The sequence below is a fragment of the Myxocyprinus asiaticus genome, chromosome 10 (assembly GCF_019703515.2).
Source record: "Myxocyprinus asiaticus isolate MX2 ecotype Aquarium Trade chromosome 10, UBuf_Myxa_2, whole genome shotgun sequence".
Lineage (NCBI taxonomy): Eukaryota > Metazoa > Chordata > Actinopteri > Cypriniformes > Catostomidae > Myxocyprinus > Myxocyprinus asiaticus.
The window spans coordinates 19,940,582-20,228,939 of record NC_059353.1 but is presented as its reverse complement, the minus strand read 5'-3'; the positions used below and the strand labels follow the sequence as shown (position 1 = coordinate 20,228,939).

Genomic DNA, 288,358 nt, shown 5'->3' with positions numbered 1-288,358 from the left:
TCAACCTCCTAGCGCCTCTCAGGAACCTGATGATCAAGTCGTGCTTCCTCAAATACTTACCATTTACTGCATCATGATGAGCCGAAATGGCAGATACATACACCTTCAGGGTAGAGGGAGACAGCCGCCCCTCCAGCCTCTCCTGCAGGAAGGAAAGCACTGATCCGACTGCGCATCTCTGGGGGTCTTCGCGTCGGGAAGAACACCACTTAGCGAACAGACGCTGCTTCAAGGCATACAGGTGCCTCGTAGAGGGAGCCCTAGCCTGAGTAATCATGTCTACCACCGCGGGTGGTAGGCCACTTAGGTTTCTGCGTTCTGTCCAGGGGCCAGACGTGGAGATTCCAGAGCATCTGCCAGATGGTGCCCCGTCCCTGAGAAAGAAGGTCCTTCCCTATGCCCTACACAGTTGATGTGCCAACGCAGCTGCGGGCCAGTTCAGGAGCCGGCAGCTGTGTGCCCATTGCATACGCGCCTCAGCCCGTCTTGGAGGCGTCTGTTGTAACCATGACACGCCTGGAGACCTGCTCTATGGGAACCCCTGCCCATAGAAATGCAAGGTCGGTCCAAGGGCTGAAGAGGCGGCGACAGATCGGCGTGATGGCCACGCAATATGTCCCGCGGCGCCATGCCCATCTCGGGACTCGAGTCTGAAGCCAGTGCTGAAGCAGTCTCATATGCATCAACCCGAGTGGTGTTGCATATGAGGATGCCATATGCCCCAGGAGCCTCTGAAAAAGTTTCAGTGGAGCCGCTGTTCTCCATCTGAACGCCTTCAGGCAGTTCAGCACCGACTGTGCGAACTCGTTCGTGAGGCGCAAGTGCACCGCGAGTGCCTTATCCACCTGGGGAATCACCGAATACCCCCTGGCCGCTCCGCCATCGAGGATAGTGAGAGCGGGGGAGCTGAAAGACCGGGACCGGGCAGTAAAAGGTGCCCCCCATGATCTTTTCAGCTCCTCATGCACTTCCGGGAAGAAAGGAACGGGGGGCGGGGCGTGACCGTGGGCAGCGTCCCGAGCCCAGGAACCAATCGTCGAGCTGCGAGGGTTCAGGGGAGAGTGGAGGGTTCCACTATAGCCCGACGCTCGCGGTTGCCCGGGAAAGCATGTCCGTCATTTCCACGTTGGCCTGGGACTGGTCATGGTCAAGTTTTCGCAATGAGGACAAGACCCATCCACGAACGATGTCTCCACGTGGGCAGCGCCCAGACACTTAAGACAGCGATCGTGGCCATCAGAAGCGGAGAGTTATCGACCGCAACCAGGAAATGCACACAAACGGAAAGGCATCTTTAAAAAGATGTTCCGTGTGTGCCGCTCTTTTAGAAAGAAAATATACTCTTCTTAGAATATACTCTTTTAGTTGTTTCTGCCGAAGCACCCAGGGGCGTTCTCTGAACTCCATGGGTGCAGAGGGGGAGAAGCCACTGAAATGCACTGTAGAATCCAGCAGATGAGGTGAATGAATTCAGCTTCAATGAATAGAACCGCTCAGCTCTGAAGAGAAAATCAGAATGAGTGGTTGCATACCAGCTCCTTTTATATCCGTATGTCCGGGGTTGTGGCATGCAAATTCCACTCGCCAATTCTCATTGGCCTTTTTCAAAAAAGCAGAGGTGTTTGGGACTCCCAAGAGTGACCCCTAGTGTCACTACATCGACACAACGTAGAGTGAGTGACATATAGGGAACTCAAGGATAAGGTGTTGGAGTGATGGCCGCTGGAAATGGGGCCTGTCTAGATTTTATCAAAAATGACTTTTTTCAAATAGTGATGGTTTTTTTACATCAGTAATGTCTTGAATATACTTTGTGATCAGTTGAATGCCACTTTGGTGAACTAAAGTACCAAATTTCTTCTGAAACAGCAAAATCTGTACATTATAGATTTTTAAGATCATGAGAAACATTTCAGTCAAGTGTTTCAAAACTACTGACTGGTAGTGTATATATACAAGAAAATGGTTTAATACTCAAAAAGCAAAGAAATTAGTTAAGTATTTATAATTACTACTCATTAAAAAAATATATATATTTTTTTTTAAATCAGTGCCCTTTTTTTATCCTTCTGCCCCTGTCCTTGCTAAGGTCTGTGCACGTTACTGAGGTTATGTACCTTTGGAAGTGTACCCATGAGATATTGGCTGGTGTATGGAATAAGTCCCTTTACCCTTTAGGGTTAACATGTTAGCGTGGACAGTCCCAGCTGGTCAGACACGTCTGTCAGCACAGCTATTACAATCCTCTCTGCCAAGAGAAGGGGAGCTGGGCCAATGACCTTGGAACCAGCTCTAAACATTATTTTCTGCCTGCCACCCAAATCACATTACTTTTAGAATTAATTTGTGGGCATATGTTTATGAATTTATATTTGGATTTAATGTGATCATGACTCTGCAATGGTTAACATCAATAGGGTGCTATGTGTTAACACAAGTCTTTTTTCAGGAGAATGATTTTCTGCTTTGACCTCTTAAACTTAGTACAATGTGATAATGCAACAGTGGGTCCATATGCTGAGTGTGAATATGTGTGAGTGCTAATGTCAGTGAGAGACACTGAGGAGTGAAGGAGAGTGTTAATTTTGCTGCTCAACAAAGAAGCTTTGTGGTTTTCAGTATAAAGCCCCATGTGGAGACATAATGACATGTCATTTTTTATATTGATTGATAATGGGGGTGTGCTCACTGCAACACAGATATACTAAGACATTCATGGTCAACTCTTTTTCCCGGAAGGGTCAATTGTTTATGGGTAGGCCTGAATTCCACATATTTTTGAAGAATTAAGAGTTGTTCACACCGAACATGTTTTTTGCATCCATCTCTGCTGATTTTTCAAATGACAATTGTGCCACATCTCTCTATTTTTCAGCATCTGGCAAAGGAGCATCACTTTTTTAAGATGCCATGTCAAGTTAAAAGAACTTCAACTTTGGAAAAAAAAAAAAAAAAAAACTTGTATTCCGTTCCATGTGAGAAAGAATGTGTCTGTCTGAACGGCCCCCTAAGAAAGCTCGAAATGTATTTATTTATTTATTTGGATTATTTAAATAATGCTTTCAGCTATTACCGTTACATGTCAATATACATGTCAATCATGCCGCAATAGGCCTTGGCATTATGAAGAACAACAACAAGAACACAGGGTGCGTTTCATTCAGAAGGGATCATCCCTATGCCTTATTCCCTTCAGAGACTTTACTATCCACTGTGAAAGCTTTGGAGGGCTGAAATGTGTTAGGCTTAAACATAACGTTTATTTGGATCTCACCTTTTAAATCTTTTTTTTGTGGAAATTCTGTTTGAAGCGATCTTACAGCATGGCCATTATGATTGTTCTCTCTTTGAAGTGCCCTTCAGAGGCTGATTTATCTAGTTTGTAACACAGGGACACATGGCCATCACTAGACTAGTCTGTAAACCATTCACAACTGTGACACATTGATGTGCCTCTAATTATTATTCTTTTGTTCATTGACTAATCCTCTTATCTATCTGCCATAGTAACACTCATATCACCCAACACAGATCTTTGCAGTAGCAATAAATGTCTTTCTTTAACAAAACATTTACGTGGACTATTTTCACACATTTTATAATTAAATATAATAAAAGAAGATAACAGATGCATACTATGTCCAAGGTTAGCATGCTAACATTAGCTCCATGAATATATGATGTCCTTACTTTTAATTATCATTGAGTGGTTATAACAGCTTCTTTTACTGATCTCATGTGGACCCAGAAAGCATGATATTTACTGAATATGCATCCTGAAGAAAATGACAGGTACAGATGTAGAACTGTTCAGTACAGACAACAAATACTGGCATGCAGGGCTGCAGGTAGGAATTCTTGGGCCAAAGTGCATTCATCAGTACCAGTCCATTGTCCTACCTGGGGGTTATCCCATCAACATGCGCTGCCCAGACGGCTTTTGCAGTTGCGTGCTGTCTCCATGTTTATATCCGCGTCTCCCACTGAACATGTTCAAATGCACCCTACAATATGGAATAGCTTTTCTGTGGAGCCCCCCTCTTCTCCAGGCCCCCCTCAAGCCTGGGACTGGGACAAAAGATCCAATTATAGCCCCTTATCAGTGGCCCTGCCAGCGCGATCGCTAGGAAAATATACATAGACGTATTCACGACATCTCTCCTTAGTCTAAACATTATTATTATGCTTTACACTGAGTTTATGGGGATTAAAGTGAAGCAAAGCAGAGCTCGTATAGTTAGAACAATCCAGGAGAAAATTGTGTCGTCTTCTGCCTTCAGACACCACCATAAACACAGCGGATAAAGTACATCTGATCTGCACCAAAATCGTTGCGTAAAGAATGTTAGAAATGCACGTGGCTGTAAAGTTTTCCATGCTGTTGTGTGGGTCTCGCTGTAGTTGACTTCTTCAACACACTACTTTGATGCAAAAGGTCAACCGGAAAAAGTGTGTGACTTGCTCAGCTGACATCCTTTCTCCACCTATTCGATTGCACATGGTGTCATGTATACTTGGACAGAGAAATGAAGATTGTAGCTCAACAACGCAAAAACCTGTGGTAGTTCGATTATAACTGCCCATGTAAATGTACTCATTGTCACTATCCATTTTCTATTAAGGGGCAATATTTTCCCCTTGGAGATTATTTTCAAGCGCATTTTAATAACATCTGAGATACAATGTATAATTCGGCAAAGGAATAGGTAGAACAATTATTTTTATTATGTTAGGAATTAATATTTATTATGGGGGCCTTTTTGCTCCCACATTTTGAATTTTGGGGTGCTTTTTTTGTCATTTTGTATGGCATTTTTGCTACAAGAGGTTAATTTCTTTCCCTGCAGTTGAGGATATGTTAAAAATAATAATATAACTGAAAGAATGCCATCAAAGGTCTGAGAGATAAAAGTTTTAGAAGACAATGAAGTGCATGTGGATGAAAGAAGTCTAGGAAGGAGGAGTATATGGGAAGAAAACAGCAGGTCAAAAGAAGGACTGGTCAAAAGAGTGCAGCACGTTGACAGGTCTGACAGGCCAGGCTCTTACAGTCCTCAAGACCTTGGGTTAAATTTAGATGGCAGGATTGGATGTGCTCTTGGAGATATGTCAGCATGAGCTGAGACAGTGGAAGAAAGTGATGAGCTCTCCACTTGTTGGATCTTTCCAAACCCAAGCACGTCTGTCCATCACTTGGCTGTTGGCACCTTAGTGATTGGGGCTCCTTCATCTCACATCTTCTCTCTGCAAGCATCTCCAGCTTTTAGAGTCCTGTGGTTTTGTCCCCTGTCAAAAGAGCTGTGGCAGATACAGTTTGCTACATAAATCAGTTACTGTACACAGACAGTTGGGGGCAGACCACTTCGAATGCTAAGTGAGTGTGATACCCTCTGCTTGTGCAGATAAGTGAAGGTGAGCGCACTGTTCTAATGATGTGTTTTTCTAATATGTGTTAACATTCAGCATTTATTTACACGTTTCTTCCAAATAGTGTTGGAACAAACAGTAATGTTTTGCATTGCTCCATTAACATTTTTTGCCATGTCATTCCTCTTGAAGGTAAGACTACACTGTACTGGTTGAATAACAGGCTGGCTGAGAAGCTAAACATCTGAATAGCATTGTACAAGATGTACAGCAGGGCTTCTAGAATTCAAGTCATCATTAGAACATATTTTAACCACAGGGCCTTGCTGCTGTTCCTGTTCCTCAAATTAGTGACATATTTTAACTGATTCAGGCCTCCATCCAGAAAGTAATGTTGTTATGATTAAAGGCCCCCTTGTGGTTTGAGGAAAATCTGGGCTTTAAATCCATTGTCATCAGCTGTGGATTCTGAGATTATGTGAATTCATCTTTGTCCTATACTGGATGGAGGTTTTAACAAGAATTCAGTGATAATGTCATCCAAGCTCAGTGACTATGGAAGCCTTGGTCATGGCTACCAGGTTATAAAAATGGCTCAATTCTGATCCAAAACGTGACAGAACGGCACCATGCTGGAGGCTTCTGGCAGTAAAATTGGCTCAAGTGTAATTCTGGCCACGACTTTGTTTAGTCTTACAGTAGCTTTCGTTTTCAAAAGCATCTCAGATCTTGACAAGTCATAAGCAAGTCTTTGCCTAATAGCTCACAAACATGACACTGGGATCTGCACATTGCACTAACCAGCTAAAAGGGTTTTGCACTAGGAAATATATTCAACACTAAAATTTAAGCTGTGTTTCAAATGGCGCAGTATACGCTTTACACTCAGCCATCTAGTGTATGAATTTTCAAAGTATAGTATCATCCCAAATGGAACACAAAATATTTTTTACTACACGGAAGCATTTGCCATTTTCCAGCTAAAGGAAGTGACATTTCAAATGCATGTGATGTGTTGCCGCTAGCTTTAGTGTGTTAGCCAACCTCAGTCCAGCACTTACATCTCAAATAATGTACATATTCACACAGCATGTGGTGATGGCAAGGGTGTAGATTTGGCTTGAACATTGGGGGGGTTGCAGTGTAAAGCATTTACCCATGTTTCCATTGATCATAGTATAAATAATGGGGGGGTTGAAATAGCTTGTTTTGATTGCATGTATTTTTATGCCCTTTCCGCAACCATTGAGTGCATGATGTGTCCAACATTCCACACACCATTAATTCTGTTGAAGAAGTAGATAATCCTCGTAGTACTCTTCTTCTACTTGCATTTTCAGTGTGAACACACTACTCACACTAGGGTACTTACACTATACAAAATGCCATAAAATAGTTCAGAAGTTTGCGATTTGGGACATAGCTGTTTGCTAAAGTTTTGGCAATTCTTTAATTAGCAATTGACAGTTACATTAATTAGCAAATAACTAAGTTTATTGGCTATATCTAAAATTTTTAATGTGACATTAATTTTAGAATAGTCAAGTCAAGAATAGAATGAAAGAGATGAAAATACGTCTAGATGATGTCACGACCTTGATGATATCTTGAGCAGATCTTTTCTCACTAGTATCGTATGACTTGACTCAGTTCCTTTTGTGTTTCTCTTTTTGGTTGGCATGGACATGAGATTAATTTCCAGCTGTCCTGGTGAACCTTATCGTACTTCAATATTCTGGTTTGTCAGAGAATGAAATAACTTTTCTGTCCCTGGAGGCAGAGTGAGAGCGGCTGGGACCACCTGACACTGGATTACCCCTGCGGAATCCTGGGAATGGTGGTGTCTATTCTGCGGAGCCACACCACGGGAGATCTGGCATCCCTGAATTGTGTTTATTTGTTGGCACCCTGTTGTGAAAACCTTCCCATCAACTGCATATTAATCTTGTCAGCAAATTTCTAAAGGTCTTTCTTCCTTTGCATCTACACCCCTCCCAGCCCAAGCCTCTGATGAATTTATGACCCTCTCCTCACCTCCTCACTTGTCTTAACCTTGCTCCAATACACCTTTTGTGATTGAAAACAAGGATTTTAGAGTCTGTTCAACAGGTTGTACTGTGTAATATCTTCTTTTGGATTATTCAACTGATGAAACATTAAACATAAACTTTCTGGTTAATAAATACACACAAACACACACACATGTTGGTACTCCTATAATTAGGAGTAATTTACATTTAAGTCATGTTTTTGCCAGGCCTCACAGAAACATTTTTGCATTTTCATTAAACCATTATTTAGTATGTTCTGTAAGGCGTTAAGGTGTTTTCTCATAAATGCCAGTTTATATATATATATATATATATATGTATGTATGTATATATACTGTAGGTCAAACCAGCACAAACACAGCCATTACAGAGTATCATCATAAACTTTTCTTGGACATCCACTGACAAATCACTGCACATTACACTGGAATAAAACATGGGAGAACATAGTTTGAAAATTCATTATTTTACCTAAAGACCAAATATTTAAATTGAGGCCCTGCAACCTAACAGTAGCTTCACAACCTCATGAAATTTGGGCAGTATATAATTTAGAACATAGTCTGAAGGTGTCCAGTTGAACTCTGCACCTTTTCTGTCACTTCCCATCAAATTATCAGGTGCTTAATATTTGTGTTTTACAGGCTTTGAGCTGAACATGTGTGTTAGGAATCAGGTTGCAGTGGTAGCTTTGTGTTTTAGGGGTCCGAGGAGACCTATAGTCAGAATGAGAGCAGAGCGTGTCCCCCAGTACAGCACAGTTACCATAAACACACTGCATCAGACTGCCAGACACAACTCAAGTACAGCTCAGACACAATGGAAATAGCAACAGCTAAGGCTCATTTATATGATCAGTCTTTTAATGGTAAGCTTGAGATTTTGGTTGAGGGTAAATAAACAATTGTTGTTCATTTTAACTGTAACTTGACAATGACAATGGGGAGTTAATAAAGGACATATATGGCTGTACAGCAGACATATTTTTAGTCAAGGCTAAAGCAAATGACAAATACCACCAGTCTGCAATGTCCCACACTCTTTTGAACACTGCAGTAACAGTCTGAGAGCAAGTGTGCCATACTGAAGGCCAAATGTCAAGCAAGGATGAGGGTTACAGAAGACATTTAATGCCTGTTCATGCTGGACCCAGGCTGCTTAGATTTACTGAGATGTTGAAATATGGAAAGAGGATCTAGGCCTATCAGAGTACAGCAGACAGAGTGAAAGAGAGAAGGTTCCTTGACATAGATCTGTGACAGATGCCACAGTAATGAAGCAGTCATTACTTCTAAGAAAGAAACTATTATTGTAACTCAAAAAGATCTGGAGAACACTTTCTTTACACTTCTTTCCATCTTCTTTTTTATAACCTCACAATTTCTGCAGTATCATAAGATCTTTTGATTTTTGCACGACCAAAATGTCAATCTGGTGGCAGTTCGGAGGATTCTGTCAAGGCTTGGCCATATTAGGATATTGTTAAGTGTTTGAATCGAGCAAAACACAGAAGCAGCTTCCACAACATATGCAGAGGTATTTTGCCAGCCTGATCTCATTTAATAAAACATATTAAATGGATGTTTTAATGAGTTAAACGGACCTCCCTAACCTAAAACTTTAACCTAAAATTAACCAATAGTGATCTAAAATCAAATGAGAAGTCGACACAAAACAGACAAAACAGATAGCCTTACCCTAACCCAATGCCTAAAACTAATCAGGGAAGGTTAGCAACAGTTATGGATGGTGTTAACCATTTAATATTCTTTTTCTTATTATTCATTTTAATCATTTTGAAATTTCAAATTTATTTTATTACTTTTTATTCTTAGTTCATGTTCTTAGTTGTTTTTTTTATTTTTTTTATTATTGTTTTTTTTATTTTTATGTATCTTGTATTTTCTTTAAAATGTATACGTAAAGCACTTTGAATTGCCATTGAAATGTGCTATATAAATAAACTTGCCTTTCCTTGCCTAGTGTTCATTTCACCAGGAAACTGCGACAAAACGTAGAATTCGACACGTAAAACTCATTTTGCAAACATGTAGTTATAGTAACGTTCATTCTATGAGACTAGTGTGCATTTTGCCTTTTGGAGAAAGTTTCTCTTAAAGCCTGACAGGCTGACAAGCCACTAAAACCTAAGTATGGGTATATACACTATACCAGAGGCCTTTAACTTTTTTCAGGCCCCTTTAGTAGATAGAAAGATGGAGCAGGGTCCCTCTTTTACATATTGTATAGAACAAATATACAGTATATGCGTGTTATGCCTATAATTGCATACCATGTACCATCATATTAATGTATTTAAAGTACATACTTTATTATGATGAATACATTGCAAAACCATGAATATTATCATTGATTGACAGTGCAGTGTCAGAAATTCACTTTTCCATTAAGGGGCATTATTTGCCCCTTGGAAGTGTTTATTTATTTATTTTTTTTTTTTACCTTAACCTTATAAAATGGCTTTGTGTCATTCTTGTATGTCAAACACTTACATTTAAACAATTAATTCAGTTCAAATAATTAATTACTGTTGGCTGTTACCAATACAATTAAATCAACATCAACTAATATTTATAGGGCTGGGTATTGGCACCATTTTCCCAATTTAATTCAATTCAATTTTATACAAATTTTGAATAATCTGGGAATATTTCAGTTATTATGTCAACAGGCACATCTCAAAAGTTACAAAATTATCTGATCTCGGCACTGCATAACGTGCAGTGTGATGGCAACACATTTTGGATTTCCAAATAATTTTGGCTATTAAGTTAACATACAAAACTAATATAGTGCAACTACCAAGATGAGGTGATGACCCTGGTACAAAGTCATATACTTGTTGTACATTACATTTTATTTTAATGTGAAAGACAATAACAACATTTAGCTAAACTCTAGCTTCTTTAACTTTAGCTTTGGTTGAATTAACTTAAAATTGTATTTTTTGTTCAATGCATTTTTATTTTTTTCATATCAAAAAGCATAATATGGCAGATAAATTGGCAGTCACAATAATTTCACCCAAAATGACCAAAAGCGCCAAAAAAGTAGTCATGCACTATATTCCAAGTCTTCTGAAACCATATGATAGTTTTGCATGAGAAACTAAATTTAAATCGTTATTCACTGATAGATCTAATGATCTAATTTGAGTTTTTAATGGCAACCTGAGTGTGTGCAGCTTCAAGAGAGCAAACATAAATCTGTGTTGTACTTCATTTGTTTTTTTAATACTTAATGAATATAAAACATTTGTAAATGCATATTTACTTATTACTTTTCATTTCATATTCTTTCAAGTTTAATCTTCTGTTGTGTGCTGTATTGTCTTAACAAGTTAGATGTACCGTTGAATTATTGAAAAAAATGAATTTTAAATAATTTAATGAGCCGGAGTTATTTATTCTGCTTATGCCACGGTTACCACACCTCAAGACATCGTTCAAGGGTTTTTCATAAGACATTTTCAGGTTTTTGTCCCTAAAACACTCTTGTGAATGGAACTACTTTCTTCCGCCACAGAATCAGCGTCTTGCTTTGGTACAGCCTAAGCCTTCGTTGCTAGTTCGAAAATGTCAATTTAGGACTATTAACAAAGATAGTGTGTGTATGTGTGAGGGTGAGTGTGAGTGTGAGTGTGAACGAGAGAGAAAGAGAGAAACTGAGAGAGATCGTGTGTGGGATTACCTCTGTTTGCTCCAGCTCTCGTCAGCAGTTAAATTGCTTCAAATTGCCAAGAAGTAAGTTTAAGTATACTTCTCAGTAGCAGCGTGGTAGTGTCGCTTTTCCGTTGTTGAACAACTGTTTACAACCCCACTGAGTCGCAGCTCTGATACAAAGGCTCCATTTGTCGCTTGCGAGAATGTGTGTGTGTGTGTCAGTGTGTGTGAGTGTGAGCGTAAGAGAGAGAGAGAGGTAGTGCAAGGGTACTTTTCAACAGAAATTTAAATAAATGTAGGATATTATAGACATTGTTTGTCATTCTTATCCGATGTACTTAGCCAGTGTCTCAGTTTTAAGTGGTTATTTTTTTGCTGTGGTAGCCTGTATGGCTCTTTAAAATAATTTGGTGAAGTGATATGGAACCGTTATGTGGTCAACACCTGGAACTACTTCAGAGCTGTGCATTTACTGAAAAATAATTGCACACCTTAGAACGTCTGTCAACCAATCAGAATCAAGCATTCAGCAGACCCATGGTATAACACTTGTTAAGTTTGTGCTGGTCAGACGAAGTCAGACTGAGCATTGAGACAGACGCAAGCAACTAAGATTTTTCAATTAATTCTGCTAATTTTTACTATCACTTTGTCTCCTGCCTTCTGCTATATTCCCTTGCTGACTCTGTCATCCTCTTGGGCTGGTATATGAGTTATAATAACAAGCTGTTGATGTTGACTGGTTTTGGATATCAGACAAAATTCTGTTATTTAGATACACTCACTGAGCACTTTATTAGGAACACTATGGTCCTAATAAAGTGCCCGACATGGTGTTCTGCTGTGTCTTCTGCCCATCCGCTTCAAGGTTCGACATGTCGTGCATTCTGAGACGCTATTCTGCTCACTACAATTGTATAGAGTGGTTATCTGAGTCAGCTCAAACCAGTCTGGCCATTCTTCATTGACCTCTCTCATCAACAAGGCGTTTCCGTCCACAGAACTGCCGCTCACTGGAGGTTTTTGGCACCATTCTGAGTAAACTCTAGAGACTGTTGTGCATGAAAATCCCAGGAGATAAGCTGTTACAGAAATACTCAAACTGGCCCGTCTGGCACCAAAAACCAGACCACGGTCGAAATCACTGAGATCAAATTTTTTCCCCATTCTGATGGTTGATATGAACATTAACTGAAGCTCCTGACCCATATCTGAATGATTTTATGCATTGTACTGCTGTGACATGATTGGCTGATTAGATAATCGCATGAATAAGTAGATGTACAGGTGTTCCTAATAAAGTGCTCAGTGAGTGCATCTACCCCATGTTTGCGCATTAACATGCGTTAATGAGTTTTGAGACATCAGTAGAGTGACTTCTTTTTTTTTTTACGAGACTGTTGCCATTACTCTTGTCTCTGAAATGATGAAAAAGATACTCTCTTATTTTTACAGTTCAAATGCATGGTTTTCTGTTTTGTGGAATTCTGCCTGAGCAGGACCTCAGTGGAGTGCGGTCTTAGTTCAATATGAGAATGAAGCTTCATAAGTGAAGGCCAGTTTAATCCCTCTTCCCCTTCACAGAGCAGAGTGTGGAAAGAGGGATCTCATTGTATAAATATTACAGTGTATTGTGTCATAATGAGATTTGAAATAGGGTTCAAATGAAATACTAGGTACCACAATAAATACTGTAAAATGTTAAATGATAGATTTAAGCCATTTTTTTTTTTTTATTATTTGGGGGCGCATTGTAATAATGGCACGCAACAAAAAATTGCCATGGTGATGTAACTGAAGCATAGAAGATATTTTATGGCTTAGATAGATTTATGGCCCTGTGGCACATTGGCCAGATAAAATGTAACTCAAGACACCAAAATCTGCTTTTGTTTTTCAGACATAGAGAAAGTGAAAAGGAGCATACATAGACATTGCTCATAAAGCACTTATCTTGTGTCGAACTGAAAAGATCTTTTTGCTTCTCCCGCTGACAAAACAACTAATGGAAGTTTCAAAGAGATCATATCTATTCCCCCTCCTGCAGGTCTATAGCAGATCTCTTGAGACCAGGCCTGGCTCTGTTTAGCTGGTGCTAAAATGGTTATCTGTAATGTATGAAGGTGCTAAGCAGAGATCTTTCAATGCAAGCATGCCTCGGGGAGTGTGCGCACAGACTTGTTTGTGCAGAACTTCAGATGGGGGTCACTCTTAATGGTTTTATTGAATTAATCACATGAGTGAGAGATCAGCCTTGGCCAAAGGCTGCAAGGGGCCCAGCCTCCGTACCGCCACGGTGAGAGCAGCCCATCGGAATGCCATCATCGAGCCATGAAGGAATAGACAACTTCAACTGAGACTGAGAGAGAGTGCAGGGGCCTGCTCTTTAACTTAATTAAACACTAATATGAAGCAGTCAGTGCATCTGCCTTTGTTGTAAGGGGGTGTTGGGGGGCGGGGAGATGGGCCCCTTGGTGTGTGCTGAAGCTGCAGTGTTGAGGTGTTATTAGTGCAGGATTACACCAAACCCTGGGGCCCTCTGGCTGGTCTCTTGGCTCTCAGATGGGTGATGGTGGTGAAGGCACTCCTATGATGTAGGTCTGGCTGAGGTGTGATTACTGACCAGAAGATTAGAGTGAGATCTATGTCTCAATCCTCTTGTGCTGACAGATAGAAGGGAAGTGGTGAATGAACCTTGGATCATTCCACTTTCACTCCCAGTCTCATATAAAACAGTGGCAGCTGTGCTTTTTAGTGCTGTACTATATGAAATATCAGAAAAATTCAACATTTTATGCAGGCTGATGTGTTTATATCTTTTGGTATACCTTCACTTCAGAAATATGGAAACTTTAGTGTTAATTTCGTAAGTATTACTGATTAGTCTATAAAAATGAAGGCATATGTTTAATGATTGGCGGATTGCTCAGCAGTCTGGGTGGTCTTTTCAGGACTAACATGGGGGAGGGACGGTTCTGACAGCTTGCATGCCTTCAAGACATTTTTATTTTGCCCTCTGCCTTTTTTTTTTTTTTTTAAGTAAACCTTAAAGGGGATTGACCATACTCATGTCAAGAATGAATATCGCATCCCTGAGGCAATTCTGACACGTGGGGCTCCACACTTTTCCAGTAAAAATAAAAACCATATAGTCTCTAATGAATACAACCTTTCACAGACTTTTTTTACTTGTATAATTTCGTTTTTATGGCTCATTTTTGACATGGTTTACTTTAAATTTTTCACAGACTCTGCACCAATATATTGAGTCTCAATGGCAGTACTCGGCCAAAGGAACTTCACAGGTGTTCTTTGAATGTTCTTAGTATCCAACTGATCACTCCATATTTCCTGAACATTTGAGTCTCACAAATACACTTATCTAAACACAGATTCTTAGCTGTGACTGCTGTTGTCCTCATACGCTGTCTGGCTGTCTTAGACTTCCCTCACGCAAAGATGTTTATAGAATCAGACCCTGGTGACCTTTACAAACATCCATTAATTGGAGATAATTACATCTGTTTCCAACAGCATACAAAATCCAAACAGATCGGTGGACAAAACAAAGAGATCCCTATGAGATGAGATCCCATTATCCCATCTGATCCTCAGCTCAAAATCACTGATGTTGGATTTTTGGTGCCACACCTGTTGCCAGACAGCTGAACCCAACCATACGTATTTGTTTTACTTAAAAATGTAGCATGTAGCCTATAATGTTTCTGTAGACATCTCTTTAAAGCCAAATCATGCACAATAGGTGAATAACATAAGGGGCGTTACTCTGTATTCAACCATTTTATTTTGGTTAGAAACGGAGAAGGGAGAAAGTCAGGTCCTTTTCTACCATTGACCAGTTTGATAGATACCATATTTAGTTTGATGTGAATGAAAACAAGGCTGTGAGGAATAGATGTACAGTCAGTTTAATATGCCTTAAACATTTATTGTGTATATTTGGTAAAATATTTTCCTATATGTTAGTTGTGTGAGTTGTGTGCTATACATTCTTATTTGGAGAACATATGGTCCCATTCTAATTTTAGTCAGAGCACAGTGCTGTGATTCATAGCCATTCAGATTGTTGTCAATACGTTAAGTTTCTGTGTGAGACAGAAAACAGTTGTTCACGCTCACTAGCAGGGCTCAAACAAATGCAAAGTCGCTTTGCTAGTGTAATACAGATTTATGTCTGGATATATTTAGATAATGATGTAGATCAAACCTTTGAAAAACATGTCAAGGACATTTTTCATTCGTCACCCCCTGCTATATATGCATCGTAAATATAAAAGTTGTGTGTCCATAATCAATCTGTATTTATTTTCCTTGTTTAATTGGACAAATGAACTGCATTCCTTTGGCAAAGTATAGAAGGAGCATTATTGTTGGGGAAAGATAAACCAAGAGTGGTCCAGAACAGATTGTAAAAGGACAGGATAAACAGTGAACACTGAGGAAAGTATTGAATGTCTGTTTATAGGGAGTGTTATGAAGTGCATGACTCTAAAATGACTAATTACATCAGCTGTGTGGATTTCTGTGGAGAGCTCTTAAAAACGTCTGTCTGTGCATGTGTGTATGTGTGTGGTGAAGCAAGAGAATGTGGGTTCACATAGCAATGGAGCGCTTTCAAAATGAGAAATAGTCTCCACACCTTTGATGAATTTATACTTGGTGGCCCAGAAAGAGAGAAGGACCAACTGACACAACAAGTAAATCCTGAAATTGGCTCTTGGTTGTTTTACCCCAATTTAAAAGTAAACACTGGACCACATGTCATCTGTTATTGTTTGAAATCATTTTCATAGTTGGGAGTGAATTCAGTGGTGGCAGTATGAGGTGACTTTCAACATTGCAATGGTTGCTAGCAGGGACTGACAGAAAAAAATGAAGGTGAGTGAGTGAATAAAATGTAAAATAGAATGATGGATTAAAAGTGAGAGAGTGGAGGAGAAAGCATGTGTGGCAAAATGTCACTGTGTGGGTATTGTAATGGTAATTTAAAAAAAATCATAATAAAAATAAGAGTTTGTAGCCAACAGCTAACAGAAGTTTCGAAAAAGTGAACTGAGCACAAACATTTTCATACTGAGTGTTGCTGGGTTGATGGCCTTAGAGAACAGTGTTTATGAAAATATCAACTTGCGTTTATAAAAAGTCAAATTTCATAATGCAAGCCTCACTCACATCCACCCGCTCAGTAAAAAAAAGATCGTTGAAAGACTTCCACGAGGGTTTTGGGAAAACATTTGGATGGACGGCCATGTTGATGTATCTTGGAAGTTTTGGAAAAGCAATGCTGCCACCCAGTGTTTTATCCTAGTCATACAACAAACAACTATTAATGTATGTGCTTAGTCTTCACTAATTAATTAGCTTACTAAATAAATGAGCAATAATTTTTTTTAGTCTGAAATTTTGCATAATTTAATTAAAATGTATTGGTAGTGTTTCTGTTGCTCAACTGCTATAGCATGGCACTAGCAACGTGGGTCATGTGTTTGATTCCCAGAATTGATGAAAGGAGCAAACATAGACATCGCTCACAGCTTCTCCTGCTGACAAAACAGCTAATGGAAGTTTCAAAGAGATCATATCTATCCTCCCTCCTGCAGGTCCATAGCAGATCTCTTGAGACCAGGCCTGGCTCTGTTTAGTTGGTGCTAAAAAGGTTACCTGTAATGTACACTTTAATGCACTGTTTTGAATAAAAGTGTCTACCAAATGTATAAATGTAAATATATGAACATTGTCAACATCTGGACAGCCCCAGTGGCCTAATGAATAAGGAACTGACTGGACTGAGGGGTTGAGACACATCGGATGAGGTTTCATCACCCATGGCACCAGAATTAAAAAATATATATATTTTAATGTTCTCACCAAAGACTAGGTGAGAACATTAAAATAATGTTTTCTAATTTTGGAGCCGTACCATGCCGACTTTTCTCTCTTTTTCTGATACCAATTTGGTCGGGAACCCACATTGAGCTTTTTTGCTGTTGGATGTGTGTGCTTTTATTATGGGTTTCATCACCCATAACCTAGTGGTCAATGAATGAATACCATCAAGACTTGTTTAATGGTTCTAGATATACAGTAGACATGTAACATTGTATGTGCCTACTGTTCCCTGAAGGAGGGAAACCAGGTACAACACATTAACTATGTGATATTTACCAAGTGGACCAAAATGGGAACTGAAAGGTTTTAGATTGGAACACTGCTTGAGGTAAACCATGAGCCATCACCATTGCGCCTTTGAGCAATTCAATCCCAGATTACTGTACTGTAGTGTGATACAGGTTTCTCCAACAAGATGACTCAGTTTTGTGGTTGTCCGTTTTGATTCATTTTGACTGTACTGCACATTTTAAATTCTTCTTCTTTGAAAAAGGTTTGGATAAATATATAGCCATAAATCAGGAAACACCTGCTACTTAATGTACCTGTAAAAGTTCTTGTTCACAAACATTATCCTTATTAAGAAGTAACACAATCACTGACGTCCAGTCAGAGCAATAGAGGAAAATATGTTTTATGCTTTAAATCAGCCTGACTAAATCAGATGACTAAGTGTTGGGGAATTATAGTACATGGAGATGTCATCGTTTTAAGAGGCACTCTCGACAAATCCACTGCAAAGAACATACAAGAGTGATGTACTGACAAAGCATGGAGTTCACTAACTCGCTTCGCAGTAGTCAGAGTCAGTAACAATGCTGCCTTTAACGAAAGGAACTTCAATTCCATACAAATGGCTCAAAGGGAGGCGGAGAAAACACGGACAGATCCCACGAAGGAACTAGTGGTTTTGACACCCTTTTCAAATGCTGAACACCCCTCATAAACCTGTAAACAAGTGGGTGATGGCCTATTTGTACGAGTCAATTCACACATGACAGGCCGATATGGCAGTGAAATAAACCTTGATGGTAGAAAAGGCCCTGCCTTTATCCAAAAGTTCCTGATGAAAACAATACGTCTGCCATCCGAACATAAAAATGGAACAATGTGTCTGTGTGCACACCACTGCACAAACACACTCCATTTCCAATCGTACGTGGAATGCGTTGAGGCAGCCCTCGTGCTCCGAATCATTTCAATCACCCTCGGGGGTAAACCCGTGACACTCAAATTTAGCCTCTCATGGGCAAGCCCAAAGGGCTACTTGGTACGGGTCAGGGTGAAATATTTCCCGTTTATCTCAGTGGCATTAGCGCTGCTTGCACACACTTGCTGAACACTCTCGTGCTAATGACAGTCCGAAAGGCACCATAAAAAATTCGTAGGCTACTCACTGATAAGCAAACCTTAGGAATTTTCTGTGTGAAGGTTAAATGCCAATGTGAAAATATGTGTCTTTCAGATCGACTGACATAAGTCTCTGGGACGAACAAATTGAGAGAGCTTTCTGAATTTGTAACTTCTGAGGTGTTTGTTGAGGTTCCGCAAATCCAGAATGGGACGGAGACCTCCCCCTCTCTAGGACATGACGAAATATCTGGAGTAAAAACCCTGAGAGCTGTCCTATGCCGGCACCACCCTTACAGCTCTTTTGCTCAGCAAATTGGCTATTACTTCCTCCAAAATCTGAGCTGACTCCCCCTCCGCTGTGGACATTAACACCTTGTTGAAGAGAGTTGGTTTTACAGCGAATTGCAGGAGATAACCCTGTTCTATTGTAGATAAAACCCAGGGGTGGAATGCGCATGCATGCCAACTTTCTGCATGAGCAGAGAGGGGCCACTGTAGCTCTCGCTCACCGATGATGCTGCGGCACCATCTAGTGCAGAGCTGGGGATTGCAGCTCTAAACTGGACATTATTTAGGGGCTTTTTGTGTTTATTTTCACACACTGCTGTGCCCTCGGCCCACTGCCAGAATGCAGAACGTGATTGCTGCGGAGCTCAAGCAGTGACTTTCTTCCTTGAATTGCACTGCTTCCACATCGTAGAAACCGTAGCCTCGAAAAGGGCTTTCGGTTCCACCGGGGCATCTAGAAAGTCCACATCTTGGACTTTCAGACATCTTCTCTCTCTCAGACAAACCCAGCCAAAGAGCCCATTCATCCACTATGGCGAGACCCATGCTGCGGCCGCAGCTCTGGTCGGCTCCTCTTTATGTGTGTAGGTTGAGATCCGCAATGACACAGATCTCCTCCCACAATGCTGCGTCCGGTGCCCTGGCGTCAATTTGCTGCCCCATCTCCTCTATCAGCACAGCCTGATATGCTGTGAGGAACGAGGTGGCATTAAGGGCCCTTATGGCTAAGGCTGAAGATTGGTAGATCTTCTGATAAATGGAGGCCGACAATCTCTCCATCCACCCCGGCAATGAAGGGGGAGCGGACAAAAAGGCCGCCCGACGATCGGGATGCAGGTGATTCGCCACCGATGCCTCAACCAGTGTAGGGCTGGACGTCCCTAGATCATCCATCCCATGCACATCCAGCCTAGAGAAACCTTTAAAAGGCACTCTGTGAGAAAACGGTTTGTCCCAAAAACGTCGCATCTCGTGACACACGCTGGGACGGCAGGGATCAAATGTTTTACCGGGGCAGCATGAGAAAGCAGCCTTTACCATCATACAGGTCTCTCTCTGCCCCATGGCCCACCTGCTGTGATGGCTAGTTGATGGAGAGTTTGGCTGCTGCCCATCTACACATTTCAACCAGGTCCAGCTCTCCCTGGACAGGAGAGTGGGATGTGTCCATCATGCTGTCCGGCCGAGAATGAGCAGGGAGAATAGTATGATCCTCATCCTCCTCACCATTATCCTCCAAAAGGCAATAATCGTCGTAAGCCTCTTCTTCCCTGTCCCCCGCCAAAGGGGCAGATTCAAAGATGGGAGCCAGAAAAACAGGGATCCACATTATTTGACACCGCGACCCGCAACCTCCTTTCCAAAACTTACCGTACGAACCAGGAACAGTGCGGGCAACACTCGAGATTAGCGAGTGCAGCCTGCGCATGTCTGACCCCGAGACAGGCGATACAGAGCGGGTGGGTATCCTTGGGCATGATCATAGATCCACATGTACACGGATGAGAGGGATCCTTCCCCTTCACTACGCCGCACGGTGAGCTTGCAGTCACCATTACAGAAACCTGAGCTCAAGAACACAGAACCAGTTCACCACAACATGCCACTCGATTCTGTGTTAATCTCCGGATCTCTCCTTAATGTGATAAGACCAGCCGATCTGCCAGACAACCATGATGTGCAGGAGAGGGTCGAAGCTATAACCACTTTTAACTCTACCAAAAAAATACGTAAACCTGCCTTGAAGTGCTGGTTTACGCCCGGAGAAATAATATCGACACAGCAGAAAAATACATTCACTTCGACAGTGAATATATTTGCAAAAGAAAAAAGCCACGCTCTGTGACATATCTGAACGGCTTGTCTAATGAACTGTTTAGCGACCACTCCTTGCGAGTCCTGCTGAGGATAGCTTCCAATAATCTTCACGGGGAAGAGAACAAGAATGAAGAACAGACATGTGGCTGTGTCTTATATAGGGAGGTGGGCTCCCTTATCACTGCTGTGATTGGTCTATCAGCTGACAGATGTGATGTCATTGCTTCCAGTGTTGGATATGCGTGAGGTGAATTCCTATAGTGAGATAACGAACACGTCTGTGTGTGATAAGTACGTCCTGTTTGAGACACAGAGCTGTCCACAGGGCGGATTTAACACAGAGCATGTTCTCAGGTGTTTAACTTCGAGCTTTTCCTAAGGAATTTTTAATATTGGTAGGTGTGACCTTTATAGCTTTGAGACCCAGACCAGCCTCATAAAATGCTGCAAGCCTTTTTACGGCTTTATAAATATAAATTTAATTTGCTTTTTTCATTACTATTAGATTAAACAGATCTGAAAAAAATAAAATAAATAAATAAAGGGTGTCTTTAGGCATTTGTTTAATTATTTCCAAAACACTGATGATTGGACATTAACACATAATAGGAAAATAAGGTGTGAGGTGGATGAGAATCGTGTTTAACTCACAAGTGATAATCTGGAAAGAGGAGCAGCATCAGTCCGCTCCTTTTACAGGCAGTGAATTATGAATGTCACAGACATACAGGCTGGTAACTGTAAATTCAGGCCAGGTTATAAGCTCAGTAAAGTCTGTGTCAATCTCCCACTGTAAAACCCCTGCCACCAGAGCTGTGGCAGTACTGAGAAATGAAAGACTCTGACTGAGCTAAATTAATCTGTTTATTACAACTGAAAATCTTCTCAATTTTTATTGGCTTCAAATGATCAGTGAGGAGAATTCGAGCATGTGCACGTCTCTTTAGGTCTCACCCAGGGTCATAACTACAGGGAGGACAGGGTGGGCAGCCACCCTCAATAGCAAAATCATACTGTTCATGTGTTAAATTTGCTATAGTTTACTTGCATGCTACTTCATCAAATAACAATGTCAAATGTAAATCAAGTCAATCACTGAAACAACAGCGCCATCTTGAGAAACAAATAACATGCATAATATGTACATGCATATGGGATACTGATTATTCACCACCATTGCGCAGAAAATCGACATGATCGTAGTAATTTATAAGAATATAGTACTAATTTGTCTGGTAATAAAGAAACAGATATCCTTTGATAGTAAATTTATATTGATATGAAATAATCCTAAAAATAATAGTGTAAATAATAATTGTGACACTATTACATTTCTTAGGTCACTAAAGCCTCTATACACTACTGGTAATAAAACAATTAGAATTTTTTTCCCCCAATTTTGCCATTTCTTTTTAATTATTTGACGATTCATAAAGGAAAGATTGAGAAATACTAAAGAAGTGCGGGCATAACTCAAAAAAATGGATGAGGTAAAGGAGGTGGAATGAGGTCCCAGGTTACTAAAGACACGAGGTATGCATTTAACGGTTTCATTGACCAGAAATGAAAAGAAATTAAATTATTTACTCACTCTCATGTCATTCCAAACCTATATTCTGCTAAGTACTTGATTAAGCGATTACTCTTACACATCCCTAGGATAAGGACTTAAATTTCTGTCGCACAAAGCTAGTTTGGCTTCAGAAATACAGCACAGGAGTCATATGAACTACTTTTAAGGCACATTTATTGTTCTTTTTTTCTCTTTCTGGAACTTAACTATCAATATATGATAAGACCAGCATGAAGTGGGAACCTGTGGGAAATTCACTTATATGGACTTCAGACATGTACAAATTACATAACTTATTGAAACATTGCCAGCATGTCACTTCTTGAGCAATGGAGTCTGTTATAACAGTTGAGAGACATGGCTGAGCTTTAGTTTTGACACATCATTTCACAAGATTGTTAGAATGGCTCTTTCACGTTTCCTTCTCTTTCTCTTCTCCTCGAAATGGTCTGTAGCATCAGCAAAGAACATCACATCCTCTTTGCTCTCAATCTCACGCTGCAGGAACTGGAGACCACTGCTGTTAAAGCCAAGGACATCCTGAGAACATGAGAATACAGAGCTTACACAGCCTCATCACATGAATGGTGTGGTCACAGTGGCTGAAACAGCTCTTTATTGTAACAAAAGCAGGACTCATCTTGATCGCTCACACTTTAGAGATTGCGTTGGTCCTTAACTCATCAATGACTGACAGCAGCATCTGATTACTCGTGATCTGACCAAAGTGGATTCTTGGAAAATATTTATTTAGTGAAATTAGTTTCTAAGGAGCAAAATCACATGGGCAAAGGAAAATTATTATTCTATGCCAGTTCTATATATAGATAATTGCTGTGACATGCTTTACTACATCAAAACGTAATATTTATTATGCATGCAACTTACGTCCTGACATTAATTGCTACACTACATGGGATATTTACCTTTGTAAAATTTAATTTGTCACACCACAGGGCCATTTAAAATTAACTAGTCAAAAAGCTATTCAAAAACGGTAAAAACCTTAAGACATTTTTTAAAAAAATTATCCATAGACATGCTTCAACTACCCATATAAAAGTGTAATATTATCTTTAATACATAGTAAAATAGACCAACAGACAAGTGAAATGTACGTAAATGTACATAATATATGCAAACAGTTAAATGTTAAAGCAATAGTTAGGTTGCTCTTTAAATAAATATACATGAGTACCGGAGTAGAAGAAAAGGCAGCAGCACACTAGCTCCACCTCCAGGCCCTGCTGTACGTAACTATCGAAGAGGCGCAGCAGATCAGGGACATAGGGAAATGGCAACACCAGTGACACCTCCAACTCACTATGAAGAGACAAAGAGAGATGTCATTACACCAACTCATAAACCTAAAAGTCTGTTAACATGCCAGAAAAGTGCATGTCAGGGAGTGATTATGACTGGGCTGAGTAAGTGCTCTTACCTGGACCGAACCTTCTTCATCACTTCCAGAACATAACGAGAGATGGCTGCAGATATGAAGTCAATATTACAAACAACATTTGGCATTTTAACCAGCATTGACTATGACTTGGAGTTTCAATATTTTTATGAGATTGTTGTATTTTTTACAACTTAAGAACCAAAGCATGTGAGCGGAGCGTAGAGGGAGCAGGAAGGTAATATTTTCTCCAGAGTGGAGAGCGCCTTTCTGAAAATTACTCCGCGCTCGCTCAGACCGCTCAGTGCAGCTCGCTTAACCCAGAATGCCCTTTGTGATATGCTGGTTCGAAATAAGCAATAGATCTAAGGTCATGGAGTTCAAATATTGCTTTAATGAAGTTGCAAACCTTATACATAAATGCACAGTAAAAATCAAACTGAAGAATGAGGAAGGAGTAGAAACTGAAAGGGAGTGTGGAGAGACTGAGAGTTAGCAAAGATTTGTTTTGGAATCTTAAGTGGCACATTGCCAGAAAGCACGAGGATGTGCTACGCAAACATAGTGCAGCAAAAGGTGAGCTAGTAGGTTACATACCATTCGATAATAAATGAATAGGCAATATAAGTATGTAGTAAGGTATCTTGTTGTTATGCATTCATGTCAGAGCAGCTAGAAGCAATAGCCAACAAACAACTGTAATTGAGGCATTTATTCAAAAAATGTATTACAAACAGAAACAAGTATATAACAGAGACATTTCATGTCGAAGCGGGATTTGAGTGAACTTTGTTTTACCGGTGAGCGAGCGGTACATTAATTGAGCGTTCGCTTGGGCCGTGAGTGATTGAGCGGAGCGCACGCACATAGAGCAGTTTATTGAGTGGAGCATCACACCGCTCCACTCACATGCTCCGTTAAGAACACATCATACACTTCTTCATTAAAGGAATATTCCGGGTTCAATACAAGTTAAGCTCAATCGACAGCATTTGTAGTATAATGTTGATTTATTACCACAAAAAAAATAAAAAAATATTTGACTTTAAAAAAAGCTCAAATCTGTGTTCCAGTGAGACACTTACAATGGAAGTGAATGGGGCCAATCCGTAAACATTAAAATACTCTTTCAAAAGTAAAGCCACAATATATAAACAATATGCATGTTAACATGATATTAGTGTGATAAAATCCCTTACTAACCTTTTCTGTGTAAAGTTATATCCAATTTTACAACTTCGTTGCCATAACACTGTAAACCCTAAACCTTTAAACGATTGTAAAAAAAAAAAAAAAAGACAATTTAAACAACTTTACAGCTAAGAAACTACACAGTTTTAACAGAAGAATTGTAAGTGCTTTTATAAAATTATAAGATTCACATTTCTGTGAAAAACCCTCTAAAAACTGGCCCCATTCATTTTATTGTAAGTGTCCCACTGAAACAGATTTTTGCTTTTTAAGAAAAGGACGGACGACTCGAAATAATTTTTTGTGGTAATCAATATTATGCCACAATATTATGTTGATTGAGCTTAACTTTTATTAAACACGGAATATTCCTTTAATAAACATTCTACAGCTGTGCATTAACCAAATATGGCATTACAAATAGTGGTCGACCGATATATCACCAAGGCCGATAAATCAGCCCATATTTTGACTTTTTAATTATCGGCATTGGCCAATAAATTTTCAAGTTTGACCGATTTGTATCTTGAGGGTGCTGAGAATGAACTGCTTGCATGTGAAGCGACTGAGACACATAAACGACCAGTCAAGGTTCGTTTTGTTGTTACGTGCCATCATGTTACTACTAAGACATGCAGGTGAAACGCCTTTTGGGCCTTGTGCTTTCCTTATCCTTTGTTTTTTTTGAAAGACATGGCTCACATCATCTTTACAGATCTTAAGTGCAGGTTGAGTAGCAGGAGGGGGGTTGCAGGAGGTGTTGGTGTTTGTGTGAAGTGAAGGTCAGAGTGGGTGTGGGGTATGAGTTTGGGCCTTTCAAATCTACAGCAGAACACATTCAGGTCGTCAGCCAGTTGTTGGTCCACCACAGGGTTGGGGGTAGGAGTCCTTTAATTCGTATGATGTTTCATGCCACTCCACACTTGATGCAGGGTCGTTAGCTGAAAACTTGTTTTTCAGCTTCTCAGAGTATCTTCTTTTAGACACTCTCCCTTATTCAGTGTGTTCCTGGCCTGATTGTACTTTATCCCCAACTCTGTAAGCATCCTCTTTGGCCTGATGAAGCTGCCTGAGTTCCGCTGTAAACCATGGTTTGTCGTTGTTAAATGTTAAATAAGTCCTAGTAGAAATGCACATATCCTGACAGAAACTGATATATGATGTAACAGTATCTGTGAGCTTGTCCAGGTCTGGTGGCTGCAGCCTCAAAAACACTCCAATCAGTGCAGTCAAAGCAGGCTTGTAGTTCCAGCTCTGCTTCGTTGGTCCATCTCTTTACAGTCCTTAATACAGGCTTAACAGATTTTAATTTCAGTCTGTAGGATGGAAGATGATGAATCAGACAGTGATCAGATAGTCCCAAAGCTGCTCTAGGAACAGAGTGATATGCATCCTTTATTGTTGTGTAGCAGTGATCCAGTATATTTCAGTCTCTGGTTGGGCATGTAATGTGCTGTTTGTATTTGGGCAGTTCACGTGTGAGGTTTGCTTTGTTAAAATCCCCAAGAATAATAATAACTGAGTCCGGGGGGCCTGGGTAGCTCAGTGGTAAAGACGCTGGCTACCACCCCTGGAGTTCGCTAGTGCGAAACCCAGGGCGTACTGAGTGACTCCAGCCAGGTCTCCTAAGCAACCAAATTGGCCCGGTTGCTAGGAAGGGTAGAGTCACATGGGGTAACCTCCTCGTGATCACTATAATGTGGTTCGTTCTCGGTGGGGCGCGTGGTGAGTTGAGTATGGCTGCCGCGGTGGATGGCGTGGCAATGCGCTCAACAAGCCACATGATAAGATGTGCGGGTTGACGATCTCAGACGCGGAGGCAACTGGGATTCATCCTCCGCCACCTGGACTGAGGCGAATCACTACGCGACCACGAGGACTTAAAAGCACATTGGAAACTGGGCATTCCAAATTGGGAGAAAAATAAATAAATAAATAACTGAGTCCGGGTATTGTCGTTCTGTGTCTAAGATTTGATCAGCCAGCTGTTGCAGCGCGGCATTCAAACACGCGTTTGGCGCGATATACACACTCACCAGAATAAACGAGAAAAACTCCCGCGGCGAGTAGAAAGGCTTACAGTTAATAAAAAGTGCTTCCAAATTAGGACAGCACATCATCTTTAACACGGTTACAGCTGAAAGCTGGCAGATCGCTGTCCGGAATGGCTTCACTCAGCCAGGTTTCTGTGAAGCACAAGGCAGCAGAGGTTGAAAAGTCCTTGTTTGTGCAGATGAGATGTAGTTCGTCCGTTTTGTTAGGAAGAGAGCGGAGATTCGCTAGATGAATGCTCAGCAGCGTTGTTCAAAAGCCCCGCCGATGGAGCTTGACCAGCTCGCCTGCTCGTCTCCCATGCCTGCGTCTCATAGCGCGTTTAAACAACACAGCCATGCCTCCGAATAAAATGTCAAACAAAACGTCCGTATATTCAAAATCCGGGAAAAGATTTAAAATATCTTACCTGTTGAGTAAGAAAAAAGACATCTCTGGGTCACTTTTAAATCCTTTCAGATTTCGGAGTTGTCACTACCTCTGAAAAGCTAAGCCGATGTTGATTCGGGTTTTATTACGGACTCTGTCGCTTTCCTTTTTTGCTTGTAGACTCTCCACTGTTCGGGGTTTCTTTGTTTTTACAAAGTGATTCCCTGGAGGTTTGCCGTTTTGAATAATCCATGGTAAATTTTTCTCGTTTGTTGTGACAACAAACCTTCAGCTTCTGCTACTCCCACACCATACACGCACTACAGTAGCCGGAGCTTATTTTCTTTGTGTACGGATATGACGTGAACATTCATAGGCAAATGACGTATGTAAGCAATTTCCCGCGAAATCTGTCCCGACAGCTCTAAAACATAAATTATTATTACAGGTTTATCGAAGTGTATTTGGGTAAAGACATGGTTTGGAAGATGGATTTTTGTTGCACTCTCTCATTAATAACATTGTTATGTTTTAACTAAAAAAAGTTACATAGTGTAGCTTTAAGAGTTTCATTCATTCAAAACAGATGTCAGTTAAGCCATTAACTGATTAGGCAGCAAGGCAGCTGCCTATGTTTTCGGATGCAGCCCAAGGTAAAAGCATTTCACTTGTGCTATAATAAATGTCGTATTCACTATACACTGTATGTGCAATTGGTTTGATTAAAAAATGTTTTTGAGTAAATGCGATTGCTAACGTGGACATGCCATCCGTGGCTGCTGGACTACTGTGTGTACTGTTATTTCCTCTTCCTGATATATTAACAATTTCTTCATGTGCAAATAAATTAAAAAAATTTGATGACTAAACAGAAATCTTAAGAAACTGCTATCTTCCATTTAAAATACAATTTTATTTTTTATTTGTGTGTGAAATTTAGTAAATATAGTGCCAAATAAGAGTGTGTGTGTGTAATATATATATATATATATATATATATATATATATATATATATATATATATATATATATATATATATATATCATTTTTTTTTAATCAATTGTATGTTTATTTACTATATTAAATTGTGTGATATATCGGCATTGTATCGGCCTGTTGGCCACCCTGCTCTCTGGATATCAGCAATTAAAAAACAAATACTGGTCGACCACTAATTACAAACCCAGTACTAATTTAAAAAATACTCACCGAGATATTTCCAAAAGCCATGAGGATTGGGTTCATCTTAGGGGGTGGCAACTGCAAAAACACACAAAAAATAAAGTTAATTTGAAATCGTTTAACCAAGTTATGAGATTTCACATTGTATATTTGTAAACACTGTTAATGTTCTTGTTTGCATATTTCTATGTTAATAACATTGATTGGACAGATAAGGCAAGGGACAAGCAGCATAACCTTTTTAATAGCTGTCCATCTATGTACATATCACCAGTAAATCTGCTTTGGTTGTCTTATAATAATACCATCTCATCAACGCTCCAGTTAATGCGTTTTCAGTCACCTTTTTTTAATATTTAATGAAAGTATCTGTGACTGTACAAAGTGCATCAGTATTTAATGAGACAAGCATTGCGGCAACTTATGATTGTTTGTCTGTTGCTAAACAACTTGCTGTAACATTCTAGCACTGCATTATGTCACATTGAACATGTGACACCACAACTCGGGGTTGAAACTGCTTCCTTCTCTGGAGCAGGGTTTCATAAGACAGGGTTGTGAATGGACCGATAGCCTCAGTCCCCGTTCACTTTCATTGTATGGAATAAAAGAGAAACATTCTTCAGGGTCACTCCTCTTATGTTCCACGGAAAACAAAGTCATACAGGTTTTGAATGACAGAATTCTCATTTTGGGGTAAAGTAACCCTTAATTGTCGTGTTAAAACAGTGTCTAATTATGATACAGCATCATTAGACAAACTTTTTATTGTATGAACTTTTCAAACCAACAGTTCTTTGTTCCTCAGAAGCCAAAAAAATACCTTATGGATTGTTTTGGATCAAGAGGTTCATGTTACACTTAATAGAATCTTTAATTGCATGTCTTAATGGACTTAATGTGCATCTCTCTCATTTCTGGAATATATAATACCTCTTTCCCCGCTGCCTCACAAGCAGCTCTGTGCTCCTAAAGCTTTTTACTTTCCTCTCTATAGAGCTCTAGAGCCCCCATTATGCGTTCTGCCTGCAGAAAGAGAACAGATGTCATGAATATTACTGTACATAAAGGAGAAGAGCTCTTTAGCTCTACAGAGCTGGAGACTCACAGCTTTCACCGTCTCTATGGTCATTTTCCCAGCGGCCTCTGCCTCTCCTTTGGTCTCTCCAGGGACCTGCAAGACACAGGAGAAAACACTGAGACCACAGAGACTTAAATGAGACATAACTGATCTTTTAGGTTTAAGAGAACCACTTACCACGGGATCATCACCTTTAGCCAGCGACTCTTCAAACTCTGCTTCCCTTTCCTGAGGAGAAAATATCAGTCAGGTACTTCAGTTTTTACACATTACATTATAATACAGTTTTAAACTAAGTGTATGTACAGGTGTGCTTCAAAAATGATGATACTGGGTAGTTTTCTTGGTGGAATGGAATACCACAATTAAATACCACCTAAGTTTGCTTAATTTTGTATATACAAAATTCCACTTTTATCCAGGCATGCCATGACAATATTGCTTTAAACGAAGGGAAAATTGTATGTGTTAAAGACTTACTATTTACTACTACATACACACAATTTACTTACAATTACAACATAGTAAAAGCAAAGTCATTATACTGCTACAGAATGTTACTAAACGGCCCCTTACTCAGTAGTACTTATGTAACTGTACAGTGACATGAACACTGTAATATAAAGTGTGACCCAAAGTAAATGCTGCACTAAGAGAAGATACATCTGAGATCTGAGAGTTGCAATTAATCACAACCTTAGGGTTACAGGATTGGTTATTGACCAATCCTGTAACAATACAGCATTGTATTGACCCATCTTACTAGCTATTTTATAGATAATATTATATTAGGTTTATACTTTCAAAGATATTTGATAATTTATGTGTAGAGTAGGCCAAGGTAAATAATTGGGAAAACAAAGTGTATATAAATAAAATGCAAGACTCCATCTGCTGAAAATCTTTATTTTTGACTCTCAAATAATTAATTATCAAGAAGAGATAATTTTGTGGATTTCTAAAATTCTTTCTTTAAAGTGCTCATTAAAAGATACAGATACAGGGGAGTGACGTCAGAGGGTCAGAGATGACAGTTTGCTCACAGCTGATTGGTTCAGCAGCTGTTAGCGAACAAAACCTGCTCCATCACATACTATGCAATGAAGACCAGTAAAAACCAACCTACCTTTGTGGTAACAAAAACCCAGTGTTGGCGCAAACAAAACTAAAATGTACCTGGCAAGCCACCTAAACCGGCTTCATGGTACAGGCTCCAGATCTGTGCTGAGTTTTAATCTATAAAAGAAAAACAACCAACCACTCACCATTTCCTTCTCTTCCTCCAGGATGATGGGTTCCCTTGTTCTCTCCCACAGCCTGAGGGACTTATGAGACGAAGAGACGATGTGGTCTCCGTTGGGACTGATGGCCAGGCACCAGACCTCACGATGGTGACCCTGAGGAACATTCAAGGTCATCAAAATGAAAAAAAAAAAATAGCACAATAGTAAACAGTGCAAGAGACTGTATAATAATGCTGCATCTTTGTTATTACAGGAAGTTGACATGAAAAAGTAGTGTATGTGGTGTGACATGCTTTAATATTCTTCTATAATTACAGTACATACAGTTTGTTTAGCTCTTATTAATCAAAAGACTATTTGGATTATTTGTCACACCACAGGAACATTTTAAATGTACTCGTTAAGGCAAAAAGGTAGAAATAATATTAAACTAAAACAGGTGGTAGCCACTTTAAAGGGATATTTCACCCCAAAAATGAAAATTCTCTCATCATTTACTCACCCTCATGCCATCCCAGATGTGTATGACTTTCTTTCTTCTGCAGAACACAAACAAAGATTTTTAGGAGAACATCTCAGCTCTGTTGGTCATACAATGCAAGTGAACGGTGACCAGACATTTGAAGCTCTAAAAATCACATAAAGGCAGCATAAAAGCAATCCATATGACCCCAGTGGTTTAATCCATGTCATCCGAAGCAATATGATAAGTGTGGATGAGAAATAGATAATTTTTTACCATAAATCTCCACTTTCACTTACAAAATGTGACCGACTGTGAAAGCGAAATTGGAGATTTATATTAAAAAAGGGACTTCAATATTGATTTGTTTCTCACCCACACTTACAGTATATCACTTCTGAAGATATGGATTTAACCACTGGAGACTTATGGATTACTTTTATGTTTCCTTTGTGCTTTTTAGAGCTTCAGAGTTCTGGTCACCATTCACTTGCATTGTAAGGACCATCAGAGCTGAAATATTCTTCTAAAAATCTTTGTGTTCAGCAGAAGAAAGTCATACTCATCTGCGATGGCATGAGGGTGAATAAATGATAAGAGAATTTTCATTTTTGGGAGAACTATCCCTTTAAGGACCTAAGACAAACACTTTACAAGTACATATGTAAATTTTAACCTAACATTTAATGTTGAATAATAAAAATGTTATATGTAAACTACAGTTATATTGATTAGACCTGCAATCAATAAAAGAAAAGCAGACTACAGCTAACATAATGCAATCAGACTTTGCTGCATATTTTAAGACCAGACCTCAGTCAATAACTCTAATCCTTTCAGTCTATAACTACTACTTCTATCCAAGCGACCTTTGGAAAACTCATTCTGGCTGTGGAAAAATGCCTATTGAACGCAGTCCAACAATCAGGTCACCTCCAACGTCTGGATGTGCTCAAACTTGTCTGCGTCGCACTGCTTGAACTTCCTGTCCTTTCCCGCAGTGAAGAACAGATGGGTTTTGGGGACAAACTGAAGAAACATGACACTGGAGAGGAGAAGACAACAGGGAAAACAGCAGATGACAAATAATATCCATCTGGGCAGATGTCATCATCTGGCTACAGCTCACATGCACTGGAGAGATGTCAACACCGTAGAGAGGGTGACACCTTACTGAACACAGAAATCACTGCACTTGTCATCAGCCGGTATTGGATGTATCCTAACTTTCAATGACAATCTAACTACAAACCTGACTGGAGACAGGTTATGTTACCGAGAGAAGAGTGTGCCATCAATGCGTCATTATACAAGCGCAGCTTTTATTACCTGTCGTCATGTGCAAACACTGAGCGATGACAGTCTCCAAAGTCCAAACCCCAGATCTTCACGTTTCTGCCTGCTGACCCTGTGGCTATTAAAGCGCTGTCCTGCAGAACATACAAAGCATCCCACAAACACCATTTTAGCACAACAATTATGCCATTCTTAAAAGACTTCAAGTCTCAGTAAATGTACTCACGTGTGATATGTCCAGGCGGTTTGTGTCCATATAATGACAAGGAAAACTATAGAAAGTAAAGAAATCTGTTTATTCTTCACAGCTTGCATCCTGCAAAGCATTTGTGTTGCTTTAGGTACAGGTGATGTCTTACAGTATACATGACTTCCTATTTCTTTAGTGGCATTAGGTAAGTTTATAATGCATTCTTTTGCTAAACATTAATTAGACACTGTAGTCATGTTTGCACCTAGTATTAACATTCATCTCGGGCGATGTGACCACAGACGGTCACAGTGCTAAATGCAGGAATTAAACGGGGTACAAAATGTTGTGGTCCAATCACTCAAATCACATTAGGTAGAAGGTAGTCAGAAACGCATGTGACCACATCATATTTGTTGTGTAAGCGACAGATGGCAGTGATGGACCATCCAATCATGCCAAAACAAGGGTTTTAAACTTTGCTGCTGGCTATGTGATAGAAAACAGCCATCTGATGGAAAAATTAGGAAAAGCCCATACATACATGCTCAAGACTTCACGGAACATCTTCGGTTTAATTACATCAACATATAGATCAAGATCATGCTAAGTTCACACATCTGAAGCTTGACTAAAATAACAGTGAGCATTCCACTCGAACATCACGTTTGTGGTGAGATTATAATTCAAGTATATTTGGGAGCAACATTGTGTTGACTTTTTCGTTTGACCTTTACTTGTGGTGAAATAACCCTCGGCATAAATGTAATTGAAGTATAACTGTTTCAGTTTTTGTTGGATACTGCTAAGTTTTTTTTGTTTTTTTTTTTTTTACAAAGTGATCCCATTGATTTAACATACAAGAGGAGATGCATGTTTTGGTGTGAGCTAAGTTTTGTAGTGTTATACATTGTGTATGTGCTTTACCTTCAGTGTGTCTGTGTAAAATATTTTGACTGTACAGTCGAGAAGAGACACAGCCAGCAAACTCTGGTCAGGACTATTGCGCACACAGCACATCTTAATCTAACTGCAGGGAGCGTGTGTGTTTTACTGTCAGTCTCCTGGGGATTACACAATGCAATACTACTTTAAAGCTAAGAAGAAAAAAATAGAAAAGGAGATCAAGAGACAATGAGGCTCAGAAACTTTGAAAGGTTTCGTGATCACAGATAATAACTCACTTGTTCTTCCCTGAGACTTCATCCTTTATGAGTTCAAATTCCCAGAATTTCACAGTCTTGTCCGCACCCCCAGTTACAATCCCCCTTTATACAAACACACAAATCAAATCCAAAGAGTGAAATGCGTTAGTATAAACCTCAAATTCTCTCTTGACAGCTTACAAAGCCTTTGGAAGAGAGTCAGAAAGTCACTGCATAGAAGGGTCGAGAAGCTCTGTTTCAATTCACTGAGATATACCTGATCTGGAGAGAGACACATGGACCAAAGAGCTCCATCATGGGCGTCAGCTGTTTCTAGAAGGCTGCCTGAGGCCAGGTCAAAACTCTGAATCTTCCCACTCTGAAAAAAGACACATAATGACCATACTGAGGACCAAGCTACACAAAACTAATGAAAAATGGGGACTTCCAGGAAGTTATCCATTAAACTTCTCACTCAGATCCCATTTGTGCATGTGCATTAGTGCTGTCAATAGGGCTTAGAAACTAAATTAGAATTTTTATTTTTATTTATTTATAGTGCAAACACATTACAGCGAACAAACAACATACAGATATCTCAATGAAATAAAGACAGCTAGATGAACAAAAGCTTAGAGGAATTTTTTTTTTTTTTTTTATTAAATACAGTTGTATGTACTAGAGGTAGACCGATATATCAGTTTTACAGATTAAAACTGATTTACCGATTGAGCACTGAAACAGAGCCAAGACCCTGTAAATTAAATAAGATTCCCTTGTGTGTTTTGGGCTTATTTACAGTTAAAATTCCCACATTATGCACCAAATTTATTTTATTTTGTTTTCAGTTATTTTGGGGAATTTGGTTGAACAAAAAACTGCATCTGGGATTTAATTAATTTTGGAATCATATAGCCTTTATGTCTGTGACCGTCACAGTAAGAAATTCTTTAAATCAATATTTAAAAATGATCAGCCGATTAATCAGTTATCTACCTTTTCCACCACCTTAGCTAAAGGTATCTGCAAAATCCACTAATGGTCGACATCTAGAATGTGCGTACCTAATGCTTAAGCAGCAAGAGCTGATAAGAGAGCAAGGGATAGTCAAAACACAACTGCCAAAGACCTCCACCTCTGGGGGCCGTTCACTCCAATGTGTCTGTCTTTTTCTATGTACTGCAAGCATGCACTAGACAGACATTTTTGTCCATTGCATCATGTCTCGCTGTATTTCCAGCATCTCCTGCAGTAACAATGCATTTTTTTGACAATGTGTCAATTTAGGAACCTTTAAAACGCATCTTGAAACACCCGCATTCTGTTTTATTCGTTGCACTGTGCCTGTTTTAGCTCAAGAATACAAGTCATCAACAGCGCTTGGCACACATCCAAAATTCTAATGCTCATTTTAGCATCCGAGTGTGCATTATCTTAAATTCGACGAATATTTGAATTTTAATTTGACAGCCTTAATGTGCATATTCAAACTTTAAGCATCACATTCAGTTATGAGGCACACAAGAACCAATGCCGCTTGTGTTAATGACACCCAACCATGACAGGTTTGAATATGCACAGCTGTGGATGGGATTTGAGTGATATGGCAGAGAAAAGTTTCAATGTACAATGACTAAAATTTCAGAATTGCATCTTCAGATACGAGCAACCACAGAAGAAAATCATACGGGTTTGGAATGACAGAAATGTTTGTAAATAATGACAGAATTTTAATTTTTGGTGAACCAACCCAGTTGTGGTTTTCTATTGTCTTCACTTTGCTATTCTATCAGCTGAGCATGTGTGTTATAACAAGGGGGTGGCCTACTTACAGTGTCATCGATTCTGCTGATTCTTCGTGTTGACTGAGGTTGTCAATGAATGTGATGATATGAGTTAATGTGCTGTTTGTATCCTTAACTTGAGAGTTTGTCGGAGAAAGGCGTTGAATGATAAACTGAGATAAATTAAGGAACAAAGGATATACCATGGTATTCCACGTGAAATCAATGAAAATAAAAACTGACACTTTAACCAAACTTTACCTGTTGAAAAACTATATCGGCTTGGCATCCTCAGGTAGCGTGTACCTGTGTTTAATACTGGCAGTCCGTTTCCTCTTATGGCTATTAAAGGGCTACACTCTTAATTTGGCTCCTCCAACCCCTTTAACCTTGCACTGCATGATGTTAGAAAAGTGCATGGTTTTATACCTTTGTTCCTAATATGATCTGTCTGTCTCCAGGTACAAACAAGGAGCAGAGGGCATATACACATCCCATGGTACGAATTACTTGCAAGGTAGACCTGACAGTAGAGCGTATGTCTTGTTAAGATTTCCAAAATCTATTAACCTTATGACAAAGTGCAGGGTGACCTACCTCAAATATTTAGGAATCTGAGTGGCTTCATCAAACGTACCTGTTCCACACTTTGACGGTTTCACCACAGGCGGAGAAAATTATTATTCTCTGTAGTCTTGATTGCATATGTTTCCACTGTGTTATTCTGCAGTAAAAGAGCAACCTTCATTGCTCTTTTGCAACCTCTCCATTTGGAGACAATAAGCAGTCTATTGACCTCCAAAAAAAAAACACTAGAGTGAATATCTGATATCTAGGGGGATCTAATAAAGGACTATGTGTCTATGCACAAGTATTGATTTACTTGAAGTGTCAAGACTCTCAGACCTGATCTTGGAGGATGCCTTTATGTTGGCTAGTTTTTGGATCACTCAACTTTCTCTCCACCACAGGCTCAAGTGTCTCCTCTTCTCCTTCCTGAGACCTGCAGAACATAAAGGTCAATCTGATTACTTACCTCACTAGAGGATTAAAGAACAGTTCTGCAAATAGAGTTTGTCAAAGGTCACCCACTTGGCCTTTTTCTTTGCCCTCTTTAGTTTTTGGTCCATCTTTTTCTGGATCTCCTCCTTTGACAGCACAGTAAATATCTCAAGAGTAGCATCCAGACCCTATAATAAAAGCCATCATAGCCATCATATGATACAGTCTCAATTCCTGTATTCCTGCAGTTGGTTAAACGACTAACTTAATAAAAGTGAAAGTTCCCTTTCTCATAGTAAAGAATGTGGTCTATGGAAAATAATAATACACTCCCAGATGAATCACACTTACAAGGCATGCTAGAACTTTAGCTTTGGCATCTGCAATCAAGGATACAACCCTGTCTCTGGCTTCCGTCAGAATAGAACCCGCTTTCTTGCAGCTGAGGATCCTCTGTAGACATAAATTAGATCTTTGATAAGAATTTGCCAAACCATTTCAAATACTGTAAAAAATCCAACTTAAATTTTGTCAGATATGCTCAATTTTAAAAGTTGATTGAACTAATGTCGAAAACAGTGAGTTTACTTAATCAATTAAGTCAACTTTTATGCCATTTAAGTCAGAGCAACTTAAATTTTTAAACAGTGAGCACATACAATATCAAGTATCAAGAACATACAGGCTTTTGAGCATGCTCAGTCTGATCACTGACCCCCCAACACCCCACTAATTGAAACTTTGTGCACCTCTGTGAAATGGAAGTTTAAATTTTACGGTTGTAAGTCTATAAAGCCAGGCTCTACCATGGAAAATCAGGAAATATGTGGGAATTTAAATCTTTGATTTTGACTCATATCTAAGGATATTATTTATTTGTTTGTAAGGCTGAGCACTATGAACTTCACATTGTTGAACCTGCTACTGAGCATGCTCACTGCAAAAGCATTGTGGCTGAAGACACTACCCATAATCCCCTGCTCTTTAATTTATTTGTGTTTGGTCAAAGCATGCCTACTTATGAGGACATATAAATAATTTGTAAATAATCTGTTTTGAATTAATAGATATTTTTGCTCTTTATGTGTTTTTAATTTTGTTTATAATAATCTGTTAAACGGTGATTAGTGTTCGCTTTGATTAAGTTTCTTTATATATAAAGTTGATTCAGATTCTAAAGGTTGGAAGTACTTGTAACCTACACCACCATTTAAGTTAGATCAACTATTTGGTCTCTTGGTGGGGCTGATACATGATCTTATGTCAAAATATAGATCTGCTTAAAGATTTTGTATTATATTATTTTCAAGAGTACTGAAAATGATGGACAGCTATACTTAAAAATGCAAGTTTATTGAACTTAATGATTATTGATATTTTTGAGGTCACTGAACTTTTTGTATCAAGTTCATAAAATTAAGATCCAACTTGAATTGTTAGGTTGGTAAAACTAATTTGCCTGAAGTTGAGTAAACTCAAAAATGCTTTGCAGCTGGTTTTATATTTTAAAGTTTACTCAACTTTTTAGTTTACACAGTGAACCAAATGAAGTCTACTGCATCAAGTCAGCAAATACTATTACAAAGAAATGACAATTTATGGTACTGCTAATCAGCTTAACAGCGCGAACTGAACAGAGGAAATATTACTTCTTCAGACTCTTCATCAAGACCCTCCTCATCCTCGATATCATCAAGAGTTTTGACTTTCTTTTCCTGTGGCTCCCCCACTTCTTTTCCCTTCAAAAACAGTTTAATTTAATTCTGCACACATCAAAATGAGATCAGTTAGAAGTTCTCTACATTTATAATATAATAGTCTTATTTGAGACCTAATCAGTAGTGTACTGGAATGCAATAAACTGTAAGCATGTGGCATAACACTAGTATATCTCCTTACCTCCTCTTTGTGCTGAATATCCCAAGCTCTCAGCTCACTGTCAGCAGACCCTATTAGCAACCTATTCTCCTGATTCAGAAGGACCATTCCCCATACCTATTCAGAATGAGTAGGAAGGATGCAACCTCAGAATTACAGTAATAACAGATATTTTAATATAATTTTAAAAAATGTTATGGTTTCCAAAGCTAAAAGAAAGTGCATTTAGTACTGATTATTTCAGTCACATTAAGACACTGCACAGCCCTTACAAATGTATTCATTTCTAAGCAGTGCACAGAGATCCTGATTACCTCACTGCAATGTCCTACCATGATCTTAAAACAATGCTGTGTGTCCAGATCCCACCACTTCACAAAACTGTCTTTAGAGCTGGAGAAAGAGAACATGCACTGAATCAAATCAGAAGCTTTATCAGCTCATTACTATACTCCTGCACTGATGTACACGCAATCTTCTGTCACTTCAGTTAGCATTCAGCATGAAGGACATAGGATTTTTTTTTTTTTTTTTTTTAATCAATATCTTATAAAAATGTACACATTGATGTTCTGGCACAATAACAAAAGTTTCCCTGCAATCACCAGAGCTTTTGGTTTTTGGCTTCATGTAATATAACAAAGGTTGATTTACCTTGTAATCAGCAGGTTTTTGTTCTCCAAGAACAAAACTTGTGTGATTGCATCTTTGTGTCCTAGTCTGTACAGACCACATTCATTGATGATATCCCACACAGTCACATCTGTGTCCTAACAGAAACAACAATTGAATGTAATAAATGTGACATTTAAATAAATATAAACAAATCACTGCCCAGTGCAAGTATGAACGAGCAGGTCAAGCAATATTCCACTGATAAAGCAGGGCTGATCAAGAATATACTTTTCTAAAATTAACTGTAGTCTCACCCTTGAACCGGTGACTAGTCGAGCGCCCATTGCATCATATCGCATGACTGATATGGCAGATTTGTGCCCACTGAAGGAAATGTTGCTTTCACCATTCAGCAGACTAAAGATGTGCACAACTCCATCTTCATAACCTACTGCTATGTGGACACCGTCAGGAGAGGGACACAGGTACGTCACCTCATGCTTTTTACCTTCAAGTATAAGAACCTGAAAAATGGACACATGGATCAGGTGAGAAGGGAAAAAGTGAGTATTTGGTATAGCTACACTGAGAATGATATTCAAACTCAAGTATTGGGTGTCCAGGTAAAAGTGCATGTTTATGAGTTTATACACAAACTGCTGTGTACAGCAATTGAATATAATTAGTGAGGAACAAATAGATGGGTCATTTTACAGAAACGTCCACTTTTGGGATAGCAAAATGTCTAAAAATAAATTTGATTTTTTAAACATTTAAACTTAATTTTGGCTTTCCCCTTGGTTCTATGAATCCACATAAATGACAAATGAAAAGATTGTATTTTTTTAAAAACATTGATTTAACCTCCTGAGACCCTGTGTCCACATTCATGGACATAACATTTTGGCTTCGCTATAGGCTATGGATAATTTCATTTAATTTAAACCAACTGATCACAGTTATTAGACTCTGGGCTGTCATTAAAGGGTTAAACTTTCGCCGCACCGAGTCATGTGATAAAACAACACGGCGTTTGTCTTTGGGAGAAACGGCAAAAAAACTACATCTGTTTAGAAACCTCATTAAGTTTTTACTTTAAAACCTGTTTGAGTCAAAAGAGTAGAGTCTCTAGTTTCATCCAATATGCCATTTTAAAAATGTCATTGATATATTGCGAAACGGCACGCTGTTAAACACAATAAACGCATACGTGGACTATAGGCTCATTTTCCTTAAAATATCCAATATTCACTGTGTATTATCACATTGAGAACCAGTGGATGCATTCAAAAGCTGGAAAATGTTGCTTTCAGAGGCTGTATATGGAGTTGGGATGAAAATAAGGTGCATTTCATACTGTTCTGCAACTAGTGCGGACAGACAGCAAACTGGAAGTTAAGTCATTTCCTATTTAGGGAGCAGGGGAACATCCTATGGCTTTCCTATGCAGCCAAGTGTATTCACTCCTAACACATAGTCAAAAGTTCAGTTTCAGGCTGCAGATGATGTTTGGACCACTCAACATGTCTGGCAGACATGGGACAATGTTAATCAGTACATAGATTCAGAACTTATAATGCAAAATTTTATTTTAACATGGTTGGCAGTGATTGGACGATGCTGACCATTATTTTGAATCAGAATTATTTATGCTAATTTCTGATATCTGTAACGTCTCAAAAACATTAATAACCAACACTCCTGAAAACATAATAAACAATTTGATAAATAAAAATCCGACTTTCCATAGCTTGGTATTATTTAAACTTTTACAAATTAGTCCCACTCTTCACATATTTGTAGGGAAACTATTTGTAAAAAAAAAAAAAAAAGTTTCATATGGGCTGCTAGTTACAAATCAAAAAGGGGAATAAAAAAATGCATACAGAAGTCACTCTCGGGTCTCAGGAGGTTAAAGAAAGCTTGTGCCAGCTTTTTGTTACTTTGTAGTTTTTTTACTTTATAGTTTATTAAAGACACTTTAGAAATGTTATTTCTCAATCTATTCTGCACATGGAGTTAAAGGCACAGAAGGATTATTATAATGCCAAAATTGTAGGAGATTAAGCTTTTATTAATTTAATTTAGGTTTGTGAAAAGTGTGATTGTGTGGTGTGAAGCACGAGCCAATTAATATAAAATAATTTGTCAAATATAAAAAAATAAATTAAAAAAATGGTAACACTAATGACACAATGAAGCTCCAAAGATTGTAATCCTTCAATATTAATTACTGAGATGAGATCAGAAATACAGTATTTAGTATCACACCAAAGATGATCACTGACACTTAGAACAAGATCTGTAACAACTGACTTTGAAACCATTAAAATCTATAAAAAAATAAATAATAATATATAAATCAGGCTCAAATGGCATTGTCTGCTACTACTATGTTGCTGGACTAAGTGGGGAAAACATGCAACTGTCCTCAGAACATGCCACCTTTCCACCTTTCTTTCCACCACCTCACTTTAAATATCCAGGTGTCCCATGATGACCTCCCAGAACCCCTACTCAAACTGAACTGAGCACTTAATGACTGCCAGGGGCTCTGGAATTAAGCAAATAATCTGTTTGTCACCATACCAATTAACATCATCTCTAGAGCTTGGCCAGAAGAACTTCTATGCCATGTTTGACCATACCTGACTAAAGGAACTATGACAAAGAGAAGATATAATCATGAAATGTGTATTAATGAGGGCTATTTTATGCATAATAACTAGGGATGCACCGATGTATCGGCTGCCGATATTTATCGGCCAATTATTGAGAAAATTAAAAACATCAGCATATCTGTAATAAGCATGAAAACGATGAATGAAAGCCGATAGTTTATTTATAAATTAATTAGTAACACACTTTGTAAAAACTCTGTGAAATTAAATGCACAATCCAGAAATAATCACTCATAAGAACATAAAATATTGTTATATATAATATGTTCTCATGTTAATGCGGAATAAACACCATAAACGGACGTGACAGTTGTGAAAGTGGCACTTGCCTATACGCTACATGATGAAAGAGACCATCCAAAATGCTTTACACCAGCAGACTTTGACTACTGAGATATTGGCATGATATCCATTCATGCTGCATGATTGACTGGATTAAGATTGAAATTGCAATATGGCTTTGTGGGATTACTAAACCTGTATTTTAAACTGCAAAAACAGAAGTGCAAAAATAATTTTTTCATTTCAATAATCATGTTATTATATTTAGTCATTTTTTGTATCTTTATCTTATCTTGTATGCAACTTTCTCTGTGGATCACTTTAAAATTTTGGCCTGTCATGTGTTGAACAAATCCAATGTTCAAGGAAATTATTTATTGTTAGAACAGTGAAAAAGTTTTGTACCTCTTTGTAAATTTTTTAAGCATTCCTAATAAAACAGTGATCTGATGACAAAATAAGGTAAGTGGCAAAATATCAGTATCAGCCTATAGTTTTTTATTAAAATTAGTATCGGCCAAAAATGTTCATACCAGTGCATCCCTAATAATAACTTTAAGTACATCGTTTACTAAAGCTTATTCACACAAGGTTGTTACTGGTGTTACTGGTCATCACTAAGGAGTGGTAACACCAATTACAATGTTACATTTTTTTCTAAATTCCCTGACGTCAATTAAAAGCCTTTAATGAATTTATGAGAAAAATGAGGAAATTACTGATAGTTTACAAGAGACAGAAGGCTTAGAATTTGCCTTCTTGACAGAAATCCAGCAAGTTGGATACAGGATGTAGTAAGTGTTGTCAAAATCTGGATATTTTTTTTGTGGTAACACCAGTGACATGACTCCAGGGGACAGCTATTCCCATCACATTACATAAAAGAATATTTATTAGGAATTTCATTATGTTATGCTATCCATGTAATAATAAATGTGATATTGATCTATACCAGAGCATGTAAGTGGAGCATTGAGTGAAGCAGTGATAATTCCACCTGAGTGGAGAGCGCCTTTTTTGAAGATTCCACTCCACTCGCTCCGGCCACTCAGCACCGCTCACTCAACCCAGAATGCGCTTTGTGATATGCTGGTTTGGGAATCTGCTAAATAAGCAATAGGCCTGAGGTTATGGAGTTCAGAAATTGTTTAAGTTGCAAACCTTATACATAAATGCAAAGTAAAAATCAAAGCTAAGAACAAGAAAGGAGAAGAAATCGAAAGGGAAGAGTTAGCAAAGATTCTCTTCGGAATCTTAAGCATCACACTGCCAGAGAGCATGAGGATGTTTTACTAGTAGGCTACACTACCATTCGATAATAAATTAAGAGATAAGTAGTAAGGTATCTTGTTGTTTTGACATCATGTCAGTGCAGCTGCCAGCTAGACGCAAGCCCGGTTCTGCGGGGTTGCAAACGTTAGAGCACCCTCAATTGAATATGTAAGCTTAATAATACTGTACATTGGCAAAGCATATTTCCTTGAATCCCGGAGAACACACACAATCCCTGCATCAAAACGAATTAACATGTATGATCTTGTGGATCAGTGTGTCCTAATTTGCAGGCGCAGCATTCTACTTTCATGCCTCCATTGTACAATTGAGCATTTGATTGGAAAAGATTTCCTCTCTCGCATACAGAATTTCATAGTGGAAATATCTCACTTAATCGACCGCCTGTTGCTTTAGATGTCTGCTTCGGGATAAAGTGGCACATAACTGCTGGTCAGTTTCTCAAAGCCAAATCCACCTTAACGATACGTGAAACTTAAAAAAACACTGACACTGGATAAGTGATTGCAGATAACATCTTCCGACATCGCTTGCTGCATTCATGTGCAAAGAAAAAAACTTCAACTCCACTTCATGCAAGACGAATATTTTTTTACTTGTTAAATCCATGGTTAAACCCTGCTGTACACATAAAGAGCGCATGCACAACATATGATCTTTTGACGCATTTAAAGTCCAGATTCATTTTATGCTGCTTTAAAAATATCAAGGAAAAACAAAGGGTGCACATGGTATCTACTAATATAATAATTATTATGTAATTAACCACAGTCCTTTAGATTGCATACAATTTCTATATTTAAAATGGAAGGGAATAGGCTATTAATCAAGCAACAATACTGAAAAAGAGAAAAACATTCACTGCTCTTTTCTGGATAACTTAATACACCCTTTACAACTGAACACAAAATTTCAAGTAAAATTGCTCATTTTAACTGACAGGCCCAAAGTCTGATAGCATTAAATCAGTAACCTATTAATACAGTTGTGCTCAAAAGTTTGCATACCCTGGCAGAAATTGTGAAATTTTGGCATTGATTTTGAAAATATGACTATCTTTTATTTAAGGATAGTGATCATATGAAGCCATTTATTATCACATAGTTCTTTGGCTCCTTTTTAAATCATAATGATAACAGAAATCACCAAAATGGCCCTGATCAAAAGTTTACATATCCTTGAATGTTTAACCTTGTTACAGACACACAAGGTGACACACACAGGTTTAAATGGCAATTAAAGGTTAATTTCCCACACCTGTGGCTTTTTAAATTGCAATTAGTGTCTGTGTATAAATAGTCAATGAGTTTGTTAGCTCTCACGTGGTTGCACTGAGCAGGCTAGATACTGAGCCATGGGGAGCAGAAAAGAACTCTCAAAAGACCTGCGTAACAAGGTAATGGAACTTTATAAAGATGGAAAAGGATATAAAAAGATATCCAAAGCCTTGAAAATGCCAGTCAGTACTGTTCAATCACTTATTAAGAAGTGGAAAATTCGGGGATCTCTTGATACCAAGCCAAGGTCATGTAGACCAAGAAAGATTTCAGCCACAACTGCTGGAAGAATTGTTCGGGATAAAAAGAAAAACCAACAGGAAACCTCAGGAGAAATACAGGCTGCTCTAGAAAAAGACGGTGTGTTTGTTTCAAGGAGCACAATACGATGATACTTGAACAAAAATGAGCTGCATGCCATAAAGAAGCATTTACTGCGCCAATGCCACAAAAAAGCCCGGTTACAATATGCCCGACAACACCTTGACATGCCTCACAGATTCTGGCACATTGTAATTTGGAGTGATGAGACCAAAATAGAGCTTTATGGTCACAACCATAAGCGCTATGTTTGGAGAGGGGTCAACAAGGCCTATAGTGAAAAGAATACCATCCCCCACTGTGAAGCATGGTGGTGGCTCACTGATGTTTTGGGGGGGGGGGGGGGGGGGGTGAGCTCTAAACGCACGGAGAATCTTGTGAAAATTGATAGCAAGATGAATGCAGCATGTTATCAGAAAATACTGGCAGACAATTTGCATTCTTCTGCACGAAAGCTGCACATGGGATGCTCTTGGATTTCCAGCATGTCAATGACCCTAAGCACAAGGCCAAGTTGACCCTCCAGTGGTTACAGCAGAAAAAAAGTTGAAGGTTCTGGAGTGGCCATCACAGTCTCCTGACCTTAATATCATCGAGCCACTCTGGGGAGATCTCAAACGTGCGGTTCATGCAAGACGACTAAAAATTTTGTATGATCTGGAGGCATTTTGTCAAGACGAATAGGCAGCTGTACCACCTGCAAGAATTTGGAGCCTCATAGACAACTATTACAAAAGACTGCACGCTGTCATTGATGCTAAAGGGGGCAATACACAGTATTAAGAACTAAGGGTATGCAGACTTCTGAACAGGGGTCATTTCATTTTTTTCTTTGTTGCCATGTTTTGTTTTATGAATTTGCCATTCTGTTATAACCTACAGTTGAATATGAATCCCATAAGAAATAAAAGAAATGTGTTTTGCCTGCTCACTCATATTTTCTTTAAAAATAGTACTGTGGCAGCGGGGGCGTGGTCAAGAATCTCTCCGGAGAGAGAGAAAGCGGTAAGGGCGCCTACACCTGAGCTAAATTATGTCTAACACCTGTCTCTAATTTCAGTAAGCACGGGGAGAGCGGCATAAAAGAGCCACACCACCAGTAGATGAGAGAGAGAGCCTGGGTCCCCAGAGATCATTTTGTGAAGCCAAAAGTTTATTATTGTGAAGCCGAGAGTTTATTATTGTGAAGTTGAGAGTTTATTACTGTGAAGTCAAGAAGTTATTATTGTGAAGCTGAGATCAGTGTGGTTATTAAAAAGCGTACCGTTATTTGCAGTACGAGAGGTCCCACAAGCCTCCACTGGCTTCTCCCCATTCGAGCTACTGTATGGGCGACGCCCACGCTGTGTGCTTGATGTATTACGAGAGGCCTGGGAGGAGGGACCTTCAAACAGTAAAAATGAAATTCAATACATTCTTGATCTTAGAGCAAAACTCCACACTTTGGGGCAGCTAACACAGGAGAATTTGCTCCAAGCTCAAGAACGACAGCACCGAATGTATGACAGGGGAACTCAGCTAAGGGAATTTGCACTGGGAGATAAAGTGCTTGTATTGCTTCCCACATCGAGCTCTAAATTACTTGCCAAGTGGCAAGGACCCTTTGAGGTCACACGACGAGTGAGAGATCTCGATTATGAGGTTAAACGAACCGATAGAGGGGGTGCACGTCAAATATACCACCTCAATCTCCTGAAATTGTGGAGAGAGGCGGTCCCTATGACGCTGGCTACGGTAGTTCCCGAGAAGGCAGAGCTCGGAACGGAGGTGAGTTCAAAACATAAACAGTTCACCCCGGTCACTTGCGGAGACCACATCTCACCGAGTCAACTCGCGGAGATTGCTAGGTTGCAACAGGAGTTTGCGGAAGTGTTCTCCCCTCTACCAGGGCGTACAAATCTCATTCACCACCACATCGAGACTAAGCCGGGGGTCGTGGTACGTAGCCGCCCCTACCGATTACCCGAACACAAGAAGAAAATCGTTCGTTCCAATGCCTCGCGTTGATGAGTTGCTCAATCGGTTGGGCACTGCTCGATTTTATTCGACATTGGATTTGACGAAGGGTTATTGGCAGATCCCCTTGACACCAATTTCCCGTGAAAAAACCGCCTTCTCCACACCGTTTGCATTACATCACTTTGTGACACTTCCGTTCGGTTTGTTTGGAGCCCCGGCTACGTTTCAGCGTCTCATGGACCGAATCCTTAGACCGCATTCAGCTTACGCCGCTGCCTATTTAGATGACATCATCATTTACAGCAATGATTGGCAGCGGCACATGCAAATTCTGAGGGAGGTTCTGAGATCGCTGCGCCGAGCGGGACTCACAGCAAACCCAAAGAAGTGCGCGATTGGGCGGTTGGAGGTATGGTATCTGGGGTTCCACTTGGGCCACGGGCAGGTGCGTCCCCAAATTGACAAGACAGCAGCGATTGCGACCTGCCCGAGGCCCAAGATCAAAAAGGGGGTGAGACAGTTCCTGGGGCTGGCTGGCTATTATAGAAGGTTCGTGCCTAATTATTCGGACGTCACCAGCCCGCTGACTGATCTCACTAAAAAGAGAGATCCAGACCCGGTCCAGTGGACGGAGCAGTGTCAGCAGGTGTTCACGCAAGTTAAAGCCGCACTTTGCGGGGGGCCACTTTTACATTCACCTGACTTCTCTCTCCCTTTTGTTTTACAGGCAGATGCTTCAGACAGGGGGCTGGGGGCTGTGCTCTCACAGGTGGTGGAGGGGGAGGAGCGCCCGGTGCTGTACATTAGCCGTAAGCTCTCGTTGAGGGAAACTAAGTACAGCACCGTGGAAAAGGAGTGTCTCGCCATCAAGTGGGCGGTCCTCACTCTCCGATACTACCTGTTGGGGCGGACCTTCACCCTCTGTTCCGATCACGCCCCACTCCAGTGGCTCCACCGCATGAAAGATACCAACGCGCGGATCACCCGTTGGTATCTGGCTGTTCAGCCGTTTAAGTTCAAGGTGGTCCACAGACCGGGAGCGCAGATGGCTGTCGCCGACTTCCTTTCCAGGAATGGGGGGAGTGGTAGGCAAGCCAGATGCCTCCCCGGCCTGAGTCGGGCGGTGGGGATATGTGGCAGTGGGGGCGTGGTCAAGCATCTCTCCGGAGAGAGAGAAAGCAGTAAGGGCGCTTACACCTGAGCTAAATTACACCGGTCTCTAATTTCAGTAAGCACGGGGAGAGCAGCATAAAAGAGCCACACCGCCAGTAGACAAGAGAGAGAGCCTGGGTCCCCAGAGGTCATATTGTAAAGCCGAGAGTTTATTATTGTGAAGTTGAGAGTTTATTATTGTGAAGTCGAGAAGTTATTATTGTGAAGCTGAGATCAGTGTGGTTATTAAAAAAGGCCTTACCTGTGAGTAGAGCAACCTGCCTCCCGTGTCCTCCTTAACGACTGTCCACTACAGGTACATATATTACCAATTCTCCAAGGGTATGCAAACTTTTGCGCACAACTGTATATCAAATCTACAGTAGCCTAATAATCATTCCAATAATCAGACAAATGAAGAACAATTATGAATTTCACTTTTACCTGTAATAATGAAAACATGTACCAGTCCATGTTTTCATTACTGCCATAAACGACTCGAACAAACTTTAAAGTTGAAAAGATTGTGTTTTTCTGGGTCGGTTATATCACTCGGGTCCAGTTTAAACTGAAAAGCGCGAATTTGCGCGCATGCGAGTTTCTGCACAACTGCATATATGTTTTATTACTTGTAGAGGCATGTTTGATGACTTGTTTAAAGTAAATAAAGGCAATTAGAACTGAACAAAATGTGTATGGCATTATTTAAATGTTCAATGGCATATGTGCTAACAGAGAATTATTTGACTGATTACAAATGATAATGAAGGTCTGGTAGACCCGATTTTCTAACAGCCATTGTAAACCATTACAAAATAAACATTAAGTTTTATATACTAAAACACAACATTACAAATCACAATTTCAGATGTGTACGTTACTAAGCATTTGATAATTTAATAAATGTCAGCCTGGCGCACCTCGTCCATGTGGGCAAAGGGGCAGTTGCTCTGGCATGTGTGCATGTCTGGAAACTACAGAGAAATTTCATGTCGGAGCGGGATTTGAGCAAACTTTTTTTTACCAGTGAGCGTGAGCGGTACTTGAGCGGAGCGTTCACTTGTGCCGTGAGCGGTTGAGAAGAGCACACCCACATGGAGTGGATTACTGAGCGGAGTGCCACACCACTTTGCTTCGCTCACATGCTTTGATCAATACATTATATTACATAAAAAAATGGGAGAGAAAAATTATTCTTAAACTCAAAATTGGCCCCTAAAGCTCTATACATGACCTAGAGGACAAGCACATTTATGGTACTATAAAATCAAATATTGCCTAATCCATGGCTCAAATATGTATGATTTTTCAGAGAACATCTTATATTATTGAAGTACACAAATAAATTGTGCACAAACAGTGTACTTAAAGGGATAGTTCACCCAAAAATGAAATTCTCATTTACTCACTTTCATCCCATCCCAGATGTGTTTGACTTTCTTCTGAAAGTGAAAGTGGAGATACAGAGTAAAAAAAAAAGAATGAAATATTGATCTGTTTCTCACCCACATGTATTATATTGCTTCTGAAGACATGGATTTAACCACTGAAGTCTTATGGATTACATTTATGCTGTCTTTGTGTGATTTTTAGAGCTTGAACGGTCTGGCCACCATTCACTTGCATGGTAAGGAACATCAAAGTTGAAATATTCTTCTAAAAATCTTAGTTTGTGTTCTGCTGAAGAAAGAAAGTCATACACATCTGGGATGGCATGTGGGTGAGTAAATGATGAGAGATTTTACATTTTTGTGTGAACTATCCCTTTAAAGGCTGGGGGCAGAAGTGTGGACGTGTTTGTTGAATGACCCAGATCTAAAACATATGAAGACCTTACCTTCTCAGCTTTGCGCACATCCCATATGAACACGTTCACAGGCACCCACAGCGACCCTTCTCACCGCCTCTCAGCGTCACAAACGCGATGTTGGACTTCTGACTGCCGGTCACTCCAAACACAGCGCTCGCCACATAGCGCAGATACTGCTTGGTCAACCCAATGGCGAATCACAGGTAGCGAATGCTGTAAACACACAACAGGGTACATTCAGTGGTAACTTTGTTCTTCGTTATAACCTCTTCACCGAATGCGACTGCTTATAATATATATTGTAAATAAACAACAACGTCTTGAAACTCGAACGAACTGTATCTATGTTGTATCTACAGTCCTCTCTATGAAAACATTGTTTCTGAGGTTTTGGAGAATTTCTACATGTCGCATGTGTGACATCCAATAAAGGCAGAGGTAGTAGATTATCGACTTGAACTAAGACGTAACACAGAAATGTAACTTTTGTAACTTCACTCGACATTTGTGTCATTCCAATTAAAATGAGTGAATTATCATTGTTTGCCCTGTTTATGTGTTTTAATGGTCCGTTCTTGTGAATGATTTACATAGTATCGATTGATTTGGTCTGCTGAAGTTGCCATTCATGAGGAATATCGACTTGCTTAAAATAATAATAAACGACTTAAACCTACTATTATGTTAGCTTTATGCACTTCTGAATGTATATGTAATAGCAGAACGAAAAGCGGAGGAGATTTGAACATATGTGCGCACTTTCTACACACAGCGTCAACATAGCGACTTTCTCTTACTGCAATGCCGGAAGTGATGAGTTTTGTCCTCGTGAATCAGCTGATCAGGAAACTGGCTGAATAACTGTTGACCATAAGCAGTTGAATCACGTTTTAAACAATGGCCCACATTTAAAGCGGAAGTTTAGAAATATAACTATGGTATACAGGTCTTTCTAAAACGGATTTATTTTTGTTATTGTTGTTTTGTTATTGCAGTAGGCAGGATTGAGTAGCTGCACCTGTGGAGACCTGGTAGGTTCCTGTTCATTATGATTGACTGTGGTTGTAATTTGTTTCATTTTTTCACATGTCGACATAAACTACAGTGGCTAGAATTATTATGGAGCGATGCTTTCCTTTCTGTTGTGCTTAAAGTGATCTTATAATCAAGGATTATTCACAGAGTGGGGCTCAACGGACGACCACTATACAATTTCTGCCTTTTGGCATGACTTTCCTGATTCATGATGTTGTGCAATTTAACGTTAGCTGTTTCTTGTTCTAAGCTGCGTAAAAGTTAATTAGTTATAAGTGAAAATTGTAGAAAAATAATACTGTGCTCTATGGCTTCTGTATTTTACGATTGAGATTTAAGTTTATATACTTGATCCAATGCAAGGCTTTGTTGTTGTTGTTGAAATCTAATTTGGGGATTTGACCATTACACATGCAACTCATTTCTGCTGAATATCTTATCTGTTCTTGGAGTCCTGTCTGCAAGGATAGATAGAGTCTCTTTGTTGTGCTTTAAAGTCAATAACTTTAATAAACACTACATTTGTCAGACCTTATAATTGCTGCCCCAGGCATAAAAATCAAATCTGAATACCTGTATAAGTATCCTCACATTTCTTTATAAAGCCAACATTGTGACTTGTTTGGGGAATTTTAGGACATGTGCATTCATTCATTTTTGAGAAAGCATCATGCATACTATATACAAAATTAAAAATATCCAGACTGTTTGAAAAGTATTATGCACAATATTATCGCTCTCCAAGTAATTTATTTAACATAGTAGCCTTGTTAAAATTCACTGAAAGCTTTTATTCCCCCTGCTGGCATGTTAAACTTGAAATAAACGTCTGACTGTGTATGGTTGCATTAATATGGCCCCAGGTCTTCATGCACTACAGCCCCTTTGTGTGGTAATGCTTATCTGTGTCTTTTCTGTTTACAACTGCCCTGTGAAGCAATAGCATGGATCCCCTGGGAGCTCCTTCACAGTTTGTGGAGGTCCAGAGCCTCCCCACGTGGGACCAGCCTCAGGGAGATCAAGATGGGGAGAAGGGTGGGGAGAACCATTTTAGAGAGGAGGAGGACAACCTGACCAATCAGCTCAACTCGTTAACATCCCCTTTCCCCTTCAGACAAGACATCAACAGCAAGATTGTACTCTTGTGAGTCTTAACTTTTAATCATTTAGGCCTAAGTACTTTTCTGTTCCCCTGCTATTTGCTCATGCATCGGGTTTTTTTGCACCAGGCCCGATGATCTCAACTTTTCATTCCCTCCTGCGCATACATCCTCTTTATAGTGCAGCCTAGGAGGTCATTCTGACTGATATAGCTGTGTTGGGGCAGGATTTAAAGGTTCACCCAAAAATGTAAATTCTCTCACCATTTACTCACCATCATGCCATCTAAGATGTGTATGACTTTCTTTCTTCTGCTAAACACAAATGAAGATTTTTAGAAGAATATCTCTGCTCTGTTGGTCCTTACAATGCAAGTGAATGGTGACCAACATTTTGAAGCTCCAAAAAGCATATAAAGGCATCATAAAAGTAATCCATATTCCATATTTAAGTCCTTTGTAAGTCCTAAGTGCACCCCCACCCAGTTTAAAGTTTCTCTTTTTCAAAAAAGAGGAAATTCACAGCAAAGCAACTTCTCCATGAGGTAATTCAAAGAGAATTCATAAAGCCTGCCCATATCTTGAAATGAAAATTACATTTGGAATAGAATTTAACATTGCACATACAGGATTTGTTGAGTGCACAGAAGTTGTATTCTGCCAGTCTCAGAAGTGTCACTCTAGTCTGATGCTCTGATACACTGAGACAGATGGAACTTAAAACGTTTCTCTGTGTGTGTGTGTAATTGTTTTATTGTTCTTTTAAATCATTAAACTTTTGCAACACAAACACTTAATATTAATAATTTTATATTGTAGGGCTTCACAATTATGACACATCATAGTTGTTGATTTTTCCCTTAATATTGTAAATGCGACTATTGATTTCAATTAATATAATTTACACTATATATTTAGAATTTACATTATGTATTTAAGACAATTTGATCATTCCTTCAGCAGCCATAAAGACTGTAGTACTTTCAAATCAGTTTAACACATTTTACCATGTTAAAATCCATTCTGCAAAATTCTGTAGATTTTCCAACAAAATCGTCACAGAAATTAAAAAAAAAAAAAAAAGGTCAGATTCTGTCTGGGACTAGACTAATCTGAATACTTTGATTCACCATTGCATTCATGCAAACGATGGGCATGTCTCTGATTGGTCACAATGCTCAATGTTGCAAAAAAAACAACAAAAAAAAACACATTGTAAATAGAAAAATTAGACAAGACTGGAGTATACCTAAAGGGAATTCTGAAATGGGCACTTTTCACAATTAGTTATTTGCGGCAGCCATAACTGCAGTCTCCATAATTTTATTCAATTAATTGTGCACCACTAATATAAACATCATAACAAAATAATAATCATTTCTACACTATATTTGTCCTCTCAGCAATTTCATACCTTATACTAGGTGTTCTTTAACAATAATGGGTTGTATTATTCTCTCATTTCGCAGTATTGGAGATGTGGCACTTTTAAACTGCACTGCGATCGTCAATACAAGTAACGAGACACTAATGGACAAGAACCCCGTATCACATATAATTCACAGATATGCGGGGCCCGAGCTGAGGGATGAACTACTCAAGCTGAAAGGTAGGGGGTGCTACTTGGACAGCAGATCGAGAACTGTAAGTGTGATCTTAAATTATTAGATAAGCATAGTTTCCTGTTTGGTATGGAGTATTAAAACAGATGTTAGATCAGCTTTTTGTTTGTAATAGGAGTGTAAAGGATATGGATATGTGTATTATTCCAGGATGTCGGACGGGTGATGCAAAAATGACAGAGGGCTTTAACTTGGCTGCACGCTTCATTATTCATACAGTTGGGCCCAAATATAAAGCCAAGTACAGGACAGCTGCAGAGAGCTCTTTATACAGCTGTTACAGAAACGTCATGCAGCTGGCCAAGTAAGCTTGACCATTGCACAAACTAATGGGGAGATTGCTGTACAATTGTATGCTATGATCTACCTTTATTCTGACTGGTTATCCTGACATGGTTATACCAAATAAATATACTTAGTTTTCTTATCAGTCTGTCACTAAGATCAGATATTAAAGCAGTTCAAATATAGCAGGTTGCACAGTGTGGACAATTGCCGGTTAGCAACTAGAATCGCCATCATGATCTGGACAAGTGTCGCCGCAAACTCAGACTGTGGCTGTGTCTGAAATTTAAGGCAACTGCCTTGCTGCCCAGTAGTCAATGAGTCAGTTACTTAAACAGGCATCATTTTGAGGTAACCTAAGGAATCTGGTTTCAGATAGCATCATGTCTAATGATGTAAAACAAAGGCAAATTAAGTTCAGAGATAACAAAGCAAATATTTGGTAACTAGAATACATATTACTCTGTAAAAAAAAAAAAAAAAAAAAAAGGAGTCAGAAGTTGGGTGGAAAACGGACATTTATAAATAGGGCTGGGTATTGATGCAGATGTCCCGATTCGATTCCGATTCACAAGCTCTCGATTCGATTCGGATCTCGATTCAATATCGATTCATATGGGTACATTTCTGTTACAATGTCCATTTTGCTTACATTGAAATTCTTTCTCAGCTAATGCTCTTAATTATAAAGGAACCTTCTAGGCAACCATTCTAGGTACAATTTGAAATTATAAATTTTACAGATCATTAGTTTTTCATCAAATTGGTTTTAGCTTTTTAAAATGTTTAAAATTGAGTCAATTCCATCAATTAATGTCTTGAAATTGCATATATTATGTTGCATATATATATTTTTTTACATTTGTTTTGTTTACTTGCATAATTTGTACTATTTAAAAGTATGCATATAACGAGTGAAGATGTGCTTAATTTTTTTAGTGCATCCATGTGTGATTAGAATTAAAAAAAAAAATTGTTGTTTTTCATCAATAACTGACTGTTAAAAAAAAACAGAAAGGGTATTAAAAGAGACATTATTCAATGACAAATGGATCTGTGGCTCTTGTCTTTGGACGCAGAATGAGTCAAACCAAATTTTTCTCTCAACATGCAAGGGAAATATGAAAGGACCTAAATTCACTATACTACTCAATCACTGGTGAGTGAAATCTGAACATTTACCTGCCAGTGGCTAATCACAGACATTTTTATTCACTTAGCCTGAGATTTGGTTGCACATGCAAGTGATTTTATAGAGGGTTACCACATACTGTAGAGTGAAAGATCGAACTTGGGATTTAAGAATCGATCTCGTTCAAATGAAGATCGCGATCCATCGGAAAATCGATATTTTTACCCAGCCTTATTTATAAAGAATTTTATTCCTTTATTCTTTCCACCAACTGCTGAAATGCCCGCACTTGTGGGATATTAGAAGCAGCGAAGGATATTCTGTTTTCAAAAATTGGCCAGATGAAGGCATCATAACACATTGTATTCGATCATGTCTTAATGACCTTCTGCCTCTGTATCTTGCCTGCACAGGCAGCGTTTTTCAGATTTAGGATGCACCCTATGTTTCCGATGAATCAGTTGAGGGTGAGAGAAACAGTAAGAACCTCCATGTGCAATAACTGATAATTATCAATGATAATATCTGGTGAAAATAAGCAACCTCACATACCTGTGCTACTCTTAGACCTGGTTTATGGTTGTTGGAAATAGGGTGGGATGCTAACTATAAACTGGTGAAAAATGTGATTAAAGAAGATTTAGATTCCGACTTCAAATCAGTACATTTGCCATTTTTGAGTGCGTGCTCACTCTTGACTAAATATAAATGCCACATTCATTTGGCATTTGAATATAACAGGAAGAGTGTGTGTCAACCGTAGGTGTTGTTGATGCTTGTTTATGTGAAATATGTGACATCAGAGACACAGATGTCTTTACTTACTGGAATCAGGATAATTATCTCTCTATTAATCTCTAAAGCATGCCGATATTAAATCATACTTTAATACTGTATATATTAATGTGTGTATTGGTTGTGTCTCTTTTCTCAGGGAACATGCAATGGCGTCTGTGGGTTTATGTGTGGTCAGCACAGTCAAAAGAGCATATCCACTGGAGGACGCCACACATATAGCATTAAGTACTTTCCTTTTACCAATCCTATATCATATGTAGTAAGTCAAACACATGTGTAGATCTTCCTTTTTCAGTGAAATTCAAAAGGACAATATATTTAAGTCTCTTCATGTCGTCATAATGTATTTTCCCACTTTTCTCTTTTCAGGGACTGTTCGTAGATTTCTGGAGAACCATGGTGAAAACATTGAAACTGTGGTGTTTGCCGTTTCGGATGTCGAAGAGGTGCGTGCCATTTCGTTTTCACAGTTACGCAACAGCCTCCATCCTTTAACCCTCAACTGTGTGCTCTCATTCCCTCATAAAATTCTCCCTAATTTACCTCAATCTCAAATTTGTTATGTTTGTGGGTGAGTGTTTTTTTAAGTGAGTGTGAGAATTTTACAGTATGCATTAGTGTTTTGTATGATATACAACATAAAATAAAAACTTTTATTCTTCCTATTGAAAATCCTTTTTTTTTTTTTTCATGAATTAAATAAAAAAAGACTAATCTATTACATGATTTGTTGTCCATGGATAGTGCAGTAATTGTAATTATTGCTTCTGTTTTCCAGTCTGTGTACAGAAAGTTAATGCCGTTATATTTCCCACGCTCAAAGAAAGAAGAGAAGGCCAGTCTGCCTCTTCTCCCTGCAGACATTGGCAATGACGAGGGGGAGCCTGTGGTCCCAGAAAGACAGATCCGCATTGCTGAAAAGCCAGGAAATCTGGAGGGTGAGCTTAACAATAGCAAGATACTAACAAAACTACTGTCCTTTTATCTAACATCTTTTTAAAGCTTTCAGGTGGATGTATTCCTTCACATTTACTCCTTTTGGTTGTTTGGTAAATGTTTGCCTGAACTATATCTTGAACACCTAACTAGTAACAACGCATCAACCAAATATCAGTTCGACTGTTTTTAATTCAGCAGAAAATACGGAGTAAATGCTTTGTAAACCAATGTATAAACACAGTCTTTGGTGATATTGGCTTTAATGAAGCTGTATAAGGTAACTGAGCAAACTACTTACCCATTGTTTGAAAAAAAAAAACAAAGTCTGTTGAACTTGATGTTACATGCAATGACAGGCACCCAAACCAAGTTTGTATTAGTCCTCAGTAGCTCACTCCTGATCCATTTTATAATTTATGGCTGTTATTAAAGGTAATATGTAGTAGCCCAGAAATCATGTTATTTTCTGAAGCTGTGTTATGTAGCAGAAACACTGCCAGTGTGGCCTAATGTGCTATATTATTTGCTTCCTGCATTGTCATCACCAATTTGAAAAAGGGATTTGAGGATGGGAAATGCTGTAATTCAAAGTATGTTTATAATTGTTACAGAATCATTGGCAGTAATCTATCTTATAACAGAATGTAAAATCTTTAGTGTGTCCAAATAATGTGATAGACAGAATGATGGTTATAAACAGCATGGAGCTGCCGAACTGTTAAATGAACCATCTCTTCCTCCCTGGTCATTCATTGCTTTCTGTTCTCACAAGTCCAGTTCAGCTGGCAATGAGCCACAGCTTCTTTATCCTACAACAGGTGCTCCGACTACAGCAGACTTTTCTCCTTTCAAACAGGCCCAGTAAGATTATGTATGGGCACTTATATGAAAAGAGGAGAATGAGTTTATATTTGGATCCCTCGCTTGCCATGGCGCTTAGAGCACATGTGTATATTTATTTGTTAGTGGAAGATTGAACTTTTATATTTGTTGGCTTGTCGTTATTTCAAGCCCAGATTGTGTAGACTATGTGCCAGCTGTGTTAAGGTGATCACCTCTCACTTTAGCTGGAGATCCAACTCAAACACACTGAGCAAAAGCCAGGCTCTGTGTAAATAAACACACTGCTCTTCACTGCTTACTTTTGGATGCTTTAGTCCAGGATTTGGCAAGGCAGCCCAAGTTACCAATTTAAATATTATAAGTTATTTTCAAGTTAAGGACATTAATAATTCTACTTAATTTTGTTTCTGTATCTTTGCTTGAGCCAATAAAAATGACAGCAAACCCTAATCAGAACAAACATGATCCCTTAAAGATGAAGTTCCAAAATAACAGCTGTTTTTAAACAGATCTGTATCCTGAACATCCCCTCCCCACACGACCCCCTGTCTCCCATTTGCTGGAGAAACAAATAGTCCCGCTCCAAACTCACACCATTGGTTGAGTCAAAGTCGCTGTGTTGAACTGGTCGTGATGCTCGAACAGACCAATGCTTTTAGCAACAGGGATAAAGTATGTACACTTTTCGAGGAAATCAGCCTATGAATGGTTTACTTATAGTTGACTCTGCATATTATGCTGGGATAGAACAAAGGATTTTAACATCCAGAAAATAATGCACTTCACCTTTAAGAAAATGTACTACCACATATCCCAAAAAATGGCACAACTGCTCTGACTTCCACAATGCTATGAACTTAATGGTACAATTAAAATGTGGTTCACGTGGGGGACTAATCTTGCGTTTTTAACATTCTGAGGTAGGGTATCCCGCAAGGTTCAGTTTTGGGGCTCCTTCTCAAAACACATAATCTGCAGTACAAAAACTAAATTACAACTTTGTCACCTTGGTTGTATAATTTCTTTGAATTACTGTTTAAATGTCTCATCACATATTGTGAACTTGAATTGGTCAAAAACACCGTGGATGGTCTTGATGGGAAGCAGAAGTGCTTGTTCTCATACTTTCGCTCTGAAAGACTTTAAAGGACATACTTTTAATGCTCAAAACCTGACACAGCCTCCCAGTCTCCATTCTGCCTGATCTCCTCAAGCCCTTGTCCCCATATGTGCCCTTTCATCATGTGATGCAGGCCTGCTTGTCATTCTGAAAGTAATATTAAAGACAGCAGGTGACTAGGCCTTCTCTAATAGAGCCCAGTCCTTATGGATTAGTCTACCAAACCATGTAGGGGTTTCAGGGTTCAAATTGTGCCTTAACATACTTGCCTAATCTGCTCTCTCCAGTTTTTTTTTCTTTTTCTGTCCAGTTCCCTTCATGCCCATTTAATTTATCCTGTATTTTCAATTTCTGTTATTACATTTCTTATTACCCTTACTAAAAAGATATTTGGCAGTACCGTTGTACAGTGTTAGTATCAGTTGGTAATACCATGGTACTGTACTTTAATATATGTTATGGTACTAAATGATTATCATATTAATGTACCATGGTATTTACATGGACTCATTTAGACATAGACTGTCTAATTGAGTCCTGGAGATGTCTCTTCTAGATTTATGTGCCTTGCTAGATGCTGACTGTTTGGCCATACTCCTCTTGTTTACCTGTTAGTGTCTCAATATGAAATATATATATATATATATATTTTCTGAATCTCTTTCACGGTCTGAACTGTATTCATGTGGTTTTGCTGAGGAAATTAGAAAAGTTGTTTTTGTCTTTTCAAACTGGACTTTCTTTACATTTCTGTTCAGATATGGCTAATGTTGGCCTGTAGCAGAGAATCTAGCAAACAAATGTATACACGGACAACAAGACTATCATTTTATGCTTTGCCTGGCTGTACATAATACACCACTGACTTTCCCAGCTCTGATTATGGGTGGGAGGTCAGGCCTGGTGGAATGTACCATACTGTAGTGCTCAATAAACCTGGAAATGTCCATTCCAAGTGTGTGAGAGAATATTTTACTTTTTGTCACAGCAAAAGCATTTGTGCTTCAGTGCACTTATGTCCCTTTGATTTTGTTTTTCTTGTAAAATCCAGAACTCAGTGTAGTGTATTAATATGAGCTAATAAGTACATAATAGTGATGTTAATGTAATTTTCTACAGATGATTCTGGAGATGACTCACTGGATTCGGACCTAGGGCTTGTAGGAAGTCATGCGTTCGCTCGTATGGAAGGGGACGTGGATAAGCAGCGTAAACTCATCCTTCAAGGTCAACTGTCTGAAGCAGCCCAGCAGAAACAGCACCAAAGAAAGTAAAAACTTCAGTTGTCTTAATTATACTATCACCTTTTACAAAATAAAAAGCCTTGTTTACTTGCCAACTACAATATTACCCCACCAAACCCTTTAGAGAAATGTGTTTTAATTTCAGCAAAATACCATCATTACCAAAGGTATTAATACTACTGTAAAAATATCATAAATTAATATACCTTTTTCATACAACACGAACAAAACAAATTGCTGTGCAAATCATTCATAAATTCATGTGTACATAATTTTGTACCATTGAATTGAATGCAACTCTTTATGTAGAAAGAGTTTTATCTATGATTCATACAGGAATTTGTTCTACTCATGTTTCATGAATGAGGCATATGTATTCTGAAACACAGAAAGGAATTTGTGTATTTTTCTAGCATTCTGTTTGATACATAATTGTAAGTAGCTTAGATGTAATGTAGTTGTTTCATATCTCTATACAGTTATAACCGCTGGCTGTGCAGAGCTCGAGCAGAGGACCTGTCAGACATTGCAGCGTTAAAGGCACTATATCAGACTGGTCAGTTGATCTCACTTGAATATTTTTGTGCGTTTCTTGTATGTTGTAAGTATATGTTAATGCACGTGGTGTTCCTGTAGTAATGTGAAGTGCTAGTGTGAAGTGCTTTTATGTCTGTCTGCTTCATCTCTCACACGTTCTTCAGCACATGCTCATTTGTTGCTGTCTCACTGTATATAGCTGTGCACATGTGGACTTTGTTCCCTCCATCTGTGTGTTTGCACTTTGGGCAGGAAACCTTTGTTCCGCCTCATTTGAGTGCAGCATCAGGGGGTTCTGTAATCCATTTCTCTTGTTTCTCAATTTCAGGATAAAAAATAACCACCAAAGTAACAGTTGCTGTGTTAATACATATTTATCATCATTGTTGTCATTTTTTTGTTGCTTAGGTCAAATAGCATCAAAGCTTGTTTGTTAACTCACCTACTGAGTTTAAAACCAGCTACTTAATGTCATTTTACCACAGTCTGTACACATTATGTCCACCAAAAGCAGTAGTGCCACCAAATTCAATTATTTAATTCTGCTTTTAATCATCATTGCAGTAAACCAAGGGGGAATACTTTCAGTCAGACTGGCTTGTAGATCTTACTCGCACAGTATATCTGAATGACATTGTCTCTTTCGACCAAAGAGGGGCAGTCTTTCTCCAGCTGTTTACCTCAGCAAGCATGTACAAAATATCCCATGAGGATGGACTATATGAAAACATCTGGTTACACACCTCCAAATGTTTCTTATAATATACTGCAAAACATTAATTCTAATACATATATATATACACACACAGTATTGTGCAAAAGTTTTAGGCACTTGTGAAAAATGTTGCATAATGAGGATGTCTTCAAAAATAATGGCATAAATGGTTTTCATTTATCACATAATGTCATACAAAGTCCAGTAAACATAAAAAGCTAAATCATTATTCGGTGTGACCACCTTTGCCTTTAAAACAGCACCAATTCTCTTAGGTACACCTGGACACAGTTTTTCTTGGTTGTTGGCAGAAAGGATGTTCCAAGCTTCTTGGAGAATTCACCACAGTTCTTTTATTTATTTAGGCTGTCTCAATTACTTCTGTCTCTTCATGTTATCCCAGACTGACTCAATGTTCAGTGGGGGGCTCTATGGGGGCCATGACATCTGTTGCAGGGCTCCCTGTTCTCCTATTCTAAATTTTTCTATTTGCAAAAGTAATGTTTGGGAGTCTAACTTATATTTCCTATTGACACACTAAAGCTGAAGATATAAATAATCTTAAGACAAATGCTTTTGTGAAACATCTTATGTGCCTAAGACTTTTGCACAGTAGTGTATATATACAACTGTTAGTTCCGGTCCTCGAATCTGATTGGACGAGAGACCCCATCATCACTCGGGCGCTTCACTGTGTATCACTCCGTTCATGCCATTCTAAACTAAGTGTAAGAGCAGTGCAGATGTGTTAAGAGCTGTCTCTTTACATTTAATTTTGTGACATTACAAATTTTTGCCAGCTGGTGGAGGCAAAAGACCATTTTTATGTGTAATATGAGCCAGTTAGTGACGTGAAGTGAGTCAGCATCACTCAGTGTTTATATTCAACAGCACTCCATGATCGCTCGTATTACTATTATACTACTAAAGCTAGGAAATAGCTTTAAACAGCTTTAAATGAACAACTTCAGCATTAAGGCTTATCACAGCTGAGAGACACAACAGACTGATTAATTACACAAACTCAAGGCGCTTACCTCTTACCGGACTTTCCACATTGGAGAGGATAAATGGTAGAGGACAGTTTCAATAGTGAAAAACACTTGCGCACCGGCTAGGGAGGAATACCCCTGCTTGGATGGCTATTTTTCCACTGAGAAAACAGGATGCATTTCACCAAAATTACATTATCTTCAGAAAGCTGACTAACAGACTACAGCATCATCAACAGGTGATCACATACGTGCTATCTCTCGCTCTCGCACGCACGCACACACACGCACACACACACACACACACACACACACACACACACACATCCTTGTTTCTCCAGTAACATCTTAGAAACAGCCCAAGCTGTGATACTAGTAGTTCTGTAGTGATGTTTTTGAGAGGCTTGGACGCATGATTTGGTTTGAACCAGCAACGGCAGATTCTGCATCGTCGCATAAGAAAGTAGTTCCATGCACAAATGCGTTTTCTGTGACCGTTTAAATGCGTTTTTTTATTTACTTGTTCATTGTTGTATATAAGCAATATAACACTCACAATTGTGCTATATGGCTCTAAATCAGCGCACTGTGATTTCCTACGGCACTCGGCCTTTGGCCGAATCACAGCAGTGCTGATATAGGGCCATATTGCACTCTTGCTAGTGTGATATTGCTTATATATACACAGTTGTGCTCAAAAGTTTGCATACCCTGGCAGAAATTGTGAAATTTTGGTATTGATTTTGAAAATATGACTGATCATGCAAAAAAACTGTCTTTTATTTAAGGATGGTGATCATATGAAGCCATTTATTATCACATAGTTGTTTGGCTCCTTTTTAAATCATAATGATAACAGAAATCACCCAAATGGCCCTGATCAAAAGTTTACATATATATGTTTGGCCTTGTTACAGACACACAAGGTGACACACACAGGTTTAAATGGCAATTAAAGGTTAATTTCCCACACCTGTGGCTTTTTAAATTGCAATTAGTGTCTGTGTATAAATAGTCAATGAGTTTGTTAGCTCTCACGTGGTTGCACTGAGCAGGCTAGATACTGAGCCATGGGGAGCAGAAAAGGACTGTCAAAAGACCTGCGTAACAAGGTAATGGAACTTTATAAAGATGTAAAAGGATGTAAAAAGATATCCAAAGCCTTGAAAATGCCAGTCAGTACTGTTTAATCACTTGTTAATAAGTGGAAAATTCGGGGATCTCTTGATACCATGCCAGGGTCAGGTAGACCAAGAAAGATTTCAGCCACAACTGCCAGAAGAATTGTTCGGGAAACAAAGAAAAACCCACAGGTTACCTCAGGAGAAATACAGGCTGCTCTGGAAAAAGACGGTGTGGTTGTTACAAGGAGCACAATACGACGATACTTGAACAAATATGAGCTGCATGGTCGAGTTGCCAGAAAGAAGCCAATGCCACAAAAAAGCCCAGTTACAATATGCCCGACAACACCTTGACACGCCTCACAGCTTCTGGCACATTGTAATTTGGAGTGACAAGACCAAAATAGAGCTTTATGGTCGCGACCATAAGCGCTATGTTTGGAGAGGGGTCAACAAGGCCTATAGTGAAAAGAATACCATCCCCACTGTGAAGCATGGTGGTGGCTCACTGATGTTTTGGGGGGGGGGGGGTGAGCTCTAAGGGCAAGGGGAATCTTGTGCAAATTGATGGCAAGATGAATGCAGCATGTTATCAGAAAATACTGGCAGACAATTTGCATTCTTCTGCACAAAAGCTGCTCATGGGACGCTCTTGGACTTTCCAGCACGACAGTGAACCTAAGCACAAGGCCAAGTTGACCCTCCAGTGGTTTCAGCAGAAAAAGGTGAAGGTTCTGGAGTGGCCATCACAGTCTCCTGACCTTAATATCATCGAACCACTCTGGGGAGATCTCAAATGTGCAGTTCATGCAAGACGACCAAAGACTTTGCATGACCTGGAGGCATTTTGCCAAGACGAATAGGCAGCTATACCACCTGCAAGAATTCGGGGCCTCATAGACAACTATTACAAAAGACTGCACGCTGTCATTGATGCTAAAGGGGGCAATACACAGTATTAAGAACTAAGGGTATGCAGACTTTTGAACAGGGGTCATTTCATTTTTTTCTTTGTTGCCATGTTTTGTTTTATGATTGTGACATTCTGTTATGACCTACAGTTGAATATGAATCCCATAAGAAATAAAAGAAATGTGTTTTGCCTGCTTGCTCATGTTTTTAAAAAAAATGGTACATATATTACCAATTCTCCAAGGGTATGCAAACTTTTGAGCACAACTGTATATATTTATTTATTTAACTACATTTACTCTTACAGTTCTGCAAGATGAGTCTATTAAACAGGGTAAGGTTGAAACGTGCAATGAGGTTGTTCAAATATCCTGTAAAAGAGAATTATGTCAGTGAAGGAAACACATTGGATAAAGGTGTCCGGCATATTGCATGACAGTCTGCCCAGCCTTTGAGGTTGGATTAGGGTTATAGGCTCGGCAGCCTTTCAGACTATAGAGGAAATGTCCTTCTTTATTGTAAACCAGGTGTGTCATGATTCTTTGTTTCTTGCTCTTAGGTGTTGATATGTGTGGCAGGACAGTCATGGTTGTTGTCGGGAGGAATATTCCAGTTACAGTCATTGATATGGAGAAGGTAAAAGAGAATTATTAAACTTCCATTATGTCATGATCAGTGTATGGCATTAATGTCCAATTCATCAGTTGCCCACTATTGAACATCTTATGGGGCAGCTAACATAAAATAAAGCATGTTACAAAAATTGGTTATATTTAACCTCTAAAACTGCTCAGTTTTGCCAGATTAAATAATGAGCATTAAAAAAAAAAAATGTTTACTGTAGCTCCTGATTTTATTTCAATATTTATATTTAGTCCTTTTTTAAATATATATTAAACCAGGGGATTTTTGGTGGTACTGCAGGGTTTCCGCCAATTATTGTTTGATCTCTAACAAAGTTTTGTGAAAAAATTCAAGCATGCAGTAGACAAAAGAAGACATATTAAGTTAAATTTAACCAAAGCTTAAATTTAACGTTTAAGAAGCTAACATTGAGCTTAATGTTTTATTGTCCCACCACATTAAAATGCATTAAGCAAAATTAAAATCTAATGTACAAGTATGTGACATTTGCCTAATAAAGACTGAAGACCCCTGTATTTTTAAAATGCTATTTATGTACATTTGTTAAACTAAGGGCAGTTTTTGTTTTTATCTTACTTTGATTTGTAAAATATGATGCTTTATTTTATGTTTTGCGCCTCATAATGTCCTCTGTTGGGTTCTCTGAAATAGTAATCTTCATTTGTGCTTATACTGTGTATGTGTGGATTAGGCTTTACTGTATTTCATCCACGTGATGGACCATATCACAGTGAAGGAGTATGTGATGGTGTATTTCCACACACTCACTGGTGAGCACAACCACCTGGACACTGACTTCCTCAAGAAGCTCTATGACATCGTGGACGCCAAGTAAGAGTTATTTCTGTTCCATTACAGAGATACTAAAAACCACCCATATTTCCTCCTCCCTCAGACCTTACCAGGGTTTAGAGATGATATGACTCAGTTCTTGGCTCATGTATTCTTTATAAACATAAATCTCTGATAGACATGGAAAATCTAATCACAGCTCCACAGAAATGCTGGCGCAATGAGTTTTAGCTTTTATGAGCTTCTTTTGCCAAACAGTACTATCTCTCTAAACCCAAATGTAGCCAAACCACACCACATATGTTGTGAGAATCATAGGGGAATGTCTGTGTCTCAAGCTTCCTGTGTCATGAAGATTTATACATTATAGTGACCACAAGGAGGTTACTATAATGTGGTTCGTTCTTGGTGGGGCGTGTGGTGAGTTGAGTGTGGATGCCGCGGTGGATGGCATGAAGCCTCCACATGCGCTGTGTCTCCGTGGCAACATGCTCAACAAGCCACGTGATAAGATGTGCGGGTTGACGGTCTCAGACGCGGAGGCAGCTGGGATTCGTCCTCTGCCACCCGGATTGAGGCGAATCACTACGTGACCACGAGGACTTAAAAGAACATTGGGAATTGGGCATTCCAAATTGGGAGAAAAAGGGGAAAAAATCCAAAAAAATAAAATAAAAACATGTCGTGGGCAGTGGTGAATGATCAGACTCCAGTCGCTGCCATCTCACTTGACGCCGAAAAGGCATTTGATATGGTAGAATGGGATTATATTTTTAAGATTTTGGAAATGTATGGGTTCAGGAATACTTCTAGTGGATTAAGTTACTTTATAGACACGCTGTAGTGGCAGTTCAAATGAATGGATTAAGTTCAGATTATTTTACTCTAGATAGGGGCACCCGGCAGGGTTGCCCTCTTTCCCCCTTATTGTTCTGTCTTGCCCTGGAACCATTAGCAGCCACGATAAAAAAGGAGGATGATTTTCCAAGGGTGGTGGCGGGAGGTCTGATGCATAAGCTTTTGCTTTTCGCAGATGATATTTTATTATTTGTCTCCGACCCTACTAGATCTATGCCTTGCCTCCACAGAATTATTCATTCCTTTTCTAAGTTCTCAGGATACAGAGTTAATTGGTCTAAATCCGAAGCTTTGGCTCTGACAGCATACTGCCCAGTAACGGCTTTTCAGCCAGGCGCCTTCCAGTGTTCCAAACAGGGCATTAAGTGGTTGGATATTTTATTCCCAGCAAATTTGTGTGATTTAGTTAGTTATTTTTGACCCTTTAATAAAAAGGTTTTCAAGCAATGTGGGCAGGTGGCCTTCATTACATTTCTCTATGACTGGGAAGGTTAATGTTATTAAAATGAATTGTATTCCAAAATTCAACTACCTGCTACAATCTCTCCCTATAGATGTCACCCTCTCTTATTTCAAGCAATTCGATAGCATAGCGAAGTCCTTCATTTGGAATGGTGAATGTCACAGATTACATTTTAGTAAGTTACATAGGCCGATTGACAAAGGTGGGTCAGGCTTACCCAAGAATTTGTTTTATTATTATGCATTTGGTCTCAGGCATTTGGCTCATTGGTCACTCCCACCTGAGAGAGCCCCTCCCTGGTTTTGTATTGAACAGGAAGTTCTTGCCTCAATTTCACCATTACAAAGCCTTTCTATCAAACTAACCGTAGAAGTTAAATTAACACCCCGTTATCTCGCATTTGTACTCGGTATGGACAAAGGTGTCCAGAGTGTTTAATTCAGACATTTATTTAAATGTTGCCTCGAGCATATGGCTGAACCCAAAATTATGTATCAATAAGTCTCCTTTCTGCTGGACAGAGTGGATTGTGAGGGAGGTTAATACACTCGGTGACCTATATGAGAGTGGAGTGTTGAGATCCTTTGAAAATATGGTTCAACATTTTGGGATTCCCAGATCTCAGTTCTATAGGTATTTACAGCTGTGCTACCTGCTCTGTTCTATTTTTTGGAGTAGCATACACCCTCCTAAAGCGGCAGATACTTTGGGAGTGGTGATTACTGCTTTTGGAAAAGGTCATGAGGCATCAGTGTACTACTCCCTGCTAATTCAGAGTCTGGGGGATGGAGCTTCAACTTCTCTCAAGAGATTATGGGAGAAAGATTTAAACTTGGTATTGGAGGAGGGAGTGTGAGCTAGGATTCTAAAAAACGTCAAGTCTACATTTAGAGATGCAAAGGGGCGCCTTATGCAATTCAAGATTTTACATCGATTCTGTTGGAACCCCTCTAGATTGTATAGGCTTGGTCTTAAAGACACACCCACCTGCTGGCAATGCCAATCAAAAGATTGGGACACAACCCATGTTTTTTGGTGGTGTGTTAAGATCCAAGAATTTTGGTTGAGGGTTCAGAGTTTTATGTGGGACGTATTGGGCACTCAAATTTCATTTTGCCCCAGACTCTGTATTTTAGGCGATGAGGTGGTCATCAATATAGGGGATAAACGCATAAAAAATTGGGTCCTGGCCAGTGTTATGATAGGCAGATGGGTTATTCTTAGGGGATGGAAGTTGGCTGGAGCACCCTCAATTCGAGAGTGGTGCATGGAGATGGGCAGGGTAGTGGCATTTGAGGAAGTGTTGCATAGAAGGCTGGGCAACCTGGGTCTATTTAATAAAAAATGGGGCAGCTATTTAGGCTTCTTAGAAGGCTCTTGTGGAGAGACAGTGGAGAGTGATGCATAGTTTTAAATGTGTGTGTACAGCCTTGGGGGGTAGGCGGGGATTGTTTGGGGGAATGGTTGTCATTTTATATAATTTGATTCCACATTTTCTGGTATGTTTGTTTAAGTTGTTGTGTGGAATCAATAAAAACAGTGCAAGATATAAACAGAAAAAGAAACTTCTAGAGAATCTGTATATAGAAGAAGATATTATATATGGCTCATCTAATCCAGTAATCCAGTATGTATGTTTGGGATTTCTCTGCTTGAGCTGCGTGAGTTGAATGCGCTAACACCGGCAAAATGAACCGCGCTGAAACAGGTTAAATACCTCATTCAAATGTATCCTATTTATACATGATCTGTAAGAAACACGCTATAGGCAATGTAATATCCTTTCACGGAAAACGTATAAGTTTTTAAAGCATAAAGAATTCAGAATAAAGTATGCTAGCATCTAAGAAGTAGCTAATACTTAAGTCTATTCATTATTATTTCAGGAGCTCAGGTTTTTCCACAACAAGGACAGTATGTATATGTTTGATAAAAATGTTTGAATATTTGATTAAAGTTTGGTTCGTTACAGTTTGACACTTTTTTTTGTTCATTTTGCTCATCATCAACAAATACATTATTTTCGTTGACTAAAATTATTTCATTTTCATCAGAGTAAAGGCCTGTTCGCACAAAATCCGTGAAAATTTTTCGAGACAGACCTCTGACGGAAGATCTATTCACACCAAGTCCGTAAAGAGATGACACTTAAAAACTATTTCATTCCTGTACAGTAGACAGCGCTGTTGCTATGCTGCTGTTATACCAGTCTCCTGTTCACACTCTTCAGCTGTTAGAGATGAATATAATAAATGCTGTTAAATTTATTTTCCTAATTTGGTGTAACTGTTTCATTATGTTCTTTCCATGATGTTGATGCATTTTGAGGTGTATATAATCTCCTTATATACTCGGTGTTTTTATGCGAGTGTGATGAGTAAAGAGCGCTGTTTCATATTTATTTGGACATTTATTTTGCTCAGCATTGGACGTTTATCATCTGCACATCCAATGCTGGTATTCGCTAGTTGATTAGCACCACCAACGCGCTGGATTGAGCAGCTGCAGCAACTCTGGAAAAATGACAAAAGGTTCTTCTCATTGGTCAGTCAGTTTTCCTCGCATTCCGAATTAAAAATAAATATTGACTAATTTTAAAGGATATTTTCATCAAGACTAAAACAAAGACTAAAACAAAAAACTGTGAAAAAATGAACACTGGTAAAAACTAACGTAAACCAAATTCAGTGTTCAAATTGGAAATAAAACGAAAAACTATAACTATACAGGTTGTCAAGTCATTTTTATTTGTATAGCGCTTTTCACAACACACATCGTTTCAAAGCAGCTTTACAGAAAATCATGCATTAATAGAAAATGAAACTGTAATATCTATAAAGTCTTAGAGTCATCATTGTGTAGTTTGATTAAATATGATTGTAAATTGTGTATAAAAATAAATAATTAAATCATAATTGTATTTAGAACCCCAGTGAGCAAGGGGGACTGTGGCAAGGAACACAAAACTCAATAAGATGTTGGTTAATGGAGAAAAATAACCTTGGGAGAAACCAGGCTCACTGTGGGGGCCAGTTCCCCTCTGGCTAAACAACATGAATATAATGCCAATATTAGTTATTTATGTGCAGTGCAGGTCGTGGTTTAAAATTAGTAAACTAAATAAGTGTTAAGGGTCAGTATTTATACAAAAATTTTTATGAACTGTAAGATTAATGACTGATGACTTTGAAGTTCATCCTGGATTAACTGCAGAAGTTCACATAGATGCATTGTCCTTCGTTAGTTGGCCGATGAAGGCTTTTGTTGGCAATAATTGAGTCTATGTATTCCATTATAAGAGTGTAGTCCATCATTAGACCAAGGTGATGCAGGCAGAGATCAATGAGGTGCACCGCAGATCAACCAGCAGGTCATTTCGGTGAGATCTATCCCACGTTCAAGGTTCAGGCAGTGGCATATGAAGTATCCCATGTCTTATGGTTGGAGTTGGCATCCGTTCATCCCCTGAAGTCCATCGTAATAGACTAAAGTGATGTCTGGCTGGCACCGGCTGCGTTTGGTCATCATCACTCAGAGACACATAGCAGTGGAGTCCGAAACCAAGCAGGAACGGAGGTGGATCTGGCCGGCTCTGGTAACCTCGGAATATAAATCCCGAGGTCGAGACAGGGAAAAAATCATTCTAATAATCGTTAGATTAGTCAATTATCAAAATAATCGTTAGTTGCAGCCCTAATTCTAAGTCAGAATATTCTGAAGGTCTGTGCTGATTTAGAGGATGTAGCTTGAAAGCTCTAAGAGGGGTGACAATTTATTATTTGGTTTAGGGATTTTAGAAAATCCAGCATATCTCTGACATGGCAGAACAGTGTAATCATTGTAATCATGCTCTTTGTATTATTTATCAAAAGCAGAGTATTGGATGTCCTCACAATTGGCCTTTAGAAAGTATTGCCAAGCATGGTGTGGTGAACAAGATAATAGTGAGAGGAATGATAGATTCTGTAATGTTTCTGTTAACAATCAGACTGATGTGAATAACTCAGCAGGCCGCTGAAAATGTCACTCCCTGTGACCCATGTGCATGGGTTTGGACAAAATAGGGTAGTCCATCGTGGGAAAGAGGGAGAGGGTGATGGACACGTCCCACACATTTTCTGAACACCCCTTCGCTTCTGGCCAGCCAGTTGTCCAGATCGCTATCCGCCTATGTGCTTTGGACATCAGTGTGCGGTTTGGACACGATTGCCGTGCTGGACTCAACTCACAGACTTTTGCTTGTTCTTAAAATATGCACCCTTGTTTCAAACTGCTGTAGTTTTCTTTCTAATGGGTTTATTGTTTTTGTTAAGGCAATAATCCTTTCAAAGCCCAGCGCCCTAGAGGAATTCACTATTTGTGTATTAAGTAATTAGTTGAATGTGTTGATAATGTTTATAAAACCATTTCAAGTTTTCCTTTGTGTTTTAGGTTTAAGAAAAACCTGAGGGCTTTCTACTTTGTTCACCCAACGTTCCGCTCCAAGGTAAATGCAATGAATTCATCATCTCAGATGTGAGTCCATTAAATGCAGCACAAGATGTTCATCTAGTTTCGAGCAGCACCATGAAAGCATTTCTTTCAAAGCTCATACAAGCCTATGGTCTAATTCACAACAGTCAGCTCCACATGTTTCACATTGACTAAGAAAGGATCTGTACGACTCTCTGTAATTTAATCTGCTGAAAGGCATCTCTGAGATCACATTGAGATTTATAATGTGTCCGCACTAATTGCTCCATAGTGTTCCACAGAAGCTATTCAGTTAATTGAAGTGCTCATGAGTGCATGTTGCCTCTGCCAGGCCTTACTTTTATTTGTAAAATTATTCAACAATTATGCTCTGTGCTCTCCAAATGTAGAGGAACCCCTGCAATTAAGTATCAGATGTTAATTTTAAAATGCATCCTTTGCACTCAGAGAATGCTCTAGCATTGTAACATTCCCATGTGTGAAACATGTTCAAGCATTATAGATGGACTTATTAGAGAAAATGCTGAAGATGACGTGTTGAAGCTCCACAACAGCTTTAGGAACTTCAGGCCGAGTATGGAATAATATACTACCATAATACTCATACTATTTCTGCTGTATGAGACAGATATGGCAGAAGTAGTTAGAGTAGTAGTATGCCATTCCAAACTCAGCCTCATACTTTGCTGTTAACAGGCTCGTAGCTAAGCTGACCTATTTTGTAGCTGTCTGACCTTTTAATTGGTAATTTTCGATGCATTTTTCCTGTCTTGAAAATGATTTTTACCTGTTGAGTTAAACTGTGGAAATTAGCCAAAGCTTAACAGCAGCTGTTGATTATACTATTTGACTTTCTATGTCTTTGTATGTCATCAAATGTCTGTAACCCCCATTGCATTTGTCGAACTTAACCATTCAACCCTGTGACCAAAATTATTGTATGAAAATTGATCAAACATTTTTCTTTCATTTATGGGAAAATAAATACATTTGTTAATTGCAAACCAGCATTTGACTACCCACTACACAAACTAGCTAGCACCTTCTGAGTGATAGCTTAATTTATCCTAAATGTACAACCCATGTTACACATTCTGGTGTAGTTTTTAAAATTCTGACTTCTATTTTTTTATTTAAAATGTATTGCTAGAAAATAACAAAATCACACAATCAAGGTTTAACCTGTATTTAAAAATGTCCCAAATTTCAATAACAGTTTTGCAAGAATTTTAATTTAACCAAAAAAAATTGCATAAATGCTTGAAATAATATGTAGTTTGACCTTGTGAGTTGGTTGAACAATTTTTTTTCTGAAGGTTTAGCACCTCCTTTCATTGACCCTTTGTTAAAAAAAAAAAAAAAAAAACAATTACTGAAAAATTTAGTTTCAAGCAATATTTTGTACACTTTTTTTAAAAAAGTGCTTCTCAATCCTTCTAAGGCCTTTGCTTGCAATTCCCATCAGGTGTCCACTTGGTTCTTCACGACATTCAGTGTATCAGGCCTTAAAGAGAAAGTCCATCACATAGAGAACCTCCAGCAGCTCTTCACCTGTATCCTGCCCGAACAGATCGACATCCCTCCTTTTGTCCTGGAGTATGACACACGGGTGAGTTTTCAGCCCTGTCGCACACACTTTGTCTTTGACAATAATTTTAAAGGAAGTAAAGGAAGTTACACTTTGAAAACTAAATGGGTACTGTGTACTAATCTGACCTTTATTTAATGTTTCTGTATAAAATCTGTTAAGGGAATTTAACCTTTGATAAACTGCATTTTATTATTTAAGCCTCTGGCCAACTTTCACAGAGAACCAGCTGCTACTTTGTAACATAAATTCCCCACAATATCAAATTATCAATAGCATGTCATCCAGGCCCGATTTTGCATGTGTATTTTGAATGATTAAAAACAGGCTTCAGATGTTTGGGAAAACACATCTCTATTCTTATGAAGGCTTTCTTCATTTGTGTTTGTATTGTCTATTTTTGCTTTCATATAGTATGTCTCTCTTATTTTTTAAAGAGAGTTTAGCTCAAACACGTGAAAAGGTTGTCTCAGTACATAAAGTACTTAAAATGCACAACTTATGGCCAATTTTAGAAGCAATTTTATGCAAGTTCCCCTTAAAAACCTAATACCTATGAATAACGAGCTATTTTTGTTTTTCTAACTGGTTTCCCTTCACAACCTGTTCTTTACATGCAGCTCTTAGCTATTTGTTTTATTTTTAGTAAAGCTGCTATTTAAAATAATCTTCATGGTTTTATTTTAGTTCTTAAAGAGGTCCTTTTATATTTTGAAATGGATTGTGTTTGGCTTGTGTAAAGGAGATGCTTTGGGTCAGCAGTTAAAATAAGTCCCCAAGTATGGGTGGAGGAAACTCTTTCCTTTCGCAGATTTAAAGAAGTCTCAACTGTGTGAAACTAAACCATCTGAGAGCTGTGCTGCCACACACTCAACATTACTGTTTATTTCTCAAGATGACTTAAACTTGTTATGTGGGTTAGGGTGTCATATTTAACCCTTTAAGTGGGCCCGCACAGAAAAAAAAATAATAATAATCATCATATTATTAATAACTACAAACTTGCCCAACACAAAATAGGTATTTTTTTAAAGCTTAGAAGCAGTACATTACAATGCATGTAGGCATTATGACCAAAAAAGAACAGAAGTTTTTGTTTTGATAATGTAATTATAATTTGGCACTGTACATATTGTAAACTGTAAAAACATAAAACTGATCAATTAGTCATGTGTTATATGTCGTTGGAAAGCTCTCAAAGAGTAGAATACAACCAGCCTATTGTCTTACTTGCAGACAAAAATATAGCGAGTAAAAACTAAGTATATGCCTTTGACATACAGGACATGTTACATGTAAACAGGTGTTGCTTATATATGCTGAATTTTCGATTATAACTACGTGAAAAATAAACAAAACATGAAATATCACATACCATTATTCAGACGAGGGGATTCCCATTAAAACTAGCTCACACACAATATTGTCAGATGCATAGATCATTAGATAATCCACATGAAGCACAATGTGCACACAGCACATAATATGCTATCTGGCTAAAAACTTTTCCCAAATCAGATGATGTCTTTGGAAATGATGTAGTACGCTGTCCAGCATCATGAAACGCTAAACCAATCATATTAGGATTCAGATCGCTGCAACCAGAGGTTAAAGTCATCCAAATATGGGCAGAAAGGATAATTCACTGTTATCCCATATGGCCACCAGGAGATGGTGCCAGGTACATGACACAGACTCGGTGGCTCAGATGACACAGAATGGAACAGGAAGAGATCTCGTTACTCATGCCTGCATGCTTTGTAGAGAGAGCATACCTTTAGTCATTGTTGTATTTGCATGTATAATTAGTTCTTATATATAGTTATTATGTTTTTTTTTTTGTTTGGAGAGGCTTTTGGACACTATGAATAATTATTTTTGTAATACTATAACTTTTGACTGCATTGTCGTATCAACACAAAATTTTACTCTGTTTAAAGGTTGTTTTTTTTTTTTTTTTTGTCGAGTTATAAGACTTTAAAGAGCCCATATTATGCTACTAGAATAGATTTACATGCTTTTAATATTCGGAAAAAATTTATACTGTACATTGCTGCAGCCCCTCTTTTCACCCTCTGGATGAAACACTCTGTTGTAGCTCCGGTCTCTTAAAAGCCCAGTCTGCTCTGATTGGTTTGCTGGCCCAGTCTGTTGTGATTGGTCAACCACGTAGAGTGTGTGTCGGAAATGTAACGCCCCTTACCATAACCGAGTTTCAGCTCCTGAGCAGCTGTAAACACTATTGTAACTACGGTAACAGTGACGTCGGTTTTTGCCATACCAGTTCGAGACCGAGTCCGATAATGAAAGTTTGGAAGAACAAGCTGATCGACCCGAACCACCTTCGCAAGCACGACTTGAGCAGGACGTTTCACAGTGGTAGGTTTTAATTTTGTAGCTTTCTTACAAGTACACTTTTGATTTATTGTGAACCTAACAAAGCTTCAAGTAAAAGACATGTAGTACATCTAAGTTAGTCATCTTTTGCTGGAGTTATGAACGGAGAACAGAGGCTTACTCCTGGTTGGACATTACCGGGGGTATTAGAGAGTTAGTGAACAAGTTAGCCATGGACTACCGTGGATAGTGGCTGTAACATTACAGCTTGTAATTATATAAGACTCTTGAGATCGACCATTTTGTAACACAGTTTTAGGTAAAAGCCGGACCACATCTGAATAGTAAACCCTTACCAAAACAATAACGTTACATAGCAAGTTAGCAGAGCACAACCATGTATTGCAGATGTAAAATGACCATTTATAAAAATAAATCCATCTCCACAATTGATCACTATTCATGATAGTAAGAACAACAAACAATCTGCATAATTCTACACAATTGTAGGTAATTGTGGGCCCACAGCTGATTAGCAAAACTATTTCAACACAATAACATTAGCTAGCAGGTTAGCAGAGGCCTACAGATGTGCACTGGTTGTACACCATAGCTACAACACAAAACTCTGCATTGAACCCTCGGTAGCAGATAAATCCACAAATAATCAAGCATACTTACAGGTTGTGATACTGAAGCGCCAGATTGTTCCAACAAAGTGGGAATTGCACCATCTTTCAGGAGTAACTATCTTGAAAATCCGACATTGGTTGTGATTGTACTGCTGAGGAATAGTGGTAAAAATAAATTTTAACCACTGATTCTTTAATTCGTCTGCCTTTGGAAGTCCAAACAAAGAGGTTTTGCTTTCGCAGTTAAGAAAATGGCATCTTCTCGACATGGCGACAACACTAACCCAACTCATCCTGGCCTCGGCTATAACTACCTTTTTTTGAGGGCGGGCCAAAGTAACCTTTAGGTGGGCATTATGCAAATGTGTTGCATACTGACGTAGATACTTTACGGAAGAAATGGCTGAACTACAATCCAGCCATTTCTTGTAGTTCAGGAGCAGTGTTTTCTGTGGTAGAGAATAACTCCCTTTGGCAAGGACTTTGTGCTTTGTAAATTTGCAGACCTTTTACATGCACAAAGAGCTATATTACACACTAAAGGAGAGGTAAAATCCCCAAAAGCATAATAGGGCCTCTTTAATTTTGGGGATGCCACTGAAACAGGAAATCTTTAAAAATACCTTCAGAGCTTAAAGGGTTAAGGAAATGTTAAAATAATTAAATTTAGTGAGTTGCTGTGTAAGAGGAAATATTATGCTTGGTGTTCTCTGGCCTTGCAGAATCTCATATTACTGTTATAACTTGACAATTTGGCCTTTTATTTTTTTCCATTTTGTGGTCAAATGAGTATTGACATTTTTGGTACCTTTGTCACCATTGTTAAATCCAAGCATGTCACTCTGGAATGAAAGCAATAAAAGAGTTTTGTCACATCCAATGACAAACTATATGCTATATTGATTAGACCCATATGGGTTCACGTCAATCCTGAATATACTGTGTAATACAGGGATGGATGGATGGATGGATGGATGGATGGATGGATGGATGGATTACCAAAATATGAAAAATTATCCAGAACTTTTTACATCAGCCAACTGAATAAATGAAGCCTTAAAGAATACTGAACTGCACACAAGCAATTCAGAGACAAGATAAGAGATGCTTTTAGAATCTCGCATCTGAATATGTGCATGTTTCCAGCAGACTTTACTTGAAGTACATTTCAGTCTGATGGGATTTCCCCCCACACGACATGTTGCAGACTGTGTTTGCGGTGTTTGAAATGTATAGATCATCATCTTCGTTAAACAGTTCCGACATCTTGAATATGATGAATTATGTTAATAATATAACACCCGTGGAACCAGAGTCATAAGTAAATGTTAAAAATCATTTTTGACATTTACTTTATCTCATTTATTATTTACTTACTTTCCTGCAATAATATCTGCAAAATGTCTGCATGCTTTGAAGTCGATGCCCACTGTCTAAGACCCTGACTTTGATAGCTCTGAAAACCTAAAATGTAAAAAAAAATGTTTAAGGGAATGTAAAATTAAACTACATTATATGGCCAAAAGTTTGTGGACATCTGAACACCAACATTCATATGTGCTTGTTTAACATTTCATTTCAAAACCATAGGGATTAGTCTCACTTTTTGCTGCTACAACATCTTCCACACTTCTGGAAAGGCTTTCCAAAAGAGCATCAGTGAAGTCAGACACTGATGTTGGGTAACTGACCCTGGCTCACAGTCGGCATCCAGTTCATCCCAAATGTGTTTGAGTTCAGGTCTGGGCTTTGTGAGGCCAGTCAAATTCTTCCACTCCAGACTCTGTACATTATTTCTTTATGGACCTCACTTTGTGCACAGGGATAGAAACAGAACAGAAAAGGGCCCTACTGTTACCACAAAGTTGGAAGCGCACAATTCTTTAGAATGCCACTGTATACTGTTGCATTAAGTTTTATCCTCACTAGAATTAATGGAATAACCAAACATGCTCATTAAAAGGAGGTGTCCTCAAACTTTTGGAGTTATAGTGTACGTCCCATTTCTTTATTGAAGAAGCTTCAGTTTTAGTTTAGTTTTCTTTTGTTTTTAACCATTAGCGTAGAGTTCCCACACACAGACCTCGTCTTATGCTACATTTCCTATCATATGTTCTTTCCAAAAATAATTTAAATGAATTATACACCTAATTATTCATATACTGTCATGTAGATTTTTATTTCCCTTCCATGTTTTTGAATATTTTTGTCTGTTTTGTACCTGGGCTTAAAGTGCACAGAATTACAGCTGCACTTTTTGATCCCTCTAAATGTAAAGGGAAGGAAGACACAAAGGTGAAGCAGCTGTGAAGAATCTATCCAACCAGTAATGCGATAATTGGCTGATCATTCTCTCTGCACCCGGTGCATGTTTTGCTGTATTTATGTGTACGCTGAACCAGAGTGCCGGAGCACAGACTCGATTAGGAACAAATTTTATCCAACAGATTGTTTGTGCATTTGATTTGCATGAAAGACACTTTGTACTTGTGCTTTAATCTGTGCAAAACAGAATAAGCAAACTCTTTGACATTTCAGGTCATTGTTGGTGTGGCAAAATTGTGTTGACGAAATCTTGTTTTCATCAATCTTTCGGTGAGAATTATACAACTAAAAGACTAATGTTGCCCATTAGGCATGTAAAGTTGTGTAAATGTAGGCTGATTGTCTTCAGGTGGAGTATTCACAGGAAAGCATCTGTTTTGCAGTGTTATTATCATTGAAGAAAACTAAAGGAAAACCTTTTGTTAACTGAAATAAAAACTGACATAACAGGAAAACTTAACCTATAGTACATTTAAATACATTTTTATGACACTAAAATAAAATAAATGACAATAAATTAAACAAAAAAGGCAACATAAATGTAATCCATAAGACTCCAGAGGTTTAATCCATGTATTCTGAAGCGATCCAGTTGGTTTTGGGTGAGAACAGACCAAAATATAACTCCTTTTTCACTGTACATCTTGACAGCAGTCTCCTTGGTGATCATGATTTCAAGCTAGGTTACACTCCCTATAGCTTCATCTAGCATTTTGCGCATGCATCAAGCACTAGGCAGTGTAATCGAGCTTGAAATCATGATCGTGCCTAGAGACTGCAATGGCAAGATGTACACTGAAGAAGAGTGTTACTTTTTGGTCTGTTCTCACCCAAAACAAACTGGATTGCTTCAGAAGACATGGATTAAACCACTGGAGTCTGATGAATTACTTTTATGCTGACTTTATCTCTTTTTTGGAGCTTTTGGAGTTCTGGTCACTTTTACTTGAATTGTATGGACCTACAGAGCTGAGATATTCTACTAAAATCTTCGTTTGTGTCCTGCAGGAGAAAAAATAAGTCACACACATTTGGGATGGCATGAGGGTGAATAAATAATGAGAGAATTTTTATTTTTGGGTGAACTATCCCTTTAAGTTTTGTCTTGGATTTTCTGTATATTGTAAAATTAGAAAAACCTTTACAACTCGCCATCATTAAACATGAAAATACTAGGTAGATAGTTGCGGTAGATGGCCATGAAAAATTTAACGCCTTATATCGGTTAAAGCATTAACCTTGGCAGCCATAAAATACATAAACTAAAAATGAAAATGAAAAAACTATATATACTGTAAAACTAAACTGAAATTAGCAAACACTGATTAAAGACAAAAACGAATCTTTGAACATTAAAAGGTGTATAAATTAACATTAATGCACCATGAACAAACATTAGCGAACAATCAAACTAAAAGTCATTAAGTAAAAATAAAATTAAGCTCATTTAAAATACAAATAGAAAATAAAAACTAGAATAAAACTGGAAATTAAAACTAAATAAAAAATTCTAAACTATTATAACCACGCTGCACTGTCAAAGCCTAACAGTCCTTAAGTACATATGCCAACATGGAATATCCCACCATTGGCTCTAACCATATCTTCTGAAGTTCTGCTTTACTCACTGGGACTCTCCTTGTGTCTCTTATTTCTTTAAACTGTGACTTTTTTGTCTTTCTAGAGATGATTATCTTATGTTTAAGTGCCTTGCATGGATAAACACATTTTTCAGTTAACGTATCTCTCTTCTATGTTATATCAATAATAGCATGCGCTTTTGGTCTCCATTACTTACAGACTTGGATTTACTCCTGGACTACCTTTACTTGAGTATATCCTGTCATTCTTTGATTACCCAGTCAGTTAATGGGCGGGAAGGGAAATGGCAGTATTAGTAGGCTTTTAATGGTAATTTCACTTGGCTTTCTCTCTCTCCCCATATGAATAGATGCACTGCCATGGAAAGTCCAGCCGCAGTCACCACAAATAACCCAGTCAATGTTCCATAAAGCATTGAAAAGGCCCTTAAAGGGTTTTTATTTTTGACTTTTACCTAATTGCAGGTACGCTATCAGTCAAAGGTTTGGACACACCTACTCATTCTTTATTATTACTGTTTTTCCATATTTTAGAATAGTAGTTAAGCTATAGTGATATAAACATAAATTCAGTCAAGCATGTCCAAACTATTTGTCATATCGCCGGTGCTCTAAAACAATTTTCTACAGTCTAGTCTTGGAAAAATGTTAATCTCCTTTTGCTTTCATTTGACCTGAAGGTATGAAACTCTGTTGCTTCCTGTTGGATTCTCCTCAGCTTCCGAAAGTTAATTATCAGTCATGCTATCAGAGCAAACACATGTTAATTCCCTGCAGATTATTTTATCTAAGTGCTGATTTGGTTCTTGAAATCCTTGCATTTAATCTTCTCGAGGATATCCTATAAACCATAACCTTTACTAAATATTTGCATCTCACCCCTAGCGAGGCCATTTGGTTAGAGACACATTTTTTGTTGGCTTTAAATCTATATTCAGATCCATGCATGAAAGCCTCTAGGATGTAGGTGTGGCCTAGGCCTATGATGTGGTGACTGTGGCTCCTTGCCAATTTCCTTCCAGCTTTTTACAGCGTTTTTGTGTTTGTCATCCAGTCCATGTGCAAACGTAACCCTTTCTACAGTTTGTTTGTATTTATTCAAATGTACTCATAAATGTCCACTCTGCTTTCTCAGGTTAACAGCCCCTATTACACGGCTCACTCCTCAGGCCTATGATGGTATCAGATAAACCCAATACAGAGGAGTTTAATTGACCTACCACTGTATGCTGAACCCCACAGCCCTGCACTGGGCAGACACGCAACCTGATGACCCGATTCTGACATGGAGCTTAGGTGGACAGAGTCAAAGGTGTGTCTCTGCCATTCCTTGGCAGATGAGTTTTCTCCATGACACTCAAGAGACTGTCGATATGTCTTTACATTTTCTATTCAATAATGCTGTCTAAACACAATCTGCTGAAATCTGCTGAACGTCCCAGAGATCTAGACGAAATCAAAACGTCATTATAGGAACCACTGATCCGACCCAAGTTTTACTGGAAAAGATATGTGTATGTGTTTCTAGATTAAGAGATGAATTTGATATATGCATAACAAACATACTAAACCAATGTTTTTTTTTCCCAATGCGAAACATGTAACAATGTCTTTTGTATCTGTGTGAATAATGGCTGAAATCACAATGGTTTCTGCTGTTTTTATATTCTCATGGCCTTGTCAGTCCAATTATTTAACAGCCTATAGCCAAATAGCCTTGGATTTATCTTACAAGGTAGAGTAAATGATGACAGAATTTCTTTTCAAACCCATATGACTTCCTTTCTTATGTGGAACGCAAACTGCTTTAAATGAAGAATTTTCATTTTTGGATAAACTTTCCCTTTAAGACATTTATGTTTTATATGAGGCAATAAACATAAATATCACTACATATTCTTGTACTTTGACAACAAACCCCTATCTAGATTTAATTTACTCTATTAATAATATTACATATGAAGGATCTCATAGTGTTTTGTTATTTCCATGAATACACAGTTACATGATTCAGATGTCTCTCATCATCAGCCTCAGTAATACCATCCTGTAGCAATAGAATGTCTAAAACCTGGAGGGTACTTCATTTGTACATTTTTCTGTCTCTGTTCATTTTCTGGTGGGTCTTCAAATACAGGCCATTTCATCTAAAGTACACTAAAAATCTTGAAGAGTGTCAGTTTTGTATTTTACTCTCAGTGAAGCAGATTTGCATGCATGGCCAAAGGAATCGCATAGACCAAGAGTTGTTTTCTAAGTGAAGCATTGTAAATAGTGTAATTGTAGATACAATAAATGCTGTCTGTTACTATTAATTTTGGTTTGTTTTAGTCAGCCCTTTCTCTAACTGTGCAGTGATTATGTGCTAAGTTTCGTACCATTTTAAATGAAGTATGACGTATGAACCATGATGATGCAGTGAGTATTATTTGAATAAAATAAATCTTGTAGTGGTATGTTACCCTTATACATCGTTTGGGTTTCATTATTTTGTTAGATTTTAAGATTTTAATTTATTTTGTTTAAAGAAATATTCCAGGTTCAATACAAGTTAACCTCAATCGACAGCAATTGTGGCATAATGTTGATAACCACAAAAATTTCTTTTGACTCATCCTTTTCTTTAAAAATGCAAAAATGGAAGTTACAGTGAGGCACTTACCATGGAAGTGAATGGGGCCAATCCATAAGCGTTAAATATTCACTGTTTCAAAAGTATAGATGTAAGACATAATATGTGTGTTAACATGATTTTAGTATGAAAAAATCACTTATTAACCTTATTTTACAACTTTGTTGCCATGGCAACATAACGCCATAAACCTAAAATTTTAAAATGACTGTAAAACAACGATTTAAACATTTTTACAGCTCACACATAATACATGAGTTTTAACAGAAGAATTAATGTAAGTGCTTTTAAAAAATTATAACCTTCACATCTCTGCATTTAAACCCTCCAAAAACTGGCCACATTCACTTTCATTGTAGGAGCCTCACTGTAACCTTGATTATTGCTTTTTTTTTTTTTTTTGCTAATCAACATTGTTACAAATGCTGTCGATTGATCTAAACTTGTATTGAACCCGGAATATTCCTTTAATATGAATATAATAGGCATTTTCAAATTTGAAAGCATACAGTATGAAAACAATATTTTAAATGTGGAAACAGGTTTGAAATAAAAGCACAGCCTTTTATTTTCTAATCTCATTTCAGTTTAGCCTATATCAAAGGACATCTACAGTTCAGTATTTATGATATAATATTTGAAACTACAGTTCAACTTGATGCCAAAAACAAAAAACATCCAGTGAGGGGCAGTTCTGTGGACAGAAATGCCTTGTTTATGAGAGAGGTCAACAGAGAATGGCTAGACTGGTTTGAACTGACAAAGTCTACGGTAACTCAGATAACCACTCTGTACAATTGTGTTGAGAAGAATATCATCTCAGAATGTTATTCTGAGATGCGGGTTGGCGCTGTTTTGGCGGCAAGAGGGGGATCTACACAATATTAGGCAGGTGGTTTTAATGTTGTGTCTGATCGGTGTGTGTGTATATGTATATATATGTATATATATGTGTGTGTATATATATATATATATATATATATATATATATATATATATATATATAGATTCATTACAAATTGCAATATTTGAAGTCATTTAAAGCAAACAAATGTATCTTTAACTAAATAGACCTTACTTTGAATCCTGAACAGTTATCTTTGTGTGTGTTGTGCAATTCCACAGCATTAAATTTGACATTGGGACATTGATTATGTATTATAACTTATTTAGTTACCAGCCAACTCAGCCAACGATCCTGCATCTGTGTGGAAAGGCCTGAAAAGCATCACAAAGTACAAGACACCTCTCCCTCGCTCTGTAGAGAGTCAACTAATGGCTGATTAACTAAATGTGTTTTACTGCAGGTTTGAAAAGCCCAGTCTCACACCCCTCCTCTTCTCTGATCTTCACTTCACACACACCAACACCTCCTGGATCCCCCCTCCTGCTACTCAATCTGCACTTAAGATCTGTGAGGATGTGTGCCGGGTCTTTCGGAAACAAAAGTTTAGGAAAGCTTCAGGCCCAGATGGTGTTGCACCTGCTTGTCTGAAAGTCTGCGCTGACTAACTGGGCCCCATCTTCACACAGATCTTCAATAGATCACTGGAGCAGTGTGAAGTTCCCTGCTGCTTCAAACTAGGGATGCACCGATACTACTTTTTCTCTTCCGATCCGATTCCGATATCGGAAATCTCAGTATCGGCCGATACCGATCCCAATACGATACCAGTGTTGTTTTTTTGCATAATCAGTTTAGAATATCTTTACATTATTGTGTGGAACTAACTGGGTGTGCTATTTAATATGTAAAGAAACACAAACCTCTAACTACACATTATTTCAATATAAATCTATAGCTTATTAAGAAACACTTTATTATTAACTAGTATACTAGATAATGTAGCAACAAAATTAATAGTACTTCCAGTCTTCAAGTCTTCAGTAGAAAAGGAACCAGTGTTTTATTTTTGGCTTTTAATTTTTTTTTACATTTTTTAATGTTTCACATGCATCTGGTCTTTAAATGATTCAGATCTCTTTTTTGCTCAATTTAGTTGTAAGACATCAGTCCACTTTTCATTCACTCAGTTATTTTTGGGAACCCATTCAACTTAAATATTGTTAAAAGTTGTAAACAAATACTAATGATGACAATAATAATAATAATAAATTGTTATTAATATTATTATTGACTTTTTTAAATACAACAGTAATATATTTCAATCGTACACTTTTTAAACCCTCACGCTTTTATTTTGACATTCTAAACTCTCCAGGAAGTCCTGTATGTGTCTGTTCGTAGGCAAGTTCACAGTAGTTTAATTTGCTTCTTATTCAAATTCTGGTAAAATGCACCTCCGGTGCCATTCTAAATGCATATTATAAGTGAACCAAACTATTGAGCATCTACATCTGAGATGCTGTTCTTGAGTAGCGCTCAAATATTGCGCACCGCTGTGAAGACTAAAAATAGCCGTGAGTGCATCACCAACCTGTGCGTGAGTTTGTGTCAACAGAGCAGCACCATTCCCTAATGCACTGCCGCTGTGCATACTATGTATTTACTTATTAAACACAACCATTTGTGATTCACAGAGCAATCGCACATTTTCAAGTGGCTGTGAATAAAATGCACGAGTCATATGAACTGCTTTAATGGTGTTTTTATGGTTCTTTTATGTCATTTTTGGAGCTTGACACTAACTATCATGACTAACACACAGCTTCAGACTTGTATCGGGCTCCTCGGACCGATACCCGATCCGTCTAAAAGCTTCAGTATCGGAGCCGATACCAATCCAGGTATCGGATCGGTGCATCCCTACTTCAAATGCCCCACCATCATTCCAGTCCCCCCAAAAAAAACAAAATCACAGGACTTAATGACTACAGACCTGTCGCTCTCACATCTGTGGTCATGAAGACGTTTGAGAGACTGGTTTTAGCTTACCTGAAGGACATCACTGGAACCCTGCTGGACCCACTTTAGTTTGCTTACCGAGCAAACAGGTCTGTGGATATTGCTGTCAACACCTCGACAGACCTGGGACTTATGCAAGGATCCTATTTGTGGTCTTCAGTTCAGCTTTCAATACCATCATGCCTGAACTAGTCTCAACCAAACTGACCCAGCTCTAAATGCCCACCCCAATCTGTCAATGGATCACCAGCTTTCTGACAGATAGGCAGCAGCTAGTGAGACTGGGTAAACTCACATCCGGGGACCCTCACTGTTAGCACTGGTGCTCCTCAGGGATGCGTTCTCTCTCCACTGCTCTTCTCCCTGTACACGAACAAATGCACTGCAAAGGACCCCACTGTCAAGCTCCTGAAATTTGCAGATGACACCACGGTCATCTGCCTCATCCGCGACGGTGACGAGTCTGCATACAGACAGGAGGTTGGACAACTGGCTTTCTGGTGCGGTCACAACAACCTTGAGCTGAACACGCTCAAAACAGTGGAGATGATAGTGGACTTCAGGAGAAATCCCCCTGCACCCTCTGGCCGGCGCTACATAGCACTGAGTGCCAGGCACAAGAGCAGTTTTTACCCTCAGGCCATTTTCCACATGAACAATTAAACTGCCTCAGGACTACCCCAAAGTGCAATCATGTAAATACATATCTCATGTACATATGTAAATTCACATATTAATTAAATAACTGTACATACCTTGCACATACATTACCACCTGTGCATATGCCATTCTGTTATATGTCCTATTATTTGTATGTCTGTTTATACTCTTAGCTTGTTTTACATTCTGTGTCTCACCGTGATGTTTTGTGTGCCCTTGTTTCTCCTATCACCAAAAAAATTCCTTTTGTACGTGTGAACACTTGACAATAAAGCTCATTCTGATTATTTTTATGTATCCTGAAGGTACCCTTTACTTCCAGGAATGAACGATTCTACCCCCTCACAACACACTATATTCTGTTTTCAATGGCACGTTTGCCATTCTGCTCCTTTTTAATCATTATTTAAGCACAATTGGCAAGACAGCAGCCCAGTATAGGTGCGTGAGATCAGAGTGCCAATGTCTTCGGGGTGGTGAGGGAAAATGAATCAGCCTTTCACCGCTTCTGAGGGATCAGCAAAGCTGCAGTGAACTACAACACATGGACAGGATTGGTTCGGCTTTACTGTGAACCGGACCCAGTGGTGTGGGATCAAAGTCCTGTACAACAACACCATCAGGCTTCAGCAGGAGTATGTGTGAGCAACAACTGATCGCTTTTGCAGTGAAAAACAGCACATATGACCTTGTGCCGTCATTATCGGATGGTCTGCAGATTCACAAGAGCTCCAGCTAATTCTGATGTCCTTAAATAACCTTCCTAATGCATTTATTCCTACTATCTACTCCATGTATTAATGTAATTAAACTCCTGCTGCATTGTCTCATTTTAGACTAACATGTCTAAAATACCCTCGTGTTTTCTTATGACTTATTTTGGATATGCACCATGTGCAAAAAATGGTCCCTTTAAATCTAAATGAATGATCTTGTTTCTTTATCAGAATGTTTGCTGATATCAAAATGTACTGATGCACTAATGAAAGATCAGCAACCCAGAGTGAAATATACAGAAACAATGTGATTTTGGTAGAATGAAATAAAACAGACTGACTCGACCTGTAGACAGCGCAGTGATTAATTGGGTGATGACGCATAGACGCTCGTTCTCTTTTATCAATGCTAGATCTGAAAATATGGCATTGATTATCACCGACCATTTTATTGTACTGCTCTCCACAACAGATTGTCTGTTACTGATGACTTGGAGAGCAAGAGGCGGTCACTGTGCTGTAAGTGTTAATGCCCAGTTGGGGGCAGCAATACACTCAACAAGCACATTTTTGTTTGTTGACTCATAATTTAGAATCTTACATTGTTTTTCCACGTTGATCCATTGATGGTTATGTTCTAAATATTCAAGTTTCTGGGAACTAACATCACATATGTAGCAGAACATAACTTTGGTGTGAAGATGTTTATTTGAAATAAGAGTGAGAGCAAGACGGGGAGACTTCAAGAAAGTCATGACATAAGCAAACAGTAATTCATTTTTACTGACTGACATTTATAGGGGGTATGAGGTTGAACTCCAAAATAGCAAAGCAACTGAAATAAAACACATTTTTCCTCTGAGTTTGCTAACTTTTCTTTCCATGTGACATGCATTCAGAGAAAGACAATATCATCTTTCATTATTTACAAATTAAAAAAGAAAACATACAGAAGTTCCAAAGTCTATATGTAATATGTGGGAAGTGGCTGCATATTATCTGCAGCATTCTATTATCTGTTAAATCAGCTCTTTGTATTTAGTAGACTAAAAAATAGTAGGCTAATGTGTTCAAAATTTCTGAAGTATTTTTTATTTTATTTTTTGCTTACAATCAAATGTCTCAGTCAGATTCTGTTTAAAACTGCACAGCTTGCATCTTAGAAAAGTAACCCACATATTTAATGTAGTGCCTCAGTTAAAGGGATAGTTCACCAAAAATGAAAATTCTCTCATAATTTACTCACCCTCATGCCATCACAGATGTGTGTGACTTTCTTCTTCTGCTGAACACAAAGATTTTTAGAAGAATATTTCAGCTCTGCAGGTCCATACAATGAAAGTGAACAGTGGCCAGAGCTTTGAAGGTCCAAAAGCACATAAAGGTATAATTAAAGCAATACATACGACTCCAGCAGTTCCGAATGTCTTCGGAAGTGATATGATAGGTGTGGGTGAGAGACAGATAATTATATAAGTCCTTTTTTACTATAAATTTTCCTACCTGCCCAGCAGGTGGCGATATGCACGAAGAATGCGTATTGCCAAAAACAAAAGAAGAATGTGGAATTGAAAGTGAAAGTGGAGATTTATAGTGAAAAAGGACTTAAATATTTATCGGTTTCTCACCCACACCTATCATATCGCTTCTGAAGATATGGATTTAACCACTGGAGTCATATGGATTACTTTTATGCTGCTTTTATGTGCTTTTTGGATATTCAAAGTTCTGACCACCATTCATTTGCACTGTATAGACCTACAGAGCTGAGATATTTTTCTAAAAATCTTTGTGTTCAGCAGAAGAAAGAAAGTCACACACATCTAGGATGGCATGAGGGTGAATAAATTAGAGAATTTGTATTTTTGGGTGAGCTATCCCTTTAATATGAGGTAATAAATCTGCTAATATAATGCCACAAAACTTTAACTTTTCTGTAACTTTTTAACAGAAAAATGTAAAGTAGCTTTAGATGAGGGATAGCATGTCACTATGCTGTCTTTGCTTGAAATTTCCCACAAACGTTTGCATTCATGTTTTAAAGTTTGTTTTGCTTAAAACAGTCACTTGCAATCAAAGACAACCAATGCAAGTCTGATGCCTCTTGGAGACAGTGGTACAGCGTGAAGTGTAAGACACAGTTGAGAGAGTGTGGGACCTTCGGTCAAGAGCAGAACACTTTCAAACGAGGAGGTGGGGCAGAGGAAAATTGGAGTGTGGGGGTGGGTGTAATATATTTGTTTCTGAGAAATGCTACAGACAAGGTCAAAAAATAGCATTTGTAGAGTTTACTCCCCCATTGCCTTACCCCATCCCCTCTATCTCTCTCTGTTTCAGCCACAAGAACATCTGGCATCCCTCCCTCCATCTTTCACCTGTTTCTCAGGACCTTGAGCCTATAAATGGCACCTCTTGAAAGATGTTGATGCATGCAGTTACTGTTTGAGCAGCCTGGCTATTTCCTGGGCAGGAAAGGCAGTTTGCTTAAGCTGCCTGATTTCTCAGAAAATTGATAAGTTTGCTGCCTCCTCCTGCTTATATAAGACAGCAAAAACATTGCTTTGAACCCCTATGAATATTTATCAGTAGAGCATTGTGTGTTGTCCTTCAGCTTCAAAAAATAGAATATTTTATGGAGTCAGCTAAATACCAACACAAAGATGTCACACACACACAAAAAATGTGACTTTCATGCTCTTCTTTCCAGTTATATACATGAATATACATGAGAGAATTGTTCTGCTTCGCTGTTCCACTTTAACATGTATATAATTATAAATTTAATTTCTCCCCTTTGCCCCCTGTAAGACTTGCAGTGTTGGGGACTAACAAACTAAAGCAAATGCAATTATCTTAACTGAATTTTTCAGTAACATCACAGTAGTTCTTTTTTATTTTCACTATAGTGAAGTTTTTCTAGTAACAAGATACTACACATGAGTGTAAGAGTTACCGTCCAATTTCCCTGATCCAGCTAGACGTTAAAATATTGTCAAAATTTTGGCTAACTGATTAAGTTATGACATCTCTTATACATATTAATCAGCTGGGGCTTATTCGGGGCCATAGCTCTTCTGATAACATTAGGCATTTCATCAATATCATGTGGTCAGTGGCAAATGATCAGACTCCGGTTGCTGCCATCTCACTTGATGCCGAAAAGGCATTTGATATGGTAGAATGGGATTATCTTTTTAAGATTTTGGAATACTTTCATTGGATGGAGTAAATTACTTTATAGACACCCGGTAGTGGTGGTACAAACAAATGGATTAATTTCAGATTATTTTACTCTGAATTCCCCATTATTGTTCTGTCTTGCCCTGGAACCATTAGCAGCCGCGATAAGAAATGAGGATGGTTTTCCAGGGGTGATGGCGGGAGGTGTGGTGCTTAAGTTTTTGCTTTATGCAGATTATATTTTATTCATCTCCGACCCTACTAGATCTATGCCTTGCCTCCACAGAATTATTCATTCCTTTTCTAAGTTCTCAGGATACAGAGTTAATTGGTCTGAATCCGAAGCTTCGACTCTGACAGCGTACTGCCCGGTAACGGCTTTTCAGCCAGACGCCTTCCAGTGGCCCAAACAGGGCATTAAGTATTTGGGTATTTTATTCCCAGCAAATTTGTGTGATTTAGTTAGAGTTAATTTTGACCCTTTAATAAAAAGGTTTTTGAGCGATGTGGGCAGATGAGCTTCATTACATTTATCTATGATTGGGAAGGTTAATGTGATTAAAATGAATTGTTTTCCAAATTTCAACTACCTGCAACAATCTCTCTCTACAGATGTCACCCTCTCTTATTTCAAGCAATTTGATAGCATAGCAAAGTCCTTCATTTGGAATGGTAAGCGTCCCAGGTTATACTCCAGTAAGTTACATAGGCCAGTAGACAAAGGTGAGTTAGGCCTACCCAAAATTGTTTTTTATTATTATGCATTCGGTCTCAGACATTTGGCTCATTGGTCGCTTCCACCTGAGAGAGCCCCTCCCTGGTTTTGTATCGAACAGGATGTTCTTGCCCCTATTTCGCCATTGCAAAGCCTTTCTATCAAACAACCCGGAGAAGTTAAGTTACACCCCGTTATCTCGCATTTGCACTCGGTATGGACAAAAGTGTCCAGAGTGTTTAAGTTGGACATTAATTTAAATGTTGCTTCGAGCATATGGCTGAACCCAAAATTATGTATTAATAAATCCCCTTTCTGCTTGACAGAGTGGATTGTGAGGGAGGTTAATACGTTCGGTGACCTATATGAGAGTGGAGTGTTGAAGTCCTTAGAAAATATGGTTCAACATTTTGGGATTTCCAGGTCTCAATTCTTTAGGTATTTACTGCTGCGCCACCTGCTCTGTACTATTTTTGGGAGTTGCATACACCCCCCTAAAGCGGCAGATACTTTGGGAGTGGTGATTACTGCTTTTGGAAAAGGTCATGAGGCATCAGTGTATTACTCCCTGCTAATTCAGAGTCTGGGGGACGGAGCTTCAACTTCTCTCAAGAGATTATGGGAGAAAGATTTAAACTTGGTATTGGAGGAGGGAGTGTGGGCTAGGATTCTAAAAACATCAAATCTACATCTAGAGATGCAAGGGTGCGCTTTATGTAATTTAAGATTTTACATCGATTCTGTTGGACCCCCTCAAGATTGTATAGGCTTGGTCTTAAAGACACACCCACCTGCTGGCAATGCCAAACAGAAGATGGAGAAACAACCCATGTTTTTTGGTGGTGTGGTAAAATCCAGGAGAGGGGGGGGGGGCGTATGCTAATCCCAAAAATAGTATAGTGCAGCTGTAAATATCTAAAGAACTGGGAATCCCAAAATGTTGAACCAAATTTTCAAAGGATCTCAAGACTCCGCTCTCATATGTCACAGAGTGTAGTAACCCCCCTCACAATCCACTCTGACCAGCAGAAAGGGGACTTATTAATACATAATTTGGGGTTCCCCCATAAGCTCAAGGCAACATTTAAATAAATGTCCGAATTAAACACTCTGGACACTTTTGTCCATACCGAGTGTAAATGCGAGATAATGGGGTGTAATTTAACTTCTCTGGTTAGTTTGATAGAAAGGCTTTGTGATGGTGAAATAGGGGCAAGAACTTCTTGTTCAATACAAAACCAGGGAGGGGCTCTCTCAGGTGGAAGCGACCAGTGAGCCAAATGTCTGAGACCGAATGCATAATAATAAAACAAAATCTTGGGTAGGCCTAGCCCACCTTTGTCAATCGGCCTATGCATTTACTGAAATTTAATCTGGGACGTTTCCCATTCCAAATGAAGGACTTCGCTATGCTATCAAATTGCTTGAAATAAGAGAGGGGAACATCTATAGGGAGAGACTGTAGCAGGTAGTTGAATTTTGGAATACAATTCATTTTAATCACATTAACCTTCCCAATCGATAAATGTAATGAAGCCCACCTGCACATATCGCTCAAAAACCTTTTTATTAAAGGGTCAAAATTAACTCTAACTAAATCACACAAATTTGCTGGGAATAAAATACCCAAATACTTAATGCCCTGTTTGGGCCACTGAAAGGCACTCGGCTGAAAAGCCGTTATTGGGCAGTATGCTGTCAGAGTCAAAGCTTCGGATTTAGACCAATTGTATCCTGAGAACTTAGAAAAGGAATTCATAATTCTGTGGAGGAAAGGCATAAATTTAGCAGGGTCAGAGACGAATAATAAAATATCATCTGTGTAAAGCAGAATTTATGCACCACACCTCCCGCCATCACCCCTGGAAAATCATCCTCCTTTCTTATCGCGGCTGCTAATGGTTCCAGGGCAAGACAGAGCAATAATGGGGAAAGAGGGCAACCCTGCCGGGTGCCCCTATACACAGCAAAATAATCTTAAATTAATCCATTTGTTTGTACCGCTGCTACCGGGTGTCTATAAATTTACTTGATCCATCCAATAAAATTATTCCCGAACACATATATTTCCAAAATCTTAAAAAGATAATCCCATTCTACCATATCAAACGCCTTTTCGGCATCAAGTGAGATGGCCACAACCGGAGTCTGATCATTCACCACTGACCACATGATATTGATGAAACGCCTAATGTTATCAGAAGAGCTACAGCCCTGAATAAACCCCACACTAATATCAATAAGAGATGTCATAACTTTACTTAATTGGTTAGCCGGAATTTTTGACCATATTTTTATGTCTAGCTGGATCAGGGAAATTGGACGGTAACTCTTACACTCACTTGGATCTTTGTCCTTTTTAAGAATTAGACTAATCCGGGCTTGTGTCATGGTTGGCGGAAGCTTTCCATTCTATAATGATTCTGTATAAAATTCTAACAAAAGTAGAGCCAGTTCTGTCGCAAAAGATCTAAAAAATTCAGCGGCAAAACCATCTGGCCCCAGAGCCTTGCCTGTAGGCAAGGCCTTAATTACCTAGCAAAGCTCCTCCAAGGTTAACTCAGAATCAAGAGAATGTTTTTGCTCATTAGTCAATTTAGGGAGTTCTAATGGTTCCACAAAGTTTCTAATGTCTTCATCAGTAGACGAAGACGTGGAACTATAGAGATCAAGATAGAATTCTTTAAAAGCATTATTAATATCAGTGGCTGAGGTAAATATTTCACCACCAGCAGATTTCACTGTGGGAATGGTAGAAAAAGACTCTCTTTACTTTATATATCTAGCCAAAAGCTTCCCTGCTTTGTCCCCCGACTCAAAATATGACTGTCTTGCCCTGAATAGCCAAAACCCCACCTTCCATGAAAAAATATTATTATATCTGTATTTCAATCGGGTCAATTTTCTGAGGCCATCAGATGACATTCGGCACTTCACTAAGATCGGATGTCTAGTTGGTCTCCATATAGACAATGATTTCAGCCTTTAGCATTTGTTGGAATTCAGGATTTTGCAAAAGGGATACATTAAAACGGCAACTATATGATTTCTTTTTCTCTGTATGTGGCAACACCTCTAAACACACCAGGGCGTGATCTGAGACTAAAATGTTTCCAATTGAACAATCAAGACAGATGAAATGAAGGACTTAGATATAAAAAAAAAAAAAAAATCTATTCTAGAATAAATTTTATGGACTGATGAACACAATTTATAGTCCCTACCAGATGGGTTCAAAAGTCTCCAAATATCTGTAAGACCAAGATTTTTACACATCCTGTGAAGCATCACTGTTGCTCTAGGGGGCTTACACAAATTTGCTTCACTATGATCAAGGACTGAGTCCATCAAAAGATTAAAGTCTCTTCCCAATATTATATCATGAGGGGTACCAGCAGCTTGCAACATCCCTTCAAGATCTATAAAAAAGCCCTGATCATCAGCGTTAGGTGCGTAAATATTAGCCAAAATAAGACTTTGCCCCTGAATTTCTACTAAAACAATAAAGACTCTTCCTAATTTATCTTTAATCTGTTTGAGACATTTGAATTGTAGATGTTTACTTATCAATGTAATGACTCTCCTGTTCTTACTTGAGCCAGCATTAAAGACAACATGCCCACCCCATATCTTCCCAAATTTTTCAGCTTCCTGTGGTGAAAGATGCATTTTTGAAGAAACACTAAATCATATTTCTTACATTAAAGAATAGAAATAACCTTCCTTGTTTTTATGGGGTGCCCCAACCCATTCACATTCCATGTGGTGAGACAATCCACATATTAGATTAGAAAAAATAGATTGTGTCAAAAACAAAATTATAAAGACCACATTCCAACATTGGAGCAACAAACAAACCCCGAACGTCCCCTAGAACAAACAAACAAACAAAAAAAAAAAAAACAGAAAAAATAAAAACGTGCGCATTAACCCTGTGCACGACAGCGCAAACTGGTGTCCATCACTCTAAACTCAAACAGTCTATGTACGCCTACAAGAGCCCTTGCGACAACTGTGTCATCGGATTGTTCAAGTCCGGTGTTTCTATACAAATTTTGTGAGACAGAATTACACAACAGAAAACAATCTATAAAACAAACTCCAGCCAATATAAGGCATAAGCACCAAGAGCGTGTAGATTCATCCACAGAACTGTCCCGAAGGTGTGCTCCTCCACAAAACAAACTCCAGCCGCTAGGGGAACCAGCACAAAAACAAAAACAAACAAAAAAGGCCTGTTCTGTTTCCTCGGGCAGTCAAACGAATGTTCAGTGAGCCGGCCCATTCGGCTGTTACATGAGTGTAAAACATGCCCTAATCACTCTAATGATTTGCAAGAAATACTCCACAAAACAAACTCAAACCAATAGGAGGCATAAGCACAAAGAACGTGCAGATTCATCTACATACTGTCCCGAAGGAATGTTTTTCCACAAAACAAACTCCAGCCACTAGGTGGAACCAGCACAAAAAGAAACAAAAAAGGTGCCCAGTTTCCTTGGACAGTCGAATGAATGTTCAGTGAGCCGGCCCATTCAGCTGTTACATGAGTGTAACACATGCCCTAATCACTCTAATGATTTGCAAGAAATACTCCACAAAACAAACCCCATCCAATAGGAGGCATAAGCAAAAAGAACATGCAGATTCATCCACAAACTGTCCCGAAGGAGTGTTATTCCACAAAACAAACTCCGCTAGGTGGAGCCAAATGAAAAAAAAGAAACAAAGAAGGCACCCAGTTTCCTCAGACGGTCAAGTGAATGTTCAGAGATTTAGATCCACTCGGCTGCATCGAGAGCATCACACAATGACTTATTCCATTGACTTTATGAAGACATCGCTTGCTGAGGGTATGTAAATATTTTGCAGCCATCCTTATTATCTATTCTCAATTTGGCCGGGAACATCAGTGCAAAAGTGACCTTCCGTTGATGTAAGAGTTTCTTGCATTCCTTGAATCGATCACGTTTCTCTCTTGTCGAATTCGCAAAGTCTGGGAACAAGAAAATGTTGTGGTTCTTCTAAGAAAGCCTTCCTTTACTCCTCGTCTCATGTAACACAAGATCTTTATCGGATGATCTCAGAAATTTGACCAGAATTGATCGGGGCCTGCCCTCCTCCGTGGATCTCCGTGCCGGAACCCTGTGAGCTCGCTCAATTTCCATCTTATGGCCTGTTATGTCGAGCAGACTCAGGAAGAACTCGTCTAGGAATTTCACCATATCTCAGCCTTCTTCGTTCTCAGGAATTCAAACAATTCAGAAGTTGTTCTGCTGGTTACGATTCTCAATGTTTTCCAACTTTTCCCAAACGCGCTCCAAGTCCGTCTTGGTTGCTAGTGGATTAGCAGCTAATTCCCTCTCCGATGACTCCAGATAATCGATCCATTTCTCGACGTCCCCCACTCTTGTAACCAACTCAGAGAATTTTGTCTCCATGGCAGTGATCGATCAATTTATTACAGCAAGATCCTCCAAGTCGGCAACGACTTTCGCCAGCATTGCTGACATGCTCGACAGTTGATGCTGAATCTCTCCCACCGCACCGTCCAAACCAAGTCCCCAGTCTGCAGCCCTGTCCAGGGTACCAGCTTAAGCACATAAGTGTCTTTTAATGTCTCCAGAGCCCGAGGATTTTGAATTCTTTGACATATTGTCTTCATAGAACAGTTATGGAACAGGGTGTATCAAATCTCACCGGTTTATGACAATAATAGTGTTAAAACTAGCAAAGTGCATAGAGCTTGCCGTTCACACATCCGACCCTCGCATGGCGCCACGTATACTGTGTTTCTAGTTTTATAGTTAGTATGAATTTATTTAGGTTTAATGTTCAATTTAGTTTAAGATGTATTTATAGTAGTTTGGATTTATGTTGTAGCCTATTATGTTAAACTACCCTCTTTGTCATTTCCTACCCGTACAACTTTCTTTCATCTGTGGAACCCAAAAGGATATATTAGGCCTATAGACTTACAGCTTCAGTCACCATTCACATTCATTGTATGGAAAAGAGTGCTGCCAACATTCTTCAAAATTTCTCCTCTATAATTCAGACAATCGTGTAAACATATAACCCAACACAGCGGTTTGATTGATAGTTTTGTGGTAATGGAGTCCCAGTATTCATCTTTTATTGTCTTGTAATGGTTTGTTCAAATAAAATTGAAGGCTAATTAAGAGTTGAACTGACAAGAGGCATAAACACAGTGGAGAAACACATCCCCCCCCCCCCCAACATAAACTCTGTGTGCACTGAACAAAAATTTTCTCTGACACATACTCCATATGCAGAAAAGGCTGATTATCTAAAGCAGGGAACTTTCTCCCTACCATATGTCTCATATAAATTATAGTGCCAAGTGAATGGAGAGGGAGGATCCTCTAGATATTGTGCTCTACAGCTGGAAAGATTCTGCTGTGTGCTGTGGTTTCATTGTCTCCCTCTACATGTTTCTATCAGCACTGTTCCAGAAATCAGGCATTGTTGGCTAGCCATGTTCAATTATTATTGTCCTCCCATTGGCCTCCAATGACTGAGCATTGGGATTGCGAACATGCTGTGACCATCCTAAGCCTTTTATTATTGTCCACACACACACCTGCACGTCTTTACCTTTACCATTTTAGAGTATGGAATATGGGAGAGTTCCAGATGTAGCCAAGTGAATCCCTCCCACAGCATACATTAACGCACACAATTAAACGTAACCATGGAAAAGTACTGAATAGAATAATTTTTTTCTTCAAAAGCATAACAAGAGGATTTACATTTGGCTGATTGCGATGATAGCTAAAACAGGTAACTTTAGAAAGTATATTAAATGAGCCTTTAAATAGGGTAATTTAAAATGAACTCTACAGAAGTGTAAAAGAGACCGATGTTACTGGAAAAACTGATACCTCTGTTTTTGCAGTGGAATTAATAAAACACTCTTAAATCTAAATACTATTATAATGTCTACGAATACCAAAGGGAATTGTATGACGCATTTTATGGATTGCGTGTTGAAGTGTAACCTATCTGCAAACAGAAACTGGTTAGGGAATTAGACTACACCACATAGCACGCTGCTGAACACAGCTTTTAACAAAGCTAAGCTCACACCCACACCCTGAGGGTACAATCTCAAGGCAAATGATGGAAACAAATGTTAAAGGTAAATATTTCCTATAAACAATAGATTTTTATATTTTCCTGGGTCAATTAGCACATTTAGTATACTTATACAGTGCTATGGAAAAGTATTTGCCCCATACTACTTTCTTCCGTATTTGTGTATATGTCATACTAAATTGTTAAAAAAAAAATTAAAACAAAATCGGCAATCTGAGTAAACACAAAATACAGTTTTTAAATGATAATGTTATTTATTGAAGCAAAAAAGTTATCCAATACCAACTGGGCCTGTGTGAAAAATGTATTTGCCCTTTGATCCCAGATCTATGAAACTGCATTCATAATGAGGTTCAGCTGGACTAGAACCTCCCAGGCCTGATTACTGCCAGCCCTTTTCAATCAAATCAACACCTAAATAGAACTTTTTCAGCAGCATGAAGTTGGCTTATAGGTCTTACCCAGTAGCACACTATGCCAAGGTCAAGAGAAATTCCAGAAATTATGAGGAAAAAGGTGATTGAAATAAATCAGTCTGGGAAGGGTTACAAAGCTATTTCAAAGGCTCTGGGACTCCAAAGAACCACAGTGAGAGCCATTATCTCCAAATGGAGAACACTTGGCACAGTAGTGAACCTTCCCAGAAGTGGCCAACCTTCCAAAATTCCTCCAAGAGCACAGCAATGATTCATCCAGGAAGTCACAAAAAAGCCAAGGGCAACATCCAAGAAACTGCAGGCCTCTCTCACATCAATAAATGTCACTGTTCATGACTACTATCAGACGACACTGGCCAAAAATGCCATCCATGGAAGAGTGGGGAGACAAAAAACACTGCTAATCCAGAAGAACATTAAGGCTTGTCTGAAATTTGCCAAAACACCTTGATGTTCCTCAATCATTTGGGGATAATGTTCTATGGACTGAGTTAAAAGTGGAACTGTTTGGAAGACAGGGGTCCCGTTACATAGTGTAAATCAAACACACAATTCCACAAAAAGAACATCATACCTACGGTCAAACATGGTGGTGCTAGTGTGATGGTGTAGGGATGCTTTGCTGCTTCTGGGCCTGGGTGAATTGCAATAATTGGGGGAAACATGAATTCTGCTCTCTACCAGAAAATCCTAAAGGAGAACATCTGGTCATCAGTCTGTGAGTTGAAGCTCGAACGCAACTGGATTATGCAGCAAGACAATGATCCAAAGCACAGGAGTAAATCCACCTCTGAATGGCTTAAAAAAAGCTAAATTAAAGTTTTGGAGTGGCCTAGTCAAATTCCTGACTTGAACCCGATTGAGATGCTGTGACTGGACCTTAAATGGGTAGTTCATGCTCAAAAACCCTCCAGTGTGGCTGAACTAAAGCAATTCTGCAAAGAAGAGTGGGCCAAAATTCCACCACAGTGTTGTGAAAGACTGATCTCCAGTTATCGGAAGCGTTTGGTTGCAGTTGTTGCTGCTAAAGGTGGCACCAGCAGCTTTTAAGTTTTTCACATGGTTGATAGGTGTTGGATAACTTTTTTGCTTCAAAAAATAACCCCCCAAAAAAACCTGTATTTTGTATTTACTCAGGTTGCCTTTGTTTTATATCTCATTTGAAGATCTAAAACAATTTAGTATGAAAAATACACAAAAACAGAAGAAATCAGGATGGGTGCAAATACTTTTCCACAGCACTGTATTAGAGTGAAAGGTAACAATTCTAATCTCTTTTATATTTTTTACTCATAGTATGACTTTATAAATATCAAGACTATTGAAAGCCAGAGCACTGTTTCATGCCAGCAGCACAGACTGCTGATTCATACTTGTGCTTTAAAGGGCAGTGGAGCAATGCAGTAGTGAAGAACACCACAGGGGCCAGAGAACCCTTGGGAATAAACACCTCAGTGAGCACAGATCATTCAAACACTTGACACTATCTATCTAAACAATTACCAAAAGAAAAAAAAAACACTGTAATAAAGGGTGCAGTCATCTCAATTAGCAAACATCTGATTTGCTTCTCACAATTGTTAAGATTTGAGAAAATTATTAAGGTATTTTAGAAGAATTAATACTGTTAAGAGGGCAATCTTATTACAGAGCAAAAATCATACTGGAAGGGCAAATAAAAATATACAGTGGGTCCAAACATCTGAGAAACACAAATGAATATGATTGTTCTGCCTTTTTCTAATTTAGTACATTTTTCATTACAAATTATATTATCAGCATAACAGTGAGTAAGAGAGTCAATTTCAGAATCTCTCATTACGTTATTTCTCCCTTTCCCTTAAAGGGATAGTTCACCCAAAAATGAAAATTCTGTCATCATTCACTCAACCTCATGTTGTTCCAAGCCTGTATTGCTTTCTTTCTGCCAAGGAAAAGCATAGTAGATGTTACGTAGTATAATGGCATCAGCCACCATTTACTTTCATTTTATGGAAAAAAAAATTACAGTGAAAGTAAATTGTGACAGACTAAAATTCCGCCTAACATTACATTTTGTGTTCCACAGAAGAAAGTAAGTCACACAGGTTTGGAATGCCATGAGGATGAGTTGGTTTCAAATTTCTCAAAATGCAACTACTCCCCAGGTCTTAAATTACATTATAAATCCCAGATTTTCAATGTGGTCTCACTGTATATTATAAAACTACAACTTCTATGAACAAAAGAGCATGCAAACAAGATTTGACTTTCAATACTTTATTTTTTTCCCCCCTTGTTACATATTTTCCTTATTTTCAATTCCATCCGAAGGAAAATTATAGCAAGGTAAAAGTGCTGACAAACGAAATGGCATAATGAATCTACATCATAATCACCAAGCCGACATCAAAGTCGACATAAGAGGAACTATTTCAAAATAATACATAGTTTCATTTTTTTTTAAACTCACATTCAATAGCATCCTACAGATATAAAACAATCAAAAAAAAAAAAAAAAAAAAAAAAGTAAACAATATGCAGAAATCCACAATTCTTCTTGCAACATTGCAAAAGGGTTTTAAAAGCCTCCATCATTAAGACTTGCACTCTAGACAAGCATGTCCAAGTCCAATAAACCTCCCCTGCACACACACGCCAAGTTACAGGTGCATTCAGAGCTGTATTACAAAAGCTCCAACACCTTTGTCAACTGACGAAAGAGGGGCTACCGCTAGGGAATATGGAGTTACAGGTGAGAGAAGGGAACAAAGAAAATAAAAATAGAACACATCATAAATTCAAAACACACAAAAGCATGCTCTCCTATTTTAAACACTTCCTTTCCAAGAAACATATGGAATACAGACTTTAAATAGGAAATGAGCCAAGCCTCATCACACCAGGCCTTATATAAGTGAAGCGCATCTGGACAAGATAAAAAAGCATGCTTAAAAAAACAAAACAAAAAAAAAAAAAAAACAGGAGATTCTAACAAGCATGTTTGAAAATTACAGTTTAAGGTAAGTTTCTTTTGTGGCCAAAACAACTACAGATCATATTGGTACCCCAAGACATTTAAAAATAAACAACTGTTTGAGACACCAGTTCCTACTGAACTGACATTTTTGTAGTCAAATGGAAATACAAAAGATTTTCAGAAAAAAACAAACAAAAAACAAACATGTTTTCAGGAAGTGTGCTGATCAAACCAAGTCGCAATTCTTAAGATACACGGTGGCCCTTTGTCACATCCTGACATCTCCCTGAGACCTCTATCATCTACTATAAGAAAAAAGTCCCATAGAACTTACAATATGTGCTCACAGGGCTTTAGAGTACGACAAGGCCTTTAAAGTGCATTCTTTTCCAGCAATTTGGCCTTAGATATTTTGAAAATGCCATTTATTGCACACTTTCCACTTTGGTTTGGCGAAGATTACGGGGGTGATGTAGAAAAGATGTGAAAATGACACAGAATAAATGGAATTACTAGACAAATAGGGTTGCAAAACGTTGAGAGGGGGGCAATCTCCTACCAAAAAGTCCAAGTTCACTCATCCTCTTTCACCATTATTAAAACCAATTGGACAGACAGAATGATTTACATGGTATTTTTGTTCGTTTCATACACCCTCATAGGCCAAACACAAATGGATCACCACAAAAAAGGCACCTATGTGCTGTTGTTGGTTCAGACACTGATCCACTGTCCAAAAATAGAAGATTAAGAAATTGATGGGGAGGGGGGCACTATACAAAGTAAAACTCCATTATAGCAGAGCACGCTCTGGGGTGTGACCTTTCTCCTAACCCTACAAGTCTGTGTGACAGCAGATAAGAGAAGGAACGTGGCTCTCGTGCTTATTTAATGCAGGTGCTTGTACGCGCTGAACCAGCATGAGCTGTGACACGTGAGCAGGGGGAAACCGAGGGGCAGGGGGCAGCTGTTGGCCATTACTTAAGAGCAGCTAACAATGCACCAGCATTTCTTTGAATGGACTATTGGTGAAAGAGGAACACACAAGCATGTACGGGACAGGGAGAGGGCAGACAAGAATAGCTATTCAAATAATTTAATACCGTCTTACATACAAACCATAAGTGATTTAATATCTCTGATGATTGCAGTGTTCATTAAAGTCATCAAAGGGATAGTTCAACCCAAAAATGAAAATTCTGAAATAAATTGCTCACAATTCTGTAGTACTTTCTTTCATAGAACACAAAAGGAGATGTTAGGCAGAATGTTAGCTTCAGTCACCAAAGATCACCTTCATAGCACAGAAAAAGATGCAATGAAAGTGAATGATGACTGAGGCTAACATTCTGCATAACATCTCCTTATGTATTCCAAGGAAGTCAATCAGTCATATGGGCTTTGGAACAACATCTGCAATTCATTTATGTGTGAACTGTCCCTTTACGATCAAATTCACAGCCAAATCAAGATAGGAGATAGTAAAGCTCAATGAAGATTATGAACAGCAACATTGATTAGAGCCAAAAATGAAAAAGGAATCCACACACTTTTACATCTATTTGAAATTGTAAAAGGTATGCCCCTGGCTCTGGCAACTCCTCCCAGCCCTCAATTACCAGAAAAGGATTGGTGACATACCAGCATTCACCCCTCATCTACAGTGACCGGAGTCAGAAGCACAGGAAAGACAGTTGCCCCATTAGAAATTCCGCCCCATACACTGTCCATTCAAGGCACATGAGGTGCAGGGAGAGGGATAATTTTAGAGCACTGTGACACCAGTTGGCTTGGCTAGGCCACAGGAGACTGAAGATCTTGTTACACACGGCAATGCAAAGTCTGCTACTGGTTGCAAAATGCTAAGGAGCTGATGCTTCTATGAAGAACCTTGACATTTCCCTCTTATTCAAAAACATAAGCGCACATTCATTATCGAGATTCAAGATTAACCCTCTCGCTCTCTAGAAGATTGAACTACTATATCCTTATCTAGATCATAAACATTGCCTCATAAAAAAATTCCTTTTTACTGCTCTCTCAGGTCTATGGAAAAGGACAAAACCATCTTAATGTGCATGTTGCAACCAATTTCAGTCTCACCATGAGCATAAGCAAGACTGAACAATTTACAAATAGCACTATAGTAATTTCTCAAAAACTTACGGTGGAACACCAAAAAAGTAATATGCATTCACACAGCAAACTGAAGCACATTGCTATGAATACTTCAACATGATTCAGTTCACATTTCAAATCATGAGAACAAAAGTAACTAGCTGTCCACCAGTGTACCAAAAAAACTCCTGATAACGTTCACCTGTGCTCAAATCTTTTATATCTTTTTCTTCCAATTTTTTACAAGTTTTGTATTTTTTTTCCTCAGCCAATTATTTATATATATTTATTTTTTGCTTTTTTTGTGTGCGAGTGGCCATTTTGCACTTTTATGTTTTAACACACCGGAAAAATATCTTTTTTTTTTTTTTGTCCCAATATATCCTTCACTTTTAAGGGTTAGAGTATATTAAGGCACTATGGCAATAGTTTTTCAATGTGGAAAATATTTTTATCTCAGTCAGAGCTGAGAGCGACAAAAACTAATCTGAAAATTTAGTACATTAAGTGAAAAAAGAAATATACTTAATTCAAGCACTAAAATATATAGCTTTGGATTAGAAAATGTCGTGACACCTCTGTAGACAAAAATTAAAAAAAGCAAAAGAAAGAAATTGAAAACACTTGTCATTTTAAATATCCTTTATGCCTACAGAAGGGAAAAAACCCTTTTGGCCGAATATCCAGCTTTCTGGCCAACTTGTGTTTTTGGATGTGTCTTATTTACAAGGCAACCAAGTTGGAATGGACTGGTTACAAGAGGCCACGTAGTAGTTGTTGAAGTTTAGGTCTCTGACATAAGGAGCTGGCTGGTAGTAGCAGGTGACACTGGACGCATCAGGTATGGCATTCTGCTCCGCAAGCACCCGAAATGCTGTAAGCGAGATAAGGTTAAGCGTTTGCCGCCTCTCGTGTCCCATGAGGCACACAGTGCTCTCGTTCACAACCCGGCGCAGGATCATGAGGTAGTTGTACTTGTTCTTCTCCTCACCAACAAAGTGGCTCTGCAGATAAGCCTCCAGTTTTCGCTGTTGCTCACCAATGTCAGGAAAGTCAATGAAGAAACGAGAGCACATGTAACGTTCCAGGGCCTTGAACTCCTCTTCGTCCGTGGGCTTGAAGTCCCTCACTAGGAGGTTGCAGTATTTTAGCAAACCACCTCCACGGATTTCCTCTGGCCTTTTGGTTGCAATAAGCTTGTTCCTGAGGTGGTCCAGAGCAACAGCAAAGTTACCATACATGCTCTCCCCGACCACAGTAGGGTGGAAGTGCCGAGACATGGGGCTTTTGGAGATGTCATAGTACGACAGCACAGAGTCCAGAATGATCTGGAACGAGTCCACACTGAACTCAAACTGCCTCCGAATCGAGTCCACAAATTTCAGTTCAACATTGCGGCCATTGTTGTTGGACAGTGAGATAAGGGACCAGCGGTCCTGCTCGGTGTAGACTTTGACAAACTTCTGAACATAGGCCTCTTTCAGGGTCATGGAAGTGATTTTCTCTTTGTTCACCCCATCAGGAAGAAAGTCCAACAAAGTGCCCAGAACCACATCTTTGATGAGCTGGAACTCCTCTTCCCGAGGAAGGTCTACCCTGAAGATGACGTCCAGGTCTTTGTAGCTCCAGCCAATGTCCTTTACCAGTACGTGGCTGGCTGTGGAACCATTCAGACGTATATCTTTGACCGTTATGCCCCTCAGCTCAAGACGGGTTCTTACTATCTGTACAATATCCTTCAGCCGTACCTCCAGGGTGGGAAAATTGCCACGGCCGTGGACTGGCACAGCTTCCGTTAGCACATCATTCAAGCGGTTCACTTGGTCCCAGGTAAGCACACTTTGCGACTCGCTTTCACTGCTGGATGAAGCAGAGGCCATGTTTGCCATCTATGCAGTTCCTGGGATAAAAGATAAATAAATGCAAAACATATTTCCACTGGTCAATTTAAAAACAATTCTTGATCTTAGAATCCAACAAAATTATTTGATAATTTGTAAATATAAATAAAATTGAATTGTATAAATGTATGATTTCAAAGAATTTATATATATATATATATATATATATATATATATATATTAGTCTACCAAAGGTGGACCATTCTGAAAAACTACGACATTTGAACGGTTTTAAAAAACTGAAGGGCCTAATCTTGAGTGAAACCAAACGGCCGTTATGTTGATTTATTTAAGGAGCATAAAACATGTATTGAGTGTCCAACTGGTTCAGCACTCATTTGTAACGGAAAAGCTCACAATGACTCTCTGGTTTTCCAGAACGCCAGACAAGCATTCGAGAAGTCAGAAACTGAAGCATGTTTAGTGTACATGCTCGAGCTGCTGCTTTCACACAAGGATTAAACTCATTATTCTCTCCTTTAACTAATGAGACATGGCTCGATCACATTGATTCACTTAAATTGGGTTAAAATACAAAATGGTGATCAGCACGCGAACTATAAGTTTCACCAAACTAAATGTAAAATATTCCAGACAAAACCCATCTTCTTTCAGAAATCAAAACGATGTCTTTAATCATCTGACGTGTACGAAATGCGATCAATTGAAAGTGTACGCACGTGACAGATCGAAAGTCCGACCATCTTCGCGAGATCAGCGTTCAAATTACACACAACAAATAACATTTCTGAACTGAATCCGAGTAGCAAACACACAAATAAATATTCCGATTGCATCCAGATCCAAAATATGGAATATGTCCAACCTACTGTTCTCAGTAAATCCACCCGGTGTGTTCAGCAACGTGGTAGGCACAAAGTAGTATTTGTCAAATAAGGTGTCGCATCCATCCGTTCGTTCACTCACTCGTACAGTATCACGCTTTAAGTGCCACAGCTTCAGTTCTAATGCTCAAACGCATGCACGCCCTCTTATACGCCGAAGAGCCACTGGCTAGAAAACAACCTGATTCCCCGCACTTCCACTACGCACTATTTTCTGCCATCATCACATAGTTAACACACAGAAAAACATAACAAGCAGAAAAATAACAATCGATCTATCTCCGTTGAACTTACCAACACTCGCATGCCAAGCTCCACAATACAAGGCGTCTCGACTGTGGATCTGTGCGGAATTCAAAAACATACGGCGTTCTATTTGCTGGTATCAATGCGCCAGCGATGCCTGTGATTGGCTGAAGAGGTTTTGGTGTTGCTAGGCGACAATAGGCACATGACGAATTGTCGTTCAGACATGATAAGTTGAACCACTAACAATCTCTGAAACACATTTGAGAAACATATATTTTACAGATGCCGTATGCACAGCATTTGTAACTCAGCTTCTCTTGTTGCATTCTGTCAAATTAGAGTTTTATTTGTGACAGAAAAATATGCCTGTTGATATCTGATGAGAAGACTTCAGATAGCACAGAATACATTTCATTTCATTGCTTATGTAACATAACATAAGGAAAAATAATATAAAACAATTAACAAACTCTCTGTGTTGTTTGTCTATTGAAATTCTATTTAGAAGTTTATTTTAACACTATTTAGCGGTCAGTGGGAAGGGGCAATCCATATAATTGATTTTCAGAGGCATTTGTTTATAACCATATAAAAATACACAGGATGTCATCCATTTATGTCAAAAACTTCAACTAGATAATTTAATTGGAAAAAGTCTCAATTCTCAACACACACACACACACACACACACACACACACACACACACACACACATATATATATATATATATATATATATATATATATATATATATATATATATATATATACATATATACAGTTGTGCTCAAAAGTTTGCATACCCTTGCAGAAATTGTGAAATTTGGCATTGATTTTGAAAATATGACTGATCAGGTCTTTTATTTAAGGATAGTGATCATATAAAGCCATTTATCATCACATAGTTGTTTGGCTCCTTTTTAAATCATAATGATAAAAGAAATCACCCAAATGGCCCTGATCAAAAGTTTACATATATATGTTTGGCCTTGTTACAGACACACAAGGAGACACACACAGGTTTAAATGGCAAGTAAAGGTTAATTTCCCACACCTTTTTAAATTGCAATTAGTGTCTGTGTATAAATAGTCGATGAGTTTGTTAGCTCTCATGTGGATGCACTGAGCAGGCTAGATACTGAGCCATGGGGAGCAGAAAAGAACTGTCAAAAGACCTGCGTAACAAGGTAACGGAACTTTATAAAGATGGAAAAGGATATAAAAAGATATCCAAAGCCTTGAAAATGCCAGTCAGTACTGTTCAATCACTTATTAAGACATGGAAAATTCAGGGATCTCTTGATACCAAGTCAAGGTCAGGTAGACCAAGAAAGATTTCAGCCACAACTGCCAGAAGAATTGTTCGGGATACAAAGAAAAACCCACAGGTAACATCAGGAGAAATACAGGCTACTCTGGAAAAAGACGGTGTGGTTGTTTCAAGGAGCACAATATGACGATACTTGAACAAAAATGAGCTGCATGGTCGAGTTGCCAGAAAGAAGCCTTTACTGCATCAGTGCCACAAAAAAGCCCGGTTACAATATGCCCGACAACACCTTGACACACCTCACAGCTTCTGGCACATTGTAATTTGGAGTGATGAGACCAAAATAGAGCTTTATGGTCACAACCATAAGTGCTATGTTTGGAGAGGGGTCAACAAGGCCTATAGTGAAAAGAATACCATCCCCCACTGTGAAGCATGGTGGTGGCTCACTGATGTTTTTTTTTGGGGGGGGGGTGAGCTCTAAAGGCACGGGGAATCTTGTGAAAATTGATGGCAAGATGAATGCAGCATGTTATCAGAAAATACTGGCAGACAATTTGCATTCTTCTGCACGAAAGCTGCGCATGGGACGCTCTTGGACATTCCAGCATGACAATGACCCTAAGCACAAGGCCAAGTTGACCCTCCAGTGGTTACTGCAGAAAAAGGTGAAGGTTCTGGAGTGGCCATCACAGTCTCCTGACCTTAATATCATCGAGCTACTCTGGGGAGATCTCAAACATGCAGTTCATGCAAGACGACCAAAGACTTTGCATGACCTGGAGGCATTTTGCCAAGACGAATGGGCAGCTATACCACCTGCAAGAATTTGGGGCCTCATAGACAACTATTACAAAAGACTGCACGCTGTCATTGATGCTAAAGGGGGCAATACACAGTATTAAGAACTAAGGGTATGCAGACTTTTGAACAGGGATCATTTCATTTTTTTCTTTGTTGCCATGTTTTGTTTTATGATTGTTCCATTCTGTAATAACCTACAGTTGAATATGAAGTAAAAATAGTAAAAGAAATGTGTTTTGCCTGCTCACTCATGTTTCCTTTAAAAATGGTACATATATTACCAATTCTCCAAGGGTATGCAAACTTTTGAGCACAACTGTATTTTATATATATATATATATATATATGTATGTAGGTTAGCTAATGAAAATCCCTAAAATTAACACATTTATTTTGAGACAAAATATGTATTTGTCATTTTCAGTTTTGTTCAAGGTGATTAAATCAAATGTTTTTCAATAACTGTCCAATAAGTGAAAGGATAGTATTTGTGGTAAAAATCCTCCACTGTTGCAGGGGCTAAAGGCACCCATAAAATACACTGTTTTTCTTAAGTGGGGCAAATAGTTCTGTTCTGAAAATGTTTCAAAGTGGGCTCATATTGACTGATCCAATCACAATGGATATTAATATGTTTATAAATTACTTCAGATGTTATAAAATGCCAAATGTGTTTGAAATGAACAGGAAATTGTGCACTCTTTTTCTGAAGTAGTTATTTTGAGAAAACAGTATCTTAATTTGTTACTCAAAAAAAAAAGCATGTTGCTCTCTCAAAAGTATTTGCACTATAACTAGTGCCCCTATATCTACACAATATCACAATATTTGGGCTTTTTACCCCAAGAATGGTGTAAAAGGCTCCCTCACTACTCTTTTCTAAAAACTGAATTTTAATCAAAACAACCTTCTGTTGTTATTTCTTTTCACACAAATTATGTTGCTCCATCGATATTCAATAAATAGAAATCAATTTGTTTCGATGTTGATACATTTTGTTACCAGAATTTGTTTTTCCTTAAGGTGTGCCTTTTGCCCCTTTGAACCCTATATTAATAAAACTAAATATCAAAAAATGCTAAATATATTGTTCTGTAAAGCTTACTTTTTCTCTATATGACCACAAATATTCAAATGTTCTTTTATAAATCAAGTGGGCTCTTTCGTGACTTAAAATGACACAAAATCAATATTTGCTTTTGAAAAGCTGCATCTATGAGAAACTCCCAAACCATCTTTACACACTTTTAAGAAACTGAGCTGTCCATTACAGAATGAGTCATGTTGTGGGGGCTGTCATGGATGGAGGAGAGTATGAGGATGCATGCGTAGGAAATAAAAGAAAGAATAAGTGGGTGTATAAGCAATGCTGGGGAAACCCTCAGAAACACAGCACTACATCAACACATACAGCATGTCATTCAAGCTTCTTAGAAAATCAACAGATATAGTGCAGCCTACAGTGGGAAAACGAGAGACAGATACTGTCTTTTTGCTTTTTTCTCTTGAAGTCTTTCCTTAGCTATGAGGGGAATATAAATTACATGAGAAAGTGAAACAGGAAATGACTGCATGATCTGATGTTTGAGAATCGAATGAATTTTGTGAATGACTGAGAACAGGAGAAAAAGAAAGAGAGAGAGAGAGAAGGTGAGAGAAAAGGAGAGCGAAGTAGAAACTGGATCAGAGGGACTGTCCTAACAGTTTTGTGTTAATCCAACATGACGTCAATGGTGAGGATTTACAGACAATTATATGAGACAAGGGAACAAACAGAAGATACAAGACCTTGTGCCACTGACATTTATGATGAGTGGAAGCTTCATTCCCACGCTGACTCATACGCACATTGAAATTAAAATTCAGTCATTATAGCAGGAGTTTGTTATTGGGAGCACTACACACCCCATCCGCCTCATCCTACTCAGTTCCATCAAGAAGAGAGAAGTATAGCTACATTTACAGTTTTGCCAGCAATGCAAACATTGCAAAGGCAGATGAGGCAGTTTAGGTATTGTGTAAGGGGTTGAACTGGGAAGTTTTTGCAAAACCATAAATATGCATGAGCTTCTGAGCTAGTTTGTTCCAAGCAGGATGATGCATTTGCATATAACAAGGAGGATGTGGCATGAACGACAGGGGCTGCTCAAGAGAGTGATGATGTACAGCAGTATGCATTATCACAACTTTAACAAAACCTGAAACTAAAAGAATCTTCCCTAACTCATCTTTTCTTAGTTGGAAATTGTCTTAAAAAGACCAGATAACATCACAACAGACCCATGAATCATAACCACAATTAATCGAGAAATTCTAGGTGACTTAGCTCAAAGCACACTCCCTGACAAGAGTTTGTCATCACCCATCACAAGCAGCTCAGAAATAAGCACTTTAAAGAAGCCTAAACTTTTCTTTTTTTTTTTTGATAGCCAAGACAAATGCATTTAGTCATTTCAATTATTTTTTGTGAGACCTGAAACATGATATGTGATTCCTTTGTTTTTGTTGTGTTTGTGTTTGTTGAACTATAAGAACACACTGAACGTCTTAAAAGGTTTCTTTAAGCATCACTCAAAAAATGGCTGTAACCTCATAGCTCATGATACTGACAAACCTTTAACAGTAAATCAAGACTTATGTCTTATGAGGCTAAGCTATTGTTTTCTTGCCTAGATGGATTTCCCAGTATAAATAAACTCCACTGCATCAAGGAAAAATTAAGAGATGTTTTGTTCAAAGGTGAATGCCATTTAGTTTGTAAGGAGGGGCAATGCCACTTGCTGCAGCTGGACTTCGTGCCAAGTGGAAATGACTCACTGTCCATGCTACAAATGGTTAACCAACTGCCATTAAACACATTGAAGGAGACACACACACACACACACACACACACACACACACACACACACATACACACACACATACAAGCCATTAACACATTAAACACTCCACTACGTTTGCAGACGTCCACGCATTTGTTCCCCCCAGTGACTCACAGTGACATTCATAATCCTCTCTTCGTGTCATCAGCACACCTCTGGGATCTATTGATTATAATTCCAAGCTCCCTGTAATACAAAAACATGATGCAGAGGCTTTCAGGCAATCTCTATATGAGGGACTGAAGAGCTCAGATTGGAGGGGGTCTGGTCAGTCGTGAGTTCTATGCACATTCTCAGAATTTTAATATGGGCACTTAAGGGTTTCATGATTATGATGGCCCTTTAGTAAGAGTGCCAGGGTCAGATGAAGTATTTTAAAGGGATAGTATTGCTCCAAACCCACATGACTTTCTTTCTTGTGTGGAACACAAAACAGACTGACCTCATGAGAAAATCAGCAACAGGAGATTGAAACTTATGTCTGCTAAAACACGTTTTTCCGAACTATAGTGGTGCACATGTGCATGTCTGCGTGAATCTGCACAAGATTTGAATGGATGGGGAAGTCATGTGACGTTACGTGAGGTTCGGACATGTGAACGGCAAGCTCTGCGCTCTTTGCTAGTTTTAACACTATTAATGACATAAACCGGTGAGATTCGATACAATCTGTTCCATAACTGTTCTAGGAGGACAATATGTCAAAGAATTCAAAAGACACTTACGTCCTCAAGCTGACACCCCTGAGAAGGCCCCGAGTCAGGGAGCCAATTTGGTCAGAGAAATGAGGGAAATTTGTCGAGAGATGTTGAACATGTCGGCAATGCTGACGAAGGCCATTGCTGACTTGGAGGATCTTGCTGTAATACGTCAATCAATCACTGCCATGGAGACGAAAGTTTCTGAGGTGGTTGCAAAAGTGGGGGATGTCGAGAAACAGATCAATTATCTGGAGTCATCAGAGAGGAAATTATCTGCTAATCTGCTACCGACCAAGGTGGATTTGGAACGTGTCTGGGAGAAGTTGGACAAGAGGGTCAGGATATGGTGAAATCCTGGACAGGCTCTTTCCGAATCTGCTTGACATAACAGGCCATAAGCTGGAAATTGAGTGAGCTCACAGAGTTCGGGCTCGGTGATCCACTGAGGGAGACAGGCCCCGATCAGTTCTGGTCAAATACAAGATCATCCGCTAAAGATCTTGTGTTACGCAAGGCGAGGAGTAAAGGAAGGCTTGTTTGGAAGAATCACAGCTTTTTCTTGTTTCCAGACTTTGCGAATTTGACCAGAGAGAAACGTGATCGATTCAAGGAATGCAAGAAACTCTTACATCAATGGAAGGACACTTTTGTACTGATATTCCCAGCCAAATTGAGAATAGATGCTAAGGATGGCCGTAAAACATTCACATGCCCACAGCAAGTGATGTCCTTCATAAAGTCAGTGGAGTGAGTAAATTATTTTGTGGTACTCACATTGCAGCCGAGTGGACCGACTCACTAAACATTCACTTGACTCTTTGAGGAAACTGAGCGCCTTTTTTGTTTCTTTTTGTGCTGGTTCCACCTAGCGGTTGGAGTTTGTTTTGTGGAGTATTTCTTGTAAGACATTGGAGTGATTAGGTCATTTGTTGTACTCATTTAAGCAGCTGAGTAGGCTGGCTCACTGAACATTCGTTTGACTGTTCGAGGAAACTGAGCACCTTTTTTTTTTTTTTTTTTTTTTTTTTTTTTTTTTGTGCTGGTTCCGTCTAGCGGCTGGAGTTTGTTTTTGGAGTAACACACCTTCAGGACAATTTTGTGGATGAATCTACACACTCTTTGTGTTTATTCCACCTATTGGCTGTAGTTTGTTTTATAGATTATCTTTTGTTGTGTAATTCTTTCTCACAAAATTGATATAGAAACACTGGACTTGAGCAATCCGATGGCAAGGTTGTCGCGGGGGCTCTCGTAGGCGTACATGGACTGTTTGAGTTCGGAGGTTTGGACGCCAGTTGGCGCTGTCGTGCACGGGGTTAATGCGCTTGTTTTTCTTTTTCTGTTTGTTTCGTTCTGGGGGAAGTTCAGGGTTTGAATGTTGCACTAATGTTGGAATGTGGTCTTTATAATTTTGTTTTTGACAAGCAATCTATTTTTTCTCATATGTCAAAATGTCAAATGTTAATATGAGTGGATTGTCTCTCTCCACATGGAATGTGAATGGGTTGGGGTTACCCTATAAAAACAAGGAAGGTTATTTTTCTTCTTAAGTGTAAGATATATGATATAGTGTTTCTTCAAGAAACGCATCTTTCCACGCAGGAAGCTGAAAAATTTGGGAAGATATGGGGTGGACATATTTTCTTTAGTGCTGGCTCAGGTAAGAGTAGGGGAGTCATTACACTGATAAGTAAGCATCTACAGTTCAAATGTCTCAAACAGATTAAAGATAAATTAGGAAGATTCATTATTGTTTTAGCAGAAATTCAGGGGAAAAGTCTTATTTTGGCTAATATTAACGCACCTAACATTGATGATCAGGGCTTTTTTATAGATCTTGAAGGGATGTTGCAAGCCGCTGGCACCCCTCATGATATAATATTGGGAGGAGACTTTAATCTTTTGATGGACTCAGTTCTTGATCATAGTGAAGCAAAAGTGTGCAAGCCCCCTAGAGCAACATTGACGCTTCACAGGATGTGTAAAAATCTTGATCTTACAGATATTTGGAGACTTTTTAACCCATCTGGTTGGGACTATACATTTTTTTTCATCAGTCCATAAGATTTACTCTAGAATAGATTTATATATATATATATATATATATATATATATAAATTTCATCTGTTGTTGATTGCTCAATTGGAAACATTTTAGTCTCAGATCATGCCCTGGTGTGTTTAGAGGTGTTGCCACATATGGAGAAAAGGAAATCATATAGTTGGTGCTTTAATGTATCCCTTTTGCAAAATCCTGAATTCCAACAAATGTTAAAGGCTGAAATCAATGTTTATATGGAGACCAACTGGTCCTCAGTATCCTCTGTGGGCGTGGCTTGGGAGGCACTTAAGGTGGTTCTTAGGGGCCGGATTCACCCAAATATCCAATGCACAAGAACTCGTGGAGTTGGAAGGGAATATTAAAAGTGCAGAGGCAGGGGCCTGGGTAGCTCAGTGGTAAAGACGCTGTCTACCACCCCTGGAGTTCGCTAGTTTGCTATTAGTGTGAATAATAGTGAATCCCAGGGCATGCTGAGTGACTTCAGCCAGGTCTCCTAAGCAACCAAATTGGCCCAGTTGCTAGGGAGGGTAGAGTCACATGGGGTAACCTCCTCGTGATCGCTATAATGTGGTTCGTTCTCAGTGGGGCGCATGGTGAGTTAAGCGTGAGTTGAGCATGGTTGCCGCAGTGGATGGTGTGAAGCCTCCACACGTGCTATGTCTCCGTGGCAATGTGCTCAACAAGCCACGTGATAAGATGCGTGGGTTGATGTCTCGGATGCGGAGGCAACTGGGATTTGTCCTCCGCCACCCAGACTGAGGCAAATCACTCTGCGACCACAAGGACTTAAAAGCACATTGGGAATTGGGTATTCCAAATTGGGAGAAAAAGGGGAGAAAATAAAAAAATTAAAATAAAAAAAGTGCAAAGGCAGACCAAACTGACCCGATTGAAATATAGATATAATACTATTTTGTCACAGAAGGTGGAGTTTTGGCTATTCAAGGCAAGACAGTCATACTTTCAGTCGGGGGACAAGGCAGGAAAACTACTGGCTAGATATATAAAACAGAGAGAGTCTTATTCTACCATTCACTCAGTGAAATATGCTGGTGGTGAAATATTTATCTCAGCCATTGATATTAATAATGCTTTTAAAGAATTCTATCTTGATCTCTATAGTTCAACATTTTCGTCTACTGATGAGGATGTTAGAAACTTTGTGGAACCATTAGAACTTCCTAAACTGACGGCTGAGCAAACAAATTCTCTTGATTCTGAGAAAACCTCGGAGGAGGTTGGCGAGGTCATTAAGGCCTTGCCTAAAAGCAAGGCTCCGGGGCCAGATGGTACTTTGCTGCTGAGGTTTTTAGATCTTATGCTACAGAATTGGCTTCATTTTTGCTAGAAGTTTATACGTAATCGTTAAAGAATGGAAAGCTTCCGCCAACCATGACGCAAGCCCGGATCAGTCTGATTCTTAAAAAGAACAAAGATCCAAGCGAGTGTAAGAGTTACTGTCCAATTTCCCTGATCCAGCTAGACGTTAAAATATTGTCAAAAATTTGGGCTTACCGATTAAGTAAAGTTATGACATCAGGTTGGGTTTATTCGGGGCCATAGCTCTTCTGATAACATTAGGCGTTTCCTCAATATCATGTGGTCAGTGGTGACTGATCAGACACCGGTCGCTGCCATCTCACTTGATGCCAAAAAGGCGTTTGATATGCTAGAATGGGATTATCTTTTTAAGATTTTGGAAATGTATGGGTTCAGGAATACTTTTATTGGTTGGATTAAGTTACTTTATAGACACCTGGTAGTGGCGGTACAAACGAATTGATTAATTTCAGATTATTTTACTCTGGATAGGAGCACCTGGCAGTGTTGCCCTCTTTCCTCATTATTGTTCTGTCTTGCCCTGGAACCATTAGCAGCCGTGATAAGAAAGGAGGATGATTTTCCAGAGGTGGTGGTGGGAGGTGTGGCACATAAGCTTTTGCTTTTCCATCTGAGAGAGCCCCTCCCTGGTTTTGTATTGAACAGGAAGTTCTTGCCCCTATTTTGCCATTGCAAAGCCTTTCTATCAGACTAATCAGAGAAGTTAATTTACACCCCGTTAACTCGCATTTGCACTCGGTACGACAAAAGTGTCCAGAGTGTTTAATTCGGATATTTATTTAAATGTTGCCTTGAGCTTGTCCCCTTTCTGCTGGTCACAGTTGATCGTGAGGGAGGTTAATATACTTGGTGTCCTATATGAGAGTGGAATGTTGAGATCCTTTGAAAATTTGGTTCAACATTTTGGGATTCCCAGATCTCAGTTCCTTGGGTATTTACAGCTGCGCCATCTGCTCTGTACTATTTTTGGGAGTACCATACACCCATCTAAAGTGGCAGATACACTGGGAGTGGTGATTACTGCTTTTGGAAAAGGTCATGTGGCATCAGTGTATTACTCCCTGCTAATTCAGAGTCTGGGGGTTGGAGCTTTAACTTCTATCATGAGATTATTGGAGAAAGATTTAAACTTTGTATTGGAGGACTGAGTGTGGGTTCTAGGATTCTAAAAAAACATCAAGTCTGCATCTAGAGATGCAAGGGTGCACCTTATGCTATAATAAGATTTTTACATCGATTCTATTGGACCCCCTCTAGATTGTATAGGCTTGGTCTTAAAGACACACCCACCTGCTGGTGATGACAATCAGAAGATGGAGACACAACACATGTTTTTTGGTGGTGGGTTAAAATCCAAGAATTTTGGTTGAATGTTCAGAGTTTTATGTGTGACGTATTGGGCACTCAAATTTAATTTCACCCCAGACTCAGTATTTTAGGTGATGGGGCAGTCATCAATATAGGGGGATAAACACATAAAAAATTGGGTCCTAACCAGTGTTATGATTGGCAGACAGGTTGTTTTAAGGGTCGGCTGGAGCATTTAATTTCAAGAGTGGTGCACGGAGATGGGGAGGATGGCGGTTTTCGAGGAAGTGGTATTTTGTGCTCAAAAGTTTGCATACCCTGGCAGAAATTGTGAAATTTTGGCATTGATTTTGAAAATATGACTGATCATACAAAAAAACTGTCTTTTATTTAAAGATAGTGATCATATGAAGCTATTTATTATCACATAGTTGTTTGGCTCCTTTTTAAATCATAATGATAACTGAAATCACCCAAATGGCCCTTATGAAAAGTTTACATACCCTTGAATGTTTGGCCTTGTTACAGACACACAAGGTGACACACACAGGTTTAAATGGCAATTAAAGGTTAATTTCCCACACCTGTGGCTTTTTAAATTGCAATTAGTGTCTGTGTATAAATAGTCAATGAGTTTGTTAGCTCTCACGTGGATGCACTGAGCAGGCTAGATACTGAGTCATGGGGAGCAGATAAGAACTGTCAAAAGACTTGTGTAATAAGGTAATAGAACTTTATAAAGATGGAAAAGGATATAAAAAGATATCCAAATCCTTGAAAATGCCAGTCAGTACTGTTCAATCACTTATTAAGAAGTGGAAAATTCGGGGATCTCTTGATACCAAGCCAAGGTCAGGTAGACCAAGAAAGATTTCAGCCACAACTGCCAGAAGAATTGTTCGGGATACAAAGAAAAACTCACAGGTAACCTCAGGAGAAATACAGGCTGCTCTGGAAAAAGACAGTGTGGTTATCCCAATAAGGGATTGCAGATCTCTTAGATGTCTGTTTTAGATCTTTTCATCTGAAAAGCATCGCATTTTAATTAACATCTGCTAAATATCTTAAAAACATCAGACTTACAAATATTATAAATCATAAACATCTCAAAGACATCTGTTGAATGTCTTATTGACATCCGAGAGGAAACATCTTATAGACATATTGTAGATGAGCAAACAACATAAAAAAATATTTCTTCCAGATGTAACCACACACATCAAATAGACGTTTGGGTGATGTGCGTGAGCTGTCAGGGTGTAGACCCGCCACATTATTCAGGAATTCACTAAGCACAAAGAGGATGGCCATATTACTAATGTAGCTGTGATCCATGATTCAAGCAGACTTACCAAAGGTAACAAGACCAAAGGTTTTGTTCTACAGAAACAGAACAGTCCTTAACGACCATCATTGGGGCTGTGGGAAGTAGCTGCAGTGCCCCAGTGCCCCATTTAACTCTGCATGCTGGTAAGGACAATCAGTGAAGATATTTACTGTCATGCAACATGACATACCCATTCAATTGTTTTTTTTTTTTTTAACCTTTGTAACTGTAGCTCAGCATTTCCTTTAAGAAACGAGACCTGTTCCCTCACAGTTCCTTTGGGTTTTTGTCAACCCTTCAAAAAACATTTAGACTTAAAGGGATCATTCACCCAAAAAGAAAATTCTCTCTAAAATGATGCCATCCCAGGTGTATATGACTTTCTTTCTTCAACAATCAAAGATTCTTAGAAGAATATCTCAGCTCTGTAGGTCCATACAATGCAAGTGAATGGTGACCAGAAATTTGAAGGTTCAAAAAGCATATGAAGGCAGTATAAAAGTAATCCATTTACTATAAATTGTCCTCCCTACCCAGTTGGTGATGATATCACGAAGAATGCAAATTGCCCCAAGAATTTGGAAGTGAAAGTGGAGATTTATAGTAAGAAAAGTCTTAAATGTTGACTGTTTCTCACCCACACCTATCATATCGCTTTTGAAGATATGGATTTAAACACTGGGGTCTTATGGATTACTTTTTTGCTGCCTTTTTGTTCTTTTTGGAGCTTTAAAGTTCTGGTCACCATTCACTTGCATTGTGTGGACCTACAGAGCCGAGATATTCTCCTAAAAATTTTCATTTGTTTTCTGTAGAAGAAAGAAAGTCACATCTGGGATGGCATGAGGGTGAGTAAATTATGAGAGAATTTTCCTTTTCGGGTGAACTATCCCAAATTTCTTGGTGAATTTCTTCTGTCACATTAATTTCTCCTGCCACAGCTTAATATGAAAAGACAACTATATGTAATTTGTAGGTTGATTTCGTCTTGAAACCGTAAACACTGTGGCTCTTTTTGTTTGAAAGAGCCCTGCATAGCAATATGTTTGGGGCAGGACTACCTCTTTTCTGACCAATGGCAGACAAGGGGAGTGTTTGGGTAACCTGTTTGAATAGTTTACTATTTTTGCAAGACAATTTTGTGCAAAGAGGTACAGAAATTATACACTTCACCTTTAAGGCCAAACAAGTAGTCCGCAAGGTTTTATGTAAATGTGTTTTAAATTAATTTCCCCCTCGCTTTATATCCACACATGCTAAAATGTAAATTTTAAACACCATATATTCTCCCAAAATGCAACCTAAGCTCTCAGCAAACCCTGTATGTGTGTCGGATAGGTTTGCTATCATTAGTACAAGTTGCCAATTGACCTACCTGGATCACAATGACCTTGGCACTTTGTTTGGCTGTGCACACTTGCAGCATGCCAATTCCTCCAGCTTATCTTTCACTGCTTCTCACAGAGAAGCTGTTGACACAGTGGCCTAAAATGACCCTAATCTAGTCAACAAACTTTACATGCTCAGTGATGATGCATATGGAATTTAACACATATCAAATGTTTCAAACAGTCGAGACAGTCACAAGTGGCACACAGAATATCGTAGTTCCCTCTCGTTTCTTCAAAGAAATGCTAAGCTACAGTTACAAAGGCTAGAATTGGTATTCATGAGCACTAAACATTAAGCACTGCATAAATATCAAGTTTATTGAACATCAAAATTGGTCCCCAATCTATGCCAATTGTTTTCTCCATTAAAGTTGTTTTTATTGTATTAATTTGTGTTTAGTTAAACACCATTTTATGTACTACATTGTTAATGTGGGGGGCTTTGTAAGAGGTAAATAGTTGGGATTGTATTACTCTCTGTTTGAACAATAAAAACAATGATATTGAAAAAAAATATTTGGACATACTATTGTGAAAACATAGCAATCCTCTTTGTAAGATGTACTTCTATATTGTACTTTATTTATTAGTGTATGTATTCCATGTATAGTATTTGCATTATCTACCAAAATCTATAAAATGTCATTGTGTAACACAAGATGTAGTTGAGCCTGTTATACTGTATGTGGAAAGAGAAATCAGTAATGGGAATGCTCTGAAGAGCATCTGTTCAGCAGATGACATGGCAGGGTCACAGGGTGTCACTGAGGTTTCTGAAAGGGCAAAGGACAGCTAACGGCCTCTGCCTGCTTCTTTTGCCACATATCCATCTTGAACAGTCACGCTGCTGTCAGACCAGACAGCTCAGTGACATGCGGCAAGCACAGAGGACAGATAAAGAAAAGATAAAAAAGAAAACAAGACAAATCTCTTCAGTTTTTCAATCAAATCTGCTGCTTCTGCCAAAGAGAAAACACAAAAATAATCTTACACAGGGTTGAAAGGTGGTAATGATTCTAGGGGCCCACAACAAATTTTAAACCATATTTTTTTTTAATTTGGAAGGGGCCCAGAATTCCTTACTACAGTCCTGATTTTACATGTGAGAAATACTGTTTGAAGCGGTGATGACATCTGTTTACTGAGAGCAGAGATAATGTGCCAGTTCACCTCGACCTATTATATCGCAGAGTGCTGCCAAGAGACAAGAAGTATGCATGGCCTAAAACAAGTCCTAAGATAAATATACATTGACAGTGCCTCTGTAAACAATATCATTACTGAAACAAACAAAAGATCTGACATGTTACATACAGTGGGGTTTCTAAAGTCAGAGACAATGTTGAAAATCTGGGATTCATTTTCATTTAATCCAGGAAACATACAGGTTTAAAATATGTAAGATTACACACAATTTTTAGGTGTCAAATTTGTACAAAGGGACAGATTTCCTTGCTTCCACTGAATAACACAAGATGATCCATAATTTGTAATAAAAAATAAAAAAAATAGAAGTATTTTCAGTAAAGGTCCCAAACGTTTGGGCCTCATTGTATAAATAGTTTAATTTTCCAGGCATATACATGTCAGTAAAGGCATATACGAATAACTCCAATTAATTTACAAATCCAGACAATGGCTGGAGCCTTACCAAATGGTCAGTTTTAGTCATCTGATAAATGACTGAAGTCATTCTCAAAACATTTTGACTTTCCGACTTACAAAATATTGACATTTTCAGTTTGGTTCAGTTCAGTTTTTGCCCATAAAAGATGAGGGGAAACATTTTTTAACATCTTGACATTATTTTTTATTCATAAAGGACAACATGACTGTTGTTCTGTATTATTTAATTTTGTTTTACAAATGGAGTAACACGTGTTGGTAACACCAGTGACAAATTCTCTTAACCCTCCTGTTGTGTTCGGGTCACATTTGTCAGCAATGGTATTTTTAAATACCACATAGTTTTTCATACGGGAACCAAACTTTGTGACTTTGTCAAGACTACCAAAATGAACATAACTGTCCAATTTTTAGGATAAATTATTTAAGAGAGAAAACCATTTTTATAAAATTGTGACATCTTTTGGGCATCAGTTGTAGCCGTACACATGATATTATGCAGATATTTTTGCACATTTATGAATTAGATTTTTCTTAAAAATACTTTACTTACATTTTGCCTTGTTCCCATACTCTGTCACACACTTTTTTTTGCCTCAAAATGGGACTGACAAAACAGATGTAACAAACAAAATATCAAAGAAAAACTGCCTAAAGGGAAGTGTGGCATGAGTAAAAGTTCAAGCATACATAGTCTGAATTAGGGTTGAAGGAATAAAAGTCCACTGTTTACTCTGTCACCCTCTACAGATTGATCTGATAATGAAACAGCTTGCAGATATTCACACATTAACATTCAGCAGTCCAGGCAATAAACCGAATACATTTTGTATAAAAATATTGTATGGAAGTACAGATTGTGCTGTATATTTGTTTTGATGATGTTTGGTTGGAAAAATGTTATTTGGTTGTGTAGATTTTGACTACAGAGTTGTTTTTCAGAAATAATGGATAATTAATTCATATGGAAGTTAATAGGTGAATTACTAGAAATTCTCAATTTAACTATTTATATAAATTTATTACAATGTTATATACAAACGAAATTTCTTATAAACCTTGATATAAAATATATCTTCAAATGTATCACACTGGTTTAGCTGTAGTTAATGTATATTTTGAAAAAAAAAAAAAAAAAAAAAAAAACATACATAACATTTATATTTTTCAGTTAACATGCCAAAAATATAGATCTTTTTACATGCATGAACAGCTAAGAAATTAACAATGAGCTACAATATGGTTTTTGATGAAAACAATTAGATTATGAATGTTTTATAAGCTTAAAACTCAACCGGGTCAAAACTGACCCACAAATGCAAAAGGTGTATGCAGATTTTGAACGCAATAGGAGGGTTATAAGATGTTTTCTAAGATGGTGTCATTAGCATCACAAAACATACACCATGTATCACACTAAAATCAATCAATCAATCATAACAAATGTTTTTTTTCAATTAAAATCTTTCACATGAAGATTAAACAACGTAACACCAATTAAATGAACTCTGTGAAAAAATATATATATATATATTTAAAAAATGTGAAAAAAGTCATCTTTAAAAAACAATTTACATGGTGAGAAAATTACTTATGCACATTTGAGCAGCCGCCTCTTCCACTTAACTTTGACCTCTTCTTTTATTTTTTTTTTTCAAAATACAAGTTTTTAGCATTGATAAAACCAATGACATAAAATCAAGGGACAAACAATTATTTTATTTTTTTTTGCACACTTGTTAGGCCTTACATTACTGCTTGACCTGAGAAAACAAAATGAGTAAAAAAGAAACAAATAGCTGTTTATGTTATAGTAGTTGTGTAGATCAGATGGAGACAAGTTTTGTTTTGTTTTTTTTCCAGGCAATTGACATTTAAAAATATTTTCTAAAAAAAAATGTTTAAAACAATATAGAGTCAAACCATTTAATAAAAGATTAGGTTATAGAAGATGCCTTTTAAAAGGTTTTGTTTCACAATATTTTGCCAATGACCAAAATGTAAATGTAGATTTTAAGTTTTACTAGCAGACAGCCAGGTAAGGAGCAAAGTGGTGAAATCCTTTATATCGCTAGGGAGTCCGTCAGAAAAAAAACTTGACAAAGGCTTGTTTTTTTGTTTTTTTTATTCCGTTCGCTTTTTATAACATCTTTATTGAATTTATGTGGCATTTTAAACATATTTACAATGAATGTTTTTTGGTCAGTAAAAATACAAATACAGAACACAGCTTTTTTTTTTTTTTAAATCCACCCAACAACAGAAGGGATGAATGCTGTCCCGGGCTTCTTTAGCCATTAGTCAAAGGGATGTTACAAGGAGAAAAGGAAAGAAATGAAAACATACTGTGCCAGCAGGACCCCAATGCTGCCATCTAGATGGGAGGAAAGGACATACAGTACCTCTTGTAGACATGACCAGAATGGTATGAGAAAAGGTGATGCTTTAGAGAGGAAAAATGGGAGGAGAAAGAAAGAGGTACTTCAGGAGGGCCAATCAATGACATCACATAGTGCACCACATATACACCCAGTATCCACCCAGTTAATGGTGCTTGAATTTAGAGAGAAAAAAAAAAAAAAAAGATTTTTTAAAGATTTATTTTCAGTTTCTTCATGACCTATCATACATCGGCTCAGAAAGTTAGCTTTTTCATCTCTGGTCTACTACATTAAATGTTCTCAGACAGAGAGTTTTAGCATGGCCATTTTAAAAATTAGGGAGGTAATTTTTTTTTAAATAATTTTGAAAGCATAGTGCTGAGAATGTGTTACTGAATAACACAACCCCCCCCCCCAATAAATAAAACAAAACAAAAAAAATGTCCAACACAACTAGCTGCAGGTATTAAATTTGACTGACCAAACTTTGAATAAGGCTACTTGAGATCTACAAATCTTGAATCTGTTTATCTGTGGGCCATAGTGTTTCAGGAAACCTAATTTATAATGGAGAAATTGTTTTCCAGCCTGGTAAGTCTTTAAACTCAGTTTGGAAGTCTAAATCCTTCAAACATCCCAGTCTACTATACAGTTGTATGCAATTTTGCACCAAACATCAGTTTAGATATTTGTTTTCATTTGATCTGAGATTCATGCCAAGGACATGGACAATATATTTTATGAAAATCTAAATCTCTACCCTCCTGTTGGCCGGTATTTGTGATAACTGTTGTTGAAAGACTTCTCTTAAAACTACAGCTGCTTCAGGTGTTAATTTTGTGGCAAACCAAACTCCAACTCACTCATGTTGTTTCAAACCAGTGCCCAATGAATCCCTTCTTTAATTCACAAGAGGGATAAAAAGTAAGGTGGGAATGGAGAGAAATGGATTGCAGGTTTCTGGAATGAACCGATGATACATGTCGGGTGGCAGCATTTGTTCAATAGCAGCAAATGTACATAACTAGAGGGCCGTTTTACCAGATAACCTCAACAATCTGAAAGCACTGCAAGCTGACGGAAACATGGATCAGATTGTTTAGAGAGATAGCGGAATATTTCAAGAGCAGCACACACAGAAATCCTGGTGCAAGAGGAAAGGACAACACATCCCTGGGTGCCTCTGGCCTAAATTCAGCCTCAGCTGGAGAGAGTTTTCACAGGAGGTCAACTGCCAACATCTGCCGCCCCCAGGAGCCCGCCGCACATCAGTTCCAGCACAAAGCTCAGAGGGCGAGAGTCTCCAAAAGGCAGTCTGGTCCGAGAGCCATTTATCTGCTATTTTGCAGTGATTGAGTGAGTTGATCACAGGAAATGCCGCCAAATTGGGAAAAAAGAAACGTAAATTCATCCCCGCAAAGAAAACGCACATACATTTCAGAAGGTCTCTTTGTCTGCTAATGGACAGGATCACATTTACACCAGCACTCTGTCCAGTCACAAGAAGAGAGTCACGTGATCAATCCGTGAGCTTATCTGGTAGTCTGTCCTTCAGAGAATATATAAGAGAGACATTTATAGATGAGTAAAAAGGGTCAATCTGGTCCCCTCTTTTTGTTGCACTCAGATCATTCACAGCCTAAGAGGAGAAAGTGGTCGGTGGGAAAAGATCTCTCCTCTCCTTTGCACTGGTGGATGCAGTCTTTTAGAAGGAGGGAGGTGTGTAGAAAAGGGGTGAGTGAGGGGGAGAGCGCCCCCTCAGTGAGTCCACTCTACCGCTGGGTCTCACTGCCAGGTAGGGTGATGTTGCCAAGGTGTAGGACAGGCAGAGGGTGCGCCTCCGTGTTGAAGACCCAGCTCTCAAGTGGCAGCAACTCATCGCTGGAGAACAGCAGATACAAATACCTACAAAAACACAGAGAAATTACAGCATTAACTTGTATTTGTTTGGTTGTTCTACACCTTTTGACCAATGCTTTTCCATTACTTTTCCATTTGTTTGTGATTACTGGATAAGAACTTTTCAAATGTGATCAAAATGAGCAACTTCTAGTCGATGAAATTATTTAAAACCAAGCATAACTAGAATAATTTGCATTCATTTCAGAAGAGATTTTTTTATTTTTTTTTTATTTCCATGACTATTCAAAAATTTGTTCCAAAATCATTTTAAAATTCCTTGATATTTCAAGGTTTTCCATGACCATGGGGACCCTGACTCTTATAAGGCCTAGTACACCTTTACAGCAATTCAAAGCCAAGAAATTAAACTAAAGTGTTCAAATGGTCCCAGCAGGTGGCAGCACTATGAAATACGGCAGGCTTTCCAAATCTCAATTTCTTCAGCCTTTAGCCACAAATGAACTGCTTTTTCCAGTGTTCACCATATGTTGAATAGTTATGCTAACCATTAAAGCACTAACAGACCATCATTACACTATTATTATACAATCAGTGCTTGAGAATTAGCATTATGAACTGAGAAAGTTCATGTTACTATAGCAACACAGCTTCAGCAGATTGTGTAAGAACATGCATGGAGATTTACTTAAGAGTTTCGGCCAGGAAGAAGCTTTGCTGGACATCATCGTAGGTGGGGTTGGAGGAGTAGACATCTTTAACCCCAGAGAATCCTCCACTAACTCGGCAGTACTTTTCTATAGCCTGTAAAAAGACGAAAAAAGAATGGCAAATTCACATAGTAATATTATAATAATTATTATTCTTACAACATACAAGAAACATAACCACTCAATGTTGGGAGAGGAAAATTGAGAAAATTTAGGCCATGATACTGTATTTTTCATGATATTAATATATGAAAAAAAACAAAAAAATTCATATAACAAAGCAATTATTTAGCTGCTCTTCATATTTGTGACAAAACTCCTCTGTGTAATTGTAGTGAGCAGAATAGCAGCTCAGAATGATGGGCTACAACAGCAGAAGACCACGTTGGGCACTTAATTAGGACCATAGTTTTCCTAATAAAAAGCTCAGTGAGTGTATGTGTCACTAAAAAAAAAAAAAACATGGTGACACATACACTCATCCTAGACATCATAGATAAATATATGATGGTAAATTGTCCACTGACGTAAAAGTTGTCAGAAGACGTGCGAGTCACAACAGATGTGATTTTAAATGCGCATGTCAGTTATATCAGTGAGGGTAAAAGCCAAAGTATTCTTTGGTCAGAACCCTTCTACATAGGAAAGCCTACAAACTCAGCATAAAATAGCATTACCCGGCGGTCCCATGGACATTCTTTGGGCGGTACACAGGCAAGGAGATAAGATGCAGGGTTTTTTTTTAATGGATGTCTATGGATGAGATGCTTCAGTGTGCTGAATAAACTGCTTTTGTGAGGAAACAGCTCATTGGTCAATGAACTAACCGCCTGTCCGCAAATCGTCAACATATTTTACAATAAACAATCCTTTTGGAATGAACTATGCGTTTACCATGATAAAATTGCTGTTTTAGAAGAGGTGGGGTGGGTGGGATTTGTCTACTAGGCAGAATGCTGTGTCCTCCCAGACACGGGCGGAACGTTGTTATGGACCATGAGTGACACGGACGGGTTAAGACATTGTCCCCACTCGAGTCCTGGAGACGGTGCGCAGAGTTAGTGAGGCACATTGAGTGGCAAAGCTCATTTTTAGGGTGGCAGCTGCCACCCCATGCCACCCTTCTGGCCCTGCCCCTGATTAGTTTGGAGCACATATCGCTTTACCGTTTATCACATTTTGCCATTGTTTATCACACGCAGTTGCACAGGCAGACAACTGCATCAGTGAATGAGAAATCATGGCGCTGACACGGACAGTTCTGAGCAGCTCTGTCTGTCATGGCTTCCACAAACTTTACACAACCAGGAGAGAGGAGAAAGAGAGCAGAAAGCCACTAGGAAAATGCTTTGCATCAAAACTGCATCTTGTTTCATCTTGGCAAAATAATAAACGCATTATTCTCCGTTCTTGTCAGAGAGCATTCTCCCTTTCTTAGCGATGTATGGTAAACAGACACGCAGATCTCGCATTCGGCTTATGAAACATCACCTTTGGAAATAAATAAATACAGGCATCATCGGAGGTTATGCAGGTACATGAATGGAGGTTTACATGGAGACAAGAAATAGCCTACTGCACCGTCACACTCTCGGTAATGAAAGAAGCAGATTTTATTATCATCTCCTCAATACAACAACACCCAGCAACAAGTGAATGATTTACTTAATCTTTTACTATAAATGCTGATGTCACAATATTATCTGACATTAGGATATTATTCTGCTGTACATCCTGTAGTTGTGTGACAGTTTATAAGCCCATATCACTAAATTCTGGTATTATTATCCTTCTAGAGGAACTTTCTCATACTTGCTGGAAATGCAGCAGTTTGCTTGCTTACGCATTGCAAAATAAGGTGAATAGCTCAGAAAGATTGTCTATATGTGCAATATCAACTAAAAACCTATTCTTATCACCACTTTATAATTGCAAATCAAATCAATGTTTTATGGTGTGCTCATAGTAACAACAATCCAAAAATAGAAATCATGAAGCCACTCTATTTCTCAGGCCCTTTTGCCCAAGAACCAATAACGTTCCTTTTCACAGCTCCAGCGTCTGCAGGCCGGACTGAGGAAGCAGGCCATCTGTGCCAGGAAAACATTGCGTGCTCACCTACCTGGAGCAGCTGCTCCGCTGTAAGCTCATCGCACATTGGTACAACACAACAGCAGCTGGGCTGCTCTAGCCTCCAATTAACCCATTACCCAATAGAGAGTTACAGACACTCACTCTGCATTTATCTTCAGATTTGAGAACAAGTTCAAAGACTTTTAACACTGATTCAACTATAACTCAACATTCTGAGAGCTCTTAACAGTAACACAAATAAACCAGTCATTACAATGTACTGCCTTACAATACACATATTAAAGGGACAGTGTCCCTGGAGTGACCTAAGGTTTAAGTGTCTTGTGGAGTCACAGTGGTGGTATTTTATGGAGCAACCCTTGAGTAACTCAAACCTTATGCTGTAACTGAAAAGGTACTGTACATTCCATTCTTCTAAAATGTTTGTCTGTATGCTTGATTTTATGCATCTGTAGCTGAAACAGCCAAACCCAGTAATTAGGAGGTGTTCACATACTTTTGTCCATGCAGTGTACATCTCTGCAAACGCTATAGCAGTCCAAATGACCCGATTAACATCAAAAAGACAAAAACAAAAAGTTATTTGTTTAACCTCCAACTGACCCATTACATCAGATGAGGAGATAAGAACTAGCAGGAAAAATTGCTAGTGAAACTGTAATATGGCACTTTTCATACCACTGTCTCCTTAAGATGATTCGCTTTTGTTTTCCTCTTTTGTAAGTCATTTTGGATAAACGCATCCGCCAAATGAATACATGTAAATGTAAAAAAGGATTTTGGAGATGAACAACTGAGACACCAAACTGACCAACACAAATTTTTTTATCTAAGCAAAGAACAATGCCAGAAACACAAAGACACATGAAAAGATCCTGAGATCCTAGAAATAAAGAGCTGCACAGAGAGAGAGAGCTGGAGAAAGACAGAAAATGATAAAATAAGAGAACAAAGCAACGAAGGCGCTTCGGTGACGAGGAAACAAGTGAGCTTTATTCTGCTCTCTTTTTCCTTTGACAGAAATGGGGAAAGTAAAAATGTGGGAGGAAAGGAGAGAAAGAGCACATAGGCACCAAGTAGCTCATCAAAAGCAACCCAAATGAAGAGGAATAGAAATTGTGAAAGTGGTACAAAGACACCCGTTTTTAAAATCACTTTTGTGAAATTGTTATAAAAATACAAATGCAAAATCACTCCCCAAACATTATAGCCCATCTCTCTCCAGAATAATAGCCTGTGACAAAACAGCATAATCCATTCTGGTTCACTGGTCTTAGCTGGTTTAAGATGGTCTATCTGGTCTCCAAACCTTGCTGAGCTGGTCTTCAGCTGGTCTAACTAGTATTTCAGCCTGCCCAAGCAGGTGCTCAGATGGTTTAGCTGATCAGCTGGCTGGCCTACCAGACTGACCTTTGGAAAAGTCTCTAAAACCAGCAAACAGACCAGCCTGTCCAGGCTGGGAGACCAACTAAAGGCCAAAGTATACTTCGGTTGTAAGTGTTGCTGATCATAAAGGGCACAGTATGCGTGATGCCAATTTCGTCATCAGCACAGTGTGTGTGGCCCAGATTTTCTCAACATGTGGACCGTACTCATCTCTGTGCATCATCGGCGCATACACCTCTCATTGACGGTACTAGAAAAGTATCACAAAGCAGTCTTAGCGCACATGCGTCGAACGCGTTCGCATTCACTTGCGGTCAAAAGAGTATACTTTGAAAGGCAACAGGTCGACCATCTGTGATCTGATATGGAATGCAGAAAAACAAAGTATTCCCAGGGCTTAAGACATGAAACCGGTTTGAGTGGTTTTCTTTTAGAAGGGACTGACATCAAAATGAGGGAAGGACAAATCTGTAAAACAGTCAGATAAAATAAGAGATGGATGGAGAGGTAGAATAATAATACGGGCAACAAAAAGATGCCAGAGATAGCAGAATTGTAACCAGCGATGGATATCAAAGGATGAGATATGGGTTTAGATGTACTGAAGAACATCCTGTGCCGTCTGACCTTATTCTGTCTCTGATATAAGCCAGAGCCTTGATGGCTGGAGATCCCAGTCCGTAGAGAAGTGCGACAAACTTTTGTTTGTGTTATTGAAGCAGTTAGCAAAGGCAAGCATCACTATTACTTATGCTCATACTTAGGCTTGGGGATTTTAACAAACAGAATCGAACACAACACAGGTGTCTCAAGACACCTTTTTAAAATTAAAACTTAACATGCCATCTCCAATGCTTATGCCGCAAGATAATTTGTTTTTCAATAAAGTGGAATGTGAATGGGATGGGTATATAGAACTTTGATGTGTTTAAACTAGCTAATTTTCATGAATAATTAAAAAAGTGCACACAGTGTCCAAAATTAACTTGTCGCTGTCCTTTTCTACATATCGCGGCACCCCTTCAGCATATCGCAGCGCCAGTCGCGGCCCGTTCATCATAACGCGGCAGCCCGTTTCAGCTTATCACCGCCCGTTTGGCCCCGTTTCGCGTTTGGATGCAGAGCCCCCTTAAGGACAAAACTGTAATGTGTAACATTATTTAATAAGCTGACACAAACTGATAGAAAGGTAAAAAGCATCCGCCAGAGTGGCCTGTGTGACGCTGCAAAATTCACCAGCCAAACAGAAAATTTACCCACATTTGGCGCTTGCCGGTTGTTACTTTTGGACCCTGAGTGCACACTAAATCCAAAAATGCACAGCCCTTCAACAGGGTAACTCAGATGTACAAACAGGTTAAACATCTACAACAAATTGCACAAAACCCCCCCAAAAGAAATAGTACTTAAAAATAAACAGATTTAATTTGTGTTTTAAAGGGGACACACTGTATTTTAAATATGTAACTTCTCAGATAGAGTTTGAGTGTGCCAGCAGCAGTTACAGGTAGACTGTAAACAAGCAAAAACCTACAACAAGAGTTGCGCTGCAAAAAAACTACTTGACCTCACTAATCTACTAGTCAGTTGCTGGACAACTAGTTGATCATCCTGTCCATCCCTACTAGTAACCACAAAGTAACCTGTTAATAAACACTCAGAAACATCTGCAACTGCATAGAAACGCTGTGGCAACCAACCACCCAATTATAGTGCATTGCCTTTTGCATGGGTAAGCACCACTTACATTTTCTAGGTAAATGTAAAAATCTAGTTTGTGAAGAAAGAGCCTGACCTGTGCTGCCTCCCAGCCCCACTGCCTGTACTTGGGATCGTGGGTGAACCTCCACATGTACCAGTAAGTCTCGATGACCTCTGGTCTGAGGATGTAGTATTTTTCATTCTGTCTCACAGCAACTGCCTCCAGACCGCTGTCAAACTTAAAGGCCTCTGGTCCGAGCTTCAGCACTGACAAAAATAAATAAAAATAAATAAAAAGTTTAATTTAATTTTTCAGGAATATGATACAAAAATAGGTTCTGAAATAGTAGTATTTTTTTCCCCTTTTTCAACAAATGGAGCCTAAACAACATTAGAACATTTGAGACATATTAAAGTACAGTTTAAAACCCTAAATAAACATAAAAATTAAACAGAATTTATAAATTGTAAAAATAAATACATTTGTTAATACTATGTCAGAATCTATTTTAATGAAAAATATATGATGCTTGATAATTTTTATTCTTAACAGGGTAACAGGGTTGAATGGTTATGCTTGATGAACGCAGTCAAAGCAAAAACAGACATGATCCAAATAATGCTAATTCTTGGTTGTCATAAAGTGGAAGTATGTTTCATATTTAGTAATAGGGAAACATCATGCAGAAAAAGGGTTGCATGCAAAAATGTGAGACAGCTAAATATTACTTTATTAAATTAATTAAATAAGTTAATTACATTTTAATTTTCCTACAAATAAATGAATGAATTTTAAAAGATCAAAATTATGACTTCAACAATACCTATGGTGGGATGGGGGATGGGTACACAGACATTTGATGCGTTTAAAACTAGCTAATTTGCAAGTTTAATTTTATTTAGATACTAGTTTGTCTAATCTTTGTCAACAGGAAGCGTGAAATTTGTGCCTTTGATGCATTAAAAGGGTTATGGGGCACTAAAGTGTACCATATTTGTGAAAAGTGCCTTATACACTCCATATAATAAACTGAACCTCATAGTAGATGTGAAGCCATCTGTCTGAGAGCCCGCTTTGGCTGAGCTGCGATCGATCAATCAATGTCAAATTGTGTGAAAAAGAAATGGCACACTTTCAAAATAACCTGTATTGTTACCATGGCAACACACCCTGCAACAAATTTTATATGATTCTATTGTCACAATGCCCAGAGATCTCATGCCTCTTATACCCTTAGTCTATCTCTTGCCCTTTCTTATTTACTAACCAGTGCGATCGTAGCTTTCATGGCAGGTGTGGGCGATCTCTGCTCCAAGCTGCAGATAGTGTCCAGCTTTATCATCCGGTGACCCATCAGCCCCCAGGGCAAACATGCCCCCAGCAAAGCAGGTCAGGTGGCCCATCTTGCGCTCCAAGTGGCCGTTTTTCCACTCCCCGATGAAAGTAAGACCGCCGTTGGACTTGCGGATGAGGTGGCGCTCGATAGCCTGGAGGAGAAGAAAGAGAGGGGGATGAAAGAATGAACAGAGATGCACTGGCACAGCATGAAACAACATGTTGTCAAAGCAACCAGCAGTCTTCACCTCGATTGCATCGTCGTAGGTCTTGCGTGCCTCTGTGTCGGTTTTGTCGGACATGAGCCAGGCCTTCAACAGGTATTCATAGAAACTATCGCCCAAGCCACCCACAGAGGTGTGATCTGCAGAGTGAGAGAGAAACAAGGTTAAACAAAGTTTATTTAGCTGGATCTTGATCGTCTTCCTGAACAATACTACATCATACATCATGTCCTAACCATATGTGGCCTGATAAGTTTCCAGCATCAAGTAATTTGTCTGTTCACATTGAACAAGGAAATCCTGTGAAACACGGCAAAATCAAACATATTTGGTGTTTAAAAGTGGTCACAATGTTTTTTGTTTATGTTGCACTGGTCAATATGGCAGTCGTTATGGCAGATGGCATGCACAGATACTGTTCTGTTGATTAAATATGCGCCACGCACACTATGTGCGACATTAAGTGGCACGTGGAAAACCGAAGTTTACTTTAGCCTTAAAAATGAAAACTAGCAGCGTGGATGCAGCATCATGCAAAAGCAAAAGTTTTTAGTAACCAATGCCACAGTAAAACATTCAGTCAGTTTGAGTTTATTAGGTTACTGATATGACTGTATTCTTCATCTAATGTGAGTGTACATGATTTTAAACAGATTTTTTTAAAAGTACTATTCACTTCTTTAAGAGTAAACTTATTTTATTGAGGAAAAAAATTACTGAGAGCACTTTTAATATACAATTATGTGGGGCAGGTTTTGGATTAGTTAGATTTCATTGTGGGTGGAGCATCACAAGTGTCAAAACCGAATGATTGACAAAATGTGCTGTTGCTCACTGCTTATGGTAACGGCAGGTAAGGACAAAAACTGACATGGAGATTTTTAGCTTTTGTCACTTGTTGCTCTATTGCTTTACACGTGATAAGGAGAGTCAGTGAAATAAAACACCTTATGCACCTTTACTGAACTCTTTTAATAATAATAATAATAATAATAATAATAATAATAATAATTATACAACAGTTAGTTCCAGTTCTCGAGTCTGATTGGACGAGAGGTGTTCCAAGAGTACTGAAAGTTCACACCATTAGCACTGGGACACTTTACTGTTTGTATGACTCCACTGGTGTTCGTGGCATTCCAAACATGTAAGAGCAGTGCAGATGTGTAAGAGCAGCTAAATATGTGAATTTTCATTCATCCCTGTGACATTAAAGATTTGAGCCAGCTGGTGGCAATAAAAGACTGTCTTAAGCTATGAGCGAGTTGAGCTTACGTTGACGAACAGTGTCAAATCTCTTTGAAGTCATCCTGAATTGTCCATGATTGCTTGGATTGCTACTACACTGTAGCTGAGAAATAGAGTTAAACTAACAGCTTCAGCATTACTGCTGAGAGTCGCAACACACGGAGTAATCAAAAACGCTCAGGGCACCTACCTGATACAAGTTTTCAAGTTGGGAGAATACAAGAACTTTAAACATAGTGGAGGAGAAAACTCTGTGTCAGTGTCAAAAAGAAGAGTTCCACAAGAAATATACAAGAATAAAACTGCCATTTTCCATGTTTTCTCTCCGACAACAAATCACTTGAACATTTTTGAAATAATTCAGATAGCACGTTTGGCAGTATCACTCCACAATAGGAGCACATTACTTAAGCAATATCACACGAGCAAGAGTGCTGTATGGCCCTACATCAGCAAGGCTATTATTCGGCTGCAGGCCGAGTGCCGTAGGTAATCACAGCAGTGCTGATTTAGGGCCATGCAGCATGATTGTGAGTATGATATTGCCTATATACAACAGTACAACGAACAAGTAAATAAAACAATGAGGAAAAACTAAGGACTGTCACAAAAACAAAATGCATTTGTGCATGGAACTACTTTCTTATGCCACAGATCAGGATCTGCAATTGCTAGTTCAAAAGATGTGCCCAAGCTTCAGTTACTAATTCAAAAACATCACTTTAGAACTAGTAACAGTGGCTTGGGCTGTTTCTAACAAGTTACAAGCATGTATGTATGTGTGTGTGAGAGAGAGAAAAGGGAGAGAGAGCGATTACCTGCGTCTGTCGCGCCTTCCAATGAATGAGATGAACAGTAAAGCTATAGCTGTTTAACTTTATTCCTCATCTTTAGTGTTAGTCAGCTTGCTGAAGATAATTTTCTCTGTGTAAAAAATAGCCGTCCGAGCAGAGTCTTCCCTGAGTATTTTGTGGTTAGGGTTCGTTTTTCTCCTCCACCGTGTTGAATGTTGTTTACATCTGAATTCTGCTCCCAATGCGGAAAGTCCAGTAGGTAAGCACCTTGAGCATGTGTGATTACTTTGTCTGTTGTGTCTCTCAACTGTGATAAGCCTTAATGCTGAAGCTGTATTTCCCAGTTGTAGTCTAGTAGTAAATCCGAGCGATCAAAGAGTGAGAGGCAATTGCCGATGACTTCAAAGAAACTGCTCGCTGACTGGCAGCGCTGACTGAAATGAACGTCAGTTCAACTCACTCATTACACACAAAAATTGTCTTTTGTCGCCACCTGCTGGCTAAAATCTTTAATGTCACAAGGAAAAATGAAAAGACGCATATCTAGCATTTTATACATCTGCGCTGCTCTTACACATTAGTTTAGAATGCTGCAAACAAAAGCGGAGTGATTCAAAGAGTGAAGCGTCTGACTACAGCTGTTCAGAGACATCAGCACGCAAGGAACATCTCTCATCCAATCAGATTAGAGGACCGGAACTAATTGTTGTATATTATCACTCTACAGCTGAGGAATAGAGTTAAACTAACAGCTGCAGCATTACTGCTCATCAATGCAAGGTAATCACAGGCATGCTGATAGCTGGACATACAGAACTCCTGCTCCTGTGTTATACTGATTTATTATTTGGTGTAGACTACTCTGAGGTCAATAAATCCTTAAAAATGATGAAACTAGCCTAATTCAAATTCTATTTCTAAACTCTTAATATTGCAATCAATTGGAGCAAAGAAAGGCCAGCTGTGATTCTTAGAATTATTCTATCTATACTCAGTTTTGTTTATCTCTGTTCAAAGCTCAGTCTTTTAATGTACCTGAATGCCACTATAAAAGTGTATTCAGGCTTGACACCGACCCTCCTTACAATAAAAATGCGCTGAAGTGAGCATGTTTTCGCCCCCGTTCATTCAGCGTGGACACACACCAGCACACACCTAATCACTAACAAACACAGCCATTGAGTGTGTGTACTACTCTGATAGAGCTAATGACTCTGCAGTGTGAGTGTGTGTAACGTGTGTGTTTGACAGGCGGGGAGTCATTTGTGCTGGTAATGGCTCATAATGGGTACCTACAACAGACCATGTAAACAATATGCGCCGAGTTATCAGAGTGAGCAGCAGAAATTAAGACAGAAATGTTGAAGTCATTGACAGAAGCAAGGCATATATACACACACACACAGTATATATATATATATATATATATATATATATATATATATATATATATATATATATATATATTATACACACACACACACATATATATATATTATACACACACACACACACACATATATATATATATATACAGGTGCATCTCAATAAATTAGAATGTCGTGGAAAAGTTCATTTATTTCAGTAATTCAACTCAAATTGTGAAACTCGTGTATTAAATAAATTCAATGCACACAGACTGAAGTATTTTAAGTCTTTGGTTCTTTTAATTGTGATGATTTTGGCTCACATTTAACAAAAACCCACCAATTCACTATCTCAAAAAATTAGAATACATCATAAGACCAATAAAAAAAAACATTTTTAGTGAATTGTTGGCCTTCTGGAACGTAATACACGAGTTTCACAATTTGAGTTGAATTACTGAAATAAATGAACTTTTCCACGACATTCTAATTTATTGAGATGGACCTGTATATACACACACACACATACACACACTCACACACATATATATATATATACACATACATACATACATACATACATATACACACACACACACACACACACACACACACACACATATATATATATATATATATATATATATATATATATATATATATATATATATATATAAAAGAGAACTAGGTTGAAGCTGTGGCTTGGTGTTTAGCACATGTACTCCGCTGTAGTGCTCGTGAGGATACATTTAAAATTCTGCACAATTTCTAGATCCAGGTGTAAGGCGGGGTGCCAAGTTGTTTGCATTCAAAGGGGAGAACTCCCCAGGGAGGCAAAGAGCAAATGTATATTCTCTGAGAAAATCAGCATATAAACTTTCACGTCTTTAACATCTGTTCTCTCTCCTCCTCCCCACTCCTGTCCCTCCCAGTTCAAAATCACCTCAAAACACACTTAAATCTTGTAGGTAACAAATGTCTGATTATATGTATGGCTATTCATGTTTCATATAATTTGAAAAGGTCTCAGTGTTACTGGTACGAAGGTCTCATTACCTTAACTGTAAAATACATAACATAGTTTTGAGAATTTAGAGGAATTTGGACCAATTCTTGGGGCATGCCTACCTCCTGTATGCAGATAAGTTGTGACCTAAGGACTTCCAACCCTACTCATCCCCAAATTCTTATTGTCATTCCATTTGGTTGTGGTCTGGGTATTTAAGAAAATTTAGCACATTGTTCACTGGAATTTTCTGTATCCAGAAATCCCTGTGGTGCTTACACTATGTACTTTGCTGAAGTCAGGTATGCATCTGTTACTCTTAAGATTAATCTTTGAGCATTAGATGTTTTGTATCATTTCTGAATTGATTATGTAATTGGCTTGTTACATAGTTACCTGACTAATACATTGTTAAACTTGATTCTATTCTGACTTATTCTGAAAATATTGGCTTTAGTAGATTACGTTAAATTCATGTAACTGCAAATCTGTGATCAGGGTTATTACATACTAAGACCCAGTACTTGATGGAGCATGAAGCACATCAACTGGGATCTTAGCTCCCTGATTGACCATTTGGCTTTAGTTAAGTGTAAGACTGTAAAGGCTAAAGAAAGTACTATTTGGGACAATTTAATGTTGATCGACCCATCCAAATAGTATTAGTCTTGACCCCTGTTTAATGCTAATATTATTGTAGTTAAATGTAATAGGAAACTATAGAATTAAACAAAACTAGGTTGGTCTTGTTCAAATAGTATTAATCATTTACCTCTGTCTAGAGATAATATTACATTAAGTGTATACAAATCTATAGAACTAAGCATACTACTATTTAGAAATAGATAAGCTATGGTAGTAATCATTCTAAATAGTATTAGTCATTTACCTCTGGCTAAAGATCACAGTGTCAAGTTTGTGACCATGGGACAAGTGCATGCAGCCGACATGAGGCCCTAAGCGACAGAATTCCGAATTAACGAGTGCAATTTAAAAGTATAGAAATGACTAGAATAATCAAGTATCCAAATCTAGATAAGATCTCAATTAATGATCAACAATAATTGGAATCTCAACCTAAATTCAAGGTCTAATAAAATTGGAGTCAGATTAAATTATTTATGAAGTCAGATTCGGTTTTAACTAAATCAAAGACGCAATTAAACAACAGCCACACGCGCATGAAAAATAAGAAGGCACAGATACCTTAACCACTTCGCTGGATTCTGCCATTGGGCCAGCGAGGTGTTATTTTTACACAGGGTTCCCACCCTTTTTTACCAGTGAATTTCCATGACTATACCATGACCTTACCAGGCATTTGAGATAACTGTATACATCATTTTTTTTTGCAATCTGTAAATTAATCATTTAGACTTTTCACTATGGCATACAAGCACATTTTACTCTACAATATCTAGCTCATGAAATATTTTACAGCACAGAAACACTAGAAGAATATAGATTCAATAAAGAAATTGCCATGACTTTTCCAGGCCTATAAAACACAATTTTAAAATTCCCTTATATTTCCAGGTTTTTCATGACCATGGGAATCCTGTAGGTCACTAATCAAATTATCAAATTTGTGACATTCACCATGTTAACGTCTTTGTACAAAAGGCATTCGATGATCACAAGATGCTGTTTGGTGTGTGTTTGTTTGTGTGCTAAGAGAGCATGTTTAAACCAACTGAGGAACAGACAGAAATCTCAGTGTGATTTATGCAGGAGGTAGGGGAGTGTATACTGTATACTAGCTGTATATATATATATATATATATATATATATATATATATATATATATATATATAGCAACATAGAGGAGCGAGGGAGGAGCCCATTAGCACGGTCACAGCTCATAGCGGCCATGGCTAGCGAGCTGTTTTGCATTTAGCCTGTTAGGAGAGTGCTAACAGGGCTAACTGTTTATGAGATGAGCTGACAAAATCTAATATAGAAGGTCTTTAGAGGAGGCTGGGGGTGAAGAACAGATGTGGAGGTTATGGTTTTACACAAGGGAGGTGTCAACACGCAAGTGACACGGCTAAAAATCGCTGGTTCAAAAACAGACGGAGAGCTAAAGAACTCAATGATGCAACAACAAGGCAGAAGGCGGAGGCACTTTACGAGAGATCCCTTAACTTTGTCTCAGTGTCTCTTTAAATATGTATTTTATGCTAATGGTTATGAGGTGCTGGCCTGGTGCAAATGGGGCATGGCCAAAAAAAATTTAAGAACCACTACCTTAGCAAGCAACACTAACAGAATTTTGGCAAGTAAAAGGCATATTTAACTGAAAATATAAAAAGAAGGTTATGAGAAACACATTAACAGTCCGGTGTCAATAGTTCAGCTCATAAACAATGAAACTAAGTCTTTACCATGAATAAAACAGAGTGAGTGTGGGGGATTATAAAAAATTAGACAGGATCTAAATTATTAGATCCACTGAATGGACTGCACATCTATCCCTCACAGCCTTAATTTCATTCACATTAAATTAAATATGGCATCCACCCTGACTTAGGTTCATAACACAATCTGGACAGAGCTAGACAGAGTGTTTGGAATGCAAAGGGCAAAAGTATAAGAGGAAAAAGTTCAGACAGAATATGTGGATCCTGACAGTGAGTTTGACAGGGTGAAAGCAACAGAAAGAAAGGGAAACAAGCAGCACAGATGCAGGGAAGCAAAGGAACTTAAAAAGGTAAAAGAGAGAGAGAGACCTGGTAGAGGTGAATGTGTCTGAGGAACAGAAAGGAGGGTGATAGAATTTATTACAAAACAAAAACAATACTGACAGTGATTAAAGGGATAGTTTACCCAAAAATGAAAATTCTCTCATCATTTACTCACCCTCATGCCATCTAAGATGTGTATGACTTTCTTTCTTCTAAAAATCTTAATTTGTGTTCAGCAGAAGATTTCAGCTCTGTTGATCCATACAATGCAACTGAATGGTGATCAGACCTTTGAAGCTCCAAAAAGCAGATAAAGTCAGCATAAAAGTAATCCATAGGACTCCAGTGGTTCAATCCTTCTGAAGCGATTCAGTGGGTTCTGGGTGAGAACAGACCAAAATACAATGATCAGCCACAACATAAAAACCACCTGCCTAATATCGTGCAAGTCCCCCTCATGCCACCAAAACAGCTCTGACCCATCGAGGCATGGACTCCACAAGACCTCTGAAAGTGTCCTGTGGAATCTGGGGAATTTGGAGGCCTTGAACACCTTGAACTCTTTGTCATGTCCCTCAAACCATTCCTGAATAATTTTTGCATTGTGGCAGGGAGCATTATCCTGCTGAAAGAGGCCACTGCCATCAGGGAATACCGTTGCCATGAAGGGGTGTATGTGGTCTACAACAATTTTTACGTAGGTGGTACGTGTCAAAGTAACACCAACATGAATGCCAGGACCCAAGGTTTCCCAGCAGAACATTGTCCAGAGCATCACACTGCCTCCGCCGGCCTGCCTTCTTCCCACGGTGCATCCTGCTGTCATCTCTTCCCCACGTAAATGACGCACACGCACCCGGCCGTCCACATGATCTAAAATAAAACATTATTCATCAGACCAGGCCACCTTCTTCCATTGTTCCATGGTCCAGTTCTGACGCTCACGTGCCAATTGTAGGCGCTTTCGGCAGTGGACAGGGTTCAGCATGGGCACTCTGACCGGTCTGCGGCTGTGCAGCCCCATACGCAGCAAGCTGGGATGCACTGTGTTCTGACACCTTTCTATCATAGTCAGCATTAAGTTTTATCAGCAATTTGTGCTACAGTAGCTCTTCTGTGGGATCGGATCAAACGGGCTAGCCTTCGCTCCCCACACGCATCAATGAGCCTATCGCCGGTTCACCGGTTGTCCTTCCTTGGACCACTTTTGGCAGGTACTAACCACTGCATACCGGGAACACCTGGCATTTTGGAGATGCTCTGACCCAGTCGTCCAGCAATCACAATTTGGCCCTTGTCAAAGCCGCTCAGATCCTTACGCTTGCCCATTTTTCCTGATTCCAACACATGAAATTCAAGAACAGATTGTTCACTTGCTGCCTAATATATCCCACCCCTTGACAGGTGCCATTGTAACGAGATTATCAATGTTATTAAATTCACCTGTCAGTGGTTTTAATGTTGTGGCTGATCAGTGTATAACTCCTTTTTCACTATAAATCTTGACATCTGCAGCTTCCTTGACGATAATGTAATTGAGCTTGAAATCATGATCGTGCCTAGTGACTGCAATGACAAGATGTACAGTGAAAAAGGAGTTAAATTTTGGTCTGTTCTCACCCAGTCAAACTGGATCACTTCAGAAGACATCGATTAAACCACTGGAGTCTTATGGATGACTTTTATGCTTGCTTCATCTCCTATTTGGAGCTTCAAAGGCCTGATCACCATTCACCAGCATTGTCTGGACCTACAGAGCTAGGGTTAGAAGAAAGAAAGTCATACGCATATGGGAGATAATTTTCATTTTGGGTGAACTATCCATTTAAGTGGATTAAACGCCAAGGCTGCTGCGCAGTGAGACATGAAATAAAACAAAGTTGACGTTTCAGACTCACAAACTTAAAATCCCAGTCAGACTTCCATAAAGCCTTTGGGCCTGTTCTCGTTTCACTTGTGCCAATCAAAAACAATTCCCTAACGGTCTCCAGCTCTAAAGTAAATGCATTCCAAGTCTTTGAATAAAAAACAACAACAGGGTTGATAAAAGTAAGAATCAGAACTCCAGAGAGGAAAGCTCTGCAAAGAGGCTTCACTGTCAGTAAGCAGACAAGTCATGGACAGACAATGGTGAGGTTGAGACAGAGGCACACTTTCTCCTTCAATGTTACAAGTTTAGAGAAATAAGTGAGAAATACTTTTGAAAAACTTTCAAACCACATTCCACATTTTTCCTGTTTAGCAGAAGATAATCATATGCTTCATTCAAACTATATATATTTTAAAGCAATAGTTCACCCAAAAACGAAAATTCTCTCATTATTCACTTACCATGATGACATCCCAGGTTGTATGACAACCTGGGTTGTCTTTCTTCAGCAGAACACAAATGAAGATTTTAAGATAGAGCTCTGTCAGGTCCTTATAATGCATGTACATGGATGCCAGCACTTTGATGGTCCAAAAGTCACTTTTAGGCAGCAAAAAAGTAATGCACACGACTCCAATCAATCAATGAATGTCTTCTGAAGCGAATCGATAGGTCTATGTTAGAAACAAGTCGATAATTAAAACATATTTAACTTTAAATCTGCACTTCCATCCAGGGCTCTGATGCAGTTTGAAATGGCCAAACTCTCGTGTGACATTCATTCTTCTGTTGTAAATAAGCAGCGCTTCCGAATTCTCTCGTGAACTCGCCAACGCGCTTATGTCACGCTTCGCGTCAGCTGCTGGCAGGAAGTTAATAACATTTTAATTAACTATTTTTTTTTTTTACACAATGGGATCGATTCACTTCAGAAGACATTAATTGATCAACTTGAGTCGTGTGGATTACTTCTATGATGCCTAAATGTGACTTTGGACCGTCAAAGTGCTGGCACCCGTGTACATCCATTAAAAGGACCTGACAGAGCTCTATCTTCTTCTAAAAATCTTCATTTGTGTTCTGCTGAAGAAAGACAGTCATACACATCTGGGATGGTATCAGGGTAAGTGAATAATGAGAGAATTTTCATTTTTGGGTGTTTAACTGCACACCCTCAGAAACCAATCACTGCTTTGATCACCATATTCAAGAGTTCTCTGTACAACAGAATAATATAGTATTTTTACTGGTATTTTATTTTTATGCAATAACATCACTACTGTTATTGTATACTATATATTGTACACTTCTTATTTTTATTACCATTACTTGCACCTTATTATAATTTTTTTTTTTTATTGTTTGTTAATGCTTTGGCAGTATTGTGTGAGAGTGAGAGGTAAGGGCAGATGCAGTGTGGATGGGGAAATAATGCTCTACTTTAATGGCCTGTCACTCATGCCAAGTTTTCATTTAGAAAATAGATCTCTAGTGCACCTTAATTACATTCAACCCCTTTGGACACACACAAACACACAACTCTGGAATTTAGAATGCGTGTTGTGTGTGTGTGTGTGTGTGTGTGCGCGTGCTCACAGTGGGTCGATCAGGTTTAGCCTTTAGACACAGGGTACTAATTAAACCCACATTTCTCTCAGTAATTAAGTCAGTTAAAACACAGTGGAGTGTTTTCACTACACATAATTACTAATAAAGAAATAAACTTCACATCTTATCTCTATAAAAAGAAAAAGATAAGCTGTCATTCTGTTGTCATTCACATTTATAGAGTAATAAACCCCGGCAGAGGGATTATGAAAATCATCTGCCTGTATAAACACTGCACAAGCGCAGTGGATCATCCAATTCATTTGAATTGCTTCTAGTGATTATTTCTGCATCCGCCTGCACTGTTTTTCAGTTGGTTTTCTATGTAGACATGCGCTAAACATTCATTTTCAGCCATTGCACTTTTTTTTTTTAGATGGTGGGTTAAATTTTATTTATTTTTTTGCACAAGAACGCATTCTGTTCAAACCGCACCTACGACAACTCATTATGACCAAAATCTAAGGCAATGTATTTTTCACTGTTACAGCACTTAAATTTCCATCCAAGGTGGTGGACAGAGTCTGATGCTGAAATGCTGATTATACATTTAAATCCATTTAATACATGGTCGAGATACATCAATAAAGAATAGATCTGAATCCACTGTTTCACCCATTATCTGTGTGTTATAAAAATGTTTTGTGCTGCCTTAGAAAGTAGCTGCCTAATGGTTTAGCATCTGATTCGCTAAAGGAATTATGCAGATCAGACAACGGCACAAACGTGTCCACAAAATCTGTGCTAAACGGCACGACACAAGTCCAATCTTGCGGGCTGGTTTGGAGCGCTATATAGATGATGCAGCAGACCACTGCATTGTGATCTGGCTCACTCTGCCGGGACTGTGCAGCATCACTCCACTACTGTGATCCAGACACCTGAATCATCTCTTTAACATGCAGAAAGTGTGCTTGATCTAAATATATACCAGATTATACCGCTATTCAAATCATTTAATCATTACTAACGAATTACTGCTGACATGATCGATAGAAAATATACACAAACATCTCTTTTAAATAAAATTAAGTTTACCGCCTGCTTTCCTCAGGTGGTAATATCGGGCGGTAATGTTTATTTTGCCAGGCAAACATCACTTGAGTTTTGTAATAAAAGCACAAACTATAATGAGCCTAATTTACAAAGAAAGGCTTGCACTAAAATGACAATGACTTAAATTTTTTTTAAAAATATTAAAAATGCAGCGCTTCCAGCACTGATTGCGCCTGCTAAACTAGATTAAGGGTGGTTAGTGAATAAGATGCAGGTTGTTGTGCTGAAATTCGATGCGCAAAAGCTGCAATTGTTCAGTGAAATTGCCCTCAAAGTCTTTTCAAGAAGCTTTTAGAGCTGAAGACAGAGTTGCTTGTGAAGCACAGAGGATGTAAGTGGGAGGTACTCACGCTGGCCCCAGCGTCCTGTCCGAGGATTCAGATAATTTGGGTAAAGCCCATTGGGTCTATCCATTTTAGCCAGCAGCTTCCGTATGTGCATCACCTGATGGGTGAAGAACAATACAAACGTAAATGCACAGCAGGGCACAATTACAAGGACTGATTAACAGTCATTCACACTCTTGTACCTTCTGATAGTAGGCAGGGTTTCCTGTCAAATATGTCAGGTGCACAAACTCCATGTGAAGCGTCCCGAACTCTGCCAGAATACTGCTACCGGCTGACGCCCAGCCCCAGTTACGCCCCACTCCACTGAAACAGACATGACATTTATGTATAAAATGTTCCATACTAGCCTGAAGCAAATGTCTACCTTTATATACGTAAGAATTATAGCAAGCTAAGTTTGTCAAACTGCAACAATGCATCCTTTTCACTTCCATTCAGAATGCAACAGCATACACTTAATACTGCTTAGTGTGTGTGTGTATGTGTGCCTGTTTTGACTCTGAAAGTCTGCTCTACATGAGTAGGAATTAATAAAACACAGCGCCATTCATTCCTTTGGAATTAAAAACACCCTGAAAAACACGGTGGTCTTGTCTGTTCCAGAGCAATTTCTTTTAAACCCCCAATTAATTCACAAAAGCCATGTCTGGCTCAATTTGAACCTCCTCCCTTCATAAACACAAAAAACCCTTGATGTAAATTCACAATGCACTTCGCAGATTAATTGTGCAATTTTCATTTCATTCTAATGAAATTATGTGGAAAGTCATGTTAAACGGGATGAAAGCTCCAGGGATCTTCACAGATGCATGAGGTCCAACAGCCTTCCATTATGTCGCAACCCCTTAGCGGGAAAAATGAGTGGAGGAGAGACATTGTAGGAGAAAGATGAGAGGCTGGATGAGAGGGGAAAGAAAGCAATAAAAAGAGAAAAAGGATATAGGAATGAAAGGGAAGGTTGGTATAGCTGTAGAGATGTGACAAACCTTTTCAGGTTGACCATGGCCCAGGGGATACCTGTTGGGGTGTTGAAGGCAGGAAGCAGCTTCTCTGCCAGCTGGACAGCCTTCACCTTAAAAACCTACCAAAAACACAGAGAGAAGAGAAATACATTATGAAACATGAGGGAGACAAAGAAAAGCGAACACGTAGACAGAAAGAATCAAGCCAGCACAATTAAACATTCCCCCAGACAGTAATAGGGAACATTCCTGCCATTTGAGCAATTCAAGCTGAACTATTATATGTTTTTTTTTTTCAGCATCACATTAATGAGAATTAGATTTGTTTGCATTGCAGTAATGCGAACGAGGGGTGGGGTGGAATGTGATTAATTGTCATAATATAATGCTGCCTTCATGTGCTATCAGAATTATCCTACTTCCCACTTCTGAAGTGGTAATTACGAGTATGTCGATTTTAAGTGCTTTGCTGTTGGAAAGAACAGGAAACATGCACGACACCAGGTATATTCATAAATATTTTTTCTTTTTCTTTTATTTTGACACCAGTCACACCATAATGCATATTACTCTGTTAGATTGCTGACAATAATTATATACAGTACAAACATGTAAAATGTGGAGCTTGCGCACTGTTAGCCATGCCCATACCACGCACAGTTTTACAAATAGCAAGATCTCTAACAGCTGACACTTTATAACATACAGGTAGCAGCAATATATAATTGCCATATTGCCCAGCCCTTAGTCCCTGTATAAAGGTTTTGTATAAATAATGTGCCTGTTGTGTTATTTTATGAAAAGATTGTCACAATGAAAAAGTGTCTCCTGATGGCCCTAAAAACAGGCTTCACTTTAAGCAAATTATAATTTCTTTCTTTTGATTTGAAGGTGCATTCACTCCTGTAACACAATTTTTCCGACATAATGAGGGGATAAACTCCATCCACAAACCCAGTAGAGGGGAACTGACTGCACACACTCCCTTACAGAGAGAGAGAACATACAATGTCACAGAGAATAAATACCCAAAGAAAAACACCTGCACGTGTTTACTCACTGACTGATGTGAGAAGCGGCACTGGTATTTGTTCACCCTCAGCATAGATTTTTTTTCAACCGTGCATCTGGCAGACATCTGCAGTTTAACAACAATAATACTGCTGCATATGGACACATTCATATTCATAGCAAAGATCAACCTGCCCTTTACAAAATTATCTTTTTGGTGTGGCATAGTGAAGCTCAGAGTTGGTAAATGGAAGGTTGCTGGTTGAATCCCTTGCAAGAAGTGATCCTTGAGCTATCACAAAACAATCTTCAGAATCTTAAGCTAACCCAAATTCAGACCTGGCTCCATTCAGGTATTTAATGGCCTAGTCCAATCCAATCAATTACCGACTGATAAAATCAATCATCTTGTTGAATAACCTAGTTTGCGCAGCCATTTGTCTTTAAGGAATTAAAATGGGTTTGTGAATGCACGTTTCATGTTAACTTTAACCCCAAGATGATCCAGACAATCTGTAATACATGTACTGCAAGTTGCTTTAGATAAAATAAATACTTTTTTTATGTCCACTTACGAGGAGTTTACTCACATACCAGCAGAGACACCGAAAAAAGTGTCTTCGCCCTTCTGACAGAGCAGACTGGCATGTGGAGTAGATGTCAACCATGCACTAAACAATTATTTTCTCTACAGAGCTCTTCTGTATCACTGTGATTCAGGGAGACTTTCTGACTACAGCTCCGCAATCTCACCAAGTGCTATTGAGCAGAAAAAAGCACTGGAAAAATGGCTGGAAAATGCCTTGTACTCATGATCCAGACTTTTCCAAGTATGGTAAGATCTGTTGCTCTTGTCAGAGCAGAAGCAGCTTGGTTCATCGTGATATATATATATATATATATATATACATACATACATATACACACACACACACACAGTTGAAGTCAGAAGTTTACATACACCTTAGCCAAATACATTTAAACTCAGTTTTTCACAATTCCTGACATTTAATCGTAGAAAACATTCCCTGTCTTCGGTCAGTTAGGATCACTATGTTATTTTAAGAATGTGTAATGTCAGAATAATAGTAGAGAGAATGATTTATTTCAGCTTTTATTTCTTTCATCATATTCCCAGTGGGTCAGAAGTTTACATACACTTTGTTAGTATTTAGTAACATTGCCTTTAAATTGTTTAACTTGGGTCAAACCTTTTGGGTAGCCTTCCACAAGCTTCTCAAAATAAGTTGCTGGAATTTTGGCCCATTCCTCCAGACAGAACTGAGTCAGGTTTGTCGGCCTCCTTGCTCGCACACGCTTTTTCAGTTCTGCCCACACATTTTCTATCAGAATGAGATCAGGGCTTTGTGTTGGCCACTCCAATACCTTGACTTTGTTGTCCTTAAGCCATTTTGCCACAACTTTGGAGGTATGCTTGGGGTCATTGTCCATTTGGAAGACACATTTGCAACCGAGCTTTAACTTCATGGCTGATGTTTTGAGATGTTGCTTCAATATATGCACATAATTTTCCTTCCTCATGATGCCATCTATTTTGTGAAGTGCACCAGTTCCTCCTGCAGCAGAGCACCCCCACAACATGAGGCTGCCACCCCCATGCTTCACGGTTGGGATGGAGTTCTTCAGCTTGCAAGCCTCACCCTTTTTCCTCCAAACATAACGATTGTCATTATGGCCAAAAAGTTACATTTTTGTTTCATCGGACCAGAGGAAATTTCTCCAAAAAGTAAGATCTTTGTCCCCATGTGCACTTGCAAACTGTAGTCTGGCTTTTTTATGGCGGTTCTGGAGCAGTGGCTTCTTCCGTTTAAATTGTGCTGTGTTAATTTGATGTTATTGTAAATTGGTATATGTCTCATCACTGTCACGACTGCTATGTTGATCGGAACTGCACCCAAGAATTTCACACACCATTGCACTTGTGTATATGGCTGTGTGACAATAAAGTGATTTGATTTGATTCCTTGCTGAGCAGCCTTTCAGGTTATGTTGATACAGGTCTCGTTTTATGTGGATATAGATACTGGTCTACCTGTTTCCTCCAGCATCTTCACAAGGTCCTTTGCTGTTGTTCTGGGATTGGGACTTTTCGCACCAAACTATGTTCATTTCTAGGACACAGAATGCATCTCCTTCCTGAGTGGTATGATGGCTGCGTGGTCCCATGGTGTTTATACTTGCGTATTATTGTTTGTACAGACGAATGTGGTACCTTCAGGCGTTTGGAAATTGCTCCCAAGGATGAACCAGACTTGTGGAGGTCCACAAAGTCAAGACCTTTCTGAGGTCTTGGCTGATTTTATTTGATTTTCCCATGATGTCAAGCAAAGAGGCACCGAGTTTGAAGGTAGGCCTTAAAATACATCCACAGGTACGCCTCCAATTCAGTACACCTCCTATTCAGAAACTAACTGGCTAATTGTCTAAAGGCTTGACTTCATTTTCTGGAATTTTCCAAGCTGCTTAAAGGCACAGTTAACTAGTATATGTAAACTTCTGACCCACTGGAATTGTAATATAGTTAATTAAAAATGAAACAATCTGCCTGTAAACAATTGTTGGAAAAATGTATTGTGTCATGCACAAAGTAGATGTCTTAAACAACTTGCCAAAACTATAGTTTGCTAATATGAAATCTGTGGAGTGCTTAAATGAGATTTAATGACTTCAACCTAAGTGTATGTAAACTTCTGACTTCAACTAATATATATATATATATTATCTTAAAACCTACGGACTTTTGAAATACGGCAGTGATTTTTTAAAGTTTTTTGTTGCTTTGATGGCTGTAGCGATGGTGCTGTAAAGGGCATGAATATTGAGACGCAACTTCTAAGTGGATTTTAGCATGCTCAGAGGAGATTTTAGTGGACATTCATAACATTAATAACCAGAACTATCTACATTAGGGCTTTTCACTCATTCTAAAGCCTGAATAAATGGAATCCTGGGTTATCCTGTTTCATGTTTCACACTGTAAATTTGTAAACCCTGTGTTAACATTCTTATTTGCATATTTGTCAAGGGGAAAGATAAAATGAAGATGTATCAGAGAAAATGTCTCTGATATTCAGACTGTACAGGTACCCATGCTACTGCTGATGTTTCTATTTACAGCTCATCTTATGGACACAGAGCCTATTATAATGCAATGCAATTCACTAGAATGGATGTGCGAGGAGTTATTTTTCTGACACACACACAGTGTGGGTACTGATACAGATTTCCTGATTCGATTCCGATTTCAATTAGTTTCGATATCGATTCCTTTTGGTATATTTTGTTTTTAATGTTCATTTTGCTTACATATGAAAAAAATTCCCTTCCAATTTAATGCTGATAATTATACAAGGGTCCTTCTAATTAGGTACATTTAGAAAAAACATAAAAAAAATAAATAAAAAAAAAGTACAAATTCATATATTCCATCAATAAATATGATAATATATTGAATATATTATATTTTGCTACATGTTTATTGTTTAATGCACCATGTGTAATATATGCAAGTATTTACATTGATTTTATAAAAATCTGTACAGTCTCTAAGAAAACTGGTAATTTTGTAAAGAGCATCTGTAAATGAGCAAATACTGATGAGAGAGGACTCTAATGGCTTCTTTACCTCATCCATGCTATTCGTGATAAGAATTAAATGTTTGTTTTTGATCAACAACTGACTGTAAAGAACAGAAAGGTTATTAAAAGAGACATTATTCATTGATAGTCTTTGGACACACATTACATGGAACCAGTCAAATCGAAGTTTAACTCTCAACACGCAGTGAAAGGATGCTGAACTTCTACGCCAATATACTACTCAATCACTGGTTAGTGACTCTACACTCACTATCTTTTGTCTTTGTGTCATCTTGGACTTACACTGACACCTAGTGGCTTGGATGTACCATAATTTAAAATCAATAGTTTTCAGTTTCAGATGCCATTGTAGAAATTTAGTATTCACAGACAGCCATGATGATTTTTTTTAAATTTTTTATTATTATTTCAACTCGTCCCTCCTTTATTTACGGTTACAATAAGCAGTTACGATGGAAGTGAATGGGGCCAATCCATAAACATTAAAATAGACATTATTTTAAAAGTACTGTATAGCCACATGATAAACACTGCACATGTCAACATGATTTTAGTGTGACAAAATTCCCCACCCACCTTTTAAGTGTAAAGTTATATCCTATGCTGTAACTTCATTTTCATGACAACAAAATCTTGTTAACCAAGTATTTGATATAACTTTAAACAGATATGGTTTGTAAGTTATTCCATCACGCATTATACATGCCAAAATGTATAACGTCTACATCATGTGGCCACACTTTTTGATATTAACATTTTATTGATTTAAAAAAAAAAAAAAAAAACAGTATTGAAGGAACATAACATACACACAAAGAATCAAGTTATATCAAATTATATATCTCTCCCTCTGCATTTGGTCCAATACAAAATGAAAGTATACACACATACAAATACAGACAAAAATAAATATATAAATAAATAAAATACAATTTAAAAACAGACTAGAGGAAACACACAAAAAAATAAATACAATTAAAACAACAAATCTCCCTCCACTGCCCCTCCCCGAGAACCCTCCAGAAAGGCCAAAGAGTTGCCCCATTTTTTTATTGAACAAATCCAGCATACCTAGCCTTCTATACAACATTCCCTCAAATGCCGCCACCCTGCCCATCTCCGTGTGCCACTCCTGAAATGAGGGCGCTCCAGCGGACTTCCAACCCCTGCCAATCATAACTCTGGCCAGGACCCAGTCTTTCATGTATTTATCCCCAAAATTAATGACCGCCCCATCGCCTAAAACACAGAGTCTGGGGCAGAATGAAACCCGAGTGCCCAATACGTCACACAAAAAACTCTGAACCTTCAACCAAAATTCTTGGATCTTAACACACCACCAAAAAACATGGGCTGTGTCCCCATCTTCTGATTGGCATTGCCAGCAGGTGGGTGAGTCTGTATAGGCTTGGTCTTAAAATCTAGAGGGGGTCCAATAGAATCGATGTAAAATCTTAAATTGCATAAGGCACACCCTTGCATCTCTAGATGTAGACGACGTTTTTTAGAATCCTAGCCCACACTCCATCCTCCAATACCAAGTTTAAATATTTCTTCCATAATCTCTTGAGAGAAGTTGAAGCTCTGTCTCCCAGTCTCTGAATTAGCAGGGAGTAATACACTGATGCCTCATGACCTTTTCCAAAAGCAGTAATCACCACTCCCAGAGTATCTGCCACTTTAGGGAGGTGTATGCTACTCCCAAAAATAGTACAGAGCAGATGGCGCAGCTGTAAATACCTAAAGAATTGAGACCTGGGAATCCCAAAATGTTGAACCATATCAAAGGATCTCAACACTCCACTCTCATATAGGTCACCGAGCGTATTAACCTGCCTCACAATCCACTCTGTCCAGCAGAAAGGGGATTATAATACATAATTTGGGGTTCAGCCATATGCTTGAAGCAACATTTAAATAAATGTCTGAATTAAACACTCTGGACACTTTTGTCTATTCCGAGTGCAAATGCGAGATAATGGGGTGTAACTTAACTTCTCCGGTTTGTTTGATAGAAAGGCTTTGCAATGCCGAAATAGGGGCATGAACTTCCTGTTCGATACAAAACCAGGGAGGGGCTCTCTCAGGTGGAAGCGACCAATGGGCCAAATGTCTGAGACGAATACATAATATTAAAACAAAATCTTGGATAGGCCTAGCCCACCTTTGTCTATCTGCCTATGCAACATACTGAAATGTAATCCGGGACGTTTACCATTCCAAATGAAAGACTTCACTATGCTATCAAATTGCTTTAAATAAGCGAGGGGATATCTATAGGGAGAGATTGTAGCAGGAAGCTGAATTTTGGAATACAATTCATTTTAATAACATTAACCTTCCCAATCATAGATAAATGTAATGAAGCCCACCTGCCCACATCACTCGAAAACCTTTTTATTAACAGGTCAAAATTAACTATCTAAATCAGACAAATTTGCTGGGAATAAAATACCCAAATACTTTTCGGCGCCTGACCGAAAAGCCATTACCGGGCAGTATGCTGTCAGAGCCAAAGCTTCAGATTTAGACCAATTAACTCTGTATCCTGAGAACTTAGAAAAGGAATTAATAATTATGTGGAGGCAAGGCATAGATCTAGTGGAGTTGGAGACAAATAATAAAATATCATCTGCGTAAAGCAAAAGCTTATGCGCCATACCTCCCGCCATCACCCCTGGAAAATCATCCTCCTTTCTTATCGCGGCTGCTAATGGTTCCAGGGCAAGACAGAACAATAATGGGGAAAGAGATTTTTTACCTATCCAGAGTAAAATATGAAATTAATCAATTTGTTCGTACCGCCGCTACCAGGTGTCTATAAAGTAACTTAATCCAACCAATAAAAGTATTCCTGAACCCATATATTTCCAAAATCTTAAAAAGATAATCCCATTCTACCATATCAAACGCCTTTTTGGCAACAAGTGAGATGGCAGTGACCGGAGCCTGATCATTCACCACTGACCACATGATGTTGATGAAACGCCTGATCTATATGTATAAGAGATGTCATAACTTTACTTAATCGGTTAGCCAAAAATGTTGACAATATTTATATCTAGCTGGATCAGGGAAATTGGATGGTAACTCTCACTCGCTTGGATCTTTGTCCTTTTTAAGAATCAGACTGATCCGGGCTTGCGTCATGGTTGGCGGAAGCTTTCCATTCTTTAATGATTACGTATAAACTTCTAGCAAAAGTGGAGCCAATTCTGTAGCATAAGATCTAAAAAAAAACTCAGCGGAAAAGCCATCTGGCCCCGGAGCCTTGCCTCTAGGCAAGGCCTTAATTACCTCGCCAAGCTCCTCCAAGGTTATCTCAGAATCAAGAGAATTTGTTTGCTCATTCTTCAGTCTAGGGAGTTCTAATGGTTACACAAAGTTTCTAATATCTTCATCAGTAGACGAAGACATGGAACTATAGTGATCAAGATAGAATTCTTTAAAAGCATTATTAATATCAATGGCCGAGGTAAAAATTTCACCACTAGCAGATTTCACTGAGGGAATGGTAGAAAAAAAACACTCTCTGCTTTATATATCAAGCCAAAAGCTTCCCTGCTTTGTCCCCCAACTCAAAGTATGACTGTCTTGCCCTGAAAAGCCAAAACTCCACCTTCCGCAACAAAATAGTATTATATCTGTATTTCAATCTGTACACTCAATTCTCTGAGGCCGTCAGATGACATTCGGTGCTTCAGCTCTGCCTCGGCACTTTAAATATTCCCTTCCAACTCCACGAGTTCTCGTGCTTTGGATTTTTTGATGAATGAGGCATACTGTATGATCCGACCCCTAAGAACTGCCTTAAGTGCCTCCCAAGCCATGCCCACAGAGGACACTGAGGACCAGTTGGTCTCCATATAAACATTAATTCAGCCTTGAACATTTATTGGAATTCAGGATTTTGCGTAAGGGATACATTAAAGCGCCAACTATATGATTTATTTTTCTCCGTATGTGGCAACATCTCTAAACTCACCAGGGCATGATCTGAGACTAAGATGTTTCCAATTGAGCAGTCAATCACAGATTAAATGAGGGACTTATAAATATATATATATTATATAAATCTATTCTAGAATAAATCTTATGGACTGATGAAAAGAATGTATAGTCCCTACCAGATAGGTTCAAAAGTCTCCAAATATCTGTAAGACCAAGATTTTTACACATCCTGTGAAGCATCAATGTTGCTCTAGGGAACTTGCACACTTTTACTTCACTATGATCAAGGACTGAGCCAATCAACAGATTAAAGTCTCCTCCCAATATTATATCATGATGGGTGCCAGTGGCTTGCAACATATCTTCAAGATCTATAAAAAAAAAAAAAAAGCCCTGATCATCAGCGTTAGGTGCGTAAATATTAGCCAAAATCAACCTTTGCCCCTGAATTTCTGCTAAAACAATAATGACTCTTCCTATTCTATCTTTACTCTGTTTGAGACATTTGAATTGTAGATGTTTACTTAATGTAATGACTCCCCTGCACTTACTTGGGCCAGCACTAAAGAAAACATGCCCACCCCCTATCTTCCCAAATTTTTTAGCTTCCTGCGGAGAAAGATGCATTACTTGAAGAAACACTATATCATATTTCTTATATTTAAGAAAATAAATAACCTTCCTTTTTATGGGGTGCCCTAACCCATTCACATTCCACGTGGAGAGAGACAATCCACTCATACTAACATTTGACATTAGAAAAAATAGATTGTGTGTCAAAAACAAAATTATAAAGACCACATTCCAACATTAGTGCAATAATCAAACCCCCCCAAACTTCCCCCAAAACCAAACACACAGAAAAAAGAAAAATGTGCCCATTAACCCCACACACAACAGCGCCAACCGGCGTCCATCCCTCTAAACTCAAACAGTCCATGTACGCCTACGAGAGCCCCCGCGACAACTTTGCCACTGGATTGCTCAAGTCCGGTGTTTCTATACAAATTTTGTGAGACAGAATTACACAACAAAAGATAATCTATAAAACAAACTCCAGCCAATAGGCAGGATAAACACAAAGAACGTGTAGATCCATCCACATAACTGTTCCGAAGGTGTGTTCCTCCACAAAACAAGCTTCAGCTGCTAGGCAGAACCAGCACAAAAAAAAAAAAAAAAAAAAAAAAGCCGTTCAGTTTCCTTGGGTAGTCAAATGAATGTTCAGTGAGCCAGCCCATCCGACTGTTACATGAGTGCAGCAAATGACCTAATCAATCAAATGTCCTGCAAGAAATACTCCACAAAACAAACTCCAACCAATAGGAGGCATAAGCACAAAGAACGTGCAGATTCATCCACAACACTGTCCCGAAGGAGTGTTATTACACAAAACAAACTCCAGCCGCTAGGCCGAACCAGCACAAAAATAAACAAAAAAGGCAGCCAGTTTCCTTGGACTGTCAAGTGAATGTTCAGTGAATCAGGCCCACTCAGCTGCAATGTGAGAATCACACAACGACTTACTCACTCCATTGACTTTATGAAGGAGAATGCTTGTTGGGGACATGTAAATACTTCGCAGCCATCCTTAGCATCTATTCTCAATTTGGCCGGGAACATCAGTTCAAAAGCAACCTTCCATTGATGTAAGAGTTTCTTGCATTCCTTGAATCAATCACGTCTCTCATCGAATTCGCGAAGTCTGGTAACAAGAAAAATGTTGCGATTCTTCCAAGAAAGCCTTCCTTTACTCCTCGCGTAACACGAGATCTTTATCGGATGATCTCAGAAATTTGGCCAGAATTGATCGTGGCCTGTCTCCCTCAGCGAATCACTGAGCCGGAACTCTGTGAGCTCACAGCTAATGGCCTGTTATGTTGAGCAGACTCGGAAGGAGCCCGTCCAGAAATTCCACCATATTCTGACCCTCTGCTCGCTCAGGATTTCCAACAATTCGGACGTTGTTCCGCAGACTACTATTTTCCATATCCTCCAACTTTTCCCAAACCTGCTCCAAGTCTGCTTTAGTCGCTAGCAGATTAGCAGCTAATTCCCTCTCCGATGACTCCAGATAATCGATCCATTTCTCAACCAACCACTCTTGTAACCATCTCAGTGAATTTAGTCTCCATGGCTATGATTGATCGACGTATTGCAGCAAGATCCTCCAAGTCAGCAACGACCTTCGTCAGCATTGCCGACACGTTCAGCAATTCGCGCCAAATCTCTTTCACCTCTCCGGCCAAATTGACATGGAGTGTCAGCTTGAGCACGTAAGTGTCTTTAATGTCTCCACAGCCTGAGGATTTTGAATTCTTTGACATGTTGTCTTCCTAGAACAGTTATAGATCAGGGTGTATCAAATCTCACCAGTTTATATCATTAAAAGTATCAAAACTAGCAAAGTGTGCAGAGCTCGCCGTTCACACGTCCGAACCTCGCATAGCGTCATGTGACTCTACCGAGCCATGATGATTTTAATCAATGAGTGAAAGTGTCAAATAACAGGACGTTTACTGAGATTAAGCAAGTAGTATTCGGCTGGTCATGTAATTCTAACATTGCAGCCCCCATGTGCGGACCCTCTCCATGTAGAAACAGCTTTTATAAGGTTACTGACTGGAGTCTTCATTTTAAAGTGAGTGGTCATAATTTCCTACATACTGCAAAATTACAATTTATGTCTTTAGAAGTTAAACTTCTTTAATGAGGAAAAAATTACTGAGTGCACCTTTAAGTATTAGAAGCACCAATCCCATGTTTTTTTGTTGTGAGAACTATTAGATATGTTAGATAAACTATATTCTAACATAATTAGAAATAATATGAACAGTAGCTTCTTTTATACACACATGAAATGTCTGTTTCTCCCCCTTAAAATTAAGTTCTTTTATAAAATGTTGGTTTTGAACTTCTAGACTATATCCAACAATAAAAATCATATAACATCATAATTTTGACATAATTTGTTGAATTTATCAATTCATCGTAGAAAATGTAAGTTATTAGCTAATGCTAATGACCAACAACTTAACATTTAGCAGTGTCCACTTTTTGTGTTACCACATGATTGTCCCCTATAACAAAAAAAAAAAAAAAAAAAAAAAAAAAAAAAAAAAAACACCACCACCACCAACTTTCCTTTTTTAGACCTCATCTACAGCACGGCAATAATAAGTAAATAATCCCTGCATTTTCTCAGTTTTTACAAATATTTTTTTTTTGACTGCATTAATCAAGCTCAACAGTTCCACCTTGTTACTTTGATTAATTGTAAGAAAAAATTAAAAAAATTAATTTAATTTATGGGAAATATAAGTTTATCAGTATCTATAAACCAACATTTTGTCCCTAAATGCCCTATTTTTTACGCTATTTGTTAAAAGTGCAGTTAAACATCCCTGGGAAGAGCAAAAATACAGGAAAACAAGAAAGGAGGGAGAAGGATGAGGAACAGAGAAAGAGTGAGACAGCAGCAGAGAGAAAGATAGGGGACAGAGAGAGAACTTAATTTAGGCTAAATGAGTGCTTCCCTCGGGATAACTAGTTGGACCACTGCGTGTTTGTGGGAGTGTGTGTAATTCCTAGAATGCAGATTCCGCTGCTGAAGCCTAATCTGGTTGATGTGGATCATAAGCACCAGAGATGATCCTGTTGTTACACATATGAGGATGTGATCATGGATATTCCCAATGATACAGCTTCTGCTCTCTGTACACAAACACCCGTGCATGCACACAGACAAATTTTATGGCACCCTTAGTCCCAAATGTTTCTTAAATGTGTAATGGAGGCATATAAAGAGATTATTGAGTGCACATTGGAAATTTAGGGAATGAGTGTCTGTACAGAGGGTTGCAGAGGGTTAAAACTGGATTTCTGGCTCTCTCCCTCTCTGGGTTTCAGTATGTTTGTGCAGCCTTTTATGAAACCCCATCCTTGGTATTTATTCTCTCCGTCGTCATGGCAGCATTATCGGAAGCTGCCAATCAAGATAGAAATGAACACAACCAATCCGACACAAACGCAGCCAATCAGATACCAGCAACAGAGCAGGCATCTAATGAAGAAATTAGGCTGCCATATGTGAGAATGTTTATGTGCATTTAGCCAAAAGCATCTCATCTCCAAGCAAACAGAGATAGTCGGTATATTTTACATTTACATTTCAAACACATTTTCTGCCTTTATTTAAAGTGATTTCTTCATTTTATTGAAATGATAAATAACTGCATGGCTTCAAATGCAACTACTGTATGTAAGAAAGATACACTGTCTAGAGTCTACAAGGCATGAAAAAAAGCCAGCCTGTATGTACAAAGTGTCAAAAAGCAAACTTAATTCAACAGGCTTTTGACATCTTTCCTTCAACATAAAGTCAACATGAAATCCATTTACATTTTTGATGTATGTCCCTGGCCACACTGTGCCATGTTTGTCTTTGTAATCTTTCATCAGAAATTTAATAACTTGCTCCGCCTCTGAAATGAATTTACTCTTCGGTTGAGGTCACCAAGCCCCTTTGTTTCCACCCCTCCAACCACCTGCCTTATATTCACGGTCAAATCAGTTCCTGATAGATAAAATAAAGTTACTATTAATAAAATAAATATCCTATTAATCATAAAACATGTTTTCAAAGTTGGATTTTCTCAAATCCATTAGCTTGTCTCATTCATCTGCTGAAAATCATTTCATGGCCCAGCATACCATGTATCTCACATTACATTCTGATGAGTGTGGCCAACCAAACAACTGCAGCTGGGATGTCAAAATGAACACTACTGGTCATCTAGATGCACAAAATCAAAAACACTTTATATGTTAAGAGCTCCTACTGTTAATCTCGTCAATGAAATTACTGACAAAAATATCACTGGTCCATCATGAAGACAATGAAATTATTTTCATTAAAACACACAGTTGATGTAAATATGATGAGAAAAAAATACAACTGCAAGATATTAACAAATAAAATATTTCTTTAGAAGAAATATCTAGAAAGAACTGATTCATATAATCCAATAATCCAGTATGTTCGGAATTTATCTGTTTGAGCAGCGTGAACAGAAAGAGCTGAAACCAGCAAAATTAATCGCTTTACAAATGGGTTAATTACTCAAACAACCTATTTCTAGATTAGATTAATCACTAGATCCACAAAATATATGTAATATTACAGCTGACATCTGCACAGAAAATGAAACGAATGAACGGTTGAAGTTGAACCAAGTCAGACTGTGTAATTTATGTTGTGAATATGCAATGCAATATCTGAAACTGGCTAAAAAAATTTAAGCATGAAAAATTCAGAATACTTCTAAAATATTCTAAAAAGTAGCTAATACTACAGTATATTCATTATATGCTTTTATTACAGGAGCTCATTTTGACACAACAAAGACAGTTGTATTATGTATGTGTCATATAATTGACATGTTTAAATGAATAAAAGTTTATACATTTTTCTAATGTTTGAATATTTGATTAAAATTAGGTCTGTTACAGTTTGACAATGTTATGAAAAATGCTACGTTACTTTCATTGACTAAAATTATATGCCTTTTTTAGTCTTTGACATTTATGTTTCATGTGAACAGGTGTTGTTTAATTGTTTATAACGTCACATAAAACCTGAAATAAAAATCACATACCATTACTTGGAGGAGGTGATTATATTTCAAATGAGCCCACATACAAGGTAATCGGATGCATAGATCATTAGATAATTGACATGAAGCACAATGTGCACACATCATCTGGCCATCTGGCATCTTGCAATCTGGCTGAAAACACATCAGATTTCCTGGATCAGATGACGTCATCGGAAATTATGTAGTGTCATGGAATGCTAAACCAACTGGACTGAGTTCAGATCGGTGCAAAAATCATCCATATTTGGGCATAGAGACAGGAGATGGTGCCAAGTACATGAAACAGATTCAATGATGCAGACTATGGTACTCATACTGTGTAATCTCATTACTAAAATCATGTCTGCATGCAATGCAAACCTTTAGTCATTGTTGTGTTTGCATGTGTAATTAGTTATTATGTACAATTATTATGTTTTATTTGTTTGGAGAGGCTTCTGGAAACTTGGAGATGTTTTTGTAATGCTATAACTTTTGATTGCTTTGTTGAATCAACACAAAATCTTCCTCAGTTACAGTTGACATGGGTCATGTTTTTCTGAGCCACCTTATTTACACCAGACATATGTATAAATGTCAAAACAGAAAAATAAAATAAGAAAAATAAGAATAAAAAGTACATTTTTGGCTGTTTTTTCCCCCAGCAGTTTCTTAGGTTAAGAGTCTCAGAATTTATCATAATTTTTATCATTAAAAAATGTGAACATTTTTCTTTACAATGATACCAAACACTTGACCCTCCTTGTTTTTTGTTTTTGTGTCGAGTTATAAGCCTTTAATTTTGGGTATGCTACTGAAACAGGAAATATTTAAAAACACCTTCAGGGCTTTAAGGGTTAAAGGGCATTTTCTTCAAAAGACTAAAACTTGCTCTCAAAAAAAACTGTTAAAATTAACACAGAGCTTAAAAAAAAAAAAAAAAACTGTAAAAGCTCATTTTTGACAAATTCCTGTCTGTTCCCAGTGTTTGTTGGACACTGGGTGGGCGGTATCACCAAAATTTGATACCATGTATGAGTCATTTTATATTCACAGAAACAGTATACACTACAATAGTCATTTCTGCTGGAAATTCTACTCCAAAATATTTTACAGTATATATTACTTTACCATTTACAGTACAGTAGACATTTTTATTTTTCGATAATTTTAGTGACTTAAATAATTTAAAAATGAAAGGGACTTCAAAAGCAGCTGTTTCTCATTAATTAACACAATGTTAAAACAAGTCTTAGTTCTACACTACACAGTGAAAATGATTACACAGTGATATTACTGAAAATGTCACGTTTGAAGCAGTTAAAATTGCTGATATTTGCAGAGTTGCACACCCATGATGGTGTGACAGCATATTAGCTGAATTACATTAATGCAGAAAGTTGTGACACAGCTCGGCAGCGGTAAACAACCTATTATACAATGTCTACACCAGATGTGTTATGATGCAACAAAACTAATAAAAAAAATAAAAAAAAATATTAAGCTCCCATAACAAAGCTGTCTATAGTGGAAGCACTTGTTTGTGACACTGTTTTCAGAATAGGCTAGATTTCAGCTTGGTGTCAGATTTTTTAAAATCGCACCGTGGATATACCGCAGCTTAAGTGGTATAGCAGATTCTCTACCAGTTGACACATTTCGATCATCACACGTTATATATATATCGTCATACCACCTAGTTCTTTTAAACTAGGACTGTGCCGATACAATCATATATCGATATATTGTTATACTTTAACTCACAATAGTGTATCAATACTTTAGAATAGCGGTTGACCGATATATCGCAGAGGCCGATAAATCGGCCGATATTCTGAATTTAATCAATTATCTTAAAAAAATATATCTTAAGTGCACTGAGAATCACCAGTCACAGTTCATTTTGTTGTTACGTGTCATCTTGTTACTACAATAATAGACCAGTGTGCAACAGTGTCATTTAAACGGTCAGCATATCAGAGTCGCGGCAGAAGCGTTTGAGCTCATAATGTTAAAGTGCTCAAGTTTCATTCTTCCTCTCTCTCCTCAACAGTTCCCTGTAACTTTGTCTAGTCTTGTCTAATAATAAATGGCAAATATCAATAAAACTTTTATTATATACCATCTGCAAATATGCAGAATACTTGTTTAAAAAGATGTAATTCATGAACCTCACGAAAATCCAGGGTTTTCTTCCCATCGAGTGGATCAGCACTAGCGTGTGAGTGCAACTTCAAAGTAAAAGCACTTCACGTGTGCTATAAGTAAATGCCTTATTCTCTATGCCCTGTATGTGCAGTTGGTTTGATTCTGTATTTTTTGAGAAAATGCAATTGCTAGTGTGGAAATGCCATCCATGGTTGCTGGATTACTGTGTGTACTGTTATTTCCTTCTTCCTATTATTTTAACATTCCTATTATATTAACAATTTCTTCATGTACAAATAAATTACTAAAATTTAATGACTAAATAGAAATTAGAAGAACTGCCATCAACCATTTTAAATACAATATTATTCTTTTAGATTATTTTTTACAAAGTTTACAAAGAGTAAATATAGTGCTAAATAAGAGTTTATTAATTTTTAAGCAATTTTGTGTTTATGTTATATACTTTATTAAATTGTGTGATATATTGGCATTGTATCAGTCTATATCAGCCACCCTGCTCTCTGGATATTGGCATCGCCAATTAATAAACCCATATCAGTAGATCACTACTTTAGATCCCTGTATTGATATTTTTATTCATCTATTTGGCTGTGAAATGCGACTAGTGCGTTGGCGAAGTGTTTTATTTCTGCCATCGCCGCTGGCTATCACCACTGTTTTCAGCACCACGAAAGGAGAGCCGAGTGCATCAGTCTCTCCCGCCAGTATATAGCCTAGTATATAGTGGTGACAGATGGAAATTGGGTACTGTGTGGCCCCAGGCTAGATATGCAGGGACTCGTCGGAGGTCTGGCCCCCAGACGTGTGGCATGCAGACAACCTTGTGGGGACACGCCCTGGTGCCAACGAACTGACCCCCAGCTATTAGTAAATAGCAGGGTAGATGGAGCCCTGTAAGGCAGTACATCAAAGAGAAGGCTACTCTGACAAAAACCTACAACTTGGCATTTGCATTGGCCATCTCAGCTCGCTGAGCTACTGAGGAAGGACATCAAGCCTAAAGATTGGACTCGATGTGCGCGAGCTGATCTCCACTTTAAACAACCAGCGCAGGCAGGAGGACAGAAAAAGTGTGCCACACGGATTGGGCTCCACAGCCACTTTCGTGCCTGCAGAAGATAGGCTATCCTCCTCCTCCGCTGATCCTTGCAAGTGAGGGGAAAAAGCCATGAGCCAGCCACGAGGTTGTCTAAATTAGTGCAACCTCTTGAAACAGTGTGCATTATCCAAAAATTATCTCAGTGCGGTCAGAGCTGCTTCTATAAAGTCGTGACAGATTAAAACTGAACCAGCAGATTCACTCTCTCTCTCACAAGTTTGGTGCCCTTTCAACCATGATCGAATTATGATATTGTGATGGATTGTGACATATTGAATCATGTATTGTGACACAATGCATCGTGAGGTGGTTGGTGATACCCATGGTTGGACACCAATGAAGTTTCTCATCTGTAGACCAAGCAATACAATTACAAACTGCAGGATACCAGAAAAAAAAGATATGATTGTGTTAGGAAAGGTCTGTCTAGAAAGGCCAGAGTGCTTTGTACTCTAAGGGAGGATTGATAGGTTACTGCATGACTAAAGTCTGCAACAAATCAAACACATATAGATGAGTAGCAGACAAAAACTTTTTCATTTATCAAATCCCTTCTCAAATCTTTGTCCTTATCCTGCTTCCACTGGGTCTGCGGTTCTGTTCTGCCTTTGATGAGATCCACGTTTGACAACAGAAAAGAGTGGCGTTTCCTTATGTGACACTGCATATTCTCTACCACTCTGAGGGATATACAACAACAGGACAGCACATTGACAGAGAGAGATGGGGGAGGGAAAGAGATACAGAGCTAACTGGTTCAGTCTTACTGTCTGGAGTAAACACCATCGCTGCAATAACAAATGTGCAATTCAGGACAAAGAACAAATATTTGCCTGTTCTGTTCACTTTCAGCTTATGATCCTATTTGGCTTGGAGATATATTATGAAATAAATCTTTAGTCAGCACTGTGGTTTGGGAAATCTACAGATGTATACAGTAATTGGGCAGTTAAAAAAAAAAAAAAAAAACATTGAATTTTCCATTCAATATCCATTTCACAAAGAACTGCCAGAACATCTAAAGAGCCACAGTCGCAAATCTCACACTGCAAGTTAAAGAAAAATTTCCACAAAGAATCTGTCTTTAAAAGAGGAGAGAGCTTTGTCTAGATCAGGGGTCGGAAACCTTTTTGACATGGAGTGCCATTTTTTATTTATTTTCCTGGTCAATGGCTGTGCTGATCCTTCACCTAACAGCAAGTTTCATCAAGAACCTTATTTCATCCTGATATGGGCAAAGGACATTTACCAGTGGAAACAAATAATCATATCACCTCTTTTTAACTGCGAAAAAATTCATTAAAAAATATCTAATTTTAGAACACACATTCTGTACCTAATTGTTTACATTACCAGTCTGGATTGCTTGAGTTTGCATGCCATCTCGCTTTTTAATATTTGTATCAAAATTCTGGATAGTCGGGGGGGCCTGGGTAGCTCAGCGAGTATTGACGCCGACTACCACCCCTGGAGTCACAAGTTCGAATCCAGGGCGTTAATCAGGTATTATTATATTAATTTCCTTTATAAGACACTCAATTTGTACAAAAAAAAAAAAAAAAAAAAAGGTAATGTATAAGAATATTAACCTGTTTCATGTGACATCACTGTATGACCATGCTGGGGATCTGGGGATCGCCTTTTCAGCAGATTCGTTCAATGTGAAATAACAAGGAGCAAAGAAAAGATGTTTTGCACATTATTAAAAATGTAGGCTCCTATAAACCCGTATTCAACAACCTGAATATTGAGACCTGAATTTCACAACCTGAAATCCACCACTTGAATAATAAAAACTTGAAATCCACAACCTGAATTTTTTTTTAGGTGAATCCACACAAAATATTTTCAAATATTTAAAATTAACAGCAAAACTTTTTTCAAGATCATGAATTCGGAGGCTTTTTCAAATTCTGGTAATATAAAATTACGCCATACTAATCCTTCCTCATGATCACGCAGCATGTTTTCATCAGCTGAATGGGAGGCTAAACACTATTAAAGTGTGATGAGACTCATGCTGCACGTGCGTGCAAGCCATTTGTGCATCACAAGCCGATCAACTATTTAACCCTTTTCGGGGAATTGCACATGCAAAATCCTAAAATTTTATTTCCAGGTTTAATTATATTTTGAATAGACTCAGATTTTTGAACCCCACAATGTGGGTTTATGTTTCCTCTTTTAATTGTTTAATGTAATTTTGAGTGTGACCATGGTTTAAGGAGGGTGTACCTGTATGCTGGGTTGGAAATCTCAAGGATTAATAGTGGTGTTTTCCTTATTACACCACGTGTTGTTCTGAAAGCAATAAACAAATGAAACACGGAATGTAGGCTGTCATCCACGCAGCCTGACTGAAGCAAAGTGGGCGCGTTTACTCGTGTGATTAACCGAAAGTGAAGTGATGCCGGCTCGTGATGTGCAAATGGTTTGCACGATTCTGTTGGGTCTACTGCAGTCTCGTCACATTTTTCCTTTTTGTTTAGCCTCCCATTCAGCTCCTGAAAACACGCTGCATGATCATGAGGATTACATCAAGCTGTAGATTGGAATGCAGGTGCGGAATTTATAAAGTAGTCTACTCCTCTCTTGCCATTGTTGGCATCCCAGCAATTACCCCCTCTGCATGCCAATGCAGGCACGCATGCCATAGGTTGCTGACCCCTGGTCTAGATCCACTGGAAGAGAAGTTGAGACCAAAGTCATTAAAATTTTTTGACTTACCTGTGAGGTACATGGAAAACAAGGTTTTGAGGGTCCAAACCACTAACTTAAAAGAAGAAGGAAAAAAAGAAGAAAAATATAAATTCCCAGAAGAATTTTGAAAGAGCTTTTCAATTATTTAGCCAGTCATTTTTAGCGCCATTAAGGGGAGACGAAAAATTTTTTTTCCAGAAAACTTTAATTAGATAAAACTATTACATCCTGAAAAGGAAAATGTGTCCCTTGTTGGTAGAAAACAACAAAAAAAAGTACAGAAGGCTCATTATTTTAGGACCTATAAATAAGAATAAAAGCATAAACTTTGAAAAAAATATAATCAAATAAAAAACATTGGCGATGCACACAGAGAAATGTACAGTACTCTCCATCCGTCATCTCTCTGTCCTCTTTAATGGTGACAGTTTGCTGAGTGGACAGCTTTGCTAAACTCCTTTCAGTCTCATTATCTCAAACACTTTCCATCTTTCCCTTTTTCCATCTGTCCTTCTCTCTCTCTCTATTTTATTATAAAGCACATTTTATGAGAACAAGAGGCTGAAAATTTGGATGTATTTACCCATTTATATTTTTTTAGAGCAAAGAATAGCAGTGTACTGCACAAAACAGTTTTGCTGGGATATCAAACACTGATGTTGTTGGCACAATGGATGGGTTCCTGAGCTGCTGTTGTGTTCAGATCAGGGCTCATGGCTCATACAGATTTTTTAATGTACTGGTTAAGCCAGTAGTTCAGATTTGTACTAGCCTTGCTGAAATTTTCACTGGTCCTGCTTCAAAAAAATTATATTCATATTAGAGATGCACCGATGTATCGGCCAAACATTGTTGTCGGCCGATAAATGCAATTAAAAACAGCATGGTTGATTATTTTCTGTCAAAAGGTGGCTGAAAAACGTATCAGGTAATAGGTCTACAACTAGAAAATCTCTTGAGTGGAATTAAGTTGCAAATTATCGGGTGGGGAAGGAGTGTGACGAGGAGGAGGTATGGCCAGGCCGTGATGGAGCACGGCCGGCGCTGAATCAGCTGATCAGTGGGAGAGCGAGATAAGGGGCAGTCCTTTACTTGTTCCATTACCTTTACAGTGCGAGAATTTCACAAGATGCAACTATCATTAAAACTTTTAACACAACCAATTTGATTACTCAAATTAAAGCACCACATAGCAAGGAATATGATGAGTTGCTAAAGCGGAGCCTGCTTCAGCTAAAAAGGGACAAGCTTCATAATTAAGAATTCAGTTAATGCAAATTAAGAACACTCAAAAAATTAAGAAATCGAACCAATTTAATGTGAGCCTAACAAGAGGCTATTCAGAATTCAGTTAAAGTGAGGAATTTAATTAGGAATGTTTAATGTGAGTTAATAATGTGCTTTTGTTTCAGTGTTTTGTTTATAACTAAGACCAGTTACTCTGAAAAATGGAAGACATGTTGATATATAAAGAATAAAGAAGTTATTATTGTTGTGTAATTAACAATAATAATTAATTCATGATTTGAAACAACGTAGCATTAAAAAAACAGAACTGCCAAACTATCAGTATCGGCAGATGTTGCTCTAAATAATCAGATATCGTATCGGCACACACATTTTGTAACGGTGCATTCCTAGTTCAAATATATATAAAATTATATGGTTTCTGTTTAATTAGATTTACACTGATGAGCCAAAACATTATGACCACTCAAAGGTATATAACGTTGATCATCTTCTAACAAGGCCACATGTCAAGGTCTGGGTAGATTAGATGGTAGGTGGACAATCAGATATCGTAGTCAATGTGTTGAACGCAGGAGAAATGGGTAGGAGTAAAGACCTGAGCGACTTTGACAAGGGCCAAATTGTTATGGCCAGATGACTGGGTCAGAGCATCTCCGAAATGGCAAGGCTTGTGGGGTGCTCCTGGTCAGCAGTGGTGAGTACCCTGCCGACAGTGGTCCGAAGAGGGACAAATCGGCAACAGGGTGTTGGGCGCCTAAGGCTCATTGATGCGCGAGGGCAATGAAGGCTATCTCATCTGTTCCGAACCGACAGAAGGTCTACTGTTGCACAAGTCGAAGGAAATTTTAATGATGGTTACACGGAGGAGGGTGGGGGGTAAAGATGCTGACTACCACACCTGGAGTCGCAAGTTCGAATCCAGGGTGTGATGAGTGACTCCAGTCAGGCTTCCTAAGCAACCAAATGACCCGGTTGCTAGGGTGGATAGTCACGCTGGGGTAACCTCCTCTTGGTCACTATAATGTGGTTCTTGCTCTTTGTGGGGCTCTTGGTGAGTTATGCATGGATGCCACGGAGAATAGTGTGAAGCCTCCACACACGCTACGTCTCTGCAGTAACGCGCTCAACAAGCCATGTGATAAGACTGAGATTCGTCCTCCGCCACCCAGATTGAGGCGAGTTACTACGCCACCACGAGGACCTAGAGCGCATTGGGAATTGGGCATGCCAGCAGACAGGTCAGAGTACCCATGATGACCCCATCCACCGTCAAAAGTGCCTACAATGAGCACACGAGCGCCGGAACTGGACCTTGGAGCAATAGAAGTGCGCCTGGTCCGATGAGTCCCATTTTCTTTCACATCACGTGGACGGTTGTGTACCTGTGCGCCGTTCACCTGGGGAAGTGATGGCACCAGGATGCACTATGTGAAGACAAGCCGGTGGAGGGAGTGTGATGCTCTGGGTAATGTTCTGCTGGGAAACCCTGGGTCTGGCCATTCATGTGGATGTCAATTTGACATGTGCCACCTACCTAAACATTTTTGCAGACCAGCTACACCCCTTCATGGCAATGGTCTTCCCTGATGGCAGTGGCCTCTTTCAGCAGGATAATGTGCCTTGCCACACTGCACACATTGTTCGAGAATGCTTTGAGAAACATGAGTTCAAGTTGTTGCCCTGGTCTCCAAATTTCCCAGATCTCAATCTGATTGAGCATCTGTGGGATGTGCTAGACCAACATGTCTGATCCACGGCGGCTCCACCTTGCAACTTACAGGACTTGAAGGATCTGCTGCTAATATCTGGACACCTTCAGAGGTCTTGTGGAGTCCATGCCTTGGCAGGTCGGCACTGTTTTGATGGCACGTGTAGGACCAACAGCGTATTAGGCAGGCAGTCATAATGTTTTGTCTCATCTGTGTATATTGTTTATTAAATGTTAGGTGTTCTTTGCCATTTAAATTTTTTTTTTTTTTTACAACAAATGTTTTCTAAACAAAAAATACATTTTAAAACAAATAATTTATTACGTGTTTAATTTGCAATAAGGTCAATGATAGTTATAAAGTTAAACATACTTTTGCCTGAAAAGGATGGCATACAACCCTAAACTGCTGAAAGGTTTATATTGGTTTACACACTCACTGAGCACTTTATTAGGAACACTATGGTCCTAATACAGTGCCCGACATGGTCTTCTGCTGTTGTAGCCCATCTGCCTCAAGGTTCGATGTGTTGTGCATTCTGAGATGCTATTCTGCTCACTACAATTGTACATAGTGGTTATCAGCGTTACCGTAGCCTTTCTGTCAGCTCGAAACAGTCTGGTCATTCTCCGCTGACCTCTCTCATCAACAAGGTGTTTCCATCTGCAGAAATGCTATTTACTGGATGTTTGTTTTGGCACCATTCTGAGTAAACTCTAGAGACTGTTGTGCATGAAAATCCCAGGAGATCAGCAGTAACAGAAATACTCAAACCAGTCCATCTGGCACAAACAGTCATGCCACAGTCAAAATTACTGCGATAAAAATGTTTTTTCCCATTCTGATGGTTGATGTGAACATTAACTGAAGCTCCTGACCCATAGCTGCATGATTTTATGCATTGCACTGCTGCCACACGATTGGCTGATAAGATAATTGCATGAATAAGTAGGATGCTTCCAAGACTATCACAAGTTATTCTGGCAATTTCGACAAAACTTCATCTCTGTTAGCCAGCTACATAAAGTAACCATTGTGACATTTAAATCAGCAGAAGTTACTACCACAATGCTCAATATGTCGCAGAAAACCAAATGTTTAAGTGTCCAAGGCATAAAAACACATCTACAACATCAACAATCAAAACACAGTGACAGGACTGGCTAGATAGGGCAAGTGACAGTTTCGTCAACTGGCTCGAAACTCTCTCACACTGGCCCCGGGCAACCCTTATTATTGTTGAGCCCTGCATTTCCTCATTAAGAGCTCTCATCCATACAAAGGAAGTGTCAGGTGACTGAGTGTTTGAGGCACCATAATGAGTGCTGTCATTGAGCTGTGCATTGTTGCCATGGGCCTACTGTATATTCATCTCTGCTCTACCATTGCGAGACAGCACTGCAGAGAGATGCAGAGGAGAGCAGAGCTCGAGAACAGGAGGAGACAAGAGAGAAGGATAAAAGAAGAAGAGAGGACCAAAAAGAGGACAGAGGGACAGCGGAGTAAACATCATCCATCACTGTAAAGGGGTTCTCCTACAGCCGGCTGACAGGCTGCACAGAACAGGAGCACAGACTGCTCACTTGCACAGGCGAGATAACCTACAGAGCTGATCAAAGTATGGAGCCTTCTGCCTTAAAATCAGCTCCTCTTCTTTGGAAACTCCAGCTGAACAACCTTTTCTGCATCCGTTCTGTACACTCTTCCCTACACAACTCTGCAGAGATCTTTAAAACTAGTTTTCCTCTGCAGCAGTCTCTCTGCCCTCAGTGACTGCCCTCCCTATCATACCTGATCATAAATCTCTAATCAAAGAGCCATATACTGAATGCCTCCACTGCAAATAGTGGAAGATATCACACATCTACAAGACTCTGCTTTCAACTGATACCTCCACCATTTAGTCCATTCTGTACCACATGACCATGACACATCTGCAGACACAGCTCTGATGCACACAGTGTGACTGTGCAGGGGAATAAGACCTGACACCCCAGCATGTCAAAACATTAAAATACTGAGAGAACAAAGGGTCACTAGGGCACAGTCAGGGGACAGCCAAGTGTGATTTGTATGCATGTGTGGAGAGTTCTACATCCAGTATCTAAACTCATCAAATGATGTGTGTGGAGCAGCGGACAGTGTGTGCCGCATGGCTGCAGTTTAATTCCTTTGCATTTTCACCTTCAGACTAAAATAAGGAGAAAACTGTAATATGCAGCTGCAGCGATACGCTGCCCAGAACAAGCGAGAGGATTTCTGTCCTTCTCCATTAAAGTCCATGGGCAGATAAGACGTGGGGTGGGTGAGAAGGTGACATTTATTCCCCCTGAAAAGGCTTTTTCAGACCTCTGGGCAATCAGCAATCCCCTGAGACCAACGGCTGCAAAATCTGGAGGCCTGTGCACTTCAAACATTCATGAAACAACTGAACAATACAGACAGCAGACACAAAAATCCATTAAAAATCAATAAGCTATATTGTACCTCCTGTCCTGAGAGGTAGTAAGCAGCCAGAAGCCCTCCAATGAAGCGGATGTTCACCTCAAAGACAGATACTTCTGCGTTCTGTGGAAACAGAGGGAAAAGAGAGATAAAAATAAATTAAAGGCACAAAAGGTCAATCAAACTTTTAAATAGCAGCACTCTCAAACCCCAATTTAAACATCAGAGCTGACACAATAATCTCTCAATATAGGACTAAATAGAATGCTGGAGCAGTGCGTGTGGCTGGTAATGTGTGTGTGTGGGTTTACTTAGCTGTACTTTGGAGACAAATTTGTCCCCAGTAGTGACCTTTATGGATAACATCCAGGGACAACCATTTTTATCACTGGAAAAATTATTAATAAAGCAAATAATATATATGTAATCTAAATATGCAACAAGTTCTCATTTAGACAGAGTCTGGGTTAGTCTGTAGTCATTACAATTAGACTTCTATTGTTTTATATACAGCTATGGTATGTCCTCATTTAGAAAGCCAAGGAAACGCATGAGTGTGTGTGTGTGTATGTGTGTGTTTGATATTCATCCGAGCTCATGAAAAGACTGCTGGGCCTAATCAACATTTAATCATGTCAGATTCAACCTTTGTTGAATTACCATGAAGCAGCTAATCATTCTCTCTCTCTCTATATATCTCTCTCTCACACACACACACAAAATAATATTTATTTGCTAGAAATAGGATTATTTTGTTTGACCAAAACAGCAAAGGAACTAATTCAACCAATACAGCAAAAGAATCTAAACACTGAAAATACAGAAAGGATGCTTGTACAAGCTCCCCGCATTTCATTCAGCCCTCTGACAATACCATAATTCATAGTGCCTTAAGAAGCACTTGGTTTTTTTGTGTGTACTGCTCATGAAACATAAGCAGGTTTTCCAGTTCTTAACATAACATTGCTAAAGCACTTATATTGACATGTTTTTATACTAATTTGGTAAGACAGGAACATGCTTTAACCAACTATTTTCAATTAGCATTAATTTAGCATTTCTATTAATTCTGACAAAAAGATAACAAGAAGCAGATTAATTCAGATATAACCATTCTCTGACCAAGGGCCATTAATTCAGCTTTACCAGCTGTGATTAATACTGATGGCAAGCAGCATCATCCATCATCACAACAGAAGCGGAGAGACAGAAAGAGAGAGAGATAACAGGAGGACATAAAGGGGAAGGAGAGGGTCTAAATAATCTTGAACACAGCTATTAACATTGTTATAACCATGTTATTAACAGCATGTAACAGAACAGCCATTCCAGTGCCCATAAACAAATAAGAAGCCTAAGACCAGATGGTCTTGTTTTTGGTTTTACACTCTTTGTCCACATGTGCAGTTGCAAACTGTAGTCTGACTTTTTTATGGCGGTTTTGCAGCAGTGACTTCTTCCTTGCTGAGCAGCCTTTCAGGTAATGTTGATATAGGACTCATTTTACTGTAGATGTAGATACTTGTCTACCCGTTTCCTCCAGCATCTTCACAAGGTCCTTTGCTGTTGTTCTGGGATTGATTTGCACTTTTCGCACCAAACTACGTTCATCTCTAGGAGACAAAATGCGTCTCCTTCCTGAGTGGTATGATGGCTGCGTGGTCCCATGGTGTTTATACTTGCGTACTATTGTTTGTACAGATGAACGTGGTATCTTCAGGCGTTTGTAAATTGCTCCCAAGGATGGACCAGACTTGTGGAGGTCCACAATTTTTACGCACTGAGGCCTTAAAATACACCCACAGGTACACCTCCAATTCAGTACACCTCCTATCAGAAGCTAATTGTCTAAAGGCTTGACATCATTTTCTGGAATTTTTCAAGCTGCTTAAAGGCACAGTTAACTTAGTGTATGTACATTTGTGACCCACTAGAATTGTGATATAGTCAATTAAAAGTGAAACAATCTGTCTGTAAACAATTGTTGGAAAAATTACTCATGTCATGCACAAAGTAGATGATCTATATAATGTATGTAAGGGATAATCCACTGCTAGGTTTATGAATGCACACCTAGCCATGGATTATCCCGCTTACACCATAGTCACTTGTCAGCATTTAAAAGTTAATGCTGTCATTGATTTTCAGCGCAAATTAAAACTGGAAGAAAGAAAACAACAGTTATCTTTATCTATGGGTTGTTAGATCTAGAGTTCTGCCCATTCTAAATCAGACACAGAAATAATGTAGTGCAATGAGATTACATTTACTTCAATTAATTAAATAAAAAGCTGTGAGAATAATTGGAAAAATGTCCATACACTATGTAAAAACTTCAATAAATTTAAATGCACAATTCAAAAATAATAATAGCCACAAAATGTAGAAGGGTTGGTATTCCTAAAACAATATTTAAATTCTATTCTTTATCATTTTCAAATTGAGGAAAAACCATTATGGACGTGACGTCTCTTTGTTATGGATGCGACAGATGCCTTTGATAGGTCCATGCAAAACATAGCTGAATATCAAACCATACTTTCCTTACAAGCCCTAATTCTAATTTTCTCCAGGTTGGACTTTGTAATACATTGCTGATGAACACTGGTGTCTTTTCCATTTTTGCTGTATTGCTTCACAGTTGATTTAAAAACGGCATTAAGGCTGTCAAATAAAAAATGCACAATTTGAATATTCGTCAAATTTAAGGTAAATAATGCACATTTGAATGATAAAACCGTATGTTCGAATTTTCAGACCAATCACGTTCTTGGGCTAAACAAAAGGCTAGATGCAGCACAGCAAATACAGTTCTACAGAATGCAGGCGTCTCGAAAGGCATTATTAAAAGTTGAAGCTATTTTTTAACTTGACACGGCATCTAAAAAAACAGTGCTCCTGCACGAGACTATGACACGTGGCACAACGGTCAAAGACATCAGTCTAGTGCATGTTTACTTTGAAAAACAAATGGAAAACTGAGTGGAAAGAAGCAAGTGTTCAGAGTGAACAGCCCCTTAGATGGAGGTATCTGGCCATTTCATTTTGCTCTCAGCATAATCAATGCATTTTAAAACGCTTTGTTAGGGAAGTAGTTTAATTTGGAGAAGAACATCAAGATCCCCTTGTCCTGTTTCATTATGTTGCACTCCGTCTGTATGAACAGCCTCTGGTCTAAGAGTCTGAGCCATTTTACCACGGAGTTCAGCCAAATACCACTACTATTTGGGAATATTACTACCGTACATACAACTGTAATGGCACTAGTGTTACCGCACTGTTTCCTCGTCTTACTTTTTACTTATGAACTGGCTAAATCTTTATTATGACAATTATTATTTTATGCACTTTAAAAAGGAATGAACAGCCAGGAATGTTCTTTGCAATAATTAACAGGGTGCTGTTTGGTTTATGTATTTGTTGTGCCCTCTTGTGGACTCGGAAAAAAACAATTAAAAAAATGGTTGACTTTAAAATTCAAATTTAATAAGAATTTTGGTAACTTGTAAATAACATTTTTTAATTTTGATTCTCAGCCCTGTTGACAGCCCTAGATGGCATTGCATGACTTGATGTTGTTTTTTGTGATGTAACTGTTGTGTACGGATGTGAACCTGTGCATTAAACGGTTTTAACGAACGCATTCCAGCCAATTAGAATTGAGTATTCTGATAGACATGGTATAAGGTTACATACTCCCATCATATAAATTACTAGATAAAATGCAAGTAATAGACTTGTTCCTCTTACCACTGGGATGAAAATAGCATCCGCTTTAATTTTATTCTAAAACAATGATTGCAGAAGTTTCAGACCAGTTTTGTACTAACCACTCAAAGACATCAATGGACTAACAATTTCACAGTAAAATGATTATTAAAAACACAAATTTTTAAGTAGCACAAGTTTAGTTAATCTAATCCAGAGAAAAAGTAAAACTATCTTTCCCAAACACTACTTCACAGAAGGGATCAATTGTACTTGAAGAAATAAACATTTTCTCTCTCTCTGATCATGTCACGTTTATTCAGTATTTCACTTTTATGCTCAAAGTCTCCCATTTTCTTTTACCAGTGTTCTTCAGAAATCCTTCCAAAACCTCCACTCCACTAAGAAAGCTGGAGCCCTGAACAGCCAGCCACGTCCAAACATGAATCATCTTCACATGTTTTGTAAGACACGCTTGTCCAAAAGCTCCGGTGAGGTAGGGGGGCGAGAAAATAAATTATGTTAGTGCTAGACAAGGAAGAAAGCTACAGAAATCTCAGGGACTGTGTGCCCACAAGATCTGCTACAAGAAAGAGGCAGAAGGATGTCCATGCTTTTACATGGACAAGTTGTTTAATCTTAAAATGCAAATATGAATCCTGAAAATTTAAGTAAATCAGTTAGTTTTTAGAATCCAGTTGTCACTCTCGTTTAAAACAACACTGTGTGAAAAGTGTGAAAGTACCCATAATTAGCACTCTAAAACAGGACTGACAACCATATTTTACTGCTGTAAATGTAGCCAAAATGGCACATCACACATCCACCAGAGAGATGATAGACCATAAAGGCTCTCCATATCTGAAAAAGGAGATGGGAAAAAGCGACCGACAGGGAAATGGAGAGAAACAGGAGAGGAAGAAATCTCATTAATGGGTCAGGATGTGAATGCAGACAGAGAAGGAGAGCAGGAGATATGGGGCCCCTGGGGTCTGGCCCTGGTTTCATTCTCAGACTTCTCTTTTGTCTTCCATTTTCTCCTCAACATCACCAGCTAATTCTAGAAGCAGAGTTCTGTTTGTTCACATTGTTTCCATGGCGCCAGTCTTGTCTCCTGGAAACTGTGATGTGTCACATTTACTCCTTTCTCACCACGCTTATCCTCATAGTGCCACCACACTCTCAATCTGATCAAAAACTGAGAGATTCACACACTCTCTGAGGACTGAAGTGTTTGGAGAGTTATGGGGTGTCGAACGATTTTTAATACAGCAGTGTCAACCACTGTGAAATAATGTCCTGAGAAATAACTGTCTAAAAACAAAAACAGGCAGACTTTGCCTGCAAACCTCCAAGAAATGAAAATCGGTCAGTCTTTCAGAGGTATTGTTAAGTGAGCTTGTGTTTGTATCGGAGTCTAGGCTACTTACCACGCCGAAATCCAGATTTTGTTCGATCCACTCCTGGCCATCCTTAAACTCGTCATGGAGACCCATTATATAGAGGGTGTCCAGGGCATCTACTACAGTAGCCCCCATCTGGGAATTCCCTGCAAAGAGGGCGTAGAAAGACAATGAATACCACAAACACATATTATGACCATGCCTCTAACTGCCAGTGAAAGTAATCTCCATTTTCATCAGTATAAATTAAAAATGTGAGTTGTACTTGCCAAGGATGCAGCCAAATGTTTAAGATATGGGGGTCCAAATATAAAAGCTCAAGAATCTGCCATTAAAAAAACAAAAATATTTTGATCAACTAATATGAATATTGTGGGAGACAAATCATAAGGGCCCATATGGGCCAAAAGTGCCATGTCTCCATGATATTCTGGTCTCTAGATATGGCTCAGATCACAAAGTCTATGGGATTTTTGATTGTGCCATGCACAAGACAAAAATCTTGAGTCTGATTGCTAAGAAAAGTGAAGTAATAGTACTACTTAACAAGTCGCACAATTTGTGGCATCATTCATGTCAGTAGCACAAACAGAGCACGTAACAGCAAGTTATGTGCTGAAATTTAAAGAGGTCATGACATGCCTTTTTTTATTATTTTAATATGTTTCTTAAGATTCAGTTATAATATTAGTAAAGTTTTTTACATAAAACATATTTGTAAAAAATATTTTTTCCACTCTGACTGACCCTCTGTCAGAAACGCTCAGTTTTGGCGCTGCATCACCTTTAAGACTTGACAGCAAACACCCACTGTTATAATTGGATCTCTGCTCTTGACTGACCTGCTCTCTCCTTGCCATCTCACCGCTACTCGGTGGGCTACGGAATTGATAAGGTAGGCGTTGATATGTTGTAGAGGCGGTCAGACACAAATGTCTACCACAGTGTGACATCACAATGTGGAGGAAGTAGAGAACAGGTCGTTTTGGCAGCTTGTTTTAAAAAAAAAAAATCTCTTTTTGCAGTGAGGGGGAAATTGAGTTCTGAAACTTACAGCATGTTTTTATAGTGCAATGATCTCTTATATTATCAAAAGATCAAGGAAATTTGTATTCTTCATGTCCTGACCCCTTTAACACTTCAAGTTAGGGGTGTGTTAAAATCCCTAACTCTATAAGCAACAGTAACAATGACAATACCCTAGAACACATGAACCCAAAAGGGACACAAAAGATCCAATAGAAGGACTCACACTATCCTGTCCATGATCTCTGTGATGGCTTGAGTTTAACAAGACTCAGGCCTTCATTACAATACTGACAGCTCCATCACACACTCATTTCTTCCACTTTCCTAATCTCCCCATCTCAATATCTCCACAAACTGGAGGAGGAAAATAGACAGTCTTCATTAATGCAGTATGTCTCTCTTTGTACAAAAGGAGAATGGTATCAATCAGAGCCAAAATGTAAAGTGGAAAAAACACTAAATATTAGCTTATGCATCAGAATCCTTAGTGTGTAATTTTTTTTTACATTAAAATACTTTCTCCCAGCTTACCATGCAGAAACATCTATAAATTAGCAATTCATAGGATGATTCGACTAAAAGTGTAAACACTGTTGCTCCGTGGCGCTTTCAAAACATTGATCTGTTTGAGCATCCCGGCCAAATTGATATGGCAACATTAGCTCAACAAATCCCATGAGTTTGGGGTGGGACAATCCAGACCAGTGGCAGACGAGAGTTCAGGAAACCAGTTTGAAAACAGTGATTGTTCTTGCAATTTCATTAGGTGACACTGGAGGAGCAGAAATGACACACTTCACCTTTAAACTGCCCGTTTAGAGAAAAATGTAAACAAGATTGAATTTAAACATTGGTGTTATCCTATTAATACTACAATTTAAAAGCAGAAAACTGTCGAAAGATGCTGTGTGGCATCCCTCTCTCCCTCAGTCTGTGGGAGCGGCAGTGTTATCATCATTATTATTGTCAGGAGCTCTAAATCACTCTAATGGGGCTTTTCCACTGCACGGTACAGCTCGACTCGACTCTGCTCGCTTTTTGGGGGTTTTCCACTGTGGATAGTACCTGGTACTTTTTTTAGTACCACCTCAGTCGAGGTTCCAAGTGAGCCGAGATGATACTAAATGTGATGTCAAAACCCTGCAGATCACTGATTTGTCAGAGAGAATCGTCACTACCAGCTTCATTGCTATAAGCTAGATGGCTGGTTAGCTTACCCTTTTGCGTCGTCTTTGAGCTAACACAGTGTTGCCCTCGTCTGTGCTATGGTGTATGATTTCCCAAACTCTCCTGTTTTCAGTGGTATTTTGTCTTGCTGCCGTCAGCCTCTTTTGAAACAAAGTTTGTCGTCTTGCTGTGAAAAACAGCCACATGTCGAGAATCAAGAACACCATTCCTTCGATATCCTCCATTGCTCCTTTGTTGTGTGTTTGTGTCACGTTTAAGATGATGTCACGGCAGTAGAGGCAGCGCAACTATGACGATCAGCCTACAATCCCACCCACGTTGAGGCTGCACTAAACTGCAGTGGAAAAGCAAGCTCAGAAAAGTAAAGCAAGCAGAGTCGAGTCGAACCATAACATGCAGTGGAAAAGTGCCATAAAAATACCCAGAAGCCACCAGCCTCTTAGCTTTTTTAAGTTCAACACTCCAGCCCAGCCCTCTTCCACAGTGGTTCTCAACTGGTTTTACATTTGGACCCAGATTTTGCACATTTGGTGACAGGTTGCCACTTGGTGCCCAAAGTATCAAAATTACACAAGAAATCAAACATCTCTTCAAAATAAAAATAAAAATGCACTAGAATAGTGTTTAATAATATTACTATGAACTACATAGGCCGAACAATATGCAAAATTATTTATATGACACAGGCTGAGTAGGAAAATTGACTAATTTGTAAATGCATAAACAGCAGAAGCTGGATTTACATGGATAATGTTTTTTTTTTTTTTTTTTAGGATTAGGGCATGTCACGCAACCTGTCCATGTTAGGCATCTGCCAAATTTGGCTAGATTTACTAAATGACAGAACTTGAAAATGTGCCAAAATACTGTAGGAGTTTGTCTGGATGCCTAGCCTTTGACATCAACAGCAAAAGATATGGGAAGCATTTTTATCTTTCCTTATAAAAGCCTATGTATTTTGATTACCTTAACTACACACAAATGTGTCGTGAGTTCCATATGCAATTATTTTTCCTGCCAACCCATTTTTGGGTCGCGACCGATCATTACTACTAAACTACGGAAACATTTCTGCTTTTCATCCCACTACAAGTTTACAAGGCCTACATCCCTGTCCTCTTATGTCATTTATGATCACATCATCTTCACTCCATTTTCCTTTATTGCTCCTTTCCATTCCATCCTTCAGTTGCCTTTCTCTATGCAACTGTAAAAAGAGACTCTTCATCTTTAAAGGAATAGTTCACCCAAAACTGAAAATTCTCTCATCATTTACTCACCCTCATGCCATCCCAGAATATCTCAGCTCTGTTGGTCCATACAATGCAAGTGACTGGTGATCAGCACTTTAAAGCTCCAAAAAGTACAGACAGTCGTAGTAGAAGTAATCCATACAACTCCAGTAGTTAAATTAATGTCTTCTATAGCAACACGATTGCTTTGGGTGAGAAACAGATCCATATTTAAGTCTTTTTCACTATAATTGTTAACTTCTGGTTGCTCTCCAATGAGCGTTCGTGAGAGGACCCAGTTCATGCAGCCTCTACCATGACGCAAGCGCGTTGGCATGTTCAAATGAAAGCAAAACCAATGAAGCTTGTGAACAGGGTTCTGGTGTAAATAAACCGAGCTGCACTTCTGGTTGTATTGCGTCAGTTCTCACGTGAACATGTCAGCGTTCTTACATGAAATGGGTCCTCTCATGGACGTGCATTGAAGAGTGACCATAAGTAAACAATTAGTGAAAAAGACTTTAATGATCTGTTTCTCACCCCAAGCGTTCGTGTCGCTTTAGAACACATACAGTTGAAGTCCGAAGTTTACATACACTTAGGTTGAAGTCAATAAAACTCATTTTTTAACCACTCCACAGATTTAATATTAGCAAACTATAGTTGTCAAGTCATTTAGGACATCTACTTTGTGCATGACATGAGTTATTTTTCCAACAATTGTTTACAGACAGATTGTTTCACTTTTAATTGACTATCTCACAAAGTTAACTCTGCCTTCAACAGCTTGGAAAATTCCAGAAAATGATGTCAAGCCTTTAGGCAATTAGCTTCTGATAGGAGGTGTACTGAATTGGAGGTGTACCTGTGGATGTATTTTAAGGCCTACCGTCAAACTCAGTGTCTCTTTGCTTGACATCATGAGAAAATAAAAAAAATCAGCCAAGACCTCAGAAAAACACTGTGGACCTCCACAAGTCTGGTTCATCCTTGGGAGCAATTTCCAAACGCCTGAAGGTACCACGTTCATCTGTACAATCAATAGTACACAAGTATAAACACCATGGGACCACACAACCATCATACCGCTCAGGAAGGAGACGAATTCTGTCTCTGAGAGATGAATGTAGTTTGGTGCAAAAAGTGCAAATCAATCCCAGAACAACAGCAAAGGACCTTGAGAAGATGCTGGAGGAAATATCCACAGTATATCCACACTAAAACAAGTCCTATATCGACATAACCAGCAAGGAAGAAGCCACTGCTCCAAAACCACCATAAAAAAAGCCAGACTACAGTTTGCAAGTGCACATGTGGACAAAGATTTTACTTTTTGGAGAAATGTCCTCTGGTCTAATGAAACAAAAACTGAACTGTTTGGCCATAATGACATTATGTTTGGAGGAAAAGGGTGAGGCTTGCAAGCCGAAGAACACCATCCCAACCGTGAAGCATGGGGGTGGCAGCATCATGTTGTGGGGGTGTTTTGCTGCAGGAGGGACTGGTGCACTTCACAAAATAGATGGCATCATGAGGAAGGAAAACTATGTGTATATATTGAAGCAACATCTCAAGACATCAGCCAGGTAGTTAAAGCTTGGTTGCAAATGTGTCTTACAAATGGACAATGACCCCAAGCATACCTCCAAAGTTGTGGCAAAATGGCTTAAGGACAACAAATTCAAGATATTGGAGTGGCCCTCACAAAGCCCTGATCTCATTCTGATAGAAAATTTGTGGGCAGAACTGAAAAAGCATGTGCGAGCAAGGAGTCCTACAAACCTGACTCAGTTACACCAGTTCTGTCTGGAGGAATGGGCCAAAATTCCAGCAACTTATTGTGAGACGCATGTGGAAGGCTACCCAAAATGTTTGACCCAAGTTAAACAATTTAAAGGCAATGCTACCAAATAGTAACAAAGTGTATGTAAACTTCTGACCCACTGGGAATGTGATGAAAGAAAGAAAAGCTGAAATAAATCATTCTCTCTACTATTATTCTGACATTTCACATTCTTAAAATAAAGTAGTGATCCTAACTGACATAAGACAGAGAATGCTTTCTACAATTAAATGTCAGGAATTGTGAAAACTGAGTTTAAATGTATTTGGCTATGGTGTATGTAAACTTCTGACTTCAACTGTAAATTTAACTGTAGTATGGATTACTTTTACTATGACTGTCTGTGCTTTTTAGAGCTTTAAATTGCTGCTCTCCATTCACTTGTAGTTTATAGACCTACAGAGCTGAGATACTCCTCTAAAAATCTTCATCATGTTTGTTTTCTGCAGAAGAAAGAAAATCATACACATCTGGGATGGCATGAAGGTGAGTAATTGATGAGAGAATTTTCATTTTAGGCTAACCATCCTTTAACTTGTCTTTTAAGATGGATAAACAAAATCATCACTCCAATATTTGCTTTCTGGCTTATAAGCACTCAATCTCTCTCCATCATTCCTCCTCTCTCAACTCTCTTGGACTGGAAATCAGGTCTCATTATACAGAATGAGTCTTGATTGGCATTTAAACAAGATGGCATTATGGATGCCACACTTTCCTTGTGTAAATCAAATTGGACTCAATAAGGTTACTTGGGGCATACCAATGCTAGTCATTCTGAGCTCTTCTCTCTCACTTTGCTTAATACAATCCATCTCTCACTCCTTCTCTCCCTCACTTTGAGTCATCTATGCCAGCTTTATTTGGCGATAGATTTTGAGTGTGCACACGTGGCAGCCGGTGTGATGATTTATTTCTTCAGCTGGTCTTCAGATTCTCCACTGCCTCAGCAGCTTTAGCGCAACACCAGCTCATAGAGATCCTATGCAATTGTACATTCTATTTAGGAGGGCTTCAGCCCCCCCCCCAAAAAAAAATTATGTGATTAACTGTCAGCAACCTTTTTGATTTTGATCTCAAAGTTTGCTGAAAATCTTAAATCTTATTTCACTCTGAATTCTAGACATCTAACCAACAAAGCAATTTTAATTGGTTTATTTAAACTTTAGGCAAGAAATAAGAGTTTGAGACTGTGATACAAATGTACACAAAATAGCAGCTGGAATTTTAACTCCTGCATTTTGTCTTGGAAATGCAACAGTGTGCTGTCTCCTCCTATCCATCTTGTCTTGGGTTTAGATTAATCAAGGGATTAGAGTGGAGTAGAACGGCAGTGCAGCCAAACCCTGTTCATAGCCAACAGTTTTAAAGTGCCCACCATTTCTGCAGCCAAAGCAACCAGACAGTGGTCATCCCTGGACCCTGACAGAAATCTGTTGTGCTTTTCAACAACAGCCTGGACTAAGTGTATGTGAGTGAGAGAGAGAGAGAAAGAGAGAGAACAGTACAAAGGAAAGATAGGAAGGAGGAAGAACAAAAGAGAATATCAATTCTTTCCTTTACGGATGTATAAAGATACTAAAGTTGGCTGATCTGATTTTTTAAACGCATCTTTAAAACAAATTTACTGAAAATCTTCCAATATGCTGTAACTCTCAAAGTAATTAACATACACTGACATGCCACATACAGCTGTATCACGGCAAGTTTGTCATCAACTACGAGACACGGAAGAACCAATGACGTTTGATGTCATGACATCAAACCTGCTGTGTCTTGATGCTCCATATATATGACCGTGAATAGCATTTGAGAGCTATGGCAGAGGGCAAGATTTTTAGTGAAAAATGACCTACATTTTGGTTTAAATTCTGCATGGACTTCTTTTTTGGTTATGTTTGAAGCTCGACAGCCCCCGTCCCCATTCTGTTAAATTTCTCGTGTGTTCCACGGAGGTGGAATTTGGCAAAACTATTCCTTTAAATTACGCCTGTGTGCTTTGGAGCACTTACATCATAAGTGATAAGGATTCTCATAAGTGATTAGACCTCCAATTAAGGTCCACCTACGAAATGGCTCCAATTGTAAACAAAGCATCTGCAAGGCACGTACTTTGTGGGCTTTGAAATGAAAACCACGAAGCCTAATTGCCTTGTGGCTCTATTCTGTATGCTGCATTTCTCTCAGAATTCTTTATGATGACCAATTTGTACTCCATAAAGTGCATCAAAATGGTGCACATAAAAAAAGGAAAAATAAATATCTTGTGCAATTTCCTCAAATGAGTCATGAAGATGAAAGCAAAATGCTGAACTCTGGATAACAGTCAATTGTTGAGCTGGTGAACACAGCTGCCATGATAGACTGTTTAGATCTGTGTGATATGAGTAAATCAAGTACAGAAATTAAAGGTTTGAACGTGTTGCTGGGTCACCAAGCTCCCGGTGAATCAGAGTGTGGCAAGCGTGTGTGCTCGAGGTCCTTTATCTCATTACGCCAAACGTGTGTGGTATTGCTGACTTTTTCAGGACGGATGACCTGCCTTTTTCCCAAGCCACTTAACTTTGCTGATGCTCTTGAAATGAAAATCCAACATTAATTTCAAGCTCCAGTGCAGTTAACACTCAGGATATTAGATACATTTTTAAGGTCACAAATTTATTTCTGCATTTCCCCTGCCCGAGAATGCAAGATGCACAAGGAGAAACATTTGAAGCAGAACAAGAAACATACTACAGGATACATTCTGGCCAAAAACCAGCACTGTCAGAGCTGATCACCCTCAAACTTTCAGTCTGGCCTAGTTGAGCTCATGCCCATAGCCATGGAATAGCCACAGGTAGCATGTTGTCTTGGGGCGTGTACAACAGCTGGAAGCTTTCTGCTGTGTTTTTCCATCATTTGTGCATTTACATTATTTTGTACAGTCTGAGCTATTACTTAACTGTACAGGCACAGATTGCAAACCCACTGGAGTGTGACTGGAAGTGTGGGTGCTGCAAATGAAACTAACAGTTCTGTGGATCTTTGCACACGGTAGTGGAAAACAAGAGATTGAGAGATTCAGTAAATATAAGAGAACACAACACTGGAGTGCTTAAGTGAATTTGCCAAGGATAAGAAATTCCTTCTGAGGATTGGTTTATTGGGAATGAAAAAAATATATAGTTTCTATAATGGGACTATAGTGGGAATTTTTCAAAATCAAAAATCATAGTCTGATCACTTAGAAAAGTAATAGCACACCTCTCATCAACAAGCTGCATGATTTGAGGTATCAGTAGCCAGTCAGGCCAAATAAAAAAAAAAGTGCAAGTGCATGTCAGGGCCAGTTGTGTTCCCACTGTCACTTCCGGGGCTTGATTGTGCCTCCTCAGGGCTTTCTCGGGCCCAACGACCAAGCGCTGATTACCCTTGGGCCAAAGAAGGCCAACTGGGGATTGAGGCGGGGTCAATGTCAAAGGCAAAGTTTCGCTGAGTCAGGTCTTGCTTTCCACCAATAAAGACCAAAATAAGCAAACAAATGGCAGCTTCAATCTCCACCATGTTCATATCGAGGTCTAGCTAGTCTCCAGAGTCTGATACCTCAGCTTGAGCTTCTCTCTTGCTTGTGAAATGGGCAGGGTGTGCAACATTTAGTGGTCGACCGATATATCGCCGTGGCCGATAAATCGGCTGATATTTTGACTTTTTAAATTATCGGCATCGGCCACAAAATTTTCCTGTTTAGCCGATTTGTTTCTTAAGGGCTCAGAAAATCACCTGCTTGGATGTGAACCGATTGAGACATGTAAACAACCAGTCATGGTTAGCTTTGTTGTTACGTGCATTGTGTTACTACAATAATAGACCGGTGTGCAACACAGTGTCATTTAAAAAGGTCCGCATATCCGCGTTTGAGCTCATAACGTTAAAGCGCTCGCCTGTTTCATCCTCCCTCTCTCTCCTCAACAGTTCTCTGTAACTTATAACTGTCTTGTCTAATGATAAAAAGGCAAATATTACTAAAACGAATATAATTTATACCATCTGCTAATATGCACATGTATAATTTAAACAGATGTAATAAACCAACCTCACAACTTGAGCAGATCCAGTATCCCGTGGAGCGCTCATTTATTTACCTCTACAGCACATATTTTAACAGCCTCTCCTCAGCATTTCCCTGTCAATTTTAACTTCCTTTTCTAATGATAAAAGGCAAATATCAATAAAACTTCTATTATATACCATTTGCAAATATGCAGATATCTTGTTTAAACTGATGTAATTCACGAACCTCACGAAAATCTAGCGTTTTCTTCCCGTCGAGCGCTCATCTAATATCTTCCTCTGAAGTGCGTATTCTATCAGCCAGAATCAAAACTTCAGGATGAGGATCAAAAATTCCTCTGATTCACAAATCATGATGGTCAGTGGTCACAATCCAAGCAGGCAGTCCAGGCTGTTTAAACTGTCAGGAGATTGCTGCTGCTCGCTGGATCCAAAAGTCTTTCTAGCAAGTCAGTCCACTGTCAGCCATGTTTGGAACGCTCTCGGGAGGCTATTTCCAGTCATGACAGTGCAGCTACTATCTATTTGAATGGGGAAAGACCGAAATCTCCAAAATGTTGGTCAAGATTACAATCCAAGAACATATTTCATATCAGCAGTAAAATCTGACAGCAATGGTATCATAAATTGTACTTCTTTACCTAAGATTAAGCAAATAAAACCTAAATTTTTCCATTTATAGCTGATGCGCATGTGCATTCTTGAGTTGATTGATGGGATGTCTGTATCTAAAAGGTGATTGGCCCTTTTACCTGTAAGAAGTGGCCCGTCTCTGTTAAATAGTCTCTGGTGCAACTTCAAGGTAAAAGCGCTTCACGTGTGCTATAAGTAAATGTCTTATTCACTATGCACTGTATGTACAATTGGTTTGATTCAGTATTTTTTGAGTAAATGCGACTGCTAACATGGACATGGCATCCATGGTTGCTGGCTACTGTGTGTACCGTTATTTCCGTCTTCCTAATATATTAACAATTTCTTCGTGCAAATAAATTACAAAAATTTGATGACTAAACAGAAATAAGAAGAAACTGATATTTACCATTTAAAATAAAAAAATTTTAGATTCTTTTTTACAAAGTTTTGTGTGAAATTGAGTAAATATAGTGCTAAATAACAGTTTATTATTTTTTAACTATAGTATATTAGTTATTTACTATATTAAATTGTTTGATATATCGGCATTGTATCGGCCTATCGGCAACCCTGCTCTCTGGATATCAGCATCGGCCATTAAAAAAACCCATATCGGTCGACCACTAGTGACGTTGGCACCAGGGCGGCATATTAAGGGCGGGGTTTTTTTGTTGTTGTTTTTTCCCCTCCCCTTTTCTCCCCAATTTGGAATGCCCAATTCCCAATGTGCTCTAGGTCCTCATGGTGGCCTAGTGACTCACCTCAATCCGGGGGGGGGGGGGTACGAATCTCAGTTGCTTCCGCGTCTGAGACGGTCAATCCATGCATCTTATCACGTGGCTTGTTGAGCGCGTTACCGCGGAGACATAGTGCATGTGGAGGCTTCAAGCTATTCTCTGCAGCATCCACGCACAACTCACCACGCGCCCCACCGAGAGCCAATTTGGTTGCTTAGGAGACCTGGTTGGAGTCACTCAGCATGCCCTGGATTCGAGCTCTCGACTCCAGGGGTGGTAGTCAGCGTCTTTACTCGCTGAGCTAACCAGGCCCCCCCAAAAGGGTGGGCTTTAGGGCAACGCTCTGGGGCTACTGGCCCGATAGTGGGAATGCAGATCGATTTTGGTTTCACAGCTCGAGATCAGAGCCTATTGGCACTGGCTGACCAGTTGACAGCCCTGGCTCACACTGGCCCAATAATGGAAACATGGCTATTTACATCAGTATCACAAAAAATGCAAGATGTGCTGAAGTTACTTGTTCAAATCCCTAACCCCAAGTAGGAGCAATAGTAATAGTGATCATTGCCTTAGCATTCACCACTAAATACTTCAGAATCAAACATTATCAAAACATAAGAGCAAAACTCTACATCAGATGGTACACAGGTTTGATATCCGAGGCGTACAGGTGAGAAATTTGAAACTTGAGCCTGCTTTAATTCCTGATCAGGCCCATATTTGAGGCTCCAAAAGGCTCCTTTAAACCTCTTCAACTCCTTAACATCATGATCTGTACATTAAAACTCACAGCCTTGATTGAATAAATTATTTTTCTGCAATCTGAACACATCCCTAGAGTTTGCCTGTACTTTGATAGTGTGTGTGAGAGCCAGGTGCTGGTATATACGCTCATCACACTGTAACTCACTTTCACACAATCACTCTTCATGTGCAGGTGCTCAGGTCCAAATAACCAAACATTTCAGCACTCACGTCACGTGCTTTCAACTGTCAAAGGAGAACTAGTGTCTGTCTGTCTCTCATGATCTCTTAATGAATATCTGAACAGACATATTCAGACAACAGCTTATTTCCATCAGTGCGTCTGCTTCTTTCCAACCGCATCCCTGCCTCCCTCCTGTGCTCTTCTATCTTTGTCCTGTGTTTGTAATTTGGTGTTTGGTGAGTGCTGTCAGTCACTGTAAAAGGCTGATGAATATTTACCAAGTCACAACACTGATGAATTGCTGAGATGGTAATGCTTAGGGAGAGAAGTGATCTTTCTCTGTTTCACAGACAGAGTCATGCACCATGTTAATGCACAATGCTGCAGAGACACATGGAGCATGGCATTCTTTGGGAAGTGTGGCAAGAGCAGAGTTTGCATAGAGCTGGGCAGTATGACTAAAATTTTATATCAAGGTACAAGTAATTTTATAATTGTAATGGTATACATCACAATATAGTTATTTTTGCTGGAAATCCAACCACTGAATGTTGTATTTATTACATAACCATGTAGTTATTAGAGATGAGTCATAATGGTGAACTAGTCAGCTAGATGTCCAACAACAGAGTAATCAATTACCGAGGTTGACTAGTTTATCGATTTTTTTTAGTTTAAATATTTTTTAGCTGTGATATTTTAACTAGCGTGTTGTGCACAGTAAACCAGTAAAAATTTCTGCACTGCCATAGTCATACACATGCATATTTTTGGCCGATGCATCGAGTTTCACATTGGTTTTGTTTTTTTAGCAGCCTGCCATCAGCATATTTCACCCCAAATGAAAAATAGCAGCTATGTTGATAACATCAAACCTAATCATTTCTTGTAGCAAGATGTTTTTTTTTAGGAGACCCAATGAGAATAAATTAGGTTTGATGCTATCGACGTAGCCACCATATTTGATTTTAGCACTTTATTAATTATTTAATTTGTGAGTGATTACCAACTTAAATTTCACCCTGTTCATCACACCAAATGATTGTATGGCTTCAGAAGAGTGCTGATTTACTTTTACTGTTGTTTCATGTTTTTTTTTTTTTTCCGAGATTACCAAACTGGAGCTACTATTCACTGTCATTATATGGCAAATAAATCTTGAACACTTTTGAAAAATTAATCTTTTATGTGCTATAGATGAAAGAAAATCATACAAGTTTCCAGCAACATTAGGGTAAAGTACATAATAACAGAAATTTCATTTTTGGTTTAACTATTCCTTTAAGACTGATAAGTCGACTAGTCAGTGATTTGCCTAAATGACTAGTAGAAAATAGTGAAAATATTTAGTTTTGCCATCCCTATTATTTGTTCGTCTTTGTCCTCTCTTAAACTCAATGTTTAATTTATTTTTATACTTTGGTCTTCTGTTTCTAGGTCTCCACTAACACGTCTAGGACTTACATGCATTCCTGGTGGAATGTGCAGAACCAAATCTGTGTGATTTCCCACCTGCGCTTGGCATCTTCCCATCTATTAAAAGTTTAATCCCAGATGAACCACAGGAGAGGAGCGGAAAAAGCAGCAGGAATTGAGCTGGAATTCGTCAATCAGTTGGGAGAGTTTGGGTTCCAGCTCTTTAAATCCATAAACATGCCAACTCAAAATGAAACCTCACAGCACTTAACAGAGTACAATAATGTTAAATAAAGTCACTTCAGATTGGTGCTTTGGGCTTCTCTCTTTATGTGTGGCCTAAACGCTGTGGTGAGGGGCATGAAAAACCTCTGAACCCACAGATTACATACAGCAACTGTGTTAACATGATTTATATGAAGCAGACGTATACACAGGTACAATGATTTATGGGACTATGCTTTTCTTGTGACACTTACAAGGCTACATTTTGCACATATTAATATATGCATGGTGAGTTCTGTTTTCAAAAGAATCTATCAGCACAAACTTAGAGATGGCAGAGCTGGCATAGCCTGAGGGGGTGGGGGGTATTGGCTGGGGACTGGACTTGTGCTTAGTGAGAATGCAATTTACCAGTTTTACACAGCCCTCGACTAATGTGGCTTTCTCCCTTATCCAGCAGGTCTAACAGATACCGCTATACTCCCAGCCAACACACACACAGCTATTTAAATGGGCACTCACTATAGACTTTTACTGGTACTGCGCAAAAGCCTCATCATTTAGCACAAACTTGGAATGCATTTTGCTTCACAGCACCAGACACAAACAGAGCACATTCCACACAGAAAAGTCTAAACCTCAGTTTTAAACTTTCTTCTTTGCATTGCAGGAGAGGGTAGCAATGGTTGGCACCTGCCTGAGCCCAGCAGGATCCACCCCTCTGCAGCTGTTTATGAAGTTACCACAGAGAAGACAATATGACCCTCGGCTCATCCCCACCACTCATTACATCATTAACAACACAGTAGGCTCATATTCTGATGAAGCTCAAGGCCAAACACACACATACGTCCACACGCCATGAGCACTAAACTGACATGCTGAGAAGCTGTGTATATTTCCCCATGTTCTCCACAGTCAAACAGAAGATCACACGCATCATTAAGAAAATATGAACCACCTAGGGAATGCAATTTCATGGGCAGCACAGAGATGCATATATAATTGGAGATTTTGGAGAGGCTGGTGGCTGATGGGAATAATGCAAAGGAGGTCATAAATACTGAAAATGAATGGGGAAGTAAAAGGCACAAGCTAAATGAGGCAACTTACTCCTATTCCAATCTCTTTTCTTGACACAATTCCCTTAGACAGCTGTTTTCCTCTCTCATTAATTTCTTATTCTCTACTCCCGGTTCCAAGTCTCCTGACTCTGAATCTGATATTTGGATCCTCCGAACATAGTCTCATCCTCAGACGGCTGACCCACAGTCTGTTTGCTGACCATCAGATGCATATTGCACCCAAAATTGGAAGTACTTTCTTGATCTGGCAAGCTGTATTCTGATTGGCTGACTTTATGTAACTTCTGGTATTAAGGGCACCATTTTTATTAATCTGCAGTCTGGAAACAAAAGTCATGCTTACAAGTTGCCAGGCTGATACAACCGTTTTTAGAGACTGTAGCACCATTAATCAAATTGTTGTTGTTTTTTTTTTTCATGCCAGTCTATTATTGTGGTATAATCCATTTCAGATAAACTCAAACCACACACAAAAACAGAAAATCTATCAGATAGTCTCTTCCTGTCTAAGTGGGCGGTTCTACTTAAAATAAAGTTGCCTTAACGTATTATCGGAATAATTCTAACTACGAGTGTCCTACTCAGAAGTTGCAGTTGAATGCCCCCCTCAAGTTGCAATTATGATTGGAAGATAATTTTGATAACCCGAGTTTGAGTTGGGATGTGTCAAACTTTCCCAAGAGTTCCCCCCCAAAAATGACCCTAAGGATGAACCTGGTGTTGCCCATGTTTCAGACAACAAATCCCTTGAACGTGAGACACATAGGGATAATACTGATAGCATTTGAAGGCAGCATAAGCAAAAATGTGGACTAGCATCCAGTTGCAACAAACATGCTAAGTTAAGAAAACCCTTAGTTATAATTTTGAGTGTACTGTCAATAAAGGTTTTTTTCTAACTTAAGGTGTTTCTTGCAGCCGGCTGCAGACCTTATGCCACTTAGTCAAAGTCTGGCTACAAAAGACTACTCCGAACACAATAGCTGTCAGTGCAAGACAGGGCTATATACTGGTCAGCCGGGGCCAATATCCTCGGACCTCGAGCCTAAAATCGATCTGCATTCCCACAATCAACCCAGTAGCCCTCAAGAGTTGCCCTAAAACCCACCCTTAAAATGCCACATTGGTGTCTCTGTCATACATCACCCATTTCACAAGCAAGAGGGAAACTCAAGATGAAGTATCAGACTCTGGAGACTAGCTAGCCCTCGAAATGAACACTGACTGATACTGTGCCCACAATTAGAAAAAAATTATAATTCCTGAACCTGTATCATTGTGAGCTGGATACACAACTTGACAAGTTCAGCTACAATATACTTAATCATGTCTTAGTTTCGGCAGATGCCATCGATCTGACGTTGCACATTTTCATCAGCCCAAATATTCAGAAGAACCCTAATTTAGTCTACTGACCAGTACTGACAATTCTTGAAAAACTGGGAAATTAGTATATTGGTGCTGAAACCTCTGACCTGACTTAGTGAAACTCCACCTTTGATACTGACCCCGCATCAATCCTCAGTTGGCCTTCTTTGGCTCAAGGGTAATCGGCGGGCCAGGGCGCATGATGAAGCCCCGGAAGTGACAGTGGGATCACAACGGGCCCTGGCACACACTAGCATGCCCTCGCATGCCCTCATTTAGCCCAACAGTGGAAACACAGCTAATGTCTGCTACCCACTTAGCTACACATCTTTTCACCAGTCAGGCTTTCCTAAGGGTGAACCATTAAGCTCTCATTTAGTGGTTCACCCAATAACACGACTCATCTTGCACTGTACTCTCTTTTTCCTACTGGGAACACATATGAGGGCTGAAAATTAGAGTCATTGTCAATGGTCTGTGTAGCAGACTCCATGACGACTCTGACATGCATCCTCAACTGATTAGCTACAGGCTGGTTTGTATTGATTAAGCAAAGCACTGATTAAAGACTCTGTAGTCAGGATGCTCTGCCTCTTATCAGGCAGCAGACCTATTCTGACCACAGCTAGCCCGGCCGTTGCTATGGCAACAACATTGGACAATGGGATGGCGGAGAACACAAAGGCTCATCTCAAGCTGCAGGTCTGGAGGGCTGTGCCCAGGTTATAGCCGTCTAGATTCAGCCTTCACTCACTCTCGCTCTCTCTTTACACTTCAACACAGAATAAGACATCGTCCTGCACACTGTGTAAAGGGTTCATACTGAGGTTAAGCTTAATCAGTTCATTGAGCCATGCAGAGGAGGAAAGCAATAAAAACAAAAAGCCTCTTCTCACCGCTTAGAAGAAAAAAGATTCTCCACCTCTCCATTTTCTAATAAAAACCTCTTTATGGCAAAGTCTTAATGACTAGTTACGGGCGCACAACCACACTTCTGACAATAGATCGTCCATCACCATGTAAATCAACTCTCTTTAACTGCACAATAAGCTCTAAATATGAACTGGAACTCACAAAACAGTCAAAACTTTCACCACATTTCATCATAAGAGTGCACATGTTGATGTGCGGTTATTCAACTATTGCGTTATCTCATAGGAAGCAGTGGCGGTTAGGTTATGTGGTCTGACCCTGGGGTCCTGTATGAGCACTTTCCGAGTAAACAGGGTGTTCATTTATAGATGAAACTGCTTACTATCAGTGATCTGTCCAGACAGTACCTTCCAGCTGTCTTGGTCTTTTATGGGTCAAATGTTTTCACACAAACAAAAAAAAAAAACATCAACAGAGGTCGATGGCAGGATCAATACGGGTGAGTCCCTGCCCAACCGCAACAGTGAGCCAGTCAGGTAGGTCAGCGTTGGGTTGGTCAGCGTACTTTCGACCAACACATCAGTTGTGCAGTCAAGAAGTAAGAGCCTCTGGGAGAAATCACAATGGTACAATATACTCTGAGAAGATTTTAACATGAAGTGCAAAGTTTTCTGAAATCTGTAGAGATGTCCTAGATTTCAACAACACTAAGGTCATGTTGGAACTTCACAAATATGCTGCTTAGATATGTGCAAAAACACATTTTCAAAAACAACTAAACGGATAGTTGTCTTAATAACTAGTCCACTACTCTGTCACAATGCTATATATTAGTAGACTGGTTAAGGGTCTGGCAGCCACTGACATATTTCTTCGCAAAATATGAAGTTAAGTGCAACCTTCAATAGGGTAGCTGACAGATATTCAACGAATTGGCTAAAAAAATATAACTCACAAAAAAAAAAAAAAAAAAAATTGTTATTTATATATATATATATATATTTATTTATTTTTTTATCTTAAAACCTACAGACTTTTGAAATACGGCAGTGATTTTTTAAAGTTTTTTGTTGCTTTGATGGCTGTAGCGATGGTGCTGTAAAGGGCATGAATATAGAGACGCAACTAAGTGGATTTTAGCATGCTCAGAGAAGATTTTAATGGACATTCATAACATTAATAACCAGAACTATCTACATTAGGGCTTTTCACTCATTCTAAAGCCTGAATAAACAGAATCCTAGGTTATCCTGTTTCATGTTTCACACTGTAAATTTGTAAACCCTGTGTTAACATTCTTATTTGCATATTTGTCAATAACAATGATTGGATAAATACAGCTTGTGATGGACACGCAAGCTTACTCATTAATAATGGCTTTATAAATAGTTAAGGCTGCTTCTCTATTTCAAGCAAGCCAACAAAAACAAATCAAGCTTTCATTTCGTAATAGGAAAGCTCTTTCCTCTCACTACAGTTGTTCATTCTGCAAACCAAATGAGGATGACATCAATTAACCTGATGTATACGTTAATCTGTGGAAATGATGAGCTCATAATGAGGTCTCATTATCTGAGTATTTATGTCAATAAGCCTTTGCCAACATTAAATTTAGACAAGGTGAAAAATTACATTAGAAGAACACGTCAATTTAAAATTAATTTAAAAGATCAATTTGACAAACAGTAGCAGTATAAAACTCTTGAATTGTCCATATGTACCAGGTTTATGCACAGCTATCAAAGTACATAACTCTCCTAACTCAAACAACAGTGTTTTAAGTGTTTGAAAAAAGGAGGGGTGTTTTTTCCTCTCCAAGAGATACAACTTCAGACAAAGCAAAGAACACAGTGTTCTGCCAACAGCCGGGTAAAATGAGGAGTGTACCCTAAGAAAGTATCAGAAAAAAAACGTCTGAAAAAGATGGTAGAGCATACCCTACGTGGCCAAAAGTATCTGAAAAAAACTTGTTTAAAAACACACCCATATGTGATTGTTGAAAATGTAATTTGCATTAAAAGGGAGTTGGTCCTCTCTAACAGCTTCCAGTCTTCTAGAAAGGCTTTCCAATAGATGTTGGGACGTGGCTGCTGGGATTGGCTCCAATTCATATACAAGAGCATCAATGAGTTGAGGCACTAATGTTGTGCAATGGGGACTGGCTCATAGTTGTTCCAATTCATCCCAAAGGTGTTCATTGGGGTTCAGGTCTGGGCTTTGTGGAGGTCAGTCAAGATCTTCCACACCAGACTTAGTAGTCCATTTCTTTATGTACCTCGCTGTGTGCACAGGGGCATCTACTGTTGCCACAAATCTCTAGGGAGTCATTGTATGACGTAGCATTAAGATTTGTCTTCACTGGTATTAAGGGCTTTGACAAACCTGCTAATTATAAAGGAGTATCCACATGCTTATGGCTATGTAGTGTATTTGATGAGAAAGTCATCCAGGAGCGTCTACTTTCTTCACTCTCTCCAAAATACACCCAAGTATGTTTACACTCACAAATTGATCAATACAGGCATGGCTGAGGAGGCAGTTCATTTCACATGGAGCAGGAGGTAGAGACAGAGAAGCACTTATTAAATATGAAAGTGAAGTGTGAAAGACACTTCTGCACGCCGCACTGCAGCATTGAGTAACTCATATTCTTCCTTATTCTTCCACAACCCCCCACTCCCTTTCCTTCTCATCCCTTTGTTGTTTTCTTCAAATCGCTGTTATTTTGTTTAAAACACAGCACTGCATCATATATGGGTATCACTGGCATTACAGAAAACGAACAATTAAATCCATGCCTCATCCAGCATCTTGCCTACTTTGTGAGAAACATGGTTTACAGTCAAATTTTAATGGCTGCAATGTATTTTAGAGTGACAAAATATTTAGCAGGAAATCATGTAGGGCGGGACTTGATTTTATCATTATAGGATTTGATTGGATCATGAAAATTGGAGGTTCTTTTCCAAAACAGAGTGATAATATTATTGGTTAAAACAACAAACCACTTAATGTTGTTACAGTGATTTTACCATGGTCAAGGGCTGTTTCTCTAAAAACCCCCTTAAGCATGATAAAATCACTGTAATGCAAGGCCTCTAGTGACTTATTGTTGCAGAATAGCAATATGATAATAGACACTGATATAATAAAACAAGTTAAATTTTTTAACCAATAATTAAAATATTCAGAATAAACCATTCTTCCTCCAAGTAATATATAGTACAGTGCAAAAGATTTTGGCACTTATGAAAAAAGTTGCATAGTGCGGATGTCTATTAAAAAAAAAAGAAATGCCATAAATAGTTTTCATTTATCAATTAATGTCACGAAATTTGGTGTGACCACCTTTGCTTTCAAAACATCACAGATTCTCAAAGGTTCACATGGACACAGATTTTCTTGGTTGTTGGCAGATAGGATGTCCCAAGCTTCTTGGAGAATTCCCCACTTCACTAATTCCAGACTGACTCGATGTTCAGTGGGGGGCTCTGTGTTTTTCTATTCTGTTCTATTTGCAAAAGGAATGCTTGGAAGTCCTAAATGTATATTTCCTATTTATACTAAAGCTGAAGATATAAATAACCATTTTAACCCTCAGGGGTCGACGGACTGTCCTGCTGGATTTTATCCTCATAATAGTGGAAACAACTTAAAATACTCTATTTTTGGGCATTCAGATAAGTGCAAGACATCATTAGAAACTATAAAGGGTCTACTTTTATTTGTGTACACTCACAATAACAACAAAACCTTGTGCTTTTGTAAAATAAAGAAAATAAATAGGGTGCGCTTTCAGCCGTCTCTGTCTCTGCGAGCATCTTTCTGAAACACGTCACAAAAATGAACTGAAACTCAGTGAATACTTATCAGACAAACATGAAACATATGTCTAAGGAAAGCTTAAAATGTCTACTTTTAAATAAAACAATTCAAATTTAAAACAAATATTCTACTGCAATGCAATCTGTATGAAACAAAGCGATGTACAGTTTCTCCTGGCTCGGCTAATTATACCTAATGTGATCACACCCACGCGCAGAGGGCGCTATTCATACAGTAATGTGCTGAGGCCACCCGAGGCAAGTTTATATATATATATATATATATTAAAATGCAATTTATTCCTGTGATGTAAAGCTGAAATTTCAGCATCATTACTCTAGTCTTCAGTGTCACATGATCCTTCAGAAATCATTCTAATATGCTGATTTGCTCAAGAAACATTTTTTATTATTATCAATTTTGAAAACAGTTGTGTACAATTTTTTTCATAATTCTTTGATGAATAGAAAGTTCAAAATAACAGCATTTATCTGAAATAGAAAGCTTTTGTAACATTATACACTACCGTTCAAAAGTTTGGGGTCAGTAAGAATTATTATTACTATTTGGTTTTTTTTTGGAAATAAATTGATACTTATTAGCAAGGATACATTGACAGTAAAGACATTTATAATGTTACAAAAACTTTCTTTTTCAGATAAATGCTGTTATTCTGAACTTTCTATTCATCAAAGAATCCTGAATTTTTTTTAATATATTGTGTATATGCCCTATATCAGATATTACATTTTATTCTGTTCTCATGGGAGGGGTCTTTGTCTCCTCAGGTGTGAATCACATTAATATTCACGATCATTCACGCCTCCTCGCATATGGTCTTTCTAACACTAAAAGTGTCTTGCAAAAGTTAAATGACTATATTGTTTTGTATGAATGAGTGACCAGGATGGTTTTCACATCATTTTGTAGCAAAAACTCTAGGCTATAAGATCCAGTTCTCAAAAGTCTTGTGAACAAATGTTTAGTATGTGTTATATGGCCTTATTTCAGTGACTTTAGTTTTTTCAAAAATCACACATAAACGTTATTTTCTCAAAAATACAAACATGTATATAAATGTTGCTCACATATTATTGTAGTCCAGTTTGTGCTGAATACAGTGTTATCAGACTTTAGCCATTAATATGTTTTTAAGCCACTGAAAAAAGCACATATGTCAAGGCATGTCAAAACTTATCCAGGGCCCAAAAACACCCTCAGACCCCAGAGGGTTAAGACAAATGCTTTTGTGAAACAACTTATGTGCCTAAGTCTTTTGCACAGTACTGTAGTTAATTAGCCTAAGTGTAGGCCTTTCACCATTGCCAAGTTACAAGGCAAATTAGTGCATCAATACAGAATTTAACTGATGTTTATCATAAATTTTTCATTGGCTTCAAACGTAGCTCATCCATTCAGAATTTAGAGTCAGAACTATCCATTTTATAATATTATTTTTCCACCCTGCTTGGCCTTGGTTACGTTAGTAGAAATCAGTTTTAATTTCATGTCTTTAAATGTTCTGCTTTGCATAGGGACGCTCAGTAGAAGCATTAAACAGTACACAAAAACTATTAAATTAAACTGTGCTTGAGCATGTCTCATCGTTTGAGAACACACAAAACTGGATGAAGATCGAGTTGCGCATGCCTGTCCTTACCAACCAGGACAGAATCATCTGGCAAGAGCAGTCATTTACATGTTAATGAGCTCCAAAACACACATGCTCTTTCCTTACCGAAGATATTGGTGGAATGTCCTTTTTTGGCGATAGGTTTGACCTCGTTGTGGCCCCAGCCATATTGTCTGTAGCTGTCCCATGCATGCTTCATCATCTAGAGACAGAGAAATAACAGAAAGTTAGCCATGCCCATAAATATGAAAAATGGTATTGGACAGTACGACCAAAATCTTACATCACAGTATAAGTAAAAGGTACACTGTATCCATAGATAGCACAACTCCAAACTGTCCATTTAATAGTGTTTATTTTGAAATGCATAACATTCTACTTTGAGTACAAACATCTCATGAACATCTTAAAAAGATGCCAAACATCTTCCAGATGAAAAAGCACACATCATATAGATATTTGGGTGATTTACATGTGCTATCTGGGTCACAATGTAGTTACTTTTGCTGGATATTCAACAAATAGATAGGTTTTATTTTAAATAATCATGTGGTACTGCCTATTTTTGATAAACCAGAGAATTTATTACTTTTAAAATCAAAGCTACTTCATTTCATTTAATTGTTTTCTCCTTTCATTTGTAAAATGCTAGACGTAAACCAAAAAGTAAGGTTTTTCATCATCAACATCACAGCAAAAAAGCTGCTTATTTAAAATAAAAACATATTATAAAACCGGTATATTAGACTCCAAAATCTGATTGGAGTAGCCACATTTGAAGCCGTTGTAAAATTGCTTGCCAACCTTAAACAACTAAACTCCGCTTAGCGTTCTACCAAACACCACCATTAATAACAAGCTTTCCTCATCTCAACTTGTTTGAGACACATCCCGCTCTATATTAACACATTTCTCACTATTTCTTCATCACTTTCACAGGAAAATAGCATTTAGCAGTCCAGACTACTGGAAGTGCAAATATATTTAGTGCTGTACAAACGGTTGATCAAAGCTATACTGGTTTCCGGCAGCTGTCACATGTATGTACAATCATACCTAAAGCCGCATACTAATGATTGGTTAATTCATATCTTTATACCCTTTTTAAAAAACCTTCCCGAAGACAACAGTTTTTCTAAACAAACCTAGCAATATAAAGGCCAAAACAAAGCTGTTTGCTCTGAAAAAAGCGTTATGTTCTAGCCAACATGGAAAAACACAGGGAAGCAACAAAGGCCTTTCAAGTGCAAGATAAAGCAACTGCAGCAGTGATGCCCTGTTACCCAGAAGCCCCTGCTGCGGCCGTGACCCTGTCTGCTTCTCTGTCATTGCAGTTTCAGGTCACTGGCCAGGAGCACCCTGTTGATGCATCTTCACGCTGTGCATGTGTCCCCCCCCACCCCGGAGAAAGATGAATGGTCACAGTGTATGTCTGCGTCTGTATGCGTGACTTTGTCTCAGCTGTGGCTCTAGGCGAGCTCTCACCGAGCTCTCACTCTCTAGCATTAAATGACTGGCTGAGATTCACCTCCGAGCCACTTCACATTTAGATATGTCTTCAAATATTACCACATCAGTGTGAAAAAGCACTCGCTCACACAAATCACAATTAACATTTAAATACATCCTCCAAAACGAGGAGCACAAGGTTGAAAAGGTAAATGAAAAGCAAATAGGGATTCTCTTCAAACTCTTCTTAGTCATACAGGATGTTTCTTTGTTGTAAGAATGACACTATAGCTCTGTTCAAAAACCTAGTGAGCAGTCTTACTGTCCATTGCCTTGTGCCCACCAACTGTAGGCAGTTGCCTTTTAAGGGGACATTTACACTGTCTGCACTCCCACAGCCTGCATTAAAAATACTGGAAAAAATACTGAGCGCAACAGAAGTAAACAGACAGAATGTTTAAAGGTGCATTTACTCCCATACACCATTGCTACACAATCGATCCACTTGAAAAAATGTATCCCACCCCCAGATTAATTTGATTGGTCCATTGTTTTTAAAACTGACATTGATCCGCTGTGCTGCGTCAAAGATTCAACTATTTTTAACTTGGCACGGCGTCTTTGCAGAACTCATGGTGAGAGACACAGCGCAACGGTGCAAAGACATCCATCTGACCATGTGTACACAACAGGACAGCAACAATGTGTCCTGTGTGAACAGAATCCTAACAGAAATGGAATCTCTGACTGATCTGGAACACTCTACATAGGCAGAGCCTCCAACAAATTGCACAAAAAAAGTGCTCATTACATGAAGTGCACAGAAAACTTGTCTAACAACTGATTCCAAAAGACTTTGATTTTAGCATGTAGCTAAGCTATTGGTGTGATACTAGATGCAATAAAAGTATATTTATAACTTCAGTTTCTCTTGACTTGTCTGTCATCTTGGATTCATTTTTCCAACTGAGCTAGTCGCAATTTTGAGATTGTCTTCTCTGCAAATGATAGATGCCATGCAGCCTTAAGGGGTGTTCACACATACAGCAATTTACACCAACAAGGGGTTTCAATTTGGCATTCAGCAATGGCAACTATGACCAACAATACCACCATATGGCAGTCTCCAGCCCCTAAAATCGCTGTATATGTGAACGGCCCATTAGAATCTGGCCAAAATTAGGCATTTTTATTCTGCCTATTAGGGAGGTCATAAAATAGTGATATATTGATTATCACGTTATTTTATCGATAGTATTTCAATTGGATTCCTAATTTGTGTGCTTTCAATTCACTGCCAGTTGCATTCCATTCAATGTAGTCTGACATAATAGCTTTGGGAGACCACATGGGGGTGAGCTAACATTTACTGAAGCTGGTCGAGGCATGGACGAGGCAGATATTACACACACATTACGAGCTGATGGCAGTCCAAAGTGACAAAGATTTTTGTACTTCTTCAAAAATTAACAAAGTGACGTTTGCAGGTTAGTGTATGAAACTGGTGTAACCATGCAAACTGAACAATTAGAAATGGTGACATTTATTATGCAATTTCTCTGTATGTAGGTTTCATTCAAGCTGTGAAACCACAAAAAGACATAACTTGTATCTGAAAATACATTGTGTTGGCTCTATGAAAGATACTTATCCACAATATATCATCCAGTAATGAGTAAATAATTATGTCCTTTGATAATGATTAAGGTCAAATTTAATGAAAAACTATGACTGATAAACTGTGGCACTGCAGAATTTTTAACAGCCTCCTGAGACAACGAGCCTGAGGTGCGCGTACGCACCTCCGTGGAAAATAATTGTTTCGAATTTTAGAACGCATCATGCTGTTGGCCAGACGCGTCTGATGCGTGACCCACTTTAATTTACCCTGCCGCTCACACTTTACCAAAGCGGTGTTGAGAAAAATCTTTGAAAAGACAAATACTATTATGCAAAGGGCTGCCCTATCTCTATCTGAAAAATCCCGATATATATCGAAAATCATCGTGAAAATCTTCCAATTATCTATAAGTGAAAACGGCATCGATCCCAAGCCTACTTCCTACCTTTATGCCTTAAAATGCTGTCTGGATAGGTTTTGAAAATTATATCCTTGAACAACACAGATGCAGCAATGCTTCTGAAATTTGTCTGAAATCTGTGCTGTTGTAGGCTGGCATCCCGAGCACAAGCTATGATTTTCCTCTGTTTTTCTCAGTCTAAACAGCAGAAACCCAGCAGGGAGCTGGTGCCAATGAAAATAAATCAATACATTAATTTTGTTGTCAGCTTTCAATCTTTCCATGGCACACGCTGTGCACACAAAAGATTATGAATTACCACAATGCATTCTTTCCAGCAGCTTTCCTACAGACCACAGGCTGACCACTGATTAGGCTGATTGTTAAACGTGTTTAGGGAAAACAAATTAATTAAAGACCTTGATCAGCAAGAAATAAGCCTGGTCCCCCAAAAAAGCCAGACAAGTAGCTGCAAAGAGATTGAGAGCAATGTTTTCAGCCCACATCTTCATGTCAGGGACGAGTTTTCAATTGCTTGCCCTTGCCTCATTCTAAAGCTTCTGATATCTTGATCAGCCTAACATCTCCACTAAATTATCTTAGAGAACTTGCAGAGTCCACAGATCTCTCCTCCACTTGCCACTAAACTCCCACTTGATCATCCGTAACTTCCAACCACGCTCATGTTTTATTCATGGACTGTTCATGGTTGTTCTGCCTGTCAATTAACAGTTGTTTTGACTAAGTGGAGGCCTTGTGTAGCGTTGAGAGCACAGGCTGCGTAGCAAAGAGGGAATTTAAATTCAGTTAAAATTAAGCCCTGGCTTTTAACTAGCCCATAAAGATGTATCTAGCCAGTTCTAGACATTGTCCATAAAAATTAGCTTATGGCTTAATAATTGTGAACTGCTCTACAACAGCTGGAAACACTCACAAGCCCCTGCCTGCTTGGAGAAAATACAACAGTGCCGCATTTTCACTTTGAAGGACGCAGCGCATGCATTTTTTAATTAAATCGTATTTTTTTAACTATGATATTCACATTAGGTCATATCACGATTCCTGTCTCTTTAAATAAAAATGATGACTTTTGTTGTATCATGTTGTAAGATATTTAAGACTTTTTATGATCTTACATTTTGGAAAACTGAATTTAAGACATTAAGACTTTTTAAGGATCCACGGGAACCCTGTATATAATCCTGAAATATAAACCAAAGCAAGATCATGCTTTATTAATGCCTACTTTCGCTATTTCATAGCTTTTAAAGTACTGAGTGGATTCTCATTTCAGTGTAGTTACAGTTTTCAGTGTGGAAAGAATTTAGATCATTAGTTCTGTACAGCAGTACCGTCGCTCTCTAAACGCAGAATACACAGCCTGCGTAGGGCACTAACCCCGGTTGCAGAACACTCGCTGTGTCTGAAACCGACCCCTATCCACTATAATGTGCACTATTTTGGATGTCCGCCATATTGTAGAAGTATCTGAATTCTGAGTGAGCCACTCGTTCCCTACTTTTTTTCACTAATTTTTACCCACAATGCACTCTAATTTTGAGTGTACTCGATGACGGTTAAGTGCCCATAATCCACCGTGGAGAAGACGTACGAGCTGGGAGTTTACTGCTTCCTTCTCTCCTGCAATGTTTTATTTCATGCTGAATGTATTAAATTATTTTTTGACAAATCATTACTTGATTAAAATAACATAACATATAGAGAGGCAAATCATACAGATACATTTTCAAATGTACTCTTATATTTATACATAATTTTGCAATTAGTCTGAAGAATTCTTTATTTACTAAATTCACTGAGGTGATAATATTTTAACTGCACACAGTGGAGATGATAATTCTGTGGATGATTTAAATATTCTCTTATAACATGTAGATAATAATAATTTGGTCGGATGAGGGCGCTATGCACCCAGAAACGCTACCCAGCTTGTATTGGAGTTTAAAATTACTAAAGTATAACAAATAAATACAATAATGTACATTAGATAAAATGTGTTTACTCTTTATATTAACATATATATGATTCGCCATACGATTGCCTCGCGCCCGCACATCTCAAGCGTGCGTGACTCGCAGCCCTCGCTGTGCACGCACAGAAATGCTGTCCGTTCACGCTCCAGTTGTCAATCACGCGAACGGCAGAGCAAAAGGCATTTACACTTAACTTGTATGTTTACATGGATTTATACAGTTAATCAGCCCGAAGTAGCTGCGATAGTTACCAGTGCAAAGGCACAGGGTAAATGCGTAAATACTGCTCATGTCATGCGGGACAAAGCACACTAATATATTGCTGCACTGATTTAAAAATGTACACTTAAAAATGTATGTCATAAGAGCCCAGGTACAGAATCACCCTGAAAATGACCATCACATTACACAGAAAAGCCCACGCTAGCATTAGATCCACAAATTACCTCAGAGTGATGCCTTAATTTGGAGCTGCAATTTTAATCTTGAAATATCCGTTTGTCTTGGTGTTAAATAAAGGCATTGCATGACGAAACTATTCTTTTTTTACTGTGCAGAGTGAAGTGTTTCACTTAGTTAGAAGAGCATGACACTGCAGCAGTGATGGCCTCTGCACGAGTGATAGTCTGTGACAGTGCGTGCAGCTGTGAACTTCTGCTGTCGCAAAAGTCCCATTCAATAATCTCTCAATAAATTACACATTAACTAAAATTATACCCAGTAATGTAACGACAGGAATGCCGCCCATTGTAATGAAGTACAATTTTTTCATTAGAAATTTACTTGAGTGAGAGCAAAAAGTACTTCTCTAAAAGTAACATTTTTCCCCAAATAAGTTACTCAAGTAAATGTAATGCATTACTACCCACCTCTGCATATAATGAGCAAAATAATGTAAAGAAAACACCTTCAGATCACCCTGTCTGTGTTTATATTGCGACGATGACCGGAATGCTGTACATTATACCTAACATAAAAGCTGCATGCATAATATAAAAGAATTAGCTAAATGTTTTTAAAAATAGTTTTAGATGGAATATATAGCATCACACCTCAAGATACGTCAATTTCCGAAAGGTATTTCATAACAACTACCCGTATATTTGCACAATACAAATATTAATAAAAATTGACATTCCTGAAGCAATCTATATTCATCAAGCGCTTCAGTAGTTTCCACTGCAAATTCAGTATTTGGTGTATCCACACAAACAGCCTAATTAATTGACTAACTGGATCTGTCCCTATGGATCGGCAGTCATGTTCATATTAATTCCCAAGCAGACAGATATGATCATCTCCACCCTCCCATCAATCGAACAGAGCACATTGTACAGAGAACAAAGAGAGCGATAGATGAGCCTTGTCTGCTCTTTCTGCTCAGCCGCTTGAGTGATGGGGCCGGCGCATTTCAATTATCATCATGCTGCCAGCATACTTGTTTGAACAGCGATCAGTGCTCATATCAGCTCTGCAGATGGATTGGTTATACCTGGCAGAACCTGCCTTCGGACGTCATAAAAATCAGAGAGTAAGAGACAAATAAGACTATGTTCTCAGTGGTTACAATGCATCTTCTCCCTGAGGCACGGTCTCCTTTCTCAAAACCGCTTTCGGCTTACAAACGTTCTAATATGATTTTTCTTCTCATTATCGTTGGTCTTTTTTTTTTTTTTAGTGCATGATTGCCAGGGAGCCACAAAGCACTTGGGCATATTACAAGGGGCACACTGATGGTTTTTCCACTGTGTGCTGGGAGAAAAGCATGAGAGGGAGATCCTTTTATAACATCACTCTGTCTGGAAAGACTCCTAGAGCAGACACAAAGCCAACTCTGGAGTGAGGAAGGGAGGGGGAGAGAGAGAGACAGAAAGACAAAAGAAAGAATACAACATGCCTCAAAAAAAATAAAGAAAAATGAGGAAACGGGGAACAAAAGGAAAAAAGAAACAAGAGGAAAGACAGACAAACACTCGGTAGAACAAGGGTGTGAGAAGTGTGACGGCAATCCTTCAGACTGAGAAAGTTCAGCATGGATGAGTTTTGCCAGCTGAAAACTCAGGTCGCACGCCAAACACAGCAGTGTACGACATACAGCAGGGCCTGAAATTTACCGTGGGATTGTGGGTATTGCGCACAATTTTAATAATTTCCGCATGTTCCACGTCCATAATGCGGAGAATTCCTACACACTTTTATTCACTTTAACATGTAGATGACAATTAGCAAACCAATCCATTAATCAAATCAATCATCTTGTCTTTGATTCAAACTGTAATTCCAGAATCTGTGCAAGTAAATCAGCTCTACTGTGTCCCCCCCTCCCTCGCGCTCTCTCTCTCTCTCTCTCTCTCTCTCTCTCTCTCTCTCTCTCTCTCTCTCTCTCTCTCTCGTACACCTTGCTCATTGAACACTTGGCTTGTTGAATTTTGTGCAAGTGTGCGCAGTGAGGAAGTGCATATTTACTGAACTAAAGTTGTTACAGGTGTATAAACCTTCATAAACCTGTTAAATCGACATGCAATGGAGGCGTTATACTATGGCTGGGCGATATGGCCAAAAATATTATCACCATATACTTTTTCATATCGTTCGATATCGATAATTATCACGATATACATTCACATTTGTACATTGCACATTTTTTTATTTCCAAGTTGGCATAGGAAAAAAAAAAATCTTAAATATTCAAAATAGTCTATACAAAACTGCATTGGGGGCCCAGAGATTGCCAAAGCAGTGGTGTCTGAGGGATATTCTACCAAAATATAAAAATATTTTATAGAGTTTATCAATCGAGTGCATTTGGATGTTAAAAGATCTGTTAGATTTTGAAGCATAATGACAGAATATAATTATTACAATCAAATTATTTTCATATTTTGTTACATTCAGATAGCAAGCTTGGGGGCATAGAAGCTCGTGACTGACGAATGATACTGTATGGGAGTTCAGGGGTCTCTCATGAGAGAAAATTTAGAAAATGTTAAAGTCTGAATGGACCATTTTTATATTTTCATTAAAGACAGACAGGTTAGGCTTCAAACTAGTAATTTTATTGTCTTTCCTTGTCATCCATGCCAGAGATGATGACATCCGATTAGTTTCACAAAATCAGAAAATAAATCAATTTATTTATTATTCAAGGCTCTTAACATGCTGATTAATAAAGCTAAATTTAGAAGGAAAAAACGTTATGGTCTAAAGGCGCTCTGGAACCACGTTAAATTATACGGCACCTCAAGTCTACTCACATGCTGGGAAAAGAGGCAACGCGTGCAGAGCGGGACAGGGCATAAATGAAGCGTGTTATGTGTTAAAGAAAAATTTTCAAGAATACTGCACAGAAAGATCAGATCTGATGTACACAACACTGTTGTTTTGTCGCGCTGCTCACTAGAGCCAGTGAGAGGGCGCAACTGTCGTCATGACGTCTAGCTGACCGGACGTAATCAATCCGGGGTCCGGACCCGGACTTGGACTGTGGTGACTGACGTAGCCTAATCGTTAGCAAGGCAGCTAACATTAGCAACCTCATACAGTCTGAGAAAGCTGAACTGCTTGCGTTTTTAGCAACACACACCTGATCATCTGATGTAGAACACAGAATAAATATCAAAATTTACTCACTTATCATCGATATCATGGATTTTATAAATCGCAATAAATATCGAGATCGTTTATTGCACAGCCCTACATTACACCTTGCCTCTAAGTAAGCAATGCGATAAAACTTTTGCTCCTGTTTATAATCAACTAAGCTGTCAACACTGCAAGCCCGTGATGTTGGTGCAATCTAGTTTTGCCTCGTGACATCATGTCGTTCCCTCATATTATAGAACCTGTGACAAGAAAGGCAGAAATAGCAAAAATGCTTCGTGTAATGCTACCAAAACTAAGCTGCCAGTTGAAGAGTTATGCTTAAACATCTGTTACATCTCTCAACTCAATCTCTCCAGAGTTCCATCTGACATATGTAGGTATTTTTTCCGCCATGTGAATCAATTTTAATAAGTATATTATAATATATATACATAATAATATTTATACTATTACATTAATAAAATACATATAACTTGTATCTTTAATATACATATCGGTTTTCAATATACATAACTATTTAGTAGCAAGGGTCTCAGGATTTTCTTGATGCATTTTGTCAAGACAAAACAACAATTTTTTTATGTAACTGGAGAGTATTATCTTGTAATCAAAGGGATAGCTCACACAAAATTGAAAATTCTATCATTACTACATCACTTTCAAGTTGTTGCAAACCTGTATGACTTTCTTCCGCAGAACTCAAAAGGAGATGTAGGGGAAAATATAAGTCACCATTCATTTACATTTAATGGAAAAAAGATGCAGTGACAGTGAATGGTTACAGAGACTAACATTCTGCCTAACATCTCATTTTGTGTTCCTCAGAAGAGAGAAATTCATACAGGCTTGAGGGTGAGTAATGATGAACTGCCCTTTAACTACCTGTTTAAGTTTTCACTAAAGGTATCTGTCAAGAACAACAATATAATTGTAAGTCCGCATATGATTGCATTACGTCTTGCTGGGAAACAAGTGACTGAAAAGGACCATAATTAGACTATATACTTACAAATAATTTAATCTGAATAAAACTAGAGGTAAAAATTGAGAAAAGTTTAGAAGTCCATGGTTCAGAACCAAATATTACAATTTGAAGAGAGACTCCTGCGAGGCAAAATTAGATGCAAATATTCAAGTTTAATGAATTACGAACAGTGAATTTGATGACCCATAGCAAGTTGCTTTGTTTGGCGGTTTCCCCTGTGACGGGCAGTCCTTTGTATATAGCACATGTGGGTTTCACGCACGCTTCACATCTGTCCATGCCTTCTTTGCCTGAGAAATGTAGCTGTAGAAGGGTGAATGTGACCTATACACTGTAAACCCTAATGCTCAAAATAATTAATTGTTTTGAGTAGGGAAAATTTTAATCATACAAATTAGTTCAAATAAATTAACCTTGATGAGTATTTAGAACTTTTTATTTTGAGTTCACAAAACTTGCACCTTTTAAGTAACCTGAATTGTTTAATATTTTGAGTTTAATGAATTTGTCTCTAAATTTACAGTGTTATGTGTGTCTTTGTGCAAGATGAATGTAAAGGGAGATACTTGTTGGTGTTTAATGTTTCGTTGTGCTGTTTAGAAGAGTTTTTGTCATGTTAAAGTTTTTGGGGGGTTATCATTATGGTGAATAGTGGTGTTTGAGATTAGCTTGAGGACAGGTACAATATTGGATCGTTCTACAGTATACTGATATACTTGAGCAATTCCTAAGCTAATCAAAGCATGGTTAATCTAATTAGCATGCATTCAGCATGCAAACGCTCACTTCACTAGTTTGTTCTAGCTAGTACAAGCTAGCTAGGTTTCCTCTACATTACATATTTAATTTGAGCCTACGTGGTGATTTTAAGTTCAGCCAAAGAGTTACATTTAAAGTACCATTAAAATGCATGAGTTAGTTTACTCAATATTTCAAGTTAAGAAAAAAATCAACACGCATTAGCACAAAATCAAAATCTGACAGTTCTGCTTACTTAAACATGTAATTTATTAACTTAAAAAATGTTATGCAACTGATTACCTAAATTTTTTTGAGTTCTGCCAACTTATTCGGGTTTACAGTGTAGCCTTTTGTGTTGCATGAAAGTAAACAAATCTTCTAAAGACATGCATAGAAAATCCGATGTCTATCGTGCCATCAGCTACTGCTGAGGATGGTGAGGTTCCACCTGGTCAGCTAATTACTTCAGTGCTTGAACACACAGCACCAAGAACAAACAACACCAAACACACACTCAGAGTGTGACAAAGTCCTCCACAGTTTTCTCTAGGGGGAGCTGCATTAATTAGTATTAACCATCACCAGGCATATGCAGTGCATTCACATATCTCTCAGTGCAGCTAAACTGAACTCCAAACCGACAGAGACGAGAAACTGTGAAGAGTCCAAACAGAGGTCAAATAAGAACGCTGCTGCCGCTCTAAAAGTGTAAAGCATTACGACTCCAATTACCAGTTGCCCTCGGTGACGGCCCGAGTAGCTGTGATTGATTTAGACTCCTCCCATAATGCAGAAGAGCTGCAGGTTAAAGTACTATAACATGTCCACCCAGACAGATTCTCAACCTGCAGTAAATTATATGACACAATACAGGCCAGGCAAGGTGATAAATTGCCTTAGAGCATTCTGACTCTAAAAGACCCGAGGACAGTTCTTCTGTTAGAGATAGCCTTTAAACATCACACCCAGAAATTACTGCACCAACATCTGACATGTCAAGTATAACCCATCATTCAACTAATTCAGTTATAATGGCCATTCAACTGGTGTTCAAGGTCCCCATCTTGCCAAAAAGAGCCTCTGTCTCTCTCAGTGCACTGGATTTTTGAAGACTTCAAGAAATGGACCCAAGTCACAGGTAAGGTACATGTTTTCTAAATCAACTAATCTGAACAACAATCTGTCTTAATTAAAAAATGTAAATTCTCTCATAATTTACTCACCCTCATGCCATCACAGACGTGTATGACTTTCTTCTGCAGAACACGAAGATTTTTATAAGAATCTCAGCTTAGTAGCTCCAACAAATGCAAGTAAATGGTGACCAAAACTTTTAATCTCCAAAAAGCACAAAGTCGGCATAAGATAAATCTATGACTCCAGTGTTTTAATCAATGTCTTCTGAAGTGACTCATTTTTAACTGTACAGCTTGCCATTGCAGTCTCAAGGAATAATCATTTCAAGCTCGATTTCACTTCCTAGCGGTTGACGCATGCGCAAAGCACTAGAAAGTATAATCGAGCTTGAAATCTTGATTGCCAAGGAGACTGCAGATGTCAAGATTTATAGTGAAAAATTAGTTACATTTTGGTCTGTTCTCAGTCAAACTTGTCCCTCAAGTAATGTTGCCTCAGGTGTTGTGTCCAGCAATGATTCTTTTATTGCATTTATATTTTCACACACACCTACACACAGACACAATCTTCTCCTCAGTGACTTTGACTGCTGCGTACACTCTCACCTTCTCCCCATCTCATCTTCTGGGCATGTGGTCAACCTTGAACCTGCCCTTTGATGCTCTTCAGATCTCTGGATGCTGCAGGGCTAATACTGACCCGGCCAATATTAACAGTAAGAGAGCAGCACAAAGCTCCATATTTTCACAGCAAGAGAGTCAGTCAATCAGATTGGAACTGCCGATTTTAGTCAGTGCTTGCCATTTTTGTGCACAATATGCATCAGAGAGTCAATGAATACACTGTTGGCAGTCCAAGGGTGTGCTGTTTAAAGCTAAAGGCTAATTTACGGTTCTGTGTCGAACATACGGCGTAGGCTCCGTGTAATGGACAGCGCGTTGGTTTGCATTTATAGTTTTGCATTGGTGTCTGCACTGTTCTGCGAGTAGGCTATACAGTCAAAATGCTAATTATACATTCACAAATAAATAAAAGCAATGCAATTTGTGTATTCAAATGTATTTATTAAATTACTATAGCATTAAAAACGAGTTCAAAGTATGTGAACATGTTGAAATGCAGGTACATATTATTTATTATACATGTTGCCTGTATTGCAGGGAGAAAATAAATTAGAAGAATACTGTATGTTTGTTCTTGAGACGCTTAAATAATAAATAAATAAATATTTTGGCACACTTTTGACATTCCGTGCTGAAAAAGAAATCAAACTAATTCATAACTACTCACTTGGCGAACACTAAATGGGTGTTGTTTTAAAGACTTTACATTATACTTTAGGCAATAAACCAGCTCTTATCAGGTGCTTTTTAATTTGCTGACTGTGGCAGGGAGGAGGGCGGGGACGGGTCGTAATGCTGCACACCCGGCCCCTAATCAGGCTAATCAAGCCCTCGAGAGGGATAAAGGCGACCAGAGGCGGCAGTTCCAGAGAGAGAGTGTTACGGGCAGCTGCCCAGCATGTGTTTGTCTTTTTGTTTAAGTTAATCATTAAATTATTATTTTTGTTAAGCCGGTCCTCGCCTTTCCCTTTTACCTTATTACACTGGTGCCGCAACCCGGGAAGGAGGAGGGATGCACCGTAGTAGAGTCCTCGCCACTACCTTCCACCCCAACGGAGCAGCCGTGGCCATCCGCCGGGGGACAGAGGAGCCCGGCCGCCTGTGAGCGGAGGAATGGCCACCGACCACGAGGGGAGGAGGGGTTCCTAGCCGACTGCCTGGAGCGGTTAGGGCTGCTGCCAGGGGCGGAGGAGACCCCTACCAGCCACTAAAACACGGCAGGGTCGAGAGGACCACCAACCGTGTGCAGGGAGGGGCTCCTGGCCAACTGCCTGGATCGGGAGAACCGCTGCCAGGGGCAGGGGAGCCCCCTTCCATCCACCGAAAACACAGCGGGGCGTTCCATCAACAAGGGGATGGAGGACTGCCTCCGATCTGCCCGGGGAGGCGTGGCTGTCGTCCACTAGAGGGTGGAAGAGTGGCCGAGGACCAGGCTATGGTGTATCAGAGAACCAGTGAGTACGTTTATTTTTCTCTCTCTCGTCTCTCTCTCCCGCTGTCGCTCTGTGTTGGCCTTTGCCTCATTTTGTTGTTGTTGTTGTTGTTTTTTCCCTCCCCTTGTCACCCTCCCAGGTCCGAACAGGCGGGGCCGGAAAGGCGCAAGTATCAACGCTGACTACCACCCCTGGAGTCGCGAGTTCGAATCCAGGGTGTGCCGAGTGACTCCAGCCAGGTCTCCTAAGCAACCAAATTGGCTCGGTTGCGATTAGTGGTTCTCGCTCTCAATGGGGTGCGTGGTAAGTTGTGCATGGATCGTGGAGAGTAGCATGAGCCTCCACATGCGTAGTCTCCATGGTGTCATGCACAACGACCCACGCACCCCATTGAGAGCGAGATAAGTGATAAGAATTTAAATTGAGTCAGGACATCCTTCATCTGGGAACATGGGCATTGTCCCTTGACCCAAATATATGATGCAATAACAACAACCGTGAGAATAATATACTCTGGTTTTGTTAAACAAGCACCATTTAGGCAAAAGGAATAACTTTCCTGTGGTGTATATAAAGGCTTAGCACTGACAGTTGAAAAGAGCCGCCCAACTCGCAGTTCTCCGGCATTTTATTTTTTTAATTCAGCGTTTGAACCATACATGTCCCTACCAACTTTCAGAAAATCTGAAATGTCCCGACCAACATTTGGGCAATCTGACCACATATAAAATACTTTAACTTTATACTATGTTTTTATTTTCATTTTAACAACTTGTAATGCTCCGCTCCACTAGCATAGCTACACAAGAATTATGGGACTTGACTCTCCTACTATGAATGTATAAGGATAAATAATATGAGCAGACACAAGCTGTACAAAAAAACACAAGTCGTATTAAATATTTAAATAACATCAAACAAACAGTGATCACAACATTTACCGGTACCATACAAAAAGTGCAAGTGTGAGTGTGTGTAAACACCACTTTACTGGCTTCTTTTATAACCTTGTTTACTTCCGCATATGGGGCTTAGTCCATCACGTGATTGTGCGTGACGGAAGTCTCGTGGTAACACAGGAACCAAACGCTATATTAGAGCAAACAGACAATAACAGGGGAAAACAGTATAATTACCTTGACCACTACCGGACACATTTATCCGTGGTTATACTAGTAATTCCCATTATGTGGCTTCGCTACATAGAATCAAAGTTTCTTAGTGTAATTACTCATGTGTAAATTATTGCTCTACCTCTTCTGAAGCTACGCATAAAAGGCGTTGTCAAGTGGCATCTGTAAATTTTCTCAGGGCTGTTCACGATGCTCCAATCACACTCGTTTGTGATTAATGAGTAATTTTTTTTTATTTTTTTTTACCATTTTCTGGAGATTAAACAAGCAGATTTCCATCCACCCACTGAAATCAATAGATTTAAACAAGCATGCTCTTTGTGTACAAGTCTAAGTAAAAACATAATTAAAAAAAAAAAAAAAGAAAAATGTCCTGGGCTTGCATACAGCCCAATTAATGGAGGATTCTGCTTCGGTCAGTAAGTGCATTAATGAGGAAAACACCTCTGAATAAGAACGAAGGTTCATAAATGTGGGAAACCTGTAACTAATTAATATTTAGCATTATGTGTGTAGGTGAAAGGCTTCTTTCAAATAGAGCTTTAGACATAAATGTAGAGAAAGGGCTTCGAATGAGTGTTTTCGCATGGATATGAAAGAGAAAAACTGAATACAACCATTTTTGGTGTGTGCAAAGTAAAGTTTAAACACTAGGCTTAGGATCTATGCCTTTTTCAAACATCAATAATCAGAACATTTTCCAGATGATTATCGATATATTTCACATTTTTTTTAGATATAAATAGGGTTGCTCATTGCACAATAGTTTTTGTCTCTTCAAACATATTTCTCAACACTACTTAGTGTGAGAGAAAGTGTAAATTAAAGGGGGGGGGGGGGGGTCACACACTGGACGCGTCTGGTGGACGACATGGTGTGTTCTAAAATTCTAAAGTCATTTTCTATGAAGGTACACACACACACCGCAAGGCAGCAGTGCCATTCACCATCTCCTGAGGCTGCTTAAAATTCGGCATCGCCACAGAGCGCAACTCGTAGAGTTTCCCATTTAATTCGACCCATATCACTATCAAAAGGACAAAGATTATTTACTCTAGCCATCACTGGATGATATATTGTGTTTATTTATCTTTCATATAGCCTACACAATGTATTTTCAGTTATAAGCATGTCTTTTTGTGGTTTGACAGCTAGAATGAAAATCTAAATTGCATAATAATTTCTAATCATTCTGTTTGCGCAGTTACACCAGTTTCACACACTAACCTGCAAACTCATCAACATCACTTTCTTCATTCTTGAAGTACAAAAACCTTTGTAGCTTTTGTGCGTATGGTGGTGACTAGTCTTGCATAGCCAGGCCTTTGACTAAAATGGTAGAGTAGTACTAAAACAGTTAGTGCACAGACTTCAAGCGGTCCGTGGGCATGCTGTCTGAGGCTGAAATTATATGGTGACTAGATTCACAACTTAGTTTGGACTGTGCCTTGTCCTTCCAATAAACAGCTTCAGTAATGTTATATGTCCCACTTGTGGTCTCCCATTGCTATTACGCTAGACAACATTAAACAGAAGACCTATTTGCAGTGAATTGGAAAGCACGCAAATTTGGCTTCTAATTTAAATAATCGATGCCTCAAAAAAGTATAGATAAAATAAATAGCCGATCAATAATCGATATATATATATTTTATGGCATGCCTATTAAACACTGTCCTAGATGACACCTAGCACAAAAAAAAAACAACACACACTCACACATTCAGAGAAAAAGCTCTGCTTAATCTGTAAAACAGCTCTTTAGTCCTGAAATAAACACAGCTGCTAGCAATTTAAAGCAACATGAGAATAATGTTAAAATAAACTAAATGTCTATCATGGTATGTCTGTCCAGTTTCCATGTTATTTCACTGACAAAAAATGGGCGTGAGCGCCGTCTTTGAGAGGAGTGTCATCAGCAGCCAATGAGGTCACTCACTATGACCAGTAAAACCAACCAGTGATGCAAATTAATGAAGCAATGACAAAGGTGGAGGGAGGCTCATGGATTTAGGAAGTTGGAATGATGCGTGTCCAGGCACCAAAGTTCATTTAAATGAAGGTAGGAAACACATGTCCACAGTGCACACAGAAAAAAACTCCCTCACATACATTGAGGACTCAATGTGCCTCTGCAGATTACGCTCATTACTTAAAAGCTCTATTCAAACAATCTGTTCAAGCTTTATACTCAATGACACTGATTACCCCTAGAACATAACTATCACTACCAATCACACACACATTTATGATAAAAACTTTCAATTTAGAATGTCTTTTTGAATAAGCACCCTTAAACTGTTTTCTGAGGTGAGGTTGAAAATAGGATCCTTGTTGGAAATGTACAGACAATACAAATGAGACAATTTTCTTGATAATATGTATTACTGAAGTAGTACTGCTTGTCAATTGAAGATAAAATTGTCCATTTGAAATACATTTAGACACACTGCATTATTTGTGCATAGGTTACCCACAACGAGGAAATTGAGTAAGGCTTAGCGTTCATCACCTTCAAAGTTGCCCATCCATGATATGAGGTTGTAAGTGTAAATGGCTATCAAAACATAAATTAAAAAAAAAAAAAAAAACTGACTATAGAAAACAGTGCAAGCTGCGTTAAAGTTTAATATTTAGGATTAGGGGTTTGTTCAAATCTCCAAACACAAGTATGAACAATACTAATAATGCCTTAGCAAGAACCATTAATTTCTGTTTTCCAATCTGCATCAGCTTAATTTAGGAACAGACAAAGTTCGTGTCATAGTTGTCTAGCACACACAGTAAAGCAAATTCTGTGGTATATCTTGAGCAGTGGAAAACAAAATGTGCCTTACATTAGCAACAGAAATCTTTAATAGTTCCAGTGTTTTAAGAGCGTTTTCACACCTAGCTTCTTTGGATCATTTGTTATTGTTACCTGGTGTGTTTTCTCAGTTCAGTTCGTTTAGGCATACATGAACACGGCAATCACACTCAGATTCGCATCAAAACAATCGGTCCGAGGCCACCTAGACAAGGTGGTATCAGACCGATTGCAAATTAAACCTGGAGTGGTTCGCTTGTTGTGGGAATGCAATCTGACCCAACGGACCAAACAATATCCCTATAAAAACCATGAACATACCAGAAGGATCTTTGGAAAAGACATATGTAGGTCAGCATTTCACTGTAATTACTAATCAAAACACATATTGCCTTTTAGCGACTATATTGGATATAGCTTCAGGTTTAAAATAGGAGTTGTTTAATAATAACTGAGATAATTTTAGTACGATTGCTTCTCTCAGATAGTAGCAGAACACAGGTAGGATGGGGTCAGCAACTTTTTGACAGATAAAAAAAAAAGAAATTACATTCTTCCCATGGCTTTACTCTGCTGTTTGTGTGTGTGTGTGCGTGTGTATGTGTGCATGTGTATGTGTGCATGTGCAAGAGCGAGCTCTTTGATTGTGAGAATGGCACTTTTCAATACTGAAATAATGCAAAAGCAACTAATGACAGATAAAAACAACCACAACGTAAATTTTACAACTCAAATCATCTGTATGTCGAATAAAGTGTATATGCAGTGCAACCTCTAACTGGAACACGCATTCTGTGCCATGCGGTAACCTTTTGCATAGGCGTGACATAAAAAGCACTCTAAAATGTGTAACGGTTTACACATTTTTACAGGTATATAATATTAACCACAAACATTCTGACCAATAAGGGGACAGGTTGCTTACATGTGACTTTTATTGACAAAGTTTTGGTCTATTTTGAAATGTTGCCTTGTAAAAGCAAACCGAATCAAGAAGAAAATGCAACGTAACAATTTTAGCCCCTGTTTCGGAACAAATCAAACGAGCTACAGGTCTGAAAATGCCCTAAGACATTCTGTTCCCAGTCAGGCACAAATCAACCAGTGGCTAAGTCTCAAAGTAATTTTCATTCAAGATTGGATCCTATTTTCAAAAGCTGATAATTATACCTGTAGAGATCCCAATTTTGATTCAAAGGCAACACAGATTAAATGGGACAAAACTGTTCCATTTAAAAAAAGGAATGGTACAAAGTAATTACGTGTGAGAAGAAAAACAATTTCAGACCATCTGTAACCAAAGCATGACAAAGGCAATTTATCTACAGAAAAAAGAAAGTTGCTAACATTGTGAGATAATTAACTTAAGTTTGTAAGCACACCCACTTTAAAAAGGGCAGAATAAATTTGAACCCATAAACGCAAACACATTATTATTTTTAACTGCGATGATCTATCCTCTTTAAAACCATGTTCATGCACATTCCTCTCACCTCTCTGATTTTGTCCCTCTTTTCCTTGATGTCAGGGTTCCCTGGGTCACCATCGTTGACCCCTACCAGTTTGGGCATGGGTACTGGAGGCAGTGGTTTGGGCCCATCTTTCTTCTTCAGGTCCTCAGCCACCTTGGTCTTCTCTGTCTGGATCTCTGCCTTCAGCTCCTCTTTGGACTTGCGAAGCTTTTCCTTGGCTTCCTGTAGCGCCCGCTCATGATCTGCCCGGATCTTGTCACGAAGACTCTCCTCCTCCTCCCTGCAGGGCCACAGCCAAATATCAGGTTAACAAACAGTTACTTTAATTGCATTTCATTTAGAAACTAATACTGTGAATTATCAGTTATTGGCACTATTCATTGGCAAGTATAACAGATATCTGATATATTGGCATCCAGACATTATTCATCCAAGTAATTTCATATGTTTGTTTTTCAATATGAGCCAATCACAAAACATGAATAAATAGAGCAAATGCCATTTCAAAGCGAGTTTCACTATTCACTACTTACTCTGAAGGGCATAGCATTTGAATGGTGCAAGGCAATATCCTCTCATATGTGGCCATTTGAACACCCTACTAGTGCCCGACCGATTTATCAGTCGGCCAATATTAGCCTTTCACAGATATATCGTATCAGCGTGTATGTTTTCCGATATACGCAGATATGAAAACTTTTTTTCAGAACATATAATGCAGAAAACAATGCTTGGGGTGACATAGAATTGGTGTCATAACGTAGTTTGTCCAGCAGAGCATGCTCCGACTCTCGTTTACAGAGCTGAGCTGACGGTGGCTCTGCAGACAGTGCGAAGTTAAGCGGTGTGGAGTCAAGCGTTGTCTTCACGGTAAACTAGTTTGTGAAATACATACTGGAAAGTTAATAAACAATGACCACATAATTTTCCCTTTTCAGTATAACTAATATAACATTTTCCCTGTCCCTGACAACCATGTCACTCATGTTTATCACATCTGTTTGCTGTTAGCCAGCTATAGTTCGTCAGTGCAGTCAGTAAAGTAGCAGATTGAAAGGTAAACATCACAGCATCTTTTTGCAGATCAGCAGACAACAGTGTGGTGGTGGATTGTGTCTGTTGGGTGTTGATTTCACGCTACGTTGTTACCTAGTTGGTGAGATGCAATGCTGGATAGTAAATAAAGTCCATCTTTTACTCTCCGTGACAACGAGCTTATAGCTAACTAGTTAACCACGTAGCTACTTTCATACATTGTCAGCTGAGTGAAAGCTAATGTGTAAACATGTATTCACCAAACTGTTTTACTCAGGATTCGCAGTTTGCCCCCTTCAACCAAACAATTCCAGTCATTGCATTTACAAAATGTAATATTTAAAAGTCTGGTTTTCACCATTGAAAGATTCCCCTGAACGTGTATACCAGAATACAGTGTAACACCGCTGCCGCTGTTTATCTCTTGACTCCAACCTGCCCCCAATTGACTGGCAGTATTAAAATAGTCAGCATTTGACTGATACTAAACAGTACTACTGATTTTTATTTAGCTATTTATTTTATTTGAATTTATTCTTTATTTTAATGGTCAGCCATTTACTGAAACTAAACATACAGTACTGATTTTTATTTAGCTATAATTTTAATTTATTCTTTATTTTCTCAGTGTTCATTTCTAGAATTTGTTGACAATGTATAATAATGTCAAATATTCTTAAATACAAAATATTTAAGAAAAAAGTCTTCTGAGTACCTTTACATAGTCATGTCGGTGCACAAGCCACATAGAAAGGGTCTGTTTTCATTCCAGCTCAAAAATTAACTATCGGCCACCATATCGGTAATCGGTGAATTTTCCCCCTCTAAAATCGGTATTGGTCTCAAAAATCCCATATCAGTCAGGCTCTACACCATACTCAAAGACATCCATCACTGCTACATCTGCTTTCAGCTGTAAATATTGCTGTGGCAAAAAAAAAAAAAAAAAAAAAAGCCTCAAATATTGCATAATATATTACTCTGTGTGACTTTAACAGGGTTTTTCCTGCATTTAAAATTTTCTAGAACGCGAGATGAATATCACTGAATTTTCTTTGACGGCCTGAAATTTCATTTGGGCCGCCACAGAAGCAAATTCAATGACTTTCATGTTCGGTGTTTAAGTGCCAAATACGCTTTTAATCTGACACACGCACCCGCGCAATGTGTTTGAAACCCGGTAAAATCTATAAATTGCAACTTCCTCATTTTACATTCAACCATCACTTAATTTAAAAGGCAACACACGTGTGTCGCAAGTGCAGCAGCACACAGACATCTAGAATCCTGAACCATTATTTCATCCAATAAAATGGTTAAAATCTTCTGTGTGGGAATACTTTGGGTATGTTAAAGACTCACAAAACACCATCAATATTTCTCAGTTTGTAAGGTTTTGTCGCAAGAAATTGTCGGCTCAGGCAGGAAACACTTCAAACCTGAATCACCAACTAAATTTGAAACTGCTAATATTTGCAATGCACCAAAATACCATGATACCTAGGTATTTTTGTGACTGTTTCCATACAGTGAAAATCTCATACCGTTACACACCTACTCGCGCAAATTATCTGCTGTGTGCTATCACTGTAGGGTGCAGGTGCATATGCGAGTCAACAGGCTTCCCTCGATATGAGCACTCCAAAGACAGGATCCTGTATGTGGAGCATGAATATGGTAAGCTTGTCACTTTCTAAACTTAATTAGCCTTCACTCTATATCGCGGCGCAGACCACAAAACTTTCATGACCCATTTACATTTTTTTTTTTTTTTTTTTACTTTGAAGCTCAAACATCTGAAATGGTTAGACCCTTACATTCTAAATACCACTGATGAGGAAAAGAGACAACACTGTGCCATGGCACCAGCATTACATACAAGGCTTTCTAAACTACACATCACCCTTACTAAAATGTATCACGGTTAACTGTAACAAAATTTCATATTAAAGGGGACATATTATGCAAAATCCACATTTTCAATTTTTTGAACATAATTGTGTCCCCAGTGTGTGTAGACAACCACAAAATATGGTAAAAGACCATCCCCTCATTTCTTTCCTTTCCCCATTAACAAAAAACAGTGTCCCCGAATGAGCCGCTGAGGTTTGCAGCCCCTTATGACATCAAAAGTGGAAAGGGACCGCCCACGGCTGGCAAAGAGATCCAAGTAGCTTAGATCATTAAAACCTGAGTGAGCAGAGATCTCTCAGTTAGAATTTATGCAATATCATTTATATTTTATTATTTTATTTTATTTTACTCATTACCACAGTAGTGAGGAGCCATCCATAGTCTTACCTTTGGTTATGCCATTACAAATGCCACAATAGAAGAATGGTAAGTACCAGGGCAAGTAGAATGTAGAATATATAAAGAATAAACAAATTATTTAAAAATGTTGTCTGTGTGTTATCTATTTTCTAATGAGGGTTGATACTAGGAAATGTACTGACCATGTTTGCCTTCAGATAGTCTAATCACAGAGATGACTTAAATCATTAAAATCCTGATACAAATAATAAAATAATTTAATAACTTTTGATTATTTAAGTCATCTCTATGATTGACTAATATCTGTTAGGTCATGGAACAAACATTTTCACTAAATCAGTCCCACCTCAGTAAGGTGCTATTTTAATGTACAGTCAGAATATTTTAACTGGCCCTATAGAAATAAGATGTTAAATTACGTCAGTTTAGTTTGATTTCCTATAGTACCTGGAAGTAAAAACAACAACAAAAAAAAAAAAGACAAACACAAAATGTTCCAAGGTTTAGATGACCACTAATAACTTATATATCCAATAGACGGAGAGACAACCCAAATTTAATTAAAAATAAATTAAACCGAGTTATACTTGATATGCAACTACTCAATTACGTAAAATAATTGCAATTTTGTTGTAAACCAACTCATGCGCATGTCAGCTACCACCGGAGAGCATTTTTGACCTAAATTAATTGTAATTAAATTTGGGTTGTCTCTCCATCTATCACTTCGTAAAAACAAACATTAAATATAAATATTTAAGGTATATTTCACATTGATATCAGAATCAGCTTTATTGCCAAGTATGCTTTCACTGTCTTAGTGACAGGAGCTTCCAGTACACAAACAATACAGCAACAAGACAGAGATAATAAAAAAATTGAATAAAAAAAAAAGTGAATAGAAAATAAAGTATATATAGAAATACACAATAGGACTATACACACACACATATTATATTATATATATATATATATATATATATATATATATATATATATATATATATATATATATATATATATACATACATACACACACACACACTAATGTGAAAAATTCTTAGGCACATAAGGTGCTTCACAAAAACATTTGTCTTAAGGTGGTTATTTATATTTTCAGCTTTAGTGTGTCAACAGGAAATATACATTTTAGACTCCAAAACGTTTATTTTCCAAAAAGAATAGAATAGAAGAACAGGGAGCCCACAGAGACCCACACTGAATATTGAGTCAGTCTAAGATTACAATAAGAGACAGAAGCAATTGAGACAGCTGAAATGGATAGAAGAACTGTGTTCTTCAAGAAGCTTGGAACATCCTATCTGCCAACAACCAGGAGAAACTGTGTCCAGGTGTACCTGGGAGAATTGGTGCTGTTTTGAAGGTAAAGGTAGTCACACCAAATTATTGATTTAGCTTTTTTATATTTACTCGACTTTGTATGACGTTAACTGATAAATGAAAACAATTTATGGCATTATTTTTGAAGACATCCTCACTATGCAACTTTTTCCCAAATGCCTAAAACTTTTGCACAGTAGTGTGTGTGTGTGTGTGTGTATATATATATATATATATATATATATATATATATATATATATATATATATATATATATATATATATATCACACACACACACACACACACACACACATGCATACATACACACACACACACACACACGTACAATATACAAATACAATCTGTTATATACAGAAGCAAGGGAATGTAATGGCAGAAGAGGTATGGTATGTTGGATAAATATAAATAGACTCAGCTGTGTATTGCACATTAATTATTGTTCAATGGGGCAATTTTAACTGTTCATGAGATGGATAGCCTGAGGGAAGAAACTGTTTCTGTGCCTGACGGTTCTGGTGCTCAGTGTTCTGTAGCGTCGGCCAGAAGGCAACAGTTCAAAAAGGTAGTGGGCAGGGTGAGTGGGTTCCAGAGTGATTTTTCCAGCCTTTTTCCTCACTCTGGAAGTGTACAATTCTTGGAGGGAGGGCAGGGGGCAACCAATAATCCTCCCAGCAGTCCGAACGGTCCTTTGTAGTCTTCTGATATCCGATTTCGTAGCTGCACCAAACCAGAAAGTTACTGAAGTGCAGAGGAAAGACTCAGTGACTGCCGAGTAGAACTGTATCAGCAGCGTCTGTGGCACGTTGAACTTCCTCAACTGGCGAAGGAAGTACAACCTCTGCTGGGCCTTTTTCACAATGGAGTCAATGTGGGTCTTCCACTTCAGGTCCTGTGAGATGGTAGTGCCCAGGAACCTGAATGACTCCACTGCTGCCACAGTGCTGTTTAGAATGGTGAGGGAGGTCAATGTTGGGGCCTCATCTCCACTCTTTTGAGTGTGTTCAGCTCCAGGTTGTTTTGACTACACCAGTGAGCCAGCTGTTCAACCTCCCTGTATACAGATTCATTGTCATCTTAGATGAGGCCGATGACAGTAGTGTCATCTGAAAACTTCAACAGCATGACAGAGGGGTCCTTGGTGGTGCAGTCATTTGTATACAGGGAGAAGAGTAGTGGGGAAGAGCACATATCCCTGGGGAGCACCAGTGCAGATCGTACAGGTGCTGGAAGTGAATTTCCCATTTCACTAGCTGCTGCCTGTCCATCAGAAAGCTGGTGATCCACTGACAGATAGACATGGGAACAGAGAGTTGGTGTAATTTAGTCTGGAGAATAGCTGGGATGATGGTGTTGAAAGCCGAACTGAAGTCCACAAAAAGGATCCTTGCATATGTCCCTGGTCTGTCCAGATGTTGCAGGATATGATGCAATCCCATGTTGACTGCATCATCCACAGACCTGTTTGCTCGATAAGCAAATTAAAGGGGACCTAGAAAGGGTCCAGTGATGTCCTTCAGGTGGGCCAACACCAGTCTCTCAAATTATTTCATGACCACAGACGTCAGAGCAATGGGTCTGAAGTCATTAAGTCCTGTGATTTTGTGTTTCTTTGGGACAGGAATGATGATTGAGCATTTGAAGCAGCATTTGACTTCACACTGCTCCAGTGATCTATTGAAGATCAGTGAGAAGATGGGGGCCAGCTGATTAGCACAGGATTTTATACAAGCAGTTGAAACACCATCTGAGCCCTGTGCTTTCCTTGTCATTTGTTTTCAGAAGACACGGCACACCTCTTCTTCACAGATCTTAAGTGCAGGTTGAGTAGCAGGAGGGGGGAGGAGGGGGGTTGCAGGAGGTGTTGATGTTTGTGTGAAGTGAAGGTCAGAGCAGGTGTGGGGTGTGAGATTGGGCCTTTCAAATCTACAGTAGAACACATTTAAGTCGTCAGCCAGTAGTTGGTTCCCTACAGTGTTGGGGGAAGGTCTCTTCAAGTTAGTCATGTCTTTCAGGCCGCTCCACACTGATGCAGGGTCATTAGCTGAAAACTTGTTTTTCAGTTTATCAGAATAGCTTCTTTTAGCCACTCTAATTTCCTTATTCAGTGTGTTCCTGGCCTGATTGTACAAGACTTTATCCCCACCTCTGTAAGCATCCTCTTTGGCCTGACAAAGCTGCCTGAGTTTTGCTGTAAACCACGGTCGTGCTTTTTGGGTTTGCAAAAGCACCTCAGTATTTTAAAAATCCCAATAAAAGATACCTAAATTACCTAATGCAATTTCACACCACCCAGGATCACATGATCATAAACTGTAAAATTACTTGAAGTGACCATAAAATGTAGACTTTGCTAATGGCCATGTGGAAGGGCCCTTCGTGAAAGGATTCAGTGTTTTGCTTACATTTTGAATGACTTTTTAAATAGCATCCCCTTTCTGCAATGCCTTTCAAAAGGCACAAAAATTCTGTTTGGAATTTGGAGGACACCATGAGGAAGCAAATCTTTTCAAAAAGGTTTATATCAATCAACTCTTGCTTTAGTTTTTTTTTTAAAAGATCAGTATTAATCAATCGAAAAATGCTGGACAAGGATTACAACTTTCAACTGCTTATCCGGCAAAGCTGTTGGTACTGTAAGCATTTTCATCTCCACATGTGAAACAGAGTACCCTTGGTCACCTCTCAGTTATGCAGTGCCACTGAGGCAAAAACAGATCATATAATGCAATCTGATACCCCCACGAAAACACATATGGACAGAGGAATAAGTGTGGAGAGACAGAAGATTTTTAAATCTTGTGAATCAATGAAGCACACCAGACTAAAGAGAGAGCAGAAGTGAATTAAATGGAAAAGAGGTCAGGCCGATACAGTGACACAGACAGTGATATCCTGAGGTGATGTGGGTTATCTCAGGGTGGTTAATCTATTGTTCTATATGGCCTCGAAACATTCACCAAGTGACAGTGAGACTGGGTGGATGAGGCAAATCCTTAGAAAATGCAGCCTATATCAACTAAAAAGCACACATTTCTTCAGAGGTCTTAAATTACATGGCATATCCAACATGTTCCTCAAAGTATGCCCAAATTAAACAGATAACCCCTGAACTGGGTTAACATTAGTTGTATTTCATTACATTGTCTCAAGTAAATTATAGACAATATTTAACCACTATTTTGCATCATAGTGCTTCATTAGCTTAAAAGGTATATACAACTGACACGTTGTCTTACTTCAACCTTTAAAGGATAAGAGCTGTAATTAGAGAAAAGACGTACTGGATGCTGATGTGCATATATTTTTGATGTGGCTTGTCTGCCAGCAGCGGTTTGTGCAAGCTGAAAAGATGCGAGCACTAAAGCCTCTCTGCGATGGACATGAGCAAAGGGCCGGTGCTAATTACGATAAACACCAATAACATTCTGCATAGCATTAGAGTACAGGCATCTAATCCCTACTGTAGTGCTCCACTAATGGATTCACCTTCAAATCTCAGCCTTCAACCACTCGCCCCCTCTCATTTTCTTTTTTCTCTTTTTTTTTTGCCTTCAGTCTTTCTCTAGCTCACTCTCTCTTTTAAAAACTTCTCAAATCTGTGGTAGCGTCTGGGTGATTTCATGGAAGGCACATAATGTCAAACATGCAATTAGGAGCATGTCAACATTTGTCTGAATTAATTACCCCAACTGAAACAAAGTTAGCCCTAGGTAAATCAAAGTGTTGCTGAATTAACATGCTAGGCCCAATCCATTGCATACGGTAGGGTTGGGCGATTTGACCAAAATCTTATACAGTGCATTCAGAGTATTCAGATCCCTTCATTTTTTCACATTTTATGTTGCAGCCTTATGCTAAAATGCTTTAAATTACAGTTGAAGTCAGAAGTTTACATACGCCTTAGCCAAATACATTTAAACTCAGTTTTACACGATTCCTGACATTTAATCGTAGAAAATATTCACTGTCTTAGGTCAGTTAGGATCACTACTTTATTTTAAGAATGTGTAATGTTGGGGTTTTCTGTTCAAGCCATGCGAGGATCGGACGTGTTAACGGCAAGCTTCTGCGCACATTGCTAGTTTTAATACTTTTAATGACATAAACCGGTGGGATCCGATATACTCTGTTCCATAACTGTTCTAGGAGGACAATATGTCAAAGAATTCAAAATCCTTGGGCTCTGGAGACATTAAAAGACACTTACGTGCTGAAGCCTGGGAGTCGACCATATTGACGAAGGCCATTGCTGACTTGGAGGATCTTGCTGTGATACGTCGATCGATCACTGCCGTGGAGGCGAAGTTCACTGATGTGGTTACAAGAGTGGGGGAGGTCGAGAAACGGATAGATTACCTGAAGTCATCGGAGAGGGAATTATCAGCTAATCCGCTAGCGACCAAGGTGGATTTGGAGCAAGTCTGGGAGAAGTTGGAGGACATGGAGAACCGTAGCCAGCGGAATAACGTCTGTATCGTCTGAGTTCCTGAGGGTGAAGAGGGACAGGCTATGGTGAAATTCCTGGATGGGCTCCTTCCGAATCTGAACGACATAGCAGGCCCTAAGTTGGAAATCGAGCGAGCTCACAGGGTTCCTGGTCATCGATCCGCGGAGGGAGACAGGTCCAACCAATTCTGGCCAAATTTCTGAGATCATCCGATAAAGATCTTGTGTTACGCGAGGCGAGGAGAAAAGGAAGGCTTTTTTGGAAACAGCGTTTTCTTGTTCCCAGACTTTGCGAATTCGACTAGAGAGAGAAACGTGATCAATTCAAGGAATGAAAAACTTTTACATCAATGGAAGTTTGCTTTTGCACTGATATTCCCAGCCAAATTGAGATAAAACCTTCACATGCCCACAGCAAGCGATGTCCTTCATAAAATCAATGGAGTAAGTCATCTTGTTACACTCACATTGTACAGAGTGGACCAGCTCACTGAACATTCACTTGACTGTTTTTGTGCAGGTTCCGCCTAGCGGCTTGAGTTTATTTTGTAGTGTATCACACCTTCAGGACAGTTTTATGGATGAATCTACACGCTCTTTGTGCTTATTCTGCCTATTGGCTGGAGTTTGTTTCGTCGAGTATTTCTTGCAAGTCATTGGAGTGAGTAAGCCATTTGTTTGCACTCATGTTGCTGTCGAGTGGACCAGCTCACTGCAAATTTGCTTGACTGTCAGAAATCTGCGCACTCTTTTTGTGCTAGTTCCGCCTAGCGGCTGAAGTTTATTTTGTAGAGTAAAACACATTCAGGACAGTTTTATGGATGAATCTACATGCTCTTTGTGCTTATTCCGCCTATTGGCTGGAGTTTGTTTTATATATTAACTTTGCAGTGTAATTTTGAATCACAAAATTTGTATAGAAACACCGGACTTGAGGAATCTGAGTGCAAGTTTGTCATGGGGGTTCTCGTAGGCACGCATGGACTGTTTGAGTTTGGAGGGATGGACGCCAATTGGCGCTGTCGTGCCAGCTGGTGGGGCCAGACAGCTTTGCCACTGAATTCTTTAGCTCTTATGCTACAGAACTGGCTCCACTTTTGCTAGAAGTTTATACAGAATCATTAAAGAATGTTAAGCTTCCGCCAACCATGACACAAGCCCGGATCAGTCTGATTCTTAAAAAGGACAAAGATCCAAGTGAGAGTAAAAGTTACCGTCCAATTTCCCTGATCCAGCTAGATGTTAAAATATTGTCAAAAATTTTGGCTAACTGATTAAGTTATGACATCTCTTATACATCTAGATCAGGTGGGGTTTATTCGGGCCGTAGCTCTTCTGATAACATTAGGCAGTTCATCAAAATCATGTGGTCAGTGGCGAATGGTCAGACTCCAGTTGCTGCCATCTCACTTGACGCTGAAAAGGCATTTGATATGGTAGAATGGGATTAACTTTAAGATTTTGGAAATGTACGGGTTAGGGAATACTTTTATTCCCTAACCAGACTGTGAGAAACAAGATTCTCTGGTCTGAATAAACGAAGACTGAACTGTTTGGCCTCAATTCAAATCATCATGTCTGGAGGAAACCAGGCACTGCTCATCACCTGCACAATACCATCCCAACGGTGAAGCATGGTGGTGGTAGCAACATGCTGTGGGGGAGTTTTTCAGTAGCAAGGGACTGGGGGACTGGTCAGAGTTGAAGAGAAACTGAACGTAGCAAAATACAGAGGTATCCTTAATGAAAACCTGGTCCAGAGCACTCAGGACCTCAGACTGGGCCGAAGGTTCACCTTCCAACAAGTCAATGTCCCCAAGCACACAGCTAAGACAACACAAGAGTGGCTTAGGGACAACTCTGTGAATGTCCTTGAGTGGCCCAGCCAGAGCCCTGACTTGAACTAGAGCCCGACCGATATGGGATTTTTGAGACCGATACCGATTTTACAGGGGGAAAATTCACTGATTACCGATATGGTGGCCGATATAGTTAATTTTTGAGCTGGAATGAAAACAGACCTTTTCTATGTGGATTGTGCACAGATTCTGCACCGATTTGACTATGCAAAGGTACTCAGAAGGCTGCTTTCTTAAACAAATATTTTTATCAAAGAATTTGACATTATTATTTGTACATAGTTTTGTGGTCTGCGCCGCGATATAGAGTGAAGGCTGATTAAGTTTAGAAAGTGACAAGCTTACCATATTCATGCTCCACATACAGGATCCTGTCTTTGGAGTGCTCATATCGAGGGAAGCCTGTTGACTCGCATATGCGCCTGCACCCTACAGTGATAGCACATAGCAGATAATTTGCACGAGCAGGTGTGTATATGAGAATTTCACTGTATGGAAACCATCACAAAAATACCTAGGTATCATGGTATTTTGGTGCATTGCAAATATTAGCAGTTTCAAATTTAGTTGGTGATTCAGGTTTGAAGTGTTTCCTGCCTGAGCCGACAATTTCTTGTGACAAAACCTTAAAACTGAGAAATATTGATAGTGTTTTGTGAGTCTTTAACATACCCAAAGTATTCCCACACAGAGGATTTTAACCATTTTATTGGATGAAATAATGGTTCAGGATTCTAGATGTCTGTGTGCTGCTGCTGCTGCACTTGCGACACACGTGTGTCGCCTTTTAAATTAAGTGATGGTTGAATGTAAAATGAGGAAGTTGCAATTTTATAGATTTTACCGGGTTTCAATCACGTTGCGCAGGTGCGTATGTCAGATTAAAAGCGTATTTGGCACTTAAACACCGAACATGAAAGTCATTGAATTTGCTTCTGTGGCGGCCCAAATGAAATTTCAGGCCACCAAAGAAAATTCAATGATATTCATCTCACATTCTAGAAATTTTTAAATGCAGGAAAAACCCTGTTAAAGTCACACAGAGTAATATATTATGCAATATTTGAGGCTTTTTTTTTTTTTTTTTTTTTGCCACAGCAATATTTACAGCTGAAAGCAGATGCAGCAGTGATGGATGTCTTTGAGTATGGTGTAGAGCCTGACCGATATGGGATTTTTGAGACCAATACCGATTTTAGACGGGGAAAATTCACCGCTTACCGATATGGTGGCCGATAGTTAATTTTTGAGCTGGAATGAAAACAGACCCTTTCTATGTGGATTGTGCACCGACATGACTATGTAAAGGTACTCAGAAGGCTTTTTTCTTAAATATGTTTATTTAAGAATATTTGACATTATACATTGTCAACAAATTCTAGAAATGAACACTGAGAAAATAAAGAATAAATTAAAATTATAGCTAAATAAAAATCAGTACTGTATGTTTAGTTTCAGTAAATGGCTGACCATTAAAAAAATAAAAAATAAAATAAATAGCTAAATAAAAATCAGTAGTACTGTTTATTATCAGTCAAATGCTGACTATTTTAATACTGCCAGTCAATTGGGGGCAGGTTGGAGTCAAGAGATAAACAGCGGCAGCGGTGTTGCACTGTATTCTGGTATACACGTTCAGGGGAAACTTTCAATGGTGAAAACCAGACTTTTAAATATTACATTTTATAAATGCAAGGACTGGAATTGTTTGGTTGAAGGGGGTAAACTGCGAATCCTGAATAAAACGTTTGGTGAACACGTTTACACATTAGCTTTCACTCAGCTGACAATGTATGAAAGTAGCTACGTGGTTAACTAGTTAGCTATAAGCTCGTTGTCACAGAGAGTAAAAGATGGACTTTATTTACTATCCAGCATTGCGTCTCACCAACTAGGTAACAACATAGCGTGAAATCAACACTCAACAGACACAATCCACCACCACACTGTTGTCTGCTGAGCTGTAAAAGATGCTCTGCTGGTTACCTTTCAATCTGCTACTTTACTGACTGCACTGACAAACTATAGCTGGCTAACATAGCAAACAGACATGAGTGACATGGTTGTCAGGGACAGGGTTAACGTTGTATTAGTTATACTGAAGAGGGAAAATGATGGGGTCATTGTTTAATGACTTTCCAGTATGTATTTCACAAACTAGTAAGCAGCTTACCAAGACTGCTGAACTCCGCCCTGTCTGCAGAGCCACCGTCAGCTCAGAGTCAGCTCTGTAAATAATGGAGTCGGAGCACGCGCTGCTGGACAAACTACGTAATGACACCAATTCTAAAGCATTGTTTTCTGCATTATATGTTCTGAAAAAAGTTTTCATATCTACGCAAATCGGAAAAATATACGCAGATACCGATATATCGGTGAAAGGCTAATATCGGCCTACCGATATATCGGTCGGGCACTAACTTGAACCCAATTGAACATCTCTGGAGAGACCTGAAATTGGCAGTCCACCGACTGTCCCCATCCAACCTGACAGATCTTGAGAGGATCTGCAGAGACGAATGGCAGAAAATGTCCAAAGCCAGGTGTGCAAAGCTTGTCGCATCATACCCAAAAAGACTTAAGGCTGCAATCGCTGCCAAATGTGCTTCAGCTAAGTACTGAGTTAAGTATCTGAATGTGTCAATGTGATATCAGTTTTTTTCTTTTTAATTCATTTGAAAAGTTATCAAAATCTGGTTTTTGCTTTGTCATTATGGGGTATGGAGTGTAGATTGATCAAGAAACTTTCGGCTTCTATTTGTGTCGATTGGAATGCAATAAAAAAAAAATCAGTTCAGGGTTTTTTGGCTTTGTCTGAAGTGTAAAAAAACCACACAACAGCTTTTCATCATGTTTTTCATTGTTAATATAGGCAAATCTATCGGATATTTCTCCCCGTTTTTCTCAGTGGACACAAGCTTGGTGTTGGATAACGAATGTTAGTCAGAAACTGCCAAGGTAACAGAACAATTCAGAAGGACTTGGCACTATGAAGAGATAATCAAGCATTGATTTTATTACACCCACCATGAGCAGATTTTGAGGCATTTAGCTTCCATCAATACAGTGTGCTCAAACCACTAACAAACACCATCTACCACCATACATCTACCCACACACACCTTCAATAAACCTCTGTATATCATGGTAAATCACCGACCAAAGGGTCCAGGACCACTTTCATAGCCCGTTAGACCACTTTTATAACCCCAGTGTGTGGCTTTTAAGCCCAAAGTATACCTAGTATTTGATGCGAATGATTAGCGTATATGTACAGTCGAATGCTTTTAAAGTATACTCTGAGTGACTGTATGCACATACACAGGTGGTTTGTGCATGGACACTACAACTGCCGTGAGATACTGGACTACTTCTCTTCAGGAATGTAGACTCATAATGATGTCTTTATAGTCCTTCAGACTCGAGTTATGTATCTGAGTTTCTTTCTTCATCAAAACAGAATTTAAGACTTTTAGGATTTCATTTCAGGCTTCCTCCTCTAAACAATGCAAGTGAATGTACTCCATTTTTTGACGGTCCAAAATGCATATTTAGCATCAAAATAATCCACACGACTCCAGTCGACAAATAAAGTTCTTCTGAATGCAAACAATTGATTATTTTGAGAAACAAAACAATACTTGTATACTTCTTAACAACAAATGTTCGCTTCAGTACATCTCCGTACATCAGAGGGCCAAAAACATGGTGGAAAACGATTTATTGCTAAATTATGACTGCTTTAATGCAAACATTTTTTTACTAAAATTATCAGTGGACCTCAGGGAAGATAAAACTTTTTTTTTTTTTTTTTTAAAAGAACATTTTATGACCCCTTTAAGTGTCAACTAACCCTGGCTTTGAGTAATGTCAGCCAATGGACCCTTTTCACATGTCCGGTTTTATAACGTGGAAGTAAATATCAGCAGGGTAAACTTGTATAGCAGTGAATGGGAGACCCTGGCAAATATAATTTGTACTTACCCATTTGTTCCAACATCAAAAGAAAAACTCTACTCCTACATTTCTACAACTTTCCAAAGAAGGAATAAAAAATAGAGAGCAGTGGATTACAGTAGTCAGAAGAGAGAAATGAGTGAAATTTACTGTCACTTATTCAGCAGCTGTATCAGGAACCACATCGTAGCAGTTTGTGGGAGCGGGGGCATGGTCAAGCGTCCGTCCAGAGAGAGAGAAAGCGGTAAGGGTGCTTGCACCTGAGCTAGATTATGTTTAACACCTGTCTCTAATTACAGTGAGCATGGGGAGAGCGGCATATAAGCAGCCACGTCACCAGCAGTGAGAGAGAGAGAGAGAGAGAGAGTCTGGCACAAGGAAAGCCTTGCTTTTCCTGAAGCTGTTGCGTTCATTCAGTTGTATCTGTTAAGCTGATGTGTTTAAGTAACTACGTGCCTTTAAAAGCTAATGTGTCTAAGTGACTACGTGCCTGTGAAGCTGATGAGTTTGTGAAGTTGAAAAGCACTGAAATGGCCAATTAAAAGTCTTACCTGAGCCTGGAAAAACCTGCTTCCCTGTGTTCTCCTTCCCTTCTGCTGTGAAGTTTGTTACACTTGTGCCAAAACCCGGGATCCTGAAGTATGCCCCATGGAGTCCTCGCAGTTGGCCGAGATCCTCATGTCCCTCGCCGGCCTACACCAGACGTACCAACAATCCCTGCTTGAGCTTCGTCAAGACCAAGACCGCTGGTTCTTTGAGATCCTACGAGCTCAAACAGAGGACCGGCTTGCGATTCAGAGCCTCCTCAGCCAGGAGAGAACCCCGGCCGCAACCCCGGACAACCACAGCCCCCTGCTCCCACCCACACTTCTGAAGATGGGGGCAGAAGATGACCCGGAAGCCTTCCTCGACTTGTTTGAGCGAACCGCTGAGATCTGGAGCTGGCCACGAGATCAGTGGGTGGCCTGGCCCCTCCCGTTGCTGTCTGGGGAAGCCCAGCGTGCTGCACAACAACTGCTGGCGCCTAACCTCCTGGCCTACAAAGACCTGAAGAAGTCCATCCTGCAGCGGGTTAGCCGTAGTCCTGAGCAGTACCGGCAGCTCTTCCGGTCCATAAAGCTGGAGAAGACCGGCCGCCCGTTTACTTTCACCCAACGGCTCCAAGACACCGTTGGTGGGGATAGGCTGCAGCCCCTCCCGTCCTCGGGACTTCCCAAAGGGGATTCCCTTTGGACCAGTTGTGAGACGAAACCCTCAAGCATGCCTTTGACCAAGTCAGAGTGAGCGATGGTCAACACCACCAGCCGAGTGTCACCCTTTCATATCCTTATTTCGCAATTATAAACAAGCGGTTGTATAGAGTGATGCAGGATGCTCAAACAAAGGAAGATACAACCCAGCCGTCGGGAAATGGTGTTCCAGGCGGCTCATTATAATCCCATGGCGGGTCATCTTGGGGAAAGAAAAACACTGAACCGCCTAATAGCCTGTTTTTATTGGCCGGGCATTGGCGGCGATGTCCGCAGGTGGTGTGCAGCATGCCGTGAATGCCAGCGGGTGAATCCACCGGCCACCCCATAAGCACCATTTGGAATGGACCTCGTCGGGCCATTAAAGCGGTCAGCACGTGGACATCGCTTTGTATTGGTCTTAGTGGACTATGCAATGCGATATCCGGAAGCAGTGCCTCTGTGCAACATCTCAGCATGCAGTGTTGTGGAGGCACTCTACAAAATAATCTCCCAGCTGGGGATTCCGAAAGAAATCCTCACCGATCAGGGCACAACTTTTGTCATGGACACTACGCGAGCTTTACGAATTATTGGACATTAAATCAATCCGCACCAGCGTTTACCATCCACAAACAGATGGCTTGGTGGAGCGATTTAATAAAACCCTTAAAAACATGATTCATATGTTCGTACACGAGGATGTCAGAAACTGGGACAAATGGCTCGACCCCGTTATTCGCAGTACGAGAGGTTCCGCAAGCCTCCACTGGGTTTTCCCCATTCGAGCTGCTGTATGGGCGGCACCAGCGTGGCGTGCTTGATGTTATATGTGAAGCTTGGGAGGAGGGACCTTCAAACAGTAAGAATGAAATTCAATACGTTCTTGATCTTAGAGCAAAACTCCACACTTTGGGGCAACTAACACAGGAGAATTTGCTCCAAGCTCAAGAACGACAGAGCCGACTGTATGACGGGAACTCGGCTGCGAGAATTTGCACCAGGAGATAAGGTACTCGTATTACTTCCCACATCGAGCTCCAAATTACTCGCCAAGTGGCAAGGACCCTTTGAGGTCACACGACGAGTGGGAGATCTCGATTATGAGGTAAAGCGAACCGATCACCTCAACCTCCTGAAACTGTGGAGGGAGGCGGTCCCTGTGACATTGGCTACGGTAGTCCCGGAGAGGGCGGAGCTCGGGCCAGAGGTGAATACAAAACGCAATCATTTCACCCCGGTCACTTGCGGAGACCACCTCTCACCGTATCAACTCGCAGAGGTTGCCAAGTTGCAAAAGGAATTTGCAGACGTGTTTTCCCATCTACCGGGTCGTACAAACCTCATACAGCACCACAGAGACCGAGCCGGGGGTGGTGGTACGAAGCCGTCCCTACCAATTGCCCGAGCACAAAAAGAAAATTGTCCGGGAAGAATTGGATGCAATGCTCGATATAGGGGTAATAGAGGAATCCCACAGCTATTGGTCCAGCCCTGTTGTTCTAGTTCCTAAGAACGACGGATCTGTACGGTTCCGTGTGGATTATAGAAAAGTCGACGCGGTGTCTAAATTTGATGCATACCCAATGCCTGGCGTTGATGAGTTGCTCGATTAGTTGGGCACTGCTCGATTTTATTCAACGCTGGATTTGACAAAGGGTTATTGGCAGATCCCCTTGACACCAATTTCGAGTGAAAAAAAACAGCCTTTTCCAAGCCATTTGGATTACACCAATTTGTGACGCTTCCATTCTTTTTGTTTGGAGCCCTGGCTACGTTTCAGCGTCTCATGGACCGAATCTTCAGACCGCATTCAGCTTACGCCACTGCCTACTTAGATGCCATCATCATTTACAGCAATGATTGGCAGCGGCACATGCAGCATCTGAGGGCGGTTCTGAGATCGCTGAGACGAGCGGGAACCCCAAGAAGTGCGCAATTGGGTGGGTGGAGGTACGGTATCTGGGGTTCCACTTGGGCCACGGGCAGGTGCGTCCCTAAATTGACAAGACTGCGGTGATTGCGACCTGCCCGAGGCCCAAGACCAAAAAGGGAGTGAGACAGTTCCTGGGGCTGGCTGGCTATTATATGAGATTCATGCCTAATTATTTGGATGTCACCAGGCCACTGACTGATCTTACTAAATAGGGAGATCCAGACCCAGTCCAGTGGATGGAGCAGTGTCAACAGGCGTTCATGCAGGTTAAAGCCGCACTTTGCGGGGGGCCGCTTTTACATTCACCCGATTTCTCTCTCCCTTTTGTCTTACAGACAGACGCTTCAGACAGAGGGCTGGTGTCCATACTCTCGAAGGTGGTTGAGGGGGAGGAGCGCCCAGTGCTGTACATTAGCCGCAAGCTCTCGCTGAGGGAGACTAAGGACAGCACCGTAGAGAAGGAGTGTCTCGCCATCAAGTGGGCGGTCCTCACTCGCCGGTACTACCTGTTGGGGCGGGCCTTCACCCTCTGCTCTGATCACGTCCCACTCCAATGGCTTCACCGCATGAAGGATACCAACACGTGGATCACCCGTTGGTATCTGGCTCTTCAGCCATTTAAGTTCAAGGTGGTCCACAGACCTGGAGCGCAGATGGCTGTCGCCGACTTCCTTTCCAGAAATGGGGGGGAGTGGTAGACAGGCCGGATGTCTCCCCGGCCTGAGTCAGGCGGTGGGGATATGTGGCAGCGGCAGCGTGGTCAAGCGTCCGTCCGGGGAGAGAGAAAGCAGTAAGGGTGCTTGCACCAGAGCTAGATTATGTTTAACACCTGTCTCTAATTCCAGTGAGGGAATGGGGAGAGCGGCATATAAGCAGCCATGTCACCAGCAGAGAGGGAGAGAGAGAGTCTGGCACAAGGAAGGCCACACTGCTCCTGAAGCTGTTGCGTTCATTCTGTTGTATTTGTTAAGCTGGTGTGTTTAGGTAACTACGTGTCTGTAAAAGCTAATGTGTCTAAGTGACTACGTGCATGTGAAGCTGATGAGTTTGTGAAGTTGAAAAGCACTTAAGTGGCTGATTAAAAGTCTTACCTGTCCTGGAAAAACCCACTTCCCTGTGTTCTCCTTCCCTTCTGCTGTGAAGTTTGTTACACAGTTGTAACCCGCTTTTAAAAAATGTGCAAATATAAAAAAGCTTGCTAGGTTTACACTGCTAAACAAGGCGGAAACGCGTCATTACAGTCTGTGAAAGGGTTCACATACTGGACTGTGTCCACCAAGAAAATGTCACATACAGTATTTATAAATACAGTATGTGTATATATTAAAATGATATATACAATGTCTTTGTAGGAACCACACCAAGAATGACTTCTCGTTATGAAAAAGCAATATGCATGTGGTCATCTGAGCAGCAGTCATTCTTGGAAAAGATGTAGGAGATACAAAATGTTTGGATGGAACAAGTGGAAAGCCAGCAGCGTGAAGAGAGGCTCCGCACGAGACTAGTGGAGGAAAATTCAAGATTGAATGAGCGGCTTGTGGGACAACTGCTAACAGGACTTAGTGGCATTTTCCACCAAACATCTAGCACAGCAGCATATATGCAGAGACATCCCATCCCAACATTTTGCCCCCAACGTCAAACTCAGCAGTCAGCAATGCTCACTCTTCTCAGAACACTCCATCCTATAGTGACACTACTGACATGTACCCTTTTATGAATCTGTGACTTTCTGGGTTCAATTACGAAATAATGAAACAGAATTTACATTTGTAAATCTTTATTTCAGCACAGTGAGTTTTTGTTTTCTTTTTTTTTTCTGAAATTCTGTTTGAAAGAATGTGAAAGAACACACAGGCCTGTTTTTTTTATGCATTTTGTTTTTGCTGCTTGTAAGTAGAGACATGAAGCAGATTGTTTAATGTAGGTCTATGATGTAGACAACATGTTTACCAAAAACAGTTTGTTATAACAAAAGATTTTGTAATCTTTTTTGTGATATCTAGAAGCTACTGCCATTTTTCATGCTTACTAAAGTAATATAATTTGAAAGTGCTTGAAAAGAAAATACATGGCAGAACTGAACAAAATTAACAATAAAATGTTTGTTCACTTTAAGGTGTTTTTCTCATATGTTTTGTGCATATGTTCGGAGCAGATTTCAGTAACAAGCATTAGCAAAGATACAGTAGTGTTCTCTTTCCAGGAATGTCAGGTTTAAAATGTTGGTGTCCCTGACAGAGGGGGAAGTGATTGGCCAAATACTTGCCACTCGTGCAGACAGAGGTGTGAGCTGGTTGGGTAGGCTGAGGGTAGATTTGATCACTCTCACAAAACTCTTCTAACCAGTTTGAATTGATCCCATCTTTCTGCATCTCAAAAATTTTGCAAAGCACAGCAAGTAGCTATCATCGTCTGTGCAAAGAAGTGAAAGTCACTCCTTTTAAGGAGTACTCGCCACCTCTACTTCAGCTTGCCGAAAGCCATTTCTACGCCTACTCTGAGGTACACGTTGAATGATTCCTGCTCTGGGGAAAGGTTGTATTTTTGCACCTTTTTGTGCACCCTTTGATCAACCAGTCTAGTAAGGGGTAAGCAGTGTCACCGACTACAAGTAGCCTCATTTCTTATCCCTCTATGTTCTTCACAGCCTAGAAAATAAAGGATGTGTTATTGTTTGCCATAACTCAAATATTTTGAGAAGATGCAAGAGTCCGCACTCCTAACATAAAAAATATGTTTGCCTTTTTATAAGATTTATGCTTCTCAATTACATAACAAAATTCCATTAAATTGAACTGCGGAATCTTTAACAAAATTAAATCAATACCACTTTCGAAAAGGTGAGCTTTTTGAGCGTTCAAATTTCCGAAGCACACTGGCATCATGGGCACAGCCTGGCATCTTGTAACTTATGTGCCAGAAGCTAGGAAAGTGTTGTGGAAGATTATCTTTAATCAAGTTAAGGCAGTGTTGATTTTTAAACATTTACTGCTGGTTTTACTAATATGTAGGAGAAAATCATACATATATACTGAATATATATAAATATTGTAATGACCAATAAAACAGAGTCATTTTAGTTATCAATACCTTTAATTGTTGATCCATTCAAAATGTTTATATTTATTAGATTTGGTGATTGGGAAGATTTCTAAAATCAGACCAGGCTATACTAAATTATATAAGAAAATAATAATAAATCTGTCTTACCAGCCTTTGTCATCTACAATGGCTTGAAGTACATAGGAGGGCCATCCCTTTCTATTCACAAGTCCTTGTATCCATTGGAGGGGTAGGACCGAAATATGAGTTCCATCGATAAGTCCCATAATTTGGGGAATGTGGTACTTCTCCTCGAATTGCTGAGCGCACTGTAATGCCTCATCCTCGTTGAGCACTTTAAGTAGATGTTTTATTAGCACTTTGACCATTCACATGCAGAATAAATCAACTTTTTCACTGTGCTTTTATGAATTCCAAATTGATTGGAAATCACACGATACTCGCCGCAGGAACCTCATTTCTACAAGGCAATGGCAACACGCATAATCAAGCTTTTCTGTCATATTTTAATATGTGTCAACAAGGCAAAAACGGCAATTACCGCAGTGGCTTACTCCGCCTTCTCCGCTTCTTATCGCGATGACTGACGCACTGCACATGCGCAGAGGTTTTGAACGGAATGCATGTAATGCACATGAAAATGAATATTTTCGGAATCTGTAATTGGATTGAATATATTCGGATTGACAAAAATTTGTGCATATAAACATGGCAACTGATGAACTGCCCACAGATAAAACAGCCCAGAATATGTGCTCTCCATTACGATTTAGTGTAGTACAGATCTACAGTGCTTGAAAATGTTTACTGAACTGAACTCATTTTGAATAAAATACCACCATATCCGTCCACCTACACCTGTGGAGCCACGTGGCTATTTCACAGAAACTAGGAAATAAGGTCAGCAACTCATATTTACAATACATGATGTAGGAAGGGCCCTCTTCCTCACCCTCCCCCATCCCTCACTTTCTTGCTCCGTTTCGCCTTTTGGGAGTTTAAAGACAACGCTGTGTGGCAGTTTCTTTCTGGATCACTTTGAGCCTGAAGGTACTCCGGGGCATAACAGCCTCCTGGTATCAAATGATGCATACAGGTCTGACTATAAGCCTATTAAGTGGACAGCAATTGAGCTAAGCGAAGCCTCTCTTTATTCCTTTCTACATTTTTCATGTAAAAAACAACTCCTTTCTTAGGTCCGTGTCCCATTTCATTCCTGTCCTGTTTGATGTAAGGCTGCCACATGAGAATGCATAACTGTGTGCATATGACTCTCGATGTCATTTTTATCACAACAGGTCTCTGAGGTGAAAAAAATTGAAAACACCAGTACCATGTAGGCTGTTTGTCATGACCACACCATCACCGCGCCATATTGCATTTAAAATGGAAACTACTTTTTGAATTACAAACATTTTTTTAAAATCGTTTTAAATAAATTATCTAACATCCATAAGCCGATACTCTGGTACAAAAAAAATAAAATAAAAATGTCAAACTTCTCAGTTCCAAGACCACCTGGACAATATAATGAAAAACCCTGAGGTCAATCAACTCTCAGATAATGCATCAGATAATGTATCAGAAAGTTCCATGAACATATCTTCTCCTGTAGCTTAAAAAAAATACATATTCTCATCACTCATTTGTAAGACAATAATTTAAAAGGCGAAGTGGGCAATTTCTGTTCTACTAGCATCAGCAAAATGGAATTGCAAAAATAATGACAGTTTACAAACTGGTTTCAAACTGAAATGGTTTCCAAAGAGCACTCCTGCCATTGGGTCGGACAATCCTGCAACAAACCACTGGCTGAGCCAATGTTGCTAAATCGGGCTGGTCGAGATAATTAAATGAACAAGCAATATTTTGAAAGCTCTACAGACCCGTGTACACCTGGTCTTAAGATGCATCTCGGGTGATCCGATCACGTGGTCAGATGAGACATCGCTATTTACACCTGGTCACTTAAATGTATCTCCTGTGACCACTTTTGTTCAGATTTGGAGGGGAGGGTCTCTGTTTCATGACAACATACATCAATCACTACGTCATTGTGTTACTGCATGATATTAAAGCACAACAAAGTCCGCAAAGACAAAAGATTAAAAAAAAAAACAAAAAAAACGGCACAATGTTTCTCCCAAATGCGGTTGAAGTTTAATCTAAGCACAAACGCAACATTTCAAGCAGAATTATCCATTATTTTAGTCGATTACCAGCATTAAAGGAACTTCAGGTGTTCGTGCTTCTCATCGGTGTTGAAATCAGACACGCTAAAGATTCGTGAAGCTCTCCTGATTGTGTATGTATCCGTTTTTTCAAATTTTCCAATCGAACGGTTTCCTTTTAAAGCAGCTCGTTGTTTTAGCGCAGCGGTTGATTGAAAGGTGAGGGGTGGTGCTTCACTGCTGCCTGGACGCATACAGGACAGATAAGCATTTACAACTCAAATGTGAGGTGATCACGTGCGTTTTAGACCACATGTGTTTTTTTTGTTATCCGATCACAAAACTGTTTAGACCCCATTTAGACCTGTATTTAGGGCTGACCACATGTGATCGGCTCACCTGAAACGCACCTTAATACCAGGTGGAAATGGGGTCATAGAACTACTTTATTTACTTGGAAGGAGAAAGCATTTTAACATTGAAAATTACACACTTCACCTTTAATGATCAATTCTGACCACTAAATTAGTAATAAAAATGTTCTGTAAGATGATGCAATATTTCTGCTCAGTCATAATGGCTGCCTCAAGTTATATCCATGTATATTTAGTGTATTGTGATTCAAAATGTTGAAATATTGGGATCTTTTACAAACTGTTTTGCATTCACCTGCATTGGACTTGTACAATGGCTCCAGTCTCGTCGTAAGCAAAGACTGCGATGTGCTGTGTGCGTTTGTAGGCTGGTTATGTATTAAGTTTGTCAAATAGGCCCCATTTCCACCTGGTATTAAGATGGGTTGCGGGTGATCCGATCACGTGGTCAGCCCTAAATGCAGGTCTAAACGGGTTGTGATCAGATCACAGAAACCACATACGAATGTGGTCAAAAACGCATGTCCACATTGCATTTGGGTTGTAAACGCGAATCTGTCCTGTTTGCGTCCTGGCAGCAGTGAAGCACTGTCCCTCACCTCTCAATCAACTGCTGCGCTAAAACAAGAGTTTAAACTTTGCCGTTTACGAGCAGCTTTAAAAGGAAATAATCTTCCTATCGGAAAATCTTAAAAAGCGGATACATACACAAATCACAAGAGCTTCACGGATCTTCTTTAGTGTGTCTGATATCAACACAGATGAGAAACACGAACACCTGAAGCTCCTTTAATACAGGTAATCCACTAAAATAATGGATAACACTGTGTAACTTTTTTTTTTTTTTTTTTGGTTCCTGGGTATTGTGTTATTTCCTAATTGCTTATGCCTCAAAATGGCTATTATTCCCCACAAACTTTGCTTTTGTGACCAGTGATATTTACCTATTTTCCAGAACATTCCAGATAGATTCAGTGCTGAGTAAACTTGGAGTAACTTCTACAACTTTCCAGTAATATAAATAGTAGTATAAATACAAGGGCCTTAAGCCCACCAGTTCAGTTTAGTTCCAGCTGCCTAAGTGGATACATTTTTCTGAGATGGCATCAAGAGGCTGCAAGCATCTGGCAGATGCATTTTGCTATGTCTGTGGCCAAATTATCAAGACAAGAGCGAAGAAGTACTCCATGGAAGCATCTGCTAAGATGTGTGAGGCCTACAAGGCATATTTCGTCATGCCTGTTGGGGATCAAGACAAACCCTGGGCACCTCATTTCACTTGCGAGCACTGCAAAAAACTCTGGAAGGTAAGATGGACAATTGTTGCTCGGAACTTTGTTATATAATTTGTTAATTTTTAAAATTATAAACGTTTTTAAATTTTAAAATGTTTGTTTTTTTGGGATGCCTTTGGGACAGCAGGGACACCAAGGCGCACTACCACAGGCGGGAGTGCCTGAGTTCACCGAGTCCTCTGTGGGGAGGAACAACATCAAGTGGGAGCCACTGGTGGACCCCAGGAAAGTGCTGATGCCACCACTGCACATCAAATTAGGCCTTATGAAACAATTTGTCAGAGCTTTAGATAAAGAGTAGGCAAACTTCAAAAGTACTGTAATTCTTCTCAAAATGAGTTTTTGCTTAAATTTCAACCGCATCTGGGAGAAACAGCGCACCATTTTTTTTTTCACACTTTCTTTGTCATGCTTTAATATCATGCAGTAACTAACTGACAGTGACTGATGTATATCGTCATGAAACCGAGATCCTCCCCTCCAAATTCAAACAAGGAGATGCATTTAAGTAACAGGTGTAAACAGCCATGTGTCTCACCTGACCACATGTGATCAGATCACCCGAAACGCATCTTAATACCAGATGGAAACGGAGCCTTAGATCCTTGTTCGGTTCTTAAGTCAGTGGAAAAGCTGGCCAATATTGAGTGCAGTTCTGTTTCCCCAGTTACCAGCTCTGATATGAACAGCATGGTGGAAAGGGGTAAGTGTGTGTGTGTGTGTGGCAGTAAACTAAAGCCTATTGGCTAGTTTTTTTTTGAAGAATGAGCCGTTCGACATGTCCCGCACATACTTCATGTTTCGGTAGGAAATATGACACCAAACAGAACTGCTCTGCGACTGTAAGGAGCAAATTATCAGGTGGAAAGGTTGCAGGCTGTTTACTTTCTCTTAAGGATGCATTTCTCCAATAAAGTGTCTGAGCTCAGACAGAGTAAGACACACTGAGTCTACACCGGACACAAGTGACATGTCGAGTCAAAAGCAAATTGCTCGTAATGTAATCAATAATGCTGTCAACACTAGATGCAACTACAGTGTAGAGCTGCGCTGACAGTTTAGGGACACTCCCTTCTATTTCTGACGTGCTACACACCCTTGCCACTACAGTTCACAGCCAAGCATCCAGTGTAGACAGCCTCAAGCCATTTTGGTCCAAAGCAACATCGGTCTCGCCTAGTGTAGACAGGGTGTGACAGGCTCCGAAAACTTCCGTCAAATACACACACACTAATTCCAGCCAGGTCTCCTAAGCAACCAAATTGGCCCGGTTGCTAGGGAGGGTAGAGTCAAATGGGGTAACATCCTCATGGTCGCTAAAATGTGGTTCTCGCTCTCTGGGGCGCATGTTGAGTTGTGCGTGGATGCCGCGGAGAATAGAGTGAAGCCTCCACACGCGCTGTCTCCCCACAGTAACGCGCTCAACAAGCCACATGATAAAATGTGCGGCTTGACAGTCTCAGAGGCAACTGAGATTCGTCCTACGCCACCCGAATTGAACAAGTCACTATGCCACCATGAGGACTTGGAGCGCAATTGGGGAGAAAAAGGAGAAAAATAAATAAATAAAAATAAAAAACGAAATACTCCTTAGCTACATCTAGGATGACCAGTTATCTCAAGCTAATGGCCAAATTCTAAAAAGGCATCATGTCTTTCGGAGTGTCTGTTCGATTACCACAGCAGAATGAAGCGCGGCTCACAAAAACTCCATCTCTGCCACTTGAGAACCCCTTCAAATTAAGCTGCCTTTTACTGAATTTCTGGCAGCAACAGGTCCATTCCACTGTTCAGCATGGAGCTCAACATTTTTGACAGTGATCAGGCCATCAAACATAGCTGATCCACTTTCAAGTTGTATCAACACATCTAAAGAACTAAAATGAAAAAATACACTGTCCGGTATAGCAGAAAGGTTCTAGTTTAGCTCAAGCTATGTTCTTTCTCATTTTCAGTGGAGCCTTAAGCTCCATATCAGGTTGGCAGGTGTGAACACTAACTCAATTAGCGTGAGTCACAGGGCATCGGTTTCATCAGCCCACCACAGTGACACACTTACTCAGAGAACATGAGCCACGTCCACTAATCTTTCAGCAACTCGGCAGGCCAAAGGAACAGGGAATTCCATGCTATTCTACACTGATCAACAAGGGAGTCCTTGAGAGACCTAATAAAACCATGACAGACTCAAACACTAAGGCTTTCAGCAGGAAATGTTTACAGACCAAAGTCCCTTTTAGGCAAGATCGGGTCACTCTGGGCAGCTAATTTTATTTTATACAAGCACAGCTCCTATCTACTTGAATGTAGAAAGAATAAATCTTTAAAACGATTGGTCAATATTACGATCAAATAATAAGTAAGGACTCTGCTCGTAAGGACAAAAACTAATTTTATCGCAATACCTTTGATATCGTGTCGATTTATTGCGTTGTGTCTGGTTAGGACACAGTGTCATGTCATAATTTGATACACACACAGTAACATTAGTTAATCAATCACACGTGTCTTGTTTATTTCCAATGGGTTTCATGATGTACACATCCAGAGCAAATGCCCTTTCATAACACCCACTTAATAATAACTACAGAGATATCCTGTCCCAATCAGACAAACTTCACATGTTAGGCTAATCATTTTCATTCAAATGTTGTTTAAAAAAGAATTCTGTCCAAACAGTGCTAAACACTGCAAAGACCAGTGTGGTGTGCTGAAAAAAATAAAAAATAAAAAAACAGACACACTGGCACTGATGAAACTGGCAAAGACTGGTGGAAAATAACAATAAGCGGGTCCAGGTAAATAACACCATACCCTGATCTCGCACAGCACACCGATCTGCATAACAGGACACGGGCTGGCGCAGATCACAGTGCCCCTGAGGGTAGAGGCGGATCAGACAATGAGCTTGTGTTTGGCTCCAGAGCTCGTGGCCAGGATGAGCTCTTTAGTTCATGAGCGAAAGCAGATGGGCAGCAGCTCCAATAAACATGATTCATTATTCATGTACAACGGTGACTGTGCTTTTTTGGATTCACTAAAACTGACAAACAGTTCAGCCAAAAAACAGACAGAGCAATACATAGAGCTTAGGGATGAGGCATCGATCAACATTTTGGAGAACAATGTCTGTACACAAACACAATATATTTTTCTATTCAAATGAAACAGTGGGAGCATTTCTGAAAATTCCATTCAATTTTATTTTTAAAGCGCTTTTCACAATACCTTTTGTTTTAAAGCAGCTTTACAAAGAACAATGCCTTACAAACCTCAAGTGAGCAAGTCAAAGGCAACCTTGGCAAATGGCAAAACTTCTTAAGATGTTTAGAATGTTGAGGAAACCTTGGAAAGAACCGAGACTCAGCAAAATGAGCCCATCCTCCTCTAGTTGGCAAATATATAAAACCCATTTATTCAAACATGCTTTGGATGAATAAGTGTAAATAAGGGACACTCAAACTCTGATCATTGTAAAAACATAGTAGTCAACAGTACAAAAAAAATGACCCAGTATGACCTAATAAACCCTACATTCATAACATACATGAATTTTAATTTGATCAGATATAATATAGCCACAGAATATTTATGATAAAATGATGACTAATTAAACACCTAAAGTTTATAAATTGTTGTTCCGTAGTTGAGCTACAGTATTTGCAAGCTATGGGATGGTCATGGGTTTGATTCCCAGGAGACACACTAGGGCAGTCAACAGTGCTATGAAACTGAATTTTTCATTTAAATATTACCAAAATTCAACTTATATACAAATAATATACACCCTGTGAGAATTTTTTTTTATTATTAACTTAGTAATATCTGCAGTGTCATTGCTTAATTTGCCTCTGCTTATCTATCTATTTGAGTTAGTAATATTCAAATAATTCTCATTCCCTAAACACGAGGAAATAATGTACATGTAATTTATCCTTGGGCTATAATAATAACAACAGGACAGTCCCTAAGCATTTATGATCAAACAATTATATTTTATTATAAAACATTACACAGAGCATAATTACAGTTCAAATAATTAATGCAAAGATAAATACAAATTCACTTTCACGGCATACGCTTAAATATTTGCATACTGTCTATCATATCAAATATTCTTCCCTTTCAGAATTTCAATTCTTACCTGCTCATCTGAAATGTTTGCCTGGCAGCTGTCACCACTCTGTCTCTCACTGTGATAAAACTACATAAGCCATAAAAAAACAACAACTAATCATTTCTTTTGACACCTTTAACATCTCCATTAAACATGTATATACATATAGATAAATTATACTGGCATATGTATATTTATTGTAAACTCTCAAGGTTTATTTTCTCCACTAACTACATCTTATGAAGTTTTTTAATCCTTGACACGGTCAACTTTGGCTTGCTCAGTGGGGGCTTAAAGATGCAAGATCTTCTGTAATACAGTTCACTAGGGGCTTTAAAATGCCAGTGAATTAAAATCTGTCTGTTACAGTGTTCCTATTAGAGAACGCAGAGGCATGAAGGTGTTGTTGAGGCTTTTAATGACTGCTCATCAAGTGATATAGCTAAAGAATAAACAACTATTTAATTAGGCCTACTGAAGTATCTCTATAGTATCACATAATAAATGTAAAAAACATCACATAACGTAGATACAGAAGTAAACAATTCTCTCCTCTGACTAAGTTATCATCTAACCATTTCTCATACAACAGCCTAATAATTTACACTGTATATCACAGCATGCTCAGATTCACAAATATCAACACAAGCTTAATTAACATGCTGAATTATTACATACCAACATTCAAAGTATATATATAAAATCAAACAAGTGTAAAAATATATGGATCGTATTTTTTAATTCATACACTGTCCATGTAAATTTGAGCAGCAATATTGTATAGCGTTAATCAAGTGCAAATGCGGCAATTCACCAACTAATCAGTTTATGCAGCAACGCATACTGCACCATGCTGCGCTATTCTTAAAGGGCTCAGAGTAGCGCTTATTTGCTTTGCGAATGTATGTGTATGGCTTTGCCAGGCTGCAATGTAAACTAAAGCCTATTGGCTATTTCGACAAGTCCTGCTTCCAACTTCATGTTTCAGTATAAAATGTCAACAGACTAGGGGTGGGAATTTGAGTAATTTTATAATCGAGAACTCTAACCCATTAAAAGAGTAACAGATTATTCGTAAATTAAAATGTCAGCTAAAAATGATCAAGTATGACACATACAAGAAATGCATATTTTGTTTTATTCACAAACGTTACCAAGAATGGTTTCAAAATAAGCTAATTTCATTTGGTAAAAAAATAAATAAATGAAAAACATGCATTAATAATAATAATAATAAAAACAATAAAATAAAATAAAAAAAAAAAAAGGAGAAATGGGGCCTGTCTAGATTTGATCAAAAATTAGTTTTTTCAAATAGTGATGGTGCTGTTTTTTACGTCAGTAATGTCCTGACTATACTTGTGATCAGCTGAATGCCACTTTGGTGAAAAAGTACCAATTTCCTTCTGAAACTGCAAAATCTGAGTATACATAAAGGCTTTCATATTTTTTATCATTTCAAATGTTATTATTCAGAAAAACAAAAATGCATTAAAAAAAACGAGCTGTGCCCTGTTCAGATATTTAACGCACATACTGGTTTGATAAGCTTGCGAGTTTCTTGTACCACTTCGCATTTCCTTTCATAACTATGGTACTATGGTTTGACCAACAGGGAAATTCAGTTAACAGTGACATGGAGTAGAAAGCATACATGTAACCAGTTTTGACAGTTACTGATAAAAAGTTAAATGATCAGCATCAGACAATTAGATAATAAGAAAATTGGAGAATGGTATCGGATGTCAAAATCTTGATTGGAGCATCCCTATTCAAGTTGACTGGGTTTCAAAAATTAATGATGATGATTAGTGGGCTGAGACCCTATCACAAAATGGACAAAAACAGATGGGTACAATTTGAATAAGAAGACAGAGTTTTTTCTTTGTTTCATTGTTTCTATATTTATTTGTTTGTGGGCGAATTGAAAAAAAGGTCTCAGATTGTTTTTTTTTTGTTGTTTTTTTTATTTATTTATTTATTTATTTATTTTTTTTAAAGAGGACTCTACTGTGAAAACCCCAGTAGCCTTTTGGCAGTTTAACATGTAAAAAACATTTTTTTGTGTGTGTGTGTGTGTGTGTGTGTGTATATAATAATCACAGTTCAAATTGCAATATTTTTCCAAATAAATCGCAATATGACTTTGTCCAAATCGTGCATCCCTAGTTAGTATGCATGACTCAAGAACAGAATACCAACTGAGTATAATTCAATAAGAACCAAAATATTACAAGTATTGCCACACTAAGCTTTGCTTGAAATCACACAAAGACGCCACAAAGTCTCCTCTCATCCAACACCTCGACGAGACACACACACACAGCACCCCCCAGTGGACTCAATTCTAAGTGCGGGAAAGTACAGGATAATTCAGCTTTGCCCACCGCAGGCAAATGCGCAAAGAAAAATCAACTTGCAATATTCAAGTAGTGTTTTTAAAAGTACTATATTTGCTGATTATTCGTGCACACGCCGCTTGTCCACTCTTACTTCCCTGTTCCATTGCGCCCACATCTCTAGGGATTAGAAGACCTGGAAAGAGCATATCCTTCAAGCAGCTACTGACCTGTCCCCTCCCTCTTTCACTTGGTAAAGGGCTAATGCTAATTATTTCAATTGGAGATGCCTCATGTCTTGTCAAACTGCTGTCACATGTGCATGTATGAGTATGAATGTCAAGCTAAGTGGATAACACAGAACAGAGAAAACACGAACATGGCTGTGTGAGAAAACCAAAGCCCATTTACTACATCAAGCCTGTCTGATGTGGAAAAAGGAGAATGGAATTTGACTATGCTGTCCAAGCACATACTAAACATGATAAATGAATGTAACTATCTCTGTAATGCCAGCCCCATCCACAACGCAGAGGAGTCACCATGTTAAATATACTAAAAATAAACCGATATTACACCATATGTACATGGCATCATATTAAACAGCACAACAATGACAGGTGAAGATGAATCAAATGATTATCCTGAATGCTGAGAAATTAGTGGTGGATCATGTGGTTACATTCAGCCACAGACAGAGATCCCATTACCTGTGCCTTGAGAATCTATTTGAGAGCAGATTAACACTTACACCAGCAGAGAATATATTTATCAATGAACACTAACTCATTCAGGTGAACGTTAGGGTGCTTTCACACTAGCACTTTTGGTGCGCACCCGGGGTCGAATGACGTCAAAGTTCGGTTTGTTAGGATAATGTGAATGGTTCACCCACGAACCGCACCCGAGTCTGCTTGAAAAGGTGGTCTAGGGTATGGTTCATGTGAACTCCAGTATGGTTCGCTGCTGATATGAACACAATCGTACCAAATCGCAGAAGTGAACCGCTTGTGATGACATATACAGGTGCATCTCAATAAATTAGAATGTCATGGAAAAGTTCATTTATTTCAGTAATTCAACTCAAATTGTGAAACTCGTGTATTAAATCAATTCAATGCATACAGACTGAAGTAGTTTAAGTCTTTGGTTCTTTTAATTGTGATGATTTTGGCTCACATTTAACAAAAACCCACCAATTCACTATCTCAAAAAATTAGAATATGGTGACATGCCAAACAGCTAATCAACTCAAAACACCTGCAAAGGTTTCCTGAGCCTTCAAAATGGTCTCTCAGTTTGGTTCACTAGGCTACACAATCATGGGGAAGACTGATCTGACAGTTGTCCAGAAGACAATCATTGACACCCTTCACAAGGAGGGTAAGCCACAAACATTCATTGCCAAAGAAGCTGGCTGTTCACAGAGTGCTGTATCCAAGAATGTTAACAGAAAGTTGAGTGGAAGGAAAAAGTGTGGAAGAAAAAGATGCACAACCAACCGAGAGAACCGCAGCCTTATGAGGATTGTCAAGCAAAATCGATTCAAGAATTTGGGTGAACTTCACAAGGAATGGACTGAGGCTGGGGTCAAGGCATCAAGAGCCACCACACACAGACGTGTCAAGGAATTTGGCTACAGTTGTCGTATTCCTCTTGTTAAGCCACTCCTGAACCACAGACAATGTCAGAGGCGTCTTACCTGGGCTAAAGAGAAGAAGAACTGGACTGTTGCCCAGTGGTCCAAAGTCCTCTTTTCAGATGAGAGCAAGTTTTGTATTTCATTTGGAAACCAAGGTCCTAGAGTCTGGAGGAAGGGTAAAGAATCTCATAGCCCAAGTTGCTTGAAGTCCAGTGTTAAGTTTCCACAGTCTGTGATGATTTGGGGTGCAATGTCATCTGCTGGTGTTGGTCCATTGTGTTTTTTGAAAACCAAAGTCACTGCACCCATTTACCAAGAAATTTTGGAGCACTTCATGCTTCCTTCTGCTGACCAGCTTTTTAAAGATGCTGATTTCATTTTCCAGCAGGATTTGGCACCTGCCCACACTGCCAAAAGCACCAAAAGTTGGTTAAATGACCATGGTGTTGGTGTGCTTGACTGGCCAGCAAACTCACCAGACCTGAACCCCATAGAGAATCTGTGGGGTATTGTCAAGAGGAAAATGAGAAACAAGAGACCAAAAAATGCAGATGAGCTGAAGGCCACTGTCAAAGAAACCTGGGCTTCCATACCACCTCAGCAGTGCCACAAACTGATCACCTCCATGCCACGCCGAATTGAGGCAGTAATTAAAGCAAAAGGAGCCCCTACCAAGTATTGAGTACATATACAGTAAATGAACATACTTTCCAGAAGGCCAACAATTCACTAAAAATGTTTTTTTTTATTGGTCTTATGATGTATTCTAATTTTTTGAGATAGTGAATTGGTGGGTTTTTGTTAAATGTGAGCCAAAATCATCACAATTTAAAGAACCAAAGACTTAAACTACTTCAGTCTGTGTGCATTGAATTTATTTAATACACGAGTTTCACAATTTGAGTTGAATTACTGAAATAAATGAACTTTTCCATGACATTCTAATTTATTGAGATGCACCTGTAATTTGCATCTTTGCAGGCTCGCGATCGCAATTATTATGGTATAATGCATTCCTCCTATCTGCTTGTGTCCAAATACACCGCTTTCAGAGAGCAGCTTACATTCTTCACATCTCTTGCAACGCATCTGCGGGCTCGTGGCAGACAAACGCTAATATTCTTCACATCACTGCACATTCAATGCATCCGTGGGAGACGAACACAAGTGTTGTTCTGTGCATGGCAAGTTTTCGTGGTAAATCCAAAAAGACAAACTTTAATACTTCACTTAACACAGTGATATCTTCTTGAGTTGTTACAGTGGTAAACAGCTGCCGCTTGTACTCGCATTGATGATGTAATCGGACCGCGGTTCGGACCCAAAAAAATATGATGTGAACAGAGACCAGCGGGGGCAGGGGGAGGAAACAAACTCGGGTTCAGCCCAAGCAATCGAACCAAGTGTGAAAGCACCCTTAATGTTTGTCAGTTAGGAAACCACATCCTACAGGTGTGTAATGGAGTGAAAAGGTTTATAACTGACTGAGTCTGGAGTGAAACAACTCTGTAACCTCCACAGTTAAAAATGTACACACACTAAGGGAATATAGTGCTTATTGCCTACTCCATTGTTTTAAGGTGTCATGAAATTGTCTTTTTTTTTTATAGATTTATCATCATCACCAAGGTCCACTGATAATATTAGTAAAGTTTTTTTTTTTTTTTTTTTTGCATTAAAACAGTCATAATTTAGTAATAAACTATGATTTTCCACCCTGTTTTTGGCCCTCTGTCTGAAATGTTCCATTTTGGCATAAGCGCCTCCTTAAAACTTCAAGGTAAACGCCCACTGTTATGACTGGCTTACATCGTGCTGCCCCTCGAATAGAGCCATTTTTGAAAAACTCAATCAGCAGAGAATGAACCAGCTCCACAACATTATAAAACTAAATGTCAGGGTTTACACAACGCACATCCAACACATTGCATCCGAATATATTAAACTGTTCATCTCAAGCACAACTGTTAACACTCACCCCGTCTACACTGTACGCGAACATCAGTCAAAAGCAATAGAACCAAATATAATCAATGATGCTGTCTACCATGGAGGTTGTGGCACGTTGCGGTGACAGTAAACAGATGTCCCGTTCCATTTTGCACTGCACACGATGGCGCTACTAATGCCAACAACATAAATAATTGGTTTAGAACGTTTCTGTCGCCGCACCTGGTGTAGACAGCCTCAAGCCTTGCATAGCGTCACATCAACAGACGGTGTAAACAGGATGTCAGCACTATAAACTCAGTCATGACATATGAAATATTCAAATATACAATGGCCTCTTATGCGTCAAAAGATCAAAGATAATTTGATTCCTCATGCCATGACCCCTTTAATATCTACAAGTAATGAGCACTTTATTAGGAACACCTGTATATTTACTTATTTAGGTATACAGGTATAGTGCTCCTAATAAAGTGCCCAGTGAGTGCATATTGAATTTAAACAATTCACCAACAAAAAACTAATATATATAAAAAAAAATAAAAAAAAACATTTTTACTGCACTTCAGTTTAACTCTATAAAAAAAAAAACAACAAAAAAAACACTACTGTTACTAGTGGTGCCTGCAAAGGCAAGCATCACTATTACTATTGCTTATATTTTGCATTTTATTTTTATTTAAAGTGATCTGAACAAACCCCTAACCTAGGAATTAAATTTCACCGTGTAACTTGTCCCACATATTTTGTGCTACAGACATAAATTCTCTCTCACATTGTACGGCTTTGAGTTTAGACCTATCACTTTCTAAGCAATCAAACATAGGACTCTTGCCTAACAGATGATAAAACCAAGCTAAAAAAAATTCCATAGACTTGCATTAGAGGAGGGACCCAAGCCATTATCAAAGGACCAGATTATCATAGAACCCATTTCCACCTGGTATTAAGATGCATTTCGGGTGATCCGATCACATGTGGTCAGCCCTAAATACAGGTCTAAATGGGGTCTAAAACGTTTTGTGATGGGATCACAGAAACCACATACGAATGTGGTCAAAAACCCATGTGTCCACATCACATTTGAGGTGTAACCGCTAATCCGTCCTGTATGCGCCCCTCAGCGAAGCTCCACCCCTCACCTGTCAATCAACTGCTGCGCTAAAACAGGAGTTTAAACTTTGCTGTTTACGAGCGGCTTTAAAAGGAAAATAACCGTCCGATCAGAAAATTAAAAAAGCGGATACATACACAATCACGAGAGATTCACGGATCTTCTTTAGTGGGTCTGATATCAACACAAGTAACAAGCACGAACACCTGAAGTTCCTTTAATACTGGTAATTAACTAAAATAACTGATAATTCTGCTTGACATGTTGCATTTGTGCTTACAGGGCTCCAGACTGCGAATAAAATGGTCACAAGTGCACCCAAATATAAGTGATTGTGACAATTTTAAATCTAGTCGCCACTGGAGACAGTCGGGTTGTGCATTCATATGCGGTTTCGTCAGATATCTTCTTGCGTCTTGAGACGCTTTTCACCCATTCTGCTCGCTGCACCGCAAGCAACAACAAACCCAGTGCGAGAGAGTCATGCCCAAATGACGCTTTAGAACCGGTCTTTTTCATGAATCACCAGAAAAGAACTGAGGGTATGAACTCAGGAGCTCAGATTAGCAGTTCGAATCAGATTTAGAGTCACTTTCTCAACAAATCATCTGTCAGTGTGTTCACAACTGGGAGCGCAGACATTTCAAAATAGGGTCCCATATGTATTTCGGGCTTCTTTATAATTAAAAGTCCTGCACCACTTGAATTGTGTAGTATAATGATGGATTATTCAGCAGCGAGGTCCTTTCATTGTGTGTTGAGTGTAAAAGTTGTTCCAGTTTAGTGTGTGTGTGTCCAAAGACGAGATACACGTGACCCATTTGTCACTGAATAATGTCTCTTTTAATACCCTTTCTGTTCTTTACAGTAAGTTGTTGATCATAAACAACAAAAAAAGAAACATTATAATCAGGCATAGCACAGATGAGCTAAAGCCATTCAAGTCTCTCGTTAACACCCTCATTTACAGATGCCGTTTACAGAAATGCAGGATTCCCTTAAAGAGTACCGGTTTTTAGCACGTGTTCAACAAATCAATGCAAATACCTGTAAATAGTTCAGAAATATGCAATTAAAAAATACAATTTAACAAAATATAATATATGCAATATAATATTATATGTATTGATTAAATACATTGATTTGTTCATTTTTAAAAAGCTAAAATGTGATCAAAATGATGAAAAACTAAGTTAGAGGGTCCCCTGAATAATTCACAGAATTGGGGACTGGGTAGCTCAGTGAGTAAAGACGCTGACTACCACCCCTGGAGTCGCGAGTTCGAATCCAGGGCGTGCTGATTGACTCAAGCCAGGTCTCCTAAGCAACCAAATTGGCCCAGTTGCTAGGGAGGGTAGAGTCACAAGGGGTAACTTCCTCGTGGTCGCTATAATGTGGTTTGCTCTCGGTTGGGTGCATGGTGAGCTGTGCGTGGATGCCGCGGAGAATAGCATGAAGCCTCCACACGTGCTATGTCTCCGCAGTAACGCGCTCAACAAGCCACATGATAAAATGCGCGGATTGACGGTTTTAGGAGGCAACTGAGATTCTTCCTCCACCACCCAGACTGAGTCACTATGCCACCACAAGGACTTGGAGCATATTGGGAATTGGGCATTCTAAATTGGGGAGAAAAAGAGGAGAAAAATAATAATAATAATAATAATAATAATTCACAGAATTAGCTGGGAGAGAATTTATTTCATATGAAATAATTTTATAACTGAAAAATACTCTATATCAAATCTAAAGCTTGTGAACTGGAATCGAATCGGGAAATCTGTATCGATACCCAGCCCTAATGCATACTATGCTTTATGCAAATATCTGCTTATGTAGATTCTGAAGGGCAGTACTAAATAAAAATAAATTATCTTTTATATTTGTAAAAATTATAAAAGGGGTGTGAAAATTGATGAGACAAAAATGGAATGCTAACTTACGTATCTTCTCAACTATACTGTTTATATACTCCGATTAATGGGTTATCAGCTGTCTTCCTTCTGCTTTCTATCTAAATCAAGCAATTATATGATTTGGCAACTAAAAACAGCCATTTGGCTCCTTAATGTTTCAGTTAATGAGCCAATGTCATTTGAAGTCAAAACAGCAATGTGGCTCTGAAGTCATTTTTTTAGTCTGGAGCCCTGGCTTGGGAGAAACAGCGCACCGTTTTTTTCATGCTGTGTCTTTTCTGACATTGTTATGTTTTAATATCATGCAGTAAAACACTGACATAGTGATTGATGTATGTCGAATGAAACAGAGACACCAATCCAAATACAAGTGGTCACAGGAGATGCATTTAAACGACCAGGTATAAACAGCAATGTGTCTCACCTGACCACATGTGATCAGATCATCAAAAACGCATCTTAATACCAGGTGGAAACAGGTCCATAGAGACTTCAGGTGGTCTTTTTAACTTAGGCCACAAGTAACGTACTATATCATGTCCAAGACAAGTAAAAGGTAACAAACAGGTTGATGATACTGGGAGATCCACTGCCAGCATGGCTACTACCAGGCAAACAAGCCCTACCCAAGTTTTCCTGATCCCTCCCTTCAGTAGTAGAGCAACACAAAACACCAGTTTTGAAGTTAAAAAAAAAAAATTTAACGAAGCAGTCCATCGCATTCTCCTTTTCTCTTGCTTGCGTGTGCGCACACACACACTGCATTTCATATGTCTGATTGCATTTCAACTCTTCCTTTGAGATGACAGTCCCATAAAATTTAAAATATCAACAAGTTAACATTTCATTAGCTAGACTCTGCTCAGTGGGCTTATGGGAAAAAGCCAAACAGAGGAAAAAGCCATCACTAAAACTATTGCCATCATCTAAAAGAGCTCAGGGTCAGGGGAAAAAAAACCTCTACTGGTTATTGAGATGATTAATAGGCTGATTTATAACCAGGTCCACACAAAATTCTCAGATTTCTGCAGAATTTGTACACCTATAATTCACAATGTTCAACACTTCCCACACGCCTGGTGTGTTTATCAATCTTGGTTAATTTGATTATGCTTCCAGCTACTAATAAGAACATGGTATACTCACCTCGAATTAACACATTGTTCCATGTCACCCATTCCGCAGAATTTCACAGATTTTCCCCAAAAATCAGCCCAGAAAATGTGAGAAAAGACCACATTCCACCTAAGCCTGATTATAACACCAATGGTGCTGCCCAGTTTCAGTTCCTGTTGTTGTTCCCATTTGTTATTACTATTGTACATCCAAAATTATCAATCATTGGTAAAAGTGAAATGGTTAAAGTAATAGTTCACCTAAAAACGAATCAAATCAAATCATTGATCAACTCATGTTTATTGAGCCCAAATTAAATATGGCAACATGTCAAGAACATCAAACCTTAAAGGTTGTTGCATGTCTCATGACCAAACGTTTTGATATCATGACACATATCATGATGCTATTGACATGCCGCCATATATAATTTGGGAGACTAGAATATGATGGAATTCAGAAGACCTGGAAAATTACGAAGTCATATGGACTACTTTTAAATCACTTTACAGTGCTTTTTTAAGTGTGTCACTAATAACTGCTATAGTGTGTAAATCAATGATCATGACATTCTTTAAAATATAGGACAGAAAGTCATATGGGTTTGGAATGACATAAGCGTGATCAACTAACAACAGAATTTTCATTTTGGGGTGAGCTATTCCTTTAAGAAATTTTAAATATATCTCTGTCTTGCTGTGTTTTACTGAAGTAGAAACATACTCGGAAAACCATTTCTGCATTCTCACATCAACTTCCATCACATCACATGAAAATTGCATTATTCAGCCTAATGCTATTCCCACACTTTGCCCTTCTTCCAAGTATTAAAAATAACCAATAAAATAAATAAATAAATAAATAAAAATCACCACCACATCACAGCATACAGTGCCCCAGTAAGCCATTGTTTGGTTCTTAAAGGAATATTCTGGGTTCAATACAAGTTAAGCTCAGTTGACAGCATTTGTGGCATAAAGTTGAAAATATTTTGACACACCCCTCCTTTTTCCCTTTAAGCAAAATTCAAGGTTACAGTGAGGCACTTACAATGGAAGTGAATGTGGCCAATTTTTGGAGGGTTTAAGCGCAGAAATGTGGAACAAATAATTTTATAAAAGTACTTAAATTAATAATTCTGTGAATTATTTGAGCTTTAAAGTGGTTCAAATTGTTGTTTTTAGGATAATTTTAGGGTTTATGGTGTTATCTCATATTGGCAATGAAGTTGTTAAATTTGGATACAACTTATCACAGAAAGGAAATAAGTGGTTTTATCACACTAAAATTATGTTAGAAGGCTCGACAATAAAGACTGCCTGATGGCCCGGGGCCAGTGTGAGAAAGATTCTGGCCAGTTGCTAGAACTGTCACTTGCCCAATTGCGCCAGTGCTGCATTTATAACATTAGTGCAAGCAAACAACAAGTGAGAGAGCACAAAAATTACACGGAGCGAACAAAGTCTTCTAACCGAGGAGCGAACGAGAGTATATATATCTCGCAAAGACGCGCAAATGCATAATATACTGGATGTGCCAAGGCACAGTCACGTGCACGCACAAGATCGTGCAGACACAGAGCGCACTCTCCTAGCACTGTCCTCGCTCTTTTCCAAGTGTCTTAGCAGCAGCTATTAACAATATGTAGAAAATAGCAGGAAAAAAAAAACCACTTAATAAATTCAGTAGTGGGATTTAACGTCTTGTGCAACACTTTAAGTATCCCTGCACATTCCGTGTTCACAGTGCGCAAAATCCCCACATTTTTCGTTTTTACATGTCGGTGAAAATTTGTAATCCACACATTGGAACACAAGAAATCAACAGTTTCTTTCTATAGGACTGAAAATCCATGTCTCTTCGTCATCTCTCTCCGTGCAGTGTAGACTGTTTAACATGCATGTGCTCTCGTAAAGGGACAGAGCGCTAGTTTTATTCCCACTGTAAAAAAGACAAACACATTTTCTCTTGTTAATTCGCCTTTAGAGATGAAGCGCCGAATGAGACGTAATAAACTTTGTTAAACCCCAGTTATACACGTGTCTGGAAATCACAAGCTGCTCAATATCCAAAATGTAAGTATACATTTCATTAGGTAATGTTTCAAACCATAAATATTAATTCGACATGATAATGCCGTTTGATATGAAAAGAAGCAAGGTCACTATGGCTATTAAGCTATTATTATCAGAGCTGTTCAGCTGCAGGGTGAAGATGAATATTTGAAACAGTCTACTTCATATCATCCTCATAAAACACGTGTTACATGTCTAATTTCTGGACCGTACAGGTATTTTTGTTCTTTGTATATCAGTCAGTGTTGGTCTTGTTTGGATTGTCTGATTTCATGTTATATACACATTGTTAATTCACAGATTAGGCCTGATATCTACCTACTGTATATTACACATCACAACCGATTTAGTAGCAAGTCTGTTCTCTCAGCCAAAAAACCTAACTCAGTGAATAATAATTAAGTTATTAATAATAATAATAATAATAATAATAATAATAATAACACTACACATGGGCAAATGTTGCATGACAGCATGACTAAACGAGTGACCGAAAACCCATCATCTCCTCCACAGAACTCTTGGCTTAAAAACACATGTGTAAATGGAAGGACGGCTGAGGTTAATATGATGTATTTATGAATTTATATCTGTAAAGCGCATATATGGGATTACACAAGCCATAAATCATATCTTGCAAATTATAAATGTGATTCAATTTTAGTGGACATTGTATTTAGTATTTTTTTCTCCCCAATTTGGAATGCCCAATTCCCAATGTGCTGTAAGTCCTCGTGGTGGCGTAGTGCCTCAATCTGGGTGGAGGAGGACGAATCTCAGTTGCCTCCACATCTGAGACCATCAATCCGCGCATCTTATCACGTGGCTTGTTGAGCGCGTTACTGCGGAGACGTAACGCGTGAGGAGGCCCATGCTATTCTCCACGGCATCCACGCACAACTCACCACACGCCCCACCGAGAGCGAGAACCACACATTATAGCGACCACAAAGAGGTTACCCCATGTGACTCTCCCCCTCCCTAGCAACTGGGCCAATTTGGTTGCTTAGGAGACCTGGCTGGAGTCACTCAGCACGCCCTGGATTCGAACTTGCAGTGGTAGTCAGTGTCTTTACTCACTGAGCTACCCAGGCCCCTGGGGGACATCGTATTAAAAACATAGATATGTAAAAAATATTTATCTTCAAACATATTTTTTAAAGCCATGATGGTAAAAACAGCTATTTGTCATTTTTGTGTTGGGGCCAGTGAAAATTTTGGCAGGACCAGTAAAAATCTGAAGCAGTGGCCCAACCAGGCTAGTAGAAAAAATTCTTAGCGTTGAGCCCTGTTAACATACATATTTTTAAAGTCTTGTGCCTATACTTTCGAAACTGAGAGTTTTAATGTTTAGCTACATATTTGCCCCCTTCACTTCCATTGTAAGTGCCTCACCATAACCTTATTTTTTAAAGAAAGAGAGGGCCAAGTTGAAATTATTTTTTGTATTAAATCAACGTTAAGCCACAAATTCTGTTAATTGAGCTTAACTTGTATTGAACCAGGAATATTCCTTCAAGACAGTACAAGACGGAGCTCAATGGGGATGGCAGAAACAACACTTATAGGGCTTTTCCACTGCACGGTACGGCTCGACTCGCTTTTTGGGGGTTCTCCACTGTGGATAGTACCTGGTACTTTTTTTAGTACCACCTCAGTCAAGGTTCCAAGTGAGCCGAGCCGATACTAAATGTGACGTCAAAACCCTGCAGATCAAGGATTGGTGAGAGAATCTATGGCAGGTTAGCTTACCCTCATGCGTCGTTTTTGAGCCAACACAGTGATGTCCTTGTCTGCGCTTTGGTGTATGATTTCCCAAACTCTCCTGTTTTTTTTAGCGGTATTTTGTCTTGATGCCGTCAGTCTTTTTTGAAACAAAGTTTGTCGTCTTGCTGTGAAAAAACAGCCACATGCCAAGAATCAAGAACACAATTCCTTCGATATCCTCCGTTGCTCCTTTGTTGTGTGTTTGTGTCGCGTTTAAGATGATGTCACGGCAGTAGAGGCAGAGCAACTATGACGATCAGCCTATAATCCCACCCACGTTGAGGCTGCACTAAACTGCAGTGGAAAAGCAAGCTCAGAAAAGTAAAGCAAGCAGAGTCGAGTCGAACCATAACGTGAGGTGGAAAAGTGCCATTAGTGGTCTCTGTAGTGATATAGAAGCATATAATGCCTTTTTCCCCCACTGAAGTTCACTTAAACACTCAATGAATTGTTGTCCACAGCTGAAGAAACATAGATAGCTTAACCACTGACTGTGTGACTACAACTGGCTCAGGAGCTAAGAAAAGCCTTTAAAAGTTTAGGAGTTTTGCTTGGAAAAAAGCAAACGAAGAAAACATCAATCACAGAATGAGAAAACAGAACCAGTACACACAAAAGAGAGCAATCTCTCTCTATTTTCTGAAATAGAAAAGAGAGGGTCTGTTTATGTGTAGGAGTGTTGCAGTTCTCTGCTTCACTATTAACATATGCTTTTTCGAGACTGTGTTGGAAGGCGTCATAACTTTATGCCTCAATTGAAAAAATAATAAATTCCAAAAGATTTTAGGCTCTGAATCTAAATTCACTGACATGATAAAGCTTTTCAAAACACTCTGTCAGAGGGCCTTTATCAAAAGAACCAGCAATCTAGCCTGTTCACATAGCTCACACTTTTATATTTGCTTGACCTGACAAGTACATTTGAGGCTTTTTCCCCTTAAAATTTCCACAAAATACCAAGTGGTATGTGTATTAACTACTGGTATTTACAACATCAAGTAATTCAAAAATGCATGGTGATTTTAATAGTTTTAACAGACACTGCATCCTTACAACTATGTGGAAAACAAGAAGAGTACTTTGCCCTGGGTCCTGTAAATTCAAGGGACGACCTTGCAGTAAAGTACATGCCATGGATTTGAATGATCAGACTAAAGTAAATCTAAACTTCATAGCTACTTGAGTAGCATGCAGTTTAATTGTTTGTAAAAGAGGCCATTTTTAAAACCATGATGAGCAGTTGATTCAGCATATTGTCATAAGCCTTTCACCAGTTTGTTTTCAGAATGAAGTATGCAGAAAGAGTAAATATATAGTATGCCGGATGTGGCCCTCACAAAGTAGAATTAAGTGGCTAGCTAGATACATTTAAACTCATTTTGAGCAAACTCTGAATTTGCGGTACCAGTAAGGTGGGTAGGTTTCCATCGGGGTTCATCGCCATAGTAACATATATGCTAAACAGCTAACCTGCTCCGGGGCAGGTAATGTTCCATTCAAAGAAACAATTTTAGAAATTCAGAAAATTACCTTTTTATGATAATTTATTTGCGAAAAATAGATTTGACAGCCTGGCATTTTATTTAAAGACACTTGAATTGTTTCATAAAGTAGCTGGTCAGGCTAGTTTTAAAGGGGTTTTGAACACTTTTTTTAGTTGGTCAGGCTGGTCTTAGCTGGTTAGCCTGGCCAAACTGGTTTAAGCTGGGAGGCTAGCTGGTCTCCCAGCCTGATCAGCTAAACAGTGTTTAAACCCCCTCTGATACCACCTAACTGACCATTTTGGCTGGTTTTAGCTGGTCTTTTCAGCAGAGACAGCAGGGGTCTGCAACATTTTTAATTTTCCTTGTTAATCCCTGTGCTAGGGAATCTTCATCTCATGTAAGTGATCGATTTTATATATATTTCAAATTATAAGAGTAAAAATGTGTAATGAGGAAAACAATGACTTAATGTATGACTTATATTATGTTGATTTCAGAGTCACCGTCTTATTAGTGTGGAACGTTAAAGGAATAGTTCACCCAAAAATGAAGATTTGCTGATAATTTACTCACCCTCAGGCCATCCAAGATGTTATGAGTTTCTTTCTTCATCAAAACAGAATTTAAGACTTTTAGGATTTCATTTCAGGCCTCCTCCTTTAAACAATGCAAGTGAATGTACTCTATTTTTTGACGGTCCAAAATGCATATTTAGGGTGCATCACAATAATCCACACGATTCCAGTCGACAAAAAGCTCTTCTGAACACAAACAATTGATTATTTTTTTAGAAACAAAACAATACTTATATACTATCATTGTTTACGAGAGGGAACGCTGTACAAAAGTTAAATTGTCTTTGCTGTAGATCTGTATTTGTATAAGTGTATTGTTCAAAATGGTCATTTGGTGTGTGTATCCTGGATGCTTCAACCTTCAGAAACCCCAAAGTAAATGCACGCTGGGATAAATATTAACTTTTCATCGATTGCCTACACATGATCATGAGCAATTGAAGCTCTGGCTTATCGCACTGAACCTGGATATCAGTCAGTGCCTGCATAAATAACCTTCACGCCACTTCACTGTCAAGTCTCACAAAAAGGACTCTAGTTTGACCACGCTGCTCTCATGCAGTGTTTATATACCTGTCTGTATTTGCTCTTGATCTTCGTCGATATCCGTTTAGTGCTTACCCTGATGTTTCGCCTGTTACCTGTTCTTCAGTTTGTGAAGCTTCTCTTCTGTGTAATATCACCTGTACGATTGATCTCACTGTGTAAACCCTGTAAATCCTGTGAATCTCAGTAAATGCTCTCACACTTGGTTTCACTAACTACAACTTGTGTGGCGTGAATTCCTGACAGTCATATAGCCTATATATTTCTGCTAAAGAAAAAGCACAAGTAGATAATGCAACGGCATTGCTCTGAAATAAAGGATGGTTATTTACTGCAGTAATGTTTTTTATTATTATTTGGAAATGATTTTTTTATTTTTATTTTATATTGTTTTGGTTTGTGAATGGCTTGGTCTGTGCAAATTTCTCTTGTAAACAATGACGCGCTTCCTGCCTCCTCCACCTGACACGTGACCTTACCAACGAGCTTACATCATCCCTTTCATGAGCGCGCGTCACAGAGATGTACGGAAGCGAACATTTGTAGTTAAAAAGTATGAAAGTATTGTTTTGTTTCTCAAAATAATCAATCGTTTGCGTTCAGAAGAACTTTATTTGTCAACTGGAGTCGTGTGGATTATTTTGATGCACCCTAAATATGCATTTTGGACCGTCAAATTTTGGAGTACATTCACTTGCATTTTTTAAAGGAGGTGGCCTGAAATGAAATCCTAAAAGTCTTAAATTCTGTTTTGATGAAGAAAGAAACTCAGATACATCTTGAATGGCCTGAGGGTGAATAAATTATCAGTAAATTTTCATTTTTGGGTGAACTATTCCTTTGAGTCAGCAGGACAGTGTATGCAAGCTTGATAATCTCAGTGGTAACTATTTATTTACACCAGGCAAGTAAGCTATTGTTCTGAAAGTAAAAAGCAACTAATAATAAAAAACAAAAAAAACAACTGTAGGCTGTCATCTGCTCAACCGCACAGCGTGACCAACGCAAAGCAGACGCGTTTACTCGCGCGACCCTCCACTGCAGCGCTGCTAAACCTGATGTGTGTCACGCACTGAGCAGCTCGTGATGACCGGTGGTCATGTGAAGGGTTTGTCCAGGCTGCATGCTTCTACTGACTAGCGCTGTTTAGTCACACTTTAAGATTTGGCATGCTGCTGTGAAGGACTTCAACATGTGGATAGACTAAAATTCATTCTCTTCTCTTTCACTGTCACTCGTGTGCAAGTGAGTGATTGATTATTACAAATACCAATGGTGGATCAAACAATAATTTGCAGACCCCCTGTTGGAGACCCTTGACTTACAAATTGATATATCAGCTATTTTCACATTTTTATCACATTCAGAATTTGTTTTCCAAGTAGTCCTCTCAAGCTCTCATGGCAGCAGCAGTGTTTGTTAATGCTGTGTAAATGGATTTAAATTCTTCATCATTTTCATAATTATCTTCAGTGGACAAGTAAATCGCGCTGTTTCCATGTTGCATGCAAAAGGCTGTTCGGTGCAAACGTCATCCAATTATGTGAACGCGCTCGGAAACTAATCAAACTCAGGATCAAACTCAAGTTGATAAAGAAAGTTAATAACCAGCGTCTTGATACCACTTAACCATAATGAAGCCTGATTGGATTTGGTTGGTTTTGTCAAACTAAAACTAATCCTGAAATCCTGAGTTTGTTCAGCTTTCTTTGAGCTGCATTTCACTGTACGCACAAAACTACAAACATGAGGCGTGTTGAGGATATGAACCCATCTCTGATCTCTCACCTGTGCTGATTCTCATCGTGTGCACCCACACCATGTATGCCCTGTCTGCTGCCATGCCTCGCCTCCTTCTCTGACTCAATGTGCGGTATCAACACATCCTCCAAACCAAAGTCAAAGCGCTTATGTTTGGAATTGTCTGGGAGGAAGAAAAACGCTCCAAAGCACAAGGTGATGAAGGCACTGAGGATGAGGAGGAGGATGAACTTCTCCGAGAGCCGTAAGGTAGCTCTGTGGTGGGGGAATGAGGAGGCACCTGGCGAGAGCGTCGGTATCCTACGTCCCGAGAGTGGCAAAAGAGCCGGCGTGGTCATATTTTGCGAATAAACTGAATATGATGGGATAAAAGTCAAGGTTGTTTTGTGTAAGCCACACTATTATCTCGTTGCGGTGAATGCGAGCTTTACAGCCACATGTCTGTTTATCTCGTAGAAACGGAAGTTGTCCTGTAGATCAGAAGAACTGATTCCTCTTCCTCTGAAAACAAAGATAGACATTTTCAGATACTGACTATCATGAGGTATTCAACAGAAGCCTGTTATCAAAAATGCACTTCTGTTTCCATGGTAATTATGATCAGATGCAGAAAGGGCATCAATGTAAACTTTAAAGGTGCTGTAACAATTTTAGCTGATCTGGAATTTCCACAAAATTAGCATTTGGAGTAGCCACGCCCCCTCTTTCCAAAACCCTGCACTCCAAAGATACCAACTGAGCTTAATTGAGACCGACACCCAACAATCACGGTTGTCAAAACCAACAGCAGCAAAATAGTGCCCTCAACTGACAACTGTTATGAACACTGTGGCATAAAAATGGCATTAAGCCTCAATCATTTTTTGCAACTACAATACTATGCTACTATGCGTAAATTGATTGACAGGCAGAAAGTGTCAAAGACCGCGGCACCCACAGACACATTTTTGTTTGCTGTTTAGTCTAGTGCTGTCAAAGAGATTGGTGAGATATCTGGAGACACTTATTTTATTAATATTTTTCAGGAGTAGGAACATGTTTTGCATACCTTTTCATGAAAAAAATGCTTACAGCTCCTTTAATGTGGATGTAAAGAGGAATCGAGATATCAAAACTAATGAGTGGAATGATCAAGTCTTTTTCCCCAAGTATCACACCACCAATAAATAACATACATGGGCTTTTGGTTCAGGTTACAGACACAGGTAAGTTGATACAGATATTTAGCATGGGGACGTTTTAACTTTCGGTTCTCCATGTTAGTGGCTTTCCAAATAGTGGTGGGGCTTTTAATTCATTATTTAGATTGCATACACTGATTCGTGCAATGACCATTTCTGGAGATTACATATTTACTCCAGTAGGGGGCGACAAATGAATGTCTTATGTAGGGCTGTCACGAATACTGGATTTAATCGGATTACTCGATTGAAAAGTTCCTCTTTTACAAAATTGCCGAATCGACAAATTGAAAATAAGGCAGAAGTGACCCAGTCCATGGACAAGAAACTGAAATGGTAGATCACTTTGAACTAGTTAATGAAAAAAAGAAGCTATTCCACACAAAAAAATAAATAAATAAATAAAATATATATATATGGCTGTAAAGGCTCTTTGAAATAAATAATTTGGCAAAGTGATATGGAACCGTTATGCGGTCAAGACCTGGAACTACTTCATAGCTGTGTGTTTACTGAAAAATAATTGCACACCTTAGAACGTCTGTCAATCAATCAAAATCAAGCATTCAACAGCCCCATGGTACTAGAGATTTTAAATCATTTTCTTATTACTCGATTAATTGTTGGAATGATCGTAAGGTTTACTTACGTAAATTGATTGCAAAATAATCGATAGTGACAGCCCTACTTTTATGTCACGAGTGAGTCATTCAATCGATGACTCAACTGGTTTGTTACCGAAACAATGGAAGTAAATGAAACAATGGAAGTAAATGATAACTATTTGTTCAAAAACACTGATTCATTTACGAAATAAACACTAGTAGGAGAACCGTTCAGAGAGCAAAGTGTGCTTGAAGCCTTCGATTATTTTTTAACTGTTTCGCCGGTGGAGAAGAAATGCATAGCTGGGTCTTAGGGGCCGTTTACACGACAATGTTTTCAACTAAAAATGGAAAACTTCATGGGTTTTGGCTGTTAGTTTACACGACAACTGCGTTTTGGGGCCTGAAAACACAAACTTTTGAAAACGGGTTTCAAAGTGCAAGTTTTTGAAAACGATGATGTCATGCGCACGCAATACGTGTTCAGTCTATAGGCACGTGCGCGAGACATTCAAAACTACAATGGCGGACTACAGGACTGTGTTTGTGATGCTCAAGATTTTGTCCAGACAAAACTGCTCGATGCTTTCGCCATCTTCATTGTTTGTATTCACCGCTCTGTGGAAGAATGCTTGTGTGCGCAGGCGCGTAGTGTTTCTTTATAAAGTGACATCGCCAACTACTGGCCTGGCATGCATAATACAGCGCTTTTAGTCGTTTTCGCGGATCCGTGTGAATGTGGATCGTTTTGACAAGGATGTTGTCTGTACGCGAAATTTTTCAAAAACGCAAAGGAAAAACCTTTCCGTTTTTAGTACATCGTTGTCGTGTAAACGTACCCTTAGGCATGGCTTGCCCCCATATATTTTCTTCGTAAACCTCCAGTCAGTACGTTTACACGAAAATCGCTGGTCGTAGTAGTGATGCAGTAAATCTACACTTTGCTGGAGAAGCGTCAATAAACTCAAAATCTTGAGCAGCACAAACAGTTCTGTAGTCCGCCATTGTAGTTTTGAATGTCTCGCGCGCATGCCTACAGACTGAACACGTAATACGCGTGCGCATGACGTCATCGTTTCCACAAATTCGCGTTTTTGTATGTTTACACGGAGACGATAACGGCATCCGTCTTCAAAAACTTGCACTTTGAAACCCGTTTTCAAAAGTTTGCGTTAAGCCCCAAAACGCCGTTGTCGTGTAAACGAACAGCCAAAACGCATAAAGTTTTCCATTTTTAGTTAAAAACATTGTCGTGTAAACTGCCCTCGAGAACCTACTGCCCACCCTAAAGTTCAAAATGCCCGATTTATTTATTGAATAAACGCAATATCACATTCTTGCTGTTGTTCCGTATGTCAGGTCTTGCTTGAATATAATAGCATAGTATAATTTAACAATATATGTAGTGAATGTGCACCAAAAGTATTAAATATAGCTAAATGTGTCTGTCAGACTTTAAGCAGTAATCATGACAGTGTGACACCTGTACAAGTTTTCGTGCTTCATTACAGCATCTTATTAACCAGCTTAATTTAGAAACAGTCCCTTAACTTTATCTTTCAAATACAGATGTTTTGACAAAACAAATGAGTACACATACCGTGAGGGTCTTTTTATCATTCTGATCCATGATCCTCGGTTTGATTTAGGCGTGTTGGGTCGAGTCGTTATCTGCAAGATAAACAGCGAGTCCTCCCTCACCGCCCGTTAGGCTTATTAATTATCTTCAACTAGCAACACAATGTTATCGGTCCAACACCACCAGCTTAGGACAAAACGAAACAAGTAAAAACTAGGCTACCGCGCACAGACAATGTGCATTCACTCATGTGAAAGCACTAGACGCTTCCGTTACCTTTAGTTGTTTATGGTAAAGAATTAAAAGTTCCTCGCGACATAATGCGTTTGAAACGGTAAATATCGCGAAACAGAAGGTGTTTCGGTACAGGCCTGATGCCGTGGCAGCGTCTCTCAACCGAGCCAAACTGACAAGCCTATTCAGTAATGAAAGTAACCCGTGGTGTATCGCAACGCTGAAGCGGTTGGTCCTCTCTACATACTGCTTTATTTTAATAAAAGATTAAGCCGGCCTGCGATGGACGTGTGCTGCGCCTTTTTTCCTCCAGTGAAGGCATGTAGCTGGCAGCCGTGAAGCGGACCGATCCCGTCCTGCCGCATCACCTTATCGGTGCCTCAGGAAAAATCAAGTCCATGGACCAAAAATCCTCAAATTAATATCTGAAAGCACAAGGTGCCAAGTTTATGTTCATGTCCCTGCCACCGTGCAATGAATCCTTTGCAATTACCATCGCCTCCCTTATGTCTTCTTTTCCCCTTTATTTCAATACCCGTGTGCGCCGCCAGGCTCCAATATCCAGGATGTTGTTACTGCAACAGTTACTCCTCCTCTCGGTCCTCCAACAACCCGTCAGCAGCCGTTTGGTAAAGCCAGGGAGTGTAGCACAATTACGAGTTTCACTATGCAACGTCGAATGAATGGAATGACTAGACTAGAGGTAAAAAAACCCCGCATGGGTGGAAAGAGGTGTTAAACCACAGATTCTATTATTTATTGAAATAACAACCTCTGCGCTTTTAACAGGAGAGAGCGTAACTGTCAACTAGCATGTTACGACAGTAAGTCACCGTTTGCGTACAATACAAATGTATTGGGAGAGCCGTAAGCTGAGACCTACATGTCGCAAAGTTGTCAGTGTCTTCTCTTTTAAAAATCAGCAATTGTATCGTAGAAAACTACACACATAGTTCATTCCAAAAGGACTGTTTAGTGTAAAACATGTTGAAGATTGGCGGTCAGTTCTTTAAGTGATGAGATATTTTCTCACAAAAGCACACTGAAGCATCTCCTTCATAGACATCCATTTAAAAAACGGCATATTGTCTCCTCGCCAATGTACCGCCCATAGAACGTCTATAGGTCAATATATAGGAGCACCACGTTTTGCAATTTTATGCTTTGCTGGTAGGCTCTATGTTGAACACCCAATCCTTAAATGTTTGCAATTTATTTACAGCTTTTGTTGTATTCACTTCAGAAAATCTCCTTTATTCAAAAGCTTTAAGAAGATCCTATGTTACTGAACAACTTGTTTTTGTTTGTTATTGGATGATGATGTTATGCAGTAAAAGTTCCAGTGATCAAGTTTGTTGTTTTTCCAACATAAATCTAATGTCAATGAATGAATATATATATAATATATGTACAATTAATTAATTAATTTATTTATTTATTTATTATTATTTACATTTATTTAAATAAATGTTTGGGGGCACAACATATATTTTTAATGTGTCGCATTCATGTAACTATTGGCTAAAATATGGCGTCATTTTTATATCACCAGAACTTGAATTTGAAAAAGCCTCCGAATTCATGATCTTGAAAAAAGACTGGGTGTAATTTGATGTTATCGAAAAATTTTGCTGTTCATTTGAAATATTTTACAATATTTTGTGTGAATTCACCTCCAAAAAATCCAGGTTGTGAAATTCAAGTTTTTATTATTCAAGTGGTGGATTTCAAGTCGTGGAATTCAGGTCTCAATATTCAGATTGTTGAATACGGGTTTAAAAATTCAGGCGGCAGGATGACATCCGGGAATGCAAGGAAGAGCAAACGAGCGTAATCCATCTCTCTCACTTGGACAATCGCAAAGCGATGGAAACAGCACTGTTGATGGAGACAACAACACTGTGAAAAAAACAAAAATGTGTAGGGATACTTATAATGTTTCATTAATGTGTTATGAAGAAAAGATCGATTTAATAAGTAAATTGGATCCTTCACCTAACAGCAAGTTTCATCGAGAACCTTATTTCATTCTGATATGGGCAAAGGACATTCACCAGTGGAAACGAATAATCAAACTACCTCATTTTAACTGCAAGTCTGAAAAAAAAAAAACATTTGTAGTCAAGAAGTATTAAATAATAAATCTAAAAAGAGAATATATATATATATATATATATATATATATATATATATATATATATATATATATATATTATCTCTGCCTTAAGAGAACCACAGAGTTTGTTTAATCATTAGCCTACATCCAAGGTAATATGAACCGGGTAGATACCTCTTGTTGTTACTGTAAGTGAAATAATACAGACCTATGGATGACGGAAACAACAGCCGCCTTTACCCATTTTGTAAGTGTGTTGCATGTCTTGGCTGTTTGATAATATGTATTCTATTTATTATAATTATTTTTCACTTTCTCTTGCACATTTGTACTAGTGTTGATTGAAAATATAGTGAACTTTGAATGTACAACACACATTCTGTTCCTAATTGTTTACATCAGTCTGGATTGCTTGAGTTAGCATGCCATCTTGCCTTTTAATATTTGTATCAAAATTCTGGACAGTCTAACCTCATTTGTAGATTTGTAGACTACTGATGATATATACCAAAATAATAATAATAATAATAATAATAATAATAATAATAATAATAATTAACGGTAATGCAGGAGCATATTGACCTGTTACATGTGACATCACTGTATGATCACGCTGCCTTTGTGACCAACATTTAATTTACTTTCAGACATTGTACAGCGCGGGATGCGATAAAAGCCAGCAAAAGTTTTGTTTCTATTTATAAATCGTGATACTGCTGTTTACTTAGCCAGCACTTTGTTTTCTTTCATTAAAGTTTTATCTTTCAGGTGACACGGCTTCATTTCACCCAAGTCAAGCAGCGATGAAAGGGGAGAACAGAGATATAACACTTATATGTTTCTTCTTTATTTAGACATTTCAGTTATCTGTGTATCAAATACAGTATATATGTTCATTCATGTATAGTCATAACACCCAGACTATGGTATGTCATGATTGTAACACATAATAATAATAATAATAATAATAATAATAATAAAAGTACTATAATGTCAATTTACATTATATTTTTTACGTGTATATACTAATGTTGGTCAATAATCAACACTAAGATTATGAAGAACAGACTTTATTCACACTGCCAGACTACAATGTAAACATTAATCATAAACACTGCCTCGGTTGCTTTTGCTTTTCGTGTGTTCTTCATGAGTTAAAAGCAGCTCTTACATTCATACAGACATGATCATCACAGATGTTTTGTAATTAATCAGACCACAATACAACACAAAAAATTTTAAACTTCTGAATGAGAGATGTTTACAGTGAGAGACAAAATGCTCCAAATGATTCGGTGAATGTGCAGTCCAAACAAATCGGACTAGACCGAATCGATTCAGACCGTTTTGCTAACCTGTTTGGACAATTCATTGAAAAGAACCAATTCCAAAGAATGATTCATTCTCGATTCGGGCATCGTTAGTTCTGATTTTACACAGCTGACAGAAATACCGGACACATGTCAAGATTGCTGAAATATTCTCAGGTCAGTCAATGTGCTCATGGTACACACAGTGAATTCAGCCATACAGCTGTAGGCGCCATGTTAGCTGTGTCTCAAATGACACACTATGTACTCTGCCATCTAGTGTCTGAGTTTTCAGTGCAGTATCGTCTTAAATGGAATACTAAACATTTTTACTACATAGAAACATTTGCCATTTTTCAAAGTGACGTTTCAAAAGTATTTGATGTGTCTGCTGCTAGCTTTAGCACGTTAGCCAACCTCACCCCAACACTTATATCTCAAATAACGTATATATGCACACAGCGTGGGATGATGGTAAAGCATTAACCCACTTTTCTAAAATGTTGTTACCAGAGAAGTTTTGGTAGTTCGCCATTATAACATTTGTTTTGTCAGGCCAGCATCGCTGCCAGGTAACCCAGCCCCTTCTGCTATGTAGGGCAAGCCACAACAGCTGTGTATAAAGTGAACAACATTTCACACTCAACATTTGGTTTCAAGAAGTATATCGTCCGTGGTACTCATAGTACTCTTCTTGTTGCATTTTTCAGTGTAAACACATTACTTACACTACAAAATTGTGTAGAATAGTGTGGACTGTAGAATGTGTATTGAATGTGCTTTATGTCCTTTAAAACTGGATCCATCAAAGTAGGACAGGTTCACATTCTGCTGAGTGGTAGGAAAATTAGGCCCTTTAGATCAGCCTGTGACTAGTCCTTGAGCTGCCATAAGTGTAGTTGTTTTCTCTTGATTTACAGATAATTTACCAGACTTACCCACAGATAGTCTCAGTGCTGTGGGGGGAAAAACCAAGTGTGAGTCATGCTCAGGAAGGCAGCAGCCAAGGGACTGGACACGCTGTCATTTAGTTTAAGAGGCACACATTTGACACCCTGACAATACTTACTGTCAGAAAATAGTTTCGCTCTGCTGAGTTTCTCAGTTTTCTACAAGAATAAGTTATGGATCACTGGCCGAAAGGAAGATTGTCATAAACCTTAGACTACATACAACAAAAAGATTGGGTTAGAAGAAAATAATTCGCCTCAATCTGTTGTGAAGCCAAAAAGAAGGGAGGACAAAGATACAAGAAAAAGCAGAGGAGACAGGTGATTGAAAGCTTTATCTTTAACTTTAAGTGCAGTAGAGCTGAGATCAATCTCTAGCGGGTCTGCATAATGAGCCAGGATGTGTTCTGAGCCTGTGAACTGAGGAATGGCGAACGATGACAGTTTAAACTTTGCAAGCAAATGAATATGATACAGCTTCAACCTTGAGAAGTCCTGGCAAAGGCGAGTTGATTGGCTCTGCAGGACCAAAGCGTCTGTCAAGTGCATATCCTGTCACCAATAAATGGAGATAAGGGTGACTGTATCTGACATTTCAGTTAATGAAGCGACACAGCAGTTGCCCATATGCCAAGAAAGAGGGAACCATCACGAGTAGAAAGAGGGAGTGTGGTGGGCAAAAACTGAATTTTCTGAGCAGAAGAAAGCTGGTGCTCCAGGGTGTTCCAAAGCAATGATAGAAGATCTATCTAACAAAAGGTCTAACAAATTAATCAGGCATTGGGTGTCAGAGAACAAGAGTGTCATTAATAGAAGTACCAACTAATGTGGACTTAGTAGGTTAAACCAGTGATTCCCAACAAGGGGTACTTGGAAAGATTTAGCTTTTGCTTAGGTAAATGTATGAAACAGAAATTATGATTTAAAATGAAACATTCAGGGCTGTCAATGGATTAGCATAACAAGTCTTGATATCAAAACAACGTCAGATACAAATCTGTAAAAACTTTTAATAACAAACAAGGGAGAGGAAGCTACTCTGTTTTCATCAGAAATATCAGTTGTTTTCAGGTTAAAAGTGAATCTTTGTAATAATGGCCATTCTAATGATTTAAGTGATAATGCTAAATGATATCCAGTATAATATCAGTTAAAAATATTTACAGTATAAGTACGAGACTTGCTACTGCAAAACTTACATAGGTATAAGACCTAGCATGCAACCATGCTGCTGCCACTACACAATGGACAACATGAAATTCCCCGTAAACAGATCTAGACAAGTGGAGCTGGGGAGGAGGTGGGAAAGTACATTGAAATCTCATTGTGCACTTGCTTCCACAGATGAGATATGACTACTTTTAAATGTTGGATGTAACTGTGCCTCTATATCTTAGTTCTGGTCTTACGCAGTTGTAAAAGAGGACATGACCTACATAAAGGAACTGGCAATCAGGTTTTATTTACAGTTACTTGTGTTTTATAGATACATATTTTTTTTATCCCAAAATATTTTTTTTATACGAACAATGGATACAATTGCAGATTAAATATTTGGAGGTGTTTTTGAAACTCCTGTCTCTTTAATTGTGCAAGCCAGCATATATGGCTCTGTTTCTAAAAATATCTGAGGTGCCCAAAGGGGACTTAATGCTATGTTATGCAAGTTGTCCTGGAAACCACATTTCTCGTGGTGAATGAATTATTGACAAACTGCTAATGTTAACTAATCCAACTGAATAATTTAGTCTCATCATAGTGCCAGATTCAAAACTATCTGGCACATGGTTTATTCTTCCTTTCAGCCCTTGTACTGAGTTGATAAAGAAGATTTAGCTCAGGTTGTCAAGCACTGTCACAACAATCTGGTCTTGGTTCTGTGACATGACATGTTGCTGATGGGTGAGGAAGATTTCTCACCTTGCAATGGATTGATGGGAGATTAGAGATCCAATTGAGGATAGCAGGTGAACACTCAGACTTCAGTCCCATACTAATAGATACAAGAAAAGGAGGGTGTGCACATCAGATAGAGCATCTGAGAAACATTTACAAAAGGGCAAGTGAAGGAAAAACAAAGAGAAAATGTCTGTTGCAGTGAATATTTGTCAGATCTCAAGTATGATTGATAAATGAAGTGAAGAAACAAGAAGCTGAAAATGTAAAAATTGCCAAACAAGAAAATGTGTTTTAGATAGAGAGAATACAGATGAAATGAAAGATAGGTCGAGTAGAGAAGGAAACTGGGTTGAGATCACTGAGCTTAATTGTTAAATGGCTGAGTACATCCCATATAAATCAATATTATAGTGAGCAGCCCTTATACCCAGGAGGATTATGTAAAGCTGTACACAGAAAAAGGGCCCACCAAGGAATATGACGTCCCCGGCAAACAGGCAACGAATCTAACGATACACATCATTAGTTACTTCTGCTGGATATCCAACAACAAATAAGGATTTGGTTATGTTTGAAGCACCCTAACAATATGTAGTTCCATTCAAAAGTCTGAGTCCACTTGTTAAAATGTTTCTATTTTGCATTCGCAAAGAAGTTAACATGGTAATGTCACAAATTTGCTTACATTTGATTAGTGACCTAATGTAGAATCCTAAATAATACTTATTCCGTTTACATCATACCATTTCTTTGTTTTAAATTTTTTCAAAATCCTAAAACTTTTTTATTTAATTTAATTTATTTCCAAATTTGTTTATTTAAATTAAATTTTAAAACCTCTTAGCTAGGTTCCAAAACGGGGTGGTATGTCGTGAAAAAAGCCTACGCTTAAAATGTTCAAGTCTATGAATGCATAAGTCATGCATATGGTATCATCTGAAATCTTAGAATCTGAACTTTTCATAGATAACCAACACTTCTGCATTTATGTTACATAAAATAACAACGAAAACATTGAATGAAAACATTCATGTCGCAATCTGCGCCATCTAGAGTTCATGTGGTAGAAATATTAATATGAATAATAAAGTCTTTCAGATAGCACTTAAATAGAAATATCATATATCAAATTAAAGCTCTTATTCTCAGGAATGCGACTGTACAGTTTATTTTATTACACTAATATCACAGTTTGAAAGGTTTTCAAATTAATAACAAAGTGCAGTAAGATATTTGTAAGATACAAACGTCTCTTTATGCGCCAGTCACTGCTGCTGTAAACCCCAAATAGCCAAAAATTTTATATCTGCTTTTACCTAGGTAGTCTTCTATTTTTTACTTGTCTGTGAGTTTGCTTTTGTGAATAATTCAATGTTATATCTTCGATGTCCAGAACAAAACATGCAGTCCAGCAGGAAAAGCATGCTAAACAAATCATCGAAAATATATGTTGTCTACTACTGATGATAAAAAATAGCAAAGGGGAGGATCTCAGCTTTCTAATGACACCTAGATTGAGCTTCTAGTCCACTCGGAGGCCGAGATATTTGATGAACCAATGGGGGAGGTGCATGAACTGAACATTAGACTGAATATCTATGGATGAGCACATCTGTGAGGGCTAAATGCATTAGAGCGCCACCTACATTTCATGTTGGCATTTTGTGATGGAAGGTGATAGAGGAAAAAGTGTTTTTTTCTAGTACTTGCTGCCATCTAGTGGAATAAAATAAGACTTTTTTGGAGGGAGATGGAGTAAACACAAACAGAATTACATGCTTACAAATTTAGGACCAAAAAAATAAAATAAAAATTTAGACCAATTTTTGGCAATTTGTCCACAGTATGTGTAAGTGGTGAGCTTTTAAATTTGAGTGTGAAAAATTGCATGCAACAGCCCAGGTTAAATTCTAGACTCAGATTTTCAATGGCGGTGTATTTTTATTAGACTTGTAAATGACTCAGCAACATATAAAATTATTACTTCATGTATTGTGATTAAATATTGGCATATAGAGTGCCAGACTGCAAATTATTTCTTCATTGGTCTGTTGCAAGTCATGTTTGTTGCACAGAGATCAGTAGCACCTATCAGTAAGTGACTGTAATGCAAATTTAATAAGGACATACTTTGCTGCATTACGCTCTACTTCATTCAACTAACTTCATTCCCTTGAACAACCCCTACTGACAGCCATTTAGATGGTATCCAGGTTATGGCATTAATGTAACAGACCCCCTCCACACCCCACCCAAAGAGGATGCGCTAAATGTAGAAGAGCTTGCTTGTAATCCATACATTACACTGAACATTTCTGATAAAAATAAAAAATACCTTATAGTCAGATTTTGCAGCCATACAGAACTACTACTGTCCTTGGCTGTGTGGAAGTATAAGCGTAGAGATTTCAAAGAGAAATGAAGAGTTCTAAGCAGAAAAGTGTATGGTGTCCTTGCAAGTCTAATCTACCTTTGAGTGTGTGTGTGTGTGTGTGTGTGTGTGTGTGCATGGCATAGTAAAAATACTAGAGGTTATTGTCTGATGTCTCTCCTTAGATTAATTACGGTATTATTATTATTATTATTATTTTTTATTACATTTTTTTTTTTTGCTGATTAAGGTGAATTAACAATTAGAATGTTATTTTTTTCTTCTTCTATATTTTGGCAGTTTAAAGAGTCTTTCATTCTTTTATCTAAATGAATAAATATTACCAGAACACTATATAAGATTAAATTCATTTGTAACAGCACAAATTGTTCCAAAGCAGATTTACACAACTCCAGAAATATTGAATGCAGAAGAACTTTTTTAACTGTTGCCAGATTTTAAAGGACTACTTTTAAGCTTGGCGGGCTACAGCTCACAGCTCCTTTACAAAGTTAAGAAGACATGATGGAAAGTGGAACACTAACGAAAATTCAGGTACTCACTGAAATTTAACAGGTACTTACAAAACGAAACATTGCTGCCATCTAGTGTTACACAGAGGATTCCAGAATATTTCCACCTTTCATTGGCCAAGATTGAGCTGTGGTTAATTTGTTTTTTCTCTAAAAATCTAAGAATGGATGTGATAAGATTGAACAAATATACTACCCGTCAAAAGTTTGGATACACTTGACAGAAACGCTTCTCATGTTCTTAAAAACCTTTTGATCTAAAGGCTTAAAGGAATAATTTAGAAAGTAAAATTCTCTCAACATTTACACACCTTCATGCCATCCCATATGTGTATGACTTTCTTTCTTCTGCAGAACACAAACGAAGATTTTTAGAAAAATATCTCAGCTCTGTAGGTCCATACAATGCAAGTGAATGGTGACCAGACTTTGAAGCTCCAAAAAGCACATAAAGGCAGCATAAAAGTAACCTATAAAACTCCAGTGGTCTAATCCATGTCTTCTGAAGAAATCCAGTCGGTTTTGGGTGAGAACAGACAAAACGTAACCTTGGCGTTCATGATTTCAAGCTTGATTACACATTATAGCACCATCTAGCGCTCTGTGCATGCTAGCGTAGCATTGTATGGACCTACAGAGCTGAGATCTTCTAATAATCTTCGTTTGTGTTCTGCGAAAGAAAGAAAGTCATACACATCTGGGATGGCATGAAGGTGAGTAAATGATGAGAGAATTTTCATTTTTGGGTGAACTATTCCTTTAACCTTAAATGCTTGACATTATTTTTGTAGACATATTTGAATTGTGCCTTTCTCTGAATTTTTCCCATTTGTTTTATTTAATAGTTTTGATGAATTTACTTTCATTCTAAAATGTAAATTGTAATAATAAAGAATGAACAGGTGTGTCCAAACTGATAGTATACAATTAAAAGTAAAATTATTCAAGAAAACAAAAAAGCTAATGTTAACATTTTATTAAATTAATGCTAAATAAGCAAGGTAAACTAGCTGGGGGTGAGGGTCATATTAGAAAAAGCTGAAATGCAGATAAAGAAATGTTTCAAGCTCAAAGCAACTTCTAATTCATTGTGAACTCCCCCTGCTTTAAGCAGGTCTGGATTATAGAATTAACACTAAGAAGAGCACAAAGTAAAACAGATCACATTGAGAACACAATAAAACATGTACACACAATTTCAGGAGTGCCACGCTTGAGAGTGGAAAGGTAAGTGTTGTTTAATCTGAAGTACTTGTACTGTATATAAAGAAAGCTGAAATGTAATATCGGAAATGATCATTCTGATACGTGGAACAAAAGGCATTCTTTGGTACGGAGTTATGCACACATATAAAAATACACCATTGTAGTCTGATGCATTTCTAACATATTACATTGAACATATTGCTGCGTAATCTCAAAGAAAACATGCTGATTATGATAAAAACAAAAATAGGGAACATAATACAATCATGTAAACACAAATAATAAAATATCTGTTTAAAATAACAATACTGAGGTTCTGAAAAAAGTGATCCAGTTCTAAGACATTTTTAAAATACTTATACAGAAACATTTGGTGTTTTTCTATAGACACTATGTATGTTCAACGTGACATTATTTTACATTTACATTTATTTAGGAGACATTTTATCTAATGTGACATTAGACAGAACTTGATTTTGTGCCCATATCAGATTAAATAATGAGTAGGAATTTTTTAGCGTTACATTGTATGGATAAACCAAGGCTATTTGCAAGGTATAACAAAAACAGAATATGGTGTAATCTATATGGCAGGCAAATTTTATGTTTCTATTTGTAAGATGGTTGAGTATGTGCAGAGAGTTTATGGTAAAATGTCTCCTATAATGTAGAGGAGAGCTTCTTGTTTGTCTTAGAGCTCCACAGTCTTGAGGTGGCCACGAGGAGACACTGCACCCAGATTATGCAGAATACACCCTGAGGACTCTATGCACTACACTTCCACAACATGACCAGTGGGGCTTACCAGGGTGTCCTTTATGGCCATGCCCACAACCCTGAAACCCACCTATGTGTACACAAACACACACACACACACACACACAAAACAGATACGTGCATGTTAATTGATATGACCGATTCGACTAAATATTTTAGCATTTTTATCCTAAAAATAGCTCTTAAAGGACTAATGTATCAGCCATTACCAAATTTTTCTGGTCTTGACTTTAATTATATTAAAGGAACAGTTCACCCAAAAATGATAATTCTCTCATCATTTGCTCACACTTATGCGATATCAAACTCATATGACTTTCTTTCTTCTGCGGAACACAAATACAAAGATATTTTAATGGAGATGTGTTAATATACGTACATACAATGCAAGTCAGTGGGTTCCAAAACTTCCAAGCTCCTAAAAGAACGTAAAGGCAGCATAAAGGTAATCCATACAACTTGATTAATACAATCATGATCATTTTTGAGTGAGAAACAGACCTTTTTCCACTTTAAATCTTGACATCTGCGGTCTCCATAGCACAATCGTGATTTGAAGCTTGATTACACTTCCTTGATTTTGATGCCTGCAGAGAGCACGTGTACACATCTTCTCTCCATCACAATATGTTCATTTGTGTTCCGCAGAAGAAAGTAAGTCATAAGAGTGTAAGACGGCATAAAGTTTTGGGTGAACTATTCCTTTAACACTAGTTACAGTTACCTGGCATAGTCCCTGGACAGAAACAGCGTGCGTATTTAGCACCCCCACCCGAGCAGAAGGAACAACAGTGGAATATACCACGTTGAGTCTGAACTTTCTCTTCACAGTTAGCACGAAATGTGAATTCTGGAAAAAATGGATTGTCGAAATATCAGTCGCAACATTACTGCACTCTAAAGGAATATTCTGGCTTTAATACAAGTTAAGATCTATCCACAGAAACTGTGGCATGTCCCACAGACTTCCTGCTCCAACTACATAGATTTGCATGTTTGTTTGTATTTACAAACTGTAGTACAAGTCAAAAACATTTTCTGTGGTAATTGACATTATGCCACAGATGCAGTCAATCGAGCTAAACGTATTTAACCCAGAAATGTCCTTGTTATTACTGGTTAGCACTTTGTACTGAACCAATACAGAAACGATTTAACTGAATAGTTACCTGGACATGCTGTGCTTTGCCAGACCCACACAGAGTAGAAGACCTGGTTCAACAGGGATGTAGGAGACACCATAGGAGCCATCACTGTTATCAACCACTGCCGCCTCCACAGAGCTATAATGTGATAGAGGGGAAAACAAGAAATATGATAAGATTGTTTTTATTTTATTTTTGTTTTTGTCTGATTACTGTCTGAATAATGTTTCTAATATAATAAGCCAACACAAATTAACTCAATATAGTTTGCTGTGATTGTATTAAAGTAGTCCCCCGTTGATGTAACCAGATACAGTATAAATGTGTGGAGCATGTAAAATAATGTGCTTTTCAGATCTTCTCTGTCTGATCAGATGTACCACTTCTAGCTGTTCTGTTTTGTATCTGTTACCATTTTCTAACAGCATGCTGTGATTTAAGCTAAGAATAGCTGATATACGGCAGACATGTTTGAATTCCTCTCTTCTGACATTGAACAAATATACTTTTTACACTGATAATTAAATCTACAGTCACTTAGTTTCCTTATTAGGCTTACAGAAAACAATGATTGATTCAAGAATAAATAAATGTAAAAGTTTCATTCGATTTAATTGTATACACACAAATCCCTTTAACTGGTAAGGAGGGCTTAAAGTTTTCGATGCTTAGGCCACGTGAATCTTTTAGTGAAAGTGTTATTAACTGATTGACATGTGCACATGTCCTGTCTGGCACACTTTTCCAATGGAGATCATGTACACACCAGTCCTTCCTCTGCTTGTGCACTATGCTGACCAGCACAGGGTCTCCTCCTCTGCGCATCTGCTCTCCGGAGGAGTCTCTGCAAACCAGAGTGAACTCCCCCCGCTGGCCTTCACAATCTCGCTCCACACCTGTGAGTTATTTCCAGAGATCTCACACATGGACAGACACATGGGCTGACAATGGCAAGTTTAAAATGCCAAAATGGAAAACTCTTTTTCTGATGCGAGGTAAAACGAAAACATAATCAAAAGAAGGACCTGTTTGGGGAACCACTATTACTCGTCGTTGACACCTATCTAAAGATTTTTAGAAGAATATCTCAGCTCTGTAGGTCCTTTCAATGCAAGTGAATGGTGGCCAGAACTTTGAATCTACAAAAATCACATATGTCAATGTAAAAGTAATCCATATAACTCCAGTGGTTAAATCCATGTCTTCAGAAACTATATGATAGGTGTGGGTGAGAAACAGATAAATATTTAAGCCCTTTTTTACCATTAATATCCACTTTCACTTTTACATTCTTCTTCTTTTTTTTTGGCAATTCACATTTTTCCTGAATATCGCCACCTACTAGTTGGGGCTGGTGAAAGGTGGAGATTTAAAGAAAAAAAAGGACTTAAATATTGTTCTGTTTCTCACCCACACCTATCATAGCGCTTCAGATGACATGAATTTAACAACTCGAAGCTTATGGATTACCTTTATCCTGCATTTATGTGATTTGTGAAGATTCAAAGTTCTGGCCAACATTCACTTGTATTGTATTGAGCTGAGATATTCTTCTAAAAATCTTTGTTTGTGTTCTGCAGAAGAAAGAAAGTAATAAACATCTGAGATGGCCTGAGCGTGAGTAAATGATGAGAGAATTTTACTTTCTGGGTGTACTATCCCTTCAAAAACAGGTTGCGCATCTTTTGGAACATGCATGCGCACAGAGCCGAGGCCAGTTGTGATCCGATTAACATGTATACATGCTGGGCAAAGCCGAGCTACAATTGTATAATCTAGGTCTCTGTTAGTCCAATTGTGCAAAAAAAAAAAATTCAGTACATTTAAGGTCAAAAAAGCATAAAAGTATAAAAGTAGCATAAAAGTAATCCATACGACTCCAGTGGCTAAATCTATATCTTTTGAGGTCATAGGTCTGGGTGAGAAACAGATCAATATTTAAGTCACTTTTTACTATAAATCTCCACTTTCAAACAGACTTCCTAAGGACTCTTCTCTCCAAAGAGTTCTTCTTCTTCTTCTTTTGAAATTAACAATTTGCATTCTTCGTGCAGGGATGAGAATTTATAGTAAAATGGACTTAAATATTGAGCTGTTTCTTACCCACACCTATCATATTGCTTCTGATGATATGGATTTAACCACTGGAGTCTTATGGATTACTTTTATGCTCCCTTTATGTGATTTTTGGACTTTCAAAGTTCTGGCCACCATTCACTTGCATTGTATGGACCTACAGAGCTGAAATATTCTTCTAAAAATCTTTGTTTGTGTTCTGCAGAAGAAAGAAAGTCATGCACACCTGGGATGTCATGAGGGTGAGTAAATTATGAGAGAATCTTCATTTTTGGGTAACTATTCCTTAGGTGATGTGTGCCATTTTTCTAGATGTTCAAAATACTTTCTCCTATTCCAGATTAGCCTAATATGCAGAGTAACCTGTAAGTATACAATTAGTAAGTTGATTCCTCTAAGTGTAAACATTACTGTGGCACTATAAAAACATTGCTGTTTCTTTGAGTATTCTGACTAGCCTGACATAGCAACACTGGATTAACCAATGGAGTGAGTTTGGGGCAGAACTATCTGTTTAACCAACCAATGGAAGATGAGGGGAGTGTTGGTCGACAGTCGGATGACGTTAGGAGCAGGTGCAATTCAATTCGAATAATATTGTAATCAGTGGTAAATAAAGTGACTAGATTTTCATTCATGCACTCACAGCAGTGGGAGGACTGGATTCATCCGAGATGATGAAGTCTCGAATGAAAAAATCTACAGCTGGACAAGAATCTGTATTGAGGAGTCAGAGGAAGAGGATGGGGATGGATATAGGATGGATGAAGGTAAAGGGAGGAGGAAAGATCCGCAAAAAAGAGATAAAGAAAAGGAAAAAAGATAGCGGGGAAGAGTCGGTAAGTAGCATTGGGGATAGTGGTGGACAGGGTGATATGGCAAGTGGGAAGAGTGAGGAATTTAAAATGGTGGTAAGATTTAAAAGAAGGATATGGTATGACAAGGATTAGCCCAATTGTGTTGACTAAGGAATTGAGAAAGATAATAAGTGATATTAAGTGTGCTAAAATACTGCATGATGGGGCATTGTTGGTGTCATGAAGTGGGCATAATCAAGAGGTAATGAGTTGTAAGCCAATAGGTGAAAATGTATAGGTTAGTGGAGTGATCACAGGAGTACCTTTGGGAGTATCTATTGAGGAATTGAAAAGAAATGTAGAGGGAGGTAAAGTAGTAGATGCAAGGCATTTGCAGGTGACTAGAGAAGGTAACAAAAGTGGATAGCTTTTCTGTTGTGTTGAGGTTTGAAACAGGTGCTTTGCCAGACAGGGTTATTATCAGTTATTCTATGACAGCATATGTGAGTAAGCCTTTAAGATGCTACAACTGTCAAAGAAATGGACATATTGCTAAGGTATGCAAGTTCAAAAAGAGATGTGCACATTGTGGAGAAGAACATGACTATGGGAAATGTAAAGAGGGTGCTGAAGTTAAGTGTTGTAATTGTGGTGGAGCACAGTGTTGCTTATGGAAGGATGTGAGATCAGATAGAGAGCATTTGAAGTGCAGAAAGAGAGGGAAAAAAATAATGTGTCATATGCAGAAGCGGTGAAGGCAGTATGGACATAGAACTAAGGAATAAAGAGAAGAGAAAAAGTAGTGAGTACTAATGCAAATGAAGAGGTAAGAAGAGCGGCAGAGGGGATTAGGATTACGAGAGATACACTGATTGTGAATAAGAAAAACGTTTTGTTATTTATGGCAGAAATCATTAATTGCACAGCCAAACAGAAAGAAGAACAGAAAAGATACAAATTATTGTGAGAGCAGCTGAGAGATTCTTGGATGTGGAAGAGCTGACGTGGGAAATAATTAGGGATGGCCTAACAACAGATACACAGCCAAGTCAGGAAGTATGATTTGGACATTAATTGTGATGTTGATCATCCTACAATGGAATGCCAGAAGCCTTGTGGCAAATGGTCTGGAATTTAAAGGGTATATGAATCAAATGGTAGAAAAACCAGATATGATATGTATACAGGAATCATGATTTTGTCTTGAGAGGGTATATAGCTGTGAGAATGGATTGTGAAGAGAGTAGTGGTGGAGGGTGTGTTACTTTTGTTAAATTGGGAATGCTTTATAGAGTGGTGGGAAAGGGAAAGACAGTGGAGTATGTGGTGGTTGAGGTATGGGAAGATGATAAGAGTTAAGTAATAATTAACTTTTATAATCCTTGTCAAAGATTGGTTGAAACAGTTAAAGGTTGGGCAAGGAGGAGGCGGGAACTGGCTGAACAATCAACAAACTTTTAATGAATAAATGAACTTAAAACAACATAAAACATAAGGACACGAACCGGCGTCCCCAGCTGCCCCTTATCTTGCTCTCCCGCTAATCAGCTGATTCAGCACCAGCCATGCTCAATCATGGCCCGGCCACACCCTCCTCCTCGTTACACTCCTCCCCTGCCCGATTCAGGCCCTGGCACCACCGTATAGGAAAGTCAGAAGAACAAATAATTATCAAGATCTAATGGAGTATAAACAAGCACAATCAGGGGTAAAGAGAACAGTAAGAGAGTCAAAACAGATTTATTGGAAAACTTTTTGTAATAATATTAGGAAAAGTACACCTGTAGAAGAGGTTTGGAATATGATTAAAAAGATGAATGGTATTCGGAAGAACTCTCCAAATACACGGTTTTGAGTATGGGTGAAAAGATAGCAGTTAAAAATTAAGACAAGGCAGAGATGTTCCTTGATGCATTCGTAAAAGTAAATAGTTCTGAGAATCTGACAGAAGTAGGAAAATAAGGGAAAATACCCTTAAAGAATATCCACAGTTAAAAGATAAGAGAGGAATTATTAATAATTTGTTGGATGTCCCATTTGAGTTAAAACAAGCAATAAGGAGAATGAAAGAATCAACTCCAGGTCAAGATGGAATAAGTTACAATATGATGAAGTATTTTAGTGGCAGTGCGTTGGTGGTGCTATTAGAATTTTTTAACAAGATTTGGAAGGAAGGGACATTACCTCAAAATTGGAAATATGCACTGGTGTTGCCCAAGGGAGCCCGGGAAAGATCCAAGTATTCCACTAAACTACAGACCAATTGCTCTCAAATCTCATTTATGTAAAGTAATGGAAAGAATGATAACTGATAAATTGAAGTATCATTTGGAATAAGAAAGAAAATTCTCATCATATCAGAGTGGGTATAGGAGTGGAAAAGGTACAATAGATCCAGTAATATGTTTAGAAACTGATATCAGGAAAGCATTGATAAATAAAGTGTCAGTGGTTGCAGTGCTTTTTGATATAGAAAAGGCTTATGACATCTTATGGTAAGAAGGATTGCTGATGAAGGCAGCTGGGGACAGGAAGAAGAATGTACAATTGGATTAAAGATTTTCTTATGCAAAAACAGATTAAGGTAAAAGTTGGGGAATCAACGTCATCTAGTGGTGTGATAGAGAATGGCACACCACAAGGAAGGGCCATTAGTCCTTTATTGTTTATAATAATGATAAACAATGTCTTTTCAGCAGTAGATACGGGTGTTGGCAAATCATAATTTGCAGATGATGGAGCACTATGGTACAGGGGTAGAAAGCATAATGTACAGAAAATGCAGGTAGCATTAAATGAAGTTGAGAAATGGGCAAACAAGTGAGGATTTAAATTCTCTGTGGAGAAAACGCAGACAATCTTCTTCACTAACAAAAGAGTGGATAAGGAATTCAATTTGAAATTGTATAACAAGACATTAGAACGGGTCCCTACAATAAGATTCCTAAGGATGTGGTTAGATAATAGGCTTACATGGAAAGGACACATAGAGAAAATAGTGGAGAACTGTAATATAGTTTTGAACATAATGAGGTGTTTTTCAGGACAAGAGTGGGGGCCAGACAAAATGGCCTTAAAACCATATATACAGCTCAGATGATCAGATTAGTTTTGGACTATGGAATTATAGTTTATGGAGCAGCATCAAAATCTCACTTGGTTAAATTGGACAGAATTCAGGCACAGGCAATGAGAATTTGTTGTGGAGCTTACCCATCAACTCCAGTTTCAGCAGTGCAGGTGGAGGTATGTGAAATGCCTCTCCAAATAAGATGGCAACAATTGACAGCAGTTTATTGGACAAATCTTAAAGGACAGGATACAAATCATCCCACACCAAAAATTTTAGAACCATGTTGGGAGCAGGGGAAAAGGAAATTTAATAGATATGGATGGGTTGTAGGGGATATAGTAAATGTTTAAATAATTACTAGTGTGCATCAAGAGCGAATGTTTCACCAATTCCTTTGTGGATTCTGCCCCAACCAATGGTGGACATGACATTGTTGGAGGCTAGACGAAAAGGTCAAAATGAACAAGAAGTGGTACGGGTGAGGGAGTATTTATGGTCACTTTATAGAAATAATGCACTCAAATTCTCAGATACATCAAAGAATCCAAATAGTGGACAGGTCGGGATTGCATTTAACATTCCAAAGCTGAAAACTGTACAGAAGAAATGGATATCTGAAAAGTATACTGGTGAAATTATGGCAATAATGATAGCAATACAATGGATAAGTGAATCTGATCCAATCTGAAACAATGCAAGATATTATACTGAAAATTCTTCATCTTTTATATACATTACAGCAGTTAAGAGTGAAGGTACAATTTATGTGGGTACCTGCACATGTGGGAGAGAAAGGGAATGAGGAAGATGATAGATTGGCAATACAGTGGAAATGGAGATTTCACATGGTAGATCAGAGATCAATCATTAATAAAAAGAAAGATATATCAGAGATGGCAATAATATTGGGATACAGAAACTAAGGGGAGACATCTATACTCAATACAGTCAATAGTGGGGAGGGGAAGGAAATCTGGGAGGAGCAGGAAAGAAGAAAATATCATATCAAGATTGAGATTGGGGCATACTGGACTTAATAATAGTATGCAGTTAATATTGAAGGATCCTACTGGACTTTGTGAATGGTGTGGAGTCAGAGAAACAGTAGAACATGTATTGTAGGAAGTATAGTGAGGAAAGAGAACTGTTATTAGAGGAGATGAGGAGGAAAGAAGAACAAGAAATAACATTAAAAATCTTGTTAAATCCAGAAACGGGAAGGGGAAAAAATTCTGTATTGTTTAGGTTCCTGGAAAGCACAGGTTTAATTGGTAGGATTTACGTTATGGGAGTATATTAAAGATAAATATATTGATAGATATATAGAAACTTTAGTATAGTCACATTTAAAAA

The 288,358-nt window shown here is 38.8% G+C and overlaps 4 protein-coding genes and 2 pseudogenes across 13 annotated transcripts in view; 1 reads left to right on the top strand and 5 right to left on the bottom strand.

The window, feature by feature from the left end:
• Window positions 1-22,200: 22,200 nt before the first annotated feature.
• Window positions 22,201-49,886, bottom strand: LOC127447024 (WD repeat-containing protein 3-like; annotated as a pseudogene).
• Window positions 49,768-82,289, top strand: LOC127447025 (ganglioside-induced differentiation-associated protein 2). Of its 4 annotated transcripts, XM_051708471.1 has the most exons (15): window positions 49,779-49,913; window positions 50,706-50,741; window positions 51,683-51,889; window positions 53,315-53,454; window positions 53,618-53,771; window positions 55,819-55,907; window positions 56,052-56,128; window positions 56,461-56,620; window positions 59,704-59,854; window positions 60,308-60,384; window positions 64,668-64,744; window positions 65,445-65,584; window positions 71,298-71,352; window positions 72,805-72,948; window positions 80,958-82,289. In XM_051708471.1, exons 3-15 carry the CDS (start codon window positions 51,690-51,692, stop codon window positions 80,997-80,999), a joined length of 1,506 nt encoding a protein of 501 aa, XP_051564431.1. In that variant the 5' UTR covers window positions 49,779-49,913; window positions 50,706-50,741; window positions 51,683-51,689; the 3' UTR covers window positions 81,000-82,289. The 4 variants fall into 4 exon arrangements, with proteins under 4 accessions (XP_051564432.1, XP_051564428.1, XP_051564431.1 ...); XM_051708472.1 differs by lacking the exon at window positions 50,706-50,741 and having other exon boundaries at window positions 49,768-49,913; window positions 56,506-56,620; XM_051708468.1 differs by lacking the exon at window positions 50,706-50,741 and having other exon boundaries at window positions 49,768-49,913.
• Window positions 82,290-100,399: 18,110 nt separating this feature from the next.
• Window positions 100,400-106,369, bottom strand: LOC127447447 (terminal nucleotidyltransferase 5C-like). Of its 3 annotated transcripts, none has more exons than XM_051709333.1 (2): window positions 106,265-106,369; window positions 100,400-105,124 (listed from the first exon to the last, which is right to left on the bottom strand). In XM_051709333.1, exon 2 carries the CDS (start codon window positions 105,111-105,113, stop codon window positions 103,944-103,946), a length of 1,170 nt encoding a protein of 389 aa, XP_051565293.1. In that variant the 5' UTR covers window positions 105,114-105,124; window positions 106,265-106,369; the 3' UTR covers window positions 100,400-103,943. The 3 variants fall into 3 exon arrangements, with proteins under 3 accessions (XP_051565293.1, XP_051565294.1, XP_051565291.1); XM_051709334.1 differs by lacking the exon at window positions 106,265-106,369 and adding an exon at window positions 105,952-106,180; XM_051709331.1 differs by lacking the exon at window positions 106,265-106,369 and adding an exon at window positions 105,956-106,179.
• A 16,668-nt stretch (window positions 106,370-123,037) lies between these two features.
• Window positions 123,038-269,318, bottom strand: LOC127446773 (mannosyl-oligosaccharide 1,2-alpha-mannosidase IB). Of its 5 annotated transcripts, XM_051707965.1 has the most exons (14): window positions 268,540-269,318; window positions 265,181-265,654; window positions 217,764-218,022; window positions 198,451-198,547; window positions 176,302-176,420; window positions 171,206-171,286; window positions 145,593-145,687; window positions 144,786-144,909; window positions 144,607-144,700; window positions 132,647-132,762; window positions 132,331-132,550; window positions 131,157-131,329; window positions 125,860-125,975; window positions 123,038-125,216 (listed from the first exon to the last, which is right to left on the bottom strand). In XM_051707965.1, the coding sequence occupies exons 2-14, from the start codon at window positions 265,489-265,491 to the stop codon at window positions 125,084-125,086; spliced, it is 1,938 nt and encodes a 645-aa protein (XP_051563925.1). In that variant the 5' UTR covers window positions 265,492-265,654; window positions 268,540-269,318; the 3' UTR covers window positions 123,038-125,083. The 5 variants fall into 5 exon arrangements, with proteins under 5 accessions (XP_051563925.1, XP_051563928.1, XP_051563927.1 ...); XM_051707968.1 differs by lacking the exons at window positions 265,181-265,654; window positions 268,540-269,318 and adding an exon at window positions 260,773-260,791; XM_051707967.1 differs by lacking the exons at window positions 265,181-265,654; window positions 268,540-269,318 and adding an exon at window positions 246,896-248,022.
• A 9,635-nt stretch (window positions 269,319-278,953) lies between these two features.
• On the bottom strand, window positions 278,954-282,482 carry LOC127447549 (tripartite motif-containing protein 45-like; annotated as a pseudogene).
• Window positions 282,483-285,456: 2,974 nt separating this feature from the next.
• The window catches only part of LOC127446777 (V-set domain-containing T-cell activation inhibitor 1-like), a 7,891-nt gene continuing 4,989 nt past the window's right edge, over window positions 285,457-288,358 (bottom strand). Inside the window, exon 6 of the mRNA XM_051707982.1 lies at window positions 285,457-287,445. The gene's annotated coding sequence lies outside the window, so the exon portion shown is untranslated. The remainder of the gene's footprint in view (window positions 287,446-288,358) is intronic.

Excerpts from the sequence above, each read along its gene's own strand:
- LOC127447447 (XM_051709333.1), bottom strand. The coding sequence starts at position 105,113 with ATGGCAAACATGGCCTCTGCTTCATCCAGCAGTGAAAGCGAGTCGCAA.
- LOC127446773 (XM_051707965.1), bottom strand. The coding sequence starts at position 265,491 with ATGACCACGCCGGCTCTTTTGCCACTCTCGGGACGTAGGATACCGACG. Across the intron at positions 218,023-265,180 it reads CACGATGAGAATCAGCACAG|GGAGGAGGAGGAGAGTCTTC; the intron begins GTGAGAGATCAG and ends GTGGCCCTGCAG. Across the intron at positions 125,217-125,859 it reads TTCCTGGCCGAAACTCTTAA|GTATTTGTATCTGCTGTTCT; the intron begins GTAAATCTCCAT and ends GTGTTTTTGTAG.
- LOC127447025 (XM_051708468.1), top strand. Across the intron at positions 56,621-59,703 it reads AAAGCCAGGAAATCTGGAGG|ATGATTCTGGAGATGACTCA; the intron begins GTGAGCTTAACA and ends AATTTTCTACAG. Across the intron at positions 60,385-64,667 it reads AAAGGCACTATATCAGACTG|GTGTTGATATGTGTGGCAGG; the intron begins GTCAGTTGATCT and ends TCTTGCTCTTAG.